At 45.9% G+C, this 288,358-nt stretch overlaps 2 protein-coding genes across 2 annotated transcripts; one reads left to right on the top strand and one right to left on the bottom strand.

Annotated features, from left to right (window-relative positions):
- Window positions 1-32,143: 32,143 nt before the first annotated feature.
- On the top strand, window positions 32,144-33,576 carry DCPS (decapping enzyme, scavenger). Its single transcript, XM_086926298.1, has one exon. It carries the CDS (start codon window positions 32,366-32,368, stop codon window positions 33,338-33,340), a length of 975 nt encoding a protein of 324 aa, XP_086782424.1. The 5' UTR covers window positions 32,144-32,365; the 3' UTR covers window positions 33,341-33,576.
- A 124,549-nt stretch (window positions 33,577-158,125) lies between these two features.
- On the bottom strand, window positions 158,126-278,879 carry LOC147707124 (uncharacterized). Its single transcript, XM_086925180.1, has 22 exons — window positions 278,753-278,879; window positions 278,403-278,461; window positions 278,216-278,308; window positions 258,806-258,930; window positions 257,144-257,290; window positions 243,982-244,065; window positions 243,561-243,728; window positions 243,074-243,170; window positions 242,747-242,973; window positions 240,800-240,953; window positions 240,507-240,715; window positions 240,314-240,428; window positions 240,024-240,229; window positions 234,994-235,105; window positions 211,750-211,919; window positions 211,479-211,552; window positions 211,270-211,397; window positions 186,443-186,632; window positions 169,657-169,789; window positions 166,586-166,682; window positions 163,550-163,631; window positions 158,126-158,213 (listed from the first exon to the last, which is right to left on the bottom strand). Exons 1-21 carry the CDS (start codon window positions 278,767-278,769, stop codon window positions 163,555-163,557), a joined length of 2,682 nt encoding a protein of 893 aa, XP_086781306.1. The 5' UTR covers window positions 278,770-278,879; the 3' UTR covers window positions 158,126-158,213; window positions 163,550-163,554.
- Window positions 278,880-288,358: the final 9,479 nt, after the last annotated feature.

The raw sequence follows: 288,358 nt of genomic DNA, 5'->3' as shown, positions 1-288,358 counted from the left end.
AAAACAAATATTAGGAACAGGAAAATATATAGGTTCACTTTTTTTCTAACGTATCTTTCACAGCATTTTGATTTCCATCTCCCAATTCTGCGGATATCTGACCATGACCAACTCAGTCTTGCAACCTCCGTAGCTGTCCCAATACGGAATGAATGAGTGCCAAAGCACACAGGATCTTTCCCCAACCTCCTGATAGCCTTTCTCAATACTGGTAATAGCTGTGCATTAGTGATCCTTCTCCCATTTGTATGACAAAAGATTTCCCCTGTTTTCAAAAGCCCTAAGCTTTGAAAATGTTCCCATTTCTCCATGGGGCAACAACCCCCACCCAACTCTTGTTCAAAGATACAAATTTTCCCCTGCCTAATTGATCTGTATTGGATGTTCTCAACCAGATTGTTATTCTTTGCTGCTCCAGAAATATCTCATCACTACGGATGCCCGCCTGACTTCTTAAACCCACCAACTCAGATGCCCAAAATGCAACAATAAACAACCACAACATTTATAACCTAAACTTGAAACATTCAAATTCGTCATAGCAGCACAAAGGCAACTGTAATAACATTTGTTGCAGTAAATTAAACGTCACTGGTTCTCTTAACTATCTTTTGCCACTTTGTTCGCTGCTTAGACCTTTTAAAACGTTCTTCACCAGTACTACCTCCACTGGGTCCTGACCCCACCACAACTGACCATAAAAGGAAATTCCTGCTAATTTTCCTGCAATAGTGGTGTGTGATAAACCTTTGTTTATCAAATGCAGCACGAAACCTAATAAGAGTTGTTCCTTATCTATCACACTCCCAAGCCAAGCATTGATGTTACCATAACTTAGGAATTCTCTCCAGGCTTGCTGATAACTTTTCTACGAGCTTGACTATCCTCAATCCCCCCCATGCCCAAACGTTCTGAGGGATCTGAGTCTTGTTGATGTCTGCCCCTGGCACCAGATTGCGAAACTTCTGCCACTGAAATTGAGATAGAGTGTCTACTATACTGTTATTTGTTCCAGGAATGTGCCTAGCCTTAAATACAATGTTAAGTTGCAAACACTTTAACATAAAAGCACTTAAAAGACACAAAACTCTCATATCCTTTGATTTCTGTTTGTTTATTAATTCAACTACAGCCATATTGTCCACGTTGAAAAGAACCGATCTGTTTCTGAATTTGTCCCCCAAACAAACAATTCCCCAATTAATGGGAAGAACTCAAGGAAGGCTGTGCTGCACCCCTGCTTCAACACTGCCCAGGCCAACTTTCAGGCAACCAACAACCCTACCAAAACCTTTCGCACCTGACAGGTCAGAAAAGAATTGTATCTGCCAGATCATGTCTTCCTCGACAAAATACAAAGAGACTCCATTAAAGTCCACAAGAAACTTCAGCCAAATGTGCAGATCAGCCCTAATATACATATAAACAAATGAGGGAGGTAGAGTAACGAAGTAGGATTCTTACTCCACAGACTTAGTTACATAAACAAGAGGAATCCTACTGACAGTGTTTAGGAAAGCGTATCCCACAGTGGTGTGGGAGCACTTAGTGTTTTTTAAAATACCCCTCACACACCAAAAGGCCCCTTGGTGTCATGCTTCATCATAGGGGTCTTCGCTCCCCTCTAGCGGGATGCGGTGTGCTACAACCTACGACTACGCGGGAGCACTTGTAATAATGACTATGTGTGGTGTATGTGATGCAAGTTATAGGGATATTTATGTGAGTGGTGGGATTTAGTGAAGGATTAAAAAGATACCTGGCTCGTGGGTAATAAAAAAAAACTTTATTCACAACCCCGGGCTGGTACTACTAAAAGAAGTGAAGTGCGAGGTTGGACCTGTTGTGATAATAGACAGTACCTCATGTGTGCGTCGACATGTTTCGGAGCTTACACTCCTTCTTCAGGACGGGGGCACAACTTCCCCACCTTACTCACGTTTCACTAATTTGTAACAAGAAATTTGTGTAAATAACAAAAAGTGAAAAATTCAATATGTGTATAAAAATACAGGCTATAATGTGCCTACAGCGGTTTAGCTCAAGTTCAATGCAAATTGCATGACCTGAGAGAGGAAAAAGAAAAAGATGGTCACCCTGGTCATGGGTAGCTCATACAGGTGCAGTCACCTGGAACAAACCATTCGCTCAATTGGCCCTGTAAAAGAAAACTGACAAGACATACAACACATAAAACACACACTCTCTCAAAGGATGTATAGGAAGTTGTGGTCATACTTAATAGGTATTGCTTGCTTGCTTCATGAGCATTCAAGAACGTCTGGGAGGTGATTGCTATTGTGCAATCTAGGTAGAAAAACAATGTCGGTTTTAATATGGTTCGTTACTTACTTAGTCTTGAGAATGCTTGCATTGCATACTCTATACTCACAAACTCGGGATGAGTTGTCCTCCGTCTTACCCCAGACGCTGCTCCGCCGGACTGATTTGGAAAGCCCGCGGCGTGTGGTATTTATACCTAGTTTTTAATTAGTGGTTCGACCTCGTTAGCCTTTGGCGGATGTAATTGTGTGCCCATATAAGGATGATCCGCCTTTAGATGGTAAATTATCAGGCTAATTGTAGGTCCTTTTTTGGCAGATCCGGCGTGAACGATCACTTGTCAGCCCCACGGTTTCGTCTCGGAGATGTGCGCATGCGTGGATAGCATCCACTCGGTTGCGCATGCTCAGATCAGGTTTGTAGTATAGCGCATGCGCGAGGGATGGAAGAGTATCTCTGCGCATCGAATCAAGAGCATTTTTCCGAGAGAAAATAAGAAAAAAGCACTGAACATACTGCCAAAAAAGGACCTACAATTAGCCTGATAATTTACCTTCTAAAGGCGGATCATCCTTATATGGGCACACAATTACATCCGCCAAAGACTAACGAGGTCGAACCACTAATTAAAAACCAGGTATAAATACCACACGCCGTGGGATTTCCAAATCAGTCCGGCGGAGCAGCGTGTGGGGTAAGACGGAGGACAACTCATCCCGAGTTTTTGAGTATAGAGTGTGCAATGCTCTTGATTCGAATCAAGAGCATTTTTCCGAGAGAAAATAAGAAAAAAGCACTGAACATACTGCATGTACAGGGATACTCTTCCATCCCTCGCGCATGAGCTATACTACAAACCTGATCTGAGCATGGGCAACCGGGTGGATGCTATCCACACATGCGCACATCTCCGAGACGAAACCGTGGGGCTGACAATTGATCGCTCACGCCGGATCTGCCAAAAAAGGACCTACAATTAGCCTGATAATTTACCATCTAAAGGCGGATCATCCTTGTATGGGCACACAATTACATCCGCCAAAGGCTAACGAGGTCGAACCACTAATTAAAAACCAGGTATAAATACCACACGCCGCGGGCTTTCCAAATCAGTCCGGCGGAGTAGCGTGTGGGGTAAGACGGAGGACAACTCATCCCGAGTTTTTGAGTATAGAGTGTGCAATGCAAGCATTCTCAAGACTATGTAAGTAACGAACCATATTAAAACCGACATTGTTTTTCTACCTAGATTGCACAATAGCAATCCCCCCCCAGACGTTCTTGAATGCTCATGAAGCAAGCAAGCAATACCTATTAAGTATGACCACAACTTCCTTTACATACTTTGAGAGAGTGTGTGTTTTATGTGTTGTATGTGTTGTATGTCTTGTCGGTTTTCTTTTACAGGGCCAATTGAGCGAATGGTTTGTTCCAGGTGACTGCACCTGTATGAGCTACCCATGACCAGGGTGACCATCTTTTTCTTTTTCTTTTTCCTCTCTCAGGTCATGAAATTTGCATTGAACTTGAGCTAAACCGCTGTAGGCACATTATAGCCTGTATTTTTATACACATATTGAATTTTTCACTTTTTGTTATTTACACAAATTTCTTGTTACAAATTAGTGAAACGTGAGTAAGGTGGGGAAGTTGTGCCCCCGTCCTGAAGAAGGAGCGTAAGCTCCGAAACATGTCGACGCACACATGAGGTACTGTCTATTATCACGACAGGTCCAACCTCGCACTTCACTTCTTTTAGTAGTACCAGCCCGGGGTTGTGAATAAAGTTTTATTCTTATTACCCACGAGCCAGGTATCTTTTTAATCCTTCACTAAATCCCACCACTCACATAAATATCCCTATCACTTGCATCACATACACCACACATAGTCATTACTACAAGTGCTCCCGCGTAGTCATAGGTTGTAGCACGCCGCATCCCGCTAGAGGGGTGCGAAGACCCCTATGATGAAGCATGACACCAAGTGGACCTTTTGGTGTGTGAGGGGTATTTTAAAAAACACTAAGTGCTCCCACACCATTGTGGGATATGCTTTCCTAAACACTGTCAGTAGGATTCCTCTTGTTTATGATCAGCCCTAATAGCCATGGATATCCTTACTCTGCGATGAGGGAGATAGGCACCAGACATGGACATGCCCAAATGCCTACAAAAAGTGCTGCCCGCCCTGTCCACTCTACATGCAAAATTCAGGTAACCAAATAATCTCTACCTTTCTGAATTCCAATTTCCTTTCATTGATTACTGACAACAAGAAGAACCTTATCTCTTGAACCTTCTCAGCAGGTAGCCTGGCTAACATTTCTACTGTATCTATTTCGATTTCCAGGAAAGTTAACCTTGCGCTTGGACCTTCAGTTTTTTCTTGGGTCAACAGTACACCAAGCTCGTGCCATGACCTGATAGTTTTGTAATGCCTTCCAGCATTGATCAGTGTTCCTTTCACCTATGAACATGAAAGCATCTGGGTAATGACAAACCAGATTCTGGCCACTAAACTGTGTAAAGCACCATTGCAAAAAAGTGCTAAAGGTCTCAAATAGGGGTCAGGATATTGAACAACCCATAGGGAGTACTTTATCCACATAAAATGCACCATTGAAACACATGCCTAGTAACTCAAAATCAGAAGGATGTATGGGCCGAAGTCTAAATGCTGACGGGATATCACTTTTTACCAGTTCTGCTGCTTTCCCAGCTGACCTGACCAATTTCAATGCATCGTCCACCGATGCATAAGACACACTTGAATCCGATTAGGAAATAAAATCATTAACCGACAGGCCTTCTGGCTACTATAAATGATGTATTAGGCGATATTCCCCAACAGATTTCTTGGGTATAACCCCCAGTGGAGAAATGATCATATTAACAAGGGGACACTGGAAGAAAGGGCCAGCTATTTTGCCTGCTGCTACTTTTGAGTTTAACACCTTAGCTGCGTGTAAACATTTCTCCCCAGTGCTGCGCTGTCCTTTAGAACTAGTGCTGAATGGACGTTCAATGGTCGTGCGCAGCACTGGGGAGGTAGCGCTGCTGACGACCATTGGCCGTCAGCAGCACTTAAGGGGTTAAGCTCCACTGTAACCATCCTTCAGAGTCAATGTCAACCCATGGTTTATCGTTGAAGATACTAATCTTTGCTCTAAACTCCTCATCATAACTTAACCAAGCGTAGCCACCAAAATGCATTTGTGCCTTGAGTATTATGTCTATGTACTTAAACATAGCCACTGCTCTTTCTTGATGTCGTTCACAGTAAATGCTCACATAGATAAGGAAAGCAGATGTCAAATTTTCTATTGTTTTGGGAACTCTAGGTCTTTTAGCTAATTCCCACTCTTCCATCTTGGAGTCCTTTTTTGCCTGAATATCCCTATGTAATAGTTTAAAGACATCAACAAACTGATGCATCCATATCCTATTCTTAGTCTTCACCGATAGGTGAGAACCTAAGGGCATTGCAATACCCATATAAGGAAGTTTTTTTGTTCAAATCTGTTTTTATTGTGAACACAGCGATAAGCCTACAACCCCGTGTCGGGGCCGGCCGCGCAGAAAAGAGCTAGGAGATGTATTGAACCAGGGGTGGTTGAAGCATTAACACAGCGCCCTGCCTACAACCCCTGGAGGGGGCCAACCGCGTGGCTTAGGGGTATTGATAGTAAGCGGTGGCCATATGCTGGCGATGTGTCGTTGTGCGGGAGAGGCGCGCGTGGGAGGGAGAGCAGTGGTGTCACATTTTCAAAAGACCCAACGGGGTCCAAACTGCCCCAAAGAGGGGTGGAAGCCAGAGTGGCAAGGAGGAAAGAAGAAAAAGTCGGAAAAGGAGTGAGCAGTAGCGAGATGGAGAGGGGTCTGGGGGGAGAGATTGTAGTCGCCGGTCGGGGGTAGGAGACGCAAACCTACACTGGGGGAAGCAACTAAGAGCCTAGTCTGCTCGGGTCAGCAGGGATGAGGGCGTCCTCAAATAACTGCAGAGCGCGAAGCCTGGGAGGCATGTGGCGGGCATAGCTGATGGAGCACAGATGGCGCACAAGAGGTTCCCACACTGCCTTGAAGCGCACCCCCCTCGATTGTATCCGCGCCGTGAGCAGCTCCATAGTCAGGACCTGCCAGAGGCGCACAAACCAGGAGGCTATCGGCGGTGCCTCAGCCCGCTTCCAGTACAGAGCAATGAGTTGCTTGGCAGCGCCTAGCATGTGAAGGGTGAGGATCCAGTCGCTGCGCGTGAGGGCCCTAAGTGTGGGGGGTCGGATGCCCAGCAGGAGCGTGCAAACCTCTTCAGGGAGGGGAAAACCCAACACCTTCTTAATGTGACTAAGGACCTCCTTCCAGAAGACAGCTAGGGTAGAGCACGACCACCAGATGTGTACAAAGTCGCCAGTCGCAGTGCCACACCTCCAGCACAGCGGCGAGGAAGCGGGGAACATTTTGCTGAGCCTCAGGGGGGTGTAGTACCATTGCGTTAGCATCTTGTATGCGTTTTCCCTCTGCGGGATGCTGCGATAGGTTTTAGGGATGTCAGTCCACAGCCGAGCCCATTGGGAGGGTGTGATATCGGCGCCAGTTGCCGACTGCCACTGCCTCTGGTAGGGATGTGCGGGCGGAGTGGTGGGGTGTTGCAAGATGTTGTAGATCTGGGAGATGAGCCGTTTCAGTCCCCCGAGGGAGCGTGCCAACTTCTCGAAAGGAGTGTATGCCCTGGTAGCAGCCCGATACATGTCGTCTCTCGAAGTCCAGTGGCGCAGTTGCGCATATTGTAAGCTGGCGGTTGAAGGGAGGCTAAATTCTTCCCTGCAGTCTAGCCATGATTTAGGCGACCCTCCAAGGAAGAGGTCTCCTGCAACCCTGCAGTCCCCTTGAGTCCAGCTCTCAAAAGCCCGGGTCCGGGCAGCAGGGGGAAAGTGCGGGTTACCTGCAATGGGGGTGTGTGGAGAGGGGAACGTGGTTAGGCCCTTGGACACTGCCACTCTGTCCCACACGTCAAGAACCGTCCTCGTGGGGACCGCCATGTATGCACTTCTGGAACGCGCCACACGCGGTAGCCAAGGCAGGTCCCATATGGTGCGCCCCGTGACCACTCGGTCCATGTGGAACCAGTGTTTGTCGCTTTCGCGTGCACCCCATTCTACCACGAACCGAAGATGCGCCGCCCAGTAGTAGTGGAGGAGATTTGGGCAGGCAAGGCCACCCCTGTCTCTCGGCTCCATGAGGACTTTCTGCGAAAACCGGGGCCGCTTGCCACCCCATATGAAGGACGTGAGGTCGCGTTGGAGATTCCTGATGCAGTGGAGCGGGATCGGGGTGGGTAGGCACTGGAAAACATATAGAATACGGGGGAGGACCGACATTTTGACCGCATTGAGCCGCCCCAGCCAGGAGATTATCAAGGGCTTCCATTTCCGCAGGTCCGCCAGGACTTCCTTGCGGCAAGAAGCCCAGTTCCTCGAGGACCACGAGTCAAGGTGGGGTGTGAGGTCCAGACCCAGGTATTTAATGTGATCTTCCGCCCAACGGTAGGGCGTGGCCCCCTTCAGGAAAGAGACCTCCTCCTCGGGGATGGTGAGGTTGAGTGCCCAAGACTTGGTGTGGTTAATCTTGAGGCCGGACGCTTGCTCAAACAGTGAGAGGGCTTTATGCACCGCTGGGAGAGAGTCCCGAGGGCGCGTGAGAGTGAGGATCAGATCGTCCGCAAACAGCGCTACCTTGTTGTTGCGCCCCCCGTGGGGCATTCCATGAATGTCGGGAGCACGCCTAATCAGTTCCGCCAGCGGCTCCACCGCTAGGGCGAAAAGGAGCGGTGATAGCGGGCATCCCTGCCTCGTGCCCCTGTGAATCGAGAGCGGCAATGTCAGTTGGCCGTTGACCCGAATTCTGGCCTGTGGCCCGAGGTAAGGGGCCATGCACCTGGAAATCATGTTAGGGCCAAGACCTAGTTTCCGGAGGACCGCCCGCAAGAAGGTCCAGTCAACCCGGTCGAAGGCCTTTTCTGCGTCGAGCGAGAGGAGGCAGGCCGGGATATCCCAATGCTGCACCTTCCCCACCAAGTGCGCCAGCCTGCGAACATTGTCGGCCCCCTGACGATCCCGTATAAATCCCACCTGGTCCGGGGTTACTAGTCCCGGCATGTACGGGTCGAGCCGTTTGACCAGGATCTTAGTGTAGATCTTAAGATCAGTGTTCAGGAGGGCGATGGGGCGATGGGGCGATAGGAGGCGCATAGGTCGGGGTCTTTCCCAGGCTTGGGGATCAGGGCAATTTCCGCCAGGCCCATATCGGGGGACGGGCCAGCAGTGTCGGAGAAGGAGTTGTATAACCGCAGCAGGTGCGGGCGGAGCTGGGTCAGGAACAGGCGATAGAAGGCCAACGGTAGGCCGTCCGGCCCCGGGGTTTTCCCAGTGGGAAGGTCTTTGACAGCTTCCGTTATTTCCTCTTCCTGCAGGGGGCCCTCCAGTGTGGCTGCACATGCCGGGGACAGTGGAGACCCCTCGAAATCCGCAAGAACGGTCTCCCGTGCCTCCTCAGAGGTAGGCTCCTCCGCATATAGAGAAGAGTAGTAATCGACAAATGCGGCCTGCTTGGCCTTCTCGGAGGTGGCGCGGGTGCCGTCCTGCCGCTTGACATTGGCGATGTGGGCCCTAGCGGCACGTGCCCGTAGCCTGCCGGCCAGCAGGCGGCCAACTTTGTCCCCGCCCTCATAGTAGCGTTGTTTGAGCGCCAGCAGGGAGTGTTCAGCCTTGTTGGTGCGCAGAGTGCGGAGTTGCCCCCTGAGGTTGGCGAGGGTTCTCTTCGACGCCCGTGAGGGGGAGTCCCGGTCCCGGGCCTCCGCCTGTTTGATCTCGCTAGCTAGATCGGTTTCCATCTTAAACGCCTCCTTCCTCCGCGCCACCGCCAGGGAGGTGATGTGGCCCCGAATGGTGGCCTTGAAGGCGTCCCAGACCGTAGGAAAGGGCAAGTCAGGGGTGTCATTAACAGCGAAATACGAGTCTATGGCGTCACGGATGCTGGCGACGTCCTCCGGGTCCCGAAGGACCCTCGGCGGGAGCACCCATCTGCGTTCACGAGTGGCATGGGCCAGGGGGTCCTGTAGCAAAAGTTCCACGTGGGCGTGGTCCGATAGGGAAATGTCGGATATGGCGGCAGCTAAGGAATCTCGGGCCAGTTCAAGGGAGGTGAAGAGATAGTCGATTCGGGAGTATGTCCGATGGGAGTGCGAATAGAAGGAGTAGTCTTGGGTCCCCGGGTTGTGGTAGCGCCACACATCCACGAGTCCCAGGTCTGTAAGCTGCGTTCTAAGGGTAGAGGACATTGCTCCCGCGCCAGTGAAGGAGGCCCCCGCACGATCCAGCTCGGGGTCCCACACAAGATTGAAGTCTCCGCCCAGGATCACGTTAGGGTCGCCCGATGGGAACTGGTCCCGCAGAAGTGTCTGGAGGTATTTGTCCTGCGACTGGTTGGGCGCATATACACATCCTAGGGTGAGCTGTACACGACCCACCTGCACCGTGGCTCGGAGGAAACGCCCGTCAGCGCTCTTGAAGGGTTTCGCGGGTCCCCGTCTAATGCCAGCCCTGCAGAGGATTGCCACCCCCGCTGTCTTGGTGTTAGAGAATGCCCAGAACTGTGTGGGGTATCTAGGGTGCGCCATGCGTTTGGTGTCTCCCTGGAGAAGGTGCGTCTCCTGGAGGAGGATAATGTCAGGGGAGTGGTATAGGAGATAGCGCCATATCTGATTTCGCTTGTTGGGGGAGTTGAGCCCTTTGACATTGAGCGAAAGAACCTTCAAGGGTGTAGGGATGTTCGCTGTCATAGCACTAAGGGGGAGTGGAGTCGCGCAAGCCCCAGCGTAGCAAACCCCCCCGCAGATAGTGCAGCGGCAGCCTCACCTCGCCTCCAGCGTGCCATCCCCCGTTGGACCCACCATGCCACCCCTCCGCAAGCGCGGGGAGAGGATAATAAGAGAGGGCAGAGCGAAAGAAAAGTAGGAAGAGAAGAGAGAGAAGGAAGAGAAAAGGCGCAAAGAAGAAGTACAACCAAAACAGGCCAACAGGGCCAATGTGCATTGTTCCAGGTACCGGACATCCTCTACCCGAGGGTTTGGATGAACACAGGAATGTCACTTCCTACGGGACAAAGGGAGGGAGCGGAGATCGGAGTGTGTGAGATGAAGTCTGGTCGTCTCGCAGCCCGTCTACCCCGCTGTCACAAGGAAGTCCAGGGGTGGGCCGAGCCAGGGGGTCCTCAGGTTCGGACCTGCCGGCAAGTGGGCATCGAAGCTTGACGTTGTGAAGTGGGGCCCGATAGGGGCGAGGCCCATTGTCTGTACCACTGGACCCTAACAGGAGGGGGCGAGAGGCATGAGGGTAATCCACCAGTGGGGCGGGGGTCCCAGTCCCAGGAACAGCAAGGTTAGGTCGCCGAAGCGTGGGAGGACAGATCTGAGTGGCCTGGCGGCGAGGGCTTGGTCAGGGCAGCAGGGGTCCCTCTGAGCATTTTCAGACGTTGTCTGGAGTCGAGGGGCAGTCCCCTCCTTCGGCGCCGGAGACAAGAAGCTGGGAGACCTGGTCCTCACGGTCGCCCTCAAGGGAGCGAATGTGGGCGATAATGTCCTGTTTGGTCTGTGAGGCGGAGAGGCTGTCCACTGGGGGGGTCCGGCGGCGCCTGCGCACCGTGGACCAGTCTGAGCGCGGAGGGGCCTTCTCCGGGGGATGAGAGCGGGATGGGCTGTGGTCCGGGGACCCCGGCATATCAAGCAGTTGCGCCACTTCTCTGTAGGATCGGAGGGACCGCCGCTTACCCTCCCACCGGAAGATGAGGGCGAAGGGGTGCCCCCACTGGTAAGAAACGTTGAGGGCCCGGAGTCTCTCTGTGATCGGGCGGAAGACCCTCCTCCTATGGAGCGTGGTGGGGGCTAAGTCTTGAAAGATCTGAATCTTGTGGCCTTCATACCGCAGGTCAGGATGGTCTCTAGCCGCTTTCAGTATGGCCTCCTTCTCCGTGAAGTAGTGGAGCCTGGTGACAATGTCGGGCAGGAGGCCCGCCTTGTTCCCCGCCCAAAAGACACGATGTGCGCGGTCGAGGCGCGGTGGGGGGGCGTCCTCTTCACCCCACACCGCGTGCAGGAGTAGGGCCACGTAGGCCATGGTATTAGTCCCCTCTTCTCCGAGCGGCACACCCCGTATGCGAAGGTTGTTGCGTCGTCCCCTGTTTTCCAAGTCCTCCTGTTTGATCTGGAGCTGGATATGTCGCCATCCTCTGCCAGAGCTGCTCCAGGTCTTCGGTTCGGGAGTCAACCGTCTTCTCCAGGCCGTCGACCTGGTCGCCGAGGTCGGTGACTTCCTTGCGCAGCTCTTTGACGCACGTGTGCACCTCCGACCTGAGGGATCTGATTTCGGACTTTAAGTCCGCCATGAAGGAGGACATGAAGGCCTGAGTCACTGGGGGGGAGTCAGCAGGCGGTAGGGGTTTCCCCCCTGTCGTTGAGGGGCCTCCGGAAGATGGCGGCGAGCCCGCCTTGCCCCACATGGAAGCCACCGACGCACTCCTGGTCGCCGCCGTTGGGGGGTCCGGCTTGTTCCCTTTGCCACGAGTCATGGCCCGCTCGGGGCGGCGAAGGATAGCGGGGGGGGGGCAAGCTGGTGCGTGTAGCCCCGGGTCCGCGGTAGCGAGGAGTCTGTGGGAGGTCTCCCGGGTGTCCCGGTACTCCAGCGGCCCTGGGTCCACGGGCAGGGGCCTAGGTCACAAGGCAGGAGAAGGCAGGATGTGGCAGGGCCTCCGCAAGCCGTAGGTCGGTCTGGCCTGGTGTCCGCCTGCAGGGGGTGCCTGGGCTGTAGGGGTCCGGCGTGCAGGGGTGCTGTGTGAGCGTGCAAGATAGCTTCACCGGGGAGGCAAGGCGGTGCGTGGGCAGAGGAAGCGGTGGAGGTCCTCCGTCAAGGCACACTAGGTCTGCAAGATGCCCGGTATCAGGGGATCGCGTGAGTGTGCGGGTCAGCCACCCGCCGTTAGATGCAGCCCCACTGGCAGTCGGTCCGATGGACAAGATGGCGACCAGGGCCGAGACAGGGCCTTCCCAGCGCCAGGCCCCGCCAGGGATAGCCAGGGGGAAGGGGCGGCGCAGAGGCCGCGGCTCACCGTGACAGTCCAGCGGCGGATGGTCGATCTGGAACTGGGGCTCGTGTGGGAAGAGCCCCCGGCGTCTACTCCGTGTCCGGCCTCTCTCTCCCGCCCAAGCCGGGGCCTCGCGTAGATCCGGCTCCCGGGCGGTCACAGCGTCCTCATCCGGGGGAAAGTCCCGGCTCCGGCAGTCTCGGTGATGCGCCCAGTCAGCAGCCAGCACCGCGGGGAGAAGCCCGCCACAAGAAGGGCCCAGGAAATCACCAGTTCTCCGCCTGCCTCGGGAAACAGCTCCGTACCAGGTGAGGCGGGCCAGGGGACTCCTCGGAGAACCCCGCAGCAAGATGGCGGCCGGAGGCCAATCGCGGGGGTCGCGGGGGTCCCGGGGCTCCGGGCGTCTGCAGCGGGGGTCCCAGCTGGGAGGGCTCGCCACCGGAGGATGTCGCTGGTAGGGTTGGTAGTATTCGGGGGGCCCCCAGGCAAGAGAAACCCCCCGGACTTCGCTGAAACAGGCTATTTACTCAGCGGGGCGACGGAGCTCACACGAGACGCGTCCGATCACATCGCTGTCTCGGCCACGCCCCATAAGGAAGTTTTTTACGAATATTTTTATCTTCCTCCTCTTCATCATCTTTTGCAACCTCAACCCCTTTCTTTGCTTGTTTACTACAACGCTCCCCGTAGACAGGCACAAGTGTGCCCTCGACTGGACCCCTTCCCCTGGAGCCACCACCAGTACATCTCACCACAACTCCAGCTAACCAATCCGGCTACTCGGAGTAGATGGAAAATGTCGGCTTTTTTGTTGAAATCGGGAAAATCTGCCTGGTAACACACAAAGTTACTCCAGGTCTGAGGAGTTAGTCTACATTTCAGGGAGAAAACTGGTAATGGATGGACTTTGGGGCAGAGATACGGCGAGTAACTTAAATTCTGCCAACCACCCCTAGTTTTTCAACACCAAAGCCTGGCCATCTTGGAATGAGGGCCTTAGTGTGTGGTTCATCCGTATATCCCCCTCTGGACATGGAACTCATATTAGTGTACTGTTAAATGAGGGACATGAGATAAGGAGGTTTTCTTTGTAGGTTTATTCAGAAGGAATGCACCCACAACCGGAGCTGTCCAGCTGCAGAGAATCCAACGCCAACACTGGCGTTCCTAGGGATTCTTTACAACCGAGCAGCCACTGGACTACGGAAACGCCCTATACGCCGGATTCAACAGAACTCTTCTGCACAGACTCCAGACCATCCAGAATGCCGCAGCTAGACTCATCCTCGGGGCACCTCATCACGAAGGATGTATGTCATTACATCGCATACTATTACCAAGCGTGCCATTACAACGCTGGTATAACTATGCGATGTCAATGACGACAGGCCATTAGATCGCATACTTTTACCACGAGTATGCCTTTACCACGTTTGCCATTACAACGCAAAGGCATGCTCGTGGTTACAGTTTGCAAGGTAAGTGACAACCCTACCCCTATACCTACACAACATACTACTCCCACCCCTACACTACCCCTAACCCTAAAACACTACAACACTACCCACGCTGGTCCTACCCCTACACTACCCTAAACCTTAAAACACTACTACACTACCCACACTACTCCAACCACAACACTACCCTAAACCCTAAAACACTACTACACTACCCACACTACTCCCACCCCTACACTACCCTAAAACACTGCAACACTACAATACTTCCCATGCTACTCCAACCACTACACTACCCTAACCCTAAATAACTACTACACTACCCACACTACTCCAACCCCTATACTACCCTAAACCATAAAACACTACTACACTACCCACACTACTCCCACCCCTACGCTACCCTAAACCCTAAAACACTGCAACACTACCCACACTACTCCCACCCCTACACTACCCCTAACCCTAAAACACTGCTACACTATAACAGTACCCACACTACTCCCACCCCACCCCTACACTACCCCTAACCCTAAAACACTACTACACTACCCACACTACTCCCACCCCTACACTACCCCTAACCCTAAACCACTACAACACTACCCCCACTCCCCCCACCCCTACACTTCCCCTAACCCTAAAACACTACTACACTACAACACTACCCACACTACTCCCACCCCTACACTACCCCTAACCCTAAAACACTACTACACTACAACACTACCCACACTACTCCCACCCCTACACTACCACTAACCCTAAAACACTACAACACTACCCACACTACTCCAACCCCTACACTACCCTAAACCCTAAAACACTACTACACTACAACACTACCCACACTACTCCAATCCCTACACTAAACCCTAAAACACTACAACACTACCCACACTACTCACACCCCAACACTACCCTAAACCCTAAAACCCTACAACACTACCCACACTACTCCCACCCCTAAACTATCCTACTCCCTAAAACACCACTACACTACCCACACTACTCCAACACTACCCTGCAACACTACCACCCCTAAACTACCCTAAACCCTACAACACAGTGACACTACCCACACTACTCCCACCCCTAAACTACCCCTAACCCTAAACCACTACTACACTACATTACCCACACTACTCCCACCCCTACACTACCCCTAACCCTAAAACACTACAACACTACCCACACTACTCCAACCCCTATACTACCCTAAACCATAAAACACTACTACACTACCCACACTACTCCCACCCCTACACTACCCTAAACCCTAAAACAATGCTACACTACAACACTACCCACACTACTCCCGCCGCTACACTACCCTAAACCCTAAAACACTACTACACTACAACACTACCCACACTACTCCCACCCGTACACTACCCCTAACCATAAAACACTACAACACTACCCACACTACTCCCACCCCTACACTACCCCAAACCCTAAAACACTATTACACTACAACACTACCCACACTACTCCCACCCCTACACTACCCCTAACCCTAAAACACTACTATACTACAACACTACCCACACTACTCCCACTCCTACACTACTCCTAACCCCAAAACACTACAACACTACCCACACTACTCCCACCCCTATACTACCCTAAACACTACTACACCACAATCCTACCCACACTACTCCCACCCTTACACTACCCTAAACCCTAAAACACTACTACACTACAACACTACCCACACTACCAGCACCCCGACACTACCCCTAACCCTAAAACACTACGACACTACAACACTACCCACACTACTCCCACCCCTACACTACCCTAAACCCTAAAACACTACTACACTACAACCCTACCCACACTACTCCCACCCTTAAAATACCCTAAACCCTAAAACACTAATGCACTACAACACTACTCCCAACCCTACACTACCCTAAACCCTAAAACACTGCGACATTACAACACTACCCACACTACTCCCACCCCCACACTACCCCTAACCCTAAAACACTACTACACTACAACACTACCCATACTACTCCCACCCCTACACTACCCTAAACTCTAAAACACTACAACACGATCTACATTACTCCCACCCCTACACTACCCTAAACCCTAAAACACTACTACCCTACCCACACTACTCCCACCCTTAAAATACCCTAAACCCTAAAACACTAATGCACTACAACACTACTCCCAACCCTACACTACCCTAAACCCTAAAACACTGCGACATTACAACACTACCCACACTACTCCCACCCCCACACTACCCCTAACCCTAAAACACTACTACACTACAACACTACCCATACTACTCCCACCCCTACACTACCCTAAACTCTAAAACACTACAACACGATCTACATTACTCCCACCCCTACACTACCCTAAACCACTACTACATTACCCACACTTCTCCCACCCCTACACTACCCTAAACCACTACTACATTACCCACACTTCTCCCACCCCTACACTACCCTAAAACACTACTACACCCCTACACTACCCTAAACCACTACCCCCACCTCAAGCACAATCACTCTTACCTCTTTCCTTTTGGTTCCAGCGTCGTCGTCTCTGCTCCCAGTTCCTGCTTCCTGCGTCATTAGAAGGGCAAGTCGTTGTGAGGAAACAGCCTGCTAAGAGTCACATCTCCTGACTCAGGAAACCTAAGAGTAGGCTTCCTGCTGGCAAAGATTTTTTTGAGGCACATAGATTAGCCCGGATGGAGTAATATCGGTACGATCTGTAAGTACCTATGCGCACAGTGACGACGTCACAGCATTTGATCCCTTTCAATCGAAAAAGGCCGCAGCATTCGCGGGCCTCTTTGTCCTGCTGGGAAAGCGTGAAGCCTGCGGCTTCAGCTACAGGCAGGTTGAGGGCATCATAGTATCTTGTGTTCGGATCACTGAAATAATATCGACGGACACAATATCGACTTGCCAGAATATCGTGGACAAAATATCGACAGTCAAAATATCGAGTTTGTATCTACAAACAGGTAAGTACAAAAATATCGAGTACAAAATATCGTTAACAATAATATAGATGTAAAAAATATCGACTTTATTAAAAACAGTGTTAAATTAAATTAATATTAAATTTAAATTACTAAAATATACTTAAAACTACTTAAATTAAATTATAATAATTAAATAATAAATGAAAATAATAAAAATAATTTTTTACAATCTTATTAGTTGACCCTGAACCCTAAAAATACCCCTTTACCCAAAAACCCCAAACTGACCCTGAACCCTAAAAATAACCCTTTACCCAAAAACCCAAAACTGACCCTGAACCCTAAAAATGCCCCTTTACCCAAAAACTGAAAACTGACCCTGAACCCTAAAAATACCCCTTTACCCAAGAACTGAAAACTGACCCTGAACCCTAAAAATACCCCTTTACCCATGAACTGAAAACTGACCCTGAACCCTAAAAATACCCCTTTACCCATGAACTGAAAACTGACCCTGAACCCTAAAAATACCCCTTTACCCATGAACTGAAAACTGACCCTGAACCCTAAAAATGCCCCTTTACCCAAAAACTGAAAACTGACCCTGAACCCCAAAAATACCCCTTTACCCTAAAACTGAAAACTGACCCTGAACCCTAAAAATGCTCCTTTACCCAAAATGTATCAATATTATTTAATTACCAATTAATTATTAATTAACAATAACAATAAAGTAAATATATTAGAACATTAGCTGTAATTATTTTAATAATTAATATTATTTTTTCCAAATTAATTACTTAAAAATAACACAAAATTAAATATATTAAAAATTTACTCTAATTAATGTAATTAACTAATTACAAATAATTAATTAACAATTAATTACTAATACAAAATATGTTCAAAATTATATTAATTAATTAACTAATTAATATTAATTAATTATCAATTAATTATTAATTAAAAATATTAACAAACATATATTAATTAATTAATTATTATTAAATTACTTCCCACCCTATTCCCCTATAAACCCACAACCCGCTACAGAATTACATTACGCAATTATTATAAAAACAAAAGTCATTTAATAAAATATTTTATAACATTAATACACACTATTCACACATATTATGACATAAAAATACACTATAAAATATTATATATTATTAAAAATTCGATATTTTTGCTATCTGTATTTTATACAGTCGATATTACTTCACTTACCTGAAAAACGATATTTTTGTAGTCGATATTATGTCCAGTCGATATTATGTCCAGTCTATATTTAAAACTCGATATTATGTCCAGTCGATATTTTGGAGTCGATATTTTGTCTGTACACCCTTGTGTTCCTCATCCCAGGTGCTCACACCTGCTAGTAATGGTTTGTTACTGGTTTCTGTATTATGTACCACATGGCAGACGATGCATTCCAACACGTCGACGTTATCATAAGATGACAAAATAAATACATCTGATTTGAGGGGGTTCGGATTCCACAAAAGAGTTGGCCGGGTGGTGTGAAATAGTTCGGACTCTTTCCTGGGTTTGCCCACACTTCATTGACACACATCTTTCTACAGGGCTGTGGTAGGTTGCCGCAGTGGTTCCCAAAATGTGCGCCGCAGCACCCCGTGCGCCGTGATGAGAAGCCAGGGGCGCCGCGGCGCCGCGCAGGATGTGTCTTCCCTCCATGTAATATGTGTGTGAATGACCAGACTCGGGCCAGCTCTCCGATGCCGCACGGACCGCCTGGTAGAGGCCGCTGCAGTGCCGTGTGACCCTCCGCACATCCTCAGGGATACATCGGAGCCTGGACATTTCTCCCCTCCTCGGGCTTCCCTAGTATGTCTGACGCCCAGGCCAGGTTCTGGGTTGCGCCATTCCTGCAGTTATCGAAGGCCGAGCGCATAACAAGTCAGGGAATCGGCCTGAACAGTACTGGAATTGAAAAACAATTTTACTTCTAGGAACCCATAGATTGGGGGTCAAAGTGTGTCAGAGGAAGGAGACTTGGAGTCACAAATGGGCGGAGCTTTAAAAGCAAAGTTTAGCTGCCAACCATACCTGCAAATATTTAAGAGGAAAGTGGGAAGTTAAAAGAAAATAATCTGAAGAATGTATTTCTCCCATTGAATTCTATGGAAGAAGATGCAATTGCAGTCGGGGGGCAATCAAAATAAAGCCATTCCGACCGGGTCTCCAGTCTGAATCTGGTCTATTAGCATGTATGCTGTCAACTTATACTTTTTTTTTTCTAAATCTGCTGCAAAGAAATTGCCCACAAGGACACGTGACAGAATTGTTTTTCTAGCTTACCTAATTGGTAACAAAGATGCTGTGTTTTAAAATATTTTACAGGGTAAGACACCTGCTGAAGAGATCTTGGTGTGCCCTGCAATTTTGAGGGGATTAAAATAGTGGTAACATAACTCTGTTGGTCAATGCAGTTCTGGGAGAGTTCTGTGGTTTGTTCAATCACATATTTGATTCAAAGTAGCATAGAGGGTCCATGTCCCTGCTGTAAAGCACATCGTGTAAAATTCCGATTGCATTTTTGCATTTTATGTCGATAGGTAAGTGGTCTACTGCTCTTGCACTATGATAATTTCCCCAGCGCCCTGCCGAGGTGCTGGGTTGCTGTGTACCCAGAGCCCCTCGCGGGACCTCCCCCCACGCGGCATGGATGGCCAGGACTTCGCGACTCCGCCCCACCTGCTGTCGGACCTGGGCAGCCTGGGGCACCGGAGCGCGGCCAGGGGGGCAGTGCAGCACCCCGGACCCTTCAGGCGGGCAAGTACTTCCCTTCGCCAATCGCTATGGGGGCACATTCAGATTCACCATCGTCGTGCAAAGCCCTGGCGAGGAAGGCACGAAGAAACCTGTGGTAAATAGATGCCAGTAGAGAAGTAGGTAGAACTTAAATACTTCTTTATTCAAGATGTAGAGTAAAGCAAGAGTGAACACAACACTGCAGCAGCGACCAGTCAACTGCCACAGAATAGAATACAAAGCATAAACCAGTACAGAACACAGAATACTAAGGAGGTATATTCCATAAACACTAGAAAGATAACCTAGCCAACTACTAATGTACTACACATCTTCTCCCTTTCTTTTTCTAAAACAAATCAACAGGAAAAAAACAACGACAAAGAAAAATAAACAAACAGCAACATTAATGAATAAAATCCTGTAGATAAGTAGGTGGTCGGCGAGACCTAACAGGACGTCTAAAGAATAAAGCATTCTGTGAAGAAAAATCACTGTCAATGTTACTTTGGACAGAAACATCTGGAACAAGAGCATCAACACACCTTAACTTGAAATATCATTTTGATTTAACGACTCCACGGGAGTATTGGAAGCTAGCAAATAACCACTGGTGGTAGAAGGTAATGGATTCTGAGAAATGTGCGGGACACCATCCAATGAGGAGGAAGGAAGAACATTGTCAACAGGCACAGGCTTCACTCTTTCATAGAGAGCCACCTTTCTAAAATTCCAACATTCACCGTTGTTAAGAATAACACAGTGATTGAGAACTTTCTTTACCTTAAAAGGACCTTTGAACTTCGAGAGACCCCTTTGTACCCTTCCACTTTTGACCTTGACAAGATCCCCAACTAAGAAAGGTGTAGTGCGAGGTAAGGAAACAACATTCTGTGCACTCTGCAAACCAACAACTTGTCTCATCCATGCAGGTACCAACTTTGAACCCGGATCACGTCCTCTCATCAACTGGAAAGGGGATTTGCCATTAGATAAGGGAGTTGTTCGATAGGCCCACAACTTTTCGTTGACCATTTTCCTAACAATACCCCCACCATCTGAAGCCATTTGAATTATGCCTTTCACCACTTTGTTGGTCCTTTCACACACCCCGTTGCCTTGGGGATTATATAGGGAAGTATGGTGGTGTGAGATGCCACACTCTTTCAAGAAAATTTGCATATGCCTAAAGACGAGTTGAGTACCATTGTCAGTAATAATGATAGACGGTAAACCCTCATCTTTAAATAAGTTTCCTAAAAATCTTATAGTGCTTTCAGTAGTGATGTCATTAGTAAAGTTCACGACCAACCATTTTGAAAAAACATCCACAACAACCATGGCGAATCTATCTTTCTCATTGAGTTCCCCCATAGGACCAATGAAGTCAAGGCAGATAGTATGCCACAGTAAATCAGGACACTGTATGTGCGTATCGTACTTTGGCTTGGGACCCATCTTTGCTGCTTTTCACCTTCCTTGCACATTGTACAATGCTCAACCCAGTCTACAACCTGTGAATCAATACCAGGCCACCAAAAATGGTTCCTTATACGGCGTTGAGTGAGTGTCTGTCCCATGTGGCCCTCGTGTGCTATAGCCAACAGCTTGTTCCTGAGACCAAAAGGAGGTATAAACTGCTCACCTTTAAGTAAAATGTCATTGCTGGTGAAAGAAAGCTCATCCAAAATGTTGACATAGGGCCTAACTGAGACTGAAAGACTACTTTCACACCTAGAACCTGATTTGATAAGTTTGATAACTTCTTGAAGAGTGTGGTCACATGCCATTTCTTTTTTCCACTCATCACTTGAGAAAACACCTTCCCCAACGAAAACAGCATCCTCAACAGAAGCCACAGCCATGTCATCAATATCCAAAGAAATACCTGAATCATGTAAGTTACGCCAGTCTACAGATAACCTTGAAAGGCAATCTGCTTGGACGTTTTTCCACCCCTGAATGTATTCTACAACAAACTGAAATTCCTGAAGCTTAGCTGCCAATCTCATGAGTCTGGCAGAACCCTTACTAGCACCCCCTGGGGAAATAACTTTAATGAGGGGTTTATGATCAGTCCTGATTATGAACTTCATGCCTCAGAGATATGTCCTAAAATACTCTACTGCCCAGGAAGCAGCGAGAGCTTCCTTCTCGATAACAGAATAATTTTTCTCGGAGTCAGTAAGAGTCCTTGAGGCAAAGGCCACTGTAACCTCAGAACCAGCTTTAACCTGAGACAACATAGCCCCTAACCCTGTGGCGCTAACGTCAACTGTGACAATGGACTTATTGTGAACATCAAAGTGAGACAAAAAATTGGCACCATAGATTTCCTTCTTAATGTTCTCAAAGCATTTTTCTTGCTCATCGCCCCAAACAAAACTAACTCCCCTCTTGAGCAAAGATCTTATACAACCAGTCTTGTCTGAAAAGTTCTTTACGAACTTTGGGTAGTATTCGATAAGTCCCATAAAGGAACGTAACTGGTCCTTATCGACAGGCTGAGGAGAAGAACGAATGGCATTACACAAATCCCTCTTAGGTTTTATACACGAAGAGGTGATTGTGTAACCTAAATAGTCCACCTGGTCTACTGAGAATAAACACTTGTCTTTGCGCAGAGTAAGACCAGCCCCAGATAACTTTTCAAAGACACTCGTAAGTGTAGAATTATGTTGATCTGCCGTCTGGCCATAAATCAAAATGTCGTCTTGAAAATAAACCACATTTCGTACACCCTCAAAAATGCTAGTAACCATCTGCTGAAAAACGCTCGCTGCGGAATTTAACCCAAAAGGGAGCCTATTAAACTGATAAGTGCCCCACGGAGTAATAAAAGCTGTCAAACTCCTAGAGTCCCTATGCAAGTCAATCTGGTGGTAAGCACTTCTAAGGTTGAGATTTGAAAAAAAAAGCACCTTTAAGAGTTGTAACAAGTTCTGCGATGTTGGGTAAAGGAAAGGTATCTGCTATGACACACTGGTTCAATGAGCGCAAATCTACACAGAAGCGGAGCTTGCCGTCCGATTTTTTCGTGACCACGATGGGCGAAACCCAAGGAGAAGCTTCCACGGCTTCAATCACGCCTGAAGACAACATATCATCAAGAAGACACTTTACTTCGTCTCTGATAACAATGGGTATTCTCCTAACTTTACGCTGGATCCCATCCTCGTCGCCAAAAATTGTGGTAAATAGATGCCAGTAGAGAAGTAGGTAGAATTTAAATACTTCTTTATTCAAGATGTAGAGTAAAGCAAGAGCGAACACAACACTGCAGCAGCGACCAGTCAACTGCCACAGAATAGAATACAGAGCATAAACCAGCACAGAACACAGAATACACAGGAGGTATATTCCATAAACACTAGAAAGACAACCTAGCTTACTACTAATGTACTACAAAACCCCTGGCACTGCCAGCGGCAAGGGGCACGGGAACAAGATCACACAGAGCGTGGACATCCCCGGTGGGGGCACCGAGGGATACCATGTCCTGCTGGTACGTGACCATTGTACCGGGAATGTCAGCTACTCCTACATCTATGCAAATGCAGGGGCCCAAGTGGGAAGAAAAAATCCGGGGGAGGGAGGGGGCTCTCAAAGGGGCTTGGGCGATGTAACAAAGGGCGTGGCCTAAAACACTCAAGCCAAAAATCCGTGCCTAGCACAGTGTGCTGCCTGACCCACTGGCAAAAAAATGGTGGGTAGCCACGGCGAACCGCCAACTCTGTCAAGGGAGCCACGGGTCAAAAAAGTTTGGGAACCACTGGACTGGGTTGCAGCATCAGCTGTTGCGCTGCTAAGTCTTAGTCAAGCAAGCGTTAGGTAGGAGGCAGAGACAGGTTTGCATCTCCCCTTTCAAGTTGACGACTAGGCTTCCAAACCGGCTTCAGAAGAGCCAACGAGTTGGATCAATACAACAAATGAAAACTCGTGCGATGGAAAGGGTAAAGGGTTTTGTTAATGGCGTCACTCAGAAAAAAAATGCTATTTTATATGACAACTCAAATAGCAGAATTGCAATGTAAATATTCCGAAAATGTACCGGTCCCTTAGCACTGCCCGTAGCCCCGCCCCCTAATCCGCATCTCAGGTGAGTACCTGCACCTATTTTTTTCCATTTAAAGCCCTGCACACAATACATTCCTAACCTCTCTCATCAGTGCTGCCTCTAAGTACATCGTTGCTACACTACAAATACCACTAATGAAGAGTCTCTGAGCACAGTACTACTCTGAAAAAGATGAGGTGCAGTTCAAAATTTGCAAACAATCGTGACAAGAATTTTCAATTCTATTTGGACAAGGAGGCGAGGATTATGCTTAATCTCATTTCTTTATTTAGAAATGCCCAGCAGCCATAAAAAACAGATAAAACTACAATACCCATCAACACGTGGGTCACAACCATAGAGTCTACACTATATAAGTTCGTGTAGATAGTCCCACTTCCTCTTTCTTTGGTGATATACCGTCCAAGAAAATCAGAAAAGTCAAGAGGAAAAAAATCCATCAAGGAACACATTCCAAATCCAGGAGAACGAAGGAGATCAATAATGCAACAGCAGAAGAAACAGGAATCCCAATCCTCAAAGAAGAAGGCAGGAAAAACCGGGCTTGGGATCAGATCCTGAAAAAAGACACAGAGCCGTAATACACATTCAGTGTAAACATGAGCATACAAAAGAAGGGTGGGTAGAGAGAAACAAGTCAATGGTAACATTTCAGCATGAAGAAAACCATGAACATCTTTATATTTACAATAATGCATGTTAACAATGGGTGGGATAATCCTCGACTCCTTGTCCTTAATAGAATTGAAAATTCTTGTCACGATTGTTTGCAAATTTTGAATTCTATTTCAGGACAGGAGGCTCCGATTATGCTTGTTTAAAGCTGATCCACCACAACAGAGGCAACATTCTCAATAGGCTTATAATAAAAGGTTTTGAAAACAAAATCAGAGGACCAATCAGCGGCCTTCATAATATCAAACAGTTAAACACCCATAGAGAAAGCTTTAGAAGCCATCGCCCCTCTAGCAGAGTGTGCCCCAAAAATAGTCACATCAATACCCGCTTCCGCCATTAGCCATCATATCCATCGAGCTAACGTAGCCGGGGTAACGGGGCGGAAAGGCTTCTGTAAAGCGATCAATAACTGACCGTGCATGTCAGAACGAAAAGCTGAAGTACTTACTTCCTAATCCTTGAGACACTGCACCACACACAGTTTAGGATGAGTAGGAGAAGAGGGATAAGAAATGAATGCAGTATGGGTCTTGGTACGCCGAGAAAGGCGAAACGTGACACCTTCCGGAGTGAAACTGCGTCCAGCCAGATCTAGAGCTCGGACATCAGACACCCGTTTGCAAGACACCAGACTCAACAACATAGTCAGCTTGGCAGACAGTTGTTTGCGGGAGAGTAAAGAATTGGTCGGCCAGGCTTCCAGAAAACGTAAAACCACCGAAACGTCCCATAATGAAACATACTTAGGACGTGGAGGATTAGCCAGGCGTATACCTTTGAGCAACTTAGCCACCAAGGAATGTTCACCCACCGGCTTGCCGTCTATATGGAGGTGTCCTGCAGAGATACCAGAACGGAAATTATTTACTGTGCGATATGCCAAACCGGAAGAAGCAAGTGAGGCCACAAAATTAACCATCACAGAGACATCTGCTGATGTTGGATCAACTTGTCGTTGAAGACACCAGTCACTCCACCGCTTCCAAGAACCTCTGTAGAGTTTGTGAGTGCCTGGAGACCAGGCGTCGCTGATGAATTTGGAAGCATCAGCCGAAAGGCCCGGGACCGACCAGTGTTCCCCGAAATCCGCCACGCCAGGAGAAGGAGAGAGCCTGACAGAATCAGGGGATGCGGATTCTGAAGAGGGTCGAGTAGGAGATTCCACTTCTGGGGAAGAAGGAACAGCAATGCACAAGCCATCTCCAAGAGAACCGGGAACCACGCTTGAGCCCTCCACAGAGGAGCAATCAAGATCAGCTCTGTCTGATAGCTTTTCGCGTATGCCATTACTCTGGGGATCATCATGAACGGAGAAAAGGCATAACACAGAGTCGCCAGCCACGATTGGAGAAAAGCATCCGTGGCCAGGGCATCCGGATCCGGCCTCCAACTGTAGAACAGAGGGAGTTGGATGTTGAGACGGGAGGCAAAAAGGTCTATCTGACACTGCCCCCATGCTCGAAGAAGACGACGGAACACACGGGGATGGAGCCTCCAATCGCTGAAGTCTCTCAGGTACCTCGAGTTCCAATCCGCCACAAGGTTGCTGTGGCCGGGAAGATACTCTGCAATAACCGTGATCTTTTGTTGCAGACAATAATGCCAAAAATCTTTGGCAATCTCCGCCAGTAACCGCGACCGAGTCCCCCCCAACTTGTTGATGTAGCGAACCGCTGACACGTTGTCCATGCGGAGAAGAATACAGCAGTTGGACTGAAGGGGAGAGAGGCAACGAATCGCAAAGGAGCCCGCCAGGAGCTCCAGACAATTGATGTGGAGGGACAGTTCCTGGGGAGACCAATGACCCCCCGTCAAAACCGGACCGCAGCGGGCCCCCCAGCCCCAACGACTGTCATCCGATTCTATCACCACTTCCGGAGTGGCACCGAACAGGGCTCGACCATTCCAGGCCTCCATATGATCCAGCCACCACTGCATCTCCGACCTCGCTTCCTCCGAGAAAGGAATTTGATCTGAATACCTGAGGCCGTTCTGGAGATGACGAATTTTCAGACGCTGCAAAGCCCTGTAATGCAGTGGGGCCGGGAAGATCGCCTGCAGGGGAGAGGCTAAGAGACCGACTACTCGTGCTAACGATCTCAATGACACAGTCGGTTTCGTAATAATTGAAATCAACTCCCTCTTGATATACCGAATCTTTTGATTGGGTAAGAGAAGCTGACATGAAAGAGAATTAACTTTGAAGCCCAGGAAGTCGATTATTTGAGCCGGGCTCAACACAGACTTCTGCGCGTTCACCAAAAAGCTGAGGGATTGCAAGAGATCTATGGTCCACTCCAGATGGGACAGGAGTTTGAGTGGGCAATCCGCCAGAAGGAGGATGTCGTCCAAGTAAATGATTAACCGCACACCCCGACTGCGAAGAGATTCCACAACCGGCCTCAACAATTTCGTAAAGCACCAAGGTGCCGACGAGAGGCCGAACGGCAGAACCTGATACTCGTACCAAGTCCCCTGCCAATGGAACTGGAGAAAGCGGCGATGGGGACGGAAGATGGGAACGGACAAGTACGCGTCCTTGAGATCTAGGCGAACTATCCAATCTTTCTCGCGTAGAAGATCCCTCAAAAGATGGATTCCCTCCATCTTGAAATGCCTGTAGACCATTCCCCCGTTGAACTCCTTGAGATTGAGCACCAAGCGGGAGCCCCCTCCCTTCTTCTCCACAAGGAAGACCGTGCTGACGAACCCCTGTGGATGACGCACCGTTGGTACAATTTCTCCCTTTAAGAGAAGGGACTTGAGTTCCTCGGTGATGAACTCCTGACCCCTTTGAGAGAAACAAAGAGGAGAGGGAGGATGGGACTGATGTTGGGGTTGGTAAAACTCTGTCCCTGAACCGTCTCCAGTACCCATGCATCGCTGGAGATCAAGCGCCAATTGTCGAGGAAAAAACGTATCCTGCCCCCCCAGAACAACACTGCATGCAGGAATCAGGCTCACCCGAAGTGGCGGAATCTTGATATCCTCCGGATTGTCCACCGGAACGCCCCTTTCTGTACTGGCCACGGCCTTTTCGTGATGGGTAGAAATTAGACTTCTGGGAATAGCCTGCATCTTGGTTTCCTCCTCTATGGGACTGGTACCCCCGTTGAGAGGGCTGTTGCTGACCATGGCCGAACGAGCGTCCCCTGTTTCGACCGGCCTTGGTGAAAACCAGACGAAAGGTCCGGCGAAGAGAGGCTTGGGCCTTATCTAACCCACTGAACGTGTTAACAAACTGGGTCAGCTCCTTCAAAAAGGGTTGGCCAAAAAACAAGCCCTGAGCCGCAGGACCAGACTCAGAGGTAGAAAGCTCTGCCAGCTTGGGATCGAGCTTGAGAAGGATAGATCTACGCCTCTCACTGGAGAGCGCGCAGTTGGCGTTGCCTAACGGACAAATCGCCCGCTGAGCCCATTCGATCAGCTCATCCGGGTCCACCATCCTGGAAGTGCTTTTAGCCAGAAAACCGAGATCCAAAATTTTGGTGAGGGGCCCCAGCAGATCAAGGACCTTATCCTGGCACGAACGCCAGGACCTGTCGAGACCCTTCTTGGGGTCCTTAGCAAATTTGCGCAAGTAAGTTACCATGGTGGGGTCCACCTCCGGAGTGTCCGCCAAGTTATCCGCCAGATCTGGCCTCGGACACGCCGATCGGAGACGGGCACGTACCTCCTTTTCGAAAGGCTGACGGATGTGCTGCTGCACATATTCCGTCACCGCCTGGGATGGATGCCACGCAGTGGAATGTGGATGGACAATGTCTGCGGGCTCAAATGTCAGAACTGGAGGATGAGTCGGGCATCCACAAAATGCTCCTTGCATTTCCTCTTCTTTGGTTGAGGAGGAGCAGGGTCCTAGGATGAAGAAGAATGATGGTCATCACTATCAACATCTTCAACAACAGTCGTGGGTTTGGCGGAAGACAAAGACTGCACCAACTTTCGGAAATCAGAGGCATGGGGATTGCCTGGAGATGAAGAGGATTTTTTAGAAACAGGCAACCAACCCTGTTGTTGTGCATACATAGTTAAATGGCGCTTCAGGGGCGTGATTGTGCGTACTAGCGCCTTATTCATGGAATGCTGCACTCCTCTGTCAAGAGCTTCCACCAAATCCTGTTCTAGAGATTCGGGAGCCTCCTCATCAAAATCACCTTCCTCATCATAGTAGTAGTCACTCATGGTGCACGAGAATCGTGAAATATGCCCACAAGGTGAGGTAAGGACAATATTGCCAAAGGCAAAATTCAGGGGGGAGTGAAAAAACCCTCGCAACAAGCAAGTTCTGTAGCAAAAAACTACTGTAATGCAGTGGGGCCGAGAAGATCGCCTGCAGGGGAGAGGCTAAGAGACCGACTACTCTTGCTAACGATCTCAATGACACAGTCGGTTTCGTAATAATTGAAATCAACTCCCTCTTGATATACCGAATCTTTTGATTGGGTAAGAGAAGCTGACATGAAAGAGAATTAACTTTGAAGCCCAGGAAGTCGATTATTTGAGCCGGGCTCAACACAGACTTCTGCGCGTTCACCAAAAAGCTGAGGGATTGCAAGAGATCTATGGTCCACTCCAGATGGGACAGGAGTTTGAGTGGGCAATCCGCCAGAAGGAGGATGTCGTCCAAGTAAATGATTAACCGCACACCCCGACTGCGAAGAGATTCCACAACCGGCCTCAACAATTTCGTAAAGCACCAAGGTGCCGACGAGAGGCCGAACGGCAGAACCTGATACTCGTACCAAGTCCCCTGCCAATGGAACTGGAGAAAGCGGCGATGAGGATGGAAGATGGGAACGGACAAGTACGCGTCCTTGAGATCTAGGCGAACTATCCAATCTTTCTCGCGTAGAAGAACCCTCAAAAGATGGATTCCCTCCTTCTTGAAATGCCTGTAGACCATTCCCCCGTTGAACTCCTTGAGATTGAGCACCAAGCGGGAGCCCCCTCCCTTCTTCTCCACAAGGAAGACCGTGCTGACGAACCCCTGTGGATGACGCACGGTTGGTACAATTTCTCCCTTTAAGAGAAGGGACTTGAGTTCCTCGGTGATGAACTCCTGATCCCTTTGAGAGAAACAAAGAGGAGAGGGAGGATGGGACTGATGTTGGGGTTGGTAAAACTCTATCTTGTATCCCTGAACCGTCTCCAGTACCCGTGCATCGCTGGAGATCAAGCGCCAATTGTCGAGGAAAAAACTTATCCTGCCCCCCAGAACAACACTGCATGCAGGAATCAGGCTCACCTGAAGTGGCGGAATCTTAATATCCTCCGGATTGTCCACCGGAACGCCCCTTTCTGTACTGGCCATGGCCTTTTCGTGATGGGTAGAAATTAGACTTCTGGGAATAGCCTGCATCTTGGTTTCCTCCTCTATGGGACTGGTACCCCCGTTGAGAGGGCTGTTGCTGACCATGGCCGAACGAGCGTCCCCTGTTTCGACCGGCCTTGGTGAAAACCAGACGAAAGGTCCGGCGAAGAGAGGCTTGGGCCTTATCTAACCCACTGAACGTGTTAACAAACTGGGTCAGCTCCTTCAAAAAGGGTTGGCCAAAAAGCAAGCCCTGAGCCGCAGGACCAGACTCAGAGGTAGAAAGCTCTGCCAGCTTGGGATTGAGCTTGAGAAGGATAGATCTACGCCTCTCACTGGAGAGCGCGCAGTTGGTGTTGCCTAACGGACAAATCGCCCGCTGAGCCCATTCGATCAGCTCATCCGGATCCACCATCCTGGAAGTGCTTTTAGCCAGAAAACCGAGATCCAAAATTTTGGTGAGGGGCCCCAGCAGATCAAGGACCTTATCCTGGCACGAACGCCAGGACCTGTCGAGACCCTTCTTGGGGTCCTTAGCAAATTTGCGCAAGTAAGTTACCATGGTGGGGTCCACCTCCGGAGTGTCCGCCAAGTTATCCGCCAGATCTGGCCTCGGACACGCCGATCGGAGACGGGCACGTACCTCCTTTTCGAAAGGCTGACGGATGTGCTGCTGCACGTATTCCGTCACCGCCGGGGATGGAAGCCACGCAGTGGAATGTGGATGGACAATGTCTGCGGGCTCAAATGTCAGAACTGGAGGATGAGTCGGGCATCCACGAAATGCTCCTTGCATTTCCTCTTCTTTGGTTGAGGAGGAGCAGGGTCCTAGGATGAAGAAGAATGATGGTCATCACTATCAACATCTTCAACAACAGTTGTGGGTTTGGCGGAAGACAAAGACCGCCAACTTTCGGAAATCAGAGGCATGGGGATTGCCTGGAGATGAAGAGGATTTTTTAGAAACAGGCAACCAACCCTGTTGTTGTGCATACATAGTTAAATGGCGCTTCAGGGGCGTGATTGTGCGTACTAGCGCCTTATTCATGGAATGCTGTACTCCTCTGTCAAGAGCTTCCACCAAATCCTGTTCTAGAGATTCGGGAGCCTCCTCATCAAAATCACCTTCCTCATCATAGTAGTAGTCACTCATGGTGCACGAGAATCGTGAAATATGCCCACAAGGTGAGGTAAGGACAATATTGCCAAAGGCAAAATTCAGGGGGGAGTGAAAAAACCCTTGCAACAAGCAAGTTCTGTAGCAAAAAACTACTGTTAAAATCAATAAAGGGTGGAGGGAGGGCTTGCTGCCGAACAAAAATGTCACTCTAGGCAGAGCCTATGCAAATTATACAGCCGGGGACCTTTCTCTAGTCTCCGGCGTCGAAAGGGGTTAATTCCTGAGGCTGTGGGCGTGTACGCCGCAAGGACGCTCTTCAGAAGTGCTCCGGTGACTGAAATGCTTGGAGCGCCGGAAATAAGCACCGTGCCTGCGCCGACACCGGCTGCCTGAAAGGAAACCGGGCAGCTCGCGCAAGAAGCGCGAGGCCGGCCAACCCCAAAACTCCCACTCCACAAGTGCAAAGGCACAGGCACCACGCGCTCGGCCCCAGGGAGGAGACACTCGCTCCCAGCCGCGTCTCGCCGCAACTCGAAAAGCGGAGCTGAGAGAAAGAAAACGCGGAATGAAATGCGAGCAAAGCGCCAAATACAAGGCTACAGATAGTGCGCGAGCTAAGCGTACATCAGCAAGCAATACATGAAATATACAACAGCCCAAAAAGCATCTAGTTAAGAGAAATTGCACTTAACTGGCTGCGGAGCAGCAAAGAAAGAGGAAGTGGGACTATCTACACGACCTTATATAGTGTAGACTCTATGGTTGTGACCCAAGTGTTGATGGGTATTGTAGCTTTATCTGTTTTTTATGGCTGCTGGGCATTTCTAAATAAAGAAATGAGACTAAGCATAATCGGAGCCTCATGTCCTGAAATAGAATTTTAAGTATGTTATAGCTCCTGCCAAAACAAATTTTTGGAGCTCCGCTCACTTTGCATAACTGTTTGCAGGGCAGGTAGCCATGAGTCGATGTGTGGATCTTGTGGGCTTTGGCCAGGCAGCACACCAAACCTCGAGTACTGTGGTCAGACTCAGAGGAAGCCACATTAACAGTATACATTCTGGAGTGAGCGGTAGAGGGAGGTAACAGGCTAGTATGACTGGGCTTGGAACATGTGAACAGCTAACAATTGCGGAAACAACGGTAAATCCAAAGATGTAGCGCTGAACAATAATTCAGCTCTTGCACAAAAGAGGAGTAAAACAGACACTATAATATTTAAAAAGACTTCTGCAAAAAAAAAACACCGATTGTTTTCTGTATACAAATATATCCTCAAACCTTCACCAGAGGGTAAGAGGGCCATTGTTGATGACGTATGCGACTCTGGTACTTCCCGGGTGGATCTCGGCGGCCGATAGGGTTTTTAAAAAAAGCCGCTCCCGAAAGATACAGAAGTCTTATTTACCGTGAGCTTTTAAACATTTTAACTGGAGAACTAATAGGCTGGCGGCACCCTAACTCTACGATCGCGAGTCTACCTTAATCTTATCTGGCACTGCACACGCTTGAATTGCATTTCGAATACACTGTACAGCTTCTTCCTTTTCATTATCCCAATGGCTGACTCCGGAGAGCCGATTTGCAGCAAGCGGAAGCGGGAAAATGACGCCAATGGCGGCTCCGAGGACGGTCCCGATGCGCGGGTCTCTCCCTTCGCCGGATTCCAGCTGCAGAGGGTCCTCGGGGATTCTGCCCGCGAGAAAACCATTTTCCTGCACGGTAAGCTGAATGATGAAACGGGCGCTGAGAAGGATGCCGTGGTGATCCTAGAGAAAACACCGTTTCCTGCAGATAATATACCCGGCATACTCCATGGCGACCCTGAGCCCAAACTGCAGATGCGCAACGATGTGTACAGCACCTTCAGCCTGCAACCCCCGTCGCAGCTGAATGAAGTAAAGACGACTCTCATTTTTCCAGCAACAGAAAAACATATTAAAAAATTTCTGCGTCAGGAGGTCTTCCTCATCCAGGAGACGGGGGAGGATTACAAGAACATCACCCTGCCTTTTATTGAGTCCCAGAGCTTCAGTTTACAGTGGGTGCATAACATACTGGAAAAGAAAGCAGAGGCAGACCGAATAGTCTACGAAAACCCTTGTCCTACTAATGGATTTGTCCTCCTTCCCGATTTTAAATGGGATCAAAAGCAGATGGACAACTTGTACCTAATTGCAATATGTCATATTCGAACAATAAAGAGTCTCCGAGACCTATCTAGCGAGCATCTTCCCTTGTTGAACAACATCTTGAACGAAGGCCTGGACGCAATTCGAAAGCGCTATGACATCAATGGGAGCAAGCTGAGGATATATGTCCACTACCAGCCTTCTTACTATCACTTTCATGTCCATTTCACTGCCCTGAGCTACGATGCCCCCGGCACATCCGTGGAGCGCGCTCACCTTCTGTCTGATGTCATCCAGAACCTGCAGCTGGACTCCCAATACTACCAGAAGCACACCATGACCTATGCCCTCCGAGCGGATGAGCCCTTGCTTCAGAAGTTCAAAGATGCGGGGAAATGCTAGTTGGCGTGACAACTGAATTCATTTTTATACTATTTTGATATGTTGTTCTTTTTTCAATTAAATGCATTATTTGTTTTTACATGGCTGTTGGTCTTAAAAGAGGATGCATCTCCTGTCAATTACCCCTTAATTACCCCTTAGATGCAGGCTGGAACACCTGCTTCATATCTATGGAGGTATGTACAAGATAGTAGATGTAACTGATTTATATAATAAACTTCTACATTTTTTTAAATCATTGATGAATATGTGTAATTTTGAGATGTAAAATAGTCCCTCTTGCATTCTGAAGAAAGGTCTCCAAGGCACGCTGATTAATAAACCGAACCGCCAATAGCATGAGATGAGAATACTGCACTGGGCACAGCCAAAACCCCCAAAATATGTATATATTCATAGATTGGAAACAATAGGTCTTGTAGACAGCTGTGCTATCAAGTCTGACCCAAAAGGGTCATGGATGCATAGTGCAACATTTGATAAATATGCTCCTCCAGCCAAAACTAAAGCACTCCAGGTGTATGCTAGTGGTAGCAGCAATGGAGGATGGGCGAGCAGGCCAAAAATACAAGTAGTAAAGCATAAAAAATACAGACCCAAAATGGCAAATCGCAGACTACAAAGCAGCTCTTTTACAAAACGTTTGGCAAAAAAACCTCAGTAAATGCAATTGCTTAGTAGGATTTTTGTTGGAAAATTCGACACTTAAGAAATGTCACTGTCATATGCGTACCACATTATATCTACAAGGTATGCATTTTGAAAATGGAAAATTTTATTTTTGCACTTTCTTTTCATTTAGAGATGTTCCCTAATGTTTAAAATGTGGATTTTACAAGTTTCTTTATAGACCCTGAACTACTACGGGCATTCAAAGCATGACTGCGTGCCATTATGTGGTCACAATACTACCTGATGCTTCTTGGTACAAGATACCTAGGGGGCAGTTTATCCCTTGTAGAAACTTAGGGTAAGATTTACTTCTAAATCATGCAAAGCAGCGCATCAACCAATACAAATTACTAAACTTGGACATAGCCTAAAACTTTTATAACTTTGCATGTGTTCTGTAAGTTTTACATGTGTGCTGTACATTATAGCACACATGTAAATTTAGAAAAGTTGTGAGAAAAGAAAAGTTGTCTCAAACGTTACCACCTCAGTGATGAAGCATACACTTTTAGTACAAAGCCCTGTCTACCTTTTAAGGTTGAAGCCTAAAAGACAGCCCATTTGTCCGGTTTGCTAAAGACATCTTGGGGACATTTAGAAAGCTGACCTAGGAATGTATTCTACAAAATAGAAGGGGGTTCCCCAGTGGGCTAGTTCAGATATAGGCAGGAAAAAAGGAGGGGAAGTAAACGGCTGAATAGAACAGAAAAACCCTGCCAAAGTAGATAGCTAGGTCCCTGGGGGGGGGATCCTAAAAATAATGGGGGTGGTGACAAACAAACTACATATCAGAGACAATAGTACATCACATAAATTCAGTACATCTTTGTTATGAAAATAGAATTTGTTTATTAATAAATCAGTGGCTCAAACATGAATCCATGTGCAAAATTCAGGGCAAATGTGAAGAGATAGATAAAACATTAAATATAAAACAGGTCAAAGTTGATCTCCACAGAAAACAATCCAAGGTTCATGTCCCACACACTTCCACAAACATTAATTCACCAGACACTCACTTTCACGCTATCTCACTATGATAAAGCACTCATACATATTAGTTCATCGGGGTACGTATGGGCCTGCAGAAAAAGAATGTATGGACTGCTAGGGCTGGGGTAACATGGAGGCAAAACACTGAGGGTATAACGTTTTTACAACAACTACATTAGAGGCCATCCATGTAGATCACGCCAACGCGCGTTTCGACGCAGGGTCTATTTAGGCTGCATCTTCATCAGGGCGACGTGGACCAGGGGGTGGGAACATGTACACTCTATACACGATGGTGGGAATTTAAGGTGCGATGGACTTCAAAGGTGTCACACAAAGCTCTATGTGTAGGAGAGTGGGAGAATCTCAAAGGGTATCCCGATCAAAAGGTAGGTGGATTAGTGGCAGAGGGGGTCCCAGGGTTTTCTAGTAGGACATAGGGTATCCTGGCGATGTTTTTCTTTTGAGTACGTTGTCGACTGGATCACAAAGGTCTTAAAATGGAGGGAGGGAGGAGAAACCCATAGGCGGTAAAAACACCTAGGGAATGTACCCCCGTAACTGAAGGGTCCCGCTTAAGTAGGGACAGGTCCTCCGGGATATCAGACGGGAGGAGCATCAAATATATAAATAATTCGATATCAGGCTCTGAATTATCGCGAAGTTAAGCTCAGTCTTAAGGTAGCCGGTGGTTGAGGGGCATCCCCAGGGGGACGATGTAAACGGCCGCTGGAGTCGGTTGAAGTCTCCGGCTAGTCCCTGGTCAGGCGGGGGTTTGGGATTATAAACAACGGCTACGGCATCGCCGGCGGGGAAGAGCAGGGGGTGAGGGGATTACAGGGAGAATCTGGATCCTCGTAATCGGCGGGTGCCGCGCGGCGACGTCCTCTCTCGGGGGGAGGAGGGAATGTATTCTGCCCGTTGCTTACCATTGGCTTTGTGGTTTATCACTCACATTTTCTGACTATTTGCTGCCTTTTTTTTTTGCTTTAAGCTTTCCAGCTTGAGTTTGTCTCTCCCGTTGCTAAAAACTTTTTTTTTTTTTTTACTGTATTCTTCCACAAACTCACTTTCTGTATTCCGGCATTTAAATCTTGTTGTTATCTGATCACATTTGCTGTACATTCAAAGACAGAGGTCAGATGTCATGCTCTGTCTTCAAGAGATCTTGGTGTTTACTTTTCTTTCTCTGACTTCAAAGTGAGAGAATTTGTGAAAACGCTGAGTACCAATGCAAGAGGAGAGGGTGTAGGATGCTTTTTTTCTAGCACATAAAAAGAATAACTACTAATGTTTCAGAATATATCCAAATTAGCAGAAACAAAGCAATTTTTTTTGTCATTCTGAAGAATGGTGGAAACATATTTGAATACAATCAAAACACATGAAACACTAGGAAATTACATCTGCACACTATTGTTTGAGTGCAGTAAAATCGTATTTCAGGACAAATGTAATGGTCATTTCTATTGAAAGCGTGTTGTCTATAATGGCAGTGCGCTTCCACACCATGCATACTCCACACTATGTCACTCAACTCTATGCCACACCAATCAATTGTACGACACTCCGCTCTATGACACGTCACCACTCTACGCCACTCCACTCTGACACTCTACAACACGCCACTTTATTTATTTATTTTAAAAGTTTTATATAGCGCTAGCTTGACCCGTAGGTATCAGAGCACTTTACATACATACAGTAAAAAACAGAAAGACATTACATTACATAGTAGGCTGGCAGTAAGAAAGCAAACCACAGAGAAAAAAATACAGCATGGGAAATACATATGCAGTGCAGCGGAGGGGGGAGAGAACAATAAAAAAAGAGAAAGGTGAGAATGACATAGTCCGGTCACCCACTGTCCTTGAATGTCCAGAGAGAGAGGAGACAACTCGGATATAGAAGACTAGGTTAGTTGACGTTGGTCAGGAAAGTATTTGTTTAGGAGATGGAGTTTCAGGTCCCTTTTGAAACAGGAGAACAAGGGGTTGCATCTGAGGACTCCCGGGAGAGCGTTCCATATCTTGGGAGCGTTGCCAGAAAACAATCTGTATTGGGTGGTTTTCTTTTTCAGTTTCGGAGGAAACTCCACTAAACTCCATGCCACTCCACTCCACTGTACCCCACTCCAATTTATCCCACTCTACTCCTCTTTGCTACAATCTACCCTACTCCACCTCACTTCACTCCAATTTACCCCACTCAATCTAACCCCGTCAACTCCAATCCAATCTATCCCAATCTACCCCACTCCAATCTACCAACTCCAATCTACACCAACCCACTCCAATCTAACCCAATATACCTCACTCCACTTCAATCTAACCCAATCAACTCTACTCCAGTCCACCCCACTCAATCTAACCCAATCAACTCCAATCTAATCTATTCTGCTCCACTCCAGTCTAACCCACTCCACCTCAATCTAACACATCCCAATCTACCCCACTCCAATGTACCTGTCTATTCCACTCTGATCTAATCCATTCTACCCCACTCTTACCCAATCTGCCCCACTCCAATAAACCCCTCTCCAATCAACCCCACTCCAAACTACCCACCGCTAGTCCTCTCGCTTCAACCTGCCCCTGTCCAAGCTACCACACTCCATTCCAATCTACCCTGCTCCAATCCACCAAACTACCCCACTCCACTCTTCCCCAATCTTTCACTCCACTGTACCCAACTCCACTCTTGCCCAATCTGTCTCACTCCAATCTCGACTCCACTCTAATCTATCCAACTTCACTTCACTCCTATCTACCCCACTCCAATCTCCCACACTTCATTCCACTCTACCCAGTCTACCCCACTCCAGTCTACCAAATGCCACTCATATTTCCCCGACTCCCTTCTAATCTAAACCACCCCACTCCAATCTACCCTACCCCACTCCACCCCAAACTACCCTACTCCAGTCTATCCAATCAAATCCATCCACTCTATTCTACCCCAGTCTACTCTACCCCAATCTACTCCACTCGAATTTATCCCAACCTACCTCTCACCACCCTATCCAACGCCACTCCAAACTGCCCCACTCCTATCTTGCTCCAATCTACCATCTCCACTCTAACCCACTTCACTCCAATCTTCCCTACCATAATCCACCCAATCTATCTCTCTCCAGTTCACCCTAATCTACCCCACTGCACTCTAATCTATCCCAATCTACTGCATTTCATCTTCTCCAATATGTCTCACTCCACTCACCCTGATCTACCCCACTCCACCCCAATCTACCTCAATTTAATCTACCCGGCTTCCCCACTCCAGTCTACCCCAATCCATTCTATTCTGCTCTACTACAATCCATGCAATCTACCCCACCCCATTCCACTCCAGTCTAGCCAAATCCACCCCACTCTTGCCCAATCAAACCCACTCCACTCTATGCAAATATATCCCAATCCACTCTACCCCAATCTACTTTACTCCTATCTACCCCACTCTTATTTCCCCTAATCTTCTCCACCCAATCTACCCCACTTCAGTCGATCCCACTCCAATCTACCCAACTCCCACACTGCAAACTACCCCACTCCAATCTACTACACTTCCATCTCACTATTATAATCCACCCAATCTACCCGCTCCACCCTACTTCACACCAATCTAACCTACCATAATTCACCCAATCTATCCCACTCCAGTCTAATCTACCCCACTACACTCCACTCTAACCCAATCCACTGCATTTCACTCGTCACCAGTCTACCCCACTCCACCAATCTACCTCAATTCAATTTTCCCCAACCCAGCCTACCCCCTCCATTCCATTGTTCTATAATCCACATAATCTATTCCACTCTACCCCAATCTACACTACTCCTTTCTACCTCACTTTAATTTACCTAAATCTTCTCCACCCAATCTACCTCACTTCAATGTACCCCACTCCAATCTACCACGCTAATCTACCCAACCCCCACTCCAATCCACCCCACTCTACCACAATTCACTTCAATCTCACCTACCATAATCCACCGATCTATCCCACTCAAATTTACCCCACTGCACTCTACTTGAATCCACTCCACCCCACTTCACTCTTTCCCAATCCACTACATTCTACCCCAATATATCCCACTTTACTTTAGCCTGATCTACCCTACTCTGCCCTAGTCTACCTTAATTCAATCTGCCTCACTCCAATGAACCACGCTAATCTAACCAACTCCCTCCACTTCAGTCCACCACACTTTACCCCACTCCAATCTATACCAATCTACCTCACTTTACTCTACCCTATTCCACTCTACTCCAATCTATCCCTCTTCACTTCAGTCTCACCTACCATAATCCACTGATCTATCCCACTCAAATTTACCCCACTGCACTCTACTTGAATCCACTCCACCCCAATCCACTCCGCTCTTCGCCAATCCATCCCACTCCACAACATTCTACTCCAATATATCCCACTCCACTTTACCCTGATCTAATCTATCTCAATTCAATCTGCCTCACTCTAATCTATCCCAATCAACTCCACTCAAATCTACCCCACCCATCCCAATCCACTACATTCTACCCCAATATATCCCACTTTACTTAACCCTGATCTACCCTACTCTGCCCCAGTCCACCTTAATTCAATCTGCCTCACTCTAATCTACCACGCTAATCTAACCAACTCCCTCCACTTCAGTCCACCACACTTTACCCCACTCCAATCTATACCAATCCACCCCTCTCTACCTCTGTACTCCTCTCTATGCCAATCTACCCCACTTTACTCTACCCTATTCCACTCTACTCCAATCTATACCATCCCACTAACTTTTAGCCATGCGACACAGCCGCCACAAGCATGGCTAAAACACATTGCCAATAGTGCTCGTATAAATGAGACCTATTGGCTTTGCCGGTTCTTGTTTAGTAGATAAGGTGTTGTTACGTAAAATACTATAGGGCTGCATGGGAACACCCCTGTACTACCAAAAGCGCGCCCCATTAAGGTAAACGCTAGCGTTACAAAGTAAATCCCAATTCAAGACTGTCAATTTGTATAACTTTGTGTGACACTGCACCGCTGCAAAGCCTTTATAATCTCATTTTCTGCAATCGTTTGTTTTTGGTCTCGTTTTCGACATTGTCCTGCTATTGCCACTCCAGGACAGCTAATATGACAAATATCGGAATGGGAAGCGGGACCCCGACTCATTTTCCCACACATCCTGTGGGGCCACAGGGAAGAGCGAATGAAAAGTGCCATGGCGTGGGCAGCTCAGGGGAATTCTCTGTTATGTGACTGTTTTAACATCCTACTAGCACCGGGCCCAGCTCCTGTGCTTTGATGTGACTGGGACTCAAAATGAGACCCCCTCTCTCTCCCGCAGCAGAGGTGCCTAAACAGACACGTGCGCTTTATGGTCTTGTCACTGACACTCAGAGCTCAATTAGCAAGGCCGCTAAACGCAACTTCCTTTCATCTGCTGATGCCAGGCAGCTGGGGGCCACCTCCCTAGACATGGGAAGGGACGGGCCGCCCTAAGTGGCTGGTATCATTTATGTGTCAGCTGTTTATTCACCCCCTAATGATCCCTCTGTTTATCCTGGGCTTTCGGCGGGCGCGCTTTATTGTCGTCACAAGGGCGTGCAAAGCATAGCACAGGCACCAGTGCATTAGGAAGACCATGGCTTGGGCACAACGACTGGGAAGGAACGAAGGTAGACCCACTCCGTGACTTTTTACACGTACGGCATCCTTAATACACTTGACACCGGTTTGCAATCCAAAACATGATTTTTCAATACATTTGAGTAATTTTAACGTGCTTTATGTTGCTCTTACAAAGTTGCAAGGAGCATCAGAGCGCTGAAGAGAATATTTTTTTTGTCGCAGCAGGGCCATCCAAAACAAAACATGATCTGACTAGTTAGAACATCATGGTTGAGACAGTATGGCAGAACTTAGAAGTGGTCATTTAATTGGCACAGCCCAAGACAACTTTACTGTACAGTTAGAATTAAATATTTTTGTTACATAGACTTAATATTTGAGGCCCAGGATGTACAAGCTATTTTGTCAATCCACAAGCAGTTTTTTTGGCCCTTTTGAAACCCATTATTACAACGAGGGCCTAACTATCAGTGATTCAGTCACAAAGCTTGGTGAGTGGACATCCCTGCGCTCACCCAGTCCCCAAAACAGGCCTGGTCCATAGTCTCTTGGGAGATTTCGCAGTGCGCTCTATTGTCACTCCAGCACTTCTAGCCACTGCACATTGCCTGAAATGCGGATAAGGGAACTGGAAAGTTGCGAGTATTATTACGGAGCAGTCTCTGCTATAATGATTATTACACTTGATCTATTACAAATGGTTGACTGGAGCCGGAAAGAGAGCTTGTGCATTGGACTGAACATGTTAAGATGAAACAATGTACTGACCGAATACAATTATCAGCTAAACCAAGCAAACAATAACCAAAACATGAGCTAAAACCAAGAGAGGCCACCAAAAGTTCCAGCTGAAACCTCTTCACACTAATAGATAAAAAATACAACCTTCGAGATCATCAGACAGCAACTTTCGAAATGTCAGAATATCATATTCAGAAATATCATCAGATCTAAATATTGTCGTAAAAGTCATTTCCAAATATATCATCCCTTCATGTGTAGCTTTTATATTATTAAATCCAATGGATGACATTAGTGTTAGCAATATTTAGGACACAATATGTATGCTACACAATATTCTGACAAAGTAATCCTGGTATGGTACAGCCAAAAACTGGAGTTGAGATTGATAGATACCGCAGGTCGGCAATATTTCATATCTAGAAGCAATTGGAATGCATACTTTCTCCATGTCAGGTCATTAAATTAACATACATTAATGTGCAGGCAACTGGAGGCACTAGATACCCTTTGTAACTGATCATCTTGAATTATTACAAAAGATCGACATAATTACTCTGCCCTTTGCTTCATGACTACATTGGAACTCAAAGGCATAGCTGTGAACAATACTGAGAACTTTCTCTAACCATCTCTAAGTGGTTCGTGTTGAAATGCAAAGCACACTCCCAAAATGGAGAACAGCGTGTTTAGGCCAAGTTATAACATGGATGGGCTGCTCATCTGCAGAGTGGGTGAGTGAAGATGTGTCAAGGTGAGAGATCATACATTTTATCTGGCTGACCTGGACCGCCTCTCAGAACAGGTGGTTGAGAATGGACACAGAGATACTTTTATTGTTTTTAAAATTGCATAATTTGATTAAGAGAAGTTTGAGGGCAATCGGACTCAGCTATTTTTTTAAACAATTGTCTCTGCTCTCAAGGAGTGGAGTGGACCAAATTGTGTAAACACAAAAATAGGAATTAGGTTCCCAGAAGAAGATGGCATTCATTGGTGGGAGATATAAGCAGTGATGCTAACCATGTTGTACACGAATGACATAAATTATTTGTCACAAATGTTTATTTAATGTCTCAATTTCAGAGTTGTTTTCTAATTATTAATCAAATTTGTAAAAGATGAATACAAATAGAAACTTTTTTTCACACACAAGTGATCTCTGGTTGATTTCCTCACACTGGTACTGCTGCTACTTGCGAAGTCCTGGACCTAAAAGTAATTTTTGCTAAGAATAGTACAAAGCAGTCCATCATCTAAAAATTAGCTTTAAGAGGCTGACATGGCACGGTCAGCTGTCTCTATTTAAAGGAGTCGGGCCCTTTTGCAAGGAATTCACTTATCTGTCTCTTGGTACTGTGGCACTTCTCATTCGTTTTAAGAGTATTATTTCACATGTGTAATAGGAACACCTTATTGTGTGCTAACCTTTAGCACAGAGCAACCCCAGCACATGGAGACCCTGTGCCTTGCGAGGACGAGAAGCATCGCAGTCAGCTGGCGAGTAGCATCTGGACAGAATTTCATAAAGTAAGGAGGCAGAGCAGTGGGTCCGACGTGACAGGTGTCAAGGTAATCTCAGTAATAGCGGTGCACACGTCGCACCAGTAGGTTGAGATCTTAGGGCACAGCCAGGCGAGGTGGGAGAAGTCTGCCACAGGAGCTGAGCAATGCAAGCATCAGTTGCTCGGTGTGAGGCCCATTTTATGCAGTTGAGCTGGGAAGCGGTATAATATATGCAAATATTTAAAATGTATTCGGCGCAAACGATAGTTTTGGAACAGGCATTTGATCTGATTACAGCAGTACAGGCGGTCCTCCTGAGAGAGTTCAGCACCCAGGTCTTCACTCCACGCTGCGCGGGTGCGGTCAGTGGAAAAAGTGGAGTCCGCAAGCGTAAGGGCGTAGATCTTGGTGACCAGTTTGTGAGGGGAGGGGAAAGGATAAAGAAAGTAGAGGCCAGCCATCGAGGGGGGGGCTGGGGGAACATTGAGTGAAGCTCCCTACAGAGAGCTCTGAGCTGGTAAAAGAGCAGATTGTCCATGGGACCGGACTCTACCGCTAGAGAAAAAAAGGTCTTTCTAGGATAGAGGTCCAACACCGTGGAAAGCCCCAGGCGGATTGCGCGTTTGACCATACCAGCCGTCTGCAGGGGGGTAAATGTCGGGTTATGTGCAATTGGCATGGCATTTGCAGAGAGCATACTAAAACCAGAATATCTCCGGAGCCCACCCCAGGCCCATTGCAAAGTCTCCACTGTGTCAATCTCGCCGCGTGGGGGTTTTGTCGGGGCAAAAAAGAACAGTCGAGAGCGGCCAGGAGGCAGCGAGGTCTGCCTCCACAGCCACATGTGGCTGGAAAGGTGTCAGGTGTAGCCAGAAGTGACGAAAACTAGCTTGGGCGCTGAGGGCGTAAAGTTTGAAATCTGGGGCACCCAGACCGCCCTGCGGCAGAGGAAGAGAGTGTATGTTATATGCGATTCTAGGTTGCCGTCCCGCCCAGACAAGAGTGATAATGAGAGAGCAGAGTCTACGAAAATAGTGAGCTGTGAGGGGGATTGGGACGTTCACGAAAAAATACAAAAACTTCGGGAGCACCACCATCTTGGCAATGGCTATGCGGCCCGCCAGAGACAAAGGCAGTCGCTGCCAGAGTTGGATCTTAGACTCCAACCAGTCCACAGCGCGACCGAAATTAGACTTCCAGAGCTCGTCCACATCCCAGCTAAGCCATATTCCAAGGTATCTGGTAAGCCCGACGCCCATACAAATGGATAGTCAGGAGTAAAGGGGTCAGTAGCATCCGTGAGAGGAAAAAGAATGGATTAGCTCCAGTTGACCTGAATACTGGAGAGGCCCCCAAAGCATACTACCTCGAACACCATAGGGCCGAGATTCTCCTGGGGGTTGCGGACATAGAGTGTAGACTAGTCCACGTACTACACGGAAACGACCAGGGCACGAGAAGCAAAGCCCAGACCCAACCTGATATGGTGCTGCCGGAGTCTGGTGGCAAGGGGCTCCATGGCAATAGTGAATAACATATGTGAAAGCGGGCACCCCTGCCTAGTACCCCGCGCGATGGGAATAGGTGATCTGACCATTAATCCGGAGGCGTGCTGTGGGGAGGGTGTAGAGGAGCTGGACTTTGCATAGAAACACAGGGCTGATGCCCAAACGAGGAAGTAGATAAAAAAGAAAGGGCCACTCCAAAGTATCGAAGGCATTGGTGGCATCCTGAAGGCCCGCCACAGCCGGAAGAGCGGGATTAATTTGATGAAGGATGGAAAAAAATGGTCCTGAGATTATGTGATGTGGCACAGCCAGGGATGAACCCGGACTAGTCAGGGCGGGCGATTAGCGGCATGAGAGGGAGAAGGTGGGAAGCCAGCAGTTTAGCAAAGATTTTGTTATCATTATTAATGAGGGATAGGGGGGCGATAAGAATCACAACGCTCGGGGGGGGGGTTTGTCCGGCTTCAGAAGAATCGTTAGTAAAGCCTCGCGGAGCAAGGGGGGGAATTGGCTGCACTCAAATGAATCATTGTACATAGCAGCGAGGTGGGGCATGAGAAGGGGTGCAAAAGCCTTATAAAAGTACGCTGGCAAGACGTCAGAGCCAGGAGCCTTATCCCTGTGCAGGTTGTTGATGGCAGCCAGAATCTCCTCCTTGGAAAAGGGTTCATCAAGGTATTCCCGGTGGCTATTACTCAGCCAGAAAAGCTCAAGGGTATCAAAATATTTATCAAGTATATCTCGTGAGGGTAGGGCCCCCTCTGGGTAAAGTTGAGAATAAAATGTGGTGAAACGATCCACTACCTTCCCAGGATAGACAGTTCTGTCCGGACCCCCATTCTGTAGTGCAGTGATAAAAGAGGCAGCTTGGGGTTGTCATCAAAGATTGGCCAGAGTCTTGCCTTGACGATCCCCCTCACTGAAGCGGAGTGCCCTCGCCTCTCTGCCCAAGAAGGAGAGCTCCCTATTGGCCTCATCAGTGAAATCAGTGAGCTTGCCCCTCGAAGCTCATGTTAGATGTGAAGGACATCTAACATGAGCTTCGATTGGAATTCCATAGAGCATATTATCAAGCCCATTATCGCCACTTTAGCGGCATTTCCTGCCGATAAAGCAGCGATAATTTTATCACCCAGGCTCGATAATTTGCCCCGATATGTGTGACTAGGAACATAAAAAAATGAGAGGGAAAGTGCAGAATGAGGCGCAGTGTATCATGAAGCAAAATGAACAACAAAGCCTCAGAAGGAGGTGACAAGCCCCGAAAAGCCATCCCCCCACCACCCACACCAACCCCCCAATCAGGCGGAGAAACCAACCTTATCCACCCCAGGGGACCACAACTGGGAGGGGGAAAATCAGTGTCCAGGAAGGGAATTATCCAGTGGGGGCATGGTGTCGCCCAGCATACACCCCTGCTGTAGAGACAGGGTGGCCAAGCCATGAGTCATTGCAGACAACATTTTGATTTAAAGAGGACAATGGGGGCGTCTAAGAGAGAGGGGGCTCTGACGAAAGAGCAATCGGGGACCATATGGGACAGGAAATAAGGCGGGAGCCTGCGCTGCAGGTGAGTTGAATAGCCTCACTACCATAGCAAGCCCCAGAGAACAATGGACAGCGAGCAAGAGCACAATTGTGGAGAGGAGGGCCATATACAGCAGATGGAGCAAAGTAGAAGATAGCCATAGAAGGCAGCTTTACACCAAGGATCACAAATTATAAAGACGCAATGATAACGGCAGGATTCAGTCATTGGCACTTAGGTTGCCCCCGACAATGGCCTGGGAGCCGGAAGGAGAAGAGCGTTGCGCCTGATCAAGTTTCTTCGCGTAGGCCAATGCGGCTTTTGGTTCCAGGAAGATGTGCACCTTGGAGCCCTGCCTGACTTGCAGTTTAGCAGGGTACGCCAAGGAATGGGAGACGTCATGTTTTTTAAGTATCCGCTTAGCCGGGAGAAATTTGCAGCGAGCAGCCTGCACCGCCATCGTGTAGTCGGGGAAAAAGCCAGGGAGGTCCCCTGATGACGGATTTCTCTTTTCTCCCTGGCCACCCGAAGTATGGCGTCTCAGTCCTTAAAGTCCAACAGCTTGGCGATGATGGGGCGAGCCGGCAGACCAGGAGCAGGGCGATGGCTGAGGGAGCGGTGGGCACGCTCGACAATAAAAACAGGGGAGAGGACGTTACCAAAGAGATCACAAATGAGCTGCTCCACAAAGTCTTGCATTTTAGAGATCTTGGAGGATTCAGGCACGCCAGTAATGCGGAGGTTGCTCCTGCAGGAGCGCGCCTCCAAATCCTCGTTCTTGTTCCGGATCAACTCATGAACCTTGTCCATTTGGAGAATGGTGGTGGTCTTGCGTTGCGGCATCCTCACTATAAGCCACTTTATGCCACTTTACTCTATGCCACCCTACTCCACTTTAGGCCACTCTACTCTATGCTACTCATGCCACTCCATAACACTCTAAGCCCCTTCTATGCCACTCAACACCACTCCACTCTACACCACTCCACTGCAATCTACTTCCCTCTACGCCGCTCTACTGTACACCACTAACTTTTAGCCATGCTGATGTACAACCTAGCTAAAATACATATAAATCCAGAAGCTGTTGCATAGGCTAGTCCTATTGGCTTTGCCAAAGCATGTTATCTTTGCATCAGCAGGAGAAACCTACCAACCAGTCCACGTGTGAAATCCTTTCAATAGCCTATAATTGGATGCTTCACATCCCTCCACACTTAGGGGGTGGCATGCATTTGGTGCATGTTGTTTATGTTACTTGGCTGCGCGGACATGAGAATGGTGAGTTTCCAAGGACATAGTGATTGCAGTATAAGATAACGTTCCTCCTCCATGTCACTTTTGTGGATGTGACATCCTTCATTTAGCTTCCCCTAGTGAGCATAATAGGCTGTCATAGGAGATTTTGGGCTAGGGAATCCACATTAATTCCTGCCAAGCCTAAGCCTGATAAAGAACAAGGGACTGACCAAAACCAGCTTTGCTTCTTGCCAAAAATACCCGGCACATGTGCCTTGACATTCATTTATTCATCATTTTTTGAAAGCACACAGGACCAAAAGGTATGAGGGTGATTTACATAGAACAAAGAAGTATACAGTTAATAATATAATCTAAGGGTGGATTACCATGCTAACCAGTAGTATCATTGAGAGGGATCAAACGGAGTACTTTGGAAGCTTATGTTAACTATCATCAGGTAGGTATCCGTTGGTGGAGAAGAGAACAGTCTGCAGGTATTAGAAGGTGGCAGTCAATGATTGTTACCCTTGGTCAGACAGATACAACTTGAAGAGTTGGGATTACCAAAGTGTACCTCAACTTGGCATCTGGTCGGACATATCTTTGATACACTTCTTAGAAATTATTGTGGCCTTCCTCATTGGCCCGCAAGTAGGATTTGTCTAGAAATTTTAGAGACCTCACGTTAGAAGTCTACAGTATCTTCTTTGGTATACAGCTTATGTTTGTCCCCCCTCATTTGTCGGTTCTGGTGGTTGTGTGGTATAATGCACTTGCTGCGTGGCATAGGTGTTTGACCCCATTGATCACATTCTGGTGTGCCTACTCAGTTTTTCTTCCTTTCATGCTAGAGGAAAAGGGCACTGTTAAATTGGGTATCAATAAACATCCATTACGTGTCAACAGCAACAAATGGGTTCCTCGGTTGAGAATGCGCTTTACAAATTCACTTTTTATGTTTGTTTCAGAGAAAGCCTGCGATAATGTGGCCTCTTCGGCCGTCCAGGGTTATGGGTGTGTTGAGATGGTTCATCTTTTGATTGACTTTTGCTTCTCGCCAGTTTGAACAGATAAGAATTTACCACCACAGGACCCTTTCCTTGTATTTATTAGAATGTCATAAGACATTTCACAGCACCATCTCCGAGAGATGTCAAAATAGTATCTGGATATCCTATGTTACTTAACCCACTATTGAGACAACAGCAAAGGTCATCAAAAACTCCCTCTTGAGAGTGTTGGCAGTGCACTGGCCTAAAGAGGAGTAGTTGGAGTTCACTGAAGCTACATTGGTGGCCTCCCCAGAAATTCCTGGACTGGGAATGTCCATCTGTACAAACCAGGCCCTTCCTCACTTACATGTGTGGTGGCTTGGAGTCTCCACATGGTTAGGGTCAGATATGTTAATCATTAGGCTCCCCTTTGCCACTGAACAAATCAGCAGGGCAGTCGCTGGGAAAAAGGCCTAGCAAAATGCAAAAAGGTAGGCTACGGTAAATTATTTTATTTACCATATTTGTAGAGCGCACAGCTACTCAGAAGAGTGTCCCGGCGCTAGCGGAAACAGAACGATAGAAGGAGGCGCGCGCACGGAGCGGAGCCAGAATTACTGCTGAAACAACCCTGTCTTCAGTAGTTTCCTGAAGTGCAGAATGTCTGGCGCTTGTGTGATTGCTATAAGGAGTTCATTCCAAAGGTGAGCAACCCGGACTTGAAAGGAGCGCCCTCCTAGGCGGGTGTGATCGAATTTAGGCACACTCATCCGATGTTGGTGAGATGATCTGAGGGCTCTACCAGGTGTGTAGTAGCTCACTCTTCTCCTAATATAGGTGGCCCCAATACCATGTAAGGCCTTAAAGGTGATGGACAGGGCTTTGAACTGAATTCTGGGGCGGATGGGAAGCCAGTGTAGCTTCTTGAGGTGGGGCGAGATGTGGACTCTAGGGCCCAACATAAGGATGGCTCTGGCGGCCGAGTTCTGCACGACTTGGAGTTTACTGAGGAGGCATTCTGGGAGACCCAGATAGAGGACATTAGCGTAGTCCAGCCTGGAGGTGATAAGGGCCTGGACCACGGTCCTTCTGTGGGAGAGGAACAGAAGGGGAAGAAATTTCTTGAGCATTTTCAGGGTTCCGTAACAAGTACCGACCACTGATTGAACTTGGGTCTTCATGTTCAGTGAGTTGTCCAGTTTAAACCCTAAGTTTTTGGCTACTTCCACAGAGGTCTGCTGGGGGGACATATCAGGCAGCCACCACTGTCTGCAGACTTCCTGGGCCGAAGCTCTGAAAAGAATTACTTCTGATTTGGCGGAGTTATACTGAAGCTGATTGTGACTAAACCAGGAAAAGACCTGTCTTAAACAGTTCCTGATTTTGTCGCCATCCAGAGCCTCACCCTATTTACAGGTGAACAGTAGTTGGGTGTCATCCGCATAAGATATAATCATGGCTCCAGCCGCTTCAGCCAAAAGGGCGAGGAGAGCCATGTAAAGATTAAATAATAATGGGCTCAAAATAGAACCCTGAGGAACATCCACCTCCGTAGGAGGCATTATGGAGGAGAAAGGTGGGTTCCAGACTTCCTGCCTTCGGTCTTCTAAAAACAAAGAGAACCACTTCAACACCGTGCCCCCTACCCCACAGTCTTTAAGTTTCTGTAGGAATCTCTCATGGGGCACAGTGTCGAACGCGGCAGATAGATCTAGCAATATTAGAGCCGCTCTCCCGCCTGAGTCAAGGGTCTGATTCGGTGCTAAAATTAGCACGGAATCCTGATTGACTCGAGTGGAGACAATTGTTTGACTCCATAAATTCAGTAGTGACAGAGTTCACGTAGTTTTCAATGACCTTAGCTATGGAAGGCAGGAGCAAAATGGATCTGTAATTAGACACTATTAGAGGATCTGCTGGAGGCTTCTTTAACAGTGGCAGGATTTTTGCTTGTTTCCAAATAGCTGGAACCTGGCCACTGCTCAGAGATAAGTTCAGCACAGTATTGACCTCGGCTTTGATCACCTCAACCACCAATGCCAATATTTTAGCAGGGCAAGAATCCGATGGTGAGCCAGATTTTAAATTCTTCATGATCCTAAGTGATTGCATTAGCGTAATTGAGGGGAATTGGAGAAAGGTGGCATTAGATAGTGGATTGGTATGAGCAGGTTGTATGTTGATCATTGTATTTGAGAGGGGGTTGAGGGATGACTGTATATCGGCTATTTTCCTTTGGAAGAAATCTGCTATTTTGTGTGTCCAGGCTACAGAGGCTTCGCATTTGGAGGCTGCTGCCGAAGGTGAAGTAAAGTGTTTTACAATTTTAAATATTTCCTTACTTTTATTGGCTGATAACTCAATCTTTGCTTCAAAGAACCGTTTCTTTTCCTCCAGAATTTTCTGATGGTAAATTTTTTGTTCTATTTTGTAGAGAGATTTACTATCATTACTAAAGTTTTTCCTCCACACCCTTTCCAACTGTTTACAGACACGTTTGTACTTGCGCAGGGTTTCATTAAACCATGGTGCAGAGCGATGTATAGTCAGTTGGAACCGTAGGGTCTCGGGTGCTACGGTCTCCACACCCTGTTTTATCCAATTTTTCAAGTTGGGGGCATCCAGCTCTAATGTATTACTACTAACGAGGGGATGCGCCTGCATTGCAGAGCTGAGGGCCTCCGGGGTTAGCTTGTGGAGAGCTCTGAATTTAAGAAGGGGGGTGTTTTGAGACGGTGAATGGTTAGAATGAGAGATCTCCCAATTTCCCAAGTATCATAAGAAAAGTATATATTAGTATATATTAGAATTTAGAGCATTCTCTTGCAGTGCAACCGGCATTCTTTTCCAGGCAGCAGATTCATCATGGTCATGGAAAATAATTTTAGCATATGGGCGCATGTGTTTCTCTGTGTTAGGTGTGGAGGCAGACTAGCCCCAATGACTCAGGTCTTTACCTCCAGCCGTGGCCCGTGCAGGTAAGAGTGGTAGGGCTGGGTTGGGGGGGAGGGGAAATTCCAACAGTCGTCATTGACGAAAAATTACATTTTCCCTCATCGTTGTGTGTCGAAATCCCCCCCACCTGGCCCCACCGCTCTTACCTGCACGGGCTGTGGCTATTTACCTCTCTTCCAGTGTGTAGCGGGTGCATGTAGGTGCGTTTGGGTTATTTCATGTTGTTGGTATCTGGGAGACTGTGTAAATGGTTAATCGTGTCCTGCACAGGGCCAGGCTGGAAAACATAACCAGTTCTGGTAAAAATGTTCATACCAAACACCCCTACACCCCCACCGCATCCATGGCCCTGGCCGTGGGATCCGGTTTTGCAGCAGTGCTGCAATATCAACCCCCAGTAACAAAAGAAGCAGTACTTCGCTCTTGCAACAAACCCCCCTGCCCCTCCCCCTCAAGGGGGCTGGTACTACTAAATTGGCAGGACTGCGCGGGGTTCCAAAGTCCGGCCTTGACCCCGCCTCACTCACGGGAGACTGCAAAGAGAAAGGGTCATAAGTGCATGGTTGGGTCATAGCAGTCCATCTTGCTATGAAAGCATCCCCTTAGCCTGCTATGTCTACGAAGAAAATGCCAGAGAGGTAAAATTGACATTCCATCCTTGGTATTGTTGCATAAAATGGTGGCTCACTGGTTCCTCTCAAGGTCAAGTTCAACTCTGGAATCGGGAGGAGGTCTGCTGCTGCAAACCTCCCACCCTGGAAAATGAGGAAGCCATACCCCCAATGTGGAGAGATGCAGGCCTCTGTCCAGAAGGCTAAAGAGCTAGATTCTGCTGACTGAAGACTACATGGTGACTGTGGGTGTCTCAAAGGTGTGATATACACTGGAACCACAATTACCTTCCTGGTCAGACCTAACCAACAATAGCAAGAGGATCAAGGAACTCTAATTTTGTCAAAGCTGGCTCTGTGAGACGACGCCCCCAATAACACCGAAAAGGACCTACAAGGAGCATTTCAGGACCTCAAATATGTTGAGTCTTTATCGTCCTCTACACACCTCATTTCATTGCAGACTTTGTGATTGCCTGTAGCTGCAACTTTTCAGTCTGGCAACGTAATAGGGTATTTTACTCTTTACACCATGCCCTAATGTAGTGCTGTGTTGGTTGAGACCAGTGACCCGGATTCCAGACAAATATGCATAATCTCTCTGTCCCTACAAGCCCAGAGATATTGTGATTTGAAATTGTGGGTGGGCCCCAAGTCTCAATATCATTTCCCCAGGGCTCTTCCGCAGGTTCAACTATTACACAGACTACTGGATCTCCAGTAGCTTTGCTAATTGGACACAATATTTTCACTCTAATACGGGCTATTTCACACCTTGAACACATATTTGACTTGGGTTTGAGCACTGTTCATTTTAGGTTTTGCCTAAAGGTGTCTTTTAGCTGTCAATTGTCGAAGACCTATTTTGGACAATAACAATACTTACAGTTGGCTTTGAGGCAGGCTTCCTTATTATCAGTTGGCTTTCTCATTTGCTTGCTTTGATGGTTGTCCCTCCTCTTCTGGTGGTTGTCTCTCCTCTGGAGCATACTTCTTTACCATCCGTTTGAGAGAATGACGTGTATCCTTACACTGCTCACATGTAGGTCAGTATGTTTTTCTTTTTCTGTCAGCCCTCCATCAGAGTTACTTGTACTTTGGCCCTATATCCTTTTACTGCTCTCTTTTTCAGATGCTACTTTTTTATTTTTGGTTAAGCACTCAATGAGACTGCGTGTGTTTTCCCACTGTCTTCTTGTGTGCTTTTCTTCCTCTCCTCAGCCATCCTCTCTTTTGCCTGTGTGCTTTCCCCACTATGCCCCCACGTTGCCTTCTTACCAGTGTTTCCTTCCCACAGGTTCCACATTGCTCTTTTGCCCGTTTGATCCCCCACCGTTGTGCTTGTGTTGCTTCCTTCACTCATACCACCACGTGTTGCCTCCACCCCTCAATCCCATGTTGCTTTCGCCCTCCACCAGAGTCCCAGTGTTGCGTCCGCCCCACCATCTTTTTAAAAAAAAAAGGGGGCTTGTACATATGCCCCCTGGTTCTGAGTGAATATTGGATTGCGGCTATTCAGCTATGGCATATGCTATCTAAATTCTTACATCTTATTAAGCAAATGAAACAAGAATGCTAAATGACAGTGCCACTAATTAAAATTTACCAGTAACTACAGACTGGGGGACATATTTATTAGAGGGTTGAGTCACGTTTGCACCATGCAACGTGGTACATGTGTGACACAACCTCTAAGTCAGATTTTTGAAGCCGTGCAAAGCCACTTTGAGTGGTTCTGAGTGTCTTCAAAAATCTCGAGTAATGCAGCTTAAATCGCTGCATTGCATCACTCTGCCCTGGGAAAGCATTCCATCTGCATTGGAGGGGTGCTCCCATGCAACTCCCATGGATTTGATGCATCTCAAGATTTGCAAGCGTGTGCAAACCTGGGGATGCGCCAACATCTTATGTCTTACCAGGGGAGACATTCTGCAGCACCCATAGAAAGAGGAAAAGCCTCCCAGGATTGTTTTTGTGCAGGAAGGTTGTGCTCCTTCCTGCACAAAAATAATCCTGCATGCAAGGCAGGCACCCTTGCACAAAGGTGCCTGCAATGGCGTTGGGCTGCCAAAAGGGCGCCAGCACTGGAAAAGGGACAGGAATGCACCATATTGCCTTAAATATGGCACATTTCTGCCCTTTCCCGGTCACGCCGTGCAGTACAGCGCAGTGCAGTGCAACGCACAATGCCACAGCTAAATTGCTAATGTCTGGTCCACGTCGTAGCACAATGAGCAAAAAACGATGGCTTGGAATGCAGAGTAATTACTGGTGGCATACCAACCATCACTTTTATGTTTTACTCAGATAAACAGGATCACAGAGTCCATCTCCCTATCATGGCTTCTCTTCAAATTAGGTGAATGCCCAATAACCTTTATCTGGAAGCAGCCATAGCAGTGTACCAGTTCAGCCGAAGGCGCGCCAAAGGCAAGCCCGTCTGCGCCCGTCTGCGCCCGTCCGCGACCGGACGGGACCAGGGGCCACCCCCCCTGGTCAATTTAGAATGTACGGCACTCCACCTATGCGGTATGACTCGCTCTCCCTGAAAAATTTAATACCACCTACACAAGATCTCCGTCGGCATTCAATCCACCCGGACTCAACTACTGGCATCTGTCCCACTGTAAGTACACACTCACTAGTTATAGTGGTACCCCTTACACTGCCAAATACTATAAAATGTTTCTTCTAAACTGTCGTTCTCTTATAAAACATGCAGTGCAAATGGCCCTCCTTCTAGAAGAAACTAGTCCTGATGTGATATTTTTGACAGAAACCTGGCTCCAAGACGCATCTGACCTGGACATTACTGCCCTCATGCAACTGGGATATGCCCTTCATAGGATGGACAGACCACAGGGTAGAGGAGGGGGCTTAGGTATTCTTCTTAAAAACCACTATCATTGTAGGATCAGCCCGACCACGATATCTAATTGCGAAAGCATGCACTTCTCCTTGGATTTTGAACCCACCGCCACTTTCTCTGGCATCCTTATTTATTGTCCCCCCAATCAAATGGGAGAGTTTCTTGACTCACTCCACTCTAGAGTAACAGAATTAGTGGTCGCACAACCTCATTTCTCCCTATTAGGAGATATCAATATCCATTTGGATGACCCCAGCAACTCGGTGGCCAGATCTCTGGTAGATGATCTGGCGGCCCTTCAAATCACACAGAAAGGTTTTCAACCCACTCATGAAAAAGGTCATCTTTTAGACTCGGTATTCAGCAATGACCAAAGACTAGAGGTAGGGACGCCTCTGCCCCTCGCCTGGACAGACCACTATCTGATCCCGATACAGTGGACACCAGTTACCTCAGCCCCAATCCTCCCTCGCACTACTTTGCAGGGGAGAGAATGGTCAGAAATCTCCATTGACCGGTGGACTAAATCCTTGTCCCCCGCTCCCCTCCAAATTGAAACAGACCCTACGTCTCTCTACGACAACTACACCAACTGGCTGCGTACAGCATTGGATTCTGTCGCACCCCTGAGAGATCTTAAAGAAAAACTAAATCAAGAGACTCACCATGGTATACCCCCCAACTCAAAGAGTTGAAAAGAGTCTGTAGGAAATTGGAACGAACTTGGAGGGTCTCCCGCATCAATCTAGATAAATCTAACCATCAAGAGGCAATTAAAAAATATAAAGCGGAAATCAGAAATACAAAAGCCTCTTATTTCGAAAGCAAAATCACCAGTGCTTCTAACTCTCCAAGTGAAATTTTTAAAATTGCAAAATTTCTCATTGATACCCCGACTATTCCCCTTGATCCTAACAAAACCCAGACACGGTGTGACAGCCAGGCGGAATATTTTTATAAGAAAATACAGAACATCACTTCCACGTTTCCATCTCCCACTGTGGTCGCTGACAACAGAACTATCCCACCGTATTCTACGCCTCAGACATTGGATGAGTTCCCTTTGCATAATGAGGACTCACTTGATACCCTAATGCGGAAGGTCAAATCTGGGTCACCTACTGACCTCGCCCCCCCCTGCCATCTAACTAAGATCATAGACACTATTAGGCCTGTTATCCTTAATATTTTAAACTCCTCTATCACTACAGGTATAGTTCCTATGGCGTGGAAATGCGCCCAAGTTAGAGCACTACTAAAAAAAACCACCTTGGACCCTGACAACATGGCCAACTATCGTCCAATTTCACTTCTCCCCTGGGTCAGTAAACTGTTGGAAAAATATATCAATGCCACCATCACACAATATCTGGAAAACAACCTTCTGCTTCATGACTCCCAAGCAGGTTTCCGCCCCAAGTTAGGAACTGAAGCTGCTCTTCTGACGGTGACTGAGGTGGCAAGGAAACAGATGGACCAAGGCGGCACTGTAGCAATTATGTTGCTTGATCTCAGTGCCGCCTTCGATACTGTCAACACCAGCATTCTTCTCCAAAGCCTACGCCAAATAGGAATCTCAGGGAGGGCCATACATTGGCTTCAGTCCTTCCTGGAGAATCGTTCTTTTGAGGTAGTAGAGAGCAACACCCACTCAGAAATTTGGCCCCTTGATCGAGGTGTACCACAGGGCTCGTCCTTGAGCCCTACCCTTTTTAATGTTTACTTGCAACCTCTTGCTGACATTGTGCATTTGTTTGGTCTAGACATAGTAACCTACGCCGACGATACGCAACTGGTTGTATCAATGAACCAGCCCAACACCTCCCCCCCTAACCTCACTAAATGCTTGGTAGCAATAAATCAGTGGATGACTTCCTCACACTTGAAGCTCAACGGTGAGAAAAGGGAGCTTATGATCCTGGGCAATTCAGTCATCCCCAGTCCTATGTTAGAATGGCCCCCATGCATGGAAAACCCGCCCCAACCAAAAACCCAAATAAAAAGCCTGGGCATATGGCTGGACACAAATCTAAACTTTAAACAACAAGCAACCGTCCTGTCGGCCACCTGCTTCGGCTTGATGCGGATGCTCAGGAAGGTGTTGCCACTCCTACCCTTCCAAGCACGCAGAATAATGGTGCAAGCCATTATTCTTTCTCGTTTGGATTACGGAAATTCCCTATACCTGGGGGCTCCTATCTCCACCACTAGGAAACTCCAGACTACTCAAAATGCAGCTGCTCGCCTCCTCCTAGGCCTTAGCCGCCGAGAATCTGGCACAGCAGCTCTGAAGAAACTCCATTGGCTACCCATTAAGGCCAGAGTTCTGTTCAAATCTATGTGCATCATGCACAGGGCCATGTGGAAGACCGCTCCATCTATGATTTGTTCTCTGGCAACCCCTTATCCTCCTCATAGATCTCTGAGATCTAGTACAGCTTTCTTAGCCACAATAAACAAAACCAAACGTGCTAGATGGGGCGGGCGATCCTTTTCCTGGAATGCCGCCAAGGCTTGGAACTCCTTGCCTGGTACCCTTCGCAGTGAATCTAACCTGCTGAAATTCTGGAAGGATCTGAAAACTCTCCTTTTCACCTAACTTGGCTCTCTTAGCCCTCTCTTGATTCAGACAATACAGCGCTACGAGGCCTCCGGGTTGTTTGCGCTTAACAAAACACAATTAATAATAATAATAATAATAAAAAATAAATATCCCCCACTTCCAATAAAATTCCAAATGAAGTGATGCGAACAAGCCTGGAACATATTTGCTTGCTTCCCCAAAGCAATTCTGAAAACGATGTGGCCAAATGGTATCTTTTGAGCCTCAGTTCTTAATAAAGGTGGTCATCCATCAGTCCTGTTCTGCACCCATCCTTCCTTTATTCTCTCCAACTATGGGGCATATTAACAAGGCGGCACTATAAAATTATCGCCACTTTTGCAGCCGTTTTCGGACGAAAAGCAGTGATAATTTTATCGCCTTATCAGCAAAGTCACGCTATTGCTTGTTTTGCTGACTTAGCGCCCGTTTCCAGCACGCCTGACTTTGCATCACTAATGAGATGCAAAGTAGGCGTGACTGTGAAACCAAGCAGGGAAAATATCGCAAAGGTAGCTTTGTGATATTAACAAGGAAGGGTAGCGATTATTTAAATCACTTTAAGTATGCCTTAATGCAGGAATTTAACGTCTGTTAAATTCCTGGCTAAGGCATACTTAACATGGGGGGGTGGATTCTGTGGCTAAGACCACAGGCACTATCATCTAGGATATCGCCGTTTTCCACCATGGAAAACTCCGATATCCACACTATCTCTGGAATTTTTATTGCCTCAGCGATGAGCGTTGTTGATAACGCGCTAACCGGGCAATAAATTCCAGGGATAGCCTGCGATAAATAGGCAAGCGCTAAGCGCACTTTGCAATATTTATCGCTGGCCCTTGTTAATATGCCCCTATGTTTTTTTTTAAAGAGTTTTATATAGCTGAACTCGACCCAAGGCATCGGGTATAAGAGCGCTTTACATGAGCACCAGTTTCGTTACAGATTAACACATTAATTGTTGTTGTTGTTAGGCATGTGGAGATTAAGTGATTTGCCCAGAATCACAGGATGTGCATCGTCGTAGCCGAGACTCGACCTGGTTTCCGAGGTCGCTGCTCTAGCCGTAAGGCTATAGCCTCTTCCTTCTCCACATTAATTCATCCATCCATCTGTCCCTCCATTACTGTCGATCCTTCTGTCTATTGATCCATCAGTACACCCATTGGTACTTTTCTCTATCCATTCATCTCTCCATTCATCCACCCACCCCTCAATTCTCATCCATCTATTCATCATGGCATGATCTTTCCTTCTTTCATTCAGCACTGTCTCCATCCTTCTCTGCATCCCTACTTCCCTTGTGATCTTCTTTCCTTTTGGTCCTCTTTTGGCATTTGTTCCCCTGCTCCACATCTCCATCATGCTGTGATCCTGCAGTGGTGATTATGACAAGAAACTTTTTTAAAAGTTCTGTATTACACACAGTGCCCTGTGGCGTTACAAATACAATTGGCCACACAACCTTCCATTTTGAGGCAGACTTGAAACCCAGAAGACGGAAGGGTGGAGGAGGGGGTTGTGGGTGTTGCAAACTGTGAAGCCTGGATGTGTGTAGGCGTCCGAAAAAATGAAATAGCTTCAAGGGCACAGTTATCAATGTGGAGCACGTTCAGTGGTATTGGGGTCTTGGGGCCTTATGTAGAACCAAGAAAAGCCCACTCCAAGGAGGTGTGGGGGCTTGGTGGTGCAGGAATCACCCGGGTCTACTCTTACCCTCCTTATATAACAGAGTGGACCCGGAAACCTTCGTTAGCAGAGAGAACCACCTTTATTACAATAGCCCGGGCTATGGAACAGAGTCCCAAGCTCGTCAGAGACAAAACCCAGGAGGCTGCTGCTTTACTCCGCAGTGTACAAGCCTTATATACATTTTTACTCCACACTTTTGGTATTCAGTCCATTGTTCAAACAGGGCGGTGTTTGCAGTTGACAACCTGATCAAGGCGGTGTTTGTAGTTGATAACCTGATCAAGGCTCGGCATTCAGACCATTGTTCAATCAACCTGATCAAAGCTCGCCATTCAGACCATTGTTCATTCAGCCTGATCAAGGCTCGGTCAGTCAGACCATTGTCCAGATAACCTTATCACGGTGTCATGGACGTTTACCAAGCAGGAAGCAGAAGATGAAAAACAAGCTTGTTTATATAGGACGTAGGTGTCTCATGGCTTTCTGTTGATGAATTGGCTAACTGCAAAGAACAGGGGGACTTGGGTATGCAATAGTTTTTAGCGTCAGCAGAAATGGAGGCTGTAAGCAGGGTTTTGTCACGAGATGGCAAGGAATGGAGGAATGTAAGGACAGAAATAGAACCTAGTGAAAACTCATTTTCTTCACTTAGGGGCCCACTGCACCCCACATGTGGATGTAATTACTACCTATCTGATCCCTAGCTAGTCCATGTAAGAATGTTTCGTATTTTATAACAATATGTTGACCTATAGAGGCATGATCACTTTCTATTGGCTGCACTTTAGCCTTTGTCTTTTTAGGAATGCTTATATGATGTTTTTTAATATTTTAATCATGTATTTCTGCTTGTATGATTTGTATGTACAAATCGAATAAAAGCTTTTGAACTGAACTACTACCCGACAGAGTGGTAGAGGCTCAATTTCCCTGCTAGCGTTAGGGCACATCGCAACCTTAGCAGTGGCAGCTCCTCCGCTAAGGCGGAGGAGCATCGCCACACTGCTTCAAATGTAAGCTGATTACAAAAACAAAATTATAATACTGTTTTGTTATTATCATTTTCTTTTCTGTATTCAGCTTACATTTGAAGCGGCGGGGCTGGGCTGAGCTCACTGCATCACAGGGGGAGGAGTGGTGGCAGTACCTTATGTGTGCATGATGGTTTGGCCAGCCGTTTTGGGCCGGCAAACCGTCATAGCCGGTCAAACCGTCATGCGCACTTCGCAAGCTCTCCATCCAGGCTGCATTACTTCCTGGGTGGAGTACATGCACAGCCTGCCAGCCCATGTCTGTGCGCCGAACCACGGCGCTCAGACCAATCACAACGCTGCTGTAAGGCAGCGTTGTGATTGGTCAGAAGATTCTGGGAGGCTATGTGCTTTGCTTCCTGGTTCCTGCTGCAGAGATGACAGAGAAGAGGTGGCGGCCGGCGGTATAAAAGTGGGTTTATTTTTATTTCCCCCTCCATCTGTCCCCCGCCTCACCTCCCATTTGGGTAGAAGCCGCTACTGAACCTTAGTACACCATAGAACGACTACAACATATTTTACAATGCAATGCTTATGTTTTTCCATTCCTAAAAAATTAGCTGCATAGTTTAATCAACTTTATTAATTTGCTGTATCCGATCAAGGTGGCTAGAAGTGGCTGCGATGTGTTATACAAACCAGGGTAAGCCCATATATGCAATTTTTTAAAATAAATAAATAAACCACAGAAGCAGCTATATATGTGCGCCTTGTGGATGAACTGCTGGGTTGTTGTTGAAAGATAGTTCTGGCAAGGGCATTGATGAAAATTATTTGGCAATTATGGAACAGGAAATGGGAAACATTTCTCGCTAGAAGAAATTGATAACATTTCTAGTGTGTGGGTTCGGCAGGAATCTAGGGCTCTCTTTATGACGGGGTTTGCATCGCGTTCGCACCACCCAACGTGGTACATGCACGACGCAAACCCAAAATACGGTTTATCAAGCCATGAAAAGCCACTTTGCTTTTCCCTGAATACTTGATAAATCAGGAGTACCGCAGCGCAAATTCCTGTGTGGCATTACTCTGCCATGGGAAGGCATTCCATTGATGTTGCGTGGGTGTTCCCACACAACTTCAATGGATTTTGTATTATTCCCAGATACACCATTGCTGGTAGATCTGGGAACGCACCAAAAAGATGCTCCTTTGCAGGGGAGGCATAACAAGGAGAAATATCTTCATTTCTTTTCATTACTTCCTCCCTCTATGTGTGCTGCGGCCGCACACTATGAGGAATATACCACTGAGGATTGTTTTTGTGCAGCAAAAACAATCCTGCATGCAACGCAAGCGCCCTTGCACCAGGGTGCAAGGGTGCTTGCGTTGGCGCTAGGCAGCTCATTGTGCTTGGGAAAGGACAGGAATGTGCCGTTTTGTAATAAATACAGTTCCTGCACTTTTCCTGTCAAGCAGCGCGCGGTGTGACTTTCTTATAAATCTACCCCTTAGCACGAACCAATATTTCATATAAGAAATATCAATTAGGTTTTTTCTTGACTTGTTTTCTTGAGAGCGACCGGGCGCGGACCTTCCCAAGGAGGCAAATCCAGAGACGTTTTAAGGCATGGGCAAAGTGAGCAATTGCCCAGGCCTCCCAACTTTAACCCCCCCCCCCCTCCCCCTCCCACCACCAACTTTAAAGCCCCTCCCCAGAAAGGTGATCTCTCTCTATATTACCTCTGTCTATTTCTCTATCTCAACTCCTCCCCCTCTCCAGTGAAATCTTAAGGAGTTTGGGGCCCTTGAAAGACATATCAGCTGTTTCTGTGTGATTCCATATCTAAACGTTTAACATAGGTTACAATTTTTGGACATTTTGCTAGCTTATATTTGCACAAAATGGGTAATAAAATGTAAACTTGTTCCGAACAGGGGGCCGTATATGTGCCTTGTCCAGGGCCCCAAAAATCCTTAGGTGGACACTGCGCAGGGTGGGCTATTTCAAATCCGGACAGTGTTTCTGGAAGCCCAATAGTGCTGAGTCAATCTAATCTCTAGGAAATAATAATTCGAGGCAAAGCCTTGTCGTAATATCTCTTATGTCTCAGCTCAGCCGGTCTCTCCTGCTAAAGAAACTGCCGGTGACTCTGAATAGATTTCCCGCCATTGGGTGTACATGAAGCCATTCAGTACTGTGCATTTATGCCACTAAATTCTTGTATTATCGTCTATATAGTCAGCTATCAGGGCGATGTATATCAGCGTGAGGAGTAAAGGTTGCCAATTTCTTGAGCTGAAAATAATTTGCAAATTCTAGTCAGGACTAGCAAATTAGCATGATTGATTGGAGCAAAGGAACATTTGCCGGGCAGGAGCCATTTGGCATTTCTAAATTCTGCCGAGCGGCTTCCTGAGGGGCAATTAGTATAAATGTGATAACGATGCCGCTGAGGCGCTTGGCTAGGTATGTATGTGCTCGGATGGTTTTTATGGTGGTGGTTGGCGGCGCGGGGTCGGTAGTCTGGAGAGGTGCTTGCATCTTTCCACTTTGAGCACTCTGAGGGCTGTGTTCTCAAGATGTGGAGTAACGACCAGAGCTACCGACCCTGGAGCTGGGGAACCAGGCTCGAGTCTCGGCGTAGGCTCAACATTCTGTGATTCTGGGCAAATCACTCAATAGCCCCGCGCCTACCAAACACGATTGTGTCCTTGTGCAATGTAACTGTTGCTCATGTAAAGCGCTATAATACCTTGGGGTCGAGTTCGCGCTATATAAAAATTGCAACAAAAAAAAAATTATTTCGGGGATCAGCTACTCAGGGGTATAAAGCGTCGTGGGTGACTAGGGACTTGCCACGTCACTCTGACGCCTAAGTACAGAAATTCCAGCCGTGCTACTATGTTTTTAAGGCTGCTTCTCTTTAAAGGATTTCGGTTCGAGGAAACTATGATCTACATTTAATAACTTTTCAGGCGGCTCAGGCGCAGCAAAAGGCCGTGTTGCGTTGTGCAAGGGCTACAACTTAGCACAGAGCCATATCTATTAAGGTTGTCTGCTGCTGCTTCTGTCATCCCTTGCGCTGGCCCTTTAAAAGGCTGCCTTACATGAGGTACAGTCCCGCAGAGCAGTGTGTGCACTGCCTAGTACAAGATTTGTACTGGAAGCGTGTACTCATGTACTGAACGTGTGCTGTGCCCTTTAGCACACATGCAATCCATGGCTTTATTTGAGAAATTAAAACATTTGTGTTTGATAGCGCCTGCTTCAAGGAGGTGTTATGTGTTTTGAGGCAAAGCAGACTCTGGCTAACTTAGTGGATCGGGATTTGTGGCATAGCCTCTGTTGCTCTGATCCGCCCAAATAACATCCCAGTATCGCCCCCTTGGTGCAGTGAAGTGCAGCGCAAAGTGCTTTTTGCACTGAGAAAAGGAGGTCATTCAAGTGAAAAATGCCCCCTGCTTCTCCGGTTTCAAAAGGGACCTGAAACTCAATCTCCTTACCAAATACTTTCCTGACCAACGGCAACTAACCTAGACTTCAATATCTGAGTTTACTCCTCTCTCTTGACATTCAAGGGTAGTTGGTGACCGGACTGTGTTAACCACCTTATTTTTCATGCTGTATTTTTTTTATCCCTGGTTTGCTTCCTTACTGCCTGCCTACTATGTAATGCAATTTCCTTCTGTTTTAAATTTTTTTTACAGGGTGTATGTAAAGCGCTCTGATACCTACGGGTCAAGCTAGCGCTATATAAAACTTTTAAAATAAAAAAAATAAAGTAAATATCATGTGTCACTTTGAATTGGTGTAGGACCTTAGGTACTCTGGGCTTATGCCTAAGAAACTGGCGGTGAGTGTTCTGCAGTAGTAGTAGCTCCAGTGAAGAAGGATCTGAAGTAGAAATTATTCTGTTTGATGCATTTGAGGCATGATCCGCGCCCGACCAAAAACAAGCATTGGCAAAACCAAAAGATCTCGCAGATGTGTGTGGAGTATAGATGTGTGGAGTGGAACTGTATGGCATGGAGTGGAATTGTGTGGAATGGAATTGTGTGGAGTGGTACTGTGCGGCGTGGAGTGGAGTCAAACTGTGGCATGGAATTGTGTAGTATAGAATGTAACTGTGTAGAGTGGAGTTGTTTTCAGTGGACTGGAGTGTAGTGGGCCAGATTTATGCAGTGTGGAATTCTGTGTCTTGGAGTGAAATAGTGTGGCTTCCCCCCATGACCACCATATTCAAATTAAAAATGTACAGCAATAGTATGTACAAAACACCAATGGTGCATATACCTGTGTTTGTACACATGTATACTTTGATTGTATGTGCGTATTCAGATATGTTCTTTTCTTTGTGCAAATGCATATATTACTAATGAAAAAAATATATACATTTTTATATTTATAGGTAACAAAATTACAAATGTATATATTACTTATAGTTAAATTGCATATATTCTGTATATTTATGCTTAGAATATATATAGGTCATTACATAAATAACAATTATTGGACTACATGCTTAGGGGTCTCTATTTATTATGATCACTCATATCACAACATACAAACTGACTCATCCGGTTTCTCTTTTGCTACTATGAATGAACTCCCAAACAATCCTTTCTAAATTCTTCGCTCCTCTATCCATCCTTTATCCTGTTCATCAAATTAACAGATTCACTCCCACCACTCCAAATAACAATTTATAGTTCCCTTTATTAATCCACCTTTGAGTAGCGTGCTACTCGCCGAAAAGTGCTTCTACGCCTTCATCGGTGTAGTAAGCGCTATATAAATACAATTTCAATTAGGAAGCAGCAAAGAGGTGTTACACTGATGCCAACGACTAGTAAGCAATTGGTAGTCTCCAAGCCCTTTATAATAAACAAAATCCCTCGCAGCGACAGAAAAGTGAATAAGAGGTCAAATGTGTGATTCCATTCTACCATTTTGCATTGTCACTGTGCAATGATACTCCATTTATATTGTTTCCTGGTTTATTATATACTATACCACCTGCTTTTTCACATATACTACCAACGGATACTTTATTTCCATTGACACCTAGTTCTTATTTTTTTTATATCAAATGGTTCATCATCTAAGCTAACTCCGATCCTTAACTTTGATTATATTTTGGTTGTCCAAGTACCCCCTTTACATGATAGAAAGCCAAATGAAACAATTATAAAATAAAATACACTTTCCCAATCAGACCAAACCAATAAAAGCCAATGTGTACTCAAAAGCAGCAGCTAATTTGAGAACAAATAACCCCCATCTTCTGTTGGTCGTATCAACCGAGTCACAACATCCAAGGGTGGTCCATTATTGCGGGAATCAAGCCAAAGTTTCCCACTGAAAATGTAAACGATTCTCATTTTTACGCTTTGCGAGCCTCATGAAATAGAAAAAGATCTAAATAAAAAATATGTACTTTTATAAATGAATAGAGGGTCTTTGGGACAGCCCTCTTTATCCCTAGGCCAATGACATAGCAGACTTCAGCCACTGGCTCTCTTGCATTGTGAGTGACATCATTTTTCCTGATCACATGTGCACATCCTCATAAAAAGAAGAGCATTTCGTTCATTGCTATGGTCGGTGGCCCAATACTTTACAAATGTCCTTTCCTTTCTATTGTTTATCCGTTTTTTGTCACCATCATATGTATCATTATCTTCAGGTTACAAGGCCAATATTCCCCTTTTTTGTGCCAATAAGAATAATTTGTCTGTGATGTGATGTGCATTAAAACTAAAAAGTGTTTCTACACCTGTTGTAAGTTCTCTTACATACTAGGTAACACCCATTTTTACCTAAATTATATTTGAAGGTTAATTATTATTTAAAATGTAGCATTTTTATTTCAAGCATGTGACCACCACATTAAGGGGTTGGAACTATTTATGATGCATATGCTGGAAATAATAATAATAAAAATATCATTGCAACAAGGCCAGACCTATTGGCTTTGCCAGTGCTTCCTATTTATTGCAGGTACACGTATCGCAATTAGTGGCAGGTGGTTGCAATTTTAATACCAGTTAGTCGGGTATTTTAGCTAAACAGATACATACCAATATGTCGCTCAAGTTAGCATGCGTCTCTCTTTTTTCGCCTTGGACTAAGAAGACTGCAGCGCATAATGATGTGATGGCCACAGCAACATGGAGTGATTCTCAAACACAGTATTAGTTGACTTTGCCTTCATTTCCAAATCAAACTAGTAAATCCTTCAAATACTAAATAAGTGCAGCATTTCAAGATGGCCAGCACCATGTGCGGCATGACGCCGAGCAACTGGTAGGTGTCATTTATCAAGACTTGTATTTTTGGAGACCATTAGTGCTGCATTATTTGGGTACCTTTGCCATTTGTTAGCCAGATGAGGCGGCTGCATATTGTTGAAAGGTATCCCCGAAGCAGTGCAGCTGCAAGCATGAGAGACAGGAGGTTGCTATACTGTATTAGTTACCATTGAATGTTAATTTTGTGTCAGGAGTACGTTACCAAATTTCCTCAAGCCTGGCTGACTTCTTCTGCTGGGTTTATTTCCATGAAGGCTATTGTTTACTTGACATCACACAGTTCTTATGTGAGACTGAAGTCTCTATGTAAGATGGCTTAATGGGTATTCCCGAGTATGTCATTGAAGCAATAAAGTAGCCTGGGCAGCTTGAGGGTATTTGAAGACAGGTTTAATGCAGCCTATCTGACATTGACATTCCCTGGGCTAACCACAAACTTAACTGACACCAAAGGAACCCCACACTCGCTTGTCGTCCGACCCATGCTGACAACACCTTCTTCACCAACATAGCTTTGTCTTACCCTTATCTATTTTATCACCACAACGAGGCCCTCTCTCCTCAACACCATCACTCCAAGAATATCTTCTCATCTCTTCATCGCCCATCAACATAGGCCCATTTCTTCACTCTTTCTATAACACTCACCCCCTTTTGATAGAGTGTCATTCAATGTCTATTCCACTGGTCAACATTCTCTAATATGTACCTCTTTAACTTTAAACCCCCTCTCCCCGAACTTAGGCCCATATTATCAACAAAAGGCGATACATTATCACGGCTTTTATCGGCAGGAAACTGACGCTAAAGCGGAGATAATGGGCTTGATAATATGCCCTTGTGAATTCCCATAGCAGCCCAGGTTCTGGTGTTAACCTGGGCTGCTATGGGAATTCACGAGGGCCTATTATCAAGCCCGTTATCGCCACTTTATCAGCAGTTTCCTGCCGATAAAAGCCGTGATAATGTATCGCCTTTTGTTGATAATATGCCCCTTAGTGAGTCCTTCCCTTACACATCCATGTTTAACCTTGACCCGATCTCCCACTTTGATCGTGCGGAGCACATCTTCCGGACTGACTTGGGGTTCGTCCTTTACATTACAATCTTTTATGCAGCTCGGTACCAATTTGCTCCTCGGTTTTGGTTCTGTCATTACCTCAAACAGTGAAACCAGCGTCACACTGTTCATTGTGGTACGATGTGCCTGCACCAACTCATTGACAGTCCGGCACACTTTGCTGCTACTTTGAATCACCATTTGAATAGCTCCTTTCACCAAATGGTTTGCCCTTTCTACAATACCATTGGCTTGGGAATTATTATAGCAGTGCGATCACCCTAGACTAGAAGTCGACTGTGCACTAACTGTTCGCCCTCTGATTGGTTTGGATCACTGCCCCATGAGGTATATTTATTACGGTGGTCCATTTAATACTTCTTCGCAGTAATATAGGAAATGGCGATTGATGTAGCATAGTTGAATGCATTTCATTCACTCACTGCATTGTGGGTTTTGCTTTGAAATGAGCTGTGTGAATAATATCAGATTAGACCGACTTGAAGATATGAATAATGATTGAAATCAGGCCTATAAGCCATAAATAGGGTTTTAAAATTTTTTTACTGGCAGAACCACAGGGGTGGCGAAGTGCATAAGATTTGGGTCCCTGCTCCTGTGATAATTTTTCCACCCAAGACACTTTGCACTTTATCATGTTTTGAGACTACTACCTGCATATCCGTAAACCTTTTATAGTACCTATTTTAAAGAGTAAGGGGTTTGTGCAGATGAGGCCTGCCTTAGTATATTTACAGATATTGAACAAAATATTGGAAACTCTTAACTTTGCTAGTATTTTGGTTGTGGCAGTTAGAGAAAAGAAAAAACGGGTCCTCAAGATATGAAATATTTTTTACTTTTTTACAATTATCAGGAAATGAATGTTTAATTGGATGTTCTGGGTGTATAAGATTCACTTTAGTTGTGGCCTGCCTCTCTGTTTGTACTGCATTTGAATGCGGGGAAAATTGGAAAAGCGATCGTTTGCGGTGGGAGAGCGAGGAACTGGCAAGACGGAGGTGACCGAGAGTCATAGCGGGTTCTCGGAGGAGAACCGTTCGAGCAGTACGAACAGAGAGGCAGGCCACAACTAACAGCCCGAGATATAACAAGCTGTGACAGAGGCAAAGGGAACACTTTTTTTATACAGTACGTGTGCAAAGAAATAACGAGCCTCGGTGCCATGGATACATTGAGCTACTCTCCACACAATTAAGGAACAATAGATATACCCAAGCAGTCAATGGACAGATCCGAGTCAAACGAACTTGCAGTTGGCCCAATTCACGCAGATAAATGACAGAGCCCTGATGAGAATCCAAGAAGTTGCTTACTTGGATTCGAAACGCGTCGGCAAAACTTAAGGAGCAAATATTCTCATTGATTGAGTAAACTAGTGACAGCTGGTTTCATACGTTTTCACCTTTTGGTGAAATTGTCTCCTTCTATGTGTCTGAAAGTGATTTTTTGAATACTGTTTTTTGTATACAGATTTATTTAAGCACAAAGAGATTGAAATGTATTGTCTGTATTGTATGTAGGATGTACACGGTATATTTATTTTCTTATTAGTGATGTCATGTATTATGTGTTGTAAATAGTTTTGAATGTATATATGTTTCTTTTTTCATTCACAAATGAAAAGAAGAGTTTGTAAAAAGAATTGAAAAAGTCATAAGGTTATTATAAAGAAAGGTACCCGGACAAACTAAAATTAATCTTTTGGTTTGGTTCTTAAAATAAGTATTTGAAAACGATTTTGGTGTGGGCACTTTGTGTATTTTCCTATTCAAAAAAGGGTCCAGCCCACCCCATGTTTCAGGACCTAACTCCTTAGCTTTATTAAGCATAAGCTATTTAAACAGTTTATGACAGTAAAATAATTTGTGGTCTTTAATTCAAACATTCTTTTAAAACAGTTTACATTATTTTTTATGAGAATGGAAATAATCTTTGTAAATATGATATTTTGGGGCTGTATGTATGGATATAACACTATAATGTGTATATTAGATTTCTTTCAATAGCGAGTAATACAATATTAATGTAACTTTGCAGCCTTGAAAAAGTTCTGGGGAAGAAACAAAACACTTTGATTGATCAGATATTAAGTATGTTTTTAATTAGAAAAGATGATCAAATAACATTTCTCCTATGCAGTACCTAAGGGGACTGGACATTACATCAATTATGGACCTAATGTCATATTGTAGTGGACTCTTTGTTTAGAATTACTGGACGAACTACACTAACTATAGAGTGGCTCTCCCAATCTGGAATAATTCATGTGTGTACTCATTTTACATTGGTACCCATTAAGCCCATAGGCAGCTGGCTCAGGGAGAAGGACACCTAAGAAAGACACAGTGGGATTATTTGGAGAACTTAATGTGTTTTCTATTGCTGCCTTTTTGTAAATTCGTAATACACATTTATCGTGTATGCATTTTAAAAATCTGGCATGGCTCGGGTCTTCGTGGATCCACACTGGACACCCCAGCCCAACCAAAGCCACACATGGAAGCAGATCCCTTACAAATGTCACACTATCCCCTGCATCTCCAATTACATTTCTTCCTCTCATAGGACCCTTAATGTGGCTGTACAACGGCCCAGACATTCAGTGATTCCTACCTCTTTCTGCACCAAAACATTGAAATTGTGCCTTGATTGTAGCACCGGCCCCTGTAAATTTGTCATTTGTAGACAATACCTTATAAACTTTATCTATTCCATGTACTCTTACTACCAAAATGAATTGTAGGCAAATTGATCAACTTGATATTTCCTACAGAGTCACCTAAACTAAACCCGTTTATATGCCGGACTTTGAATATAGTTTACATAACTAAACTAAATGCCTTTTCTACCATTCCTCCCAACAAATCCTCATTTAAAGATGTTACACTTAAAACTGAAATTATCCCCAACAATGACGGTAAAAGGACCCTGACTACATGACATCATTCCAATAATTTTTTAAATCAGACCTACATTTTTTTTAAGTATGTCTCAAACTTTGTTTAGAGCAAGCCTTAACACTTTTAGTAGAATGACTACTTTATAAACAATAAAATATTGACCATAGAGCAGAAGATGTTATAGTACGCAGAAGAAAAAGTTAAATAATTGGCTCCATCCAACAAACTACATTTGGCGACTTGATCACATGAATTCGAAAAATGTAATTAATCCATAGCTTTTTAAATGTTTCTACACAATTGTATTCAGGTGTAAATGAGTAGTTTTCGATAAAGGTTGTTTTCCACCGAAGGGGTCCAAGTGACACCATAGACAATGAGACTGAAGCCAGAGTTGTCTATGATAGCACCTGGAAACTCAGAGGTGATAAACTAAACTTTATTCACAACTGGCCATATACAACGTTATGCTGTAATGCTCCTCAAATGCTTTCTCCATGATCCCATGCATCGGTCACGCAGGGGCATGGGGGGCATGGAAAAGCAATGGACAAAATGGCTTAATTCTGCGTGCCCCTTACACCAGATTCTGTACATTCAAAATTATTTATACCTGGTCTCCTGCCAAATAGGCTCACCAACCTCTGCTCATCTTGCCCTCCCATTTAAAAGAAAAAATCCTGGTATCTTGACACCCTCTCTCACTGCCCTTTACAACACCCTTCCATCAATCTGTCCACACATTGAAAAACACAGAAGAAATACACCTGCTATGTTGCCATCCAAGGCCTGTGCACTTCACTCTCACTGAGAGAATGGAGAGCAAGCGCATTCCTGACAGCGCATCTCAGTGAGCCACTGTAAGCATGTAGAGTAATTCCCTGTCAGTCTAGTATCTCTGAAGATGGCGGTTGGTGGTACCAGTGTACCACTTGCATTCCACCCACCTCCCTCAGGTGTGTAATCCCGCAAGAGGCAGGAAATATGATAGATCCACTACTTTGTTTGGTCTCAGAGACTAGTGACATCAGAGCAGTGGCAAGCAACTTAGGGCTATATTTATGACCTGAGTGGCTTAAAAGATCTTGAGTGAAGCAACATAGCGCAAATCGCTAAGGTGTGTTACTCTGCGATGGGACGGTGTTGTGTGGGTGTTCCAATGCAACTGACTTGGGTTTTTACAGAAGAACATAAGACACAGTAAACACTCATCTGGTCAGACTGCAATACACATCCTCTTTCTTTCTTTATGTCCTGAGTAACCAATTCAAGTGATCTGTAATAACCTAACAGTGGCACACAGCACTTGGCAAAACTCTCAAATGAACAAACAAATTCCCAATGTAACTTTGGGCATTGTTGAACAAGGGGGTCCTACCAGGACAGATTTGCACTGGATTTAATGGAATGGATTAAGATATGGGGAAAAAACAGTATCAGAATTTGAACATTTTAATCTGGAATCACATTAAATTGTAAAAATCTCAAAAATGGTAGTTATACATGCTGCACCACCAAACAAAAACATTTAAGGAGCCTTGTGTAAAAATAACAGTACTATTTGCTCACCACTATATAACAATTACCAACAGCAGGCATCGTAAAATGTTCTTCTGTTTAATGAAGCCATCTTGGATTTTGATTGATATGATTGTTATGAGCCCAAATGTATGCCAGAGGCCTATGTGGATGCCCCACCTTTTACCTACATTTGTCCATACCTTGCTCTACATAACGGTTCTAGCGCTGACCTTTTACCTAGTTATGTGCTGAAGAAATGTGTATTTTTCTTTGAAAACTTGCCTCATTTATTATGCATGAGGATTCTTAGTATCACACAGAAGGATTACCATCTTCTGTACAATAACTCTGTTCAAAAGTCACCGCTATCGTCATCCTTGACTGACAGGCCCACAGTATCATTCTAGATAGACCCCCTGAGGGTACCTTTTGGGTATATAAGCACCACATATTTGCTGAGCAAACCAGAGGAGAAGCTTCCATGCTGACACAAGACTCTGGAGTCTCTACACACTCCAGCATGCAGTAGTCTGACATCCCTTGAGGGGTGTCCAACTCGTGACCAAAACGGGGTCCTTCGTTCTTTCCCTTCAGGTAATGGGGTTGGCTCTTTCTTAAGGGGTTTCTTGGCTTCACACCTACATACATGCTAAGTATACTTAGCTAGGGGTCGCACCTTAGGAGTATGCTTGAATATTGCTATGTATCTATATGCCTGCATATATTCACCGTTTTAGCACCATGGTAGAATTTTACCTTTTATTTACTCTGTTGGTGCTTACAAACGTATATATCTGTTTCTGTCTAATGGTTGTTGCAGCACACATATTTTATACTAGAGTGACGCTAGTTCAATAAATGCTTGTTGAAAACGTCCCCATTGTTTATTCTGTATATCTCTTTGAGAAGAAGGGAGCATGAGTGACTGAGCGAAAAGTACAGTACTGTTTCCACGATCCCTGAAGGATCAAGGGTTGTCATGTTTCATAGTTGCCAGAAACTATTCACTCCTTGGTAAGGTTAAGGGGCCTATAGTGGCACTGTGAGCTCGCTGGTCTAAAGGCTAACATGTCCTTTGGGGGTGTCTGGAATCAGTCTGGACACAAATCCCATAGTTCATGTTGTCTAAACTCTCAGATCTTATGTATTATTAGGAACTACACGACATGATAGCCTTCACTGGATGGCCCCTTTCATATAGTGTTATGCATGGCTCTGATAGAGAGTCATTAGCGTGAATGACTTGAGTCTAAATCCAGTAATTTACTACTAGGATAAAACAGCAGTGGGTAACAGTACTTGTCAACCACTGTTGCTATGTCATAAAGGAATTCCATACTGCCCTGGCTGGGCTCTCTGAAAGCCTGTCAATGCAGCTTTTGAAAGCAGGGAGCAATGTTTCTGAAGCGGAAGGAAGGCGAGGCACACAGTGGTGGGTGGCAGGAAGACCTGCATTTTTAAAATTTGGGTCAGGGAGGAGAGCCCATGTTATGGCTCCTCCATTTCTCCTCTGTACCTGCGTAGTTGCGGAAAGCAAGGGCAGATGATTTTGGGTGGCCATACTTAACAAAATTATAGATGGGTAAAACGTGAATTATGGGGATGTTTTTCAACAGGTTATAAGTGACAGCAAGGACAACTTAAGTTTCGCTGTCATATTCTAATTGATGTTACTCGGAACCCCTTGGGATAAAATATCCTTGTACTTCACTGTTAATCTTCGCAGGAGCCACATAGTCATACAGACAGCAGTCTTGACTCAAAGGCACTTCCTTCATCTCAGGGTGAAGAATATGCTTGAAGATTGAAAGGCTAGACATATTGGTGCAACTTCACGGCCCATTTCACACTCCCACCACTGTACGATCACTAACCAGCCTGCTTCAAGCACATCATCGTCCTGTGGGTCCTGCAGGCTATTCCCTTGCTAGGTATCACATTGGCTTGGGCCGGTTGACCCAATTCAGCAACAATTTTTTAAAAACTTTATTTATGTTTCCAAAGATGGTGCACAGTCTAAATATCGAGTTTTAAATATCGACCTACAAAAATATCGAGTTGGAAATATCGAAGGCACAGAATATCGAGGTCAAGAATATCGTTGGACAGAATATCGACCCTAAGGTAAGTAATATCGATTTTTTTATATCGATGTAAGTAATATGGAAGTTACTAATATCGATATTTGTATTACTGTTATGTATTTTATGATGTATGTGAAATATATTTTTTGTTAAGCATTTCACTTGTTTTAAATTATATGTGTACTATTTTTATATATTAATGTTATTTTTAAGTAAATTTTATGTTTTAGTACCGGAGCGGGTTGTGGGTTTATGGGGGAATGGGGTGGGAAGTAATTTAAATATACTAAATTAATTATACATTTTTAGGAATTATAAATTAATTTTAATTATTTTTTGTGTTTATTTCTGTAGCGGGTTGTGAGTTTATAGGGGAATCGGGAGGGAAGTAATTTAATTGCAATTAATTAATGATTTATTTTTATTTATTGGTATGGATAATTATTTTATTTCTAATTAATTATTAATTTGCAATAAATTATTTTAATTGATAATTAATGTTTTTAATTGGTAATTAATGTTTTGAATTGGTAATTAAGTTTGTTAATTTTTATTAATTGGCAATTAATATGTTTATTTGGTAATTAATTGTTAATTGGAAAATATTTTTAATTAATTGGTAATCAATTTTTCATAAAAAGTATTATTTGGTATGAAAAATACTTTTATTGTTTCATATTTTTTAATTGGGAATTAATTTTAAATAATTAATACTTTTTTGTAATTACAAATATTTTATTGTTCAATATTTAATATTTGGTGACTAATATTTATTAATTAATATTTATTGGTATTTATTGTTAATTATTCAATTGTAATTATGTTTTTAGTAATTATTAATGAGTGTTTGTAAATGATGCAGAGTCATTTTAAAATTGAATATTTATTATTGTAAATACAAAAATTATTTAGAAGTATGTTATATTTAAATTCTACGCTATTCAACGTTTTCCCTACTGTTTCACGCTCCGAAGTTGGAATAGTAATTTTTACCTCTACGCTATCCAACGCTTTCCCTACTGTAGCACCCTCTAGAGTTGAAAGAGTAATTTTTACCCCTATGTTATCCAATGCTTTCCCCACTGTTGTCACCTCTGGAGTTGAAATAGTAATTTTTACCCCTATGCTATCCAACGCTTTCCTGCTGTTGCCTCTCGAGTTGGAATAATAATTTTTACCTCTACGCTATCCAAAGCTTTCCCTTCTGTAGCGCCATCTGGAGTTGGAATAGTCATTTTTACCGCTACACTATTTAACGCTTTCCCTGCTGTTTCACTCTCTGGAGTTGGAATAGTAATTTTTACCCCTATGCTATCCAACGCTTTCCCTATGCTATCCAATGCTTTCCTGCTGTTGCCTCTCGAGTTGGAATAATAATTTTTACCTCTACGCTATCCAAAGCTTTCCCTTCTGTAGCGCCATCTGGAGTTGGAATAGTCATTTTTACCGCTACACTATTTAACGCTTTCCCTGCTGTTTCACTCTCTGGAGTTGGAATAGTAATTTTTACCCCTATGCTATCCAACGCTTTCCCTATTGTTGCATTTTCTGAAGTTGGAATAGTAATTTTAAGTGTTACGCTATCCAATGTTATCATTACTGTAGTTTTTTTTGGACTTTGAATAGTAGTTTTATTTATTTAGCTGTTTAATATTTCTATTATTATTTTTGATAATGTAGTATATTATTAATTTAAAAAAAATGAAATTATATTGAATTTATTTATTAAATATAATAATGTAAGTTTTATTTATGTTATTGTTTAATGTGTGTAGATGGATTTGTAATTTATATTTTCTAATAATTTATAAATTAGTAATTATTAATGAGTATTTGTAAATGATGCAGAGTTATTTAAAAATGTAACCATTTATCATTGTAAATACAAAAATTACTTAGAAGTATGTTATATTTAAATTCTACGCTATTCAACGTTTTCCCTACTGTTTCACTCTCTGGAGTTGGAAAAGTAATTTTTACCTCTACGCTATCCAACACTTTCCCTACTGCAGCACCCTCGGGAGTTGGAATAGTAATTTTTACCCCTATGTTATCCAATGCTTTCCCCACTATTGTCCCCTCCGGAGTTGGAATAGTAATTTTTACCCCTAGGCTATCCAACGCTTTCCCTGCTATTGCCCCCTCTGGAGTTGGAATAGTAATTTTTACCCCTAGGCTATCTAACGCTTTCCCTGCTGTTGCCCCCTCTTGAGTTGGAATAGTAATTTTTACCCCTACGCTATCCAATGCTTTCCCCTACTGTAGCACCCTCAGGAGTTAGAATAGTCATTTTTACCCCTACTCTATCCAACGCTTTCCCTGCTGTTTCACTCTCTGGAGTTGGAATAGTCATTTTTACCCTTGGCTATCCAACGCTTTCCCTGCTGTTGCCCCCTCTAGATTTGGTATAGTAATTTTTACCCCTATGCTATCCAACGCTTTCCCTAATGTTGCACCCTCTGGAGTTGGAATAGTAATTTTTACCCCTGCGCTATCCAACGCTTTCCCTACTGTTGCATTTTCTGAAGTTGGAATAGTAATTTTAAGTGTTACGCTATCCAATGTTCTCATTACTTTAGTTTTTTTGGACTTTGAATAGTAGTTTTATTTATTTCGCTGTTTAATAATTTTACTATTATTTTTGATCATGTAGTATATTATTAATTTAAAAAATATTGAAAGTATATTTATTTTTTTATTTATTAAATATATTTATTTACGTTTTTATTATGTTATTGTTTTATGTGTGTGGATGGATTTGTAATTTATATTTTTTTAATAATTTATAAATTATTAAAATTATTATTAAAATGTATTAAATAAGTATATATTATATCTTTTATGTATATTTTTAATTAATATAATATTTTTTATGTATTATTTATAAATTTTAAACATTAAATATTTTTTACTATGTTTATTTGGTTTATAAGTATTATTTATTTTATTTTACATTTTTTTATTACAAAAAAACGATATTTTTAAATACGATATTTTTAACATCGATATTTTTGTTTCGATATTGTTGTACTTACCATGTTGCAGATAGAATGTCGATATTCTTGCCTTCGATATTCCAGCATCAATTTTTCTGCAGGTCGATATTTTGTCCGTCGATATTCTGTCAGTGATCCTCAAAAGATACATCATCAAGAAAGACCCACAATAAAGGGTTAGCATAGTTTAGTTTAGTTTTTAAATTTATAGTGCGCACAGATACCCAAAAAGGGTTTCCCGGTGCATAGGACGGGTCAGGGATGGGAGCCATGAAGTAATAGAGTCGTTATTTGTCAAATAACCAAGTTTTCAAAGATTTGCGAAACTGTATGTAATTAATTTAGTTTCGGAGGGTTGTGGGTAAAGAATTCCAAGTGGAGGGACCAAGGTAGGCAAAAGGCCTACAGCCCATCCGGGCAAGTTTGAATTTGGGAACAACAAACCTTCCTTGAGTAGCGGATCGCAAGTTCCGGCGGGGGAAAATAGGGGCTGACTAAGGATTGAAGATAGCGAGGGACACAGCCTGATTTAATGTTGTGCATAAGACTCAAGGCCTTGAATTGAATTCTGTTTTCTATTTTGAGCCAATGCAGTTTGCGTATGTAGTTCGAGATGGGGGAGAACTTTGGGGCTCCGCATAGAAGTCTGACAGCGGCATTTTGATCCATTTGTAATCTGTGGACTACAGTTTTGTTAGCTCCTAGGTAAAGAACGTTTCCGTAGTCAAGTCTTGATGTTATTAAGGCATTGACTACGGTTTTCCTGGTGAATTCCGGTAGCATCCAGCAGTTTTTCCTTAGCCATCTGTTACTTTAATTGATTGAGAATGCATGCTGAGAGAGTCTTCTATGATGATGCCCAGGTTTTTCACTTGAGGGGAAGGTTGCGGAAAGCTGCCCATTGCACTCGGCCAGTGTGTGGGATTCCATACATTTTTGGGGTTCCCCAATACTAGAATCTCTGTTTTGTACCCGTTTAGTTTTAGAAAATGTTCCTGCATCCAACATGCTATTTAGTTTAGACCAATTTTGAGGCTATATGGATCGTCAGTTTTCTGTGGAGAGGGAGAAGATGATTTGAGAATCATCCGCATAAGAGTAAAGGAATATTCCAGATTTTGCAGCTACCTCAGTCAATGGTCTCACATATAGATTGAATAGTAGTGGGCTTAGAATGGACCCTTGCAGCACCCCATGAGCAAAGGAAAGGATCTCAGAGCAGGTTGAATATGAGAACACTTGGAAAGTATGCTTTGTAAGAAATGCAGTGATCCAGTTTAAAGCAGCCCACAGATGCCGTGCGATCTCAGTGTGTTAGTAAGTACTGCGTGTGACACCATATCGAAAGCAGCGCTCAAATCAAGAAGAATGAGCGTTACGGTGTCACCTTTGTCTAAGTATTGTCGTATGGTTTCGGTAACTCCAGGTAGAGTGGTTTCAGTTGAGAAACCCGCTCTGAAGCCCGACTGAGAGGGGTGGCGGAGATTGTGTGCTGTTACAAAATTACTGAGGTGTTGATGAATATGCCTTTCTAAGATCTTAGAAAAGATGGAGAGTAAGGATATAGGGCGATAGTTACTGGGAATCTCAGGATCAGTGTTGGCTTTTTTGAAAAGGGGGTGAATCATAGCATGTTTCCAAGATGCTCGAATAGTTGCTTCAAGGAGAGAGGCGTTGAGGAGATTCACTATCACAGCCCGTGAGTCAGCACTCAGCTGTCTTAATATTGAGACAAGTAGATGATCTTTAGGTGATCCAGATTTTATATTATTTAGAAGTGTTGTTATGCTTTCAGAGGTGAGCGAAGGCCAAGTCGATAAAAAATGTTTGTGAGGATTCGTTTGACTCATCACATCTGAAAAGCAGTCAGCAGCAGGAGATGAGAGTGGAGGTTTAGGGGTGGATGAGTTTTTTTAGTTTGATCGAGCACAACGTTTTGGTAGATTATATCTACCTGTTGCATGAAAAATAAGGCCAAGGCTTGCATTTGGATTGAGTTATTGCAGGTGGCGGGGCTAGGGTTTTGAAGCCTGCCAGTTCCTTAACCGTATTAAAAAGGGTCTTTGAGCAGTTAGCAGTGTTTAGAATTGTAGTTGAAACATTTTCAGCTCTAGCCTGCTTACAAAGTTTGTGATAGTGTTTTAAGGCGTTACGGTAGACTGTTTTCAATGTGGAAGTATAATTTTTGCGCCACTTCCTTTCTAACCCTTTACATTTCGTTTTTTTGGTTTTCAGTACCTCCGTAAACCAGGGAACCGGTGTACGATGGTTTCTCATAGTTTTATTTGTCATTGGTAAGCAAGTGTTTATAGCATCTAAGAGCCAGGTTTGTACAGTGGATGATAGTTGGCGAATAGGAGAGGCCGAGCAGGGTTTGTGAGAATCCAAGAGTACGTTTAGAGCGTTAATGTCCAACTTCTTCCAGTTTCTACTCGTTGGGGGAGAAGTGTCAAGGGTTGAGTGAGAGTGTACTGCAAGGGTTAGGTCAAATTTAATCAGATAGTGATCTGACCAACTTGTAGGCTAGCAGGAGAACATATGATCTCCGAGAGGTTCGAGAAGACCGGATCTAAGAAGTGTCCTGCTACGTGTGTGGGGCCTGAGTTTAGTAGATGGAGGTTTAAAGAGGCTAAATCCGAAATAAAATTTGAGCTGGTTTTACACTAAGGGTTTTCTAAGTGGAGATTTAGGTCACCCACAATGGAAAAGTTTGCAGTTTTCGTGACTAGGGGGGCAATAAGGTACACAAAATATTTGGCCCATTAACAAGGGGGGTAGGGGAACAGTATATAAGTATACCTGAGAGAATGAATTTAGGGGATAGTGTTAGTTTAAAGAGAGTGGCCTCACAGTGTGGGAAGGGTAAGTGTTCAAATGCGCATTTAAAAACATTTAAAAAAAATAATCGCTATCCCACCACCCACTTTTTCGTTTCTGTCTTTCCTTGCTATAGCGTACTTTGCAGGCAGAGCAGCCGCAATGTCTGGACCTGAGCTCTCATGGAGCCAGGTCTCTGTGAGGAAGATTGCATCAGGTTTATCATTTATTAGTAAGTCGAGAATGTCTGACTGGTGTTTGGGTAGAGAGCGGCAATTAATACTAATAAATAAGAAGGATTTGTTGTGAAAGGGGGATGGGTCGGTGTTTGGTGCAGAGTACTCGGTGGAGATCTTGACTGCAAGATTAGGGGAAAAGGAAAAATCGCAGTTTAAACATGATACAAAGTTTTCAAGCGAATGTACTCTAGTACAGTTGTGATGCAAGGGTGGGTGAAGTGCCTTTAATTGCTCAGCTGTATATTTAACTCTATTGCTATGTGCCTGAGCACATAGCAATAGAGTTATGTGCCTTCACCGCCCCATCGCTGCCCTCCTGAGGTAAGTACTGGGCTGCATTCATTTGGTATTGAGGCTGCATTCATTTTGTATCATCTTCCTCCGTGCCCCTGCTGCTATTGTTGTGCCTGCTTTTGCCCCTATTATTATCGGTGCCTACTTTAGTTTCGTTTACGTCGCGATCCCCGCCGCTGCTCCCCCGCGGCCCCACCCCCGCTCCCTCCAGCATCACCGATCCCCTCCCCACTCGCCACCCCGCTCCCGCCTCCCAACTGCTCCTCCCTCCCACTAGAACCAAAAGGAGAGGTCCACAAAGCGGGGAGCTGTGATCCGACCGGACCTGGTCAGTGCCGGTCGCTCCTCCCGCCCCATCGCTGCCGCTGCCCTCCTGAGATAAGTACTGAGGCTGCATTAATTTTGTATCATCGTCCTCCGTGCCCCGGCTGCTATTGTTGTGCCTGCTTTTGCCCCTATTATTATTATTGTGCCTACTTTAGTTTTGTTTACGTCGCGATCCCCGCCGCTGCTCCCCCGCGGCCCCACCCCCGCTCCCTCCAGCATCACCGATCCCCTTCCCACTCACCACCCCGCTCCGCCTCCCAGCTGCTCCTCCCTCGCTCCGCCCCCTCCCCTCTCCACTTATGGCAGAATGGCAAACGCGCAGCGGGAGCACCGTATGCGCGCCAAAGGTAAGCCCATCTACGCCCGTCCGTGCCTGGACCGTGACCAGCGCCAGACCCCCTGGTCCCAGCAAAGGCCTTCCCGCCCGCCGAACCTACGATGCCGCAACCCTCACTGCACTCAACACCGCCCGCCTCATCGACTGTCACCGAGCCGCCCCAGGAAGTACCCATGGACCCTTCACCTGCCAATCCTGCAAGTTCTGCTGCATCAGGACCCACGCTCCAATCACAAATGCCAAACTGAACTCCAACAACAACCACCTGAAGTGCATCCTGCTCAACACCCGCTCGGTCCACAGACACGCAATTGAACTATGGAACCTACTCGACACCACAGCGCCGGACGTCGCCTTCCTCACGGAAACCTGGATGAACGCCTCATCAGCACCCGACATCGCCATAGCCATCCCAGACGGATACAAAATCATCCGAAGAGACCGCGTAAACCAAACAGGAGGAGGCATCACCATCGTCCTCAAGAACACCATCCGCATCTCGACCAACTCCGACGACACCCCCATAGCCACCGAACACCTACACTTCCAAATACAAACCGACCCCAAGACCACACTCAGAGGCTCCCTCATATACAGACCCCCAGGACCCCGCACACAATTCAGCGAAGACTTTGCTGACTTTGTCAGCCCACACGCTCTCCCCCCCGAGGACTACATTCTCCTTGGTGACCTCAACTTCCACCTGGAAAATGACAACACCACCACCACCCTGCTGGACAACCTCACCAACCTCGGACTCAAACAACTGGTGAACACCCCCACCCACTACGCCGGTCACACGCTCAACCCAATCTTCTCCTCCAGCAAGCACATCTCCTTTAATTATGTCACGGGACTCCACTGGACAGATTACAGCTGCGTCCACTTTAGCTTCAGAAAGACCACCACCCACCACCACCCGCAACGAGTGCCCCGCAGAAACTGGAACAAAACTACCACCGACCAGCTCACCACATCTCTGAACCAAAACCCCCGCCATATCAACGGACCCAAATCAAGCAGCCATCAATCTCGCAAAGTGGATCACCCACTGCTCTGACGAACTAGCACCCTTGAAAAACCATCCCAACAAGACAGGAAGCAAAAAAGCCTCCTGGTTCAACGACGACCTCAAGAACTCCAAAAAGAACTGCCGCACCCTCGAGAAAGCCTGGCGAAGAAACCCAACCACAGACAACATGACCGCCCTCAAGAACGCCACCCGCAAACACCACCAGCTGATACGCACCACCAAGAAATCAGCATTCAAGGATCGACTAGACAACATCGCCCATAACAGCAAGGAACTCTTTAGCATTGTCAAAGAGCTCACCAATCCCAGCGCCGGCAACAACTACACCACTGCCTCCCAAGACCTCGGCGACTCTCTAGCCTCGTTCTTCCACAGCAAGATAGCAGACATACACAACAGCTTCGGCGACCAGTCCACTCCCCCCCACCACTGAACCGAAGCCCCCCACCAACACCCTCCGCTACCTGGACCCCGATCAGCACTGAAGACACCATCCGCTTGATGAACTCCATCCACTCCGGATCTCCAACCGACCCATGCCCCCATCACATCTTCAACAAGGCCGACTCAGTCATCGCACCCCAACTCCGGGACATCATCAACTGCTCCTTCGACACCGCTACCTTCCTGGAAATCTGGAAACATGCCGAACTCAGCGCCCTTCTGAAGAAACCTACAGCAGACCCCACCGAACTTAAGAACTACCGCCCCATCTCGCTCCTCCCGTTCCCTGCCAAAGTCACATAGAAGACCGTCAACAGTCAGCTCGCCCCTTTCCTTGAATCAAACAATTCCCTCGACCCTTCACAGTCCGGCTTCCGAGCCAACCACAGCACCGAGACCACCCTCATCACAGCCATAGACGACATCCAGATTCTGCTCGACAACGGAGAAACAGCGGCCCTCATCCTCCTGGACCTCTCCGCAGCGTTCGGCACTGTCTGCCACCGCACCCTTGTAGAACGCCTCAGGGACGTCGGGATACAGGATAAGGCATTGGCTTGGATCATCTCGTTCCTCACCGGAAGAACCCAGAGAGTCCGCCTCCCCCCTTTCAGATCAGAGGCCACCGAAGTCATATGCGGCGTTCCACAAGGATCATCGCTCAGCCCCACCCTCTTCAACGTCTACATGAGCCCCCTCGCATCCATCGCACGCCAACACAACCTCAACATCATCTCCTACGCAGACACCCAGCTGATCCTCTCCCTCACCAAAGACCCAACCACCGCCAAAACCAACCTACATGAAGGGATGAAAGACGTAGCCGAATGGCCTAAAACTGAACTCAGACAAGACGGAAGTCCTCATCCTAGGCTCATCTCCCTCTGCCTGGAACGACTCATGGTGGCCCCCGGCCCTAGGCAGCGCACCCAAACCAACGGACCATGCTCGCAACTTGGGATTCATCCTAGACTCCTCCCTCTTGATGACCAGACAAGTCAACGCCGTCTCTTCATCATGTTTTAACATCCTACGCATGCTCCGAAAGATCTTCCGATGGATCCCCACTGAAACAAGGAAGACAGTCAACCAACCAAGCAGACAACCAGCCGTCTGGACTACGGAAACACCCTTTACACCGGAAACACAGCCAAATTGCAGAAAAGACTTCAACGTATTCAGAACGCCTCCGCTAGACTCATCCTAGACATACCCCATCACAACCGTATATCCGGTCACCTGAGACACCTGCACTGGCTCCCCGTCAACAAAAGAACCACGTTCTGTCTCCTCACCCACGCACACAAGGCACTCCACGACCTAGGTCCCAGATACCTCAACACTCGCCTGACCTTCTACACCCCCACCCGCCATCTTCGATCGTCCACCAAGCCCTCACCACGATTCCACGCATCCGAAGAGCCACCATGTGAGGAAGATCCTTCTCTTACCTGGCGGCCAAGACCTGGAACTTCCTCCCCACCCACCTCTGTCTCACACAGAACCACCTCTCCTTCAGAAAGCAACTCAAAACCTGGCTGTTCGATCAGTAGCAAATTCATCTCCCTTAAGCGCCTTGAGACCCTCTGGGTGAGTAGCGCGCTATAAAAATGTTTGGCTTGACTTGACTTGACCAGGCCAGGTGCGGAAGGGCTTGCCTTTGGCGCGCCAGCGGCGCGCCCGCTGAGTGTAGGGGCCTTAGACTGATTTTATGCAGCAGCCAAAGAACTAGTCTGCTGACCTGACCTGCAGTGCACACTTCCGGTACAGCGTTTTAATCCCTCCACTCAAATGGAAGAATCCGAGGTGGACCGGAGAATACGCTGAAACCAGTGACTAAGCGTGCAGAGCAGTGCAAGTAAATGCTGGTGATTTAAAAATAGATGCGGCAAAATGTGGCATAAATGTGGTTTTAAAAACAAGTAAAAACAAGCAGTAGCTGAAAATGATGGCAATGTTTGAGCAACTCGTAATGACAGGATCAGAAGTCCATTACCATGCGTCCCCTAGAAACACCAGAGTTCAATCTTCCCTAGCGTCCGCTGCGCGTCGGGGCCAGACTGATTTTATGCAGCAGCCAAAGAACTAGACTGCTGTGTGCACTTCTGGTACAGCATTTGAATCCCTCCACTCAAACGGAAGAATCCGCGGTGGACAGGGGAATACGCTGGAACCGGTGACTAGCATAAAATTGCCTACTAGTACAGCACAGGTAAAAATATTAATTTCTTGTGATACACATTATGAAAATGGCACTTTCTCATGTAGGAGGGAGAGCCTACCTTAGCCCATCACTCAGGGTAATTCACAAGCCCAGGCCAACCCATATGCCAGTTAGGAAGTCATACCCAAGCCTCCATTTCCTCAGGGCATTCCCATACAGGGCCACTGAAAGTGAGGAAGACTCAGTTAAGGAGAGAGTGTTCTTATTTATTTATACCACTTGTAAAGTTCATCAAGGCTGTTGCAGATCTAACCGATGGTGGCAGCTTATTCTAAAGTTGGCTGCTTTAACTGAGAAAGCTTGGCCCCCCTGTCTTGTGTTCTGAAACTTATTGTCGCAGATCAAGTTTGAGGTACTGGTGCCGAGGCATCGCCCCGGGGTATACCCCTTCAATCTCCTTTGTAGGGGTACCGGACAGACGCTTTGTAGAGCCTTGAACACAATGCATATAGCCTTGAACAGAATCCTCTGCTTTAGAGGGGGCCAGTGTAGTTCTTTCAAGGCATCAGCAGCTAACTATCTGCGAGGTCTGTTTAAGGAAACATTTGCCGCAGAAGTTTGGACGCTCTACACTCTGTTCAGCAGATACTCAGGTGTCCAGAGTACCAGGACATTACAGTAGTCCAGCCTACTTAGTTAAAAACTACGAACTACAAGTGATTTGGCTTGAGGTGGCAACACTGGTAGTACTTTTCTGAGGCTTCATAATAGTGCAAAGCATGTGCCGGATACTTTGTAACGTGGTTCTCCATAGGTAACTTATTGTCGACGGTGACCCGCAAGTTATGGACCATGTCGGCTTGTACTAACTCATCACCAGGTAGGGTGTGCCAGAAGTTGTGGTGGGGGGGGGGGGGGGAGCCTTAGGGATCTTGTAAGCTGAACAACACAGAAATTCTCTTTTGTCCAATTAAGTTTGTTTTAAAAAAAAAATTATTGACAACATGAGAGATAGCAAAATACATATACATAAGCATCGGAACAAAAAAAAAGAGAGAAAATAAAACAAATTCATGAGGATAGAGAAGCAAACTTGGTAATTCAAAAATGAAGAAAGGATCCCCAGATTTTTTCCAGTTTCCATAATGATCGATTCCCCCTTGTTTTTGCCAAAGCATATTCTATATCATATGTATCCTTGACCAGACTCCACCACTCCAAGACTGTCGGTGGGCTCTGCGATATCCAGACCCGGGCTATTGTCAGTCTAGCGCAAACAATTAAGATAGTTATTAAGGGGCATATTATCAAGGGGGTTTATCTCTGCTTTTTTGGCTTTAAAAGTCAAGAAAGCGGAGATAAAATTATCTCCCTATTACCTAGCTAGTAGGAAATAGCGACCATCTTGGGCCCTGCTTTGCATGCCAGTGACATTTATCACTAATGACATGCAAAGTGGGCGTGCCAAGATGTTAGTGACTGGAAACAGTCGCTAACAACGCTATCTCCTATTACCAACTTTTGGAGATATTCGTGCTAAGCGCGATTATCTCCAAAAGCTAACACCTGCCCCTGAGCAGTTGTTAGCCATGTTATCCAATGGTAGGTGGATAACATGGCTAAGAGCATTAGCTCGGTAGTGCATGAATATCGCTGACTTTCCAGCGATATTCATGCATTTCGGACGATTTTTATCGCTTAGGAGATAAATCTTGATAATAGCAAGGTTCCTAAGCGATAAAAATCGCCGCAGCTAGGCGATAAAAATATTGCCGCTAAGTCAACATAGCGATAATTATCGCTAGTTGTTGGTAATATGCCCCTAAGTCTTTCCGACCTATGTTCCAATTATTCCCACCCACTTATACTTCTGAGACTGAAAATGAGAGGTCCCCCAAATTTCAGAGAAAGAACTTTTAATAACTCCCTCCCAAAATTCTGTAAGTTCTGGACAAAGAAAAAACATATGCTTCAAATCGGCTGCCCTGAGGTCGCATTTTGGGCATTTTGTGAGATTGCTGTTGGTATCTGATTTGATGACCATTTTGTTATTCTTTCCGGGGTGTGGTATAGCTGACATATTGTTCTGTATTGTTCTGCATTATTCTGTATCTGATCTGCTAATGCTACTGAGAGCTGTGGAGATAGTAGTAGCTGTAACAACAGTATCCGATTTTTGGCTCCATTTCTCCGCTAATTTCGCACAGTCTTCAAACCTAAGGCTATTTAGACTTTTATATCCAGTGCTGATTAGTGATTTATCTTTTTCTGCATATAAGCAGTTCCAAATATCGGAATCGGAAATAGCTATAAGGTTTAGCCTATGTATAAAGTAATCACATATCTGGTAGTACTTGAACCGCACCCCTTCTGTAAGATTATATACAGCCTTCAGTACTTGAAATGTCATAAATCCATTATGGTCATGTAGGTCCCCCAGAGTTTTTCATGCCCAGACTAGATAAATGTCTACCAACTTTATTTTGAAAATTTTCCAGAAGACCTGGATTGCCCCATAAGGGAAATCTATGGTGATATAGCGAGGTCTTGCACTTGATGAAAAATGCACACCAGATAATTACAATGTCCTGTGCAGTCTTAAATTTAACCCTCTTAAAGTAATTTGGGTTAAGTCTAAAAAGAAACATTTTGGAGACTTCACCCAGCATAAATTTATGAACAAATAGACTATTAATAGGGTTAAGTAAGCTACGGAAACGGCTAAGAAAAGCGGACCAAAAATATCATTAAAAATCTGGAAAATCGAGACCTCCATAAGGCAATTGCTCGGCGAGCTTTTTTGTACCCCCAGAGGAAACTACTGAGAATCCCATCTAAGCATTTGAAGTAAAGATTATCCACTCGTAGAGGGATAGACCGGAATAAATAGAGGTATTTAGGCAAGATCTTCATTTTAATTAAATGTATCCGACCGCTGATACTTAGCGGCACCTTGTGCCATTTTTAAGTGAGATAGCGGTTTCTTTTAGAAGTACCTCATAATTTAGTGCAGCTATTTCATTTATTTTTGCAGAGATTATAACCCCTAGATAAGTAGCTACACTGCAAACTCCCTCTTTTGGAGTCAAGGATTTATAATTCATTAACACTTGGGTCTTATTAGTATTCAATCTATATCCAGAGACAGCCCCGAATCCCTTTGCCTCCTGTATAATTCCCTTCATAGCTTCAGACACATCTGTTGAATATATTGCGATGTCATCCGCTTATGCTGTGGTTTTGAGGGAATTTGAACCAAATACGAAAGGGGCTATCCAGGATTGATTCTGTAAAGCTAATAAGAATGGCTCCATTGTTAGCGCGAAGAGCAGAGGTGAGAGGGGGCACCCTTGTCGTGTGCCTCGAAGTATTGAGAATGTAGAGAAGTGCATCCCTGCGTAGCTGATTTTAGCAATTGGGTTGTCATATAAGGCCTGTATCCAGTTAAAAAATTGGCCTTTGAAGCCAAATGCTGACAGCGTACCCAGAGAAAGTCCCACCCCACTCGGTTGAATGCTTTTTCAGCGTCTAATAATATCATACCAAGTGGGGTCGACTTGATCTGAGCAACGTTGAATGCCGTCACAGCCATGTTGATATGGGATGTAGTATCCCTTTTTGGGATGTACCCATGTTGCTGAAGTGAGACCATGCTAGACATTATTGGTGCCAATCGAGTCGCTAAAAGTTTGGCAAATATTTTAGCATCATTATTTATAAGCGAAATGGGTCTATAAGACCCACACTCGTCAGCCGGTTTATTTTTTTTTCAAGAAAAAGACAATTTGTGTAGAATTCCAAGAGTTAGGGGCCTTTTTCCCTACCCTTATAAAGCGAATTACCTGACTAAATAGTGGAATCAGCTCTTCCATGCATGTCTTGTATAATTCCAAGGTATTGAATCCTCCCCTGTTGCTTTGCCAGGTGGCAAAGCATTGATAGCAAGTCTGATTTCTGCTCTTGTGATATCGCCTATTAATAAATCAGAGTATTCAATCCCCATATTTTTAATTGTGCTCCTGTGGATATATTCAAGTATCTCATCTTTAGCTATATGGTTTTCAGGAGTATAGAGTTCTTGATAATAATTAACAAATTGTTGCAAGATCTGCCCAGGGTTGTTGTAGACCAGATGATTAGGCCCCTTGATTACTTTTATGGCTGTTTTAGCCCTGTCCTCTGCAACTTTGTATGCCAGTATCTTGCCTATCTTTTCTCCACTTTTATACTGTGACAGTTGATACTTCTTCAGTTAAGCAATACTTTTTCCCGTAATGTGTTTTTTAGAGCAGATTTGAGATCTATCAAGCTACGGCCCAATTCTTCTGTCTTAGCCGACCCCAAAAGTAGTGCCTTGGCTAATTAGTTCTCAATTAAAATTATATTGGCAATGGTTTTCTCATTTTCTCTTACGTTCCTTATTCTGTCTCCATATAAATTGTTGTGCAAAGCCCTGTATGCTCGTCTTACAGGCATCCCATACAACTATTGGTGAGGTCGAATCAATATTTATATTGATAAATTCTCAGGTGTTCCTTTAATTGTCTTAAGAAATCTATATTTAAAAATAAATATCTAGGAAAAGAAAAAGATCTAGGGCCATGCCTCTCTGCTGTGATGTTAAAAGAAAGGAGAATAGGATTGTGTTCGGAGGTGACTCTTGGACAGATTTCCATAGTACCAGATTTTAAAATCCTATCCGATACCCAGGTCATGTCTAGGCGTGAGCATAGTTTATGTGAGGCTGAATAATAAGTATAGCCGGCTACTTTTGGGTGTAATACCCGCCACGCATCCTTTATAGCATGTATTCGGCCCAGATCCGTAATAGCGGCGAGAATCCTTCGCATTCTCTGAAACGACCCTCGTCTAGTAGCGTTGATGTCATAGCTCATGATACAATTAAAATCCCCCATTATTATGTGCTCTCCCTCCCAACCCAGCAGCTCCATATTGACTTGATCAAAGATTGATGGTTCATCTATGTTTGAGCCATATATGACACAGAACGTATATTTGCAGCATTCAAGTACCAGCTGAGCTATAGCCCATCTCCCAGCCTTATCTACAGAAGTTTGACCCTTTTCTACTCTAAATTGCATTGTTTAATAGCTACTCCTCGTATTGAAGCATTTACATCTGTACAGACAAGTACATCATAACCCAATTGCTTAAGCAAATTTCGATCTTAATATGAAATATGAGTCTCCGATATCAGAGCTATTTGTGGGTTATACATCCTTAGCTCTTCCAGGACTAATCTTTTATTCCTACTATTTAAACCCGCCACGTTCCAAGCCAAACATCTCAACTAATATATCAAACGATTTTTACTCCCATCCTCCCACATTTCAATCAAAATAATCCTGCTAATCATTTTCTTTATGCTAATTATAGTCATGTTATTTTTTTTTCCCCAAATTTGTTCCCCCTCCCCAAAACCCACCCACCACCATCACTTGACCCATCCAATTAAGTTTTAATGAGTTTGCATTCATTCAGCTGACTATTTCCAACAATGCTTTTTGGAAAGCTGTTACTATCTCTGCTTAGTTGTTATTGAGGGATAAAATCAGCCGAGTGTCATCGGCGTAATTAACAAAGTTAATGCCACACTTCTTTATCAAAGTGGTAAGTGGCTGCAAATAGATATTCAACAATAACCGGCTGAGCACTGACCCCTGATGTACGCCCTGTTGTAACACTTTAAATGCAAAGCAGTAGTGGGGGGCAAAGAGACCGCCTGACACCTGTACACTAGGTAGGACTCCAGTCACTTTAATGCTATGCCTCTTACTCCAATCGAAATTAATCTGGACAGCAAGACGTTATGATCTACTATGTCGAAGGCAGCCGACAAATCAAGTATGATGAAAACTTTTGAGTGTCCGCTGTCAACCCACATTCGTAGCTCATCTAAAGCAATAAGTAGGGCTCACTCTCTACTATGTCCTGGTCAAAAGCCAAATTGCTCATCATTAAGAACGTACTGAGATTCCAGATATTGAGATACATTTCTGCTCACATAGCGCTCCAAGATCTTTACGGGTAAGGGGAAGAGTGAAATGGGCCTATTGTTAATCAAAACCACGGGGTCAGCTGATGATTTTTTCAAAATTGGGATTGACAATTGCTTTCTTCCAAGTTTAGGGAACCCTACCCATCTTCAAGGATTGGTTACACACTAGCAGCATGGGGAGAGAAGGATCTTCTTCCAACTCTTTTGACAGCTGTTGAAAACCTTGAAGATTCTAATCTTTGCTTGCTCGTTCCTTGCAGTTAAAGTATGCTTTAAGGAGGTTCTTCCATTGATAATCTTTGTGTATCCTGCTGGCTGTTTGGATGCACTTCCTGTATCCCACAGGCCCACACCCAACCCCACTCCATCTTCTGCAGTAGCTATAGTCACATGCCATTAAGGAGTTCATCATCACCTGTCGCACTCAGAAATCCAGTGGACTGTAATTTTGGCCTCAAAGAGTAAGTAGTGCACTATCAATTGGCTGGCAAATGTATCCCCGTTAGAAGACAAGCCCTTCGTGTACTTAAACCTCCGATCGCTACTGGTACACTTGATATTTTAATTCTTTCTTGCAATATTTTTACATGTTTGCTATCCTACTTTGTTGCAAAATAAACTGTTGTGAAAAAGGAAAACTTTGTAAAACATTCACTGCAACCAATTAGAAATGAGTTTTCTATTTTAGCTTTCAGAGCATAAGCAGGTTTCTCAAACAAGAAGCTCGTGAGTTACTGGTAGCGCTCCAGCTATCTGTAAGCAGCTCTCCTATGTGCAGCCCAGACTACTAAATTAGAAGCTTTTATTTTGCTGAATTAACCCCTTCTATGCTCATGACGGAGCCGCTCCATCATGAGCCTCGGTTGAGCTGTGCTCATGACGGAGTGGTTCCGTCATGGCCCGCTCGGCGCGCCTGCGCGGCACGAATTCCGTGCCTGCGCTGGACGTTCCATTGAGCGAGCGGGGCCATGACGGAACCGCTCCGTCATGAGCACAGCTCAACCGCGGCTCGTGACGGAGTGGCTCCGTCGGGAGCATGCGAGCGCCGCTCGGCCCACCCGCCCCCTTAGCGCTGCGGCGGAATTCCCGCCGCAGCGAAGGGGTTAATATACATACACCAAAATCTGAAGTGTATAATAGAGATGAAAATGTGCTTGCTTTCAGAATTCATGCCAATATTTGGAGAAATATTGCTGAAATGCCAAAATTGAGTGATAATGTGGCTTTGTGAAACCTTTTTACAAATGTTATTAAATTGACACCAGAGCCATTGCAGCTATGACTGATATTTATTATTCACGTAGAGGCTTTGCATATTGACACAGCCTTTTATACATTACTGCTGGCAAACCTGATGGCTAGGAGTAATCTTACATATAGTAGTCAATAACGTAGTCTGCTCTGATGTTGTCAATATTACAAAACTAATAATATTAGTAGGTCTCAATGGGTCCCATTTAACATAAGACACTCTTATTATAGAAAATGTTGGAGAGCCCTGAAGGAACGTTATTAATTGCTACAGTTTTTCTTCTAAATTAAGATGAGTCTTTCGGTTTGGAGGGTGGTTTGTAGGGTAATCTGGGAGGAGTGGTGAAGGGTATATGTTTGTCAATAAAAGAAGTTGGGGTGGAGTCAGGATAAAACAGTTTGTCCTCTGGACAGTTTTCCTTTTGCATTACACAATAATAATCTTTTTCAAATATTAGTGGTTAGAAAAGAGATATTAATAGGGGATTTCCAAATCTCTAATTTTAGATGCGTTTCGAGGCACCAATGGACATAACTGACCACACGAATTGTGAATCCATTTGCCACATATGTGGTGCGGATTAAGCCACATAATTCATGCACGTGATCTTCTCTTCTCGGCTTCCTGTGTGTGGCATTCTCAGACAGCCGAGTAAAAACAGACCCAGCAGCCGCTCAGTTCTCACAGAAGTGCTTGGCGCGTCGCAGAAACCTTGTTAGAGGAAACCAAAATATTTGTCACGAGAAGTGTTACTTTCACACGGGCCCTTGTTTGAAGGCACCGGGAGAGCGACGACAGGAAACCAAAGCTTTAAACTTGACAAGCTGCTTGACGAATGCGGCTTGTAGAACAGCATCCCTGGGCGGAAACGGAAGGTTCCTCTGATAAGCCCACGACTGCAGGCGTTTCCATGTTCCTGATCACACGTAGCCTAGCCATGCCTCTTGTTTTCTGCCTGTTCGCTCACCCTACACACCAACCTGCGCACATGCACAGCCATACCATGGACTGCTTTCCTGTGACGTAGCGGTTCTGATACACAGTTAACTTACTTTTAGGTTTTACGAGGTGGTGCCGAACTTTATTTGCAGTTGGTTTTTTTTCTGCGTGAACCAGGCCTGTCCCACTATTCTATTTGAATGACGTTGCATCAGTGGCCTAACGCAAAATTACGCCACTTTGCAGAATGTGATGAGGGGCCATGGCTTCTCCTATATCCAGGGCCACTGGAATTATGCGGTGGCGGAGGAACAAATTATGGAGTAAGAAATGGCAAATTATGCAATGCGGTACATTTTCTGATAGGAATATGGTATGTTGTATTTTTTACACGTTATCAATGTCGGGGCAAATATTTCACCTCATTAGTGCTAGTTGATCAACCAAATACAGCAATTAGCATCTGAAAGATGACCAGTCAACCTGTGACACGGACCTTTCATTACACGATAGCAGGTTGGCACTTTTTTTTAGTATCTTTTGGTCTGTGTGATCTGGAAACAATTATCTTGTAAAAATCTGCATATGATGTTGCAAGTTCATAGTTATACGAAAAACACAATGGATGCAGAATCAAAAAATTCAAGTGGCCCTGCCTAGATTTTCGAGATATTCATTGGCCTTCAGCTGAATATGTGGCAGCATGGGCTTGGGTTATACCCTGTATTGCATTTACATAGCACTACATACCCCTAATGAAGCACATTTTATTCCAAGATAATTTTACTTTTGATCACCCTAATCCCAAGGACTCCTAACCGGATCTGCACTTTTTTTTAAAGATTGCGTCACTTCCTTTTCTATGCCATGTAATGAACTTTTTACAAGGTCTGCCATTTACACTGGCCCAGGTTGCTCTCTTGGCTTGCAGGGTATGGCTTAGGCCCACAAGGTTCTCGGGCCTGCAATCTGATAGTCCACAATCCACTGGGGTCCTTGTGGATACCTGCCCATTTCCTAAAGTTCCCTTTTCATACACAAAGTTCTAGGACTCCCATATTTATGAATAGAGCACCTTAGGAGGAATAACAACTTTATTGTATAATTTATACCTCACTTCTAACCCACGAGTAGGAAGCAAATCCACATGAGGGAGCTGCCACCTTTTTGGTGGTAGGTTGTGGGCTGTAGGTTGGTCTCTATAGACTTTGTGCTGTTACGCGAGGAATAGAGACAGATAAATAGACATATTGTGTTGCATAAAATTATGAGAAAAGACAGTAAAAATACCTATTCTAAGCTAAATTTAGGAGTGGTCTATGTCAAACAAACAAATGGTAAGAACAAGGGGGCATTTTCACCAAGTCCTTGCGTCACTTTTGCGTAATTTTTAACATGGAGAAAGTGACGCAAAAGTGGTGCAAGGGGCTTGTAAATCTGCCCGAAGGTTTTTAATGAGCTTCAAAATTCAGGGTGGCTGTCAGTAATTCATATACCACCAAGGAAAAAAAACACCCCTAGCCATCATGAAAGAAAAGGAAGATTCTATCAAGGTCACAGAGGTGAGGATTATGTAATCAAGACTTTATTCAACACATCAACAGCCCAAACCATATCATTACCAAAAACTACATTGCCAGAGAACAGCAGGGTAAGTGTTCGAAGTCCAACCAATCAGGTCCTCAAACACCATGAGAAGAACAACCACTTTTTTCTGCACTCTTTAACCATTCAGCCACGGGCGGCATCACCAAAAGGTCCTTAATCTTGTTTCTCTTTCCTTCCTAGAATCAAATGATCAGGACAGCCATTATTAGATCAGAAAAGGATTACTTTTCATCAAAGAAACACTACTGAAGAAAAAGGACACTAAGCACATAGCACTAAAATTGTAGTCAAGAACATTTGATCAACCTTCAATAAAAACAAAAACAGCATTTTCAAGAAGCCCAACTAGGTCATACCACCTCACCTGTCACCCTTCCAGGGCAAAACAACCTTGAATACAGTGGACAGGGATAATCTGCAATATAATATAGCCTTCAAAAGAATCTTGCCTTTCTTTGACAACAGCTAGGCAAATTATTTGTATTCGATTTCCGAACACGGAGGCTTCGATTATGCACGTTCAAAGTTTGCTAAACACTTGAGAAGCGATATTCTGGATTGACTTGAAATAACATTTCTGGAACATAGACAGAGGACTGATCCGCCACTCATGTAATCTCTTGTATGAAAACCTTGGAGGCCATTTTGACACAAATTGAGTGAGCCCTAAAAACTGAAGTATCAATGCCCGCCACCTAGATTACACGTTTACCCACTGCACTAGGGTAGAGAACGAGACGGACCAAAATGTTTCTTGAAGGAAATTAAAAGTTGGTTGGTATCCCTTTGGTGCAGGGCCCTCACAATATACTCTCTCAGTCCTCACTATATGCAGTTTTGTTTGATCCTGAAAACCGGAATAAAAACAACACACGTGACATAGCTCTTTTGGCACCCCTTAAACATAATCCTGACAAATACCAAAAAAAGTGATGGGTGGAATGGTTTAATTAATCTCACCCACTGGTAAATACTTATGGCTGCATTCCCAGTCCAACATGGTTTTGCGTAGGCCACCATACCAGCTCAGAGAGGAATGTTGAAATCACCCTGGTCCTGCTCCAAAAGGAAGAGCCCATGCTGGACTGCAGGCCAGGTCCCCACTGAACCAAACACAAGCAAACCCAGATAGTTTTTAACCTATTTGGGCCTCTTGCATAGGGTGAAGCTTGGTTCAAGTGGGACAGTGAGCATAGGACCCACATCTCGGTATACCAGTTACAGTGGCCTCAGTCGCTCAGTCAAGCACTACAGAGCTGAGGCCAGACTAAAGGTATGCCCCACCCCAAAAAAAATTGAAAGCTTGACCCTTCCAAAGAAATTGAAGGAACTTACTGTATGGTGGAAAAATTGACACCATAAGGTTCTTTAGGTCCAGCCTCACCTACCAATTTCTTACTGAATGATGTGCCACAGAAGATGGATACCCTCCTTCTTGAAGTAATAGTAGATCAGCAATCCATTGAACTCGGTCTAGTTGATTGCTGGACGCAAACCCTTTTCATTATTCTCCACCAAGAGGTTACTGACCAAGACCATGGAGTGGAAAGTAGCTTTCCTTTATGCTCAAAACGGAGGATCACCCAGCTGATGAATTGTTCTTACTTGGATTAGTTACAGAGACTGTAGGACTCCTGTTCTGCATTGGAGCTGTGCACCATCTCCCAAGCATCCTTGGTAATTTACACTCAATTGAGGAAAAACAGACTTAAGCGACCCTCCCTCACCGCCCAAGGCTTAGAATGTATGAAGGGATGATGCTCATCTTAAGAGCTGAGAGCTGTTCCAGAAACTCCAAGTCCACTATAAACTCTGGCCACCCCTGTGGATAGGCAAGAACCTCGGGCACGCTACACCTTGAGCGACCTAGATTAAAGAAAGATTTCACTGCTGTTCCTTCCCTGGAAATTCTACAATGGTCTGGAACTCACTACCTTCTTAGATTCGTACAAACCCCTCCCGGGCTTCCTTCAAGAAGAGAGCATTACATCCATTCTGCTTGAAAGATATCCACTGAACAGACCAATTGCAGCCCCTTTTAGCCCCTCAGCATAATAAACTGACCTTCTCCCTTTCCTTTATCTGACCATTGTACCTTTTCTCCAGAGTTTTACTGTACTCGAAACTGCAACCTGTTATTACTCCAAGACACTTGGGTCATGTATGCGCTTTTTAAAACTCAAATAGAATAAAGCAAAATGATGAAACTGCGAGCCAATGCAACAATTGCACCTCCATTCTTATCCCAAAATCATTTGGGTCTATAATGTAGAAAGAAACGTTGCGTGAACATCCACTGCACCTGCTGTTTCAAAAGGTACAACCCCAAAAGTTCAGGAAAGTTCAACATATATACGTGAAGTGCACCACACAATCAGTAATCCACAAATATTAGGTGGAGCTGTGTCGGGGGAGCTGTGTGCATCGGTGGAGCTGTGTGGTGGGTGCCTCGGTGGAGCTGTGTGGTGGGTGCCTCGGTGGAGCTGTGTGGTGGGTGCCTCGGTGGAGCTGTGTGGTGGGTGCCTCGGTGGAGCTGTGTGGTGGGTGCCTCGGTGGAGCTGTGTGGTGGGTGCATAGGTGGAGCTGTGTGGTGGGTGCATAGGTGGAGCTGTGTGGTGGGTGCATAGGTGGAGCTGTGTGGTGGGTGCCTCGGTGGAGCTGTGTGGTGGGTGCCTCGGTGGAGCTGTGTGGTTGGTGCATCAGTGGAGCTGTGTGGTGGGTGCATAAGTGGAGCTGTGTGGTGGGTGCATCAGTGGAGCTGTGTGGTGGGGGGGTCATCTGTGGAGCTGTGTGGGGGGGGTCATCTGTGGAGCTGTGTGGGGGGGGGTCATCTGTGGAGCTCTGTGGTGGGTGCATCGGTGGAGCTGTGTCGGTGGAGCTGGGTGGTGGGTGCATCAGTGGAGCTGTGTGGTGGGTGCATCGGTGGAGCTGTGTGGTGGGTGCATCTGTGGAGCTGTGTGGTGGGTGCATCTGTTGAGCTGTGTGGTGGGTGCATCGGTGGAGCTGTGTGGTGGGTGCATCGGTGGAGCTGTGTGGTGGGTGCATCGGTGGAGCTGTGTGGTGGGTGCATCGGTGGAGCTGTTTCGATGGAGCTGTGTGATGGTTGCATCAGTGGAGCTGGGTGGTGGGTGCATCAGTGGAGCTGTGTGGTGGGTGCATCGGTGGAGCTGTGTGGTGGGTGCATCGGTGGAGCTGGGTGGTGGGTGCATCAGTGGAGCTGGGTGGTGGGTGCATCAGTGGAGCTGGGTGGTGGGTGCATCAGTGGAGCTGGGTGGTGGGTGCATCGGTGGAGCTGGGTGCATCTGTAGAGCTGTGTGGTGGGTGCATCTGTGGAGCTGTGTGGTGGGTGCATCTGTGGAGCTGTGTGGTGGGTGCATAGGTGGTGGTGGTGGGTGCATCTGCGGAGCTGTGTGGTGGGTGCATCTTTGGAGCTGTGTGGTGGGTGCATCTGTGGAGCTGTGTGGTGGGTGCATCGGTGGTGCATCGGTGGAGCTGTGTGGTGGGTGCATCGGTGGAGCTGTGTGGTGGGTGCATCGGTGGAGCTGTGTCGATGGAGCTGTGTGATGGTTGCATCAGTGGAGCTGGGTGGTGGGTGCATCGGTGGAGCTGGGTGGTGGGTGCATCGGTGGAGCTGTGTGTTGGGTGCATCGGTGGAGCTGGGTGCATCTGTGGAGCTATGTGGTGGGTGCATCTGTCGAGCTGTGTGGTGGGTGCATCGGTGGTGGTGGTGGGTGCATCTGTGGAGCTGTGTGGTGGGTGCATCTGTGGAGCTGTGTGGTGGGTGCATCTGTGGAGCTGTGTGGTGGGTGCATCGGTGGAGCTGTGTAGGTGGAGCTGTGTGGTGGGTGCCTTGGTGGAGCTGTGTGGTGGATGCCTCGGTGGAGCTGTGTGGTGGATGCCTCGGTGGAGCTGTGTGGTGGGTGCCTCGGTGGAGCTGTGTGGTGGGTGCCTCGGTGGAGCTGTGTGGTGGGTGCCTCGGTGGAGCTGTGTGGTGGGTGCATCGGTGGAGCTGTATGGTGGGTGCCTCGGTGGAGCTGTGTGGTGGTGCATCGGTGGAGCTGTGTGGTGGTGCATCGGTGGAGCTGTGTGGTGGGCGCATCGGTGGAGCTGGGTGGTGGGTGCATCGGTGGAGCTGTGTAGTGGGTGCCTTGGTGGAGCTGTATGGTGGGTGCCTCGGTGGAGCTGTAAGGTGGGTGCATCGGTGGCGCTGTGTGGTGGGTGCATCGGTGGAGCTGTGTCGGTGGAGCTGTGTGGTGGCTGCATCGGTGGAGCTGGGTGGTGGGTGCATCGGTGGTGGTGGGTGGTGGGTGCCTCGGTGGTGGTGTGTGGTGGGTGCATCGGTGGAGCTGGGTGGTGGGTGCATCGGTGGTGGTGGGTGCATCGGTGGTGGTGGGTGCATCGGTGGAGCTGGGTGGTGGGTGCATCGGTGGAGCTGGGTGGTGGGTGCATCGGTGGTGGTGGGTGGTGGGTGCATCGGTGGTGGTGGGTGGTGGGTGCATCGGTGGTGGTGGGTGGTGGGTGCATCAGTGGAGCTGTGTGGTGGGTGCATCTGTGGAGCTGTGTGGTGGGTGCATCGGTGGAGCTGTGTGGTGGGTGCATCGGTGGAGCTGTGTGGTGGGTGCATCGGTGGAGTTGTGTGGTGGGTGCATCGGTGGAGCTGTGTAGGTGGAGCTGTGTAGTGGGTGCCTTGGTGGAGCTGTATGGTGGGTGCCTCGGTGGAGCTGTATGGTGGTGCATCGGTGGAGCTGTGTGGTGGGCGCATCGGTGGAGCTGTATGGTGGGTGCCTCGGTGGAGCTGTATGGTGGGTGCCTCGGTGGAGCTGTGTGGTGGCTGCATCGGTGGAGCTGGGTGGTGGGTGCATCAGTGGAGCTGGGTGGTGGGTGCATCAGTGGAGCTGGGTGGTGGGTGCATCGGTGGAGCTGGGTGGTGGGTGCCTTGGTGGAGCTGTGTCGGTGGAGCTGTGTGGTGGGTGCATCGGTGGAGCTGTGTGGTGGGTGCATCGGTGGAGCTGGGTGGTGGGTGCATCGGTGGAGCTGGGTGGTGGGTGCATCGGTGGAGCTGTGTCGGTGGAGCTGTGTGGTGGGATGCATCGGTGGAGCTGTGTGGTGGGTGCATCGGTGGAGCTGGGTGGTGGGTGCATCGGTGGAGCTGGGTGGTGGGTGCATCGGTGGAGCTGCATCGGTGGAGCTGTGTGGTGGGTGCATCGGTGGAGCTGTGTGGTGGGTGCATCGGTGGAGCTGTGTGGTGGGTGCATCGGTGGAGCTGTGTGGTGGGTGCATCGGTGGAGCTGTGTGGTGGGTGCATCGGTGGAGCTGTGTGGTGGGTGCATCAGTGGAGCTGTGTGGTGGGTGCATCAGTGGAGCTGTGTGGTGGGTGCATCGGTGGTGGTGGGTGCATCGGTGGAGCTGGGTGGTGGGTGCATCAGTGGAGCTGTGTGGTGGGTGCATCGGTGGAGCTGTGTGGTGGGTGCATCGGTGGAGCTGTGTGGTGGGTGCATCGGTGGAGCTGTGTAGGTGGAGCTGTGTAGTGGGTGCCTTGGTGGAGCTGTATGGTGGGTGCCTTGGTGGAGCTGTATGGTGGGTGCCTCGGTGGAGCTGTATGGTGGGTGCCTCGGTGGAGCTGTATGGTGGTGCATCGGTGGAGCTGTTCGGTGGGCACATCGGTGGAGCTGGGTGGTGGGTGCATCGGTGGAGCTGGGTGGTGGGTGCATCGGTGGAGCTGGGTGGTGGGTGCCTCGGTGGAGCTGTAAGGTGGGTGCATCGGTGGAGCTGTGTGGTGGGTGCATCGGTGGAGCTGCATCGGTGGAGCTGTGTGGTGGCTGCATCGGTGGAGCTGGGTGGTGGGTGCATCGGTGGAGCTGGGTGGTGGGTGCCTTGGTGGAGCTGTGTGGTGGGTGCCTCGGTGGAGCTGTGTGGTGGGTGCATCGGTGGAGCTGTGTGGTGGGTGCATCGGTGGAGCTGTGTGGTGGGTGCATCGGTGGAGCTGTGTGGTGGGTGCATCGGTGGAGCTGGGTGGTGGGTGCATCGGTGGAGCTGCATCGGTGGAGCTGTGTGGTGGCTGCATCGGTGGAGCTGTGTGGTGGGTGCCTCGGTGGAGCTGTGGGGTGGGTGCCTCGGTGGAGCTGTGGGGTGGGTGCCTCGGTGGAGCTGTGTGGTGGGTGCCTCGGTGGAGCTGTGTGGTGGGTGCCTCGGTGGAGCTGTGTGGTGGGTGCCTCGGTGGAGCTGTGCGGTGGGTGCCTCGGTGGAGCTGTGCGGTGGGTGCCTCGGTGGAGCTGTGCGGTGGGTGCCTCGGTGGAGCTGTGTGGTGGGTGCCTCGGTGGAGCTGTGTGTGCCTCGGTGGAGCTGTGTGGTGGGTGCCTCGGTGGAGCTGTGTGGTGGGTGCCTCGGTGGAGCTGTGTGGTGGGTGCCTCGGTGGAGCTGTGTGGTGGGTGCCTCGGTGGAGCTGTGTGGTGGGTGCCTCGGTGGAGCTGTGTGGTGGGTGCATCGGTGGAGCTGTGTGGTGGGTGCATCGGTGGAGCTGTGTGGTGGGTGCATCGGTGGAGCTGTGTGGTGAGTGCCTCAGTGGAGCTGTGTGGTGAGTGCCTCGGTAGAGCTGTGTGGTGGGTGCCTCGGTGGAGCTGTGTAGGTGGAGCTGTGTGGTGGGTGCATCGGTGGTGGTGGGTGCATCGGTGGAGCTGTGTAGGTGGAGCTGTGTGGTGGGTGCATCGGTGGAGCTTAGTGGGTGCATCGGTGGAGCTGTGTGGTGGGTGCATCGGTGGAGCTGTGTGGTGGGTGCATCGGTGGAGCTGTGTGGTGGGTGCATCGGTGGAGCTGTGTGGTGGGTGCATCGGTGGAGCTGTGTGGTGGGTGCATCGGTGGAGCTGTGTGGTGGGAGCATCGGTGGAGCTGTGTGGTGGGTGCATCGGTGGAGCTGTGTAGGTGGAGCTGTGTGGTGGGTGCATCGGTGGAGCTGTGTCGGTGGAGCTGTGTGGTGGGTGCATCAGTGGAGCTGTGTGGTGGGTGCATCCGTGGAGCTGTGTGGTGGGTGCATCCGTGGAGCTGTGTGGTGGGTGCATCCGTGGAGCTGTGTGGTGGGTGCATCCGTGGAGCTGTGTGGTGGGTGCTTCGGTGGAGCTGTGTGGTGGGTGCTTCGGTGGAGCTGTGTGGTGGGTGCATCGGTGGAGCTGTGTGGTGGGTGCATCGGTGGAGCTGTGTGGTGGGAGCATCGGTGGAGCTGTGTGGTGGGTGCATCGGTGGAGCTGTGTAGGTGGAGCTGTGTGGTGGGAGCATCGGTGGAGCTGTGTCGGTGGAGCTGTGTGGTGGGTGCATCAGTGGAGCTGTGTGGTGGGTGCATCCGTGGAGCTGTGTGGTGGGTGCATCCGTGGAGCTGTGTGGTGGGTGCATCCGTGGAGCTGTGTGGTGGGTGCATCCGTGGAGCTGTGTGGTGGGTGCTTCGGTGGAGCTGTGTGGTGGGTGCTTCGGTGGAGCTGTGTTGTGGGTGCCTCTGTGGAGCTGTGTGGTGGGAGCCTCTGTGGAGCTGTGTGGTGGGAGCCTCTGTGGAGCTGTGTGGTGGGCGCTCTGTGGAGATGTGTGGTGGGTGCGTCGGTGGAGCTGTGTCGTGGGTGCGTCGGTGGAGCTGTGTGGTGGGTGCGTCGGTGGAGCTGTGCGGTGGGTGCGTCGGTGGAGCTGTGCGGTGGGTGCGTCGGTGGAGCTGTGCGGTGGGTGCGTCAGTGGAGCTGTGCGGTGGGTGCGTCAGTGGAGCTGTGCGGTGGGTGCGTCAGTGGAGCTGTGCGGTGGGTGCGTCAGTGGAGCTGTGCGGTGGGTGCGTCAGTGGAGCTGTGCGGTGGGTGCGTCAGTGGAGCTGTGCGGTGGGTGCGTCAGTGGAGCTGTGCGGTGGGGGCATCAGTGGAGCTGTGCGGTGGGGGCATCAGTGGAGCTGTGCGGTGGGGGCATCAGTGGAGCTGTGCGGTGGGGGCATCAGTGGAGCTGTGCGGTGGGTGCATCAGTGGAGCTGTGTGGTGGGTGCATCGGTGGAGCTGTGTGGTGGGTGCATCGGTGGAGCTGTGTGGTGGGTGCATCGGTGGAGCTGTGTCGGTGGAGCTGTGTGGTGGGGGCATCTGTGGAGCTCTGTGGTGGGTGCATCGGTGGAGCTGTGTCGGTGGAGCTGTGTGGTGGTTGCATCGGTGGAGTTGTGTGGTGGGTGCATCGGTGGTGCTCTGTGGTGAGTGCATCGGTGGAGCTGTGTGGTGAGTGCCTCGGTGGAGCTGTGTGGTGAGTGCCTCGGTGGAGCTGTGTGGTGGGTGCATCAGTGGAGCTGTGTGGTGGGTGCATCAGTGAAGCTGTGTGGTGGGTGCATCGATGGAGCTGTGTGGTGGGTGCATCGGTGGAGCTGTGTGGTGGGTGCATCGGTGGAGCTGTGTGGTGGGTGCATCAGTTGAGCTGTGTGGTGGGTGCATCAGTTGAGCTGTGTGGTGGGTGCCACGGTGGAGCTGTGTGGTGGGTGCATCAGTTGAGCTGTGTGGTGGGTGCATCAGTTGAGCTGTGTGGTGGGTGCCTCGGTGGAGCTGTGTGGTGGGTGCATTGGTGGAGCTGTGTCGGTGGAGCTGTGTGGTGGGTGCATCGATGGTGGTGGGTGCATCGGTGGAGCTGTGTCGGTGGAGCTGTGTGGTGGGTGCATCGATGGTGGTGGGTGCATCGGTGGAGCTTAGTGGGTGCATCGGTGGAGCTGTGTGGTGGGTGCATCGGTGGAGCTGTGTCGGTGGAGCTGTGTGGTGGGTGCATCGGTGGAGCTGTGTGGTGGGTGCATCGGTGGAGCTGTGTGGTGGGTGCATCGGTGGAGCTGTGTGGTGGGTGCATCGGTGGAGCTGTGTGGTGGGTGCTTCGGTGGAGCTGTGTGGTGGGTGCTTCGGTGGAGCTGTGTGGTGGGTGCTTCGGTGGAGCTGTGTGGTGGGTGCTTCGGTGGAGCTGTGTGGTGGGTGCTTCGGTGGAGCTGTGTGATGGGTGCTTCGGTGGAGCTGTGTGGTGGGTGCCTCTGTGGAGCTGTGTGGTGGGCGCTCTGTGGAGCTGTGTGGTGGGTGCATCGGTGGACCTGTGTGGTGGGTGCATCGGTGGAGCTGTGTGGTGGGTGCGTCGGTGGAGCTGTGCGGTGGGTGCGTCGGTGGAGCTGTGCGGTGGGTGCGTCGGTGGAGCTGTGCGGTGGGTGCGTCGGTGGAGCTGTGCGGTGGGTGCGTCGGTGGAGCTGTGCGGTGGGTGCGTCGGTGGAGCTGTGCGGTGGGTGCGTCAGTGGAGCTGTGCGGTGGGGGCATCTGTGGAGCTGTGCGGTGGGGGCATCTGTGGAGCTGTGCGGTGGGGGCATCTGTGGAGCTGTGCGGTGGGGGCATCAGTGGAGCTGTGTGGTGGGTGCGTCAGTGGAGCTGTGCGGTGGGTGCATCTGTGGAGCTGTGCGGTGGGGGCATCTGTGGAGCTGTGCGGTGGGGGCATCTGTGGAGCTGTGCGGTGGGGGCATCAGTGGAGCTGTGCGGTGGGTGCTTCTGTGGAGCTGTGCGGTGGGGGCATCTGTGGAGCTGTGCGGTGGGTGCGTCGGTGGAGCTGTGCAGTGGGTGCGTCAGTGGAGCTGTGCGGTGGGTGCGTCAGTGGAGCTGTGCGGTGGGGGCATCTGTGGAGCTGTGCGGTGGGGGCATCAGTGGAGCTGTGCGGTGGGGGCATCAGTGGAGCTGTGCGGTGGGGGCATCAGTGGAGCTGTGCGGTGGGGGCATCAGTGGAGCTGTGCGGTGGGTGCATCAGTGGAGCTGTGTGGTGGGTGCATCAGTGGAGCTGTGTGGTGGGTGCGTCAGTGGAGCTGTGTGGTGGGTGCGTCAGTGGAGCTGTGCGGTGGGGGCGTCAGTGGAGCTGTGCGGTGGGGGCGTCAGTGGAGCTGTGCGGTGGGGGCGTCAGTGGAGCTGTGCGGTGGGGGCGTCAGTGGAGCTGTGCGGTGGGGGCGTCAGTGGAGCTGTGCGGTGGGTGCGTCAGTGGAGCTGTGCGGTGGGTGCATCAGTTGAGCTGTGTGGTGGGTGCCTCTGCGGAGCTGTGTGGTGGGTGCCTCGGCGGAGCTGTGTGGTGGGTGCCTCGGCGGAGCTGTGTGGTGGGTGCCTCGGCGGAGCTGTGTGGTGGGTGCCTCGGCGGAGCTGTGTGGTGGGTGCCTCGGCGGAGCTGTGTGGTGGGTGCCTCGGCGGAGCTGTGTGGTGGGTGCCTCGGCGGAGCTGTGTGGTGGGTGCCTCGGCGGAGCTGTGTGGGGGGTGCCTCGGCGGAGCTGTGTGGGGGGTGCCTCGGCGGAGCTGTGTGGGGGGTGCCTCGGCGGAGCTGTGTGGGGGGTGCCTCGGCGGAGCTGTGTGGGGGGTGCCTCGGCGGAGCTGTGTGGGGGGTGCCTCGGCGGAACTGTGTGGGGGGTGCATCGGTGGAGCTGTGTGGGGGTGCATCGGTGGAGCTGTGTGGGGGGTGCATCGGTGGAGCTGTGTGGTGGGTGCATTGTTGGAGCTGTGTGGTGGGTGCATCAGTGGAGCTGTGTGGTGGGTGCATCAGTGGAGCTGTGTGGTGAGTGCCTCAGTGGAGCTGTGTAGTGGGTGCATCGGTGGATCTGTTTGGTGGGTGCATTGATGGAGCTGTGTCGGTGCAGCTTTGTGGTGGCTGCATCGCTTGAGCTGTTTTGTGGGTGCCTCTGTGGAACTGTGTGGTGGTGCATCGGTGGTGGTGGGTGCATCTGTGGAGCTGTGTGGTGGGTGCATTGGGTGCCTCGGTGGAGCTGTGTGGTGGGTGCATCGGTGGAGCTGTGTGGTGGGTGCATCGGTGGAGCTGTGTGGTGGGTGCATCGGTGGAGCTGTGTGGTGGGTGCATCGGTGGAGCTGTGTGGTGGGTGCCTCAGTGGAGCTGTGTGGTGGGTGCCTCAGTGGAGCTGTGTGGTGGGTGCCTCAGTGGAGCTGTGTGGTGGGTGCCTCAGTGGAGCTGTGTGGTGGGTGCCTCAGTGGAGCTGTGTGGTGGGTGCCTCAGTGGAGCTGTGTGGTGGGTGCATCAGTGGAGCTGTGTGGTGGGTGCATCAGTGGAGCTGTGTGGTGGGTGCATCAGTGGAGCTGTGTGGTGGGTGCATCAGTGGAGCTGTGTGTTGGGTGCATCGGTGGAGCTGTGTAGGTGGAGCTGTGTGGTGGGTGCCTTGGTGGATCTGTATGGTGGGTGCCTCGGAGGAGCTGTGTGGTGGGTGCATCTGTGGAGCTGTGTGGTGGATGCATCAGTGGAGCTGTGTGGTGGGTGCATCAGTGGAGCTGTGTGGTGGGTGCATCAGTGGAGCTGTGTGGTGGGTGCATCAGTGGAGCTGTGTGGTGGGTGCATCAGTGGAGCTGTGTGGTGGGTGCATCGGTGGAGCTGGGTGGTGAGTGCATAAGTGGAGGTTTGTCGGTGGAACTGTGTGGTTGCTGCATTGGTGGAGCTGTGTGGTGGGTGCATCAGTGGAGCTGTGTGTTGGGTGCATCGGTGGAGCTGTGTAGGTGGAGCTGTGTGGTGGGTGCCTTGGTGGATCTGTATGGTGGGTGCCTCGGAGGAGCTGTGTGGTGGGTGCATCTGTGGAGCTGTGTGGTGGATGCATCAGTGGAGCTGTGTGGTGGATGCATCAGTGGAGCTGTGTGGTGGGTGCATCAGTGGAGCTGTGTGGTGGGTGCATCAGTGGAGCTGTGTGGTGGGTGCATCAGTGGAGCTGTGTGGTGGGTGCATCGGTGGAGCTGGGTGGTGAGTGCATAAGTGGAGGTTTGTAAGTGGAACTGTGTGGTTGCTGCATTGGTGGAGCTGTGTGGTGGGTGCATCGGTGGAGCTGTGTGGTGGGTGCCTCTGTGGAGCTGTGTGGTGGGTGCCTCTGTGGAGCTGTGTGGTGGGTGCCTCTGTGGAGCGGTGTAGGTGGAGCTGTGTGGTGGGTGCATCGTCGGAGCTGTGTGGTGGGTGCATGAGTGGAGCTGTGTGGTGGGTGAATGAGTGGAGCTGTGTGGTGGGTGCATCGGTGGAGCTGTGTGGTGGGTGCATCGATGGAGCTGTGTGGTGGGTGCATCGGTGGAGCTGTGTGGTGGGTGCATCGGTGGAGCTGTGTGGTGGGTGCATCGGTGGAGCTGTGTGGTGGGTGCCTCTGTGGAGCTGTGTGGTGGGTGCCTCTGTGGAGCTGTGTAGGTGGAGCTGTGTGGTGGGTGCATCGGTGGAGCTGTGTGGTGGGTGCATCGGTGGAGCTGTGTGGTGGGTGCCTCGGTGGAGCTGTGTGGTGGGTGCCTCGGTGGAGCTGTGTGGTGGGTGCCTCAGTGGAGCTGTGTGGTGAGTGCCTCGGTGGAGGTGTGTGGTGGGTGCATCGGTGGAGCTGTGTGTTGGGTCCATCGGTGGAGCTGTGTGGTGGGTGCATCGCTTGAGCTGTGTGGTGGGTGCATCGGTGGAGCTGTGTGGTGGTTGCATCAGTGGAGCTGTTTGGTGGGTGCCTCAGTGGAACTGTGTGGTGGTGCATCAGTGGTAGTGGGTGCATCTGTGGAGCTGTGTGGTGGGTGCATCGGTGGAGCTGTGTGGTGGGTGCATCGGTGGAGCTGTGTGGTGGGTGCATCGGTGGAGCTGTGTGGTGGGTGCATCGGCGGAGCTGTGTGGTGGGTGCATCGGCGGAGCTGTGTGGTGGGTGCCCAAGCGGAGCTGTGTGGTGGGTGCATCTGTGGAGCTGTGTGGTGGGTGCATCTGTGGAGCTGTGTGGTAAGTGCCTCTGTGGAGCTGTGTCGTGGGTGCCTGTGGAGCTGTGTGGTGGGTGCCTGTGGAGCTGTGTGGTGGGTGCCTCTGTGGAGCTGTGTGGTGGGTGCATAGGTGGCGCTGTGTGGTGGGTGCATAGGTGGAGCTGTGTGGTGGGTGCATCGGTGGAGCTGTGTGGTGGGTGCATCAGCGGAGCTGTGTGGTGGGTGCATCAGCGGAGCTGTGCGGTGGGTGCATCAGTGGAGCTGTGTGGTGGGGGCATCTGTGGAGCTGTGTGGTGGGGGCATCTGTGGAGCTCTGTGGTGGGTGCATCAGTGGAGCTGTGTCGGTGGAGCTGTGTGGTGGTTGCATCAGTGGAGCTGTGTGGTGGGTGTATCTTTGGAGCTGTGTGGTGGGTGCCTCTTTGGAGCTGTGTGGTGGGTGCATCAGTGGAGCTGTGTGGTGGGTGCATCAGTGGAGCTGTGTGGTGGGTGCATCGGTGGAGCTGGGTGGTGGGTGCATCAGTGGAGCTGGGTGGTGGGTGCATCGGTGGAGCTGTGTGGTGGGTGCATTGGTGGAGCTGTGTGGTGGCTGCATCGCTTGAGCTGTGTGGTGGGTGCATCTGTGGAGCTGTGTGGTATGTGGCACTTTTTATAAATCATTAGTAAAAGAGATCAATGAAATTCAACTAAAACCCATATATAGGAGAAGAGGAGAAAGCTCTAGTAACGGGATGCAGGATGAATGTATTCCTTTGAAGCAAATCGCCAGCCTGTGAAAGGTGTAAAACTGCAATCAGCATAAAACAAAAATGCCAGCAAAAGACTTTATAAAATTCTGTGTGGCCCTGATAAAATAATTAGAGCGTTTAGTTATATCATTACCAACAACAGTTATTGTTTCAAGAGCAGCGTGCGAGATGATTAGGCTGCAATATAAACAATCCCTCGGCATTGCTGTGGTGGGAAGGGGGGGCCGGGGAGAGGCAAGAAGGGAAGAATAGGGGCCGGGAGCAGCAGCCTTTGATGTGTTGGCCGGCCGGCCGGCCCTGCAGGGAATAATTAAGGGAGGAGAAATGCCGGATGGGGGAGGCTTGAGATTCCTGAGGAGGCTGGTGGCTTTGATGAGCACGCGCTTCAGGCACTGCAACAAATCGCCGAGTTAGGTAAACTCTGTTTAAGCTGCAATATAGCTCGACAGCTATGCGCATGCGCATCAGCAGGCGAGCCCTAAAAAGGGCATCATAGACACTTTTTTCCTTCTGTTTAGCAGAAGTAATGTGCACAGATTTTTAAACCAGCAAAACAGATAGGGCAAAAAGTCTCGGGATGGGGCAGGGGACGACGGACACAAATGATGGTCATTTGCTACATCATATATCCCTAAAGTGCAGTTTAGTGAACAGTACCACTTTAGTAAAAGTATAAAGGTTCAAGAATCTATTCAGAAGGGGACATATCTGCCATATAAAGAGGCATCGCTCCCACATGGAACCACATAATGCATTTGTAACACAAAGTAGACACAGTATTTGCATGGTAAGGATGAATAATTTTCATTAAAAACTATCAGCCACTTGCCGAAAATAAGTCTCAGGTAGAATTTGCTTTTCTTGTGATGGTAAAAGTGTGGATGACTTTTTTTCCCCTTGTTTTCTTCTTGCATAAAGGTTTGCTGGATCGCCAAAGAACTGGGCGTATTAAGAGCATGCAATCTGGAACCGTAAATAAAAGGAGGTGTGGCCCCCAGTAGATTGATCTTTACACACAATGCAGAGAGCAAGCATTCCAACAAGATGCTGCAACATCAAGATCAGAAATTCCAAATCCAGCAAGTAATCTGATGGAGCAAACATAAGTTCCAATTTACATTTTTCTGAGAAGAGGTGCAGACTGACACAGCTGGGAATGGCTAGCACTCCCCGGGATGGTGGCCTGCTGGGGTCAGCAGACCTCCATGTCTGGGACAGCTTTTAAATAAAGCAGTTTTTTTTTTAAATGAAGCCAGTTTTCCTGAAAGGAAAATCGGATGCATTTAAAAATATTAAAATTAAACTTTTCAGTTTCATTTTTAAGGGCAGGAAGTAGTACCTGGGACCACTCCCTGCAAAGAATATTTGTGCATACATTCACAAAGGGTAAGGGGTCTCCTGGGGACCCCTTCCAGTTTGCAAGTGCTTTACCACCATTCTGAGAAGGGTGGTGAACTGCGATTGTTTTGCGACCACAATTGCAGTCGCAAAACATTCTGACATAGCTTAAGGAGTCGCTATTAGAAAGGGACACCCTTAGAATGCTCCTTCCTAATAGGGAATCAATAATCCTATTTTGCGAGTCAAATGGGTCTAAAAACCATTTGTGCTCACCAAAAACCTTTGTACATGTGGCCCAGAGTACTCTAAAAGAATAAAAGATGCGTATGCATCCTTGAGACTGTTATTGCATGTTCTATATGCTCCACATCACTTAGTTCCTCATCTTATTGATTCCTTCAAATTTCTCCCGGATCCATCAGTCTCACCATCGCCCTATAACATTCTCAATTCCTCGCATGGTTGTTTCCTAACTTGTGCTTAAAAACTTAAGTCACAAGTAGCCAAATGCTCCATAAAAAAAATAGAACCTCTTCCCCAACTGTAATTATGTTAGTTAAAAGTAATTTTACTTTACAAAACATTTCGTAAAACCAAGGCAACTCCCCAATGCACACGCTGCCATGAACATCTTTCAGGGGGAGCAGTTAGCCACGATGGCCCTTTGGGACCTTGGGACTGCTCTCAGTCTAAATGCGAATTTCTAAATCCTAAACCTCTACCTTCTAAAGATGTCCTCTTGGCACTGTAATCATGAAGTGCACACAAACAAGAGAACTCGCTCAAACCAACTTTTCAGATTCAGATCAAAATTCCAGGTCTTAAGTTTTCAAAGAAATGCCATCAAGGTTCTGTTTTCCAACTCCAAGAGAAGAATATTCAACAACTTTTAACCAAACACCAAAAAAGTCGCCCTACCATGCCACATTAAAGGCTGCAATACTGAATAGCACAAACAGCTATTAAGTGATCAGGCATCGTCTAGCACACTAGGTAGGAATAGTCCCGTTGAGCAGAGATCCCTAGAATCGCCCGCACAAGGGGAAGCAGTCAATACATTTAAGCTCTCTAAGAGACAGAGAAAGAGACTTAGGAAAAGCCACAATAAAAAAAGAGGTGGAGAAGAGTCCAGGTCTCCAAGGGAAGGTGTATCCAATTTTTGGCCCTAATATGGGAAGACAAGTGACTCGTCTGGAACAAGAAAAGAGTGATGGTAAGGGAAAATAATGTGGAGAAGGAAAATGAGAATATATTAGCTAGTACAAAAGGAAAAAGTAAGAAGAAAAAGGAGAGTCAACTGGAAGATATCCAACAGGAATTAGTCCAAGCCAAAATAGTAAAAAAAGAACATAAAAAACCCAAATTAAAACAGTGGAGAAGGTGGAGCTTTTGGAAACCTTGCTTAACGTGGTGGAGGGGACAGATGTAAAGGAAACCAGACTGCAACATGTTTGTGAACAATCGCTAAGGAATGATGAGCCCCAAAGGGAACAGAGGCAACGATCGAAGGAGGAACATCAATTGGGAAAGAACGACCGAAATGAAACAGGACAGGTTAAGAACATTCAGCAGGATATAGTCTGCACGATCAAGCAGGGTCAAAAGGACAGGACAACACGGCACAGCTTGCCTAGTATTCATTGTAAAATGACATTTGTGCCAAAATATAAATCATGGGGTCACTTTGATCGAATAGTGGGTCTATGATTCGAGTGACCAAGGAAATAGAGGCTTTACAACACATAGTTCACGGATATACATGGTTACATTTGTAAGTAACCCATCGTGGGGAGTTGAGGAAGCGACAATGATCACATGAACGACTGCTGAGGTAGCGGACCAACTATGGGCAGAAAAAGAGAAATTTAAAACATGGGGTATTGAGATAAGAGAAAATGAGGAACCCTATCCACAGTTTCTAAAACCGAAGGGTGGAGACAAACAGTTTAAGAGGGTCAATGAAGAAGGTGATAGGGGAAGACAGAAACTAACGAAAAGTAAACAAATGGGCAATAAAAATCAGGAATTGGGTGCAATGACTATCTTGAAAGGGGCAAGGAGTAGCTCAATTACCCCTTTAAGGGGCATTATTACCCTTCAGGCTGATAACTACACTGAAGCAAAGGAGAGCAAAACTCTTTACTCAAAGTCGGACTGGTCCTGGCTACCGAGTGCCTTGAATGTCAGGACAGACAAAGTTGTGAGAGAATGACAGGATATAAACCGTCTCGGTGACCACAAAAATAAAGGTGACACCTGTGCATGGAATTTAGAGGGTCTGGCAGTAAAGGTAGACATCTGCTCATGGAACAGAGGGTTTGGCAGTAAAAGTGGACGATCATGAATTCCTAACATACATTGAAAGATATCAGATAATCCTCTTTCAAGAAACATGGGCACAGGAGGAAATTAAGTTACCAGCATACTTATGCTTTAGTAAACTAACAATTAAAACAAAATTGAAGGGGCGAGCAGCAGGAGCTTTGGCCATGTATTTTTCAGTGGCCTTAAAAATAAAGATCTAAGAAGTGGAAATCAACCATTCAAACAGTCAAGCAATTAAGATCTGGCCGGTTAGCACAAGAAATAAGATCCCTTCTTTGATGATAATAAATTTATACATTCATCCTCTTGGCAGCAAAAAAACCCACAAAAACAATAGAGATAATACTGAGCCTATTAATAACATTAAGTACGAAGAATCCAGTCCCTTGCATAATCTTGACAGGGTAGTTCAATATGAATTTCTTCCATGGGGCGCCTAGGGATCAAATATTGGAGGAGATTGATCAATTTTGGCATATCCCGGCAATTGATGCAACTATACAACGATTAGACAAAATGGGTAAAGATACAGTGATAAACCTGGAGCATCATGGCCTTCGAGTTTTGAATGGCCGAGTGGATCCGGACATCCCAGTTCAGGTGACCCATTTTACGGCACAGTCCAAAGCGGTTATTGATTACACTTTAGTGTCTCTCCCATTATACCAAATAATAATAAGGTATGATCTGGGAAATAGACTGGAAAGTCATCACCAACCACAAATGATCAGCCTCAATCTTCATATTACCAGACACGAACAAAACGCCCCTGAGTTAGTGGAACCTATTGGTCTGACCTATAGAAGGATAAACTGGACTGTAAATAATATGGAGAGGAGAACACATAACCAACAGTGGAACCTTATTAAAGCTAGCACATAATAAATGATGATCCCAAATAGTAATGAGTACCCCTAGTATTTGTATAGGGGTCTGTGTGCACACTGGATAGCACCCACTGTAACAGTGCTTATTCCCTAGGGAACTTTGATTAACTAAACATAACAGCACAGGTGCACCACAACATTCAACATTTGTGTTTTCAATGAATCAAGCAGAATAGTGTTCTTCGGTTTAGTTCCTTTATTTTCAAAAGATAAAGCACTGTACAGCCAACGCGTTTAGTCCCGAACATGGGACTTCTTCAGGGCTGTTAAAATACAAACATATAAACAAACATATCAAACACTATTAAAAGCATATATCTAAAAGAGATATGTGCGTGGAATAAGCGATCTACATAAAAAAACCTTAAGAAAAGTTTTTTTTAAAAACCAACACAACAACAATAAATCAATTTCTTACTTATTCGTTCAGTTGTTGCTATGTCAATCCAATTAGAGTTACTCAACATATATGTACAGGCATAAACAGACAGGCAGCATGAACAATACCATGTATACATAGGAATAGTGAATATTATACATATTGCATCGCGCAATGAGTTAACTCATATCTATTATCCTGTGTGCTATCTTCTAAAAGCTTCAGGATCTGAGAAGAGCAACGAGTAGAGAGATCATAAGACATCCCCATTGGGGAGGGGGGAGCATGAGTTTTTAATGAAACTATGAAAATAGAAAGGGGATATCGGAGATATGATAGAGGCAAAAGATCGAAGAAAGGTGAGGAAAATATAGAAGTGTGAAAAACCATCAGAGATGTCATCCTGGGGAGCTAGTACAACAACATGCAAGATTATGTGGAATAAGACAGAACGAGAAAAGGAAGGGAGAAACACTATTGTCGGAGGACAAAACCATGATCTACCTTCTGCTATAGTGGAGAGATTTCAAACAAAGGGTCTATATAAAGTTCTGATGTACAAGCACTGCAAGAGATGGACAAACTGTAGTCCCATATGATATGGGGAAAAAATAAACGTGTGGTCAAGAAATTGCCATGAAAACGACAATAGAACCAACTAAAGCCAGATGAGTCGGAAAGAGGACTTACTCAAGATAAGACTTTATGTTGTCTCTGGAAGATATAATCGTTAGTACATCAGAAGGTATATGGTGGCATCCTTGGTGTCCAAAAAGAGAAATAATAGCCTACGTCTGTGATGCAATCTGTGAGTATGAGAATGGAACGGTTAGTGAGTCCCCCCACCTTTGTAGGTTCAAATAATGATGGTCTTTACATACAAAAATATATATATGCGGGCAAGGTACATGGTATCGTGTTGGGATCTCACTTAGAGCTCTACAGTGAACTCAAGGTCTGATTCAACCTCCTGAGTGTATATTGTGCACGAACCTAAGATGTAAGTAGAGACAAGGATTTATCAACTTTTAAGCAAAAAATGCAGAGCCCATTATTACTATGGAATACTTAATCAACTATTATTAATGGAATGCCTATATTCTCAAGAAAGTATATTTCTAATGGGATTTCAAGCCCTAACAGATGTAGGAGAGATCATGAACTAGCACATCCCAGGGGTGGCAATCGGGAACTCGCCTTAAGGAAAAAGGAGGCGGGTTGGATATGTAGATTGCGCTGTATTGAACTGGGTCATAACACTGAAAATGAATTACATTACTTCTTGGAATGATTAGATAACATGGGCGTAGCTATACAATGTCACAAGGATCAAGACCTGTCTGAGGCACTGTAGACTAACTCTTTTTCATGTGATTCGCTCCCCTGTTCTCTAGCCTTACATTATGCCAACAAGTTGATGTTGTATATCCTTTACCCAACTCAATGTCTCCAAAAAAAGGGTATTATTCTTCAATGAGATTTATAAATGGGGACAGATATTTACATAGATCTACTCGTACTTTTTTAATTTTGGACCATTTGATAGATCTGCTGTCCCCATCCGCTATATTGGATTCTATTGGATATATTGGATTCTTACATGTGATTAGGTTTAGGATTTGGATACATATATCTTCACTCCCTTCTTCCACCTTTTCTTCATCTTACTGATCAACCTTCATCTGTATATATCTTTATGATCAACCATTGGTGACCTCTTTCCTGGACATAGGACGTTTTTCAGACTTAACCGTGCTTTTCTAGCCCCTATATATGTATTTACACAGAAAATACCGTCTTGATCGTTCACACAAGGCTACATGCATCATCCCGCTATTTCCCCTTTGATTATAAATACATTGTCGTATTATAAATGGATCTTTCATTTTCTAATTTATGGAAACTAGTTACGCTTCGTTGTACTCTCACCATACCAGCTATTGATCATTTATACCTATTTGCCACATCCTTTTACTTCATGGATGCTGAAGATACTGTACTTCTTTTATATCCTTGCTTTACTATAGTTCATATATAGTCAGTCACTCCAAGATGGCCACCGTGGACGCATGTTTAAAGCTCTATAACTTAGTTCACTTCCTTCTCTTACTTTGAAGCAAGCGGCTTTATTATACAATGGGTTTGCATGAAACTTGGGTTATACAGAACCGCCCTCTAATATATTTGAAACCAGGAGGTCGTATTTTCAAACATCAAGCCGACAGATACTCATGCTCACCATTTACTTTTATCACACCAACTAATTACGATTCATACCTACTCGCCACATACTTTTACCTCGCGTACTCTAAAAATATTGTACGTTCATACCCTGGCATCATTATAGCTCATATATACTCAGTCATTCTAAGATGGCTGCCGAGGATGCATATTCTAAGCTCTATGATTTTGCTCGCTCCTATCTTGAAGCGTGCAACTTTATTATATCCTGGCCTTTTACGAAACTTGTGCTACATAATACCGTTCTTCAACATTTCTGAAGCCAGGAGGTCACTTTTATACACATTACATCAACACAGAGATACTCGTGCTCACTATATAATTTAGATCGCGGACATAGATAATAAGATACGCTTCATTTTTCAATCTGAAATGGGTGGGCTCTATAGAGTTAAACTTTTTAAACGGATATGGATCATATATATGGCTTAATTATGTCCAGTGGTTGTTCTTAAGTTGTGTACTTAGTTGCATAGTTTCCAAGACTGGTTCATGTTAAAATAGCCGCCGCTTTCTCCCGCATGTAGAGTATGCACGACCGGGACATTTCGCAGTCCTTGGACCACAGGTGTTCCAAGTTGTTCGTAACTGGGCTCAATATAAAAGGAGCCAGTAACTTCAGGATGTTCAAGCTGCTGGGGAACGCGCTGCGGTAACGACCCGAAGACCTTCGAATGCTGCCACAATATACACTCAGGGGGTTGAATCAGACCTCGGGATCTCACTTGGAGCTCTACAGTGAGCTCAACACGATACCATGTACCTTGCCCACATATGTATATTTCTTTGTATGTAAAGCCCATCATTATTTGAACCTACAAAGGTGGGGGTCCGCACTAACGCTTCCATTCTCATACTCACAGATTGGATCATAGACGTAGGCTATTATTTCTCTTTTTGGACCCCACGGATGCCACCATATACCTTCTGCTGTACTAACAATTATATCTTCCAGAGACAACATAAAGTCTTATCTTGAGTAAGTCCGCTTTCTGTCTCCCATCTGGATTTAGTTGGTTCTATTGTCGGTTTCATGGCAGTTTCTTGACCACAAGTTTATTTTATTCCCAGATCCTAAGGGACCACAGTTTGTCCATCTCTTGCGGTGCTTGTACGTCCGAGCTTTATATAGACCCTTCGTTTGAAATCTCTCCACTATAGCAGAAGGTAGATCTTTGTTTTGTCCTCCGACAAGTGTTTCTTCCTTTTCTCGTTCTGTCTTATTCCACATAATCTTGCATGTCGTTATACTAGCTCCCCAGGATGACATCTCTGATGGTTTTTCACACTTCTATATTTTCCTCACCTTTCTTCGATCTTTTGCCTCTATCATATCTCCGATATCCCCTTTCTATTTTCATAGTTTCATTAAAAACTCATGCTTCCCCCCTCCCCAATGGGGATGTCTTATGATCTCTCTAATCTTTGCTCTTCTCAGATCCTGAAGCTTTAGAAGATAGCACACAGGATAATAGATATGAGGTAACTCACTGCGAGATGCAATCTGTATAATATTCACTATTCCTATGTATACATAGTATTGTTCATGCTGTCTGCCTGTTTATGCCGGTTCATATATGTTGAGTAACTCTAATTGGATTGACATAGCAACAACGAACGAATAAGTAAAAAATGGATTTATTGTTGTTCTGTTGGTTTCTTTTTAAAACTTTTAAGGTTTTTTATGTAGATCACTTATTCCACGCACATATCACTTTTAGATATATGCTTTTAATAGTGTTTGATATATGTTTGTTTATATGTTTGTATTTAACAGCCCTGAAGAAGTCCCATGTTCGGGACGAAACGAGTTGGCTGTACGATGCTTCATCTTTTGAAAATAAAGGAACTAAACCGAAGAACACTATTCTGCTTGATTCATTGAAAACACAAATGTTGAATGTTGTGGTGCACCTGTGCTGTTATGTTTGGACTGTAAATATTATACAAAAGATCGAACAAGCAGCAAGAGACCAGTGGGAGGAAGAGTTAAATAGAATAGATCAAAATCCATTGAGCCTCTGGGAGCAGTTTATAACTAATCTAGTGGAGAAAAATGCTGTGCATTCAAAAGGCATGGTAACATCGGCTACATCTTTTCCCAAAAAACATGTCTGTTCAACTTAAGATAGCAAAAAGGAAATTGAACAATGCACTGCGGGTCCTAAGAATTCAGCCATCCTCTAATGTCAGGAGTAAGATATTACCAAAAATGAGGTCACTCATTAAAAAAGAAGTATGGATACAACCAAACACTGAGCTTGATCTGTTCTGGTGTAAAATTAACTATGCAGCAAAACGTAAAGATGCACATGAATTTGAGACTGGTCAATCAAGCCAATGGTGGGAAACAACAACTAATTGCAAATATATCAGAAGAAGTCTGGGAGAAGCATTTGGGATCAATGACAGGTTACACCAGAAATATAATAAAGCCAACAGAAGTACGTTCAGTAGAAAATACGCTTATGACAGTGGTTTGGGAGGCAATATGCGATAATAAACATAGGCAGGCACATGAATATTTCAAACTGGCGATAGTTCAATGCGGAACAACTATGGGCCTTACCTCTTTCACGGGTGGCTTTTAATAAAGTAATAAATGGGTGCAGCAAAAAATTGTCGTCTTTATGGGATAAAGTAGTACTGGCAAAGAGATCCCATGCATAGACAGTTATTTCTTCCTATGTTATGCTAAAACCCCAAAGATATTTAGGAGACTCAAATAGCCAAAGGGCAAAGCTGAAGCTGATGAATTTCCGATTTGGAAATAGCCAATTTCTTGGAGATGCCCCTACATGGAAATTGATGAGTAGAGAGAGGGTGTGTCGTCTCCGTTATTACAAGAGGGAAGACATTTATCATATCATCTGTAGCTCCCCTGCACTAATAGAGGAACGCAGGAGGCTGCTAAAGTCGGACTTTAATTGTCCGACTGTACGAACATGTCGACAAGCAGTCATAGCCAGTTTACAAGGAGAAAGCTTGCAATTTACGGGTAGACTTCCGAAGTTTATAGAAATAGTGGAGAAGAAATTGCTTAACTCGACAATGAGGATGGTTTTATTTATACTTGGTTTTATACATTGATGAAAGTTTCTTTTAATTATGTGGTCTTAATAATGTATGAAATGTAAGAAGAATAGTATAATGTTTTAATTGTAAGCTTTTAGTAACTGAATACATTTTTCATTCATTCTGCTATTAGAACGATTATTATGAACCACCAGCAACACAGATCATTTTTTAGCTAAAAGCGGTGGAAAGTTCTGAATGAACACACTGTACAGAAAAAGCTACCTTTAAGCACAGCCCCCTGATGGGAAGCTATTGAAAATAGGTTACCTTCACTGTGACAGGTTCAGGTTTCTTTAATCCCTCGATCCTCCCACTTGCAGGATTTTGGTTTTGTGGTGGTGGGCAATAGGACCTGCAAAAACAGACTTGAAAAGTCCAGCCAGAAATGGATAAGGGAATTAACTGAAGGACCCTTCCTTTTCTGAATGTTTCCCTCAGGACTATGTCAATTGGTGAAGATGACAATAGCATGCTTTTGTGATTAAAGCAATTTGTTCCGTTAATAAGAGCTCACGGTTCATTAAGACACCATATCCCAAAACCATCACAGCTTGACGAGTAGACCAAGGTTGGTCCCCAAAGATCAAATGTTTAGTAAGAAAGTACATTTTTAACCAATTGTGGACCATCTATTGAGTCAGTAGCAATGCTTTGTGCAAGAATGAAAAGTTCAGACTCTCACTCCACTCATGTCCAATAGCATCTGAGCATCATCTGCATACATGAACATGGTAGAATGAGCAAGAGAAGCAAGGCAGATCTTGATCAGCAGCCCTGGTCTCAATGGCCAGGACAGCAATGTCTTGAACAACTAGTGTAGTGAGTTCCTGTTTTCCTTGCCTTCGACCTAGCACCTTAGCAATAAATGGTAGACCTAAGGGGTAAGGGTGGAAAAGGTACTGGACCCTATGACGTCACCAGGGCATCAGAGCGCATGATACCTTTTGTTCTATTCCTTATATTTTAGTTAATTAACATCAAAGGACACAGTGAAATGTTAGTTGACTGTTTCAGTGTACACAATGATGTTGAAAATGTGATTCTCAATCAGCACGTGCCTGAAAGGAACATTTAATGCATAACATGTGCCTCCTTAAAACACACGAGTAAAAGGTATGTACAACATAATTCAGACATTAGATAATTCCACGTGTGAATGGCGTTAATTCTGATTCAAAAGCTGTTCTAACTCGGTTTGAGTTTAATATGCAACATAGCAAATTATATCATTAGGATGTGAAAATCATTGAAGCTGAATCAGATTATAAATATTGAATTTGAAATCTCATTACCTTCTTAAAAGGTGAATAAAAAGGCAACATTCAGATCTACTACAGCACACATTCCACACTGTGGGTGTCTGCACAGAAAAGCAACGCAAATGTTGGGGAATTTAGCCGTTTTTGCAATTTAATCTCAGATCATGTGGACATCAACGATTAGGACTGACCTCACCCATACCATCCAGTCAAGTACTGAAAAAGAATGGTGTGGTTAATTCTGATCAATGCGTAAAATCCATTTACGCATGGGACAGAAACACAAGTTGAAATATTTAAAGCATCCGATAATTATTGAATGCGTTAAATGCCTCAGGCTTCGTTAAATTTCAGGACAAACCTGCTGAAATTCAACTGGGGAAACGTACATAGTAATTGCTGTACCATGCAGATTTTGGTGAGTTAAACACCAAAATCTGCATGTTCCTTCTCACACACTTAATAGGTGATATTTATCACATCCAATAAATAACATACCCAATGGTATCGTTTTTTTTCAGGTGCACTCCAACACTTGTGTTCAGGCCCTAAGTTGGCGAACCAACTGAAGCAGTGTTTCAGTAATTCAATTTACAGTAGATAAGGTGTCCACCACCATGAGCTGCAAGTTATTGAGAAAGAAATGGCAGGAGATCTTCACATTTACCAAGGGCTAACAAAAAAAATAGTCCCATGAACCACCAAATTCACATGTACATTAAATAATGATCTCACCGTGCATCCAGATATTGGATTATTTTAGCAAATGTTTGATTGGCAAACAAAGTAAGGGCTAATGGACACAAGGGAATAAACACACAGCTAGGTTTACACACGACTAGGTTCCAAACACATGAACACGGTTTTGTCAGAATTCAGCTTAAGTTCCAAATTCCAAACTAGTCCTAACAATGACAACCCGTGTGACACTGGAGACTAAGCTTAAACTTTCCTGTGGATCACTTTAATGCAGCTTTATCTAGTTAACGGTAATGGAGCCTTCATTTTCTAAGAAGACCCAGGTGCAGGCATCTATAACAGAAGTGGATTATGGCGCCCTGTTGTACACCACAGTGGAGGATACAAAGGAGACCAGTGTGCTGAAGGCAATAAAGTCAGATTAACGGCGTACTGCTTTTCAGCCAATGCAGTGGCGTCACTGGGGTTGGTGTCACCCGGTGCGGGTAACTCATGGTGTCACCCCCTCACGACTTACTGCATGGACTACCTCTGTTGGAAATGTACGGTGCTAGGTACTGTCTTACTCCCTCTAGCTCCCTCTTTCTGTATAGCTCCCTCTCTCTGTCTTACTCCCTCTAGCTCCCTCTCTCTGTCTTACTCCCTCCCTCTCTGCCTTACGCCCTCTAGCTCCCTCTCTCTGTCTTACTCCCTCTAGCTCCCTCTCTTACTCCTTCTAGCTCCCTCTCTCTCTGTCTTACTCCCTCTTACTCCCTCTCTCTGTCTTACTCCCTCTAGCTCCCTCTCTCTGTCTTACTCTCTCTAGCTCCCACTCTCTCTCTTACTCCCTCTAGCTTCCTCTCTCTCTGTCTTACTCCCTTTAGCCCCCTCTTTCTTACTCCCTCTAGCTCCCTCTCTCTTACTCCCTCTAGCCCCCCCTCTCTCTGTCTTGCTCCGCCTAGCTCCCTCTCTCTCCGTCTTACTCCCTCTAGCTCCCTCTCTCTCCGGTTTGGTCCCTCTAGCTCCCTCTCTCTGTCTTATTCCCTCTAGCTCCCTCTCTCTTACTCCCTCTAGCTCCCTCTCTGTCTTGCTCCGCCTAGCTCCCTCTCTCTCTGTCTTGCTCCGCCTAGCTCCCTCTCTCTCTGTCTTGCTCCCTCTAGCTCCCTCTCTCTCTCTTACTCCCTCTAGCTCTCTCTCTCTTACTCCCTCTAGCTCCCTCTAGCTCCCTCTCTCTCTCTATCTTACTCCCTCTAGCTCCCTCTCTCTGTCTAGCTCCCTCTCTCGCTGTCTTATTCTCTCTAGCTCCCTCTCTCTCTCTGTCTTACTCCCTCTAGCTCCCTCTCTCTGTCTAGCTCCCTCTCTCTTGCTCCCTCTAGCTCCCTCTGTCTCCCTCTCTCTCGGTCTTACTCCCTCTAGCTCTCTCTCTCTCTGTCTTACTCCCTCTACCTCCCTCTCTGTCGTACTCCCTCTAGCTCCTCGCTCTGTCTTCCACCCTCTAGCTCTCTCTCTCTCTCTCTCTCTCTTACTCCCTCTAGCTCCCTCTCTCTGTCTTACTCCCTTTCACTCCCTCTCTCTCTCACTCCCTCTAGCTCCCTCTCTCTGTCTAGCTCCCTCTCTCTGTCTTGCTCCCTCTAGCCCCCTCTGACTCCCTCTCTCTCTCTGTCTTACTCCCTCTAGCTCACTCTCTGTCTAGCTCCCTCTAGCTCCCTCTAGCTCCCTCTCTCTCTGTCTTACTCCCTCTAGCTCCCTCTGTCTCTGTCTAGCTCCCTCTCTCTCTCTGTCTTACTCCCTCTAGCTCTCTCTGTCTCCCTCTCTCTCTGTCTTACTCCCTCTAGCTCCCTCTCTCTGTCTTACTCCCTCTAGCGCCCTCTCTCTGTCTTGCTCCCTCTACCTCCATCTCTCTTATTCCCTCTAGCTCCCTCTCTCTCTGTCTTGCGCCCTTTCTCTCTATCTTGCTCCCTCTAGCTCCCTCTCTCTCTATCATACTCCCTCTAGCTCCCTCTCTCGGTCTAGCTCCCTCTCTCTGTCTTACTTCCTCTAGCTACCTCTCTCTCTGTCTGTCTCACTCTAGCTCCCTCTGTCTTTCTCACTCTAACTCTCTCTCTGTCTTCTTACCCCCTCTAGCTCCCTCTCTCTCGCACATTAAACCCACTCTCTGCCGCTTTCATGTGGTTTCTCTTTTAAAGCTTTTCAAGATGCAAAAAGAAATCTGTGTACAAGGCACCAGCGAGTTTGTAGACGTGAGAATGTTACGATATGTAACAGCTAAAGTAAAAGCTAATTTCCAAGCGGTTAATACCCCCCCCCCCCCTCTTTAGCACTGTGTCTTTTTCCATATAAATGGCGGGGGCCCCTCATTACTACACTTTTTAAACTTTATCTAATGAGAACATTTTAATTCGAATAGGTGAGAAAATATCTCGGTTCGCTTTTGTTTTTAAAGCGGATCGAGTCTCTCCGAGGCCTTCGGGTGCGGTGCAGGGGGTGCCATGTACAGAGGCCTGCTGGGGGGGCGGGGGGCGCAACCAGATGGTGTCACCCCCATGTGAGGGTGTCACCCGGTGCGGTCCGCACCCCCCGCGTGACGCCACTGAGCCAATGTCCTGAAACTTCAAGTGCCTTAAATCTGGGGACTCTCATTGACCAAGTGCGCTCTGAATCTCACATTTCTGCAGGGAATAAAACCAGCTGTTCTCATCGGAGTGCATTTTAGCCAGTCCTCTGCTTTCTATTGTTTTCTCAAGAGGAGACTGGACCTATGCTTTATTCTTACAGGACTCACCTGCAGTTCAAAATGTTTCATCCAGATCACTCATGAAGATTAAGTACAAGCACATTTCTAGATTTCTCTTTACATTGTGCAACTCTCCATGACCAGAATAGGTTTAATGTACTTTGTGACACATAGATCACTTCATCTGTGAAAAAGGAGTCAATGAGCACGATAGGCAATTTGCTCTGATCAGAGAATAGCTTAGTTTCACTAATCACAGTTCAGATGCTCTTTCAGGTTTCAAAACACCATTTATTTTATTATCATACCAAAGCACAGTAATCTGGTATCTCACCATCTCAAGTTACATCTAAGCCTGAAGACCAGGTTATGCACCAAAGAAAGCGCCACTTCTTGGTTGTGTCTAAAGTGAAACAGCACTATGATGTTTTCGATCTTCTATCCTGCTCAGTCCAAATAACTGACTAACCAATCCACCACTCAAACTACTTTCACATCTCACTACACTAATTGAAACTAATCCTTTATGGATTCCGGAGTAGCGCGCTACTCGCCAAAAAAGCACTTCAACACCCCATCAGGGGTAGCAAGCACTATATAAATGCAAACCTTTTTCCCTCGTCTATCCCTCGGCTATCTTTCTCAATCCAAATAACTGACTAACATATCCACCACTCAAAGCAGTTTCATATTTCATTATACTAATTCACCACTAATCCTTTTATGGGTTCCAGAGTAACTTTCTACTCACAGAAAAAGCACTTCAAAGTCTAGTCAGGGGTAGTAAGTGCTATATAAATGTAATAACAATACAATTACAATGATTCTACTCTGGAGTCCAAGAGCTATCCAAAAGTATCGTAAAACAAAATACAACTCGAGAATGGTTTATCAACCTGAACATGGCAAGGAATACACAAAATGTGTGTCCACTGAGACAGAAGGTCTAAAATTTGAGACGGACAATGTGGTAATATCAAATTTGCTAAAACACACGATCTAGAATTAGCAGACAAGAGCTGCAAAGAAAGGGGGTAAGCGGTTTACTTGTAACTTACTCCAAGATCTGCATAATTAAACTCACCACTACATAGTGAGAAAGTGACATTTTGCAGTCAAGTCATAAGTCATAAGTTCTTATATAGCGCACGATTCACCAAGAAGGTCTCAAGGCGCTAGGCAGAGAGACAACAACCATGAATTAACCTCATAAGTGCTGCGCCTAGTCCAACGGCCGACGGCACCACTACCTCAGGAGTGTTGCCGTCGGCCGTTGGACGTTCGAACCTCACCTGCGCAATGGAACGTTCAGCACTGGAGCTGGACGTTCCATAGCTGCTAAGGTGTTACAGAGAGGTGACACTGGTTATTTAGGAAAGAGCCATGTTTTCAGGCCCTTCCGAAAGGCCGAGTGATTGGATATGGACGACAGATGGGGGGGGCAGTTTATTCCAGAGTAGGGGTGCAATTTAAGAGAAGGCCCGGCAGCAGTTTCTCGTGGTCTCGGCCCTAGGCTGGACCAGGAGACCTTTAGAACTGGATCTTAGGACTCTGGAAGGGTTACACCTGATGAGTTTTTTTGGAGAGATAGGACGGACCTGTTCACTAAGGAGTTTATGGACGATACTCAGTATCTTAAAGTGGCTTCTTTGGCGCACAGGGAGCCAGTGTAGTTCCCTGAGACTGGGCAAAGATGGTGACCTGGGGGACAGGCCAAGCACCAAATGGGCTGCGGTGTTCTGCACCGTTTGTAACTTGGTCAACAGATCCTCATTTATAGAGGCAAACCAAGCATTACCATAGTCGAGACGACTAAGTCCCTGAATCAGGGGTTTCCTAGAATCAAGGGGGAGCCATTTAAATATTTTACGCAGCCTGCGCAGAATGCCATAACAGGTACGAGACACCAGATTGACGTGAGACTTCATAGAAAGAGTGGGTTCAATCATGATTCCCAGGTCACGTACCACCTCTTTGGGCTCTGGACAGAGTCCCATATCTTGCGGACACTAATCTTGAGTCCATATCTGCTTGGCCTTACCAAACATCATTATCTGTGTCCTGCTACAATTCAGTTGGAGTTTGTTGGTACTCATCCAGTCCTTTAACGCAATCATACATTTCTGAAATCTGGAACGAGTATCAAGAAAGTCCAAACTGCAGGTAATCAACACCTGCGTGTCGTCTGCATATGACACTGTAGAGAAGCCAAAAGATTGTATTATATTAGCCAGAGGGGTAAGATAGAGATTAAAAAGCAGGGGAATTAGAATTGATCCCTGGGGAACTCCTACGGAAAGGGGGGGTCTTGCTGGATTCCAGAGTATCTACCTTTACATAGGTGTGTCGGCCTGTCAGATAACTCAAACCAGGCACAGGCTTTGCCTCGGACACCAATCTCCCACAGTCGTTGATGAAGAATACTGTGGGAGACTGTGTCAAAGGCACCCGATAAGTCCAACAGGATAAGAACAGCAGACTCACCTCTATTGAGAGTGAGGCGAATATTGTCCACTACCTCCATCACCGCAGTCTCGGTCCCGTGGGCGGCCCAGAACCCAGACTGCGAAGGATCGAGGAGACCCTGTTCCTCTATAAAAGTTGAGACTCGCTTACTAACAAGATGTTCCAGCACCTTGCCGAGGTAAGGCAAAAGCGAGATCGGCCTAGTTAGATAGGATAGTAAGGTCGCTGTTAGATTTTTTTTTAAATGGGCCAGATCTGGGCCACCTTCCAGCAACTGGGGAACAGGGCCTGGTCAAAAGAAGCATTGAAAATGTTGGTGAGGGGGCCAACGAGTGACTGAAAGATCTTATTACACCTTCTCGGGATCAAGGAAGTCACTCACATTATTCAGCTGTGACCGTTAAAACTGTTTATCTAGTCCATTTAATCCCAATGGAAAGTTTGAATTGGGCCACCAGTTCAGTGCCAAAGGTCTTTCAAAATTGCACTGAACGGTTGAGAACTAAACCAAGTGTTTTTTTTTGTATTTGAAGAGGGTCAAAAGAAAATGAAAGTACCCTCTTTATAGACTTTTGAATTAGTCCAAGGATTTCTGCAATTATTATTTTATGATTGAGGAATTGTATGCACTATTTGTCCAGCATGTAAACTATCCAAAGCAAAGGAAAAAGGTGTGTAATTGATAAAACCTAGATGAGCAGGAGGTACTAGGTTTTAAAATGTAATTAATTTACCCCAGATGATTTATTTTAAAAGTTTTCTATAGCACTGGCTAGACCCAGGAGTATCAGAGTGCTTTACAGGACTGTGAGGAGGTACAGTATTCAAAAACATGAACAAAACAAGATTCAATATAACAAAGAAAGCAGATAAATGTAATATGGGCTGGAGTGAGACCGGGACGGCCGAGGTATCCAAGATGGTGCCCGGCTGAACTCCATCAGACATGGGAGTGAGCATTCTAGAGTCCCGGGACAGAGTCGGCATGACGTCGCAGGAGGAGGAAGGTGGCGGTTGGACCAGCCGCGGGAAGACGATTGATTGAGAGGTGAAAGGAGAGGAGCGGCGGGAAAGGACGGGAGGAGCGGAAGACTCAACTACGACAGAAGTAAGAGGACCAGAGGAGACCAGCGGGAGATAAGACGTCAGAATGGTGTTGAAGAGAGAGAGTTCCCCAACAAACACCGCGCCAGTATCAGGTAGTACCGAGGAAACAGGACACCGAGATACCCAACGCTACGGTCCAGGGTGATCGCAATTCCAGGCAAGTGTCTTGGAAAGATGGAGGAGGTTAGAGGGAAAGGGCTTCTTGGGGCTGTGGCACAAGTAGAGCACTTATAAGGGATTGAGAGGTAAACCCGCACAGAACCGCTCACTTTCCCAGCCCTTCAGTCACTCTTATTCCTCACTGATTTCAGTGACCTAAGAATGATGGTGACGGGGAGCACAATATAGAGTTATAAGTATACAGGATAGACCGTGACGGTAGTGTCCTTTCTGTTTTCCTTTTTGACTATTTCAGGACTGCGTAGTCCCTCCATTGTGTTATGGTGCACTTAAACTGTCGGACTGTTATTGAATGAAAATACTACATTGCGATATTCCCAAGGGCCACGTGTCTCCTCCTAAGGAAAGACTTTAAGCTCAGGGTTCACCCTAAGTGAGACAGGGGTAAGAACCATCACAGCGGTTTCAGAAGTGGGATACTATCATCTGAAACAAGATGACGCAACCAGTAACAGTACAGGAAATAACTCAATTAGCAGAAGGATAGACATTTGCAATTGGTTTTGGAGCAACAGAATCAGAATGCTCAAAAAGGAAGGGAATCCTTCCACACTGCAATGAAGGAACAGGCAGTTCTCTTAACTAGCAATCAGAAAGTGCAAGATACAGCCATTTTGCGACTCACAGTTGCTATCTCTAATGCCAGAGTACATCCTAACATCCCAGGCAGTGTTTTACAAAAGTTTCACGAAGGCGAAGATCCAATTTCTTCTTTACAAACTTTGAAAGGGTGGCTACCACCACTACTTGGCCTTCTGAGAGATGGGGTCAATATATAGCTCCATTGCCATCTGGGGAGCTACAGGCAGCCTACCAAGCTGCCAATCCTGCAGGAGTAACTCCCGATCAAGATATAAAGAAAGCCACTTTAGAAAGACTGGGATGTGACCATGAGTACTACAGAACCCGCTTTCGGAAAGAAAAATGGGTCACTGGAGATAATCCCCGAGCGATGTTTTATCGGGTTCGAGACTTAGGGAACCGATGGGTTCAGCCTCAACCTTCCTCAATGGAAGAAGTCACTGAACAGATTTTCCTAGAGCAATATCTTGAGGCATCACCTAGCAACATAATGGCATGGCTAAAACATCCAGGACTCACTACTCAATCTGCTATTGAATTAGGCTCTGCTTATCATAGAACTCCTGATTTCAAAGCCCCGGCAGGGAAAGCTATTTTTTCCCAAACCTACCACGAGAACCTCAGAGGGTGGGGAAAAACAACCATTTTCTACTCCTAGACCGGCTACTAAACCATTCCCAAAGATTGCCCTACCAGCTCAAATGGGAACCCAGTATTTTAGGTTTACAGAGTGGGGGCACATATAGCTTAATTGTCCTTTAAACACTGACAGTTCAGAACCAATGGAGGTGGGTTGGTCCCGAGGTGGGGTACTGGTAACCGGAGTCTGTAGAAAGAGGTACAAGAAGGCCATTAGACTCCACGGTCGACCTATTGAGGCATGCTGCCATCATAGCATAATAGCCCAGGCACTAGTCCCGTTAAACTCTATATGCGAAGGATAAACTGTCTTAGCTTCCTGTGTACATGGAAACGTTAAGTCATATTCCTTAGCAGAAGTATTGCTTGAAATAGACTGGTATCCTCAAGTAAGAAAGGTGGGGGTAGTTCCCAACATTTCCAGAAAACATTCTTAGGTACCAACTTACCCCAGTTTCAGGTGTATCGGATAGAGGTATCCAACAAGATGCTGAGGTTGAATGGCTACAAGGAGGCCCCCTTTTCCAGTGAGAGCATAACTAGCCCTAGAGATAGAGAAAGGTAGTCCAAAAATGAGGAAAAAGATGCACGTATGCTTGCCAATCTATTGCCTCAGGTCTACTCTCTTCTCTAGAAAATGGAAATACTCCAGCTTTGAGTTTCCGTGCAGACCAGAAAGACTACAGCACCCTTATGAATGCCAGGAATCAAGTACAGGAAGTCAACCCAGAGAAGGTAGGACCCTATTTTTTAATTTACAAAAAAAAAAAAGGACTGTTCTACAGAGCAATTGAGAGGCAGAGTGGTAAGATGGAACAGTTACTAGTACCGATTGCTCTCAGGGAACAAGCATTACAGTAAGCCCACAACCAAGCGGGAGGGGGTCACTATGGACAGGAACTGACATTGAAGTCAGTATTAGAAAGATTCTATTGGCCAGGGGTCTATCGAGAAACTGCCAAGTTCTGTGCTGCTTGTCCCAAATGTCAGTTAGTCAACCCCTCAAAAGACAAAAAGGTACCACTACTTTCCTTACCGATTATTAATGTTCCATTTCAACGTGTTGGGATGGACCTCCTAGGACCATTACTTCCCTCAGCCCGGGGACATCCATATATATTAGTTCTAGTAGACTACGTCACACAGTACCCCGAAGCAATACCCCTCACTAATATGACCACGGTAGCAGTTGCCCAAGCAATAGTGTCTTTTCTCCAGAGTAGGTTTCCCTTTGGAACTCCTGACAGACCAGAGAACTCCTTTCATGGCTAAACTTATGAAAGAGGTATGTAAGCTTTTAGGAGTACACCAAATTCGGACAGCCGTGTATCACCCCCAGACGGATGGTCGGTGGAGAGGTACAATAAAACTTAAAACTATCCTAAAGAAACTGATAGGGGAGACAGGAAACGATTGGGACCGGAAGATGCCACTGGTTCTGTTTGCAATTCGAACACATTAACAGAAGTGTACGGGATTCTGCCCTTTTGAGCTTCTGTTCGGAAGGAAACCACTCACTCTGTTAGACATGGCCGCCGAACAGTGGACAGAAGAGGAAGACTAGGGAAAGCCATTTCCCGGGTTCATGCAGACCTTAAAGGAGACGCTAGCCACACTCTGGGACACTGTCCATCAGAACATGGACAAAGCCCAAACTAGACAGAAAGAGCATTATGACCATACTTGTCACATGAGAGAATTGACTGTTTGGGGACAAGGTTTTAATACTTCTTCCCTCTTCTGACAAGAAACTGTTAGCCACATGGCAAGGACCATATACGGTGACTCAAAAAGTGACCTCTGTTTATTGGGTCGCAATTACTCACTAATAAGATTGGACAGACTTATAACATCAACCTTAAGAAATGGGAAGAGCCCAATGCTATACCCCAGGACCAGCATGTAGTCCAAACGATTAATCATGTAACCATCCATAAAACCTTAGACCTACCCCAGGGCCTCGGTGATCGTGAAAAAGGAGAACTATGTCTAGAACAAAAACAGTTAGAACTGCTAGAATAGTACCCGGGCCTCAGTTCAAGTAGCTCTGGGCAGAAATCTTTGGTAGCTCATGATATTGTTACCAACCCGGAAAGGTAGTTAATGTAAAAAAATATTTAATACACAAGGCCAGAAGAGAGGCAGTTGAACAAGAAATAGAGAAGATGCTCCAGGCAGGTATAATTGAACCCTCCAAGAGTAATTGGCGCTCTCCCATTGTGTTAGTGCCCAAACCGGATGGGAACATCCGATTTTGCATAGACTTCAGACAAGTGAACGCCCACTCCAAATTTGATAATTACCATATGCCCAGAGTGGAGGAGCCGATAGAGGTTGGGTGAAGCTCGGGTCATGTCCACGATTGACCTAACCAAAGGGTATTGGCAAATCCCTCTGACAAACTCAGCTCAGGAAAAGACAGCCTTTTCAACACTATCTGGGTTGTACCACTTTAAAGCCATGCCCTTTGGGCTCCTTGGAGTCCCAGCTACTTTTCACAGGCTTATGGACATCCTACTATGGGTACACAAAAAATATGCAGTTGCATATTTGGATGATATTGTGGTGTAAAGCCCTGACTGGAAGACTCATTTGGAACATCTTAAGAACCTGTTTGACACTTTGGCTCAAGCAGGATTGACCATGAACCCAAAGAAGTCAACACTAGGCACCCATCAAATAAACTATTTAGGATATACTATAAGTGAGGGAACCCATAAACCACAAATCAATAAGTTAGAGGCGATTCAAAACATTCCCAGACCTACCACTATAAAAGAAGGACAAGCCTTTTTAGGATTGGTAGGGTACTATAGGAGATCACTCAACTATCAGATGTTGCCAGCCCCCTTACTGATTTGCTAAGGCGCATACCCTCTAGAGCAAAGATTGATTGGGGTCGACCAAGAAAAGTTACGATGCCTTAAAGACTTAATTGTACCATTCCCCAGTACTGACTTGTCCGAACTACAAGAAGTTGTTGTTCTTGAGCCGAAAGCTATTCCCTAGGGAGACCAGATATGCTACCATGGAAAAAGAATAAAGTGGGCCATGGAGTCACTACAGTACTACTTGCCAGGGTGTGCTTTCTTTTTAGTAATGGATCATGCCCCATTAACTTGGTTAGCCACCAATAAGGACACCAATGCTAAAGTTTTACGATGGTTCTTAGCCTTACAGCCATTTTCCTTTCAGACGCTACGCATGCCAGGAAAATTACAAGGAAATGTGTACTATCTATCCAGATTTCCTACATCAGAATGGGCCGATCGTCCATCCCAAGAAGAGAGGCAATTTAATATGGGCTAGATTGAGACCGGGACGGCCGAGGTATCCAGAGGGCACCCAGCTGGATGCCATCCAACATTGGAGTGAGCAGTCTATAGTACTGGGACAGAGACGGCATGACGTTGCGGGAGGAGGAAGGTGGAGGTTGGACCAGCTGCGGGAAGACTATTGATTGCAAGGTGGAAGGAGAGGAGCGTCAGGAAAGGACGAGGACGGGAGGAGCGGTAGACTGACAGAAGTACGAGGACCGGAGGAGACCAGCAGGAGAGCGGAAGACATCTAAGCCGCGGCAAAAAGGGAGAGTTCCCCAACAAACACCACACCAGTATTCAGTAGTCCCCTGAAGAAACAGGACACCAAGATACCCAACGCTATGTTTCAGGGGGACCGTAGATCCAGGCAAGTGTCTTGGAGAGAAGGGTGGAGGAGGAGGTTGGCGGGAAAGGGCTTCTTGGGACTGTGGCACAAGTATAGCCCTTATAAGTGATTGAGTGATTGAGTGATTGAGTGATAAACCCTGCACAGAACCTTTCACTTTCCCAGCCCTTCAGTCGCTCTCTTATTCCTCACTAACTTTGGTGACGGGGAGCACAATATAGAGTTATAAGTATACAGGATAGACAGTGACGGTAGTGTCCTTTCTGTTTTCCTTTTGGGGAGCGCCGGCCCTGGTTGCAATACTGGAGGAATAAAGCTTGAAAGGCCTTCTACTAAATGACTTTCAGGGCTGCGTAGTCCCTCCATTGTGTTATGGTGCACTTAAACTGTCCGACTGTATTGAATAAAAATACTACATTGCAATATTCAAGAGCCACATATTTTCTCCTAAGGAAAGACTTTAAGCTCCGGGTTCACCCTAAGTGAGAAAGGGGTAAAAACCATCACAGAAAGCTATTTACAAAACAACTATATTAAGCCAACCTTGTTAGTGAGAACTTAGGTTAGGGTGGGTGGGTGAGGGTGAGAGAGAAGCGATAAGGAGGGGGAAGAAGAGAGTATGGGTTAGGGGAGTAGCAGGAGTAGTAAATCCGAGAGATGCAATGCGATGGACTAGGCGTCATGTAGATAGAGAGCAGGAAGGGAGGATAGGGGGAGGGGAAGAGTAGCATGAGGGAGGGGCGTTTGGTGCTAGAAAGTGGAAGGGATAGAATTGGAGGGCAGAGAGGGGGATATGACTGGGTCATAGCACGTGAGAACAGTGTCAGAGGGAGGACTTAAGGACCCCAGTATTTGTTGAGGAGGAACAATTGGAGTTCTTTTTTGAAGTTGAAGTAGGAGGGATTACAGCGTAGGTCTTTAAGCAGGAAGTTTCAGATGGAGGGAGCGTTACCGGAGAAGGAGCAAGCTTAGGTGCCTTTCTTCTTTAACAGGGGGGGATAAGAATGAGGGCGTTAGTGTTAGTCGGTCGTGCGCAGCCTGCTTTGTGGAGCTTATCTGAGAGGTAAGGAGCTTATCTAAGAGGTAAATTGGGGCGTTTTGTTGAAGGGCTTTGTGCGTGATACTTGCACTCTTATAGGTGGATCTGCCTTTTGATGGGTAGCCATTTGAGGGATTTCAGGGAGAGGGAGATGTGGTTGAAACATTTGTCTGAGATAAGTCTAGCAGCTAGGTTGAGCACAGATTTGAGTGGAGCAAGGTGGACTTTAGGTGTTCCAGCGAGGGTAGCATTGCCATAGTCCATTCTCGACAGACCCAGCGATTGGACAACAGTTTTTTTTTTGAAAACCTTTATTGTGCAGACAGAAGCATACAAATACGGGCCTACAACCAGTCGGGCCGGCCACAAAACATTCCGAGAAGCACATAAAGCAATGAGGAGGTGTCCCGGTAGCACCCAGCATTGTGTAAGCAAGTAGTTCAGTCTGAGAAAAGCTGAGCACGACCGCTGAAAACAGGATTAAAGAAGGTTAATTTTATAATAGGGAGTATAGCAGGATCAGTTGCAGTTTTAATCATCTGAGTTCCCATAGCGGGCTATGAACCAAACAACAAGATATAAAGGCATCGATAAAGACAGTTATCAGCAACAATTCACATCAATCAGGATATAGACGCCATATTTCAAATCAGTGCCCAGCTTGGCCCGTCGCTTATCCACAGACCACCTAATTATTGTACTGATACATAACGGAGGAACCAGAACAGCAACAGTGGTTACAAGCATCCTCTATACTAACCCAATTAATAAGAAAAAGGGGGAGGGGGGAAATATTATAAAGAAGAAAAGAAAGAACGCCACGCTGCTGCACGCACCCCACAGCGAAAAAAGGCGCGCAAAGTGACTGAGGAGCATGCTATCGGGGTAGGACGTGCAAGTCATAGTATATGTGCAATCAATACCGTAGAAAGAAGAACAACTCGCCCCCCATCACCACCTGCAATCACACCATGGAAGACACGCACAGACACGGCACCCTGATAAAGGGATACAAAAGAGTCATAGAACTAAGGGGAAAAAGAACAGATAAGAGGCCCCAACCCACCCACCCCACCCTGCAGAAGGCTACGGCCTACCCCCCCAGCAGCGTGCCTGTCGCCCTAAATAGGAACCCGAAATATAGAAAAAGTCAGAAAGAGGGATAGGAGCAAGAGAGGCAAAAAGGAAAAAGAACCAGGGGGGGAGGGGAGGAGACCATCAATCGAATTGTGCGGCCCCTGCCCCGCGCCCTCCCACACATTTATGCAATATCAAAAAGAGATCGACACAGTCTCAGGTATCATAAACCCTCAAAGGAATCGTCCATATCGTGATTGGGGGCATTCCTCATCTCCATCCGTTAACCAGTAGTCCTCCGGGTTCAGTCCGGCTCACCCCTGTCCTTTCCTAATCATCGCCACCATTCGTGATAAAGCAGCAAGAAGCAAACATTTCAAGGTGGAGAGGCCGCTCGCTCGGAACAAAACGGGACAAGGGTGCAAACCAGGGGACCCCGGCAACCAGCAACCAAGCCAGATCTTTTCGCGGCAGTCCAGACTTTCCATTAGTGACAACTGAAGCAGCAAACAGTGTGGATGCAGTCTCGCCGCACCGGAAAATAGAGTCTCCCCCGCAAAGTAACAATGGGACCTCACCGAAGCCGATCGAATCGGCAATCCACATCGCTCCCCGAACATTCGAGCGGGAACGGGCACCAGCGTGGGGCACACACCCGCGCCCGCCACAATCAAACCTACCTGGAGAGTCTGGGCCGCAGGCGTACAGTCTTGTCGATGCACGGCGGCATCACTCCACCCAGCAACTGAGGGGGACGAGGCAGCGCACACTCGAAGTCGAGCCACGTTCATGAGGGACGGCCCAACAGAAATGGCGGTGGACCGTCTATCTTGCACAGGGGCGACGGGGCCAGGGCTGCATGTAAAGACTGTAGGGCGTCAAGGACATCGCCAAGCGTGGGCTCACGCTCACAGGACCAGGCCCCCGTGCACTTCAGCGACAAGTCCGCCGCCCTGAGTAAATCCGTGACCCAGGGCGTCGGCCCCATCTTACGAGTCCAGCCGCGTCTCCACACGCCGCAACTCCTGGAGCGGGCTCTCAAGCAGGGCCACAGCTGGAGGTCACTCGAGCCCCAGAAATGGCAACCTGGGTGCAGAAAGGAGAGCCACCAAAAAGGGGGGTCCGCCAGCGCCACCGCCCCATGGGCGCCACCCGCCGACTCCGGGCTCAGGGCTTCAAGATGGCCGGACAAGGCAACAAAGGGGGTATCCTCCTGCGTGGTCTTCCCCCATCCACAGCGTGCCGCGCCCTACCATGGGGCCCGGTCAGTCTTCACCGGCATAACCGCACAACGGCCTCTTCCAGCCGACCCCTCTGCTCCACCAGGGGCCGCCGCCAACAGCTTCACTCGGGCCGACCTTCACAGGCAAGTCCCCGGTCTCCGCGCCCCGAAGGCCCCGGATCAAGCAGGAGCCCAGCTTCGGATCCGCAGCTCGCCGGAGCCCCCGGGTCAGACAGAGTACGAGCGTTGCTTCACCTTTCCATTTCTTCCCGAGTGTGTCGTCTCGAGGCAGGATGTTTGACAGGATATGTGTGTTAGGCAGGAAGGCTGGCGGAGCAGAGCTACAGTGCGGCCATCACGGTCGCGAGATTGGCTCCTCCCCCTGGACAACAGTTTTAAAGTCATCAGCCGGGATGAAGGGCTTAATTTTCTTGAGATGACGGAGAGCGAAGAGTGCTTCTTTGGCTGAGGTTTTTATGTGGGAGGTGAGGGCAAGTCTTATCAATGGTGATGCTTAGAGACTTAATTGACTTGGAAGTGGTGAGAGCATTAAGGTCAGAGAGCCAGTCTTGTATGAGAAGTGGGTTGCTTTTAGGCGTGAAGAGAAGGATTTCAGTATTTTTAGGGTTGAGTTTGAGATGATTAGGTGTAACCAAGATTGGATCTTTGTCAGGGTCTCATTAAGGTGAAGGATATCAGAGTGGGATTTAATCTTATAGTAAAGTTGCGTGTTGTTGGCATAAAGGTGGTAATTTATTCCTGCTTGAGTATGTGGGTGAGTGGTTCCATGAAGAGAGCATGAGAGAAAATGCATCCATGGGGGACACCAAGAGAGATCGGAGTGGGGTTGGAGAGGCAGTTCTCAATTTCGATTTGTTGGGTTTCATGTTGGAGAAAGGAGGTGAACCAGTTGAGGACATGGCCATTGAGGCCAAAGCAGACTTTAAGAGTGTTTAGTAAGGCAATGTGGTTAACAGTATCAAAGGCAGCAGATAGGTTGAGGAGAATGAGAATGCATGATTCACCTTTGTCGAGTTAATGATGTATGTCGTCCACTATATTGAGCATGGCAGATTCTGTGCTGCATCCTTTTCTAAAGTCAGATTGTAGTGAGTCAAAGAGGTCAAAAGTGTTGATGGGATTATCTAGTTGGAGCAGGGAACATTTTCCAAGGGCTTTGGAGATAAGAGGGAGGCTAGAGATGAATTGGAGGTTATTTGGGTCATTAGGCTCTGCGTTAGGATTTTTGGGGATGGGTGTGATTTGACCCAGTTGGAGGGAGGCGGGAACACACCCTGTGGCCAGGGAGGAGTTAATAATGGTGGTCCAGAAAGGGGCAAATATATGTTTTCGGTCTTGGACAAGGTTCGGGGGCAGAGGGTCTTTGGTGTGGGAGGATGGTTTAGCTTAGTGATGTTGTAGACTTAGTGTTCGGTGACAGGAGGCATTTCTTTTGTTGCTGGGGATAGAGAAGGGTTGGATTCAGGTGGGAAGGAACAGGACGAGAGATGAGCAGGGACAGGGGGAGGATTTGAAGGGGAAGGAGATTCGGGAGAAATGTCATTAAAAAATAATGTATTAGGAGAAAGCGGATTTAAGCTAAAGGATTGGTCTATTTTGGTGATTTTATCAGAGAAGAACTTAGCAATTCTTCACATTTCTCAATAGAGGCAATTAACTTTTGGGGGCAGAGGAAGTTTGATTTTTGCCAATGTTGAATAGTTCTCTAGCTCTATTTTTGGCCCGATCAAAATGAGTGCGGAAGAAGCCAGACTTTTCATTGAAGATGTGTTTGTTGTTGGACCTAGCAGATCGGAGGAGGGCTAGATAGGAGGGGACAGGTGTTGCCTCCACATTCTTTCAGATTGTCTAAGGGAGCGTTCGTTGTTGAGATCAGAGCTGAACCAGGATTTGGAAGGTATGTTTCTTTTGGTTTGTAAATTAAAGTATCATTCTGCATTCCACTTTTTTGTTAGAGCCTGTTCACTTATTGAAACTCCATTCTGTTGTAACCCTTCTAATGACCAACAGAGGCCCATTGGAGGTCAGGTCTGTGCTGCAGGATGCCTGTTAAACATCTAGGTGAATGGAGCATTTCCCCATGTGCAGTTACTAAACAGGACCATACATTTGAAGCAGATCTTTATTTGGCCTAGTTTGGCTGAAGTGCACAAACGTTTCTCCAATTTTGAATGTGCCTACAGCCACCTTTATTGTTACTGCAACACTAGAGACTTCACTAGCAAAACCGGCATAGATAACCTTTGACATTGTAATAAACCAGAGCCAGCTACAATGTCAATAACCCAAAGCCGACCAGTGTCCGTGCTTTTCAGACCTGTCCAAATTCTTTACGAACCAGTTTGTTAGAAGATCGCACTTCAAAGCAAAACCTTGAATAAATACTAATAAGTTAAATAATTTAGTGATGCTAAAGATGTAGTCCCAACTTTAAAATGTGGGTGGTGGAGTCGATGAGTCACTTAGTCCTCCCACATTTTCCTGATGACAGCATTATTGGCCTCTGATGCAGAACACCATTTTGAGTCTTTAAACTAATAGGGTGTAGGAAACTGGGAATTTGTTGCAGTACCCCGCCCCCCACACTTATTGCCTGGCATATACCTTTAGCACCCACTGTTAGTCCTTAGTAAATGGTAGCCCAGGCCTGAGGTACTAAAGTGTCTCCTTAGGGGAAACAGCACAAATTGTGCCACCTGAAGGGACCCTTCTCAAAGTACATGCAGGGCTGTTATTGCAGGCTGTGTCTTTGTGCAGCCAAAAGTGACAACATAACATGTCACATCTGTGTGTCATGTCCCCCAACACTGCATGTAATATTTGTAAGTCACCCCTACAGCAGGCCGGAAGTCCATAAGTCAGGGTGTGGAATGTTACATGTGAGTGCATACCTGCATATTGGCATACCTGCACAGGTATGCCCCTATGCTGGCCAGTCCTATTACTGCCAGTACAAGTGACCAGTGAAGCCATTTTAAAACGTGCTGGACACTGGTGAAAATGAGTTCCCTAGCCACATGATGGATTTACTGAAAATAGGGATAATTGGTATCAAACAACTTGTATTGGTAAACCAACATTGATGCCAGTGTTACATTTACCAATACATGCACCCAAAGGGTACTTAAGAGGTGTCCCCTGAAAACCTACCAGTAGCTGGGGTCCTTGCTGACCAGTTCCTGCCAGCCTGCCACCCAAGACGCTGTCCTGAACTAGTGTAATAGAAAGCGAGAACTACCCTGCCAGGGTAGGATTACATTGTCCCATCAACGAGATCCAAAGGGTGAGGGAGGGGGTGACATAAGTTAACGCTTCAGAGCCAACAAAATATCAAACACATTCAGAGCAATTTGTTGAGAAAATAGAAAAGTTTTTATTTTTTAAAACAATTCATAAGTGGGGTCCATAAGAGAACTTTCTAAAGCATACATACAAACGCAGGAAAAAATGTTTCTCTTAGGGCTAAATAGGTATCATTAAAAATTCATAGAGAAAAGTGTTTATTAAAGTCCCACGCACTCCCACAGTCATTCACTAAACAGACATACACATCTCAATCTCACTCACTATAGAAATAATGCAAACATACAAATACAATCATAAAAGGACCTAGGGGCCTGCAACACCACAATCAATGGTTGCTAGGGTTAGAAAAACAACATGGAGGCAGTTAAAGATGAGGTGCAGTAAGTTGTGACACACTACACTAAAGGCCATCCATGTAGATCACGCCAACACTTGTTTCAATGCAAAGCCAGTTTAGGCTGCATCTTCATCAGGTCATTGAAGACCAGGGAGGGGGACATGCACACACTTTTCTCACTGAAGAGCCTTGTCATCATATATTCTTCATTTACTCAGGTAGGGTTCCTGCAGTCTATATTAGTAAGAGCCAAGGGAGCTTCAGGTTTAAACAGGTCCTTATGTGGCGGTAGATAGAAAGCGCATCTTTTTCTGATTTCCTTCACACACGGCGCATCCGAATAGGAGAAACTCTGAGGGGAGAACCATACGCTGATTATGGAAGCGATCAATAGGTATTTACTCTTGGAGCAATCTTGGATGGTCAGGAATGGAAGAGTCAGATGGAGGGGGTGGGGAAAACAGCGGGTCCCCTGCAGCCGCCAGGGTCGGCGTCCTGCACCGCGACAGAGCTATGAGGTGAGACCCTTCAGTTTCCACTTGGCGATCTCGGGTGACTGGACTTAGTAATCTGGATAATAAGCGCTGTGGCAGACCGCAGAGACGTCGTCCTCTATCACTGGCAGCGGGAGACAGAACTAGGGCAAGAACCTTTCGCGCTCAGGAGACCAAGAACAAATGTCTGTCCGGGAAGGGGGTGTAACACCCCCTCCTAAAGGATGGCCTGCTGATAAGCCTCCTTAGGCTGGCAAGCCTCAAAGAGCTGCCGCCTTTGTAATGTGAATCTGGCTCCCCCTCTCAGGAGAGGAAGGCAACCCATTTGTCCAGGAGCCCCTTGGCACCTGGAAAGGCAGGAAAATTAGCTAGTCAAGTAGATGTGCCACCTCCAAGCTAGTACCACCCCTAAAGTGGGCTGCTATGAGGTGGACATGATTTTTCTTTAGTAGCCATATTTGTGATGGCATACGTAGGAATGCTGGGACAGGGTTATGCTCACTACCCACAGGAGGTGGTCATATTGGGAACATAGTGACCAAAGGTCAGTAGCCCATTGGGTACTACCCTACACTCCCCCCCCCCCCCCCCCAACACTTCTAAATTCAGTATTTACAGAAAATCCAGGCACCAGAGAAGCAGATCCTGATGACCGAAGAAGACTACCAAAGAGCCACAAAAGCAGACAGGAGCAAAGCAGCAGCTGACCTGGTACCAACCATGCTGGCCTGTCTGCATGCTCATCGAAAACTGTGCCATAGTCCACTCATCCTGCAGCTGTAGACATAGACTCTTGAAACCTGGGAGGAGTGCCTGCCTTTGAAAAAGACTTTCGTGAACAGCTGACCTGTTCTGAGGCCTCCAGAACCATGAAAACCCGACACCCGAAGTCATCACTGCATCGTCGCCTCCAACCAGAGTTGAAGTGGGCCATTGGTGTCAACAAGGCCCCCCCCAAGCCCTTCATTGTGGTTTCACCCCTCCTGGTCTTCCAGACCTCACCTGCAGCCTCTGCATGCAGGCCACTCCTTAGTGAAGAGGACAAAGGTGTCCACCTAGGCCCAACCCAAGCCCACCCAGAGGACTGAGCCCACTTGCTGGCTCAGCCAGACTGGCCTCCCCACCAGAGCTGGAGTGACTGATCTCCACTGAAATACATTGGGTTCCTGATGCAGTTTGGCACCCTGCCGCCGTTGTGCTGCTGGTGGTGTACTGTTGGTGTGGCATTGGACCTTGCCCACCAATCACCTTAACTCTTAGAGATTGGTCTTGTAAATCACTGTACTATCCCTGTTTGTATAACCAGCTCTTCCTTCCATAGGATAACACTGTAGAACTCTAAAATTGCACTGCGTCCACTTTTTAAAGTGAAAATGTATATTTAAAAACTTACTTACCAAAACGATTTGTCTTGTATGCCTATACATATCTAAAGCTACTTTCTAATCGTATACATTGGTGTGGATCTACTTCTTGAGTTATGTGTCATTTGAGTATATTTGCATATGTCTTGCACTCTTGTGTTAATTCTAAGGCTGCTCGACCACACTACCGCCTAATGGAGCACTTTAGAATTGCAAAGCAAGCCCCTGCCCACTCATAAGAGAACACCTTTACACTTTACACGGTAGATCAGATTCTTGATGTATCTGAATGCTAGCTTCCTACACAGTACATTTAGAATAAATATATTTCACCTATACGACATGCGCATTTGTCACATTTTAGCGGCAATTCCTTGTAGCATTTTTGAAATATCTTGATCTGCATCAGAGTGAAAAATACATCAAAATAGAACTACCAAAAGTCCAGCAATTCAAATTGCAGTTTGTTCATTACAGAACATTCACAACACTAAAATGCTTTTTGTTTGAAGAAAAAAAAAACTATGCCTTGCACTCCTAACTGTATACAGGGTAGACTGCTTATCTAGGCTACCTATTGAGAATATTGAAAAATAGTGGGGAAACAGACTAAAGTGTATTCTGGTATGTGTAAATGACATCCACATGTGAATAGAAAAAGAATAGGTGGATGCTGTATATATATATATACACACACACACACACACACACATACACATACACATACACATACACATATGCAGCAACAGCAGTTTTTCAAAGGCTCCGCATTCCATCGACCCAGGAAATATACATATACACACACTCCAATGGCCCAAAAGCTTTCAAAGAACGCACTCAACAGGCTTTTATTGTACACGGAGAACCAGCATCTTCATTTGAGTGGATATATTTCACCTCGCCCAACGCGTTTCAAGGACACAGCCTCTTCCTCATGGGCAGCTCAGGTTCACACAGATTCTTCCAATTGCTGTTTTTGAAAGCTTTTGGGCCATTGGAGAATATATATTATATTATAAATAATAATAATAAATTAGGTAATATACCTTCTTTGCTAAATAATATAGAATGAAATTCCCATAGAGAGAGGATGTCAGTTAAAAAAAATTTAAACAAATACAAATGCCCACTGGAGGGCAAAAATGTTTTATTCGAAAGGAATAAATTTGTAAAAATACAACACTGATACATCTATCGAATTTTATAAAATATCGGAAGTTGGCCATTATGGGGCCATTTAAAGAAATATGGATGTCCCTTAAGTATATTTAAATGTAGATCACAGAGTGAATAAAACACTACACAAGAAAAAATATAAAAAATAGAGATTAATTTGTGACTAAATGATGCCAGATTTGTCAACAGAATCTGTCAAATGATGCCTAAAAACTACATTTCCCAAGTAACTTCCGGTATTGTGAAACAGGAAGTGATGCATTGAGAATAGAATGTTTGGCGGGCCTCCATAGAAATAGGAGGGACTTAGAAGTATCATAGCATTAACGGTGAGCAAGCTACACGTTTGTAGCGAAACGCGTCGGATTTACTTGCCGATTTGCTGGAAACTACTGCAAATTAAACTTTGGGAAAAGAAAGAACTTTGTGAGTGCGTACTATTCGTACTATTTCTTCTATCGAGGAGGTGTGTGAAATATACAATATATATATATATATATATATATATATATATATATATATATATATATATATATATATATATATATATATATAATTTAAACAGGGTGGCCTAAAGAAAAGAATTATCTATGGACTTACAAATATTTTGTAAGGTATTAGATGAATTGTGTACTGAAGGTGAAAACTAGTGCGGGAACAAACTTGTACCACCAGAATGTTTGACAAAGAAGATTACCTACAGCTCACACTGGTCATTTGGATGCTACCATTATGACAAAAAACATTTTTGGTGGCTAAAATGGACAGATCTAGATGAATGTCAAGCTGTGCACAAGATTTAAAAAGAGTCTTTTGGTATTTATTACCGATACTGTAGAATCACTTGTTCCTACACCGAACAGAGCATGGCACAGACTAGACCTTGATTTTGTTAAGCCCTCATCATGTTTTACAGCCTAACATGAGATATTTCATAGTGGTAATTGCTAATTTGTCTAGTTGGGTTGAGGTTGAACCCATCATGGTCTCAACTACCAGAAGTGTAATTGTTTAAGAAAGATTTTTATCTGAGGTGGTTTCACGGGGGAAATCTTTACTGATAATGTAGTGCAATTTGTTTCAGAGAGGCTTCCATTTCTAAATAGGTGTGGAGTGAAACATGTCTGTACACCCTTATATCATACTTTGAGGATGCAAGTTAAGAATAGGGTCATTCTGACGAAAGAAAGGAATCTAAAAAGAGTAAGACCAGGTAAATTTTTCATTCAGGCTCAAGAAATATAGTGGGAGAAGTCCCACTCTGTAGAAAGAAACATTATACATAGGTCTCCATATCCTAAGCATCAAGGATCTCCACAATGTAGGAAGTGCCTTTTTTGTATGGTCACCACCCCACTTTTTGGACTCTAAGAGTGCCATCTCTAAGCACGATGTAAGCAATTTAGTACTCCAATTGGCAAGGACTTTAACACCCATACCCTGGGTACCCCTTTACTAGGGACTTACAAGTGGGTTAAAGGGGTCACCAGGACCTGAAGCACTATTTTTGCCACCCTGAGTGTAGCAAGAAAACGGATGACCGCAGACCTACCATTGCAGACTGCAGGAACAGTGCAAACTGCTCCAACTGTACTTTGCCCCCACCATGAGTGGCAAAGTCCTAACACTATCTTCAATATACATCAGTCACCCCTAAGATAGGCCTCCTAAGCCCATGAGGCAGAGTAAAGTATATTAAAGGTGTGGATAGGCCCGGCCAGTTCATGGAGAGAGGCGCTTGCTAAAGATCTGCTAAGTATCAGCTCCTTAACATTGTAGGTCTGGAAATATACCAGAATTTTCCTGGGTCCCTTACAGTCTGGGTGTAGTTTGAAAGGGTCTCTATGGGCTCTCTGTATTTCTGCTTCTAGATCTATATCTAAACGATCTTTCAAAACACCCTCCCTAAGGAGTCTGCAGACAAAGGCTTTAATAATCCCCACCTCTTCCCCCTTGGGTATCTTCAATATGCGAAGATTGTTCCACCGTGAGTCTCCAACCGTTCCATGTCCATCATTAGAGCCCTATTTTGCTTTTTTAAAGCACAGAGATCCACAGAGTTCTCTGCCGTAGTGACTGAGAGGGTAGAGACCTTTTCCAGTGTGGTCGTCCGAGCCTCTATTCCTTCCAATTTGGCTTCCAAAAGGTCAAACCTATCATGTAATCTTTTCTGATTTACCTCGAAGATTTCAAACTTTTCAAGCAAATCACCCCTCAATGAATGAAATAAAAGCCCTATTTTATCAAGCTCCTGGGGGGAGGTAGGAGACTGAGCTGTATCCTTTTCAGATCTAGCGTGAGTTTGAGAAGTTAAAGTAATTGTGGTATCAGGGTGGTTACACACTGCACCTTCTGATATCAGTGTAATCGTAGAATCTTGATGGGTTGGAGTGTTTCCAGTCACACTATTACTACCGCTCATCAGGATGTCTTTGTCTAGACTAACCGGACTCTCTGGATCCTCTAACACCTCCTCAGCTTGTATTTCCGCGATAGGGGAGTACCTGTTCTCCAAGACTAAAGCAGATAGAGAAGGGGTCTGAGTTATCTGAGTTGACTGTGTATCCACTTCTACACTTACTCCCTCCTTTATGGAAATCATTTTCTCCATCACTTTAAAGTAACGAGAGGGAGTGTTTTTGTGTTGAAACCTGCTTGGGGGGGGTTTAATACTGACCGACTGGACCCTGTCCATTGCGTACGCTCCCACACGCTTCCTGCTTTCTGAGCCCGAGCGTGACCCTCCTTCCAGGGCTGATTGACACCGCAGTGTGGTATTGTTTTGCCTCGTATTGCTAGCGCTTTCAACTGTATCTAGCGCCGACTCTCGCCCTCGGATTTGCGCATCTGTGTAATCCTGCAATTTAACTCCGAATAAGAGTAGCTGAATTGAAGGTGTTGCCTAGTATTGCTGGCTTTAAACAGCATTAGCGCTCTTTGTTTACTATCCCTCGAACTTCTGTGGCCTCTCTGCCCCGTTTCACGTTTCATTCCCATTCCCCATTGCCATTGGTGTATACTCCCCTGGCCCGCCTACCCTCCCCGATACCGCCTCCCAGCTGCCCCTCCCACGCTCCGCCCCCTCCACTCCATTTATGTCTGATGGTCCCACGCGCAGTGTCCACGCGCTACGGCCTCGCCGAAGGTGCGCCAAAGGTAAGCCCGTCTACGCCCGTCCGCGCCTGGACCGCGCCCAGCGCCAGTCCCCCTGCCCCTCGCGCTGCCCAGCCCTCCCGCATTACCTACAATGCCGCCACCCTCCTAGCCCTTAACCCCGGTCGCGCCCCCAACTGCGTCCAAGCCGCTCCTGGACACACCCATGGACCTTTCTCCTGCTACTCCTGCAAATTCAGCGGCACCGACAACATCTCCACTACGACCACACCACAGATTCCCGACCCCACCCACCTACAATGCATCCTTCTCAACACCCGCTCGGTCCACAGACACGCCATTGACCTATGGAATCTACTAGACACCATCTCTCCGGACATCGCCTTCCTAACAGAAACATGGATGAACGCTTCCTCCGCCCCAGACATCACCATCGCCATCCCTGAAGACTATAAGATCACTCGCAAGGACCGTACCGGCCACACAGGAGGAGGAATCGCTATCGTCCATAAGAAATCAATCCGCATCTCAACCAGCTCTGACGCCAACCTCGCCAACTCCGAACACCTTCACTTCCAGATCCACATCGACCCCAAGACCACACTCAGAGGCACCCTCCTCTACAGACCACCAGGACCCCGCGCAAAATTTAGTGAAGACGTCACGGACTTCATCACTCCTCACGCGCTCCCCTCAAAAGACTACATCCTTCTGGGAGACCTCAACTTTCACCTTGAAAAGATCAACGACCGCAACACCACCACCCTCTTGGACAACCTCGGACTTAAACTGGTCACTTCCCCCACCCACATCGCAGGTCACACTCTCGACCCCATCTTCACCTCCAGCAATCATGTCTCCTTCAGCCACACTACGGATCTCCTCTGGACTGACCACAGCTGCGTTCACTTCACCTACAACAAGCCAAAACCCATCAACCACCTCCAACCAACTCTGCAAAGAAACTGGAACAAAATCACCACCGACCAGATCTCCTCATCACTCCTTCTAAACACCCCAGCCCACTCTTCTAACCCAGACCAAGCCGCCGCCAACTTCACCCTATGGTTATCCAACACCGCCGACACCTTAGCACCACTGAAAAAACGTCAAAGCAAACCTGGCAACAAGAAGGCCTCATGGTTCAACGATGATCTTAAGAAGTCCAAGAAACTCTGCCGCTCCCTTGAAAAGGCCTGGAAAAAAGACCCAACCACTAGCACCAAGGACTCCTTCAAAAACGCCACCCGCACTCACCACCAACTAATCCGAAAGGCCAAGAAAACAGCATTCAAGGATCGACTTGACAACAACGCCCACAACAGCAAGGAACTTTTCAACATCGTCAAGGAATTTTCCAATCCCTCTGCCAACTCCAACGACATCACCCCCTCTCAAGCCCTCTGCGACTCCCTAGCCTCATTCTTCCACAACAAGATTGCAGACATCCACAACAGCTTCGACAACCAACCCGGAGACCAACCCACCCAACCTTATGCTGAACACTCTTCCCCCGTGAACACCCTTAACGACTGGAACCCAATCTCCACTGAGGACACCATCCGCCTGATGAACTCCATCCACTCAGGATCCCCCACAGACCCATGTCCTCACCACATCTTCAACAAAGCAGACTCCGTCATAGCACCGCACCTCCGAGACGTCATCAATTGCTCCTTCAACTCCGCCACCTTCCCAGAAAACTGGAAACACGCTGAACTCACCGCCCTTCTGAAAAAACCCACAGCGGACCCCACCGAACTCAAAAATTACCGCCCCATTTCGCTCCTTCCATTCCCGGCCAAAGTAATCGAGAAAGCTGTCAACAACCAACTCGCTGCTTTCCTCGAAGCCAACAAATCCCTCGACTCCTCACAATCTGGCTTCCGAGCAAAACACAGCACTGAGACCGCCCTCATCGCAGCAACAGACGACATTCGAACTCTACTGGACAATGGAGACACAGTCGCCCTCATCCTCCTCGACCTCTCTGCAGCATTCGACACAGTCCGCCACAGCACCCTTTTACAACGCCTCAGTAACATCGGAATACAAGGAAAAGCACTTGAATGGATCACCTCGTTCCTCACCGGAAGAACCCAGAGAGTCCGCCTTCCACCATTCAAGTCCGAGGCCACTGAAGTCATCTGTGGCGTACCACAAGGATCCTCACTCAGCCCCACCCTCTTCAACGTATACATGAGCCCCCTCGCGGCCATCGCCCGCCAACACAACCTCAACATCATCTCTTACGCGGATGACACTCAACTAATCCTTTCTCTCACCAATGACCCCAGCACCGCCAAAACTAACCTACACGAAGGAATGAAAGAAGTTGCCGAATGGATGAAACACAGCCGTCTGAAACTGAACTCAGATAAAACAGAAGTCCTCATCTTAGGTACATCCCCCTCTGCATGGGATGACTCTTGGTGGCCGGAAGCCCTTGGAAAAGCACCCATCCCGACAGACCACGCACGGAACCTAGGCGTCATCCTGGATTCTTCACTCTCAATGAATAGACAAGTCAGCGCCGTATCCTCATCCTGCTTCAACATTCTTCGCATGCTCAAAAAAACATTTCGCTGGATCCCCACCGAAACCAGGAAAACTGTCACCCATGCTCTGGTCACGAGCCGACTGGACTACGGAAACACCCTCTACGCAGGTACCACCGCTAAACTCCAGAAGAAACTCCAACGAATCCAAAACGCCTCAGCCAGGATCATATTAGACATCCCACGCAACGAACACATCTCTGGTCACCTGAAAGACCTCCACTGGCTACCCGTCAATAAGAGAATCACTTTCCGACTGCTAACCCACGCACACAAATCACTCTACGACATCGGACCAGAATGTCTCAACTCACGACTGTCCTTCTACACCCCCTCCCGCCAACTACGTTCTTCCAGCCAAGCCCTCGCCACTGTACTTCACATCAACAAGACCACCATGGGAGGCAGATCCTTCTCATACCTGGCTGCTAGAACATGGAACTCACTCCCCACTTACCTTCGCCTTACCCAGAACCACCTAGCATTCAGAAAGCAACTTAAAACATGGATATTTGACAAGTAATCCTCCTCCCCTTCCTAAGCGCCTTGAGACCCTCTGGGTATGTAGTGCGCTATATAAATTCTTTGACTTGACACTCTTCTTAGCACACCACTTCCTCTTACTCATGTCGTGTAAGTGGCGAAGGTCTCACTTTTTCGCCCAGTTCTGCTGAGTCCCAAACCCCCTGCTGTTTTAATTCTTGCTTCGACCTCAGTTGGTATCTATTTCTTACCACCTCCCCTCTACTTTTAGTTTGCTTAATACCAGTCTGTTCTTTCTCCCCGGTCCCTGAATTTGTCTCTACTGGTACCAAGGTATCAGAGCTTGCTCGACACGGACTAAACAAAACTGGTGCTCCTACAGGCAGAGCTGCCTCCACACGAACACTTCCTTTGACTGGGGTTAAGTATTTATTGGCAGAAAAGTGCCCCCAGCACACAGGGCCTCTAAAATGATGTAAAAACGCTCCTTTTGTGCATCGTCACGCTTCCCACTTCCAATTGACACGGCCCAAACCCCAATTCCAGACTTATCTTCTGTCTGTCTGCTTTGGGGAGACCGAAGCGCCCGTCACCAACACCTCGGCTGCTGCTCCCGGGGCTGCTTCCAAACCAGCGTCTCTCCTGACATGAATCAGCCCGCCTCGTCCTCCAGGTGAGAGTTCAGATTTACCATCTCCCCCGGGTCCTAGCGCCGTGTCAGTCTCCGCCACTGCTCCGCTCGTTTTTATAAAAAAAAAAAAAAGAGAAACTTGTTTTTACCGCGTTACTACATTGCGATTTCCCTTATCACCCATTCTCACCGCAGGCTTCCGTGCAGGAACATCTAAAGCCAATTTTCCCGGTGCGTTCGGACAGGGAGCTCCGGGACAGCCGTTAGCCTGCTGCCGCCATGTCCCTCTCACGTGACTCAGATCAGGTCTGATAAAGGAGGAAGAACGTCTCAGAGACAATGGGAACTAGGTTCGAGAATGCCTGAACTTAGATCATTGGGGGCTTGAGTACAGATGAAGTTTCCAGCTATGCTTAAAGTTATGTGGAATAATAAAATGTACACTTGTAACTAGCCAGAAGTAGATGAGCTGTTACTGAATATGAGGGAGTAGTTTAGTTTGGGTCTATCTAGCCTTCACTACTGCCCATATACTTAAACCTAGCACTTATTATATCTGATTTTGTTGAGCACGCAGCTACGCGTGGGTTTCCCGGCGCTAGAAGAACAGAAGTAAAAGAGGGCAAACGGGAGTGCAAGGAACAGGTTGCAAAGAGAACAGCCAGGTTTTCACTCCTTTGCGGAACTTAAGATAACATGTTTCAGACCGCAAAGGGATGGGAAGCGAGTTCCAGAGCGAGGGCGCCAGGTAAGAGAAAGAGCACCCACCGACTCTAGCACGCTTGAAACGGGGGACAGAGAATCTGCATTGAGTTGTGGATCTAAGGGTGCGGGAGGGACAATATTGATGGACTAAGGTGGATAGATAGTGAGGGGATTTTCCAGCTTTGATACGATGCATAAAGCATAGTGCTTTAAATTTGGACCTAGATTCTATGCGCAGCCAATGCAGGCTGCGCAGGGAAGAGGAGACCGGTTGTTGTAGGCAAATTACAAAGTAGACGGGCAGCCATGTTCTGAACCACTTGGAGCTTACGGGTGACCTCCTTGCAGGCACCCAGAAGAAGTACATTACCGTAGTCCAGCCGCGATGTCACTAAGGCCTGGACCACTGACTTCTGGGTGTCTGGGGGGAAGCATCCATGTGATATTCCTCAGCCACCTGATGATGGTAGTACAGGTGGCTGAGACTTTAACCACATGTTACCTCATGGATAACTGATGATCAAAGAGGACTTGCTAGCACTTGTTTATATGAATAATGAACATGGTATATCAGAGATACTGATCATTTCTCTTTGGGGAAAAAAAGGGGGATAACACTTACAAAAAAAAACCCCCAAAAACTTGTACACACTAAATCACACATATAATAGATGGTAAGGGATAGGATAGTTAGGGTGCTGAAAGACGGGGAGTTTCATAGGGGCGAGACAACGCCGAAGAAGAAGGGGGGGTTCCTCAGGGGAGGGAAAGGGAAAAAATAATAAAAAGTCCTCATTTGACCACAGAAATACAATACACAGCTACTCAGATGCTGCATTTATCCGGGAGGGTTGATTGCTGGGTAACATTTGGTTATGGCTGTAAACTTACATACGAGTAGTAAGATCATCTCCTGGAACCTTAATGGAATAGGAAGTTTCAAGAAACAGCAGAGGGTTTGCGATTTTTTAAAGAACCTGGAGGCTAGTATATATTTGTTGCAGGAGACCCATCTTGAGGCAAAAGTGTGTAAGAAGGTTTTTGAGAAAAAAACGCTGGGTACAGGATGTTTTATGCTCTAGGCAGAAGGGAATCTCTAAGGGAGTGGCAATAATTATCAGGGCAAACAAGGGAATTAGTGTACAGAGCTGGGACACTGACCAGTCAGGGAGGTGGTTGGTGGCGGTCCTTCTGATCGCTGGTTCACCTTACACATTTGCAGTGTTTTACGGCCCAAACGAAGATAATGAAACTTTTCTTCGTAATCTTGAGGATTTTAATCTTGAGCAAAACACCTCTTATTCTCGGTGGGGGGGATTTCAATCTTGTTTTAGATTGTCAGCTAGACCGTACCTCTAGAGCAAAATATGTTTTGCCCAAAAGGTCTCTCAGTTCTTAAGAACATAATAAAGGATTTCAACTTGGACGCTTGGAGAGCCAAGAATGGTGACTTAAGAGAATAGTCTTTCTATAGTAAGAAGTACAAACAATTCTCAAGAATTGACTTGTTCCTGGTAGACCATACCTTAAGAGTTTGTTCTGACCTCAGTTGCCCATATCCCAGTGGGCCTGTCAGACCACTCAGTTGTAGAACTAAACATCAATTTCAAGAACATGGTCTATGAACGCAGATGGACCCTAGACAGAACTATCCTACTAGATGATAGTATTGGAGTTAAAATTAAGAGCAGTATAGTGGAGTTCTTTTTATTCAATGTGGGTTCGACTACAGAACAAACTGTCTGGGAGTCATTCAAGGCTTTTCTTAGAGGTTTTTTGGGACACCAGATGAGACAAAAAAGAAAAGAGATAAAAGAGAAGCTAAAGATTTGGACTCTATTAAGAAGAACAGGAATTACAGCAGGCAACTCTAGGGGAAAGAGAAGATCCCAGAACTAGAAAAGGACTTTCTAGAGCTACAATTGAGTTTAAGCCAAAGCAGATAAGCTGATTCATGATAGATGGGAGACCAGCAAACTTAAAAACTTCGAATACGGGGAGAAGTGTGGGGCACTCCTAGCATGGAAGACTAGATCAGACAGGACCAGGAACAACATCAATACCCTGTCCCAACAAAATTCGGGAAAACAGTTGACTAAGGACGAAGAGATTAGGGCTAAAGCCAGGGGTTTCATGGAAGAGTTATTTCAGGAAAATATAAGCATTGGAACAGAAGAATTGGAACAGAAGAATTGGAGAAGTGGTGGAGCCAAAGGGTACTACCTCAATTGAGTGAGGCAGATAAAAAGACGCTATCGGGTGAGATCACTGAAGGGGAAATCAGGGTACAGTTAAAAAAAGATGAGTAGGAGTAAGGTCTCAGGCCCAGACGGCCTACCAACGGAGATCTATAAGGATAATGTGGAAGAGATTCTACCCTACTTGCTGTCTCTTTAATAATATATACCAGTAAGGAGGGGGTATTCCACCTTCATGGTTAGCGGCTGCTATCACTAATAGCTAAACCTAATAAAGATCCCATGAAAATAGAGTCTTATAGACCTATCTCTCTTCTGAATTCAGACCTTAAAATATTCCCTGGAATTCTGGCTGAGAGACTATCTAAAGTTATTAAAACCATTAACCATTCCGATCAAAGGGGCTTTGTGCCAGGTCGACAATTAAATGAGTTGACTTTTCAGGTCATCGGAGCAATAGATTTTGCAGAAGAAAAAGGACTGCCATTGGCCATCGTGGCAATTGATGCCGCGAAGGCCTTTGATCAGGTCAATTGGATGTTCCTTTGGGACACTGATCAGGTTTGGTTTTCCATCATCCTTTATTCAGGCTGTTAAAATATTGTATGGAAACCCACGGGCAAAAGTCTTGATTAATGGTTGCCTGGCGGACTGGTTTGCGATATCGAGAGGGACGAGACAGGGTTGTCCCCTGTCTCCTCTTCGATCTATACATCGAGCCCTTTGTTTTATTGTTGAGATCAGATCCAACAATCATTCCTTTTAAGATGGGTGGGCTGGAGCTAAAGACTGCATTATATGCAGACGACTTATTGCTGTATACCATCAATCCATTAAAGGCTATTCCTAAGTTATTTCAACTAGCATAGGAATATGGAGCAGTCTCGGGATACAGCAATAATAAGAGCAAAACAGATACAATGAGTTGGAATAGTCCTGCCCCCATACCAGGCGTGAAAACCAAGATCAGGTATCTGGGTATTTACATTACGCAAAAATTGATGGATGTTGCCAAAATAAGCTGGCAAACGGTAGTTAAAGATATAACTAAACTTTTACTAAGATGGGCCGGTCTACCTCTTAGTATATACGGTAGAGTCAATTTAATCAAAATGGTAGTATTGCCTAAAGTGACTTCTCCAGCCTTCAGGGCAAGATAGGCTAATTTATTTGAGCTACTAAGTCACCAAGAATTGCTTGGAGGAAGTTTAGAAGGGGGTTGAAAATGGGTGGACTGGCCCTCCCAGACTCACTTTTCTACTGTTATGCGTTAGTTAAAAAATTTCAGACTCCTGGCTAACAAGTTGGATTCATCTTCACATGGCCGTTTGTTCCAAGCAATGCTATCCGATCTCCCCAGGGTCTTGAATTTTTCTTGTTTAAATTCGGTGCCCAGAAATTTTACAAGAAAGTCCGCCTAAAAATCCTACTTTCAGCTCTTAAGTTGTGGCAAGCAGTCTGTAAAATCTGGAAAATTCCTTACTACAACTCCCTAGCACCAATTTGGGACTCCCCCGGAACGTTTATTAGATTGCCTTTCTTCCGCGTTGAGGGAGGCAGGCTTTGCAAGATGGGGAGACCTGCAAGGCAATTTAGATCTCCTAGACTGGACATCCTTATCTAATATGACAGGAAGATCCCTTACAAGGTTTAAATACCATCAATTATAATCTTGGTGGGGAAGTCAAAACTGGGCGCTAGAAGAAGAGGGACGTGAATTTCTAGAATTAGCCAGTAGACAAGAAGGATGGAAGGGGGAGGTCTCTTGGTACATTTTACTAATAGGAGCAAAAGATGGACAGGAGTAAGAAATCTCTAAACTTTGGGGCGACTTATTGGTAGATAGCACGGAAAAGAAGCTAGAGGTTTGGATAGATTAATTTATAATATCCCAAAAAACAATAAAACCTGCCAATCTTAGAAGGAACCATCTCTACACAGCACAGGGTCTACTGGACCCCTTCAAAATTGACAAAAATATCTGGAGAATCATATTTGTCCTAGATGTAAGCTTTTAGCTGCAGATGACATATTTTTGCAGACTGCCCAGAAATTAAAAACTATTGGCAACAGGTCTGCAGCTTCTTAGAGGAGGCACTGTCAAGACCAGTTATTTGCAGCCCAAGACTGATTTTTTTGGGTCTACCATATGATAACGATATTAGAGACAGTATCATTCAGTTTATATTTTATGTGATTGTCATCGCTAGGAGGGAGTTGTGCAGAGAATGGAAATCTCCAACCCCCCCAAGGTTTGCAGACTGCCCAAGAAATATCATGGCTGTAAGTTAATTAGATCTGTTGTGTAGTGGCGAGGGTGCGGCGAAGATCTGGGCTCTGTTGATAAAATGGTCGGACAGATAGACAATGAAAAGTCCAAAGATTATGCCAGGGGTTTGTGGTCTGGTCCTCCCTGGGGCAAGGTTTACTGACATCGAATAGGGGAGTTGGACTAGTAGACAGCCTACCTCTGGGAGATCTTTTAACCACCAAGCATAAAATTCCAGGGCGCACAGTAATGTTTTGTGCCGGCGGATTTGAGAGATCCCATCCAGAGTCATACTATCTGGTGGCATATACAAGGACCAAAAAAATCTTTAAAAAAAAAATTGTGGATATATAAAGGCAATGTTTTAGGTCCCTATAGTAGCCTTTCCCATTAAAGACGACTATAAGTGATCAGCAGTCCAAAGGGTAATATTGGCTGGCCACAGGCACCCCCCTAGGTCACCAGCTCCATTATGCTACCACTGAACATGGTCATGTTTGTTATCAAACATGCCTCATCACCACTGTCATGATTTCAAATGTCTGGTTTGATGAGTCATGCACCCGGATGGCTACCTTAGATGTTGCCCACCTGGTTGCCCCAGCCTTTCCTGTGCTCTGGCTGGCAGCATGCAGCTGCTACCGCCAACACAGAAATCCAACCTCAAAAAAGGCCTGCATGGGAAGCAGTAAGCAACTCCCCCATTGACAAGATGGCTAGTGAAGTGTCACATCAAGGCTGGGAGCTTCAAAGCATGCGCAACCGGATATCAACCCTACCCTACTAAAACACTGGCAGCAGTGTGGAAGCGCAGGCCACTAGAGACAGCTTGCAGTCAGTTGGATATTTGCACTAAATACTATTTTGCACTTTACTAAACTTAGTTGAGCTCAGTTATTACCTTTATTTTTAAAATCAAATTAGCTTTTAACTTGGTTGTTGCTTTTTCAATTGAATTACTGTCAGTCAAGCTGATTGCGCTCGCATTGGTGGGGGGGTCAAAGTGGGAGAAGTCAGAGCTCCTACCCTACTAAAACACTGGCTGCAGCACTGACAGATGGTGCACCGCAAGCCCATCTGCGCATATACACAGCTATCTGGGGCCTAGGACAAGCCGTTCTGCCCTTTTTTTTACCTAAACCTGATTAACTGAAAATACTCTCCTCCGAACTTTATGAACTGGAGACCCCTCTCATAAAACTTAACTAATTAGGCATACTTTGCCAGAAATTGGATCAGTCCTTCTCCAATCCTACTATCTCTTGTTGTTACCCAAAAGCCGGTTCCAGGAAGCTTGTTTCTGGTCCAGGGAGGAGCCAGATTTGGCAGTTGGGGCTCGACTGTTCCCATGAGGAACATGGTCAAGAGCTGGGTTGGGGTAGTGAGCAAAACTATGGATTTAAGTCTGAATCAAGCATTCACCCACAGTCAAGAGATCATTCAGCATTCCGTCCATCATTTGCTGCCGCAGGAACCCTCATACCTTCCCTTCAAAAATGGACGGTAAAGATTTACAACTATGCAATGATATGCAACTGATCTTCTCCATCAATGATACTCTGAAGTCTAGAACCTTCTTTCAACAATTTATGCTGTACATACGGGATTCGATGAATCAATTGAAACAACTCCAATAAAACAAATTGTGGTGACAAAAAATACACAGCAGTGGCTTCCTTCCTTTAGGCCCCCAGAAATGGTGACTTCTCTCCCCCCCACCGCCCCACCCCCCATACCCAAGAAAGCAGTAAAGAGCCAGCTGATTTTTGGCCAACCTAGACACTGCCACACTACACCCTTGATGAGTAAGCTTCATTGGCTCCCTGTGGCCAACAGATATGTCTTTAAATCAGGGTACAAGAACCCTACCTTCATTTCTGCAAATATTCTGTGTTACATCCCTAATCAACTACTTCGATCAGTTGCATTTGTTAACTATACCCAAACGTCAAAGGAAGAGACTGGAAAGTGCTAGGTTCAGTGTTACGCCCAGCAACAAACGTTCCATTGGGATATTATTTATGATGTTTATGTTTTTGATTACAGTGTCCTTTCCCTGATGAAGGGGTGTACGATAACCCCGAAATGCATTGGATGTAGATAAAGGATTGTATCGCATTGTGCAAACGAACAATGTTACTGAACCTATATTGAAATTTAATCAAAGAAGTTTTTTGATGAATAAACCAAATATTGAAACCATCACCTAAACTCCGTGAATCCTCTGTGACCCATAGAGGAATTATAGTGTGCATACAAGGATGGGACCAGTGGTCCACTGACCCCACACTTCTTTACTGTTAGACCTGCCAGTGACAGTCAATGGTACTTCTCCCCCAGCCCCTCATTGACCGCAATGGCAAAGTTTCTCAGTAGTGAGTTGCAGACTTATGTCTGCAACAACCCATAACTCTGGTTAAATGCATCCGGTTTGGTTTTGTGACTAAGGCCCTAATTACAACTTTGGGAGGCCGCCAGCCTGCAGCAGCGGAGTCGGTTGCGGAAATGCCGCCAAGCTAGCGGCATCCTGAAAGCCACATAACTTTCCTCCGGGGCTGGTGGTGTTGCAGTGGTGAAGCTAAGGTAGACTGCATGCTTCGGCTCTAGGAGAGGTCATGAAGCCAATGCTGGCCGCACTGCTGTGCTGCCAGCAAGGTCGGGTGCACTGTTTCCATGCACCATGCTGTGCATGGCAAAGCGTGCACACACCAACAAGACTGGCATGTGGGGCTAACATGGGCCTCAGCCACACATGGGCCTATATGCCCCACAGTCCTTGTGTGGCCCTTTACCTGCCTTTTGGCCTACCTTTTCATGGGAGCGTCCACACAACTAATTCAGACAGCTGTGCTCATGCCAGCACTGCCTCCATTGACTGATGCCTTCCCCACCACCGCTGTGGAAAATGTAATGTTGAAGGTGTCACAGCAGTCTGGAAGCAGTCGTGGCTGTCGGACCGCCAGGGTAGAGGGCGGGCCGCCAAACGACAACGGTCCCTGGAACACCAAAATAGTAATTGGGCCAAAAATTTACTTTAAAAATCTGCTTTGTTTTTAAGGATTGGCGATGAATTTCCTTTGCCATGTCAATTACTTATCGTCAAAATTCACACTCAAATGCTCAACACTTGCTACAGCAGGACTACTCTTTCCCACACTATCAGGACTGGGCTAAGGATTTCTTATTGTGAATCACAGGACCATTTTTGGGGTGCTGTGATATTACATAGGGAGGCCTACCCACATATCACTCGTTTCCTATACAAAATTCCTAGAAAGACCCTACCACCCCCTCCCCAATTGTGTTCTCCATTCAGCTCAAAGTGTTCTACCATACAGCTACTTAGGTAAAGGAATACTACATTCTCGGTTTATGTTGCAAATACCGAGATCTCATTACACAATTAAAGCTACTACAGTTTAGAAGCCTGATGTAAACACTTATTCTAGTCTAGTTCCGGTTTGCCTGGTCATTCAGTACTTTAATTACTTTTTAGGACCATAATGCTTTTGGCAACCAAACGCTTTATAAATTCCAGTTCATAGACCAAACACTATATATGTTTATTTAACCTACTGGCGGTTGCCAGTAGGTAGTTATAGTTAGGACCTAGTGGTAAGTGTCCTAAGGTAACTAACTCGCACCCTCGTCAGGCACTGCTAAAAACCCACATATTACATCACTCATGACATCTTCTAGGACATCATTGATCCTAATACTGCAACATTGGCTGTAAAATTATTGATGAGGAAACTGCATGGCAGGCGCTAGTCACTTACCATAGGGCAGGAGCTACAGTTTCTTCAGATAACTGCTAAATATCTATGGTTGTGTGTGTAAAATACGAAGCCAACTAACGTTCCCGTAACCTTTGATATAGACAGATAGCTCACTCAACAAATCATCCAAACCAATAAAGACTTTCAAGAATGTGTGGATATAGATAAATGCAATTTTCCACATTTAAGACAGCAAGGTATAACCTAGACCTGCTGCAATAGATGAAAGCCTGTTCACCATTGCAGGTATGATTGATCCTTGGAACGGTCATGCTGTTACAAGAATTTTAGGAGTGAGTTTGGCACATGAACCATTTTGAATAATAAGTAGGGGCATATTCAACAACTTTTCATACCAACGATAAAAGTTTTAACTGAATTCTTAACCATAGACCACAAAAGCACTGGAGTACGGATTAGAAGTTAACCATTCTGACAGCCAATGGACAACTCTAGCTGCAAACTAAGAATTTCTCATTGATTAATTTGAGGGACAGAGTCATAAATCTGCATACACGGGATCTGTCCTACCTTTGTAGCAAAACACTTTATGGATCCACCAAGGATTAATAAAGTAATACAGGACTTGTAGGATTTTGTGGATTTTCCAGAAGTTCAAAATTTGTAAAACCCGCCCTCAATAGGAAGACAGTAAAAGGATTAAAGTTCATAAACTTCAACCTTGCTGGGGCAAACTATCAAGTTTGTATAGCTACTACAGGGCCCTGACTTGCCACAGCAAATACCAAAAGAGACCTTGTAACCACACAGTTTACAAGACAGCCCATACTGCTAGCACACAGGAACTATGCTGCAATTGTCACTGAGGGGCTTCAATCTAAATCAATGCTGTGGGTAAGCTTGGGCCACATAGGCCAGTAAGTAAATGCTGCACCCGAGGCTTTGGTAGACAGCCATAGGCTGGGTTGTAACTATCAATATCAGGACCCAAGGTCAGGAAGCCAATTCAACCAAAATCATGGCCATCTAACCACCCAACAAGGTACCAGGTGGCACCTTCTCCCTTGCAGGCATTAGGGGCTAATGCACCCTTCTCTGCCATTGGCCACTGAAAAATACTTCATGTGAAACCAATCTCCACGAAATAAAGACAAAATCCAGTTCACTTTTTTGGTTTAATAAACAGGTGCACATTCATAAATAAAACAGATCAAGGAAGCTTGTTTGAAGATCCAGCCATCAATGTGCTCTAGAAAAAAAAAAAGAACGATTAATTTGCCAGCAAATTATACAAAGTGTATTGCTATAATTATAGAATACATGGCTGAGTACCCTATGAAAAGTGTTTACATCAAGAGTTAGAAGTCAAACGTGAGGTTTATTTGTCCTTTACAATGGCAACCTAAGATTATAAAACATGAAGATTACCCAGGTTGAACATTCAGCTTTCTTTAATAAAAATCTTTTCGAAGCAGTACAAAAAATACTTTACATTCAAGCTGCAATCAGGGCCTATTAGTGAAAAGCTTTAAAGAATAGCTGCAGAGTAGACCACAGCGTGTTCATTCTAACAAGATAGGACTTTTGTCCGGCCTTTTTAGTAGTGGGGAGGAAGAGGAGGCAGAAATATAAGATTTGAGCCTAAAGAGAATAAATGAAGTGGAAAAAGGAAAAGCATATAAGGTACGATTTTAAGTATGGAGGAAGAAGCAATAGAAGTCACAAAGTGACAACATTACTGGTGGTCTATTTGTACCGGTGGTTACAGGTGGCAGGCTGTGGCATTGTGTGGATCAAAATTGATTTTTCATCGTAGAAATCTGACATGGAGCAACACATTAATGCAGAGAAATAGTTGAATGATACATCTATGATAACAGTAACCAAGCAGAGGTAAAACCTACAAGGAGGAGATAACTAAGTGTAGGGTTGGTGAAGGAGGCACGAGGTGGAATCATGACTAAGGAGCCTTTGCATTCAGCAGCAATGGTGGTGGACACCCAAGCAAAACCTTGTTTTACGTGTCCTAGTAGTGAAAAACAAACATTTCAGTACTGCAAGGACTCTCTCCCATAGGATAACAGATGCCTTGTTACATTTTAGAAGTGTCATTTCCAAATGGAAGAGAACCAGTTCATGTTTGGGGTCTCTGAAATCACATTTCAAAATCTTAACTTATGGTTAAGTTGCAATGGCACTTTAAAAAGTTGGATTTTTCTTCCTAATCATTTGGTGCCTGCAGCCTGTATGTCACACGATGGGTGTAGTTGGCAGTTGATTTTTGTGTATTTCTCCTAAAAAGCCACACAATGGGAGCTTAGGTGTGACTAGATGGGCCATACTTGGTGGGATTTCAGGGGGGTGGGGGCTGTAGAGGAGCTGGACACAACATTACTTACACCAATATAGGCTATGTCCTGTCCCCACATAAAGGGCCTAATGACCCTGTATTGTCACTTCAGCAAGGTTGAAGCCAAGGCAGGGGATTCCTTGAACTTAAAAGCCACTGTCTAGAAGCTTCACCCACCTTCAAGAACTAAGCCACCAGGGTATAAAAGATGGACCTCAGATATTACTTCAGTACACTTCTGGACCGGTGGATACCTTGCCAGGAAGGACTGCTGTGCTGCTGAAGGACTGCCACTCTGCTGGACCACACTGATGGAACTTCTGCTTTGCTGACCTGCTGCCCTTTTGCCTGGGTGAGAAAGACTGAACCTGTGACACATTTTGACACGGATCCATGCTTCGCACAGCAAACCAGGATTGACTGTGCTCTGTTCAAGTGGTCAAACTGGGTACTTGCAGCTTGCCCATCAGGGTTAGTCAACTTGTGACTTCATCCTGGTCCGGCGCGACCAGATATCCATAGATGGCGCTTTACGCCTTTGGATGCTATTTTCACTAAAGTTCAAAATTCAATACCTCTGGTTCTACTAATTGGATTCTTGTTATTTTTGTCTGGGTTTATTTATTAAATTTAAATCTATTTTTCTAACCTGGTGTGGGATTCTTCGTGTGGTGTTTTCACAGTTTTTCTGTTTGAAGTGTTGCACTAATACTTTACACAGCCTGCAAGTTAAACCGGACTGATCTGTGCCAAGCAACAAAGGGATGAGCACAGGTTAATATGGGGTTTACTTGTGCCTTACCCCGACATGGATAGTGGTTGCTGCTGGACCATGGGTCGTGCCCTAGTCAACCAACAACCACATTTTACACTTTTTTGGGTAGGTATCCTGGTGCTACGAATAAATACTCAAGTGATCCTGTGACTCTAGTTAACATTTTCCTTGCATAAACTTAGCCTGCATTAATACTTTCCTGAAATAAAATAATATCCACCAGTCCATGCTAGTGCAAGCCTCACTCCTTCCAACCTTTCAGGCAGCAACCATGTTGCTAATCGCTGCAATTTGACCACCAATGTTTCTTCTAGAAATCTTTGTCGTGCTTGAAGCCAAAAATGTTTGAGGGTCACCACCTCTGAGCTACAAGTTACGTAGGTATACCGCTTGCAACCCCTTTAAACATAACACTTAACTTCTGTTTACACAAATTTGTTACTTTATTCCACAAAGTCACATTTCACTTATTTCTAAAAGGATACATTTTTCTGAGATAATAGGGGATCATAAAGTGACAGGATAGGTTTTGCTGTGTTCCTGACCCTGTCAAATCTTGACCCTCCTCACCCAAAGAAATACATACGTGTATCTTTTATAAGGAGAGACTATTGCAAGTTCCCCATTTCTGAGCTACCGTAGCTGGAGTGGTTTCTCTTTTTCCGCCTATACTGATCACGTAACATTTGAGACCTTTTGGAACACAAATGTCTCCCAAAACTTTTAAGTAGGACATGCAGTGTCTTTGTCTGGCAGCTAGGCACTCTAGATTGACAGCCGAGAGGGCTATATTGCATGACAATGCATTTCAGGGCAGTGATGTTGACCACCACACTGAAATGCGTTAGTCTAATGCCTGAAAAGTGATACGATGACTTTTTTAAACTAGTACATATGCTGTGCACTTTTCTTCTTGCGACTGGCAAGGAGAGCTGACCTAGAAATAAAACAGCAACATTGTGCTTACTAATAATTGCAGGCATGGTAAACTTATGGGAATTTACACATTCACAAGTAGTACAATCGATTTACATGGCACCAAGGGCGTAGGCTCTTAACCACTTCTGTGCTCATGACGAAATGGTTCTGTCGTCAGCACAAGTGTGCTCATGATGGAACTATTTCACCATGCACACTTACAAAAAATCCAATTTTTTGCCTTTGGAGGAAACTCAAGGCATGGTTTTGGTTGTCCTTGTAATGACGATCATGCGCATGGCACGCTGTCATTAGAATGAAAATGTTTCATGCTTGTGGGGCTCTCAGCCACCAGAGCATCGAAACACATGGTAGAGGTATTGTTAGAAAGGGGAGAATGTCCCGTTTCCAAAGGTTCCCTTACCTAGTGGATCACTGCTTGGAGGGCTATCCACAAACAGGGGTCCACCCACTAGCCACCAGGGAGGGGGAAGCGGCCCCTTGGGCAAGGGCTTTACTGCCCTCATTAATTTTTGGCACAGTGTCTGTGCCAGAACAAATGTTCTACACCTCAGCATTTCCCTCAGTCTCCCAAGTAAAATCATAACTCACTTGTGTGGGTGGGCCAAATGCCAGTCACTGGGAAGGGCCAAAACATAGGGATTAAGAGTATAACAGTGGGAATTGTAAGCGCTACATTAAAAAAAAATATATATGTTTAGCAGATTCTGCAAGGACAGGCACACAAGTGAGGTATTTTCTTCTGGATACCAAAGGGAACGCTGGGTGGTAGGAAATTTCAGTCAACTCAGTGATCCTACAACGCTGGCACATAAAAATGTTAGAATTTTTTTTTTTCTCACCACATTGAGGTTTGCAGGGAAATGTTGGGGGGTCCACACAAGCCATAGCTCACAGGACTCCCCAGGGTGTCTAGCTTTCAAAAATGTTTGGGTTTGGTAAGTTTACCTAGTTAGACGCTGAGCCCGGGGCCATAAACCCAGGTACTCCCCGAAAAACCAGGTTGTTTTAAGAAATGTAATTTTTAGGTCTCCGCAACACATTAATGGCCCTTGCCTGTCACGTGTACTTGACCCACCCACACGAGTGAGGTACCATTTTATAGGGAGACTTTGGAAAATGCGGGGTGGGTGGAAGTTTGTGGACCCACGCAGATTCCAGAACTTTCCATCACAGAAATGTGAGGAAAATTTGATTTTTTTACAAAGTTTGCAAGGGATTCTGGGTAACAGAACCTGGTGCTAGCCAGACAAGTCACCCCATCCTGGATTCCCCTGGGTGTTTAGTTTTCAAACTTGTATAGGTTTGTTAGGTTTCCTTAGGTGCTGGCGGAGCTAGGGTTCAAAATATACAGCTAGGCACTTTGCAAAAAAAGGGTCAGTTTCATTGTAACAATTGTGTGCGCATGTTGCTTTTTGGCCCGTTTACTGTCGCGGGCACTAGGCCTACCCACACAAATGAAGTATCATTTTTATTAGGGAACTTAGGGGAATACAGAATTGTAGAACAACTGTTACTACCTATGGACGCATTTCTGTCTCCCAAAATGTAAGAATGTTTAAAAAAAGAAGTCACTTTGAAAAATGTCCTGTAATTCACATGCTAGTATGGATAACCACAATTTCGGAGATGTGCAAATAGCTACTATTTCTAAACGCTATATTTTGTTCCCATTTCAGAAATACATAGGTGTCTTCCATACAGATTTTTTTACGGTTTATATTTTGCCAAATTGCTATAACCCGGTACAAAATAAAAAAAACATTGCAAGACGCTGCTCAGTTATTGGCTCTGGGTTAGCAGGGTTCTTGGTAAACCTACAAGTCCTATATAACCCCACAACTAGAAGGGTCAAGCAGATGGAACGGTATATTGCTTTAAAAAATCTGTCATCTTAGAAGTTACATGTGAAAACATTGGAACAAATGCTTTTTCTTCAACTTTTCCTATTTTCAACTGTTTGCATCTATAATAAAAACTTGTAAGATCTATACAAATGACCCCTTGCTGAATTCCGAATGTTGTCTATTTTTCTGAAATCTATAGCTTTCCAGGATCCATTATTGCTTTCATACCCATTTCTACCATTAACTAGGAGGTTGAAAGCACAAAAAAATAGCAAAATAGGCTATGCCGCAGTAAAATGCCAAAACTGTAAAAAAAAAGTTGTTTTCTGACAAAAGTCTGTCCCTGAAAGCTGGTGATTTCAGCACCACAAACCCTTTGTTGATAACATTTGCAGGGGGAAAAAAAAGACGCTTTAATCTGCAGCACTTTTTCCCCCATTAAAAAAAAAAAATTTGCTGCATTTTAGCTCATTTCTGTGTCCCCTCCAGGGGAATTAACAAACCCTGGGTACCTTTAAAATCCCATGATGTTGGAAGGTACAGGGGCCTAAGCGTGAACTACTCCAAGTAGCCGAAAAAGGCTTAGCACAGGGGAGTAAGGCCTAGCAGGTAACAGTGGATGGACGCGGGGTAGAAGAACACTGCAAGGCGCCTCAGCAGCTCAGATGTGTTACCTTCATCAATCCTCTGCCACAAACTGGACCGAGCCGGAGGAAACGTATCCATGCACATCAGGGCGATCGTCCACACTGCGGCCTGGAGAAAGCAGACACATTAAATCCAAGCAATACCTACAGAGACAATCATTAAATGCACAATAGGACGTAAAGCGGAAGGCAGATAACCGCCATTAGTTAACACAAACTCTCTCCTTTGGGGTGTACAGTGGTATCAAGTTATCCAGTTGCAGCCGTGTTTGAGGCGACAGCTACCACAAGTTAGCCTTGGACATGTTAGAACTCTGGATTGGACTCGTGACTAGACAATAACGCCACGATTGTAAAGATTTTCCACCACAGGACAAAAGTGTATTAAGCATAACATTTTAATGAAAGCATTTTTAAACAAGACGCACTTGTGGGTTACTTACCAATGTATAAACTACACTGAGTAAATTAAACTCAAGAATTTTAAGAATGCAGCGACATTAACCGGATTTAAACATACTTTATGTTCGGGAAATTATTAAGTCAAATGGAAAGTTTGTCACGTAAGACGCAAATGATTGTGGCATTTATGTAAATAAATGATAAATGAACACAGTGAATGATGTCCATTGTCCACATGGACAAGTGCCGCCGGATCCTGCACCAGTTTACCATTTGCAACAACAACAAAACAAAGTGGTAAAGATGACGAACACTTGTGCCCACGGTCAACGATGCTAAAAAGATGCAGCGGCGTCCTCACCTACGCAGGCACTTGAACTGGTTTCCCCTCACAGTGCACTAGTCTAGTGAAAGATTTCGGAGGGCGATAGCAGAAGTTTCACATTAAAAAAAACCAACAAAAAACAAAATAAAACCCAAGTACAACTATTAACTCGCGCCAGCAAATTAAAGTCTCTTTAAAAGGCCCATGCAAAGTGGCTTAATAAGTGCACGCTGTTGATTAGTAAGAGTGCAGCTCTTTGTATAAACAGGAGTCAGAACTTAAAATGTTACCATGTTTATACTAAATGTTCTGCTGCCATCTAGTGAGCAATGTATTTATCTACTGAAACCTTGTCATCAAAATCAGGTCTCTGTAGCCAGCAGCAGCCATGAAAGAAAGGGGACGAGCATGTGCCTAGCAGTCTGACGTAAAAGCATTTATGTGCGTTAAATCTGGATTTATAAGGCGGAAACCGCTTTACATGGGCGAATCTAAGTGATAAAGTAGGCCACACCCCCGACTCTGCCCGGTTTTGCGTTACCCTGTTCTCCTTCCTCACTGTTTTTCTGATGCCTATTTGTACGTGTTGTGAAGCGCTCTGATACCTTCGGGTCCAGCTAGCGCTATACAAAACTTTAATAAATAAAAAATAAAAATAAAAACACAGTTTCTCTCAAAGTAAGGGTTGGCTTTAATCCAGCAGCGCCCCGAATTAAAAAACCAAAATATCGTTGAGGTAACTAAGCATCAGTACTAAGTGGAAAGCAGTGCAGTCACTCTCCCTTTCAAATGAAAGGAGTGCAGGTACTCCGTACCAAATAGCACCTGTCCATTTAAAGGACCAGTAACCTTGCAGGTCAAGCATTAATACGTGCACACCTGATTTATCCACGTGTGCACTTCGTTTCTTGGATTATCCGATATTCTGGAACATGAATTCGCAGCAAGGACATTCTAAATGCCAGCTCACACTTAAAACGCCTCGTCAGGGGTAGTAAGCGCTATATAAAAGGTCATTTACAAATTACCTTTATGGGGCAAATGCGCTTAGTGGACAAACCAAAGCTCTTCTCCATATGACAACTTTGAGGGTATTAGGTTCACATCCTAAAAGGTCTACAGCGTATTTTATATAGTGTACATTACCACACGTCTTCAGTATTGAACTGCTGGAAATAACAGGTGCTACTAATAAACTATTAAATTGTACTCCAATTTACCTCTCCAAAATGGCAGGCAGAGATGGCCTTTCCGGGATTTTAAGCATGTGATCTGCACCAGAAGCAAAGTGGCCATCGTGCTGGCACCCTTGTGAATGCAGGGAAAGGCCTACAGCTCCAAGTCCCAACAAAGTAGGATTCCATTTCGAATACACCCTTAGAATATGAATTGCGCGTCTATCTGTATAGCATAAAGCTTCCAGATTCTGTATTACATAAAGTGCACCAGGGTGTGCTTAGAGAGGACTTTGGCATCACAGAAGGGGCTACAGACACTGGAGTCCTCTTCTGTAATGATAGCACAGGGACACAGGTAGCACCAGCGCCATCTTTAGAGTGTTCCTCATTTTCAAGGTGGCATGACCCCTATGCAAACGAGGAAATAACTTTGCCTATGCAGCCACGCACTATTGAGGCTAACAGGCTCTTAGGAGGCAGAATGTGTGCCCCCAAGGATAGCCCTCAGGAGGGGAGGGGAATGAGGGGAGACCCATGGAAGTCAGACATCCCCCTGCAATAAGGTACATTCACTCACTACGCCCACCTGCATGGGGTATTTGCACCCACTTTCACAGATGTTGGACTAGTTTATAAACAGACGATCTGTAGTTCACTGAATGCGTGTCCTCAGGCCAGACATGTTTGCGGCTGCCCTTGGGGAGTGCATTAATGAAAATAGGGCACGCTATCCAGGCAAGCACTAGATGCACTTTTTGAAAGGTACGCCTTGACACAAACTCACTGTGCGCCCTACAGAGAAAATGGTCTTTAAGAGGCAGGAGAGTTGTGCAAGGTCGAAGGCAAAGACAAAACACTGTAGTGGTAGCTGGGTTCTGACAGCACAAGTGTAATGTTACCACGTCATGATGCAGTATTCTTTAGAGGCGTCCTCACCCCTTTCCTAAATTGGTGCAAGATTGGGGCAGTTACGATCAATACAGAGAGGTTGTTCCAACTCCTGGGTGCATTGATGGACCGCCTGCTGCGTTGCTTTTATTCTTTTATACTCATTTCTGCAGACTGTTTAAACCACGGACTGCAGAAAAATCTTCCACGAGAAGCTGAAGGGACGACCACAAAGCAGACCGTTTCAGGTGATGAAATTCGAAAACTCACCTCGCCTTTGTTTTGCTGGGATGCAGCGCCGTGAACAGAGCTGATCAACCGAGGGGAGGTTTGAGCTGCAGATCACCACGCTGCAGTGAAAGGAGATCTGTGAGGGAGGAAAGGAGGCACACAATGGATCAACCCAAGACCAAATCACATTAGCATACCATGCAACAATTTTACAAAATTGAACAGACAATTGAACAATGCAGATAAACACAACGGCTATGCTAGTTGGATATCCAATGCCAGCCCCTGCTGCCCATCTTTAGTGTAACAAGACTCCAGTAGGCATCATGAAGGGGAACACCCATATAACTGGAATCCTAGCCCCCCCCCCACTAATTTAATTACCTCTAATTTATTTAGGCTTGACTCCTTTGTGCATTATGTACTTTGTTTTTTGCTTGCAGGGCCCTTTGTGGGGTATAGCTCACAATCTGAACACCTGAACATTTGATGTTCAGCAAAGGGGTCATTCAACAGCATGAAACAAACTGGCACAGTCACTGTCACTCTCATAACTCAATACTTTAGACAGATCGAGAGTGACAATGAGAGCGCACAAAGATGAACAGAACAGCAGAGCAAGGGTAAGCTGCAGGGACTGTGCAATCAAGAACAAAAGCAAAACATGTAAAAATATTGCACCTGGCCCGAATAGTGTCTGCCATGCCATCTCTGCAATACAAAAAAGATTATAGCCCCACGGCCCACTGACCAGAGAGAAGGCAGAAGTGACAACTCAGCCTACACTGGCCATGAGGAACCTGAACAGACCAAGAGTACGCTAAAGGCTATGTTTGAGAACCATTCAGAATTGGATGGTTGTCATTCACCAGGACTGAAAACAAGGGACATGAAAAATAGCGGTAGCTTGTCTCCTTTCTGGTGAAGAATTGGCTTGGTAGTTTAGTCTGCCCTGTTCCCATGATGCACTGGGCCAGGGACAGACTGATTTGCATATAGCCAGGTTCTGAGCTGGGATGGTGCAGTGAGATATATAACAGTGATGGATCAAGCCCTGAACTTTGGACTGGGTAAGAGTGGTCTGCTTAATTCAGACACTCTGTTCATCACCACCCCCTTTTCTGAATCGTTTTGGCAATAAGGAGCACACAAAAAGCCAAGAGGTGCCCAGGCACCAAGCCAGGATGGTGATAAGCTGGTCTTTGGTGAACTTGTTCAAGCTGCAGTGAGGGATTCATTGTGGGTGGTTGTGTGCGGTGTTTTTCTTGAAGGAGAAGTGGATGCAGCTGTGGTCGGTCCAGTGGAGTTCGGTGGTGTGGCTGAAGGGGACGCGGTTGCTGGCAGAAGAGATGGGGTAGAACGTGTGTCCTCTGGAGTGTGCAGGTGTCGTGACCAGCTGTTTGAGTCCGAGGGTGGTGGAGGGTGGAGTTGCAGTCGTTGGCGTTCAAGGTGGAAGTTCAGGTCGCGGAGGAGGATTTAGTCTAGAGGCCAAGGCGTGAGAGCAGACTAGGTTGATGGAGTCGCTGAACTGTGGCTGGGGCCCGGGCGAGGGGGTGGGGGGGGGGGGGGGCGAGAAGGGTGTCTGTAGACGAGGGTTCCTCTGAGGGTGGTGTTGGGATGGTTGTGGATATGGGAGTGCAGGTGTTCGGCGGAGCGGAGGGTGTCTTCGGTGTTGGTCAATATTCGGAGGGTATTCTTGTGGACGGCGATTTCTCCTCCCAGTCTGTTGGTGCGGTCCCTGTGGGTGATCTTTTAGCCATCGGGGATGGCTATTGCAACGTCAGGTGCCAATGAGGTGTTCATACAGGTCTCCGGCCGGAAGGCAATGTCCGGGGAGGATGAGTCGAGCAGGTCCCAGAGTTCGACGGCGTGACTGGACGGAGCAGGTGGAGTACCATGCATCTGAGGTGGTTGTGGCCTGCCCTGGTAGGAGGAGCAGGTCGTGTTGGCGCACGCTGGCTGGTGAAGCTGCAGTTTCGGCAGGTGAGTTTCAGGGTGGCCTGGAAGCAGGTAGCTAAACAGCCGGCGTGAAGGAGGTTGGCATCGTAGCGGTGACTGGTGTCATGGGGCTAGGGAGTATGGCACTGGGCGTGGTCCAGGCGCGGACAGGCATAGACTGGCTTGCCTTAGGCGCGCATTCTGGGCGCCAGCAGCCGCCATTAAGGGGTGGAGGGAGGAGCAGCTAAGAGGTGGGTGGGAGGGCGAATGGGCAAGTGGCAAGGCGTGGCCGCAGGGGACGCACCGGCGGAAAAACAGAGTACAGCGGGGGGGAGAGGGAAACAGGGGGGCTTCAGGGAAGCACTTGTAAATACCAACACAAATACAATACCAACAAAAGGCAGCAAAGTATCCCAGAGGTGCGGGCAAAGTTACAGCGAAAAGTAGTGAAAAACGAGAGCGGCCACAGGAGGCTTGAACTCGTGGCAGCAGCGGGCAGAGAGCACAGGCAGGTGGAGCTAGCTGTGCGGCCTTAGCACAGGGTCACGGATCACTCCTTGGAGGTCAAAGATTCCTGGAATGGACACATTTGTCCACTTAGCCAGCTTCACCAGTTAGAGCAGCATCCAATAGGACAAACAGCACTTCTGGGAAAGGTCAGGTATTTAGGCCCTTTTCCCAAATGGAGGGCTAGAACGTTTCATTAAATTTCAGTGGCTAGCACAGTTGACTATTTCCTGAACGCGACACTTGCAAGGGAAGGACTACGATATGGAAGAGGGACACAGTTGTAATGAGCACCCTCCCTCTATACATTCACCTTTATTTCAAAGTTCAGTAATGTTGAAGTTTAATGTACAGCTTGCTTACAATAGGGTAACCTCAGTCTTACATAGGCCAATATTAATAAATGGAAAACTGAATGATATAGCAACTCCCCTCTATGCAATACCCTTCGGATGCAATGGCACAATTAAGAAAATATACCCAACTGGTGAATAAGAGGCAAAACATATTAGACCTTGAGCAACTGCACATTAGAAGCAGCTTTATTACAAGTGGGCTAAACAATTCCATAGCTGCTGTATTGTGCAACATACGGGCCAGGTTGGCTTCCCCATGCAATTTTATTTGTACAAATATAAAAAATACCTTAGTTCAGCGAGACTCACCGTGCCCTTTGGGATTTGCCTGAAGGTAAACATCTTCACTTCGAATCTCTTCAGGTGGCCCGGAATACGCACTCTCGAATCCACAGCAACTGGGTGGAAGACTGTTTCATAATCATCGGCGCCATTTTCACAGCTTAAAAAGGAGGGAAAACACTTAACAGGAGAAGGCAACAATAAGCCGACCAGTCAGCAACAGCCCAATATGCCTGCTATTCAGGTTACAGCCAGAGTTGGAACAGAGGGCTAAAACAAAGGAAGAATGCTGCACATTCGGTTTTAGAATCCCACCCAGGGTCGCACGTGCACCTCCATCAATACCGCACACGGCCACACCCCCTTCCTGATCCAGGTTGTCTAAGGTTGCAGTGTGCGCCACTGCACAATCATGTGGAGCCCACTGCAGAAAGAGCCTCCTCCCGCCAACTCAAACTGATGAGGAGTTATGGGAAGGGTACGGAGTGAGAAGTACACATGCTTCCTAGGAGATGGAACAAAGGTCAAATCAAGCACCCATCGCAACATACAGAGAAACTAACCATTAGCAAAGCCAATAGATCTCACCTCTAGGACCTATTGGCTTCCCGAATACTTTTAGCAGTGCTCTCCAGACATCCCACCGACTGTGTAACAAAAAACACAATCGAGTTGGCGAGACCGCGGCAGATTAAGGAATTATCCCACCGACCCATACAAGCATGACAATGTACGTACATGCATGCACTGGACTGCATATGCATGCAAGCAAAGTTATGCGGATGCCATTACTTCAATTTTCTTTAACCGATCCAAGATTGCAGACCCTACTTGGACCCGTAAATAAAAGGTGGGTTTTTAGCACAAAAGCACAATTTTATTTTTTTAAATGAAAAAATAAAAATTGAAAGGGATGCTAGGGATAATGGAGGTGCTGGTGGGGGCAAAGGGGGGGGGGGAGAGAAGAGGCATTGTGTGAGACACCAAAACAAGGGCTGGGGAGAAGCACACAAGAGGGTGAGAAGCAACCTACAACCACACCTGGAGCAGTAGTGCGAGGTGGTATTTGGTGTTGGGGGGAATCACATGGCCAAAGGTAAGGAAAGAGCTGGAAAATACAAGCACTCACATGCTTAACCAAAACGAAAAAGAGTTCTGAGTGAGCAATGGATGGACATACGCCATCCAATAACAGAAGGGAAATATGCTATGCTCCAAGGGAGAGACACAGAAGATGGACAAGCTGGGAGTAGGAACGCCATTGAATAAGCAAATGACTGACAATAAATCCAACCAAAATTAAGCAATGGGTAGGCTGTAAACTCTGTTCTTGGTAATCTCAGACTTATGGTTTTTTGCAACTAGACTACAAGTGCGGTGTTAGGCTCACCTAAAAGTGGGCATGTGTGGTAATTGCGAATGGTAGCCAAACAAGCATTTGATCAGCAAATATACCAGTTATATGTGATATACTCACTACATCCAAATCTTTGTTGGATACTGCAAGAAATTGGGTTTGGACAGGTGCGAGTCCTTCAAGTAACAGCCTCAGTCCCCATCAGGGCGAACCATAGTCACAGAATTAAACTGTGCTTAACCCAGTGGTAGCTTGGCACAAACGCAGTCAGGCTTAACTTTGAGGTAATATGTAAAGGGTTTATGCAGTGCACAAACCGCAATAAAAAAAAAATGAAGAAAAATCCCACACCAATTTAGAAAAAGAGTAAATTTGGATTTATGTCACTTTGGTGTCAAATTATTCAATCAGTAGAACTGAAGTTATGTATTTTTAAAGATTAAAGTGGAAAATGGCTTCTAAAAGATCAAACGGCTAACCACGGACATCTAGGCACACAAGACTGGGGCAAAATCAAATGTTATTGCTGACAACGATGGAACGAGAGTCTGATGCATGAAGTGTATTCAGCCCGGTCTCAGCTTACCTTCAGATTTGGAAGAAAAGGTCAGAGAAGGTAAAACTCAGTAGGGCCAGGCAGCGGCGGTGTCTGAGAAGAAGTGGTCAGGGAGCAGCTAGACAAACTCACAGTAAAGATTCCTACATTCTAGTTTAGTCTTTTTTGGAGGTCAAAAATCTCCAGTGGGAGAAAGCGGCAGACTTAAGCTCCATACAGGCTCAACGCATCAGGATACCCCTTCTGCAAGGAGCACCTGAACAGAATTTGCTGCACATAGCATAGTGGGAGCTTCGGTGAAATCAGGCCGATCTGCATTGTATCTTGGACGGAACGAGCAGGTAGGTCCTGGTCTCCCCTTGGTTCTTTGAGCATTTTATGTCAGAACATTTTCTAAGTGCCAAGGACTGGAGAGGAACCATTTGGCAAAGAAGGTTGTAGCCTTTTCAGTCCCTGAAGCTCTGATCAAAAGGGAAGCCAACTAGCCCCTGGAATCTCTTTTGAATCCTGGGTTCAAGCAGAAGAGCAGGGCTCAAGTAGCAGGGTAGACCGCTGGGAGCTCAGAGGAGGCTTTAGGCAGCAGAGCAGTCCTTGGTGCAGAAAACAGTCTTCTGAAGTATACAGCAGGCCAAACCAGCAGGCAGTCCGAATCCTTCCATGGGTCCAGAAAGTGAACTGAAGAGTGGATCTGAGGGTCCCTTTATCCCTGATGCCCACTTTCAAGTGGGAGAAATGCTTGGAGGCTGCTTACCACCAGAACTGCTCTGGTCCCAGTCTGCAGGCACAATAGGCTAGTGTGAAGGGCTGTGTGTGGTGTGGGTCAGTCTCTTGAAGTGCAAGTGGCAGGTACCACCCCGCCACCCCCAATCATGCCCATTTAGGCATACCTAGTACCTCTGTGTGGCTGTCTGGGAGGAATATACAAAGGCCAACTGCCACTCATTCCTACTCCTGTGGCTCAGGAACAGGCTACAAGCACCAAATGGTTAGAGAGGAAAAATGCCAGTTTTCTAAAAGTGGCATTTTCAGAATTGAGACTTAAAATCGGACTTTACCATTAAAGAAATTGAATTACAATTCCTCAGACACCAAACAGGATTTTCCTACCTGTTGCCAATCAACGGTTTTCACTGATTAGATGCAATAAGGTAACCCAGTGTTATTCTTAGGCAGTTGTGAAAAACACATTTCAGTTTTTCACTACCAGGATATGTAAAAAGTACATGTCGACATTTTAAATACACTGCACCTTACCCTGTGAGTTGTTCAAGGTCTATCTTACGGGTGACTTCTGTATTAAAAAGGGAGTATGAGGCTTGGCTAACTGGTTATTTTTCCAAGTCAAATTGGCAGTGTAAAACTTTTGGCAGGCTGCCGACACGTTTTAAAGTGTTACTTAAGTGGGTGGCACAATAGGCGGTGCAGGCCCACCAGCAGCATTTAATTTACAGGCCCTGGGAATATGCAATACCACTTTACTAGAGACTTATAAGTAAAATTGGCTTACAGCGGATTGTCATTTAATTTACCTTTTACTTTGGGCACTGCAACGCAGTGCTACAGACTTCGGGATAACAAAAACAAATTCAGAAAAATAGGAGGGTTGAAGGCAAAGTTTGGAGGTGACCCTGCAGAAAGGGTCAAGTCCAACAAATAGCATTTTGATTACTGAAAAACTAGAACACATCTGCTCTCCATACATTTTAAATTTGAGATTAGAACAGAAGGTCTTAAATATCTACGGTGCGATTGACTTGAAGGGCAGAATCTAAAAACTATTCCTTCTACTTTAGTGGGTCCAAAAAATATAAGTCACTCACAGCTGAAGATATAAACTACCAGCAAATCCAAGAGGACCAGAGTCAAAATCAAGAATATATGGGATCCTACAGTTAGAAAGTACAAATTAAATTTATGTTCTTCCTGCCCACATCAACAGCACACCCAATACATCTGCACCCCAATGCACTCCGCCCAGTCAACAACCCACCCTACCACATCTGTGAACTGAGCTCCCTGGCTAATTCAGAATCTAGTGTAAGATGCAATGATAGAGGGTAATGGCGGGTAATGGCAGCTAACAAGTTGTGCTAAGAGATTAGTAGGCCCATCGGGAAAAAAAGGCATTCCCTGCAGCATGTAGGCAAGAGGAGTGTTAACACCGAATGGAATACACCCTCAACCTTGAAAACAGTGCACCGAGCCACACCATGCGTCTACCCTGTGGCAAGAAACCTGCCATTGAGGAAGCCAGTAAGCTTTAATGGCAAGAAAAACATTGCGACAGGTAGATTGATAAGAAGCTAATTGTAAACCACACTAACAAACTGTTCTGCATGAGACAGTGCTTATTTAATTCTAAGGGGGAGCTTGGGAGCAGAAGAGGGGTTTGCAGTAAGGGGTTGACACGAATGCAAGGCTGAGCTCAGCAGGGCTAAAGTGCCTGCACTGCTGCAGTGATGAAAATCACTTTTCAGCAGTGCAACCTCTACCTGCCACTACAGCTCTAGAGAGCTGTATGCAGACAGAAGGCGACATAGGTGCTGGGAGCCTCTGCCTAGAGAGAATACCAGAAAAACTGTTAATTGATCTCAGGAGGTGAGAATCCAGACAGACACCGAGGGACAACAAACACAGGCAATAGCAGCAGAAGAGTGAAGCAATAGAGAAACTGACCATACCCTAGGGAAAGAGACCAGAGGCAAATGGGAGAAGGTTGCTAATGAATGGTAGAGCTGAATGGCTGCCTTGGTCCTACGTGGCCTGCCCATCTCCTAGGCGGAGCATGGTGGAGAGTTTGCTTAGGCAGCGCCTGACTTTGGGCATCGGTGGATAAACCCTCAGCGTGTGCCCCTGCCCCTATCGGCCTGGAACGAGCTGGGTATCGGATCTTAGTTAATACAGTTACTCGATATACAGGACCAGAAAAAAACAAATTAGACACTGGACTGATCACACATTATTAGGAGCAATATGCATGACTGAGCTTTCTGGAAACTCATTGGGCATGTGATCTAGTCGAAATGCACATCAAAGCCGCTGATAACGCAGAGATCTACAGGCAGGCTTATGAGCACTACAGGACATTTGAACAGGGTCTATGGTATTGTTTTAGTGGGGAAACATAACAGCTTGACAAACGTAGCCATTAAAGACTCCCAGGTAGCAAGGGAAATGCAAGTGTGCAAATTGGATGAGATTCCTTAATTTTCTTAGGTGAGGTAAAACTAGAAAGGAGTGAAGTAAATTAATTTTGATAACTACTTGCAAGGGGTATCGTATAAGAGTTGTGAACTCTGAGAGTTGTGGCAGTGACAAAACTGCAGAGCCTATAGGACACACTAGCAAAATGACTAGGGACAACCTATCACAGCCTCTGAAATAATGTAGTGTCTTGGCTTTGAGTATCAATGATTACTAGCGGTGTGGAAAATTTATGTAATTTGCTTGGACTTAATTCTATTAAATTTCAGTAAAATTATGTGAAACCACACGCAACGGCACAAATATGTATTTTACTTTGCACAAAATGCGCCCTTGCATTAATTTGATGCAGGAATATATACAGAGCTAAAAAAAGTACAAAAACCAAATGCACCGCAAAGCACAACTGCCCGAGTTCTATTGTTCTTTTGCATTCATGATAATTTGTTAGAGTGAATTAGAAGTACATTTTTTTTACCACAAATGGTGTTTAATTATACAAGTGGAGTAATAGTGTAGCTGAGTTTCACATAACATGAAACTCCCAAAATTGTTTGAATTACGCTAATCTAATTTAAATTTCGCCCAGGCCCAATGATTATCTAACTGAGCTGCAACACAAGGAGGTGGACATTAAACCGCATAATCATCAGATCCCTCAGAATGACCCCAATATAATTGGTAAGTCAGAATTAAATCTATATGTATGGTTTGAGAAAGGTGATTTTACACCAAAATGAGTCATGGATAAATGCCATAGAATAATCCAACGGGTACAGGCATTTTCTTTACAAGAAAGTATTTTGCATTGATGGACGTGACGGCACCTGTCTGCCCAGTGCTTGGGTGGTTGAGGCCTGCTTACCTTTATTGGAACAATGTGTATATACACACCCGTCTGCATAATATCTATATCTAACCCCTGCCGTACATTACAGGGATATTGTGTGTCAGATTTCCATGACCATATAGAAGAAAGGAGGCTGAAGACAAAGTTCCTTCTCAAGATTAAGGAACTCTGAGCTGACTTGCGTAGCTCTTTTGTAGGAAAGAAAATGTTTGGAAACATCAAGAATAAAAATAGAGTATCTAGCACAAAATTAAACCTATCGAAAAAGCTATTTGTTGCAAAAAGATAGATTCCATTTAATAAAAGTCCGTTTTTTACCAAACGGGCTCAATATGTATAGAAACTTGCAGAAAGATTCTAACTTTTCTGTAGCTGCCCAAGGAGGGAAAAATAAACAAGTTAATATAAATATCTCCTTTCTGATGTTCACTGTACAGCTTGAACTACAGAACTGAAAAATTGCAATGTTATTTTCTAATATTTAAACACGTGCTTTAATAATGCTCAGTGACTTGACCAGCTTTTCCGCACAGCTGTTAACACTGGCCACAGGCAGGGGCAGCTCCAGGCTCATGGCGACCCTGGGCAGGGAGCGTAGGTAGGGGGCCCCGGAAGAGGGGGTCCGGGCAGTGGAGGAACCTCCACCCAGGGGGGGCAGCAGGGGGCGAGGGGGGTCATGGTGTTTGGAAGTGGAACAGAGCACGGGGCCGCCAAATCCCTGCCAGGGGCAGTGACGCAAATATCTATCCATCCTCAGAGGATTATTATATTAAGGATATATATTGACGTGGCGGCCCCTGGGGTTTGGCGGCCCTGTACAGGTGCACAGCTTGCACAAGCCCGAGGTCGCCCCTGCAACAGGCATGGCCATGTCCGAACTGAGTGGCTATGTCTTTTCTTCATAACAAGAGTCTGCCTGTGTCAAGACAGCAAAATTAAAGAAATTAGAGAGAATCCCAAATATTTATCACTCAGGAGAGATAAGACGACAGAAAGAAAACCAAAAGGTTAAAGTGAACTTTTAAACACTTGGAAGTACACCTATCACCACGTTAAAGTGCAGTTCTAGTAACAAATTAAAACAAAAGAAATCACTTGAAATTTGCTAATCAGGACACAATCCATAACTCACCACAGCCATGCAAATGATAATTGGCAGATCAAATGCAATGCTCAGGACCCCACACAAAGACAGCTGCAATTACAAATGTTGAAAATCTGAGATTACTGGTTGCATTACGGTTACCGCTTTAACTGAGTCATCTATGAACGCTTTGAGAGCGTGCGGTTATTTAATTACATTTTGCTTTACGTGGTTTTAAGTACTGCAAGGTCAAGAGCATCACATCGGGTGTACAGTTTAAGGTTTACATAGCTTTTGTGCAAACCTCCACAGCCTTTGCACAGCAGGTGGGAGCCGTAGTTATTTTTCGAATTGTTTTGGTTCTGCGGTTCCAGAATTGGTACTGCAGTCCCAAGGCTATGGCCCCATGTAAGCTTCACAGAGTGGTGCCAGAACCATGACTCTGGTGCATGCAGGTTGCCCTATAACAGCCAACGCTAATTTGGAACTGCGGAGGGGGGCACTCACTAATCTGCAGTTCCAGGAGCCACAAGTCTAGAACATTTTTTTTTTATTTAAACATAGGGAGGGGTCCCTTCACAGCACATCTCAACATGGTCTAGGAAGAGGGGGCTGCAATGGGACCCCCTTCAGGTACTCACCCATTCCTTTTATCCTTTTATGCGCCCTTTTTAGGTCGAAGGCCTAAAAGGCTGCGCTTGCGCAGTCTTAGTCCGGAGATTTAATGACTTAGTAGCGCAGAAGGTCCCGCCTCCCTGCCCTGTCTCTCCTTCATTGGCTGGCTTCCTAAACTGAGGCCAGCCATTGGAGGAGAGATGCGTCACTCCAAACAAGCCCCGTCTTTTTCGGATTCGGGGGCGTACATTTTGCTGTTCTTTAGACAGTGACGTTGTCTGTCACTCAAATCAGCAAAACACGCCCCCGAATCCGAAAATGGCCGTGCGTTTCTCCGAGGCATTGTCTCCTTGCCTTGGAGAAACGTAGTGGTGTTTTCGGAGCTGCTCGCCTCCCTTCCCTGCTGCTTTTACGAGCTGCTCGGCTCCGCTCGCCTCTCCCCTCCCCCCTCCCTCCCTCTGCTGCAGCTCTCCTCCGTCATGCTCTGCCGCTCCCCGGCCCCCACCCCTCCCTCCCGCATTCGTAATCGTACCTCTGTGGAGGGGGCATCCGCGGAGCCCGGGGTACAGGGGGTAATCTCTCTTGCCTTAGCCTGGTGCCAATTATGCCAGTACTGCTGAAAAAGGCAGACCGCGCAGTGTTACCCAGCGCCGGAGCTACACACACTCCACGCACTTGTAGACTTCGGAGAATCGAAAAACCTCCACCCCTTTCGGCTAAGAACGACAGACCCTTACATCTGCACAAGGCGAATTTCTACCTTCTCCCCGACGGTCGCTTCTGTGCTCCCTGGTAGCGGCGTGTGCCTCTGCTCTCACATACTCCACATTTTTTTCCAGCAAGCAACACTGACCTCGGCAATTGTATTTTTTATATGGGAAAATCACTTCTCGCAGCCTCCGCTGAAACCGTTCCCACTGGGAATGTGGAATCGCAGCAGCAGAATGAAAACTTTCACTTTCAGAGCGGCGAGGCGTGGTTTCGCGGCAGCATGGAGTAGAGTGGAGCAGAGAGTGAGCCAGTGGCACTGCCAATGAGGCCTTCCAGCCCACAGAGCTCCGCGTGAATCCAGGCTCCTCGACCCGGCCTTCCAGGGCACCATGTACTCCCCTTACTGCCTCACCCAGGTAAAGTCAAAGACCTCTTTCTTGCCTTTGTGTCCTTGTCCATGCACGGCTGCTTTGGTGGGCACCCTCGTGGACGAGGGATGTGGGTGCGGAATTTTCAGCCTTCCTCGGCAAATGTTTGCATGGCACCTTTCCAGCGTTGCCCTTTTCTTACAGCTGGACATGCTGTAAGTCGGGCTCCTTATTTCCTACTGTTGTATACTTGGAAGGAAGGGGATCTTGTTAGAGTTTGGGTTGAATTGATTAAAAAAGTGAGGAAACAGTCAAATCGTGAGTATTAGCACCCAGGACATTTGAGGGGATTCGCCAGTTCTGCAGACTGATCGCAGAGTCTATCAAAGCTGGACTGCTCAACTGAAAATTTGTGCCCTTGGCACTTGTTGTAGGAGGTGAAATGAGGTCTCGGAGTTTGGTGCTAACCTCATGTGCGCTGCAGTTAATTGTGTGCTTATATAGCGCAGGAATCACTCCCGAAGGGGTACCTCCGCGCTTAGACCGCTGCGAAACCCTTCCTGGCTTCCCTGAGAGATGGTCCCTTAATGGGTATCTCCAGGGTGAGACCAGGCATCCCCGGCGGTCTGGTGGGGCCGTTAGTGAAGATGAGGCAAGCTAGTGCCCAGAGTTGCCGAGTGTGATTGCTGATCAGAGTGGGCACCGAGGCGAGAGAATTATCGAGTCCGCTGACCCTGGTCCAGAAACCTGCCGCGTCGGGAATCGAACCCTGGTCCCGGGCCGTCCTCTGCTCTCGGGTCTGCCGCCTCTAACCAGTGAGCCACACTACTTCACAGTTGTAGATGTTCACCACCTGTAGACACTGTCCAGGTTCGACCCACATTCTGTACCTATCTTTTTTCCAAATTGTCCTATTTTCACTTCTCCGACACAGGAAGAAAACCCTTTTTCTTTCTTCAAGCTATGTAACTTCCCCAAATAAAGTTATACACCAACAATTTTATACATATATGCTCATGCATTTGTGTTTAAAGCTGTTGACATAGAACTACTGATACTAGAACTAGAGGGAATTCTGTGTCACTTGGAGTCGAAAAGGAAACCTCGGGTGCTTGATTTGGGATGTATTATCTCAAATCTATTTTGTCCGTGTCTCCTTTCCGGCCACTCCCCCTTCCCCTCCCCCTCGCTGTCCGTGTCTCCTCCCCCCCCCCCTCCCGCTGTCCGTGTCTCCTTTCCCACCCCCCTCCCGCTAACCGTGTCAGAAGTTAGCGCAGGCTGTCTGCTTCCTCTTGGTGGACCTGTATCTGCTGACTCAAACTGAGAAAGCCTTGCATCTTCTCGTGGTCCTGGAGAAGATGATTTTGCAGGGAAGCAGTATTACTAAAAATGGGAAACATAACGAGGTGAGTCAGTTATTGCAGATCTGCACTAAATAGTGCATTGGGTCTGATGCTTCAGGGAGATGCTGCTTTTTTCACCCCTACTTTACTTTGTGTAGTAGGTTTCCCAGGTGCCCATGCTTTTTTCCCATGTGTGTATGTTGCTTTCGGAATAGAGATGATGTAACTAAATGGATTGACCGTATGTATGTATAGCAATATGTACAGCTGGAAAACTGCTTCATAAATTGAAATCTCAATTACAGAGTACTAATGGGACTTCGTAAAGCCTCACTGGTTGGAATCATTCATGCAAGTTGTGTATATCGGTTCACTCATTTTTTAACATATTTTATTGGTTTCAGAGATACCCTAAGAAAACAGCAAAATCTCGCATAGGAAAAATAGATAACACAACATTTGCTGGTGGGATCGGCATCTCAGTCCAACCTTAGACCTTCAAATGAGTGTGTTGATGCTCTACTTTTCTCTCATTTGGTAGTCCACCATATCTGATCACCAGGCCTTTTCTCGGACACAATCAGTAGTTGCCCCATACAATTGGCTCCTAAAAGTCAGAGACGTCAAATATGCCTTCTCTAGAGAGCCCAGGGTTCCCTTATTGTTTAACTTAAAAATGTGCTGCTACAAGCGTTTTCCTTAATTCTGCAGAGGGTGGTAATGCCGAGGAGTGTGATATGCCTGTGATTCTCAGAAAAGGACAGGGCTGGTTTTGCTGTGATGCATCAAAGGGGGGGGGGGGGGAAGTCATTCTGATTCAGGGTGGGCGCTTTCTTTGCCACAGACCTTTTATTCAAAAGTAGAAAGCTGTACCTTTTTGAAAATTGAGAGGAGTTGTAAATTGTTGTGAGCATTCCTGTGATACAAATGATAGGTAAAGGCAGGGTATGTTGGACGATATTGCTGAAAAGTGAGCAGCACTGTGAGTGGCTGTGTGTGTGTGTGAGTGGCTCTGTCTGTGTGCGCGGCTCTGTCTGTGTGCGTCAGCCGCTCTGTGTGCGCGGCTCTGTCTGTGTGCGCGGCTCTGTCTGTGTGAGTGGCTCTGTGTGTGTGCGCGGCTCTGTCTGTGTGCGCGGCTCTGTCTGTGTGCGCGGCTCTGTCTGTGTGCGCGGCTCTGTCTGTGTGCGCGGCTCTGTCTGTGTGCGCGGCTCTGTCTGTGTGCGCGGCTCTGTCTGTGTGCGCGGCTCTGTCTGTGTGCGCGGCTCTGTCTGTGTGCGCGGCTCTGTCTGTGTGCGCGGCTCTGTCTGTGTGCGCGGCTCTGTCTGTGTGCGCGGCTCTGTCTGTGTGCGCGGCTCTGTCTGTGTGCGCGGCTCTGTCTGCGAATACTCTAATGCCATTGTAAATGACAATACCATTTATTTATGTTTAAAAAAAAAATGAAAAAAAAGGTCATGAGCAATGCCAATAGCTCTACCTTTCATAATGCCGAGACCATTGCATTGTAAATGCTTGTTCTTTTAAGGGCTCTGGGGAAAGAGTCCTTGCATCCTAGTATGACAGCAGCAACATTTTCTCCCAATGTTACCGCCGGCCAATTGTATTCTTCAGATAAAACAGATCAGTCTTTTGATCTGCCTTACTAAAATGGCTAAGGGGAGGAGACAAGCCCTCAGCCAATCAGACCTGTGTATTCAAAACTGTAAAACTACAAGCCATTAGTTTTACAGTTTTGATTCTATCAAGGTCACTTCAGACATACTGCACTTATGACGAATACAGAGTGTTAGCACTAGTTCTTTAGAAGACTTGGGAGGGAGGCAGCAGGGTCATGGACTGAGGAGAGGGGGGTACCATTCTCTTCCCTATTGGACTACTCTGGTCAACCTCTCCCCCTGTCAAGGCTCCGTTCCTGTTCCTTTCAAAACTGGGCAGGTCACCCCTCTGATTAAAAAAACCCACCGCTGATGAGGACCTCAACAACTTCCTCCCCATCACTAACCTACCCTTTCTTGCAAAGATCACAGAAATAGGTGTTGCTAAACAACTCTCGTCATATCAAGGACAATGATCTTCTTGACAATTTTCAGTCCAGCTTCATCCAAAACTACAGCACTGAAACAACCCTGCTGCAAGTGATTGATGCCGCGCTGCGGATACTAGATTCGGGGGGAGGTCTTGTCTTCTAATTCTCCTTGACCTTTCTGCAGCCTTTGACACCGTCAATCACAACACCCTCCTCAACACTCTTTAACAGAGAATGGGCTTGGAGGGCACTGTGCTCAAATAGTTTGCTTCCTTCCTCTCCAATAGATCCCAAATGATCAAAATAGCTGACAGTCTTTCCTCTCCTTTGGCGGTGGGTCAAGGTGTTCCTCAAGGCTCTATACTTGCACCCACATTGTTCAATCTCTATTTGGAACCACTGGGAAATCTAATTAAATCCGGGGTCCACTATCATCTCTACGCAGACTATACTAAAATCTACCTCAAGGTTGCCTCCACTCGCGATCTACTCTGGAGTCCATTCAAAACTGGATGTCAACACATCAACTGATTCTGATTCCATCCAAAACTGAATTTCTCCTCCTCTCCTCCTCACTTTCTCACTTTCTCCTCCCCTGGTTCAATCATGGATGGACCAGATGAATCTACTGAACAATAAACCCATCATTGTCGACAGCGCAAAATCCCTTGGTGTCATACTCGACACAAAACTCAATCTACTCTCCCACATTAATTCAACTGCAAAGTCTGCTCGATACCAACTGCGCCTTCTCTGGGGGATTCGTCGCTTCTTCCCGGAGCATGACCTTAAAACCCTGGTCCAATTAATGATCCTCTCCAGACTGGACTACTGCAATTCTCCTCTTACTGGCCTCCCCAAATCCCACCTGTCCCCCCTTAAGTCCCCCTTTAAGTCGTTTCTCCATTCAGCAGCTCGTTTCATCCCACCCATGTTATCCACCCGCCGCTGGCTTCCCATCGAGGGAAAATCTATCAAATCTACCTACAAGACTGCCTGCATCACCCACAAAGCCTTGCACTCCTCTCCTCGCTACCTGGCGAATAAACTGAAACTCTGGAAGCTCTAGACCTTTCACGAAATGCAGAAAATCTGCTTGAACATCCCACTTTCAAGAAGGAAAGATCGATGGCCAAATCCTTTTTAGGCAACGCAGTGAGAATCTGGAACTCACTTCCGCCTCAGCTCCGGACCACCACCTCCTCAGAGGCCTTCAAAATGGACCTCAAAGTTCTGCTCCTTCAAAGACACCTCCAAAGTTGATTCATGACCCCTCTATTATCTGAAGGAAGACCTTTTGGTATAGAAAAGTTCTATTCTCCATGACTATGGGAGTGCCTTCCCAGTGTGTTCTTGTGGTTTGAGAGTCTACCATTTTTTTGCAGTATTACCCTTTTACCTGTGTTTGGTACTCTTTTGTAACCTGCACTCGTCACTTTTTCCTCCTGTAATGCACCGTTTGCTACCTCTTATATTTTGTTTGCTCACGATTATCACTTTTGCCTCATGTAATGTAACGTTTGCTTTTGTAACTTGTTCACTTGTAATGTTCTCATGTATCAGTTCTTTTCCTATTGTGAAGCACTCACACATTCGGGTAAAGTCTGCGCTATATAAAAATGCATAAATAAATAAATGAAGGCATAGGGACATTGGAAGGTGTGAGGAGGGGGCACAGGAGACAGGGAAAGCAAACAGAATATGCTAGGCAGTCAGATGGGGCAGAGGCAGATAAATGGGCAGTGCAGCGCACGCTGGAGCAGTGGCACCTCAATAGACCATGGGGGGTCAGGAGGAAGATGGCAAAGGCACGCACCTAGACAACAAAGGGCATGGGAGGGCAGGGGAAACAAGTAAAACACAGGGAAGGCAGGAGTAACAGAAAACACTGCCAGGACTGGAGTGAATGGCCAGGAGCATGGGCAACAGAGGGCAGGAAAAATGTGGGCTGGGGCAGCAAGCTAAGCATGGAGGGCTATTGGGAGAGGCAGTGGCAGCACAAGAGACCATGTAGGGCGGGGTTAGATTGACTATAAAGGGCAGGGAGGAGGGGTCAGAAAGCAGACTATGGAGTAATGATGGTGAACGTCAGGCAAATAGACCAGTGAGCAGGATGGTATGGAAGGAGGGGCAAGGGCTTGCACATGAACATAGGGCATGGGGTAAGTCCAGGGGCAGGAATAACAAACTGACCATGAAGCGCAGACTGGAAGGGGCAGCTCATTTGGGCAGGGGCATGCATATAGAGCAGAGAGGAGGAGGACAGCGAGGGCAGTAAACTTACCAAGTCAGGCAGGGGTGGGCACAGTGAATGCAGATTGGGAATGGATGGTAAGCAGGAGGGGGGCAGCAAGGTGATCCGAGACTAGGCTGATGGGGTTTGCCACCAGCAGAGTGGGTCTGTGGCAACCAAGTATTGCGAATGTGTTGGCTAAATATGTTCTTTAAAAAGATAATCAGGAATTCATGAAAAAACAAAAAAAAGCCAAAGGTTACATGGACTGTATTGATGTTCATATGACCCCCCCCCCCCCCCAAAAAAAAACCCCAAACAAACTCACGACAAAAAAAGCCATTGGTAGTGACATAGTTAGGTATAGTAATTTAAGTTCATGTGCCTTTTTAGAATAAGAAATTTACTACAAACAAGATGAAGGTTAAAATAGTTAGGTGCTGAAATGAGTTAAAAACCAATTCTATAAATCCCCCCAAAAAACGCTTACGTTCGGCAATTACAGTTCAGTGAACTAACTTGCACTCCCGTCATGCTCTGCTTATGACCTCACATTACATCACTCATGACATGTTACAGGACAATAACATTGTTCGCTTTTAACATAGTTCAACACCCATTTATAATCTTACTGTAAAAACTATTTGGCATGTTATTTACCCATATTTTTGCCTCCTTGAACTGAACAGGTTTTTGCTGGCAATAGAACTCTACACTTAACTCCTGCTAATCAGTCAAAGTGCTTGTGCTCTTCTCTCTAAACATGTTGAAAGATATACACCTGAATTGCATATTTAATTTACTTACAAGTCGTTCGTATATGGTACTACATGTACCTAGGGCCCGTAAAATAATGCTACCAGTGTGCTGCAGCACCCATTGTGCTAACCACTGTAATAGCACTTTAACATGTCTCCAGGCCTTTCCTTGCAGTCAGTGTGTAGTTTTAAACTGCCATTTCAATCTGGCAAGATGAACCTTTTGCCAGACCTAAACCTTCCTTTTTAATTCCTCCAAGTGACCGCTAAGGTAGGCTCTAAATGTCCATATGGTTGAGTGCGTGGTATTTAAATGGTAGGGCATGTATAATACAAGTTTTACATGTCCTGGCAGTGAAAGACGTCCAAGACTCCAAAGTAATTTTTCGCTGTGGCAAAGCTGAATGTCCCATAGGAAAGCACTGGGTTACTTTAGAACGTCATAATACTCAATTTGTTTGGGAAGAACTACAAAAAAAACAAAAAAACATTCTAGGACTCATTTTACTAGTAATGAAAATCCAACTTCATGGTAAAGTTAGATTTAGATCATGGTTTTGGAGATAACACTTTTAGAAAGTGGTCATTTCCCTCCTTCAGCCAAATGTCCCTTTCCGTCAGTGGCACCAGACTACTTCCCTGGAGTGTTGTGTACGGTGTAGTTCTCATGCAGTGAAGTGTTCTTCTCCTAACAGGGTGGCCTGTCGATGTACCCAGACAATTCGACTTCAAAAGATACCTACCCCGTCACTGGCAGTTGCAACTCACTACTGGGGTTGCCTGCCCTTTATCTCTCTAACCCCAAACCCAGGGGGAGCTGAATGAGGGGAGTCATAGTCCATGTTTATGAATTCAGATAGTTTTACATTTCCTAATTCCTCCACTTCTCCATCTGATGAGAGATCACAGATAGGATAAATGACCTATCCAGAGGAGCGTGGATGACGTTAGTTTGATACTCTGTAGTTCTGAAATTATGCAAAATTAGTCATTGCAGTATTCAGCCTAAATGTTTAACCTTTATTATGGCGTACTGATCCCCCCCGGATTTATGGACCATATTTCAGGAAATAACTTTAATTTAATGGATCATTTTTAAGTTGCCAGGTATGGAAGCATCACAGAATACACCAACATGCCGCAAAACAGAGCAAGCATTCAGAAGATTTGGAGCAAGACTGGTTGCTTTGTATTCAGTCTCAATCATAACCCAGGGGCAAAATGTATACAACATTATACTCTTCAAACTTAGTTCGGTAAGCTGAAATACCATGTTGGTTCAGGTATTGACTAATATCTTGAATTTTTAGTTAAGAGAAATTTGTGAAGCAAATGCTAGGTTAGACTTTAAGATCTACTTGCAACAGCTAGGAAATGTAATTGTCCATTAAGATTGCCATGGGTGCAGGTAGAGCCTGTAGGGCACTTATACCATGCTCCCAAAATATTTTTTCCTGCCATGCCAACTTTCAGTGCCTTGCAGTCTAGGACATCTTTGAAGATAGGGATGCTGGGATGTACCAGTTCATATGTTTAGTTATATAATGTTGTACATCAACATAATAAAGAATAACTGATATGTCACAAAGGAGTTTTCCTAAGCAATCAGTCACACAGGGACATGGGGAGCTGCAGGAAATTACACAATACCATTGAAACATTATCCAGAGCATCACATAGTGATAAGTTAGTTAAATAGAATCCTGCATACCTGTTGACCACTATATCCCACTGTGGAGTGCTGCGTCTGTCTCTGGAAGGGGTAGCCCAGCAATTATGCAGAAAGAGCTCAAGCTGTGGATCTTGAGTATACTGAAGTTCAACTTCAAAATACAGGGGTTCTTGCAAGTATTTCACTACCGGATACTCCTGATTACTGTAGAAGTCAGAGTATGACAGATCTAAATTGGAGACATAATAGTAATTAAGCAGAGGGCATGCATTCAAATGAATATAAACTTTGTGCATAAGCTAGTACATATCATACCTTGTATAAATGGAACCAATGCTTTAACGGTAACACTTTTCCATGCAACAACTTTTTATAAAAGGGCAGAGTTTCTTGTGCCACAGAAAAATCAAATGAAAAAATTACACAAGCAGTTCACTTTCTGTAGCAGGTTCTTAAAGGAGCACATGTTGAACTTACCCAGTGCTTAAAAACGGAAGCTTTCTATTTAAGTTTTGAACGAAGACAGGAGGAGGATGTGGAGTGAAATTTGGGGGTGGGTGGGCAGGGGAGGAACTGGAAGGAAAATTAGAATGGAGGTAGATATACATTTAGAGTCCGTTCAATTATGCATTCATGATAAACAGATTCCAAGTGGTGACAGAGTTCTGGTTGGCAATGAAGGTGTATTAAACATCAACCATAATTCAAGTTAAGCTTCCCTAGAACATGGACTTCTACTAGTTTTCATTTCAACTTGTTCTGCAAATCCTTATGCTTGCAAAAAACCAATCAGTGACCTAAAAAGTACCTGGTAACTTATTTCACTACCCCTCCATCCCAGTCTATGCTGAAGCCATTGAAAACATTATTAAAGCCAGACTTTCCATTCATAGAGTGGGCGATTTTACATCTAATCAAGGAAAACAGTCCACGTAGACCTCCGTCCTGAGTGATCCAAGACTGAAGGGAGGTATAGTCCTCGGTTTGGCCCATATTATGCAGGACCAAACTACAGCCTTTTCCCCCCATTCCTCCCCCCCCCCCACCACCACCACCGGACTACATTTCTGATGGTGTGCAACTCAAGAAATCCAAATAATGGACGAGACCTTGACAGGATTCATTCTTACAATCAAAACTGTACTGAAGGGTTAAACATCTCTCCCAGCATATTTATTGTGCTGTCCTACACAATGAATGAATGAATGAATGAACCTTTATTAAAACCATGTTTGCAGCATTCCACCACCATACAGCAAAAACACATCCAGAGATTACACAAAAATCACCATCTCAGCAGTTCCTAAAATTTCAGTTCTGCCTTTGACATCCCTTGATTGCAGACAGTTTTCCTTTTATACATGTATGAACTCACAAGGTTCAGTCAAAAGGGATTGCTTAACCTTTGTCTATTTGCACAGTTTAGGACATCCCCGTTTAAAGTAAGCCAATGGAATGGTCGCTATTGGCTGAAATTAAACAACCCTAAAATGATGAGTTTTTGGAAAAGTGAATCCGCCACACTTAAGCAAAGGCTCACATTGAGGAGTGCAGGCTAAATACAACAATATGCCAACTTTGTCCAGTTACCAGTGCACCCATTATAAGGTCAGGTGGAAGAGGACAGTTCCCTCTTTGCAAGTTGACTTATCTCCAAAGTTTAGGATTACAAAAGATCCACTAGGCTGTCCCCTACTGATTGACTGATTATTAATTGGATCTTAAATTAACATTTATAATCTGGTGGTACATCCCATTGTCAAACACAAGCGACCCTAATTGCACTATGCTTATTTTCTGCCAAACTGCAGATTTAGACTTTATTTTTAGTAAAAAAGTTATGAGTTAAATTAGCTACTCTGCCAAACAGAGGGGAACTTATTACTTATTGGCTGTGGAGAATGCCAATTAGCTCCTGGCAAGGACCATATGTGGCGGTCTTGTGAACAATTACGTTTCAAAGCGATCTTTTACCATAAGAAAAATGCGGTGAGACATTTTTCTAAGATGTCCTGTTGCAGATTATGTAGAATAAGTGCATCTTTGACAGTCCTGAACATGCTCACAAGTCCCAGTTAGCACAGGGGTTCAGTACACAAATAGTGTCCTGTGGACTCATGATGTGGGGAGGGTAGAAATAAGAGAAGGTCAGTAATCTGCTGAGGAAAGAAAGGATTTAATCGTAGAAATCCCCAGAAAGCTCAGATTAGCCTTTGGAATATATAAAATTAAACTTCACCAGATCGGGTGACGTCACCCTGCTGAGGAAATGGGATGTGCCAGAACTATCAAAGAAAGGGAACCTCAGACTGAGGTTAGGACACTTTATAAACCCTAGCAGAAACCATGTTACTTCAGACTGAGCGCTCTCTTGCATATTAAAGGATTCTTGTCTTTCTAAGCAGAGGTGATCTACCTCCAGCTTGAGCTTTGTAGAGTTAGATCAAAAAAAGAATTACAAAGAGAGCTGAAGCCAATTGTTCCGCATGCCATTGTATATTGTATCTGGCGGACTTAGCAGCCACCTGGAGAGAAAATCAGTTATTCTAGCCAAAAATGGGAGACGCCACATACTTTGTGTACTTTATGCAGGCAACCTAATTCTTCTGTATTATACAGCAGTAGATTTACAACATAAGCTTGACTGCCTTGCATTTCAAAATACATTTTATGACTAAATATAGAAGATTAAAATAGTGATCTTTGGTAAGAAGAATACATGGTGTCTTAGTTTAAAAAAAGTTGAGGAAATATTTGGATAGGTCATTTAACAGAAGTCTAAATTTGAATGACCATCTAATAATCAGAAAAGATCAGAGCCTTGTTAAACTAGACTTATGACCATATTACGATGTCTGGCAGACGCAGGTGGTGGACCAGACTGAATTAGGTTGTCATGCAACGCATATGATGCAGTCGCAAACTCCCATTTCTCTATGGGAACTTGTGCTGCGGGTGGTTTCCAGGAGGACCTGGATGACCATGCGCTCTGTGTGGGAGCAATTTGAAAATCTTGCAAAGCATTTTGAGGACTTGATCACAGCATTGACCAGTTCATTGTGAGTTTGTCATTAAGGATGATGCAGAGGTTTCAGGCATGGTCTGTGGATGTGGGACCCAGGTCAGGTGGCCACCAGGAGGAGTCCGAGGGGAAGTTCTAACTTCTGAAGATCAAGATCTCCAGGTTTACAGTGTTGAGTTGTAGGCAGCTCTCTCGCATCCAGTTGCCCATGTTGGACATACAGGTGGAGAAGTTGGTCTTGGTGGTGTTCGGTGAGGTAGTGGCTGAGCATCGTTCGCTTAGGAGAATGTGGACGCTGCTGGTTCTTAAGATGTGGGCGAATGGTGCCATGTAAATGTTGAACAGGTTTGGACTGAGGGAGAAGCCTTGGTGGACTTCACAGATTAGCTTCTTGTGATCGGAGGTGATAGTGAAGTCTGACTCATTGTGCCCTGTTGGAGTGTAGGGTCTTACCCGGGCAGACCAGTTTGATTGCTTCCTCAATCTTTCAGGGAGATGGGACGGTCTTGGTCCTTCTGAATCGCCTGCTCCAACGTAGGGAGACGCACCCTTTCCCGGTCAAGGAGAACAGCGACGGTCAACCCGGGGGTCCGTGCAGTGTATAATCGCCGATAAAACTCAGCAAAAGTATTCGCCATTGCAGCACGGTGCACCACTCCAGCTGCGTCGACCACTTCCAGGATGATACGGTTCGTCCTGGGGTACGTAGCCAGCCTGTGCAGTATCGTCCCTTTCTTGTTATCCCAGCCATAGACATTTGCCACCGAGGACTGCCAGAGGAGTTTGGCTGCGTCCAAGGAGAATTGTTTGATGTCGCCTCGAATAAGGGCCAGTTGTCGAGCCTGAGAGGCGTCCTCAGATACGGATAAAAGCTGCTCCAAATGAAGGGCCTGCGCTTCCTTGGCAGTAATTTCCTGCAGCTGTGCGCCTGCCTTTGGATCTTAAGTTGCCGCTTTGCAAAACCCCTAACTGTCACCTTCCACAAGGTACCCGGGGAGACCACCAACCCCTCATTGGTGTCAAAGTAGAGGTTCAGCTCCTTCCCAATCTCTTTCCTAAAGTTTTTATCTTGAAGGAACCATGCATTCTTTCTCCCATCCTCCCCCACTGTGGTCGAGTCGCAGGGGGGAGCCCAGGAACCAAGAAGTATCGGGGAGTGGTCCGATATGCCCCTAGAGGATACGGACATCAACTGTCAGCGAGCAGTCAAGTGCGGAAACAAAGATCACGTCTAGGCGGGTTTGGGTGCGATGGGCCGCGGATGTATGCGTGAATTCGACAGTACGTGGATGCCAAGTGCACCACGCATCACAAAGCCCAAGGGAGTAAGACCACTTCTGCAAGAGCTTCGCATTAGTCACCCGGGCTGCAGAGGGGGAACCCGATTTATCCAAAGCTGGAGCCAACACTGCGTTAAAGTCATCCGCAACAATCATGTTGCCTGCGGGCGTATCGTGTAGCAAGGAAGCTGTGCGGGTCAGGGTGGTCGCAAGCAAGGAAGGAGGGGCATATACTGACATGAGAGTGAGGGATGTACCAGACAACGACCCACTAACAGCCACTAACGAACCATGGGGGTCATGAGTCACTTGAGAAAGAACAAAGGGCAGTGGGTGCCGTAGGATTGCCATCCCACGTGAGCCCCTGGAGAAGCCGGAGTGCCATACCCCATCATAGCCATACCGAGCCAGGAAGGGGCAGCAGTTTCCCAAAAGTTCAATTTCTTGGAGCATGAGGACATCTATGTGGAGACGCTGTGCATATCCTAAAACCACTGTACGTTTGTGGTGGTGGTCCAGCAGACCGTTGACATTCCACGACAAGCTGTGGAGATATCCCGTAGGGGAGGTATTATCTGTCATGGTAGAGTGCTCTTGGTGTAGGCGGAGCGCGTGGCTTTGGGTGTACAGTCGCGCCTGAACGCATTCGGTGGTGTATGCGACTACATACCACAAGGATATATTCGCCCCTCCAACCAGTGAGTTGAGGCATTCCTTGATGGCTGAAACAACAAAATACACAATAGAACATATCGGACAAAATCGCCCAAACCCGGCCCACATCCCCAGCCCCCACCCTACACTTCATTAACAGAAGCATCTGTTGTCCCCCCCCAATCAACAACAGCCAGTACACTTGGAAAACAACCAAAGTAAAACGCCTGGGAATAGGGAAGCATGGAGGACACCTCCTCATGAACGGATGCTTAATGACAAAGATCAATGGGAGTTCTGGAACAGTTCAGGAGCTGCGGGTAGTCTCCGGCCGCAGAGCGAGGCCCGGCGTTTAGAGAACGGCTCAAACAGGATCCCTCAGCAGCACCGAGCTTCAGGAAGATGTACCGGAGCGACGCCCACTCGCTGCTCCCTCTTCAACCTGGGTGGACCGTCACGTGTGACCCGGCGGGGAGTGAGACTGGGCACGCCTCCGATCACGGCATCTACGGGAGCGGTTACGGGGAGGTAGAGGAGACGGACCGTCCTAGCCCACCCCTCGACTCATCCACGGCATGGCCCTCGATCCGCAGAGCACGCTCCTGCGTAGCCCAGGTCCACACCTGTCGGATTGTCGAAGAACAGAGCCTTGTTTCCAAATATCACCCTCAGGCGAGCCGGGAAGAGGAGCAGATACTGAATGTTAAGTGCCCTCAACTTTTGCTTGACCTCACCAAAGGAGCACCTCTGGCCCTGAACCTCACGGGTGTAATCAGGAAAGATCATGATGGTGCAGTTTTTGTGTAGGAGCCGTTGTTGCTTGCGGGCTTCAGTTAGGATGATGTCCCGGTCTTTGAAATTAAGGACCCGCATTATAATCTGGTGAGAAGGAGTGCCCAGCAGTGGCTTAGGGGCCAGGGACCTATGGGCCCACTTAATCGCGAACCACAGGGACAGGGTTCCCTCGAGTACCCATGATCTCAACCACCTCTCTAGGAAGTCCACCGCTCTACCCTGTTCTGCTCCTTCTGGAAAGCCCACGAGGCAGAGGTTTTTGTGTCTAGACCAGTTTTCCATGTCTTCCGCCCGGTGGTGCAATTCCTGGGTCTGCGACTGAAGATGCGCCACCTGCCCCTTAAGTTGATGCAAGTCATCCTCCACTGAGGAGATCCTAGATTCAATCTCTTTAATCCGGTCTTAGGTGTTGCGGAGGTCCTGCCTAATGAGGGTCATGTCCACCCTTACTTCGGCGATTTTACCCTCTACCGAAGTCTGGGATGTGTGGATGGCTTGAAGGATAGTGGCCAGTTTGGCTGACAGAGGAACCTCCTGCCCCAACAACCCCCCCCCCACAGCTAGTCCCACCGCAGGCAAGGCCCGCAATGCACATGGAGCCCAGGGGTCCCCAACCATTCAAAGACCCTGGAGCAATTGGCCACTAGCTTCCTCAGCAGGTCGGATCCACCGGGGTCCACAGGCGGCAAGAAACAGTCAGGGAGCAAACAGCTGTGGCAGCACAACACCTGCCTGCAGCAGAGCCAAGAGGACCCCAGGAAAGCACAGGGGCCAGAGGCGACCCGCCCGGGGGCCACAGGCACAAAGTTATGACGGTCTGGGGACCACAAGCAAGAAGGACTGGGCGGCGGATAACCGTTACAGCACTACTCCACCCAAGTGGCCCCGCTCAGGTTCCCCCGTGAGCAGGATGTGTTGGCATAAAATTGAGTTCCTCCTGGGCAGGAGGCAGCCCTGAACCGGAAGAGCGCTAATCCCCGCACTCTACAAAAAACACCAGAAATGTAGGTTTAGGGAGCATGCTGCAGTCTGCAGCGTGATTGCGCTCCAGTTTCAAGGCAAGGGATATAGGCCCCCGTCCCCCAGCACAGCAGTCTAAGCCCCCCAGGTTCCAGTGCCACACCACCGGGGGGGGGGGGGGGGGGGGGGGGGGGGGAGGCACTGTTGCACTCCACCAACCTGCGTCCTGCAGACCTCAGCCACGGACCAAGCCATCGCAGGGGCCTCCAGCTATCCGAACAAACAGCTGATTCCGGGGTCCCGCAGTGCAGGCCCGGCTCTGCTTAAAGGGTAAGGCTCTTCACATGAGTCAAGAATACGCACCAGGAGGAGGCCGCAGGCCGAGCCGCTCCGCCCGCTGCCTATTCGCCAGTCTCATACGGGCAACACCCCGATCTCTCCCATGTGCAGGCGGCAGTACTAGCAACATCCAATGCCTCAACCCCAGGGCGTGCCACAGTGGGGATGGGTCGCCGTTCAGAGCACGGGCACCTAGGGGGTCAAAGCCGCCATCATAGAGTGAGGCGCGGCTAGAAGGCAGCCACTGGAGGGCAGAGCGGGATAATAACCGCACAGGAGGATTCGGAGGCAGCAAGGTAGGTCACCAGAGGGTATCCAGCACGGCTCTGCAAGGTAGAAAGGCCCAGATGTCAGCGGATCATGGCACGGATGACGGAGTGGTCCAGAGCACTCCTAAAGTGCGACTGCCATCCTGACGTGCCAAGCCACGCCCCCTTTTGTTGTTTTTATTCTTTCCATTTAAAAAATACTCAACACACTTTAGTTACATAATGTGGCAAATGTCGGTAAGAGCATCGGGTTCATCGCTCATAATGATCACAGTAGGTCCATTACAGAATAGTATCGGTGTGTTCAATCCCCACAACGTTCCATTACAATTACGAAACTCCATACAAACCTCCTTAGTGAAGCATCATTCACCATTTAAATGTTTCAGGTTCCTCTATACCAGAGGAGTCAAACATTTTGATGCAAAGACCCCTCCCCGTTGAGATGTCTTAGGCATAAGGACCCAAACTAAAGGTCAGCGAGATTGAAAGCGTGGTCAAAGGTGTAGGTTAAAACAAAGGGCCTCATTTATGAGGAATTGGCAAGTCCTCTTGCTGAGCTGGCCTACATCAATGTGAAAGGGCAGGAATCCACATTATTTATGAAATAAGGTGCATTCCTGTGCTTTCCCCCTGCATTGGTGCACAAATTGTTTCCTGGAGCCAATGTAGTGCAGGAAGGAGTACCTTCCTGCACAAAAACAATCCAGAGAGGGGTTTTCCTCTTTCTATGTGGGCTGCAGAATACTACACATGGAAAGAGGAAAAAACTAGGAGAAAGTAAAACATTTCCCCTAGTTACACCTGCTGTGGGGAGGCATAAGATTTTGGCGCTGCCCCAGGTTGACATGGTTTTGTCAATCTGGGGCAGCATCAAATCGAGGGGTGTTGTGTGAACACTCCCCGCAATGCCCATGGAAGGCCTACTTGACAGACTAAGGCAAGGCAGCATTTGCACTGGTTTGTCTTCTTTTTGCGTGGAGGACGGGTCCCCACACCACGAACGTCGGAGCAGCACCATCTTGCTGTACGTCTAATATCTACTTATTTAAGAGGCGCCCTTTATCTTCACACCAAGACATCATTACCTGTCGAATTGCATCAGGCTTGATACTACACACCACAATGTTATTTCAAAGCGATACTGCCACCAACGTTCTTTGAAAGATTAACTCCTTTACAACATATATCGCCTACTCCATCTTGGAATATTCAGTTGTGAGATTGCGCTTGGGAGTTAATTATTGCAATACTTCGAACAGGAATGAGCTCGCTGCCCCCGTCCATGACATCGTTTGATCTTATTACCATTTTCGGCTTATAGAATATTTCCGTAGAGATCAGGATTACCTTCATTCTAAAATCACATTATGTTTACTAAAGATATCTGAAGATTTCACCTTCCATCATTTTACTGCATGGATAGAGCTTTCATTGTTTACTTAATCTGTTGGTCTCCTGAAGAAGGCGGTTCACTGCCGAAACGCGCGTCGAGTTTATGCTTTTTTCAATACCTGAGTTATTAAATGTGTTTGTTTATAATTTTCACTGTACTGAACATGTTTTATGCTATTTGTTTTTTATAATTGTATGTAACTGAGGAATTTTGTACACCTATCATATGGTTTGACTTTCTGGTCATTCATAATATGATTTTTAATATATCGATTAAAAATATACGTTTTATAAAAACTGTTAATCTTTTGATTATTCCTTCTTGACCACTGGCCTGACTGGATTGTTCACACAATTTCCTTAGATGTCCTAGGATTTTTTCTCACACCCACTGGTTTGTCTTACTCCATATGTAAGAGGGCATGTTAAGGCACTCAGGGTTGGGTCTCATCATAGATACTTGTGCAGACGAAGCTTCAAAAAAGGGGCGCTCCGACGGTTCAAGCCTCAAAATATTTTGTTCGTTTTAGGTCTTTCACTATCTGGTACCTACATATAAAATAATGGGCAGCTCAAAAAACTTTTTGAAAAGTTGTTACTCAGTGGAAAATGCACTGTCGTTCATTATGAAACCTAGTTAATACACTGCGGAGGTCTGTGTGTAACAAGAGCCACAGAATTTCATCTGGGTGGTGCAGTGGAGAATAGGGACTGGTGTATTTTAGTGCTACTAGGTCACAGCCTATGACTGAAAGAACTGTGAATGTGTAAGTCATTATTTTATTCTTTGATTACACATATTGTAAGATAGATTGATACAAACTGTGCAAATAGTTTTAGGATAAAATATGAGGTTCCAAAATGTAGATATTAGTAATACCAGACCATATGCATTTTTTTTTTTAAACTGTCCCTTCAGCAACTCTTCAGGGGGTGGTACTAAGCGCTGTGTAAATTAAGATTTAAAAAAACATGCACTTTACAGCCCAGTTAACTCTTCCTACTACCACTCAAAACAAAATCACATCTTTGCCATCACAAAGCAAGTAAAGCCAGAACCGCTCCCAAGCACCCTTTACCTTTGCAGATTAACTCCCAACACAATTGCATTTCATTCATGCACCCTGGCACGAAAGATGGTTTAACTTGTCTGCTCAGCCTCTTCGTTTAACAGCACAAGAGACCAACGTCAGTTGAAGCATTTTAACAACCAGAATAAAGCCTCACGGTTTCCAAAAGGAAGTGTACAGGTTTTAGATTCCAGGCAGAAATGATGCCTGGAAATGTGCGACTCCCTTCCTAAGATTCCTCGCCCCCCCCCCCCCCCCCCGGGGTCACACCCCACAGATTGAAGACCTCTGCTCTATACTCTACCCACCGCCCCATATCTTGCCCCATTTCCCCGCACATCCATGCCCTTGGTATAGGACCTTCAGCTGCAAACCCTAATCGAGGTCTGCCTTCCACTAACCCCCGGATGTTGAATCGCACCCCACATCCTCACAATATTTCTTTTTGCCACTATTAGCCATATTAGTCTGTATTTCGGCCACGGGTCATGCAGTAGCACTACAGACCATTCTGTGTATGAGCACCCTAGACGTGTATCTGTGCAAAATACGCTTTTGTATAGGGCGAAACTGTGCTCTTATGGCCACCTACCAGAGACTCTATTGCCTCTGTCCAATCGTCATTTTCTAGTATGCCTAACTAGACTTCACATGCCTCCTGGGGGTCCGCAGTGTTCATTATCTTTTTATATTTTAGGGAAATGACCTTATCTGGCATTGGATCTAATAACCAGTCTTCAAGTGGTGAGCATTCTGGTTGCTGTTTACCCATTGGGATGTGGGCCCGCAATGCAGGTTTCAATTCCAAATATCGGAACCGTTCCGAATCGACAATTGGTAGTTTACTGGTTTTTGATCTGTGCGTCGTTCCTTCCGAGTGTGGATTTGTAGGAGTCTCCGGAGGTGTGGTCTCATCCTTCTCGGTCTTCTTTCCAGTTGTTTACAATAGTGGTTGGAGTCTTAGGTCTTCAGTGAACCAGCATGCTTAAGCGCAAGTTCGTGTGTGAGATCTTCATGGGGGACAGGGTGTTGACACAGTCCAAGATCCAATTGTCGAAGGTGGATAAGGTTGTTCTGTAGGTCGCCTGTGAGGATACACTTGCTTGACCTGATGGTGTGGGTCCAGTCTGCTTCTGTTATGTTGTGCCAGTTGCGGCTGAAGTGGATTGTTGGTTCTGGTTTGCTGGGGGGCATTGATGTAGAATTGTCTGAGAGTGGGCTGTCCATGGGAACAGGAAGAGGTGGCACAAAGTATTCTGTGCTGGCTGTGGAGACTGGTTGGAGTGTGTCCAGTGAGGGGAGTTGGGCCTTGTATGAGCTATGCAAGTCCGATGTTGAAGACCTCCAGGAGGTCGGGGACATTGTGGTCCATAGGTTCATGGGAATGAATGCGGAGGTTGCGAAGCAGGAGGAAGTGTTTGGATTAATGCCGATGGGAGGGAGGATGTCCGTTAGGAGATTGCTGAAGGTGGTGCAGGGTCCTGACAGTCAAACGAGGGTGCCTGAAATGGTTATGCAGTGGCGGAGATGAAGTTGAAAATACATGTGTTCCACAAATGTGGTTGGTTCATCCATAGAGGTAGTGCAGGTGATGGTGTATTTGTGGATGATTGCATGGCCTCCTCCAGGTTTCTGGAGCCCATTGCGGTGGAATATTGTCACAATGGCAGGAGTGGATGACTGGCTGAGCAAGGTTTTGGCGAGCATGAGGATATCCATGGAGTGCGTGTCCATGAGGTTCCAGGTCTTGGTGGCATGTTTGCAGTGCGATTTGGTGTTCAGGAGCATGCAGGCAATGTGGACAGGGGAGTATGTGAAAGGTGGGATGGGTAGGATGCTGCAGGAGCAGCAGCAGAGAATGCAGGAGACCAGTTCTGCCATGTGGTGAGGAGCAGGGGCTGCAGTCATGGAGTGCTGGCAAGTCAATGGGAATGTAGCTTTGGCAGTTGGATGGACCATGGTGCTGGTCGCAGTTCTAGCACAAACTGGCTTGCCTTTTTCATGGCAGCCATTTAGTAGGTCCTTGGGGGTGGGCGTTGGAGAAGAAGCCTCCAACACATTTACTTTCTTTAGGAAGTGAAAAGGTTACCCTAATCTTCGCTTACCAGATATTCTGTTCCATTTGGAAATATTAAGATCTACTCCTTTGCATTCAGTTCAAGAGTTTAGTGGTATAAGACCGAATGGGTTTAGTACGCACAGCCTCTAGCTGGGTGGTGGCTTAAATAATCTGTAATTATTATACTAATGATCAAGACAAGAATAGTTTGATTAATACCTCTGACCAATGCAAACTATTGGTTAAGCATTGTGATTATTTAAAGCAATCCGTCTTGTAAAACATTGACAAATCAAATTCGGGCAACAGTGTGGCATTTGATTACTACTATATAGGTGGTGCAACTGACTGAACGCTTTGCAACTCGTTCCTCCAACAGCTAGTTATTTAAATCATGGTGTTTTCACATATTGTAGTTTGCATCAATACCACCACACAAGATCATACCACCTGCCAGAATACACTATTGCACGCCTCCCCAACACCACCATTTAACCGCATACCATCCGTCCAACAGCCAACACACAATTCTTAATAGGCTCCTGGGTACCATATAACTAAAAGGCACTTCACCCAATACACAGTATAATACACCGTTCACTATATATGGTGCATTGCCTAGATCATACTCATCCATCACTTCACCCAATATCACTCTGCACCACACTACAAGGACTCCAAAGTAGAACTCTTCTGGTTCCTCTATTACCAACAAACCATTATCAAAATTCACTATCACTAAATATTTCATTAGAAGGTGATTAATTACACTACCTCATCTTACAAAGTGTTTCTAGCAAAGTGCTTAAGAGAAATAATAATGTTGCATTTTCCTGCATGCACAACTAGCCAACCAGAAAAAGTAAATGGTCAATGGTTTACTCATCAGAAGGCTGGCAGCAGGTGACACCAAGTGTTACGCTAATACACAAGACAACTCTGATTTGCTGGGATGCATCCCTCTTGGGACCAGTACATCACTTGACAGGAGGCAGACCCCAATTTACAGTTACTAACAAGTTCTCTCCCGCGAGAACCGGACTCTCCCACAGCAATCTTCAAAGATTTATTAGCAACATGTCAACCAGTTTCAGATTCCCCTAGGATCAAGTTTGATCCTGGAGGAATAGAACTATTAGTAACAGTTGTTTACTGTCTGCTGATACAATTTATTTTCTTCTGACCTAGTACGGCCACAGAGAATAGTGCAGTGTGATGATGCAAACAACTTTAGAGAAAAAGCGGTCACATTCAGAAATCCAAACTTACTGTAGCTAACCAAGTTAAGGAAATTGATCTCATCCTACAAGGGGATTCCCCTTCACAACGGAGAGCACAGTATTCATGACCTTTGTAGAGTCCACGCCACTGAAGGCACTCAGTTCACTGTTACATGCAGCCCTTGCTTTTCAAGGCTTGGAGAGGAGAGCTCTACAGGGCAGAGGGAATAACTGAGGATTGCTAGTACAGTTTATTTCGAATTATACTGTACCCTGTAGCAGGGATTCCGTTCTCCTACAGAACTGTGCATAGAGATCTGGAACCTCAGTGAATTAGGATGACCCAAAACTCACCTTGGTACCCAAAATCCCCTTACCGAGCTAGCTACAGTGTCTCATTGGTCATAAACTCCCAATGCTTAGACAAACCAGAACCTGAACTTAGGTTACCTCAGGTATCGTGGAACACATGAACACTTTCGCTCTATAATCATTTCAAACCAGAACGTGGAGTAAAAGAGGACACGTGCATATTTGAAATATTTATTTACTAATGCAAGGTTCTCAAACGCAGTATCTTATATAATACAAGCAAACATATTATAAAAGTCAAAGTTATCAGCATAGTTACTAGTCCATAGTAAGCAAACGGTGATAGCATATTATAATGCTGTAATGAATAGGAATTAATAACACCTATTTCTCACCCTCCCTATTTAGTATAATATATCTATGAAGGTCTCTTTTGGGTTTTAGCAGGGCGGGCCCATACCTCTAAATGTCAGTGGCAGAGGATCACATCTTCCACCAGCTCTCTGCATGCGAAGCATCATCAAGTGTGTCTTTGCATTCCCAGTAACTATCTTAAACCCGCTTAGAGCCCAATGTTGGCACCAACTGTATTTGTGTTATGTCTAATGTGGTGCGAAGATAATCAACCTTGTGTCGAGTTGTTCTTAGAGGGTTCAGCACTCACTGTGCAGACCGTGTACCAAGCAAGACTGATAGAGTAATAACATTATTCTCAAATAAATCACATCGTTCTTCTAGGTTGAAAGCTACAATAACAAGTGTGTGTCGTGTGCAAACCGAAGCCGAAGGAAAAAATGGCGTTTAAACATTTAATAAACTCATGCTAACTTCACACAGTTATAGAAAAGAAGCATCTATATGACAACCCAGCATATCTTATCTGAATTACAAGCAATTAGATGAAAGCAGGAGGACTATCTGTAAATTTCAAAACTCACCCTCTAACTTGCCACGAAACTTCACTCACGTCAAGATTGTTGAAAGTCAAAGATCCTACATAGCCAGCAAAGTTCCATACATTGAGTGGACTACAAAGCGTAGAAGAGTTCTTTGAATTGGTCAAATCATACATTCTGGGAAAGGGTCAACCCTATTTACTTGAGGCATTGACAATACTAGTCCGAAGAATAATACTCTACAAGACTCATGTTACGCATCACAGACTTCCACCCAGCTTGGGCACAAAGGGGAAACAGTGTAGGCTGTGTTCCTTCGTCAAAGAATCCTGGCTACACCTCCTGTGCTGTTGCCCTAAATTGAATAATGAGTGTGAGCGTCTTTGCCAGATTCTCATCGCAAAGGGGGTAAGGAACTGTAGGGAAGCTTCAGCCCTGTGCTTCACCGAATCAATGACAAGAAACCTAGCAAGACTGGGGAAATTCACGCACTCCATCAGGATCACCGTAAATGAGGCCTTAAAAGGTGAGGTCACTCCTGTGAGACTAATAACTGCTCATTTGATAAGGACGCCTCATTTTACAACAAGGTAATGGCTGCAGGGTGGGTCTCCAGCAGGCACTAAGGGGAACCATTCTTTTAAATCAAAGTTTACTTACTAAATCAGACTCTCAAACAAGTAATTACAAGCAATCCCGAGAACTTGCACAAACGAGTTAAGGGCCAAAGGCTCATCATAAGGGCAAAGTCATTAGAGGGGAGGGGGTTAAGGGGAGTGGATAGGAGAGTTTTGCACAATTTTTTTCTCTTTACAGTAATGGTTTTAATTAATCGAACAGTCAATACTAAAAAAAAAAAAAGTCTTGAATTGGACTACTCCTAGTCTAACTTCGAGAAAACGGACATAGTACATAGTAGATCCATTGGACGGAATGCAAGGTGGATACATCTGCCCCTTAGTGCGAAGTAGAAATCTTGAAAGTGTTTAGGCACAAAAAGTATCCAACTGACAAGATGATTTCGGCAATCTTGAAACGTACATTTCTCGCACTCCAAGCATTTGCTGCCTAATCCAATGACTTCAGTGGGACCTTGTCCATCAGCTGTCTGGCTTCAAGAGGACTTAGGTGTATACAATCTTGCCCTGCTGAAGGATTTATAATTCTATTAATAGAAATAAGTAAAAGACAAAGCCAAAAAGGTAAAACTTGAACCAAGATGACCCACTTTGTGTATCCCACTTGCACATGTTCACAGTTGACCAGAAATTGCACCTAGGTCCCAGTCAACCGTGAATAGTGAGTTCAGGTTTGCACTTATTTTTCTTGGCACTTTTCTCCTTAAAATTAAACACAAACTGTTGAACAGGAATATCATGAGGAATACAGTCAAAACTGGACAACGTAGACCGACTGAAATTCTTCTGGGGTTACGAGTTAGTCTGCCTTTGAGAAAAATGGTCCCTAATAGACTTTCTATTAATGGGTCCTCAAGAACTTCCGCCCCATCTCGCTCCTCCCCTTTCCTGCCAAAGTCATCGAGAAGACAGTCAGACAACTCTCCGCTTTCCTCGAGACAAACTGATCCCTCGACCCCTCACAGTCCGGCTTCCGAGCAAACCACAGTACAGAGACCGCCCTCATTGCAGCCACAGACGACATCAGGTCCCTGCTAGACAACGGAGAAACCGCTGCAATCACCCTCCTGGACCTCAGCTGCCTTAGACACTGTATGCCACCTCACCCTGATACAGCACCTCACCAACACCGAAATCCAAGGAGCGGCCCTGAAATGGATCATCTCGTTCCTCACCGGAAGAACCCAGAGAGCTCGCCTCCCCCCGTTCCGCTCCACATCCTCCGAAGTCATCTGCGACGTTACGCAAGGATCCTCGCTCAGCCCCCACCCTCTTCAACATCTACATGAGCCCTCTCGCAGCCATCGCGCACCAGCACAACCTCAACATCATCTCCTACGCCGACGACACCCAGCTGATCCTCTCCCTCACCAACGACCCCGCCACCGCCAAAGCCAACCTCCTGGAGGGAATGAAAGACGTTGCAGAATGGATGAAGACCAGCCGCCTGAAACTGAACTCAGACAAAACGGAAGTCCTCATCCTAGGACCATCTCCCTATGCCTGCGACAACTCCTGGTGGCCCCCGCTCTGGGCATTGCACCCAAACCTACAGACCAAGCACACAACCTGGGCTTCATCGTGGACTCCTCCCTCACTATGACCAAACAAGTAAATGCGGTCTCGTCTTCCAGTTTCAACACCCTGCGCATGCTTCATAAGATCTTCCGGTGGATCCCCACCGAAACCAGGAAGACGGTCACCCAGGCCCTCGTCACCAGCCGCCTGGACTACGGGAACACCCTCTACGCGGGAACCACAGCCAAGTTCCAGAAGAGACTGCAGTGCATCCAGAATGCCTCAGCACGACTCACCCTCAACATCTCCAGCCGCAGCCACATCTCTACCCACCTGAAAGACCTGCACTGGCTCCCCGTCAACAAAAGGATCACGTTCTGACTCCTCACCCACGCACACAAGGCTCTCCACAACACAGGCCCGAAATACCTCAATGGCCTCCTCACTTTCTACACACCCACCCGCCAGCTTCAATCCGCCAGCCTCGCCCTCGCATCCGTCCCACGAGTCCGGAAATCCACTGTCGGAGGAAGATCCTTCTCCTACCTGGCGGCCAAGACATGGAACTCCCTCCCCACTCACCTACGGATGACCCTTGATCATCTCTCCTTTAGAAAACAACTCAAGACCTGGCTGTTCGAGCAGTAGCGACCCCTAGCCCCCCCCCCCCAGCGCCTTGGGACCCTCATGGCTGAGTAGCGCGCTATACAAATCTTGTGATGGATGGGTTTGGCTTCTTCTGTAACACCGCTCTGACAGTCTCCTCGGGGAGGATGAGGGGTGGCACAGCAATCCTGATTCTATCAATTGTAACAGGGTAATAGTTATACTGTTAAATTCTACACCATGGTAACCGGCTTAGAACCTGTTAATATTTTGGTGACTATCTTTTATCATAACACTATCGATCAGAAGAACACATTCTATTGACTTGCTTAGAAGGCAACCCAGAAGAGAAATACTGGTGTGTTTCATGTATTTTATGAGCATGGGATTTTGATTGTCCCCCTTGTGATTCCAGCAATACATGGGTGCATGGTTTAGTAAAGAGGCTGGCCAATCTACAGCCCACTTTAGACACTCCAACCAGGGTGAAGCCCTAAATAACATTGCCTTCTCAAACAATCATTTTGGTCGATTGTGCCAAAGAGGATCTTATTACTTATTCTATTATTCTACCTTCTTTGGTGGATTGAAATCAATCACAATATACTTTATGCTATTAGCCAGAAACTATAGTCATCTGGGTAGTGATTTTAATGTGAGAATGAACTGTGTTAATGATCATAACTCCTTTGACACCAAGTTTGACGTTGAAGTACAAGGTAGGAAATACACAATTCGTACAAACTGCCATTGAGTACAATCAAAACCACGTTCTTTGGCTTCAAAGGCCGTCGAATCAATCTGTTCCAATTTCAGTCCAACTAGTAAGGGAAAATGGCAGCTTAATTAATAACTGCCTGTTCAATGAGCCTTCCCCGGGACTTTGAGTGGCTGTAATAAGCCATCTCAGACCCAAATGTGAAACGTCCCATTAAGTCTGATAAGCGTTACTGTTGGTTGAATAGTGCTTGCAGTAAAGCACAGACATCTTAAAGCTGCATTAAATGAAGCCCCCAGAAACAGGGAGTCCGGATAGCAGAAGAAAAATTGTAAAGGTATTCTTGATGCAAGGAAATGAGAACTTCGGGCCGAAGCATGGTCTGATCCTTTAGCCACAGGCACTACAAAAACCTCAAAAAGATTTTGGGATGTTATTAAATCCCATGACCTTTGAGGGTCCCCAAACTAAGATGGAGAGCTTGGTGGATGGGGCATTAAGAAGAACTCCCTTTTCCTGTATTTTTAATCGGGCAACTGCCAGCAGGGAAGGTGATATCACCTCCACAAACCCGATCCTGGCTTCTCAATTCAGTTCTACAATAGTGGAGGTAGAATCGGCCATTAAACTGGGCGTAGGGAGGAAAGCGCCAGGCCTGGATGCGGTTCCACTAGACCTCTAAAAACAACCCTGCTTTGTGGGCCCCAATCCTCCCTGACATCTTTAGGGCTGTTTTTGGTCTACTTACAGTTCCGTGGAAAGAGGCCATAGGGGTTCCAATCTTTAAAAAGGGAGACATAATTGGTCCAGCGTGCTATTGGCCGATCTCCCTGATGGATACCACAGCTAAGGTCCTAGACAGTAAGTTTAGCCCTACTAGAAACATGGGCTGATGAAAATAAATGAAACCCGATAGTTTTTTTATAAACAAATTTATTGGTATTTAGAATATTGTGACAATTGAATACAGTAGGATGTGACTGTATATACATAAAGGTTCAGCAGGCTATACAATAGTTCGCTGGCTCATTTAAACAGTAGAAAATAGTCAGAGTTTAACTGGTTGGCAATCAAGATGTACAATATCTCGCATCCACAGTACGTTATGGTCATTCACTTATTTCTGACAGAATCCTCATGCGGGGTTCACATATGTCCACGGTAGGTATTCCACTTTCCCCACACGTCCATTATTGGGGCACCCTCGGTGAACGTAGACTGATTTCTCCACTATCATTGAAGGGCCCATGTCTTTACACCACTGGTGAAGGGTAGGAGTTTGTAGAGATACCCAGCGTTGCGCAATATTACACTTCGCCAATTTCATGCCTAGTGTCACCCAGTCTTGACCCATATTATTTAGGTCCCTGGCTCCCACACATTAAAGGTATCGTTTTGGTTCTGGGAGAATCAGGATAGTCGTGACGTGCGAGAGTGTGAACATCACCGCTTTCCAATAACACGCAATCTCCGGACAGAGCCAGAGGGTGTGGAAGAGTGTGCCCGATGCACCACATTTCCCAAGGCAGAGCGGTGTCCGTCCAGTTTATTTTGTGTAGAAGCATCCATGTATAGTACGTGCGATGTAAAATCTTTTTATTGTACCAACTTGAGCTTAGATATTGCTACCTCCTTAGGGGACGCAAGCGCCTCTTGCCAATCTGCTTCATCTAACTCCTCTACTTTAAGCATGGGCGGATTTCGCGGATCCACGATCCGCAAATTTTGCGGATTTTCTTAATGGTGGGGGGGGGGGGGGTCTTCTGTGCGGCCTCGACGACGCTCATGATTGTTTTTGGGCTGATGAATTTGAGCTTCAACTAGTTCCAGCGACCATGTGTGTGTTACTATGCAATCGCCCCGAAGGGCGCAGGGGTCCCTTGAGTGAGTTGTCCATCTGAGTGGGTAAATGGCGGGAAGACGGTGCACACCGTGAGAGTGAGCGGGGCCAAACGGGCGGGGCTTCCATTCGAGTTCACATGCCTCGTGTGTATAAAAGGTCAGAGACCGATCAGAGCAGCAGATCAAGAGAAAGAAGCTCCTGGTCACAGGAACAGCACGAGGATTGCGCTTGTGAAAGTCAAGGATGCAAAGGCATCTATCCAGCATCACAGCTGATTCGACGGTAGATATAGGAAGAAGGCACACCTGCCCAGCCTCGACGACGCTCCCTTGAGTGAGCTGACCATCCATCTTCCTGTAACTATTTTAGGATGGCGCCGGCAAGCTGCCAGCGCCATCCTAAAATAGTTACTAAATTAGCTTCACTACTTTGCACTAATTGTCACTACTTGTCTTTGCACTAATTCTTCAAAACAATCCACCATACATTTATTATTTTTGTGCCCTCTACCACTGAACTTTTTTACTTCTGCTTTTGAAATTGGGTAGCCCCAGTAACCTTAAGAATGGTTTTAAAATCTTACATTCATTGGGATCTCATGGAATTGGTCTAGCTGTTCTCAATATTATTAGGGGCTGGGGGTTGTATTAGAAAGCGCTAGGGTCATGTGTTTTAAAAAAGTTTGTTTACTGCTATAACTTCATCGCATAGCACTGCACTCTCAATAAACATTCTGTAAAGCTTCCTTGCAAAGTTTTTACATTATTGAATTGTTTATTTTTATTGGAGCTCCTTTTATGATTCACTGAAATTGATTAAAGTTTCATGACGGACATACCCCCGTTCACAAGTTTACATCGCCTGGTTTATTACACCAGGCTACATCCTCTATCCATTCATTATCCTATTCATCCAACTAACAGGCTCACATGTCCACCACTAAATAATTTAAATGCATTTACTAATCCACCGCTAGTCCACCTTTGGGTTCCATTATAGTGTGCTATTTACGCAAAAGCACTTGCAAACCCTCATCAGAGGTAGTAAGCGCAATACAATTACAATTTACTTGAAGCAGACGCCAAGACTATCCCGACTGATCCTATCAAGCTACTGACTGGACCCTCACACTGCACAAAGATTTGTTCCAATGTTTTAATTCCTTCGCTAACCTTTAACATTTGTTAATTTCACAGTAGTTCCCAAGATACAAATCAGTGTGAAAAAAAAAAGTGTTTACTTGCACATGTAGACTAAATTAATTACATTTGGAAACATGTGCACTAGGTTTGCATACATTATGAATTATAGCGCAGAGAAATTTAAAGCAGCTTGCTGAAATATCCATGCTAGGAATTACAGCAAAGGGTGTACTTGGATAGGGCTCTGAGCAGCCGACTCCTAAATTGTGAGTACAGTGATGATGGGTCACTGAAAGAAGTTGTAGGCTCATCGCTCTCCTCATCTTGAAGCAAAGGCCTATGAGCACACTCTTAAGAGCTGGAAACAAGGGCAGCAGATAAAGGAGCGCTCCTGCTTTGCCAATCCGGCTTTACGCCAGACAGCTCAACGATGGATAACATCTTAGTGCTGACGTACCTCAACATTAGGAGGAAGCAGCCCCCTCTTTTCTGCTGCTTCTCAGACGAAAGTATCGCCTTCGATAAGGTGGACAGGGGCAGGCTGTGGGGGAAGCAAACCACCTGGGGGATTCCATCCCTGCTCCTTAGGGTGATTAAATGATATCAGATCATGGGTCTGGGTAAAAACAAGCCTTACTACAGTCACGGCCAGAGTAGCCACCAACAACGGTATCAAACAAGGCTGTGTGATGGCCCCCATCCTTTTCAATCTTTACACTGCAGACATGGGAGCAGTCCTGGAAGGAGCCAGGTTGGTTACACCAAGGCTGGGAAGACTGTCTCAATCTTGCAGTAGGCAGAGGCCATCATGGACCAAACTAGGGTAGGTTTACTGAGAGATCTTAATGCTCTCGATTGCTACAATCTAGCAAATAACTTGCACGTGGAACAACACCAAAAGTTGTATTTGGTAAACAGCCACATTGCGAGGTAGTTGTAATTTATGTGGACATCAGAAAGGGCCAAACCAACCGTCCATCTAAGGAATCTCAAAACAAGGGGCTCACTGTTATCCACCTGCTAAAGAGCTGTTCTACTTTGTAGACCGTTAATGAGACTGAGTCCAGGCTGACTGTACGGAGAGCAAAACTGATCCGGGCCCTCAAATATGGCCATATGGCCTTTTTTCGGTACCTTAGATACATTTTTATTAAACTCCCAGATTAAGGCCTAGAAGAAAACTCTACAGCATGGTAGACAATAGAGGCTAAGGGTGCAATTGGGCGGTGGGAGTCCGGACCTTGCTGGTCAGGGGACTCAAAGTACTACTTCATGGTGCTGCAGGGCCTGGAGGCTTTGCTAAAGCACCATCTGAGATCAATCTTTGATGAACAGTGTCCGAGGGATTTACAGCTCACAGCTGCAATACACTTTAAAGATCAGGAAAGAAAGCCTGCACACACAAGACATTCCACACTCAGCCTGGAAAAACGTAGTGAACAGGCAGGTGCTTTTTATCTCTTGAACAGGACATTGGGAGGGGAGAGACATTGTTTCCCACGCATCCATTTTAACGTGGTACTACTACATTGTGGTTTTCACTACGCAACTCATTACACCGACTTGCACTGGAGGGCGCTGTTGACTAAGGAATAGTGTAAATTACTGTTTCCAACACCTTCCCTACTGTATGTAGACTGGAGTTGGAAAAGTAATTCACACTATTCCTAAGTCCAGCTGCCCTCCAGCGCAAGTCGATGTAACGACTTGCGTTGTGAAAACCGCGATCTCACAGACCGCGTTGAAATGGCCCTCGTATCTACATACATTCGATCGTATTGCTCAATGCCTTTCAACCGCAACCAGGGAAAGCGCAGGAAATGTTCGGCCAGTTTGGGGCAGCAGCACAAATGGAGCCAATAATGTTTGATATTTCCATAGCCTGCATGAGATTACTTCCTCTTGATTGGCCAGGGGAGGATTAAAAACTGAAATTGCGAAGGCAATTAGCCTCATATAGAGAATGTTCCTGTGAGCCTGGGTTGAGGGTGCATGTTGAAAATAGGACTGTCCCTTCCCTGGAATGTTAGATTCATCCAGCACCAAAGTCAGAGGGTTGGGCCAAAGACTCCCAATGGGATGTATGTTGATACGAGGGCCATTTCAAAGCGGTCTGTGAGATCGCGGTTTTCACAATGCAAGTCGTTAAATCGACTTGCGCTGGAGTGGTGCAGGATTTAGGAATAGTGTGAATTACTAGTGTGAAGGTGTTGGAAACCGTAATTTACACTATTCCTTAGTCAACAGCGTCCTCCAGTGCAAGTTGGTGTAACAATGTTTAGTGAAAACCACGATGTAGTATTAGAACATTGGAATGTTGGGAGCTCTATTGCAGACAATGGAGTGCTCCCTGCTTCTATGGGCCAGTAAAGGCCCGCAGAGCAACATTCCAATGTTCTACAAAGGCTTCTCAAAGCTAGAGGGGATTTATATCCCCTCGAGCTTCGAGAACCCTTTGTTTAGAGGGCAGAATGTTCTAATAGCCTTATAGCCCTTCGTAGCAGGGCTATACCGGCAATTAAAGTCCTGCTGTCTCGTTAAAGTCCCTCGCCTGCGGCTCGGGCCTTTAACGATTCAGCGGGCCTTTAATAGCCGGCTACGGCGGGCTATAAGGCTATAGTAAGTACCACGTTGAAATGGATGCGTGGTAAACAATGTCTCCCATCATATCTGTGCTTCACTGAAAGCACGTCCAGTACTCTAGCTAGATTGGGGAAACTAACAAGGCTCATCTGCTACTCACTAGCTGAAGAGGTAACAGTGACTGCCCATACTCCATAGGTCTTGCACTCCACACTTAGCAAATAGGAGATCTGTTAACCCGATCTGATAACCTATAGGGTCATAAGTAGAGTATAACACAGTTATGCAGCCCAGGACTTGGCAATCATCAATTTGGAATCAACATCTACCAAAGTTGGCCCTCACCCATTGAGGGTTGGGAAATCTCACCAGCTAACCACCAAACATCCCATCGTGACCAGTCGTGTGCAGTTGGTACCCAAATAGCAGAAGGACCAATAAGTTCTCTAGGCACATTGCACTTTACACCCTCACCATTGTATCCTTGGACACCGATTCCAAAGTCTAAACTTCCAGTATCTGGCATGTTTGAAATTCTTTTTTTTTAAGTCCCAATGGAACAAATCAGTGTGCATGCTTTTTAAAAAAAAAGAAATCTTGTGAAATTCCCCCTGCTGTAACATGGCTTTATCCTTATTTCATGTAATGGTTCTGACATCTAAATATTTAAATGATCTAACATGAATAAAATACTAATAGGAGTTGTAGCCAGGTTGGGAGATACACAAACACGTACAGCGAAACGAGCACTGAAATGGCCGCAGGAAGCAGCCTGGCGAGTTAAAGCCGCGGTGAGGCAGCCGGGCGGCGGGACCGGTTGTCCTCACCAGCCACTCGCCACCATTACAGCATCCAGCAGCAGCACTAGCAAATAAAGCATAAAAGAAAAGAACACAAACTGCTGCATTAATATTAAAATATTAAAAGAATAAAACTACTGAAAGTAATGGGGAATAAAATGCCCCATCCGCGAAATGCTATGGAATTTACAAATAGTCCATTCAGCAAACTGTAATGGACAACTAAAGTATAACGAAGTACAATGCAAGGGGCTGACCGAAAGCCACTCTAAACTATTTTCTGTATATTTTGAGTTATCGCTGACAAAAACTCAACTGCTAAAATTCTTTGTAATCGCACCTAAAAACGACTATTTTTACTACCTAGGAAATACATGCCATTTCTAGCTTCAAAATGATTCACATTTCAACCTGCTCTTTACATATCGACTTTCACATGTTATACTGTAAGATGAACCATAGTCACAATTACTCTAAACACTTGATTTTAAAACTTTGTAGTAATTTCTAGTCACAACTTCAATAGCTCTAAAAGACTACTTGTGACTAGCAACCAAGAATTTAACGAACATTTTCAGATGATTTATATGAAGAGACAAATCAAGAATATTTATTGTCGAGCATGCTTCCTTCGCAGATTTTAGCAATGTCAATACTCATGCAACAGCACCGGCAATAAAAGTAATACATAAATAAAGTTAGGCTCCCATTAATAGTGCTTTCCATTAATACAGTTATATAGTTTACCTTTGCTCAGTCTCATTGCCAGGGCTAGAGACCCGAATCCCTCGTCAGCAGCTGGTAAAACGATATCCTCGGAAGTGTAGGACACCATCAGAGTATCATTGATGCGATAATTACAGGATATGCTCAAACTAGGGAAAAGCAGAAACATTTTCAGAATCCAGAATCCAAATTGCATTTCACTTAACTAACTATTACACAATTATACTTACTTGTATTTTGCTCCAGTTGGGCCTGATCGGAGGTGGAATATATTATTTTCATAAATTACGGAGTTTCCTACAAACTGGAAATGAAATGGCACATATGAAACATCTCATTACAGTGACAATCAAATAGAATAAGACAGTCAGTCGAGTTTGGACAACCAACTTACAAAACACACAGACCCCAGTTAAGAGATATACCAAAAAAACACATAACACCAAACACACACCACATCTCTCCGTGCAAAATTCTGACATCTAGAATGCTGTAGAATACCCTTGAAGTTGTTCCACAAGTGTTGGCATTGAAGACAAATGTTGCGCTCAGATCCGTTATCTCAGTAGGTCTACAACGCTGATCTCTTAACACCAGTTGACTAAGATCCATGCCCTGCAACACGGCCTTTGGAGTGGTAGTAATGACTATGGTTCCATTAGGTTGACAATCTGTCAAAGTAAAGTGTAGATATTAAGTCAGGGATTTTAGGGATAGAAGAATAAGTCAAAGAAAAAGTGCATCACTTTAACAGAATGGCATTAATCATTTATTAATTCTTAAGCACTTGGCATATATGCAGGTAAAATAATGAAGAGGCAGCCGTGTTACTAGTAGGCTAGTATGTGTAATGAATGAGTTTAAAAATATTTATATAGCGCACTTTCACCAGCGGTTTCATGGCACTGCAACAGACAGATCCCCAGAGTAGGAGTAACAGAAAATAATAAAAAGGAAGACAAAAACAGCAAGTGATATAGTTAAGATTTAGCAAATAGATGGGCTTTGAGCTTTTTCCGGAATTGAGGGTAGAGAGTTAGAGATCCAAGCTCTAAAGGCAGGGAATTCCACAGGACTGGGGCAAGGGTTGCAAACTTCGATCCTCCCCACTTCTTCCTCCGGAAACGGGAGACTGACAGCAGGGATTGCGTGGATGAGCGTAGTTCCCTAGTTGGAATGTAGGGAACGATCTCAGATGTAATAAAGGCCGGAGCCGCGCCCAGTCGTGCTTGGAAGATGATAGAAGCAAGCTTAAACTGGACGCGTTCACGGACAGGGAGCCAGTGTAAGGATTTGAGAAGGGGTGTTACGTGATGGGTTTTTGGAAGATTGAACACCAACCATGCCTTCTGGATCAACTGCAAGCGCCTTAAACTATATGCAGGTATACCTGCATATAGGGCGTTGCCATAATCCAGGCGGGAGATAACCATCGCCAAGATGATCAATTTCAAGGCATCAAAGGAAAAAAAGCGGGATACCTTGCGGATGGTGCGTAGTGACAGAAAAGAAGGACACCACAGAGCTAACCTGGGAGTGAAGTGAGCTGAGAATTAAGTTTGATACCTAAAGTTTTAACTGAGGTAGAAGGAACCGGGGAGAACCAAGGGAAGGGGGCCAAAAAAGTGAAGACCAGGGACTGGAGGAACCACCAGTCAACACCAACTCGGTCTTGTCCGGGTTAAATTTCAAGTGGTTGTGGTTCATCCAGTCCCGGATAAAAATCATAGACTGGAAATTTAAGATGGAAGCAGAGGAAGAAGACAGATTGAAAACAAGTTGGAGGTCATCCGCATAATTGTATACGCTGACCTCCATTTGCTGCAACGAAAAAATAAGGGGGGCAATATAGAGGTTAAACAAGAGGTGAGAGGGAGGAACCTTGGGGGACCCCGCACTGAACGTGCCGAAAGTCCGCAGAAAAATCACCCAGGCGAACAGCCTGGGTGCGGTCCCTCAGGAAGGAGGATAACCACACCAGGGCGGTGCCCCCGATCCCAGCCACCCTGACACGGGAAAGCAAGATGGTATGGTCAACCGTGTCAAAGGCGGCTGAGAGGTCGAGGAGGACCAAAGCCTGGGCCTGGTTGGTATCCATTCCCTCCCTGAGGTTGTCAAGGACCGAGAGTACTACAGACTCCGTATGAATGAATGCTTTGAGTAGGGACCTTAATATGGTTAAATTGGACTTGAGAGACCAGAGCAATAGGGCATTTTATTTAAACCAATATAATGACAGATGAAAGCATTTGGAGATGCTTAAAAAAAGAAAACTGTTGCCATTGGGCACATAGTTTCAATAAAAAAAAGCCCATATGGAGATTGTGAAACTGCTCCTTGTACTATTTTCTCCAATGTATGCTGCATGCCTTGTTTAAAGGGTTAGATGACTAGCTAGCGCCTGAAAAAGAGCATGAAGATTTTTAGTACAAAAGGTTAGTGTAAACGGAATAGCACCAAATCAGCTTGAGGGGGTCTTTTCTCAACAAAAAAAGTCATAAACTAGCTCTCCCGACTATTTAAGAGTTCTATATAGCGCCTATTAGACCCGAAGATATCAGGTACCAGAGCGCTTCACATCAGCACCAGTGTTATTACAGATGGACACATTCATTAGGTCGAATGTGGGCCGGCAGTGAAGCTGCCCCACCCTGCGAGAGATCTTATAAACAACTAAGGGACTCTAAGCCCTGGCCCTCCTTTTCATTGGGTAGCGTCAGCGTTTAGGGTAAATGCTGGCTTCCCATTGGAAAAGAGGGTTTTTGGGTGCCACCCTGTCCACTTTTTGTATGGCCCCTAGGGACAGGATCACCTGCTTTATGGCTGTCGTGACCATCTTTCTTATCTAAGGGAGGCATGACAAAGATTCAGGCAGAGTTCAATGTTTTCACCAATCAGCTTAGACAGCATGTGCTGTGCACATGCATCCTGCGTGCCCTCCATTTATAATTGAGCCGGGAAGAGGAGGCGTGGGCTCTATAGTCTGGACGCTGCTGGCGAGGAAAGGATGTAGGCAGGTTTGAAGTGGCCGGGTTAGGGGCGGTCTCCGATCACTGCGCTCAGTCTGAGCATCATACGCCGGAAGACTGACTGCACTTAAAAAGAATTTAAGGAAGATTAGAAACCTGCCTGCCTGGGTCATCTTTGGGGTGTCTGGTATCCTCCTTGCAAGTTATGAGGAGGAGGCCCTATTCATCGCTCTCTGTGCCGGGGTTGAATTAATGGTCCTGTCGTGTTATCAGGACCTGCCGGGGTGCCTGCAGCAAGATCAGCCCTTTTAGCATTGTGTGGTTGTGTGTTCGGTCGGGTTAGCAGGACTTGCTTAGGTGCCTGCAGTGAGATCAGCCTTTGTGTGCTATTTTGTGTTAGCACCACAATGTGAAGACGCGCTTTCGTGTCTGATCAGCAGTTTTATCACTGCGATTTTGTGATCCGGTTGTGGCAGCAGGGTGTGATTTGCATTAGTTACCTGCGGTGTGATTAGCAGTTCTGCCTTTGGTGTAGTTTTGTGTTCCTGTCGCGATATACGGGCCTTCTTGAACACCCCTGGTGCCATAACCAGTTTACAGGGCACCCGCAGGGGGAGGGGTTGTAAGCGTTCGCTGTCCCATGGAGTTGGTGAGGGTCACACTCCGAATAAGGGCTTGCCTCCTCTCGCTTTGTCCCCTCTCCCTCTTCTTGCCTCCTCTCTATATATGTTCCCTCTCAGCCTTTCTTCTAAAACTCCTCTCCTTTTGTGCCCCCCTCTGTTTGTTCCATCTCTCTCCTCTGATGGCTCCGCGGTCACCCCTTCTTACCTGGGCCTGGGGTGGACCTCCATATCCCATTCAGCAGACAGAGGCCATCACTGTTGGCCTTTACCAGCTCCCCTCCCCATGCATGATGCCTCCATTAATAACTCCTCGGCCCAGTCACCTGTCCCCTTCAATTTACCCCTCTCTGCTCCTGAGATCACCCTTTCAATGAGTGCATCATTACTCACTGCAGAGCATCAATTACAGAGAAGGCGAGCCCTCAACACCCATCGGGGTGCAGGAGCGCTGAATGGAAAGACAGCCCACCTCATGTCCACCCTGCTGTGCCAATATGGAAGCCGGGGGGGCAAGCCATAGTGTAACGCCCTCCACATCTGGGACAAGCAGCTTTGCTGGGTATTGCAGCTTCATTGACTTAGAGACTTTGGGCTCTGCGCTGACCCAACGCAAGCAGATTAATTCCTGAAGACGAACTCCTCAGCAATTGCGCTAACCGCCAGAGCATCCTGACTGCGGTTCATAAGTGTACAGAGCAGGGGGTTAGCACCCGCCTCTGCAATAGGCCCAACAACCCCAGATCTCAGACACCAGTTCAGCTATCCAACTGGGAATGTAACCTCTGGTGCCCCGCAGTTAGTGAAGACTGCATGATGCCAAGGGGTCAATGGTCCGGCCCCAGAATTTTCTTCTAAAGTGGTGATCTATTAATCGAATTGTATTCGCTTAAAGTCAAACTTCATGTACCAGAATACATTTGGTCATAAAATATAAGCCCAAGACCCTAATAGGGGAGGATGTGGCCTAACGGCCAGAGCTGCAGACATCGGAGCTGGGGAACCAGGTTCGAGCCCTGGTTCAACATCCTGTGATTCTGGGCAATCTATTAATCTCCCTGTACCTCCCAAAAATGAATGTGTCCTTGTGTAACGTAACTGGCGCTTCAATACCTTCGGGTAGAGTTCGCGCTATATAAAAACGCAAAAAAAAAAAAATTATATCCATCTATATCACTACTTGGTAAACTGCAGCGATTCAGGTAAACCTTAGGTATGCTCGACATATGGGAATTATTCCCCCACCCCGGACTGCCTTCTCACGCTGCTGCTAATTGGATCCATATCATATGCGACACCTCTTGGCAGTCCTGGATTTTAAAAACAACAACATGTGCATGCTGCTGCTACTAATTGGATCCATATCATATGTGACACCTCTTGGTAGTCCTGGATTTTAAATCAACAACATGTGCATGCTTTTAAATCTAGTTACCTTCTGCTTTATGGTTACGGTGATCAGGTGGTATAATGCTAGTGTGACACTGACACCACCTTTCTATTGCTGGACTTTGCCTTGCATATTGTTATCAGTTGTTTTGGTCCAATTACAATGAACCCAGACTACAACTCCCAGAATGCACTGATATGTAAAAGAAAGTCCAGGAATGTAAAAGTGGTGTCCCTTGACATGGAGCTATCTGATCACCCTATTAATGGTAAGAAGTGTCACCTGACGACCCATGGAAAAGTTGCTACCTAAAAAAAAAAAAAAAGCCAGAACATTTGCCCGTTGAGCTGTAGGTCTGCTAGGGGTTTTTGCCCAACTCAGTGTTTGCTGCACTGCAGTGAGCTGAGGGTGTAACTCTGAGGCGGTCACAGTGCGGCGGGAACATTACCGATGCAGTCTCCCTTAGACGGGCCCAGTGTGTGCAAAGTCGCAGCCCCTACTCAGGGGCGGCCTTAGGCATGTGCAAGCTGTGCACCTGCACAGGGCCACCACAACCCAGGGGCCACCACACCAATATATGTCCTTAACCGCTTCGCTGCTGATGACTAGCTCAGCTTGTCATGTAACGCAGCTTTTCGTAAATTGCCGCACAGCGGGAAAAGCCGCCGCAGCGATTCGGTTAATATAATAATCCTCTGAGGATGGACACATTTGTGTGGCGGCCCCTGGCAGGAATTTGGCGGCCTCCCGCTCGGTTCCACTTCCAAACACACTGACACCCCCTCTTCACTGGCCTCCGCGCTCTGCCCCGCCCAGAACCGCTCTTCCGGGGCCCCCTACCTATGCTCCCTGCTCAGGGCCGCCATGAGCCTAGAGCTGCCCCTGCCCTACTCCTCGCAGAAGTGGGGGGAGGCGGTGGGGGGGGTTGAGTCGAGGATGGGTGGGAGGCACTGTTCAGAAAGAAGTAAATACTGTTCCTAATGTGAAGCGCTCTGACACCTTCAGGTAAAGTCCACGCTATATAAAAACGCATAAAATAAATAAAAGGGCAGTCAGCCATGGGTGGTGTGTGTGGTGGCGACATTCGTGTTCCTGCCTCTCCGTGCACTGGTCTGCATGCACGGGTGTGTTCCTGTTCCCCCCCCCCCCCCCCCCCCCCCCCCGTGCACTGCGGCCCTCGGGGTGTTAGAGGGGTCGGTGTGAACAGTCAGCCCCTAGAGGTGTGAAGTGTTTTACTCCTGCACTGCCAGTCAGTGCTGCCCTGAGGGCGGTGCTAAAGGCTGAACACTACGGACCCTCGTTGCACAGTTGCCTGGTGTGCAACATGTTCTCCTCGGTTAAAAGGTTGACTTTGGGGAACTTGTTCTTGATTTTAAAATGTTCATTGTGGGGTGAAATAAACCACGAGTTCTGGGCATTTCTAAACCCATCTGGGAGGGGCGAGCGGGCTCTGGGTCATCAAGCCCACAAGGTGAGTCACGTAAACTCTCACCCGAGTGAGCCAGAGATCGGCCTAAACTGAGCAGTCTGGCATTAATCCTTCCGAGGTCGGTATATTAAGCACCAGTACATTTGGCGCCATTAGGCCCCTTGATTTGAATTACACCAATGGAAAAAGTGGAAGCGCCATGTAAATTACACTCGTTAGGTTGGTCTAAGCCACACGTGAAATGACTGGGAGAGGGCACTCGTTAATCATCCAGGTAGCAGTAGGTGCAGCGCCACAGGACATAGGAGGACACAGACATGCCTTGCAGCAATTTGTTAACTGCCTCCTTGGCAATCTATATCGCCATCTTTTGTTACCAAGGAATTACTACCATCTGTTAAACATTTGTTTAAACAGATACTTCCTACGGGGCAGACGCATGCCTTACAGCAATTTGTTAAGTCTGTCTTCTATCAAAGCCTATTTTATGCAAAAAGATGCCAGTGTCTTGTTGCTTTATCTTTTTTTCTTCACTAGTTCAATCTCCGGTCTAATGGTGCATAATGGATACTTTTTACCCCAAAAAATATTAAAAACACATCATTTACAATGCTAATAGCTTTAAACAATGTCACTGCGAGACCTATTGCATTGTAAATGCTTGTTTGTTAGTCACAGGGAGATGAAGTGAAATTCTGTATTGCTCGCCCGTCACCTCAAAAACAGACTTCCCCAATGCTCTACTCACAAAGTTACAAAAGCATCTCTAGCACCTTTAATAGCCAAGCTTCATTCTGCAGGTCGCCTAATAGTCATCATCAAAAAGTTTGATCGAGTTGCCAAACTTCATAGGAGGTCTCTACTATCGCCCTCTGAAGGCAGCGTTAAAATTAACCTTGCCTGCTTTTCTTTCCGAGCCTTAAAATCTAAACACCCTTACCTTCCTTCCTTCTCTGCTACACATTTCCAGTGGGAGAAGAAATCTGAGGAATAAAGATTTCTGGCTTCAAACAAGAAATGTAAAGCCCACAAAGATACACAAATCCTTATCTGATGCGGCCCTTAAACTCAACTGTCTCCCCCAACGAGATCAGACAACACAACATTGGTGTTTTAAAAAGCAAAAACACTGCTCTTTAAACATTTGAATGGTGAATCACTCGATAGTCTTCAATCGGAATCTCACATTTCCATCTACTCTCCTCACTCTTTTCTCCTCCTATTTTATCTTCCCTCAATCTACCTATTTCTTGATAAAATCACCGTTACAATAAAACGCTTCTGCCAAATGACTATGCATACACCTGGGTTTACAGTAAAGCCTGCCAACACCTTTGGTAGAGTAGCTCTATATAAAACTTAATGAAAAAAAGGATACTGTTTTATGTAGCAGAAGTTAGAACAGAGCGCCATGTTATTTTGAAATTTGTAGGGGGGGCATTATCACACGTAGTCCGCACCCACATATCTAGAGGACTTTTCACTAATATAGTTTAGAATTGTAACGTTTGAGCCGGGGGATCAGTGCAATGAGTAATGGAGTGTTTATTAATCACAGATAAGATAGTGATTTAACAATAATAACAGTTTGCATAACGTAGAGAATGTAGTCACAGGTAAAGTGTCAAATTAATTGTAATTTGCCTTAGTAGAAAATACATATGCCTTTTAATGAGTGAATTAACCTAGGTTTTTAAATATGAAAAGATGCATTGCTTGCATTGGAAATAGAATTAAAGTTTAGAACAATGAAATGTAATGTTATGCCGTGTTGGAAATGCATTCGATGTATAAGGGCCTAAGATGTGCTGAAGGCAGTAGAGGCCTAATTGTATTTTTTCCTTGGTTAGCTTGAATCGAAGAAAAGGTTCTTATTCTTGGGAAAGACTGTCCTCAGCAAATGTTGAATTGAAACTTCGAATGTTGCAAGGGTTCTTCTCACGTATAACAGCCTGCAGGTGCAAGGCCGCGGGCCTCGTTAGGTAGAAGGAACCATTGTTTAAGAGTTAGGTTGGTAGGCGCGAGTGCAGAAAGGTGGACAAGGAATGTGGGAGTGCAACATTTAGCAGAGAAGGTGCCTGGGACCCAAGGACACTCCAACGGATGCTTGATGGAGGAGCCAAACTGGAAAAATCCGAAGACCCTCACCTGCCGGAGGGGTGTGCCTGAAGGTGTGTCGACTGTTTTTGGGGTTTTGCATTAGGGACAGCACCGGAGGGGGGGAAGATTCAGATTAGAGTGTGTTCTTGCGGAGAACAGATTACAGACAGTACGGGCTTTGGAAAAGCAGGATGTAGGTAGATTGTGACCTCAAGGCAGAGTAGGGTGTAGGAAGGAGCATCTTAGAACGAGCTCGGTAGTTAGAAACTACTTATGGAAAAGTGAGTGTGCTTCTTAGGAAGTCTTCACTCCTGACACCTTTATTCTTACCGGAGTGCAATGCCAAGTAGGGATGTCACCTTCGAGTCAATGTAGGGACAGCCTAACCAAAACGTCTTTTTCCTTTTGTAAATGCAGTCTTGGACTCAAGTTGGGATTGTAATTCTTTGCCTAATGATCCTGGAATTGATTTTGCTTTTCATCTTGAGTCGTCTGAGACTCCTGCGTAGGATGATTTATGTATTAGTTCTGGTATATTTCCTGAATCTTTTGCTGAGATGTTTGTACATCCAATTATCTTTGGCTATGTAATAAATTCTTTAAAATGTTACTTCGTAGTCAGTGGGCCTTTGAGTTTAAGTAACATTTGGATTGACATGTTTAATGAGATGATAAAGATTTTCCCTCCACACTTCTAAGACAGCAAAACAGGTTCAGTCGACCTGACCTGGGATTCTAGAATTTGGTAAGAAAATCTAGAACATTCATGCAAAGGAAATAGTCAATTTTGAAAACACGGGTGTACGTTGCCTGACTGGAATCTGCTAGAAGAGAAGAGTTTTATTTTGGGCCTAAATTAATTTTTTGGGGCTTCAATAGACAATATTAATCAAGCTGCGAAATATTACCAACTGTGGCGCTAGATGTAAATCCTGAATATTGGGACAAACTCCTGGCCTCTCCTCATTTTGTTAGTATATAGGCAAGAGTCCCAAATCCTGGAAGGATCCAATCATTTTACCCATTCATACAAAAGGGTCCCATTCCCAACTCTAGAATTAGGAGCAGAGGACTCTGCTGGACGCGGAGGTATTTGCTGTGTCTCCTGGAGCATTTCCAAGCCAGGATATGAAAATGCAAAGCCTTTTAGTGGCGAAAATTGATTTCTGCCGAAATGCTTCAATATCCCATATGGTAACATTACTGCAGTTATAAACAGAAAAATGCATAATAAAGGAAAGAACACAAGCAATAAAAAAAAAAAAAAAAAAAGAAACACTAAGTCTACGTCACATTTATAGCCTTTTTAACAGTTTTTGATAAGGTAGACTAGCTTCCTCTGGCGTAAATGGGCTGCTCTTGCATGTTCTTGGGATGATAAAGAAATCTCAAAGGAAAAATTACCAGTGCAAATGTGTTGAGCTAGAAGTCTATTGGCACCCCATTTATATTATTTATATACATGACCTCCCTAGAGTACTGAATCCGATACCCAAGATTCTACCTAAACACATGCAAATGTAAACTATCCTATATGCAGGAGAAGTAATCCTAAACATAACAATAGGTATTGCAAAAATAACTTACAACCCTATGTAACGATTCCAACCTCCCTTTCAAAATTAACACATAGAAGTCTAGAGTAATGGTTTAGCAAGGGGTAGAAGAAGCATTGCAATTATTCCTGGCTTCTAGATAGTACTACATTTGAGCAGGTTTCATCATTATAAATTTCTTAGCTTTAAATCTCAAACGGAATTTCCTGCCACACACACAACTTATTGTTTACAGGCCTATCAGCGGCAGTAGTCCCCTCCACAGCATTCGCTACTTGTTGGGGCGGGGGGAGAAAACTCCCCAACATATGTAATGCTGATTTAGGAATGGCAAGATACAGCTGACATTGCTATATAGCAACGAATGTTTATCATAAGATTTACACCGTCCTGGATTGCGGGGAGGGTAAGATTTTAAATAACCTATTGTGGTCTGAAAACCCTCCAGATACAAGCACTTGGTCTAGAATTAGGATAAATGCTGGTGACTTTAAGCTGTTGCAGTAATCAAAATACGACCGCAATATATTTATTGCTGCTCATTTCCTGTGCAAGTTAATAAAAGAAGAACTCTGGCAGCAAACACCACAAGAATTACAACATTTCACTTTTGTATTTAACTATCTAGGATTACAAACTAATCTCAAATTTCACTCCTCAAAAACGCAACTACAATACTACTGAAAGGCTAACTGGATAGAGGTCTGAAAATTAAAAATATTACTGCACCCCAATGTCAAACATTTTGCTGTATTTAAAAAATCTACCCTTCTTAGATGTACATCTAATCCAATAACTAAATAATTACAGATCAATGACACTATTTTCAAATTATCTGGGGGTGGGGGTCTATGATCTGTACTCTGCAATTCAATTTTTCAAGCCAAAGCAGGTAAGATTAGTTAGCCCAGTTTTACACAACTTAAAAAAACTTTTTTCAACCCAAGAGGTTTATTGCTAATGGGATTACATTAAATGCCTAATACATTTTTTTAACCCAGATTAAGTATAGATTTTCAGAATTTAAGTTATTAAAAAAATGTACGCCATTGCAATTTTAGCCTCAGTTTTACCATCATTTTTTTCATTCTATGGTTGCATGTACATTGTTGCGGTTTGTATGTGCACATTATTGTAACTAATCAAACTAATAAATAAACTGGATATTGACACCAAATTCACACACCAGTGTTTGTGGAGAAAAGAGGTAATTTGTGATACACCACGATGTAAAAATAACCACAAAAAAAACACAACAGGCACAATCTCCAAGTTGAACATGTTAAACATACATTCAAACACAAAAGTTGTTCTTTGGGCTGCAAACTAATAGCTTAAAAAATAATAAAATGTTGGCCTCCATGAATTAACCATATTCTAGTCATTTTTACAAAAAGTAGTAATGTGCGAATGAAGAAATTATTGACTCATGTAGTAGTGAAAAAGCAAGCTATACAGCAACACAGATTAGCATTTTAAACTTTGAATTTGCAGATTTGAAGTGTTCTGGGGCTTATAGAAGACTTCCCCCGATCTGTTGCAAGCCACTCCCAAGGGATTTGCCTTTATGAAACTTGGTAAGCAAGGATAGTGGGGGCAAGGGTGTATGCGTGTGTGGTGGGGGGGATTGCAGTAATTTTTAAACAATCAATGCAAGGTACCTTCTCTGAGCTTAGCATTGAGGGAAGTGAAGCAGCCTTTTCCCCCTCCGGCATTGACTATTAAGTGTACGATGTCAGGAATACGGATTAATTGTGCCCCTGGGCCTGCCTCCAACTTGGTTGCATCGTTAGTAGATGTCCTGTCCCCATTGATACTTGGATATTCTAATTTTACTGTGGTTGGAGATCTGAATTAGCATTTTTAGGACCTTACTCATCTGGCAGCGGTGATTGTGGCTGCAGATTTGGAGGGGTTGCAGCTTTTTCAATATGTGACGTCCTCTACACAGATTGGGGCGCATGCTGTACCCTATTTTTAAAAATCTGGCTGGGATAGTGATCGAGCAGCCTATTACACTCACTTGTTCCACCCATTTTGCCATTCCATTTATGGCCTTGTATGATAAAGTGACAAACATTCATGCCCCTGCGGCACAGGCATGGCAGTGCGTTAAGCTTACCCGGTCTAAATTCTGTGATCTGCTGGTGATCAGCCAGCCTATTTTGGACAGCTGTATTGAAACTCCAGATGCAGAAATGAAGTGGATCTATGGATCGCCTTTTTCTCAGACAGTCAACTGAATGGCTTAATGAGGATTTGATGGTTTTGAAAATGGAACGCAAGTACCTTGAGCACCTTTGCCGCAGAGCATACAGCCCTGCCCGCAAAAAAGATTTGGCAGTGCAAAAAAATCTACCACTGTAGTATTAAGAAAGCACGGAGTGACTTCAGCACTGATAACATTCAGTTTGCTCAAAAGCTCTAATAAGCTAAAAGTGGTCATGATTGATTCCAGGAGGAGGGAATTAAACATGAGATATAAGCACTAAAAGCGATAATTTGTACATTTTATTGTACTGTCTAAAGGTTCAGATCGCACGAAAAATGTCTGTCCAATTTTCAAATAAATATGGTATAAGAAACTGTGTACAAGCTGTGTAACCAATTCAAAACGAGTTTCTTGGATATAGCATGTGCTATTGGAAGGTTTACGATTGCTTTCAAAAAGGTTTGTGCATATAGATCAGCAATGCTCGGGTAATTTAGGATATTTGTAGGTCATGGGGAAGGTGACAAAGAAGGGGTATATTTTAAGCTATTCGTTTTTATTCAATAGGAGGTTTATTTTGTTAAATTATGCATAAATATGTAAGTGAATGCATTTATAAAAAGCGGTCATGTTTGTAAAGGAGGTGTGATTAAGGACCTAAGGTCTAAATAAACACTTCTTTGACGGGCGGAAAGCTCTACTCATGAAATATCTCACTGTGGTGATGTCACTCATCACCAGCTCCACTCTGTCTCGACGGCACCATCAGAGGTGGGTTGTAATGTCCTAGCCCAGTTCATTGTGGAAAAAGTAGCAAAGTTATATAGTTTATTTCCTGTAAAAGCCAGAGAGGCCCCATGTTTGAGAGCCTGGTTCGACTGTTTGGAGAACAGGGCTGTGCTATCAAACCTCAAGCCTGCTACTGGGCGGTGGAAGCATGCTGTGCCAGTTCCACGGTTGAAAAAACCTCTGCTGGATCCCCCTAAACCAGAAAACTATCACCTGATCTTGCTGCTGCCACGATTCTCCAAGATCACATCCTGATTGAGAGACCCTGCAACTGTGGGGTGGGCCATGAACTGCTGAGTTGGATCGCCTCTTTTTTGAAGGGTGCACCTTCTAGGTGTCACAAACACCCTATCAGTCAAAGGTGCTTCCATTGAAACAAAGTGTGCCACAGTGCTCCTCCTAAAGTACAACTTTTAGAGTGTACATATGACCGCTGATGGAGATCGAATGCTATGGATTTATCATCATTTCATATGCATATAACACAGCTGAACATGCTGTCACAGAATATGTCCCACATTGCCTCTGGCCTATGCCTCTGCCTGGCAGAACTGGCTAGGTAGATGGACCTGAATTGCCTCAAGATCAATGCTGGGAAGAAAGACATCTGGTCAACTGCATGGTGGCCTAAGGAGCTGGGCCCAGTTGGTGTCTCTAAACCCAAGGTTCCGAATCTTGGCATTTCATTTGATGAAAAATTATCTTAGGACAGTCAAATCATTGCAGTGGCAGGACAATATTTTGGACTGCTTAAGATGCAGAGAGAAATACTGTGCTCTCTGCCAGTGAGCAAAAAACCCCAATATAACAGTAGTCCAGGCACAGATTCTATAGCAATGCTTTGTACCTTACAGTAACAGGGGCTGATTAAGAGACCCCAGGGAATAGAGAACTCTGCTGCACATCTTTTATTGACCTTGTCAAGGCGCATGTTGAAATTGGCCACACTCCAGTTGCACTGGCTTCCGGTGAAGCAGAGCTCCTCTTTCAAAACCCTGTGCTACGGTCACAAGGCACTTGCTAGTAAAGGTCCATTCTACTTTCAAACTTTGGTTAGACCATTTGCACCATCAAGGAATTATGGATCAGCGGGAAATATATTGGGAGACTTCTCCCAAGATAAATAAAGTCCGCACAAATGGGAGCTCTTTCAGCTATTTGGCACCAAAATTGTGGAATGGTTTGCCCCAGATAGTTAGACCGGTCCAGTTGGATCATCATTTTAGGAAAAATTAAAACTTGTTTATTTAGCTCAGGATGTATGGGGGTTTAATAGGTGCATCTAGAACTGCTGATACCTGCACTTAGCACCAGACACCTTGTTTGAGGCAGCTAGGTGCTTTAGAAACCTTATTCTTAGTGGTATTATAAGTAGTAGAAGTAGCTAGCATTACCATTAGTAGCATTACCTTTACACTTATGACTAAGATAATCTCTTGTGAGTTCTGCGGATCGAAGCAATAAAATGTGAAATTAAAGGTCTAGGCCACAGGTCTTCAGTCCATGTTGTACACCTCCTTGGTGAATGGTCTACCTGACCAAAGAGGCCTTTGGCACTAAACGGTGGTGCATCAATGGGCCATAAGGTTAATAGAGGGGCTGAGGCAGTCTCCCGTGCAGAGTAGCCTTGTATCTAGACACCAGACTCCTAGGGATCCGGAACAGCCTACTGTCAACGTAACTCCATCTGTATCAGCAAAGAGTAATCTCAACTCTGAACTTAAAAGCGAAGAGTGCCAAAGTGCTTGGTGGGTTAGGGTTAAATGCTCAGTGATCCAAGCTTGTCCGAGTTGCCAGTACTGGGACTCCCACTGAAATGAAGTCTGATTTTGCTGTGAATGCTAACAATAAGAACTTGTCCAGCAGAGGTGCCTCTAGAGGAGTCCCTCCCAGCACCTCATGCCTCTCGAGCCAGGAAACTAGTCTTCAAGCTTTAAACTTACAAAGTGTGAACAGAACTGTGCCGAACACCACAGGCTTAACCAGCTGTCCTTAAACTGCTGCTTTGTAGACCACTAAAAGCTCTAAAAACTGTGCTGGGAAAACAAGTTTAACTTTAGTTCCCAAAAGTGACGGGGACCGGTGATCAACCCTGCCAGTTCTGTGAATGTGTCAGTTTCACCTGACCCAGCCAAGGGAGAAAAGGCAGCAACCAAGAAGATTCCAACCAGCGAGCGAGATACTGGAAAATCAGGCACTAACCCTGGTTGCCCACCCAACCCAGTACTGCATGATGGCAGCCACCAAGATACAGGAAAGCCTCGGGCGGAGAACCGCAGGCCAGTAGCAGTCTGAGATTAGCACTGGCGAGGACACCACCAGTTCTGACTCAGATCAGGACTCTGCCATTTCAAGCCAGGCCCAGAACATGTTAGTTTCCATCCAGACAAAATAGGACTGGAAACCTACCTGCAACCTAATTGAGCACGTCTTTGTGACAGATGTCACCGCTAACCTCATCACCGTGACCATGAAGGAGTCACCAACAAGTGTCGGATTTAATATAAGACTTCTGGGCCTTCCAACTGGGATTATTCTAGTGCACCATACAAGTTTCCTTAAATATATTTTGGATTTTGAACCTATACCTTTTCCCTTATCACTGGAGCCTAATTGTACATCGATCGTTCAGTTGTGGAAAGTAATTTCATGGGCCATTTGTTCAAAATGTTTGATTTGGGCAGGCAGGTAAATGTTTCTTCAAATTTGAGTTTTTTACATGGATACGCGTTGGAGTGGTAAGAGAAGAAAAATGGAAATAAGCTCTCCTGTGCATAGATGTGTTAAATATCACTAGTACCTGAATTAAGTGTTAAGTGCCTAGGTCTTTTCAAGGCGGTGGGGAGGCATCGTAACTAATAATGTTCGGTTTCTAAAACGGCTTCTTTCTCTGGGATTTTTCCGAGATTTGTAAAGACTTTTAAGAATGGTGTGATGGTGTGTGCATGTGTTTTTGTACTAAAGCATGGGATTTTATGTGTGCTTATGCGTGTGGATGTTTCTGTATACGTGCTTGTGTGCACACTCTGTTCGCGTATGAGTGAGCACATTGGTGTGTGCTTGTGCATGTCTCTGCGTGTGATGGTATGTTTCTGCATGTACCTGTGTGTACGTACTTCGGTATTTTTGTTCTGGAGCATGTGATTGTATGTGTGCTTGTGTTTTTTGGCAGTTTCTATAGGTGTGTGTGCGCGTCTGTGCGGGAGCGCATTTGTGATTGCTTGTGCATGTCTGCATGTGATGGTTTGCGTGTGCATGTACTTGGGTGTTTTTGTACTAGAGCATGGGATTGTGTGCTTGTGTTTTTGGATGTTTCTGTATATGTGCTTGTGTGTGCGTATGTGCGCATATCAGTGCTCACATGTGTGTGCTTGTGCATGTCTGTGCGTGTGATGGTGTGTGCACGCTGGATTTGTTATTCTCTGGCGGCCACAGTCCTGGAAATGGACTAACTGTCAGATGCCTGACCTTAGGATGGCCACCAGTGTACAGTACAGTCCCCTGCCTGACCCCAAGATGGCTTCCATAGTTGTCCCCTCCACGTTTTACTTCCCTGGGACAACAATTTGACATGGACCAGACCTTGAACCTATCCCCTAATCTGCTTACACATCAGGACTTGGAACCTGTGGAACTTTACCTCAGACTGTAGAGACCAAGCGAGTTGGCTACTGCCCAGTGGAGCTACCTTATAGCTAAAGAGGTGATGGGCTGTGGAACCCCTCCCCCCCCCCCCCCATCACCTACCTAGCCAGACCCTGGGCAGATTTTCCCCTAGTCTCTACCGTCATCTTCCTCCTACCCCTTTACCCTATCCCCGTACCCTTCCTTGTGCCATTCACCTTGTTCCCTATGTTCTTTAAATGTGTTTCTTGATACTTATGTAACTTTTAACTGATGTAAATTGCAACATTATTGGTCCTCATGTAAAGCGCTCCATTTCCTTCGGGTCTAGCCAGCACTATATAATACCTCATTAATTAAATATGTTCCCATTTAGTACTTTGTCTACTTCACCAGCGCCTATCCCTTCTCCCTGCTAGTCTGCCTAGCCCCCTGTCCTTTGTGCCCGTTGACTAAGCACTCCTTCTCCCCTTGATGGGGAAAGATCCAATATTTATGCTCAGGAGTCTCAGCAAACCCGCTGAGAGAGTCCACTGCGCCAAGGGAGCCTCTCACAGCTGAGGTATTGTATGGCACCCCTTGCCAAAGCACTCCCTCTCCCCTTTTTGAGGAAGGATCCAGTATGTAGGCCTTGGAGTCCGAGACCCCTCAGAGAATCCACTGCGCAAAGGGAGCCTCCCGCACCAGAGATAGAGAAGTGATACCACTTCCCCTAGGATCACAGCTTACTGGACTTTGGACGTTGCTTGGACTCATCTACCGGTTCGTGCCCCCATCGCCCTTCCCCGCCTCCTTCCATGCTGTGCCCTCCCCCCCCCTTCTCTTTCCCGCCAGTATTACCCGTCTACTTCCCCATCGCCTACCCCTCCCCTGTATCATTCCCCTGGCCTGCTTTTCCCCTTACGTATTTGTGCTTTGTTTATCTCGACCTTACAAGTAACTACGTTGCCATGCTCTAACTGTGTAACCTTTGTAACAATGTAGCCTGTAACTATGATCTGATCTTCATGTTAAGCGCTTTGATACCTCCGGGTCTAGCCAGCGCTATATAACACCTTCAAAATATAAAAACATTTGAGGGACAGCCTTCTGGGGGCCATGGTTGAGGCACCAATGAAGGTTTTTTTTAATTGTTTTTACTTGGAGTCAGAAGGACAACCCACTGGGGGCTTTCCAAAGATGGCACAGGGAAGAGGGCAAGGCTCGAGGGATTTGCATAGAGGACAGACTGCAGAGACTGGAGGGGTGAGGGTTGGGGGAAACCTAGAGTTCTGCTGTACAGCCCCTGTCAAGTGCTCTAGGTCCAAGCGTGACTAACTGTTCAATCCCAGGTTTTTCCTTTACATTTTAGGATTCTTATAAAACCGTAGTCATGTTAATCTGATTCTCCCCCCCCCCCCCCCCCCCAAACAGGCCTGCTAGTCTAAGAAGGCAAACAAAGCATGGACTTGAGCAGACCTGGCATCTACTGCTGTCCAGAAAGCAAAATTAGTAATCAAAGTCTGAAGACTGATCAAGACACTCTTGTAGCATGGATGTGTAGAAGCAGATCTCTCAGATTCATTTCTTTAAAAAGGGGCTGTGTTTACGAGCTTTACTTGGAGTGAAAAGGTACACATAATGCACCCTCAAACAAAAAGCCTCTCCAACATCTGCTTTTTCGGTCCACCCAGTGATACTGCCTCAGTCACCAAGGGGCTATCAGCAACATGCCTCGAAATGGTTGGGTCATGCGGGTGCAAGTAATTACCATACTGTTGAACAGGCAAGGTAAAGATTTCAAGTTCAAACAGCCTATGACTGGAGCTTGAATATAAAGACTCTTGACCAGACTGGAAAAAGGTTCAATTTTCAGGAATGTGCACCGTCTTGCTTATGATTTGATAGGATTTAAATTTGGTAAGATCTGGTTCAATCCTCGGAATGTAGGTGCTCTTAATCTAGGGGAGTGGACCCACTTGCCTTGATAAATCCCCAGCTTTTGAAGCTGGAAGGGGGAAAGTAAAGCTATTTAAAGGCTTTTGAAGGATACCGATGATTTTTGCCTGATCCAAAATATAACCGCATCTTTCTCTGGGGGGAAACAGACAGAACACCACGCTCTAAACGAGTGTTCTGACTCCGCAAGCCCTACCACGCTTGCCTTAACCACACCTATGCATGGTTAAGGCAATGCACGGTCTGTTTGCTGGCGGACGGAAGCAGGAAGACCTTGCAGGAAGCGGTGAGGTAAGTGGGGCGGAGTGGTTCTGGAGGTGGGTTGGAGGTTTTGAGGTAGTTTAGTAGGCGGGGGCAGGTAGTTTTTTGGGCTGAGTTAGGATAGTTTTGTGGGATAGGGGGGGGGAGTCAGGATAGTTGTGGGCTGGGGTTGTGGTCAGGGCTGGGGTAGTTTTTTTAAAATAAGGGGTTAGGGTATTCGACCTCAAGGCAGGGGAATGGGTAGTCAAGGTAGTTTTTAGGCCTGGGCTAGTTTAAAGGACAGGGTTTTAGGCCTCTGGGCAGGGGGAAGCGAATGGGTAGTCATGGTAGTTTTTAGGGCTGGGGGAGGTTCAGGGTAGTTTTAGAAATAGGGGTTTGCCTAAGGTCAGTGGAAGGGGTTGGGGTAGTTGTAGGGACAGTGCAAGGGGATGGGGGATTGAGGTAGTGGTTACAGTAATTTTGGGGGTTGATGGGGGGGGGGGGGGGAGAAGAGGGTCTCAACCTTAGTCACGCATACCCTTTTACCATTCATGCCTTCCTTTAAGGCATAATTTTGTGGTAAAGATGCATTAGTCGTTTAGGTTGCCTGGTAGAGGCACGTGTGGTTCTATCATACAACCTTCTCTGGTGCATCTTCGTAGCTCATTTGAGTGCAGTATCCAAGCCAATTGCTTGGGGAAAGTGAGCAGACAAGCCTTCTGAAGCAGCTAGATGGATCTGGAATAACAGGTTTTTAAAAAAGGTCATAACTGTATACCAGCAATTTACAAGGTATGCGAGGTGAGTATGTATTGCTGTTTAAGTGCTTGATTTTTGCTTCGAATGGTTAGTTAGCACTAATTTAATCAACATCTGATTAAGAACCAAGTTAGACTAGTTAGTATGAGATCTTGATTTCAAGTGATAAACTGAAAGTCTTGATTTTTAATGACTACAATGTCATATTTTAATTTGTGTTTATTAATGGGTTTAATTTCTCTGGTCAAGATACAGATGGTTTTACAAAATATATCTACATCCCTTTTATCAACTGTGAAAAAAATATATAGATTTAAAAAAAAAATCAATATTGTTGTGTGCCTGTTGGAGTATATTGTCCCTTTCCTCAGGTAAAAACCTGTGGGTCTCTGACATGTAAAATGTCTTGATCAAATGTAAATACTAGATAAAAAGGTTACAAAACACACTTGCGTGCTTTACTTGTTTGGATGCCTTTTATGCTAAGCTGACATTTTTGGTGCAATAAATAACACATTTTCCATGTAGAAAAAACGCAGGCGCCAATCTTTGAAGAGTATAAGTATGCATGGTAATGGCGACTGCTGAAAGACCGCTTACCAACTACACTGAAAACAAAAGAGGGACATAATGGTGGAATAGAAGGCTATCACATAGCTCCTTAACGCGTTGTTCGGGCCATGACACCAAGCTGGGCTATAGGTTCCCCCTTAAAGGTCTTTGCTCTACACAAAATATAAAGTGCTATTTCACCATATTCTCCTCCTGCCCTGTTGAAAACCACCATGGTCAGTGGACTTGCTTCTGCAGAGTTAGGCTTATCAGCCTGCGCAATGGAGGCGAGAGGCATTGAGTTACTGGAATTCTAGCTAGATCATACAACACCAGCATTCTAGATCCCTTGAAGGTTTTACAAGAGTAGCTGCCACCTCAACTGCGTAGCCATTGCTGCTGGAATGAGGTTGGTCTTTGTAGTATTCTCAGTTAGAATATTACTATCGGAATGTTATGGTTTCTCTGGGGTGGACGTTCTGTAAGTGGGAGTTGGGAAGAGGGAGACTGCTCTTCATGAACTGTGGATGTATAAGCTGTCTGTTGGGATTAAACTATGTTTTTCATGAACCTGACTACTGGATTACACTTCAGTCTTGAAGTCTTTATCAAGGCTCTTAAGATGTATGAATGAATGCGGTTCCCAGAAACAATATATACATTTGAAGCACACGATTTTTCCCTCAAGGTAGTCAATCGTTTAACCATCATTCTGAGCCACCTCCAATTTAAAGTATTCCAAACTGGGTGAAAGGTGGGTGTACTCTGCCATGGGAATCGATCCCACACTATAGAAGATTCTCAATACTCCCAGACACCCCTTACCGGTACAGAGGTCATCGAAAATTCTCAAAATTAGAAGCCAACAAGATACCACAATGCTGCTAGCACAGCCCTCTGTTGCATATCACTGAATTAGAACCACCACTAGAGTCACAATATTTGTCTTGTGTGCCCAAATTAATTAAAAAAATTATATCTATATATTTTTTTAATAATATCAAATTTAGGGTGCAGTTCCATGGTCAACACTATACAATCCGTACATATTAGTCAATACATTAGGTGTATGGAACAATGCTTACATTTAATCCGTTTTTTATGCAGGACAGTCAATGTACCTAGAAATCTATCATTTTGCACCATACAATCTTTCAGGCTCGAAGGCTGGGAGGGGAGGAAACTTTTGAACAGACTTTAAGGGTGAAGCAATTTCCAAAAAGTTTGCGAAGGCAGCAACACTTTCTTGAACCAGTATATTGTTAATTAGAGGCCATTTACAAAATATAGGCACTATGTTCCAGATCTTCCACTGCAGGTGTATGGTGCTTGAAGCTTTCAAACGTGCAATTGCTAGTCTAGTGGTGAGAGATTGGTTTTCCCTTTGATGTCGAGTGGATAGTCTTAGCTCTACTGCTCATTCGCACAGTCCCCTTTGGGAAACCAGGGTTATGCCTGTGATGGCTTTGATGTGAAACACAATCTCCTTTCAGTAAGATTGTGTATCAATGCACACTCGCCACCATATGGAGGTGTGCGCAGGTTTCCCCAGAACCTTTTAACATCTCTGGTTGCTAAAGATCACTCAATGTTGTTGGTCCAGGTACTACCTGGTCATTATTCTACTTGCATTTTATTTATGTTGTAATTGTATGGAGGAGTTGGCTGATTTAGCCAAATTATACACTAGGTCTCCTCCAGAATCGCAATATTAACATTTTTTTTCCAGTTGGTCATTTGGGTTTAAACAAGTGTTGCGAATGATTTCTTGCTTTTTTGTCAATGGATAAGGATTCTATATGAATTTGCTCCCTGCCAGCAGAACCCATTTAGTGCCTTGTGTTTGTCCACAGTAGTATCAGAGTCACATGAAACTAGTCTTGAAGGGTCAAATCAATCTCTTAAGTTCTATTACGAGTACATATTGCCTAGTCAACAAATAGGTTTCCTGTCAATGGAGGGTTACGCAAGGTCCAACTCTTGAAGCCAGGATCCCAGGCGTGAAGCAAGGCTTACATATTACCAATGTCCAGATGGAGGGGAAAATGGTCTACCAGTCTTCCTAGATCCATTTGTTAAAGTATTAAGAGTGCTTGGATAACATGCCTCCAGTTAAGAACTGCACAAATCAGAACTACATAAATAGAAGTGGAAGCAAGTTAAATTAAGGAAAAACAAGGACACGTGTCAAACCTCCTCAGAAGTCCCAACACACACTTACAGACTAAAGACTGCAATATGTCAATACCTTTCTGGCAAATATTGGCTTCAAATACCTTGCTTTAATGGTGCCTGCATAAAGGCCACCATATGTTTCCACTAGATCAGCCACACTGTATTGTACAATCCTTTTCACATGTGAAACATCATTTGAATGAAAACTGAAGTTCAAAAGCGCTCAAGTGCTTGTTACAATAGCTTCATAGCTAAATACGGTTTCATACATTACAGGATACCTGGCATTTTAGAAATGAACGAAGATGCGGAACTGAGCTCTTGATGTTTGATGAGGTCTTGAACATAAAGTTAAACTGAATCAAAGTGCCAGCCCCAAGTGGTGTCGTAGAGGCTGTAACAAGTGTACATGGATTTTTGGAGTACTTTAACTTACTGGCTGGTTTCCATCTTCTCCATCTAACATGAAGAGTGTGAAGCTGGGACAACTATACAGTGATGTGTGTGCTCTGAGGTCTCAGTCTTTCCACTTCTATGAAGGCCACACAAATTATTTACACTTACATGTGCTAAAACTAAACTTCTACTACTGGGTCTTGATTACCTGTTAAAGTGTTCTTTCAGTTACTTCACCTTCAAATTTCTCTGTCAAATCAGTAGGTACTGCACTTTCCTACACCCTTGGTGTGTTTTTATGTATGAATAACACATAATTGAAGCATTGAAAGAGCACAACTGTTTCGAAATGGCTGTAGCATACACTATTATATTCCACAACGTGTGAGAATTCCATATATATTTTTAGGTATTATATTCTTGATCTAGCACTCCATGGCACTAAGTGACCGCCATTTACTGTAAATTAGATCAGTGCATTATTCACTGGTTAATGCTCAAGCCCCATTTAAAGTCAGTCACCTTCACAAAGCATTCAACTGGTATACATAAGGATTAACACCAATTTTCGATTACTGTGCTTTACATGACTAAACAGTAAAAGAAGGTGCTGATCCCATCAAATTCATACATTCTCAACCAACTGGTTTGTACAGGAGGCTTTATATTGGTTAATGGTTCAATGTTCATGCTTTTGGACCCCTCTAGGTGGTTTGTGGAGTCCATGTTATACACTCCAAACATAGGATTTTAGATCCAGATAGGATAAGCGATGAACAGAGCTGAAAATTCTGTAATGAAAAAGATTGTTGCGTTTCACTGTAGCTACGAGTCGCTTGATAATGTACTGGGGGCAGACACGTAAATATATTTACGATGTTTAATGACCGTACACAAATAGTTCAGATATTAGGTTAACTGCCCCAAGTTGCACTTGAGAATAGTGGTAAAGCGGCGTTATATTCAGGGTGTATACATGGTTTACAAGAACATTACCTATTTTTTCTTCGGAAATGTAATTGCACGACATCGAGAAATTACTCATAGTGTTGCCAGCCGGGTCTTTCAGAGAGACTGGAATGGTAACTGCAGTAGTGCCAACGCCGTCCTGGAAAAGCAAAACCAGATGAATCAACCTCCTAAATTGGTCTCTGGTCAAACAAAAACTACATAATTTACAGCTTTTAACACTTCAGATGCCTCCAAAGTAGGTTTCATAACTACCTACCTCAGAGCGTTCGTCTGCCATGTATAAGAATTATTGCCACCTTCCTCTACTGTGGGTACTTTAGCACCATAAGCATTACCAGTTCAATAGCTGGTTCTACCCTCCTGATTGGCTAAGCATACTTTGAATAAGGCTCATTGACTCTGCTGCCCAATCTTAGTATAGTTCGCCCTCTTGAAGGTTTCCATACCAGGGAATTATTAGGCAGTCCCTGACCCACATATGTGGGTCTTCCGCCTGTCTTTGCTTGTAGTATAGTGTCCCACTCTGCTATTGCAGTAGCACCACTTTTCTGTGATGTTCAATCAAGATCTTCGCTTGGGTTCTGGTCCAAGGCTGTACATCTGGCAACCATAAATGTAGGTCTCGCTTTACATGCCATGGCAATATTATGTTTGGCAACCACCAGAGGAAGGTCCAGGAACTGAAGAAAGAGGGCTGGCATCAGGGGTCCCTCAGGGCTCGGCCCTGAGACCAACACTTTCATCTCTATATGGCACCACTGCTTTTTTTGATGGACACTTGCGTTGAGTGCATCGCTTATGATAATGACTCAACCGATCCTAACCCTGGATAAAAATTCAACAGTGGCTGAAGAACAACTCACCACTGTAACAGCAGTGATGGACTGGATGAAGCTAAACTATTAAATGTAACGGCTCCAAAACAGAGATTATGCTGTTTGGCAAGACTAACATTTTCAATCCGGACCTATGGCAGCTGTCAAATTCAGCCCCACCCCCCCCCCCCCCCCGACTACAGTGGAGACTGTAAAGAATCTGGGAATAAAACTTGATCATACATTATCCTTCCACAAGCAAGCTCTTGCTGTGGCAGGTACCTGTTTTCAAGTAATAAAATCTCAGAAAATGTTTTGATCTACTCCCAATGCTGGCCAAAAAGAGTGGTAGGAGCCTTAATTCTATCCCGTCTGGACTACTGTAATAGTCTATGCAGGAACAAATAAAAAAGACCTGCGAAGACTACAGGTGGTCCAGAAATCTGCAGCGAGGCTGGTACTCAATTTGCCTAGAGATTCCTCCTCTGCGACAGCACTAAAAATCCTCCAGTCGCTGCCCCGTCCATAAGACTATTCTTTAAGGTTCTTCCCAACATTTATAAAACAACAAATACTGGACCAGAATACCTAATGAGAACAGAACTAAGCCATACATCACTCAACGCACCCTATGTTCATCTTCAGAGAACCTCTTAACACCCAAATTTAAACTTAAATCCAGGGGTGGAAAGATTCTGGTGGCCATAGGGACCAAAGCCTGGAACTCCTTGCCAACTCAACTCAGACACACACAAACTGAACTTAACTTTCGGAAATCCTTAAAAACATGGATTTTTGGTATCCCAGATAATACGGCTTGGTCTTTCCTCTGAATTTCTATAATCTGAGACTGTGCCAGCCCCTTTCTTCTGGAAGGTGCCCTTTCCCTCCACGTACAGAGCCAAGATACTTCTTGGCGTGAACGTTGTGCTATATAAAAGCTCTTTCATTCATTCAACTCACACTTGCTCAGCTGGCTGTTCCTCTGACCCAGTATGCAGAGTGATCTGTTCTGATCCACTGTTCACCGTGACATCTCGGTCAGAGCATTCGCTATCTCAGCACAGATTTGAGCAACTAGCACAGTCCCATACCATATGAAGGAAGCCTGCCTGTGGTAATTCACAGGGAGGACGGTGATCTGCTGAACCAGAGTACATCCTTGTGCTTTCTAAGCTGTAAAATATGCTTTGTATAGAAAAGTACATTTACATCATGGATTCCTCACAACAGTCTTGGGGTATTGCAGCATTTCTCATTACTCTAATGTGAAACCTTTAGCCAACATCCCTTCCCACTAGGCTTTACCTACTTCTAGGCTAGAAACAAAAATGGAGAAACAATGTCAAAGTGAAGATCTGGCGGTTTTCCTAGGCCAATGTGATGCAGCACTTGAACAGATTTAGTTGGTTCTGTATCTCGTTCTACCCATGTAATCAAGACCACATTAAGTAGTGCCTTGCGAGTGAGGCGATAGCTTCAAAGTCATCTGTGAGGGTGTCATATGTATCAAGTGCCATTGGAGTACGAGTCTCCCACTAATCTTATGCTGGCCTCCGGCAACTCTTGGCGATTCTGTAACCTGGTGAGTGTTCTAAATTCTAGGAGACAGAGTGGAATCTCAGGGGCATACAACCAAGGGGTCTCAAACATTTCAAAACTACACCAGCATAGTTGGGTAATCTTTAGAGTGGAGGGGTATACCCGAGAAATGCCTCCTACAGTGTGACGGAGCCTAGCGTTGCACCAAGCTACGAGCAATTGATTGCCATTGCATAGGCCACTGCAATTGAGCTGCAAAATAGTAAGCCTCATAATTTGGAGTCCCTAGATCACATTTATCCAATGGCTGAATAAGCTCATGCAAGGTCACTTTTATTCTTTCCTTTCCCCAAACCAGTTGAGTCAGTAGGGAGTCCAGTTCAGCAAAGAGTTTTGTAGGCAATAGTACTATCAAACACAAAACACAATCTGAACAGGAGCAAAATTTGCTATTGCAATACGTCCCATGGGAAATGGAGGGGGTGGGAGTTACACCAGAAGGCTAGCGGTTGTCTGGCGCCTGTCAGCACCCGACCTACGTTGCCAGAATTCAGACGTGTTAAGATTTGGGTCCCCAGATACCCGAACATGCCTGATTCCAAGACCGGGGGTGGGGGGTGGGGGGGGGGGTCGTGTCAGTGCCATCAAGGTAGACTATGGATCTTGCAGGAAGATAGAGTAGATCAATTTTATGTTTCTAAAACTCCGTTGTAAATGGTTTCAAATCTGCATGTACTTCATAGACTACATTCTGGTGAGCCTTCAGAATTGGCATCAAGTTATAGCTTGGATTCCAGAACATGCATGGTGGACCCTTTGACCTCATCTGTGGACCACACTGATTTTCATCTGCCCACAACTGAAGCAATACCCATTATCCACTCATTTTCTAGAAGACTCGTAGGATAAAATGGGACTCCATTGTTCTTTCTCGTATATAAGATTCCATTTTAGAATTTCCCCCTCCAAGTATTTGACCCTTTAAGTAATGGTGTTGCACGACCATGTGTTTTGAATCATTGCCTCCTTTCTTACTATACCATTTTTAACACAAATCTGATAATTTCTATCCCCTCTAGATTTGATAGTAGTTCTACATTTTGGTCCCTGCATTTTATAAGCAATAGTTTGAGATTATATAAACATTATGGTAGAAATCGATTACCAGAATAAGTAGCTAAAAGTGATGCACTCCATGAGGGAGGACAGAAGATTCTCAGAGAAAAAGACGCATGAGTGTTAAAGCAAAAACCTAGCCGTCTCTGCCATAATGTCCGTCACAACAACAACGAGGTAGAGATTAGCAAATTACAGAAACATTCTTGCATGTATTGCAAATTGATACCCAGGCATCATTAAGTTCTCCAAGTGATTAAAGCCGGACACATTGGGAAACCAGAGAGCACGAATTATTTAATAGACTCCTCAGTGAACCCCAGAGAGCAGTTTGGTGTTAGAAAGTTGGAATGCTGGAACTAAAGTTCGGATTGCTCAAGTTACAGCTTAACCGCAAGTGTTCTTCCATTCTTTTGCTCTGGCTCATGGAGTGCCAATTCCTAGGAGTTGCGATTGTAAATTGGCACAGAGAGGAGAATAAAAGAACCTCAATATCAGCAGGTCAGTCTTATTGATTCAACTCACAAAATTTGGGAAAGCGTTAACCTGGTCTGAAAATTGGATCCATTGAAATCAACTTTCTTTCAGAACATCAGCGAGTGGAGACTCTGGAATATCACGTCTGCTGAGCACATTAGACCAGTCCACAACTGGAGCCAAAATCGACTCTCCTATAAGATTCAGCCGTCTAGAAAGGTCCTTGAAGATGCCCTATGAAGTGAGAAAGCCACCTCAGTGCTGTGACTAACCCTACACCAACCTCTGATCAAACCCCACCAAAATATCCCGACAAACTTCATTAATGAAATTTGTGTCAAGCTTTGAAAACTAGTTGGATCAAACGGAAAGTGACGAGTCAAATTCTGGTTTAGCATTTACCCTCAACTACATTTAGTTAGAACTGGTCAGCAGAGCATGCTGCTTCAAACAGTTCTTGGGTGCTGAGGAAAGGAAACTGGAGTACCCCTTTTATTTTTGTGACCGCTTGCACAGTGTTGTGCTGGTAAACGCTAGCCTCCTCCATACATATGGGTATACCGGAGTACTTAACATACTCAGGGACTGTCCCTTAAAACCTTAAAAGGATTTTTGTGAACCCATTGAATGGTGGTTTTACACATTTTTGTATTTTTGGAAAGTTGCCCTTCTTGAATAACCATGCACCCATGTTTACAGTAAATATAGAGGTGTGATGCTACATTGGGTAGCTCTTTATGCATTTTACGTTTATGCAACCTCCTGTATTGGAACATGGTTCTAATAAATAGGTGATATATTGCCTGTAAAAATTCTACTTAAGAGTTTAACTGGAGACAATTAGTAAATGTATCCTGCACTCAGCTTTCCTACGATAAACAAGCACTTGAAAGTAGGTTATGTACATGGTTACTTTAATCATATGTGCATGTTGGTCTTGTGCAAATTTGACTTGCCAATTTGACTTATCAATTGTATGGAAAGGGTTTTGAGAATTTCAGGTCTTCTATAACTTGGAATAAACTTCTGAAATGTAGTGTCGAGTTAAACAGCAAGATACAACACAGTGGTATGTGAACAGCAAATAGCTTTACTTAAACTTACCTCATATACCACAAGAGAAGATGCCAGAGGAACTGCAATATCGACGTGTGTGCCATTGTCAAACAGCAGATAGCCACGGGTTTGGTCAGACTGATTGGTCAGACGTATGTTTCCAACATAAGGTATCCAATGCTGGTCTATACTCTCCCGTTTGATTACAAGGTGCAGGTAAAAGTCATCACAATATCCTGTTGCGCTGGGTAACACTGAAACAATATTTCAAGTCATTCCGAGTAGATCAAACAACCAATTTAGTACTTTGCGGTTAACAGCAAAATTAGTAGCCATACCTATATCCTTAAGACTTGCAACGATTACAGCAGGAACAGAAAAGGATTCGCCCTGAGGAATCACTTTGAAGCCAAATGTAACATTCAATGTATAGACGGTGAACGGCCAAGTAACCTAAAAAAAAATTTTTTTTTAACAATGTAGCACAATTATCCATTTGGTTCAAACATGATCAATGGTCTTTAAACCCACCTTCTTGTTGACATTTGGGTCATCAAATGGAACATTCACTTTGTAACTAAACCGTCCGTCTGGATGTTGGATCTTGGAGATCAGATATCCTCTTGCATTAGCTTGGGCTGTACTTAGTGTTATAGGACCAATGGTAATAAACACCAGATTCACATCTTGAAGAAATACCCCTACTGTCGCATTGAACATCCTCGTTGCTGGAATAGTCTCTGTTAAAGGAAAGAAAGGAGCACATCACAAAATTACCTCAGCCGCTACAAAGGTAAAGTTGCAAACTGAGATGCCCTACTTACCATTAATTACAGTGGGTGGGCGCGGCATGAATGGAGTTGTAATGTCTTTTATGATAGTTTGTCTGGTCTGCCCCCACTTGTCATCGGTCCACTCATTTTGCAAAAATATGTTGACACTGTAGGTTATGCCGTACATCCCATTCTTCACATGGCTCTGAAAATTAAATATTATGCCTTTATTAAGCTACATAAATATGCATGAGCTACATTGGTTATAACTATTGTATAAATATATGTCATTACAAGAGGTTAAGTGGAATAACTAATAAAAAGTTAACAAAACTGAACAAAGTTTTCGAATCTGTGCAGCAGTTAACTGTTCTCATCTGACTTCTTGCACGTATCACAGTAGTAACAGATTTGGACCAGGTTTGTGATGTCTACTACAGGAGGCCATACCTATGATGGGCCGGAGTCTACATTCAGACTTCCTTCACCACAACATACTCCTGCCCTCTGTACAATGGCTGACTTGAATTTAAATGACCAATCTTGGCTTGTTCAAATGAATGAACAGGATGTTGAATAAAGCTCAATTTGAAAGAAGGCAGAAGATAATTGTGAGACAACGGCCCCTCCTGCAGTCAAATTCCACCTTCAGCCTGAGCGCAGATCAATGCACACTGGGAGGTGTAAGGGGCCTCAGTTTGTCCTCCATTGCAAGTGTTTGAGGCAATAATTACATTAACCAGGAGTCCAGTGAGATGGTACAAGACTAATGTTGTGAAGCTACTCAAGTAGCTAACACATTGCTCTCTGGGAAACACTGATACGTTGTGCTACCAACACCACGTGTTAAACCCAGGTTTGCTCACAGATACTATCACCATAGCAAGGTCTTCCATTACTCATTTGGTGGGATGCTTCTGCACCTTAGATTATTAATCCAGAACCTCCCATTTCCATTAAGTCCTTTCTTTCTGCACACCCTTTTCTCTTTCAGGCTTCTCCTACTTCTTATCATTAGTAGGTGAGGACTTCAATAAAGGGCCGATTTATCCATCCGGCAACATGGATGCAAGATTCAGGAACCCATTCAAATGAGAATAAACTCTGCATTCAGCAGTTTCAGATAGCATGGGCGTAGAGTGAACTACCGTCTCACCTGCTCAATAAACAAAATGCACGTGTCGCAGCAGAACACCACAAAGCAGACCGAAATAAGAACATTCCATCCATGTCATGCCAGTACTTAAGCTGTTTATTGCATTAGGAAGAAATCCCATTTTGCAAACTACTAAGTGGGAAGTAGGCGAATGGACACCAGTAAAAACCAGAAAATTGTGCTCAGTGCTGGTAAACAGTCCTGTATTAGATTTAAATAACAAAGAAAAACGCCCTCTAATGGGAAGAAATGTATCAAAACCTTGGGACTCTTACCAAGCGTCTCATTCCAGGACACCTTTTGTGACTTGGGAGGGGTAGATTTACAAGTTCACAGACCACCTATCCAACAGTTTGACACATGCAAAAGCTGAAAGCCAGTATGGAGTATATATGTCATGAGCTGTGAAGTGGTAAGTAGGTAGACATTACAGCAGCCTCCAACATTAATCCAGAGCACGCACTGCAACAGAACATTTTATACATACTTTCAGTAATAGGATGTTTTTTACACAACCAAACTCAATGGTAACACTGAACTACTTTGAAGGTATGAAAGGAGTATCTGGCCAGCCAGTTTTCCAATAGATGACCTGGCGATCTTGGGCAATACACTAGTCTACTTGGCCATCATGCTCGGTTAGGGGGATTCAAAATGCAGACAAGATATTATGCATCTAGTTCACAATAATGGACAATGATCTTTCATAAGTAGGATGGCTGCTCTGTAGGAATTAGGCAGACCAATCTCACTTTGACAGAGTGGAAACCAATGCACAAGGTTTTCATAAGTTACTTAGTGGTTAAACATGGATGTCTATTGCATATACTCAGGCTCCTCACCTTATAGTAGCCACTTGGTGCACCCAAGGGGATCTGGATCGTTGTAGCTAGGCTGTCATTCTGGATCACATACTCATTACGGACATCTCCAGCTCTCAGTTTCTGCAAGTCGACCCCAAAGGCACCACTGCTCGTCTGGACGTGGTCTGCGCCAGCCATTAGAGGTCCAATCAGTCTTTGTCTTGGAACACTCCACAAGATAGCATCATCTGTATACTTTAGGTCATCTGAAAATGGCATTGAGAAAAGAAGCCAACAACTTCTTTAGAGTGGTCTAAAATCCTGCAATTAAAATAATGGTCGCAGCAAAAAGGGGATTTCACTCACCAACAGGGCAGGCTACTGCTGTATCAACCATAAATACCATCCAGCGCTGTTTGTAGTATGAAGTGGATCTCAAAACGGAGAAGTCAACACCACCAAACTGCAAAAAGACCACACCATTACTGCATCCACGATTATTAACTACGATGCTTTACAAGCAAAGGGTCTCAAATCCAAGGTTTCTGGATAACAAGCAATAACCACCTCAAAGAACTGGTTTTACAACGTGTCATCCAGCTCACTTCAACAGAAGACAGTTAAGATTTAAGGCTGCTTAGCCAGCCAAAAGACTTCGACAGCTCCCAGGTAGGACTTTAGATCACCTTTGTATACATATGGATTGTGTGAAGCTATTAAGTGACACTATAGGCCAAGTACATCCCCTCCTAACTGGTATGATGGTCAGAAGAGCAAACCTCAATGGGGTCCCCCTTTAAGTTGGTGCATGACATAAGCAAATAATGGTGCAATATAGCCGTACAATACTTACAATTCCTGTAGATGCCTCCGATGCATTGTAAGCAGCTCGCAGCACAATCCGAGACTCTGTGGTGCGGATCCCATAACCAGCATCTTGTGCCGCACTCAAAGGCATGGCCTTTCTTCCAGATGGGAGGTGGAATACAATCTGCCAGACAGACCCATTACCAGCCACTGCCTGAGAACACAAAAGATAGTTATGGTAGTGTGTAGCACCAGTACACTCCCACCTAAAGTATTTGGCCATTGCAACAACGTCTGCCTTCATAAACGCATTTCATCAACCTGGATCATTTTATCATAGTCCTAGCTTGAAGCGAATGTTGGATTACAGAATATGCAGATACCGTGCAAGGGCTTCAGGGGTTCATAGATATGTAGAGATGGGGGTTGCTTCTTTCACAAAATTGAATACATACTCAATAACTCACATTTGGAAAAGCTGCAGCCCAATCCTCTGGCTGATCTTGTACGTAGCCCTCTGAAGCCAAAGGAATGCTTCTCTCAACAGACACCTAGAAAGAAAGCATAGATCAGACTCTACAAAGAACGCATCACTGAACAACTGTCAGTGTTTATTTCACCTTATCTAAGCAGGTCGTACCAAAAGTTGATAGACATACATGCACACATACACACCACAGAAAGTACTAGTTTGGTATGAGCACATACATCTGTGGGAAATTGACATGGACATGATTGCCACCCCATATGTTGAAACAAGATTGACAGCAGTTTGTAGGGACAATACATTATTTTAAGTTGAAACAAGTTAAAACAGAATGCAGCAGCAGGTCATGACGCAATTTGAGGAAATGTGTTGGAGCCCACTCATCACAAAAACTTAAGTTCAAGCCATTGCAAATTCCATATTCCCCCCATGGTTCTCTCCTTGACGAAGCAAGCTGCAATTCATCATTATACAATAAATCTACACATAAAGGCAGAAGTACACCATCCAAGAACTTGTAAACGATGACCTTACAATTGTGTACTGCATACATTGTAAATGGATGTCCGCGTACAAGTTATTTCTACAAACTATTCTGCTCACTCTTATTTAAAAGTAGTCTCCCTTTGAGAACACCGATTCAGGTCCAACATGCATGGCTTGACTATTCATTGGGCAAAGATAACAGATTGACTAGACCATGCCGGGGTGGAGGCGGTTGATCTTCACAGGCCATACAGCTTGCCATGGATATGGCCTTGCATCCCTAATGTCTGGGAGTTACCTTGCTGCTGCAGACCCAAGACTGGACCAGGCTTCTATTCTGTATAGGGTGCCTTTTGGCCCATCTAGATCAGATTTCTCCCAAGTCTGCCCTGGAGGGCAGGACCCAGGCTAGATTTTTAGCACATCCCAATTTGCATGAATGTAGTGATCTTAAAAATCTGGCATGGAACCAGCCCTCCAGGAAAGACTTAAGACTGAGCTAGATCACAGTGACGTGTGATTTGCCTGACATGAGGGTGAACCTTGGATTTACATATGAAGGATTCCCATGGTTAGGTTGGAGGTGGAGTATATTCGTCGAGCTGGGGTGGTATGAGAACGGGAACAGCTAGAAGCTAGAGGGCACCATGGACTGCCTTGGATTAGAATTATGCCAATTGGTTAGTGCCAGTCTGAGCTTAGTGTGACTTTTTACATGTCGGGTGTATAATGTAATTAGATTGTTTTTGTAATGTGTGTGTGAGCTTTAGCGGTATTACATTTTGGTTTGTAATCAACGAATGTACGTGGGCGCTTTCATTTGTGTTGTGCTTTTGCAGCATCCCAAAGAGGATACACAGCTAGTATAAATGGGGTAGTCCAGTAGTCCATCTTCCATATATCTGAGCAGTGTTCTTAGGCAATGATTTACAGACAAGTTGAATATGTTCACTTACCCAATGGAGCAAGTAGTAGTGATCATTGAACAAGAGGAACCCACTAGTAAGGTTATGCAGATGGTGTGAAGGGCATGATGGGCAGTTGCGCAGAGCTCAGTTGCAGGTTTATGCTGTGTATTTCATTAGGGAGTGCTGATGGGAGCTCCACAATTAAGACTGATCACGACACACAAACATACCACCGGGCACTTCATGGAAAGAAAGCCAGAGATGACTTTGCAAGCACTAGTTCAAGCAACATGACGGGAGCCTTACATGGCACGTTACTCGATTTATCCCAGTTTTGAAGTAGTACACTTCTGTGCTTGCTGGTATACGGTGTTGAAGTTATACTGTTGGACATGAACATTTTATTTCACTATTAAACTGAGCAGACTAAAAACATAATCGCGGCAAAAGTGACACTTACATTTGCCCATGAAACCTTTGAACTACAAGTTGCAAGGTTTTCCTCCAAAATTCAATCACTATTTTGCACAACATTGCCTCACAATTTCGATGAACTTGTGCAATGCATATTTAAAGCTTCCAACACTGCGAGAGTGATGCATTTCTTTAAGGTGACTGGGTCTGGTTTTGTTTAAATGTTTCAGCCCATTTTTGGAGCGATTGTCATGGGCGTAACAAAGGCCCCCGCAAAGTTCGCGGTGCGGGGGGCCCCGGAGCTCCAGGGCCCCCCCAAGCTCCAGGGGCCTCCTGCAGCGCACTGGGGACTGACAAGCGAGCGAGAGAACACACGGCCGGCGCTGGCATCATCTATTTACAATACTCCGTGCTTGTGCAACTGCGGCCGATCTGTGTCTAGTCCCTGATTACGTTAAAAACTTCCCTGAAGGGCGGCTGGTCCATAGGGGGCACTGCAGCTCGGGGGGCAGGACTGTAAGTAGACGAACAGGCACCTTTTAGTTTGTCAGTTTTCTTTTCCCAGCCTCGCTCCGGAGAGATTAAAGTGCGCATGTCAGCGCACGCTGGGCTCAGAGTGCAGGAGTTCAGATGAACAGCACATGTGAACGGAGCTTTGTTTCAGCTCCCGTCTTCCATTGACAAGGCATGCTAAGTGCAGTGCAGCCTTAAGATATCATCCTGCTTGGGCAGTGACGTGTTTTTGATGCCCCACGCCCTGTGTGTGTGTGTGTGTGTGTGTGTGGGGGTGGGGCGCGCAGAGTAAAGAAAGGTTAGCCCCAGGCCCGACCCCTGGCCTCGCCACAAGGCAGCATTTGGAGTTCGACTTGAAAATCGATTTGAAGCAGGTGGCGGTGGTGACAAAAGTGTATAACAAATAAATACGAGGTAAAATAATTCGATAAAATGTTCGGTCACTAATTGAGAGTTGTTTTTTCTTAGATTTTTCATAGTAAGATGAATTGTAAATATTAATTGATATTGTTCACCTCGTGGAAATTTGTTGCAACCATGTGCACCAATTGACTGACTTATTGCTGGTGCCCATGCCCTCTCACCTTTGTTGCTTTTCACATGCTTTGCAGGGGTGCGGTAAACCGTGTGCTGTTAAGCTGACTGCCTTTTCCAAGTCCTTGTTGGGTGTTTTTGTAAGGTGTAGGCCTAGACTGGTGTAGGCTTCTGTTCTGATGCCCTTTCCCTCATAGAGCTGATGAACAAACATTCCCCTTTCGAAGGTTTGCTGCACGATTTTGTCCCTGTGACACCCCTTTGCGCTAGAGTTCAGACATAATTGAGGAAGCAAGCGAAGTGGTCGGAGTCTCTGAGTCAAGGCTCGCATGTGATCTGTAGCCCTGCTACCTACCCGAGCGTAAATTGAGGCTGCGCAGGGTTTTCAATCAAGCTGCAAATCGAGCCTGTATGCAAGCCCATATTGCAGCACTCATATACCTGCCTAAAGAGAAGTGGGGTATATTTTCTTACACTATTTGAAGCAGGAGTAAAGCCCATTGTGGCGTGATAATGACTAACGAGGTATTTTGCCATAGCTGACTACGTGACAGTTGAAAATAGTCCTCAGTGACACCACAAGTCGATGGCCCATAGATGGATACAAGCCATGACAGTTATCAAAGGATGACGAGGCCGAGCAGTTTCATTATAGCACACTTTGCACAACCACCATTTCGGACTGTCTCTGCTTCAACAGCGCCGCTACTTGGGTGTCCCGGGCAACGTTGCCACTGATCGACTTTGAGCTGGTCGTGATTCAGTACATGGGATCCTATGATAACTACACCACGGAGGAGACTAATGCACAGGCTTGTCACTAAATCACTCACTTTATGAATGGTATTTAAGCGAATCGGAGCAGTGTACTCGCGAGGTATTTATTCCTCCATCCTCCTTTTGACTATTACCTCACTCATCACCTCTGAATGTCTTGCACGTCCCACCGTGCCACGTTCAGGCCCGGGTCCCTGGCTTCACAGCATTTGGAGTCAGACTCGAAGTTGCTTGGAATACGGCAGCGGCAGCAGTGTAAAGAAATTAATAGACGAGACCCTTCAGGAATCTGCACCCTGTGCCCAGCTGCCACCAACTCACTACTCCAACACTCAGATATTGGTTTTGATGAAGGTTCAACAATGGGGACATAAGGAGGAACAGATAATGCATTTAGTAAAGGAATAGAAACACTTACAGCTTAACTGGGCCCTGTTGAGAGGCAGAAATTAAATTCCATTATACAAAAACACTCCAGTATGCTCTGGCACTCATCTCTCACCCCTTCTCTGCCCCTGTCACACCTCTGAATCTTTATTTTTCTACAGTCTCCTAGGAATGCCACAGCTACCTCTCCCACCACGCCCCATGTGACCCTCATCTGAGACTAGAATCATGCATATTCCCGCATTGGCTTGAAAGAATGAGTCCACTGTCCAAGTCAACTGCAGAAGGGTTTGTTTGCAGTGACGTGTGACTATCCTGTTGCAAGATATACTACACACCCCCAGAAATGAAGAGAGAAAAGTAGACATTAATTGGCTTTTATTTGTTGGTTGATTGTATTGTTTTAGTACACTTGTAGCACACTACCAAAAATTAGGCTTCAGATTGCAGTTGATCTGTTCATTCACAATTGAATATTTATTAGGAACAAAGATATTGCAAATTTCCCACTTTTTTTTACAACAGAACTCTGGATGCTGTAACCGCACCGTGTTCTGAAATCTCAACCAGGCATTTGCCTCATCTTCTGCAGTCTGCTGTTTTTACTATATAGGTCCGTTGTAATTAGCACACCCTGAATAATTATTTTACATAATCCCAATTTGAATTGCCAGAATTAGATATTTTGTGCAAAATACAAGATTAAAGAGTAGCTCTCCAGGTTTCAGGGTTATTATAGCTTGTCTCTTTATTGATGTCATAACTACCCTTTCACTGTTGCCTTATTATCATTATTGCTATCTCAAATTTGCTTAAAAATGCACCATTTGCCCATTCTTTTAAAAAAAAATGTTCCTGAAGCCCCATCTGGCTCGCACACTACGCTCGCTCACTACTTGTCACTCATCCCAAACTTTTACGCCCCACCACTTACAAATGTTACCAGGGATGTAGGTTGTAAAATACACTTTCTGGTGACCCAAACACACAGGCCTGGGAAAACACATGTGTGGCATGCAGCTACTTCACTAGTTTATCTCTCTTGGGGCTGGCAGGATACGGAGTTATATCTTGTGTACTCCGCATGTATACTGTCAGTCGAATCTGTGAAATTCCAGGTTTGGGTTGGTCTTTCAAAGTTTCAAGTTATTGTCTATCAATGTAAATTCTAATTCAGACCTAAATAGTTTTGTTATTCAGCGATAGGCAGTTCCTAAGCGAATAGGACCACTCCTTGGCATTGTTCTGATTGTTGTCTCAGTTAAATAATCTGCTCTTGACAATGTTACAAATGGTGTAGTTTATATATTAAGAGTGTTTCCCACTTTCTTATTCAAACTTTGAACGAGAGGCATTTTATTAAATGTTGGCTGTTTCAAATCAAAATATAAAAAAACAAAGGCTTGTCCTTTGGGAGATACCTTCACCACTGTTTAACCCTACTCTACTCAATCACTACAATCAACATACATACACTCATGAGGATTATGGTTCTGACCAAAAAAACTGAGCTAGCACATAGACCTTGATTACAAATTTGTAATGTTACTCTAGATGCTGGCGGGCTACAGTACATCAGGGTGCATGTTTAACATGTTAACATGGATATGGTCTTCTATGACAAAGTAGTGTATTTTTTATCTCTAGCTTAGTTCTTGTATTGTTTTTTAAAATGTGTCGATTGTGAATACATTTGTTGTAGTTTTATGAAGGTTTTCTCCATGCTACTGCTATTACACTCAATGTATTTGTATGATTACGTTTTTAAATCCTGTGAACTTTAATACATTGTATTTACACATTTGTAATCAAGGTCTATGTGCTAGCACACCGTTTTTTGGTCAGAACAGTAATCCTCATGAGTGTATGCATGTATGTTGATTGTAGTGATTGAGTAGAGTTAACAGTGGTGAAGTTATCTCCAAAGGACAATCCTTTGTTTTTTTCTGATTGAACCCTAGTCCTTTGACTGTTTAAGGCTCCCTCTCACTTTTTGTAAGAGTCAAATCTAAATATACCAGATTTGTGGGTGGTGGGGAAAAGAGGTAAGTGGTGGGCTGGGCCGGCTGGGAGGGGGGCCCCTCAAGTTTCGTTACGCCACTGGCGATTGTCCTACGTTTCAGTATTTGGAGGTGTACCTTTTGTGTTATTCCTCATTTGTGGTATTTTGGTTTTATTTTTGCTGCTCTACAATGAATGTTTCTCGTCCAGATCAAATGGTGATATACTGCACTTCAAGCTGTGTTGAGAATGCATGATAGTTATTTGGAGTGTCTGATTCAGGAACTGAACAATGACTGGTTCCTGTCCATTCTGCCAGGGTGGTTTGCCTGTGTTACACTGTCTGGTGCCCTTTCACGTCTGCCCTCCAATGCAATTGGTACATCTATAGACTTGGATCTGCTGATGCATCCAATGAGGACCCATTTTCGGGGCAGTACCATAAACATGCCATTCCTCCAAGATGCCTTCTATGAGTAATTCTTCTGGGATATAGAGGTTTTGGCTCCCGAGTTCATGGTTCTCAGCTCTTCTAATGGGATGAGCTACAGGATAACAACTCCAGCATTAGTGGACATTTGTTCTTTGCAATATATCGGCATGGTCGTTGTGGAAATATTGTCTGAGGATAAATAATCCTTCTTAGATTCCTTTGACACTGGAAGCACTGAAAACATTCTAGGAAACTTATCCTATTTTTAATTCGGACCTTGTTATTGTTAATTTCTAAATGTTTATTCCTATATAGTTTTTTTTAATTTGGCATATTTTTTTTTTAATGATTTTGGTTTGTGAAGGTGACTATTTTTTATTGTACTTTATGTAGAAGCTGAGCTTTTTCACAGCCAAGGGGTGCGTGTGGTGGAGCCCTCTAGGGTACACTTCGGTCCTCCATTTTAGTTTCATATTTTACACTTTTTAGCAGGCTTCATTTTAGTATGGTTATATTTTACACATTTTATTTGCAAGTTATGCTTCTAAGAAACGCTTTGAAAGCGGCTTTTTAGTAAGCCTTTCCTGCAATATAATCTGTACTGTTCGTTCAAGGCTAGGAACATAGAATCCTGGTACATTGGTTGCCCACTTATACATCTTCTAACATCTGGACACATCATTGCATCAGAGCTGTGTCTAACATAGTGGTTTTATTATATGAACAAAGCCCTGTCCCTTTGTCACGTGGCAGGAGGGACTCCTGCCACGATGGTCCGGGAACTAATTTAGTGTTTGATGTGCAGCTCCGCTAATACGGATCTTCCATCTTGATCCAGCAGAGAGGGTTTGCCAATCCAACGCCAGACCAGGACATCCAAGTGTGGGGTCTCAAGCTAACATAAGATTGGGCCGAAGGTACACCCACTATGCTCTCAGAGTAGAGTTAGTGATAGGTAGGGATATATAGAAATCAGACTGTCATGGTTGGACTATTTATACTCTTCACCATATTCATAATGCTGGTTATTTTGCTTTATCTGCTTAAATCGCAGCTCATTCGCAATGCAAGATCACGACTTTCAATAAATGTATTGAAAACTCCATTTTATCTTTTAGAGTTTCGTGTTTGAGGTTGCCAAAATCATCCATCAACCCAGGAGTGTTAGGGGTTTGGGTGAGGCACTGAGCTAGAGGAGCGTTGGGCCAACAATCTCAGATCGTGTAGATGCTCAATCCATGCATTCCAACGTCCCGTTGTCCCAATATGCAGTCTTACATTTTTTAGTGGGAACCGATCACAGTACTTTCCATTGACTGCATTTCAGTCTATTTTGTTTGCTTGATTGGCGACTACAGATGGGGACACTAGGTTTTGATTCTGCTTAGAATGGAACAGTCCAGCTTGAACTGCCAGGCAACATATCCTCTGAATGAGAATCCATTTAGACGTATTGGGAATCAATGAGGCGCAGGTTGAATGCAGAGTGGTCAGCAAAATAAGGCCTTCAAGGAAGAATCCTAGCTCAAGAACTGAAATACCAGAGAGGCTTATTGGTAATTCCAAATCTTTATTTACAAACCCCTACCAGCAGGTTATAAGATGGTGTCCTTGCGACAGGTCATGACATCTTTGGCAGGTCGGAGATCAAAAAACTAAAGTTCCTCATCAGTTTTGGTGGTATTGTGAAGTGCATGACATTCAGATTTCTCTTGGCTCCTTGCAACTAAAGGGAGTGTTAGATTTGGGGGTCTAGTTGGCACAGGTAGGTACTCGTGACAAATATGGACCCTTGCCTCTAGTCAGGGTAAGGGGGTACACTCCTAAAATAATCCCTGCTCACCCCCTTGGTAGCTTGGCACGAGCAGACCGGCTCATCTGGGAGGCAGTGTGTAAAGCATTTGTGAACACAGAGTAATTCCAGTGACAACACTGCAAAAGGACACTACACAGTTATATTAAAAGTATTTATATCGATTTAACACAAGACCACAAACAAAAATCCACAATACTGTACTTAAAATGGTAGAATTAGCTTAGTTCTCTTTAGATCTTAAAATGCGACACGGAGTCAATGTACCTTAAAATGCCAAACGCAGGGCAACAAAGTGCTGCAAAGATGGTCATGCATTGATTCCTTACGGCGTTTCCAGGGTGATGAGACTAGCAACGCCACAATGCAATGACATTTTGGTGCAAAGAAATAAAGACGCGGTTTTCTACTTGATGTGACACGCTTTTCCGATGTAGCGAGAAGTCGACGCGTAAGCTGCAGCAGCAACACCCTTGTTTCGTGATGAGACGAGAGCGGCGACACTTCCAACACTGCGAGACGCTTTCGCTCGATGACAGCTGCAGCGGTGACCCCCTTGTTCCGTGATGAGAGAACAGTGGCTCAGATGGCGGCAAGCTTCTCCGTGGATGCGAGGCGCTTCTCTTGACGTGGTGCAATGAGACAGCTAGAGCGGCGATATCCACAATGCGACGGCAGCGGCTGCGACACGCATCTTCATTGCGAGACGCTTCTCTTGATGCGGTGCAATGAGACAGCTAAAGCGGCAACATCCACGATGAGATGGCGGCGACACGCTTCTTCATTGCAAGACACTTTCTGCTCCTTGCGACAGTCCCTCAGAAAGCCCAAAACAGCACCAGGGATTTCCAAAGAACACTTTGAGAGCTGGTGGTTGAAGTCTGTTGTCCCTGAGACTTCAGCAGGAGGAAAGCTCTTCTCTCAAGCCCTTGGATATCCTTTACAAGTTGAATGAAGTACACAAAGTTCCTGTCTCCTTTCTGTGGCAGTCAGGCAACCACTGTAGGCCAATCCCCCAAGCAGCACTTCAGCTTAGGGATAGTCTCTCCTCAGTCTCTCTAGTTCCACTCCTCAAAGGTTTCTTCTTGTTGTCCCAAAAGTGATCAAAATTCTTGGGCTCAGGGTCCCAATATTTATACCACAAAATCCTTTGTCCTCTGAGGGCAGAGGGGCCTTTGCCTAATCCAAACCGGTTCTGGTCAGTCCTGGAGCACTGTTTACATGACTCCTTCCTTCCACAGTGCAGGGCAGAAACAGACGCACCACTGGAGGTGGAGCCAGCATTGTGGAGGGAAGGCACAGCCCTATTCAGGTCTCAGGTGAAACTCCTCCCTCCCATCTAGATGCAGATCTCTATTCACCACTGGGCCGAATCACCTGGTCTCCTGGAATCCCCCAGCCCGTCACTCAGACTCCAGACAAGGAATACACAACCTAGCAGAGGCAGGCTTTGATAGTTAGACAAGAAAATACCTACTTTCTAAAAGTGGTATTTTCAAACAGAATGGTAAAACCAACTTCACTAAAAGATGTATTTTATCATTCTGAGTTCAGGCATACTAAACTCGAATTGCAACCATGTTCCGAGTCGGTTAGGATTATAAAATGTAATAATCTAACTGCCCATTGTAGGTAGCCTTGCAATAGTGAAAAATGAAAATGGCTGTAATTCACTATTAGGACATGTCACACACACCATGGCAGGTCCTACCTTTTACCTACAATGCACCCTGCCCTTGGGCCTACCATAGGGGTGTCTGATATGAAGAAAAGGGAAGGATAAGGGACTGGCAAGTGGGCGCACGTGCTCAGTCAACATAGCAGTACCAGACTGCACACAGGCTCTGCAATGGCAAGCCTTAGACACTATTACAGGATGCTTCTGTGGGTGGAACAACCAGTGCTGAAAGCCCACCAGCATCAGTTTGTTTACAAGCCCTGGGAACACCTGGTGCACTGTACTAGGGTCTGTAAACCAAACCAGCCAATCATGGAATCACTAATCCATAGATCAATATACAAAAGGGAGAGCATATGAATGTTAGGCACTTTTCTAGAGCCATAAAACCAACAAAAACAGGCCAGACGAAATACAGGAGGAAGGCAAAAAGTTCAGGGATGACCCTGCAAAAAGGGCCAAGTCCAACACATAGCTATTGTGAAGACCGGAGAAAAAAAAATGGACAGATGTCCCATATACCCTACTGTTTTTACCTTAAAATGGACACCTGCTGGAACAGCAATAAGTCGTGTCAGAGTTAGGCAGTTCCCCTCAACATTTTTTTCAAGTCAGTATAAAAGAAAGTCGCTGGACCAAGGTCTACGATAAACCAATCTAGTACAAAATGTGTGACTACAGCAAAAATAAAACATAAAAAATAAAGGCACCACTATGGAATTGGTTTGTGCTACTTTCCTACAAAGCCTTAACACTAGTCATTGGCAGCAAGAAGTCTGCGTATTCCATGGTGAGAGGGGCAAGGTACCCCGGGCTCCAAAAAGCAAAAAATTACATATATGCAATAACAATAGTGACATTATAGTGTGTGACAGGTTAGGGGTTAAAGACACTTAAAGTGTCTTTAACCCCTAACCTAAGTGTTTTATGTTAGAAGGGATACACTAGGAATGTGTACACAAGACCATATGGGCAATATTGTGATATTTGTTTTGCAGTGAAAACCAATCAAGGTCTTGCTGCATCCACTGGTGTTAAACCTCAGCGAACACACATTAGGTTGCAAACACTGCAGTGGACATACCCACCACCTGGCCAAGTACAGTAACTCACTATTTTGTCCTTCAGGCATGAACTGTTGCGGTTGGCAGGATTTACGGATGCAAAGACAATTGGACAGAATGCTGAACGATGTCAAACATTCATCCCAGTACAAAGGTCTGGGCCTAAATCCATTGTTCGTTTTCTCCCCATGCCATTCCAGTTTAAACCCAACCATATGCAAATCAGTCTTGACCCTGCTCCCTATGGGAACAGTCCAGCCCGAAATACCATGCCAGAAGCAAACATCCTGGGACCGGCACCGGGACCAGAAACAAGCATCCTGGAACCGGGACCAGAAACCAGCATCCTGGAACCGGGACCAGAAACCAGCATCCTGGAACCGGGACCAGAAACCAGCATCCTGGAACCGGGACCAGAAACCAGCATCCTGGAACCGGGACCAGAAACAAGCATCCTGGGACCGGGACCAGAAACGAGCATCCTGGGACCGGGACCAGAAACAAGCATCCTGGGACCGGGACCAGAAACAAGCATCCTGGGACCGGGACCAGAAACAAGCATCCTGGGACCGGGACCAGAAACAAGCATCCTGGGACCGGGACCAGAAACAAGCATCCTGGGACCGGGACCAGAAACAAGCATCCTGGGACTGGTCTCCGGGTCACTGACATTGGATTCAAGCTAGCCTGGCTGATGAGCATGATACCCCAGTCCCAGGATGTTTGTTTGCAGTCCAGGTAGGATCTCGCTTGGCTGGACTGTTCCCATGAGGATCAGGGCAAGACTGATTTGCATATGGCTGGGTCTGAACTGGGGGGCCAAGTGAGGAAAACTATGGATTAAAACCAGATCTGTGCGACTGGGGGTGAATGTGCATTGTTAAGCAGTCTGTCCATTGTTTTTTGCTTTTGGCAGGATTTACCAACATCTCTTTTGGTATTTTCAGACTGCAACCCAGTCAAGTCTTTCAGAATGAAATACTGCTGGCAGCACCAGACTCCCATCCACATGATCACCCATGCTGCCAAGGAACATTAGAGATTTAAAAGTCAGCATACATGTTTTACCAGGCTGAGATTTATTCAAAAGCTTAAATTCTGAAGGAAAACTTGCAGTTCTTGGGTCGCAGGCTGCTGCCTTGAATTATAACAGTATGCAAAATGGTGCAGTTGCAATGGCTTGCTTGCAAAATCAGCCAATATTGCGTGTTTCTCTTATAGGATGGCCACAGCGGACCATGCTAGATTTTTAACTTCTGAGTGGGTGCTCATAGGCAGGGCCCAAGGGCATGAAGGAATATGGACGAGTGTCTTCTGGTCACATATGCTCTTTCTTGGCGTGGATGTTTCCATCTCCTGGACCAGACCATCCTTGCCTATGGCTCTTTCATGAGGGTAGAAGGCCAGAATTGCCACTTCCCTAATCTGCCAATGTTGTTACTGTGGCCATCAACACTACTTGGAACCTCAATGCTTAGATAATGCCTGCCCCTTCCAGTGGCTCCAATGCTACCTTGCCTGGGTCTGGCTTCCCACATGACTCCCCTAATGCACCTTCAGAATCCTATTACATTGGGATTAGGTGGGTAAATAGACGACTGTTACAACTTCCAATCTAGGAAGTTTTTTTTATTTTTTAACTTCCAAGAGACACCGATAATGGGATTGAAACGCTTGCCCGTAGCTAGCACTCCACCAGACTGTCCCATGGCCATACCGTGGTTTCCTGCCACACAACAGTTACCACAATGCCATATGGCCTTGGCTGTAGAGCAGGGTTCTCGAAAGTTAATGCTGGATGGCCGGACCCAAGATTGATTTTTTTAAATCATTAAATTTATCTTAATGGGGTATGCTAAAAATCTGGCATGGATCCAGCCCTCCAGGGCCGACTTTGGAGAACCATAGTGGTTCTTACCTCTTCCTTCTTGAAGATTATTTCCTCCCAGACACCCAAACACGTGGCTTGCCTAATGCTCAAATCAAGGCACCTGCTGCAGTCCTCAAGACTTCATGTACACTCTTATCCAGGTCATGCCTGTAGGGAACGTCCCTAAACAGAATTAGGCTATTACTTTGTCAGTTTTGACCATCTGGTCCCGCACCCGTGATTATAAACTCATTCTGCACTTACTTCCATATAGTTTGTTTCACAAATAATTTCTCTGGCACTCCACAAGTAGGCAGGGCACATTAACTTCTTTACATAGGTAACTGCAGACACCATATCCGGAGTCGAAGAAATCTCAATGGTCACATTCATAGAAAAGCTTGCGTCATCCTGCAGAAAAAATAAATACATCTGAATGTACTGCAACGACTGCGTTTCGAGTATTCCGATAAATGTGTACCAGCATTACCCTTTGTTGAGCTGCAAAAGTCACTTTACTTTGAAATTCGAAGATGCAATGTACCAAACAATGCGTGGTAGTCTGCAATACAGGCACGATAAGGGACTCCAACGAAAAATCTACCGAACGAAATAACATGCAACTAATCTTTGGTAACAGCCTTCCATTTACACGCATGTACTTCGCCCAGTAATAAAAACCATGAACATGCCACTACAAAAATGTGGCTTGTATGCAATTAGTAAAACAAGCTCACCGTTCTAACTGCAACAATTTAAATAAAAAATAAAACAAAACAAAAAAACACAAAAGCGTGTCTATTTAATGAGCGCCCATGGCAAAACTGAAATAGCAGAATAATAAGGAAGTGTATTGACCGTTGGCAACTACCTCAGAATTCAATTGAAAAGGTTAACATAAATAGCAAATGGACAATTTTTACGTATGGCACCTTATCCAGTTTGGGTTAATAAGCCAAAGGCATGCTACATATGTAGCCCACGTTTAGTAATACCCAAGTCTAAAACATGAAATTAGTCTAGACCTGCCAACAGACTTTATTTTGGTCTTCTGTATAATTTGTCAACAGACAAAATAACCACATATCCGCGGACATAGATCATACTTGCAGATTTAGCAACACCTGCAGATGCTTATACACAACCAGAGGCACCCACACAGACTACCATGCAAGCACCCCCGCTCAAGAACTCAGACCAGAAACGAATCCACCAATGCACACAACCAGAGGCACCCACACTGACTACCAGGCAAGCACCCCCGCTCAAGAACTCAGACCAGAAACGAATCCACCAATGCACACAACCAGAGGCACCCACACTGACTACCAGGCAAGCACCCCATCTCAGGATCTAAGACCAGAAACGCATCCCACCAATGCACACAACCAGAGGCGCTACAATACTTTGGTTGCTTGCCTAGCACGTTATGCCACTGTAATGCCACTTCAGTGCTACAAGTGGCAATAGCCAGAAAGAAAACAAATGACGTAGGAGCCTTAAGATTGCAATTATCGCACAACTGTGTTGTTAGCCAATCTAAGGAATCCAATCTGCTTGGAGGATGCAGAAACACCAAGTAGAAGGTACACGCCTGGAAAAAAATAGATGGCAACAGACAAAACAGAACGAGGAATACGGATCTGATGAGTTGGAAACATGGTAGACGGTTTTCTACGTCAGTATTATATGCAGTCAAAGTTTGAAGTAATACTGGAAGACAAAGTGAACGCTTAAAATGCAAAAGGAGAAATGGTTCAATGGCTCCAGGCACGATTGACAAGATGCTGTACCAGATGAAGATAAATGTGCCTGGGGTGGGAGGAAAGTAAATTCCACAATCAAAAGTTTATGCAGGGCATTTACTAAATCAAGCTATATTTTCACTAACAGTTGAATGTAGGACATAAGACATTGACAACTCACAATTTTAGAGAAGCAGCTTAATGACGAGGCACGAAATTCAATGTTTCCCCAAAAGTCTCTTGTGATGGTGTAACCACACTGTGCAGCAAATGGTGGCGTAACCTCAAACACAGTGCCAGACCGATCTAAAACAAATTTTAAAAAACAAAATTAGGGTTACAATAAAATGGTTTTAAAATTTCGAGCAAATAAACTATCCTTAGCTCAAAATGTAAAGTATTTAGACACAGAGGAGAAAGTTCAATGGTCTGTTGTAAGAGGAGGGGGGGGGGAATTCTATTCATCAGCTGCACACGCTAGAAGTTTGAAAGAACAGTTGGTAGAATGCCTCAATTACTTACCGGTAATAGAATTATCCAGAGTCTCTCGCCGTAATGACTTGCATAGGAAGGCCCCTGTGCTCCAATCACAACCCATGCCCACACCGCTCCTCTTACTTCCTGTTCTGTAACAAGCCCAAACACCCCACAGTTGCACTGGTCGAAAAGGGCGGGAGGGAGGGCCCAGAGTCATTACGGCGAGAGAAAGACTCAGAGCAATGCTAGTACTAGGAAGCAGGCATTGGCCCTTCATTCCTCTCACCGTGATGACTTACTACTAAGATGTACCAAAGTTACAAGAAGGCTAGGACAACTGCACAGAATATACAAGTGCAAGCCAAAGGCAAGAGCAATTTACCACAGGGAAGCCAGCACTGCAGAACCCAACAAATCCTGAACTGCTGGACCCCAGACCACCTGAACGCGAGACACTAAAGAAAGGAAAGTCCAATTGGCAGGTCAACAGAGGTCCAGCAAAGAAACACCCTGCACTGCAGCCATGGAAGCAAACATGCCCTAGAAAAACCTCCTCTGCATTCCCAGAGAAGACAGAACAGCCAGCCAATATACAAGCAGACTCCCAACTCCAGGACGGAGTCAATGGTTGATCCCCCTACGAGCTAGACCAAGGGACACAAAGTTGATGAGCCCTGGAACACTTGCACTGGGTCCAGGTGGGGCAGAACAGCCCTCCGCAAAACAAGGGCCATCTCTCCAGGAGACCGAGGATCAGGAAACAAACACTGGAAGAAATTGCTCTTGTAGACAGTAACAAAGAAGACTCCGTGGGCCCAACCAAAGAACACACCTATTCTTCAACAACTGAAAGAAAGGAGACAGGCCAAAAAACAACCCTAGCTCACCCAGCTGACGAGCAGACACTACAGCCACCAGACAGAACCCCAAGGGTAGAATGTGTCCAGCAATTCCTATGTAGAGGGCATTGCCGTAGTCCAGTCCACTGGTGTTGAGGGCTTGTGTCATGGTGCATCTCATGTGTAGGGGTTGCCACTTATCTTATGTAGCATGTGTGGAGTCAGGTGGAAGAGACAATGTTGATCTGTGATATCATGGTGAGCTTGTTTATTAGGATTCCAAGGTTTCTGGAGGGGTTGGAGGGAGTAGGTGCAGGTCCTAGATCTGATGGCAACCAGGAATCGTTCCATGTGTTGCTATTGTTGTCAAAGATCAGTTCTTCCGTCTTGTCTGTGTTCAGCTGCAGGCAGTTCTTCATGCAGTCGGCGATGCTAGTCTTGCATCTGTGGTAGTTGGTTCTGGTGGTGGTACCACAACTCCAGTTGCCCTAGTTATAATTTATCTTTTGTAAATGATTTGTATATTCACACAAACAATTGGTGGGATGTAAATATAGGCTAGAAAAGATTAGGTACTTCTACGTTGCAAGGCTATGGCCAACCAGTTTCAAAAGTAAAGCAGAAGTTGCGTTCTATAAAAAGGTGTGGGCAATTGCTGAATAACAATAGAAATAAGGCAAACATGCATGTGACTTTGGGGAGAATATGGAAAGGGAGAAAAGGGTAAGCAGAAGATGGTAGGTAAGGAGATGATCACTTAATGGTAGAATGGGGGTAGGAGGGAGGGACTACCAGAATGTAGCTTTGGAGTCCCCTTCATTGATAAGCTGTCTGTTGGACTTGGCCCTTATTGTCCTAAATTTTTTTGCTTTTCCCCCTAGCCTTATTACAGACATGGTGTGTCTGAACCGAAAATAATAAATGTTGTGCAATGGTGTATGCACCTTCATTTTCACCATTGTAGAAATGCACCTTTGTAAAATGTCACTTTTAAAATGGACGCCATTCTGTCGGCTTGTGCCGCCTTCCTGAGGTGGGTTGGCGGTTTAGTGTTTGAAGTGACAAGTTGCTATACACTTTCCCCACAGTGACAGTTGAGGCTGGAAATGCCAGGGACCTTCTAAAAGCTTCCAGCCCTTTCCGGTAGGTGGGAGTAGGGGTTGTATATGTAGAGCAGTAGAGATGCCATGTGCTCAGACAGTGTGGACTGGAATGAGAGGGGACACTGCCAGGAGGTATCGCCACAAGGGCCTGTGTGCCGGCCCCTGAGCCCATCTGTACCCCTCCACTGTCCACAGGGCCAGTGAGAGCCTTTGCTGGAGTGAAGACTGCTATGTTAGGAGGAGTGCAACTTTATGGGAGATGACTGCTTCTAGGAGCTGCTGTCCTGATGAGTGCCCACTATCTGCTGATCTTGCCCAGCCTTGCCTGCCTGCTGCCCTTGCGCCTTGCGAACGCTATACTTGGACTGCCTGTATTCCAAGGAGGTGATGAGTGTGGGCACTACTTCCTTGTGTGGGACTCTGGATCCTCTCCAGCCCCCTAGCACCTTGTGAGGGCTGCAGCTTTATTTGGTGGAAGCTGCTGCGCAAGCTGCCAGGGAGAGCTGGTTATTGTAAATACAGCGCTGTGCTGCTAAAGCACTACATGCAATTCCCCACATTTTTGCTGCAGCTGGATTCTGTGGGACCCTGACGGTATTCCTGGGACCTAGCGCCTCGTGGGCACTACTGTCTTGTGTGGGACTCTGGATCCTCCCCTGCTCCCTAGCGCCTTGAAGGCACTATTTTCTTGGTTACCAGAGGAGGAGTGACACCGGCAGCGCTGTGCTTCCAGAGCGCTACTTTATTCTGGGGGACCCTGGGACTGTGAGCCATCTAGCGCCTTGTGAGCGCCACCTCCAGCCCCTGCCCAGGAGAAGGTGCGTGGGTCCTGCAGCGCTGTGCTGCCAGAGTGCAATATTTGCATGGACTGTGCTCGGCTTGCCGTCTAGTGCCTCATGAAGTGCTACAACTGTTTCCGAGGCTCCAAGGACTTAGTCCTGCATTCCTGGACTTAGCGCTGCAACTTTACTCCTGCATTAGGAGAGCACTTCATCTATACTGCCCACCTGAGAGACATCTACTTCCAGGGAGTGGTGTTAATCTTTGCAACGCGAGTGCATGTATGAGGTTCGCCCTTCTGACTTGAGGCCTAATGCATTTCTAGGCGCAGTGTAATCCTGCCATGATGTTCATGCTCTTATGCGAATGAGAAATGCCCTGATGCCTAATGTACCTGCAAAGATTCATGCCTAAGTTGTTTATACCACAGGATTGGTGCCTATTGTATTTGACGATGCCCAACGCCTTGATGTATGCCCAAAGTGTCTTTACCCTAATGATATTGCATTTATGCCTCATCTGTTTTACTGCATAAGGTGGCTGCAGGCTAATGCGTTACAAAACCTAAGGTTGAGGCCTGATGTTCTTCCCCCCCCCAATGCTTGTACTGTTGGTGTTCTGCCTCCATGCTCATGGTCATGCTGGTTTCTGTTTTTGGGCCCAAGCTTAATGTCAGGTTATGATAACTCATGATTTATGCCTAATGACTCTGTACTAATGCCAATGAGGTTTTTATGCCCACTGTCTTGCATGATGTGTTTCCCGGTCAATGTGGTGCTGAGATTATGCATAAGATGGTTTATTCTTCATGCTCATGGGCCTATTGACATGCCTTGTGGGTTATGCCTAATGCAGGTGTTTAAAATGCTACTGGTTTCTTTCCCCCCCAACGCTTACCAGGTTGGTGTTCCACATAATGTGCCATGCCCCATGCTGCTGATTAGGTTTATGCCTATTGTTGTGCCGGAGGTCCTTTTATGCCTATTGAGATGCCACATGCATATGTTTAGGTCTAAAGAGGACACATAATATGTTATGCCTAATGATGTTCATATATTCTAGATTCACGCCTGATCTCATGTGGTTATGCTGAATGTGCTGCGATTCATGACCTAATGTGTTTATGCCCCATACTAAAGGGATTTATGCAAATCTGACGTTGCTCAGTGCATGATTGTGCCGGTAGCTACTGGCCGTCACACCCTTATTGCTAATGTACTTACATTTATTCTTTGTACTTGGCGATGGTTCTGGCATCGGCCCAATTGGCCCTGCCCTGTAAATAGTCCCCCCTGTATGTGGCTACCTGGTGCCAGTTGGCACAGTGTTACAACTGCGATTGCCTTATGACGTGTTCTGCATAATACACATGCTGTTTTTTTCACCTAACCTGGTGTGGTCTCTTTTTGTAGTGTCACCTGTGAGTGTGCTGCGCAGATGCTTTACACAATGCCCTAGAGTTTGGCCTACCCGCACCGCACCACGCTACCCCATTTCTAACACTGTCTTTCATCCCACACGCAAATTGGGTGTCCAAATATGCATGCCCTCATTTCACTCTTCTTTCTGGGCTCCTCTATATTAGGTCATTTTGGCCCCTGCAGTGATTCTCTCCTGCCAGGATAGTTACTCTCTCCTTTCAGTTTGGTTCACCCTAAATATTTCTGCTCACTCACTTCCTGCTGGGGATTGCTCTTTATCCAGAGACCATCCCCTTGTCCTGGCCTATCAGACTGCATAAATATGGAAAAGAACAGCATTAAGGAAATCTGGACTATCGTCCAAGATTTAAGCATACCTCCAGAGACATCACTCCCTCAATCCACCTCTGCAACAAACTGAATTCTTCTGCCTTCCCCTGCCGGAGCTTACCTCCGCAGCAGGAGGGCAGAAACGGCACTCTGGCCGGCAGCAGCCCTAGCTTGCTGTCTGTGTCTGGAAGACTAGTAGCCAGAGCACTGAGAGCCTCCCAAAGGAGCTTTATGGTGCATAGAATCATACCTCCCACAACAATTACGATGTGGGAGTATGATTCCAACATGTTTGATACCAAACATGATAGGATTTGTTACAGCCAATTTCGAGATGGTCATTGTGTAATGATGCAGTGCCCCTCTATATGTTCTACGGCTGTCTCACAACCTGGAAGAAAAAACACCCTGCCTTCAGGATTGTTAGACCTGCCTTAGGGGGGGACTCCTAGGTTTTGAGTGCAGTGACTTTAGGTATAGGTAAACCCATATATTTTGTAAGTAGTGTTAGCACCAACTTACACAGGTTGCGATGGCAGGTCTATAGTTACAAACTGAGTAGTTTCACATGGGTCGCATAATACATGCTTCAGCCCATGGGGGACTCCTGGTGTACCTATGCCCTGGGTACCTTAGTACCATATACTAGGAACTGATAAGGCTGTACCAGTGTCCAATTTGGATGTATCGAAGTACCTACCAAACCAATTAAGGGGCGAAAGCACAGACTGGGGTCCCGATTAGCAGGATGCCAGTCCAACTAGTCAGAAACTGCATTACATAAATCAAAACATGGGGGTAGTCAAAAGCAGATCCTACTCAGACACCCCCAAATCCTCCTCCATCCGAAAATCACCAAACTCAGAAAGGCCTCTGAAACAGAGCGGCCCACTACACCAGGAAAAGGAAGTGTCTCCCTGATAACCACGTCTGGTAAGGCACCAAAGACCATAAAGGATTCAGGAACCTTCCCAGCATCTAAAGAACAGGAAAACTTAAAGGCGGGGTAGAACAGGACAATGAGCATAATGACTGGGGGGGGGGGGGGGGGGGAAATCTGGCTTTTGGAAGAAAGACTTATCGATCAAATTTCTATTCTCCTGTGGGAAGAATTGCGACAGATTTGGGCTACACTGGATGCTATAGACCGGGCCTTACAGGACCTTTAAAACCAAAACCTGGATGTTTCTTCTCCCCACCCAACCAATGAACCTCAACGTTCGAGCCCATCCAGGTTCTCTAGAGCCTACTCAGAGGCCCCAGGCACCCTGTGAACCTCTGAATTCGATTCCTACACCCCTAACAAACTATGAAAGGGGTCAAGATAGACCACAGGGTCCCATGGGATACATCTATGAAGAAGCACCCACAGGAATGAGTGCAGCCCACAGTCGGGGAAGTAGAGGGAGGCACAATGTTGAAGAAGAACAACTCAAAAGATAAACCACCATTAATAGGCCTCCCACTGCTGCACATCCCAAAGTAGTCATCCTTGTAGGGGTTCCCAGATGAAGAAAAGATCATAAGGAAGTGTACGAAGAACTGTTTAACAAAACCATAAACTGGCTGGCCCGTCACAGAGGCTTTCCACTCTCACAATCACTGCCAAAAATATTTTGATGGTAAGGAGGGTGAGGTGGATTGGTCCTGAGGCTGCGGGCTGCCAAGGGGATTGAATCATTGGTTTTAATTCCCCATTCCTAGCTAAAAGTATTTGATTGGGAAACGTGAGCACACATTTGGAGCTGTGTAATATTTATTAGATGCCCCTTGGTTACTTTTATAAACCTAATTCGAAAACACAAAGGGCCCCCACTCAAGCTGTCAGCTTATGTAGGATGGTCCCCAGTAAGGGTTCTACTAATGTCAGACCAGGAAGACAGACACCGATTGACTTGTCAGGTCAGAACCAAAAGCATGACCAGGCAACCTGCTCGGGAGGAGAGATCAGAAGAAATAAGATCAAACGATACACTAAAAGAAGTCGTGGTGACCCCAGAAGTCCCGAGGGTTTACCGAATGGGATCAGCTGGAAAATAGCTAGTTTGAGCTTTTTTGGTAGATTAGGGGAGGGACGTGTAAATCCTCTGATATTATGTTATTTCAGGTGATTTGGGATGCAGGGAGTCAGTTTATGGATTTCTTGTCTCCAGAGTAAATGCAGGGGCCTCCAACCATGGAAGGGCCAAGGGAGGTCTACAACGTTTGTGAGCTTAAGGGTGAACTGAGGTGTAGCAGATGGCTTGGGACTCTGGGATTATTTGGGGAGTTTATATAATTTCACTAAAATATGATGTCCTTAATCATAAATGTTCATAACTCACCTTCATAGATTGCTCTGCAAGTCAAAATATTATAATTTTTTTTTTTTTTTTTAAAAAGGTCCTGACAGACTGGCCGAATTTCCCTTTTATTATATTAGTGGGCGATTGTAGTTTCTGCCCATGTACGACTTTTACTATTAAAAAGGATGGCGATTCTGAGGTGGGCTATAGAAAGGTTCACTTTAGCCATTCACGCCAGGGAGATATTAGATTAATCTCCTCCTATCAGAATTTAATTTTATAAACTTAAAGCATTGAGGATTACGGCTCACACTAAACGGTACCAACATCTAATAGTAGGGAGCGTCGTCCACCACCGATTTTATCTAGTGAAGTAGTGTGGCTCACTGGTTAGAGGCGGCAGACCCGAGAGCAGAGGACGGCCCGGGACCAGGGTTCGATTCCCGGCGCGGCAGGTTTCTGGACCAGGGTCAGCGGACTCGATAATTCTCTCGCCTCGGTGCCCACTCTGATCAGCGATCACACTCGGCAACTCTGGGCATTAGCTTGCCTCATCTTCACTAACGGCCCCACCAGACCGCCGGGGATGCCTGGTCTCACCCTGGAGATACCCATTAAGGGACCATCTCTCAGGGAAGCCAGGAAGGGTTTCGCAGCGGTCGAAGCGCCTTGGGACCCTACGGGTAAGTAGTGCGCCATATAAATGCCAATACATTTACATTTACATTTATGTTTCTGCAAATCCGTATTCACTCCTAGTGGGGTACAGGATCTTTTAGAGTATTTTAGTGACCACAACCCCCATTCGACCGAATTTAGTTGGAACGGTTTAGGGAGAAAGCCTCACTTTTTTTTAGCAAATTCCCTTACAATAAAGGAGAAGGGTAGGCAGATAGGCTGGGGTAGGATAGTCCGAGGATTTTTTTTAGAAAACAGTAAATGAATGCAGTCATGATTGAGGCGTTTGTAAACTCAAACTCTATAGACCAGGCAATCTTGAATGCATACGACAATATTTGCAAAGAAATACAGAAAGCTCTTCTTAGTACTACATTGAATCCTGATGAGGAAGGCCCTAAATGTTTGACAAGCACTCAACGAAGGCTTACAGAGACAAAGCCAAGGAACATGCTGGCTGTTAAAAAAGTGGCCAGAATTAATTATGTGCAAGCACGAAAGGGTAGAAATAGCATGGGAGGATCTAGCCCCTTCGATGCTTGTGACGGAACCATTCCGTCATCAGTCACGGTTGAGCTGTGCCGATAACTGAATGGTTCCGTCACGACCACACCCAGTTATGGAAAGTCCAGCACCGGGGGTAAATCGGGGCAGCACGCAAGGTGTTAAAGGAAGCGCGAGGAGAAAAAAATCTAGCCTTCTGGAGAATTGCGAACCGCCTCTTCATTTAAATAATTCCACCAGATATGAGGCAATCCATCTCAGCTAAGAATTGGGTTGCGCATTTTGAAAATATATATTCCAGTGACTGTCCTTGCTCTTAATCAGTGCTCGAGTGGGGGCCACAACTGACATTTGAATTAGAACAGGTAAGAGAAGGCATAGCGGGAATTACACTAGGGAGGTACCCATAGATCTTTTTAAATCATGCAAGGATCTCTGGGCCCCACTAATCGTTCAACATCTGAAGTCCATAGCCCGTGGCCATATTCCTACATCCTAGAAACAATTATTGTTCCAGTTTTTAAAGAGGGCAACTGAGAGGACCCAGCATGCCACCGGCCTATATCATTAATAAGGTCTTGTGCAGGATTCTCCTAAAATGATTGGCAGACTGGTCTGACAAAGAAATTTTGCCCGATATTATGTGGCTTCATGCCAGGCAACAATAGAAAATAATGTTATCTTCATTTGTTGATTAATATACAACTGTTAAAAAGGGCAGTACACACTTGGCTTTCATGGACCCCAGCACAGCATTCAACAGTGGACAGATCTAAACTGTGGGCTGTGCTGAGGGGCATGGGGGTGAAAGAGGCCCTTATAGCATTTTTGCACCCTCTACACATGGGGCTAGAGACTTCAGTTAGATTTGGCCCCAAGGGAAAATGCCCCATGCACTTTGTTTGGATGGGGAGGTACGAGGGGGGGTCCAACAGTTATATTTTAGCCCCCATGCTTTTTATTTCGTATATATTAATAGGCTAGATCAGTTTTTAAGAGAACGTTGCCGGGACGTGCTAATGGTGGGAACTAGAATGGTCCTGGCATTATGTACGCGGATGACTCAGTTCTTATTGCGGACATCAAATGGTTTACAGTTATTGTGTTTAATGAATTTATGTAAGATTTAGGACTGAAAATCAATTATCTTCAGTCATACTATGACAGTAGGCCCAAAATCAAGAAATCTAAAACTCACTATATAAAAGCATTTCTTAGGGAATGTGGATAGGTTTTGTTATTTAGGTATTCTGTTGGATAAACAATTAGATTTGGAGGGAGGGGGGGGTGTATCCTCCAGTGAGAGCACACATACAATCTTTTTACAGGGCAACGTATGGCAGACTTCTTTTCTAAGCGCTTAGGTCATAGCCACGTGAAATCAATTTTACATCTGGAAAATGTGAAGTGCGTCCCAACAGTGGCATCTGGAGCAGAAACGTGGGGATATAAACCCTGCCGCAAACACAAATTGCTGAAAATACATTTTTAGGAGAGAGTTACAAGTGCCCTAGAGTGTCCCAGAGAAAAAGGTTCATGAAAGGGGGAGCAGTTTAGGTGGAGCTGGTGTACGCAGTGCAAAGCACTGCGTCCAGCGAAGCATCTTTTGTTATTTATTGTATTCAATACCGCCAAATACTCTATGGGTTCTCTAAATCAGAACAGCAAAATTGGGACCCACCGCTTTGCCCAGTAGAATCGCTAGAAATCTAAGCACTCTCATAGACTAGCAACTTTCAATGCAAGACCACATATGGCACCTGCTTTGATACGATGCGCCTTCTTAGAAAGATCTTTAAATGGCTCCCAATGAACTCTGGTAAAATACTCACCCAGGCACTGATCATTAGCCGGCTAGACTATGGCAATGCCTGGTTCCTTGCCTCCAACAAATCCCTTCTGCCCCAATCAGGGAGCGCCCAAAATACAGCAGCATTTACTGTTAACCTGCCACCAAGGCCTCCATCAGCCCCCCCCACTCCGAGCCTTACATAGGCTCCTTATTTGCAAGAGAATCCTGTTCAAACTGCTGTGTATAACTTACACGTCTTTATTAGGCTCTGGCCCAAAATACCTGCAAAACAGGCTTGCTCCTTCTAGCCCTAGCAGGAACTTGCACTCCAACAACCAAACCTTTCAACACATCCGCCAGATTCGTACAGATAAATACAGAGGCCGTATCTTTTCTCCCTTGAGCCCTCTCCACTGGAACAAACTATCACTGACCATACACGTGCCCTAGCTTTACAGAATTGAGGAATCAATTGAAGACCTGGGTATTCTAAACTACTACCTCCGTCAGCTATCTGCCATTCAAGCGCCGAGATGTCCCTATCGGGATGAGTCGTGTGCTATATTAAGCAATTATAGCATAATATATATGGCGTAAGAGGGAGCAGGAATGTAATAGAACAAGCATTTGCAATGCAATTGGTCTAGTCTTTGGGACCTTCTATGCATTTAGCTATACAGCACATTAGCCTGGGTGCTGAAACATGGAGGGAAAGTAAGCACCAAGCTGCGTGACACACCAAGTATGGGAACACATGGAGAGAAATATTGCGTTTCAGCACGAAATGGTAGACCAAAGCTCCGTTTTTAATATAAAAGCAGGGCCTTCGGTGGTCATATTACTGAAAATACAAGATTTAAAAAAAATATTGTCTACAGGTGTTTGTGGAAGACAATTTATATGGACTGGAATCTAAAGAATGCTTAAGTGATGGTATTTTACTGATCTCTGCTGGTAGTTTTCTGTCAAGAAAGTTAAAAAGAGGCAGTTGCCAGAAATGTTTTAAAAAAAGAAAGTCCTTCAGCAGAAAGCAATTCTATTTTACTGACCTCTGCTGGTGGTGTTCTATAAAGACAGTTACATTGAGGCAGTTGAACAGAAAAAAGGTCCCCAAGCAGAAGCAGACAAAACTTAGGGCTGATCTCCAGAGCGCACAAAGTACATACACATAAGTATATACTAAAGTATATACAAGAGGTCTCAAAAGCTTGACCTAAAATTTGTGATAGATTGCATGAATATGGATGTGAGCCACCGTATACCATGACTAAGCTATATCAAAACAGCTAGACTATTGGACTGGAGCTAGACCACTGACCTGGTCAGTGTGACTGACCTTACCCCACACAGCTCCACCACTAAGAGCTGGCCCCCGAACTTCGTTACAGGGTGCTCGAGGTCCTCCTCCACCCACAGGATCCTGCCTAAGCCTCATCCCTGGTGGTCCCGTGGGAGAGCACTCTGCTCTTCAGCCTCCCTTTGCTTTTTTCTCAATATGCTCTCGCCGCTTTCTTCTGTCCTCTTGCACCTTGCGTAGTCCACGATGCTGCTGCCCCAGCGGAATCTCCCCTCTCCAGTGTTCTTCCAGCTGACGCCCCTTCCCCTGACCCTTACTAACTGGGGGCTGCGGGCACGCCAAAGGCAAGCACGTCTGCGCCAAGACCGCAACCAGTGCCAGGGACACTAGTCCACTGACTGGCCTACACTAAGACTCCAGCACCAGCCACAGTCTGAACCCCAGACGCAGCAACAACTGCCAGCTTTTGACGCCAAGCAACAGCCAAGGCCCGATCTCCTGTCGACACTGCACCTTCACCCACCTACCTACTGCCCCCAGCCTACCGGACATCACCGCTCACCAACCACTCAATGGCATCCTCCTCAAAATGTGCTCCCTACACAAGCACACCATAGAAATCTGGGACCTCAACTACACGCGCCACCATTCTCAAAGAAGCCTGGACCAACACAAACTCCGTGCCCAACATCACCACCACCATTCCAGACCGACACAAGATCCTACTATCAGGATCATCCAATTCAATGTATGGACTCTGAAGGGTGGAGAGACTGAGTGGGTCGCTGGATTAGAACTCGTGACCTCCGCGTTAAATACTCCACATCACTTCTAACCAGGGTTGGATTGGAATTAAAAATCGGCCTGGGCACGCATTAAAAAAAAAAAAATTTAAATCAAAAAAAAAATCTGCCCACATTAGCAAAATGCCTTCACTCAAATCACTGCTTCAGCATAATTTTACATAAAAAGGGGGTGGGGGAAGGAGGAATGCAAGCATCAGTTTACACTAGTCAGACCCTCCAGGATATCGCGATTTGCAGCGAAATCGGCACTTTTTTAAAAATGCCGCGATTTTTACAAAAATGCCCGCGAAATCGGCATTTTTGTAGAAATCGCGGCATTTTTCGCTATATCCTGGGGGGTCTGCTTTATCCAAAGACATGCACCGGTTGCCCCACACCTGTAGATCTACAGACACTGGGGTCAGAGGGTTAAAGCAGCTCGGCTGCAGCTGGCAGTGTGAAGGTCTAGGCTCTTTGTCATTCAGAGCTGCCCCGGACTGCGCTCGTTCGCACCTCTTCCTGGCCCACAAGAATGACAATGGGAGCCCTCACCTTGCACATCAACAGGAGGGGAGGGGGGGATGGGTTGTTGTCACAGAGGATGGAGCAGGAATCGGACAGCAGTTCTCCTTCGAGTGTAATCTGAAAGGGTTTGCAGTGACAGGAATAGGAACTGCGAGTCTTAGGCCTGTGAGAAGGCTCATTTACTGACCTGGCAAATTTAAGCACAGTCAGCAAGTCAATTTGGGAAAGAAACGGAGAACAATTTAAATTGAAAACAAAAGACACGCTACCTTAAATCTGTTAATATATTTTTTTTTAACTCGAATTTTGCATTGCTGAGAGATTATCTGCAGCATGCACACCCGGAACTGTCTATGTGCTTGCACTTCTACTCTAATGTGAATTGTATTAGCAGAATGTCTGACCTTGCTTTAAAGATGTTGCACTAAGTGCTCCATCCATGTACGATTTTTAGCATTGGATCGTAGCAAGCTTCTCCTTAAAGCTGAAGTTTAGTGCAAAAACGCTGGGCTCTCTATGAGCATACTATGAAATCATGGTTTTATTCTATAGATTAAAGAATTAGCAGAGTATCAATTTTCCAATTTAAAAAAAAAGGACTACAGGCCATAGAAGGCAAACAAGCAATGGCACCTTTCTATACTCCAGGATATGGGTTGAATGGATGAATGAAAGAATGAAGGTTCCAGATCCACACCAACCCGAACACCACCCTCAGAGGCACCCTGATCTACCGACCCCCTGGACCACGCACGCAATTCAGCAAGGACATCGCCGACTTAGTCAGCCCGCATGCCCTCCCCTCCGCTGACTACATCCTCCTGGGAGACCTCAACTTCCATCTGGAGAACAACAACGACCGCAACACCAGCACCCTGCTCGACAACCTCGCCAACCTGGGACTCAAGCAACTGGTGTCCACCCCCACCCACCTCGCCGGACACACACTTGACGCAGTCTTCTCTTCCAGCACAGACATAGACTTCAGCCACGCCACAGAGCTTCAATGGACGGACCACAGCTGCGTCCACTTCACCTTCAAGAGAACGACGACCCACCAACACCAGCAACAGGCCGCCCGCAGAAGCTGGAACAAGATCACAGCAGACCAGCTCGCCACCTCCCTGAGCCAGCACCCTCCTGCCAGCTCAGCAAACCCCAGCCAGGCCGCCGACAACCTCACGAAGTGGATCAGCAACTGCGCGGACGAACTCACCCCACTGAGGACCCCGCCTAGCAGACCCGGCAGCAAGAAGGCCCCATGGTTCACCGACGAACTCAAGAGCTCCAAGAAGAACTGCCGAGCCCTCGAGAAAGTCTGGAGAAGGGAACCGACACCGGACAACAGGACCTCCTTCAAACTTGCCACCCGGAAACACCACCAGCTGATCCGCGCCGCCAAGAAAACAGCATTCAAGGACCGGTTGGACAACAACGCACACAACTGCAAGGAACTCTTCAACATCGTGAAAGAGCTTTCCAACCCCAGCGCAGGAAACAACGACATCACCCCATCGCAAGACCTCTGCAACTCCCTCGCTTCATACTTCCACAACAAGATCGCGGACATACACAACAGCTTCAACAACCAACCAACGCACACCATGACCGAACAACCACCCCCCACCACCACCACCCTCCACGCCTGGACCCCGATCAGCACCGAAGACACCATCCGCACGATGAACTCCATCCACTCCGGATAACCGACCGACCCCTGCCCTCACCACGTCTTCAACAAGGCCGACGCTGTCATCGCACCCCACCTGCGAGACATCATCAACACATCCTTCGACACCACCATCTTCCCTGAGAGCTGGAAACACGCCGAACTCATCGCTCTACTCAAGAAACCAACAGCGGACCCCACCGACCTCAAGAATTACCGCCCCATCTCGCTCCTCCCGTTTCCAGCCAAAGTCATCGAGAAGACCGTCAACAAGCAGATGGCCGCCTTCCTTGAGACGAACGGATCCCTCGACCCCTCACAGTCCGGCTTCCGAGCCAACCACAGCACCGAGACCGCCCTCATCGCCGCCACCGATGACATCCGAGCCCTGATGGACAATGGAGAAACAGCGGCCCTCATCCTCCTAGTCCTCTCCGCGGCATTCGACACGGTCTGCCACCGCACCCTAGTACGGCGCCTCAGCAACATCGGAATCCAGGACAAGGCGCTGGAATGGATCATCTCCTTCCTCGACGGAAGAACACAGAGAGTCCGCCTACCACCGTACAAGTCAGAGGCCTCCGAAGTCATCTGCGGCGTCCCCCAAGGATCATCTGAGCCCCACCCTCTTCAACGTCTACATGAGCCCCCTCGCAGCCATCGTACGCAAACACAACCTCAGCATAATCTCCTACGCCGACGACACCCAGCTGATCCACTCCCTGACCAACGACCCCGCCGCCGCCAGAGCCAACCTGCACGAAGGGATGAAAGGGGTAGCCGAGTGGATGACGACCAGCCGCCTGAAACTGAACTCTGACAAGACGGAGGTCCTCATCCTGGGCTCCTCACCCTCCGCCTGGGACGACTCCTGGTGGCCTCCCGCCCTGGGCACCGCACCCAAACCGACAGACCATGCACGCAACCTGGGCTTCATCCTGGACTCCTCCCTCTCCATGACCAGGCAAGTCAACAACGTCTCCTCGGCGTGCTTCAACATCCTACGCATGCTACGGAAGATCTTCTGGTGGATCCCCACCGAGACCAGGAAGACCGTCACCCAGGCCCTCGTCACCAGCCGACTGGACTACGGCAACGCCCTCTACGCCGGTACCACCGCCAAGCTCCAGAAGAGACTCCAGCGGATCCAGAACGCCTCAGCCAGACTCATCCTCGACATCCCACGAACCAGCCACATCTCCGGACATCTGAGAGACCTTCACTGGCTCCCCGTCAACAAAAGAATCACCTTCCGCCTCCTCACCCACGCACACAAAGCCCTACACGACCAAGGCCCGAGCTACCTCAACAGCCGAGTCAACTTCTACGCTCCCAAACGCCACCTCCGATCAGCCAACCACGCCCTCGCCGCCGTCCCCTGCATCTGAAGAGCGACTACAGGAGGAAGGTCCTTCTCCTACCTGGCCGCCAAGACCTGGAACTCCCTCCCGACCGACCTGCGCCTGACCCAAGACCACCTCTCCTTCAGGAAGAAGCTGAAGACCTGGCTGTTCGAGCAGTAGCGGCACCCCCCCCCCCCCCCACCAGCGCCTTGAGACCCTACGGGTATGTAGCGCGCTTTATAAGTGTCACTGATTGATTGATTGAATAAATGGATAATGAGAGAGGATGGATTGATGAGGGGAAGGATGGAGAGAAAATTTAAATAGCTGGATGTATGGGTGGAAGGGTAGCTGGATGATGGATGAGGGGAAAGATGGATGAGGGGAAGGATGGATGATGGATGAAAGGAAGGATGGATGAGGGGAAGGATGGATGGATGAAGGGAAGGATGGATGAGAGGATGGATGAGGGGAAGGATGGATGGATGGGTGGTTGAAAGGATGGATGGATGATGAGGGGAAGGATGGATGATGAGGGGAAGGATGGATGATGAGGGGAAGGATGGATGTTTGATGAGGGGGTGGGTGAAAGGATGGATGATGAGGGGAAGGGTGGATGGATGGATGATGAGGGAATGGATGGATGATGAGGGGGTGGGTGAAAGGATGGATGGATGATGAGGGGAAGGATGGATGGATGAAGAGTGGGTGGGTAGATGGATGGAACGGGCATCCGGTGGGATATCAGGTTGTGTTCAAAATACACTGTACTATTTAACGTGCTTACTAATAAAAGGGGCGATAGGTATAGCCATCATTAGTGCAGCAGGTACAGTGGCACCAAGCGCAAAAAAGCAGCGCAAGGGGCTTGTAAATCTGCCCCAAAGTGTCTACATTGTAAAGAAACCAAATATACATAGCTTCATGTTGTTAAATAACTAAAAAAAACTAAGATATCTGTGTTTGTTGTAGGAAAAATGGCCACATAAAATGCCGCAAAATTTCCATATTTGTGCCGCTAAATTTCCATTTTTGTGCCGCTAAATTTGCTATTCCATGCCGCTATATCCTGGGGGGTCTGACTAGTGAAACACATATGAAAACAAGTGAGGCCACTTCTGCTCAGGCTCCCTGCCCCGCTCAGTACAGTATGCCTACATTAATGGGAGGCCCAGCGAGACAAAAGGGGTGACAGTTCTACCTGTTGCTGTTATACGAGAGGTAATGAGCGCCCTTCTCCCTCCAGAAAGGCCACTCAGACACCTGCTGGCGGTATAATCGAACAACAGAGAACGCTTAAATCGGCCCCCAGGCCCTCAGCTGGAACTTGGACCCCGGCCCCTCGGGCATTGCCCAAATGCCCCCGTTACCAATCCAACGCGGCTTCTAACATTAGCATAATCTTTAAACAATCGCCATTTATGGAGCGCTACCGCCATCATGTGGTTACAACCTAGTTAACTCTCCTCTATAGTCACGTCGCCTCTCCTTTCCTAACATGAGAGATGCATGCAGTTCGTGTTTCCTTACAATATTGAAAACGGGCAAATATCACCAAGTTAATGCTAAGAGCTTTTTTGAGTCCGGTAAAAATATGATCCGAGTTCTAGCACATGTATACTTTAACGAAATAAAAAGTATTCTGATGTTACATGTCGAGCGGTGTTTCAAGGAAAATCTAGCGTTTCAAAATATGGTCCAATGCGGACTACGTAGCTCTGTAGAGCTAGGATGAAAACGCTATATGAGCGCCAGGTCTATAAAAAGCCAACAGGCGACATTTAAGGTTTTTAAAGTTTCAAATTCAAAAACAGCCAGAAAAAAAAAATGTCGTTTCAAGTCAGAGCGCCTGCTAACTTTTTTCATAAATCCAAAATTCTAACATGTTCAGCTTTACACCGCCTCACCAATTACGGAAGCAACGGTTTAGAATCCACGTGCTATTTGGAGTTACTTTCGAAAACTAGATTCACCCATTAAACTAACTCATACTTTCAAGTTCAAATATAGTGATGGAAAGGTGTGAGCAATTGCTTACCATCAACCACGCGGCAACGAGGGTGGTACCCTGTGCCCCTTAAGAATGTAAACATATCCATTACTTGCAAGAACCTCCTTCATCCTCCTATATTGGCGTCCGTACCACTGGAATTATGTGGCGATAAAGGTCCAAATTATGTGGCAGAGTTATTAAATTGTGCGACAAAAATGCAAGTTACTCTCTTTATGTAGATGCGGTCACAATTTACAGACGTCCAATAAATAAGTTCAGTCCTGCATTTAGCGGAATGAAAAACGAATCAAGAAACCCTATTCGAAATATGAATTGTCAACAACGAAGGATTTGGTTTTAGGTTGACGCACAAGCTCACCGTTTGATAGACACTACCCTTGCTTCGTCATAAAGTAAACCAGTTAGAGTAACATTTTTGTAATCAGCAGAAAGAAAGCGATACAGCCACGTGTATTACATAGGTGTGGCTTTCAAGCTGCACGAACCAAGCTATGAATGACAACCAGGAACCCAGGAGGCCAGATAACCCTGCTCCAATTTAGGAAAGACCCGAAAACGTGCATCTAATGACCACTACTACAGGAAACAGCAACAGTTCACTTCAGCTCTCAAACCTCAGCTCTCTCTCCAATCATGTGTCTTACCTTTGACCCCGTGGAACACTCCCCTACCTCAGCCAGGTTCGCACACAATCATACAAAGACTGGAAAACTGCACCATTTAAAATGTACCCCCTGATCAAAAATATAGGCCTCCAAGGAACGCTTCCTTAAACGGCTCTTCATACAAATTTAGGTCTTGGCACGTTTGAGAGCACCAAAAACAATTTTCGATGTCTTCTGGGTTCTTCAAAACTATGGAGGGCCTTCTAGAAATGGATGTTTTTGAATTGCAACCTTGAATAATTTAACAAAACAGGTTCATAGCAGATAAAAAAACTTCTCAGGTTGCTTGAAATTACATTTGAGTAGGTAAGGGTTCGGTCCCTTGTAAAGACAAAAGCATCCCCTCGCACGCCATCAAATGGGAATTGAAGTATCCGGGCGATGTCACCACACCAGTCACGGACGGCAAAGTACGGGGGTTGTTTAGTGGTTGTTGCCATGTTTGAATTCTGCACACAGTGCGTCAAAAGAAGCTATGTGACAAGAGTATCGAAACCATATCCATAAGCAAGACTGTGTCTATGGATTCGTGGTAATTCGAGATGCCCTTCTCCTTTCGAGCTAAAGTCAGGAGAAAGTTTTTAAAGGTCAGAATCTTTGCATTCTGGGACTTGTAGTTATTTATAATATGGAAAAGAAAAATTGCAAGTTCCAAGATGCAATCAAAAACAGGTGTGGTTGAGCAAGGCAGCTTTACAAGAAACAAAAAGCGACCCCCCACCACCCAGTTTGCATTTCATCCCACGGCGTACATAAAAACATAGGTCTGGCCAACATATATCGGGAAACACCCACATTTATTACCCCCCCCCCCCCCCCCCCCAAAAAAAAGAAAAGAACAGGAGATGATTTGAATGTAAATTTAGCCCGAACAAATAGGCAACGTTAAAAATCCCTTGGCTAGAATAGAAGGACGTGAAATAAAAAATACCTCTTAAAATACACTAAAAAGGTAGGCAATAAACAAAATATTTAGTAAAGAGAGAAAACGCAGTGAGCATGGCCTATTGTCCATATATGACCACCACTGCATCCCCTCTTTCTAGTTTCCCTACAAATGGGTGCACTCCCAGGGCTTTCTTACCAAGAACAGAGAACCGCACATATTTGCCCAGGAAATAAGAAGCATTCAGGGAAATCCTGGCCAGCGATTCTACGCAGTCCACGACCATGGAGTCTGAAAACAAAACACAGAAAGAGAAAAAGTGTCAATCATTCGGTGCGTCGAATATTCGACGATAAATGGCGGTGAAGTGAAAAGTTAATTTAACCTGCAGCAAGTGTGGGTTGTGCCAAAGCCCTGGAGACCAATGCCAATAAAATGGTTAACCTGAAAACATAAAAAAATAAAATCAACGAAAAGAAGTCACACAATTCACCCCTAGAAAGGTTTCATCATGGCAATCATAATAATTGCATACATTTAAGAAAACTATAGTGCGCTCACACAAACATTTTAAGTGGGGGGCATTAGGACCCAGGTCCAACTCACTTTGCGTGTTATTTGTGTAACATTTTCGACTTGCTCTAGTTAGCTCAACGAGTGCATTAAATTCACAAAGAAACGTTGCCTCAAAAAAATATAACAGAACTGAGCAACACAGCTTGTACTTATAAGTACCTCATCAATAAAGGCATCGCTGGACCCCACAGTGACCGGGGTGGATGGGGGAGAGAAACCGACCAGAGCCGCCAAAGCAAAGAAGAAAATCAACAGAAGTGCCTGCACCTAATAAACGGACGAACACACAGGAAATCCGGCTTCATTTCCGGTTTATAAAAAGTCGATTGTTGAGCCAATGGGCCTTAAGACCACCCCTTGTTGATGCACAAGCACACCTTTGCACCAGTTTCCTGATGTTATTGGCGCGCACACTCGCTAGCTTCACAACTTTTAATGTACACTTTTTGAAGGTTAAACGTCATGGATACGAGTAGTCAGCTGCCAAGTGAGTGCAGGTGGAATTTCGATTCACAGGTGCCCACCGTCCTTGATGTGGCCGTTGTAGCTACTGTCAGAGTGAGGGTAAGATGTGGTTTTGCTAAAAGGCACTTCCGCACCGCTACTAAAGACAAAACAATAAGCCATATTTCACAGTTTTATTATTTCTTCCCGTTACTTTAATTTCTTGTAGACCTGGCATCATCGTGGTTAGCAACTGGCTCCTTAATACTGTTAGGCAGTTCTACCTTGGTGGCCAGCAGCACTTTGGATTCTGGGACCTGTAGTTTATCTATTCGTAATCAAAGTATAGCCTAAAAGTCCCACCCTGTGGATGCAGCTGGATAAAAACCACTAGGGGACTAGTTAAAGGAGACCTATATCATAAGGCCACTTAGCAATTCTGCATATTTTTCAATTACTTGACGTCCCGAAAAGCCATTTACCTATATACTTTTGTACAGATCAGTGAATATGAATTAGTAAAGTCTACTCCTAATGCATTGTGGTATTTGTAGTTTTTATAATGGGTACAAGTTCTATGTACTAGATTCAGAGATCAGAAGGTTAGATAGCTCTCAATTTACCAATTTATCAATACAGATTTAATCTATGATACGCTATCCTTTTTTTAAAAAGTTGTATTGCTTCCCGTGGCTACGCATTTTGGGAAAATAAAACATGTGCACCTTTTATCTGTCTTGCATGATAATCTCTCCCTGCACTGTAGTTTTTTGGGATTTGTGACAGCTTCCTTCATACGTTATAGGTTTCCAGATATTACCTCCTCGTATGTCTTCCTCGCGGCTCGCCACAGACATGATGTGGTGAGCATCAGCTCCCCCACAGAACCCACCAAGCAATTCAGCGCTCTCGCTTCCCCATCCCTCCCTATCATGGCCAACCTCCTTCACCCCTGGCCTACCATAAGAGGAGCTACGACCCACCCCACTTTTTCATTTTTTGGGTTCAGCTTCAAGCAAGTCACAGGCAGGGACATCTTGAGGATTTTGCAGGCCCTGGGCCAAACATATTTTGGGGGACCCTGCTCGGAATAGCTTTGAATTTATTATCTAATTCCAGTTTTTTCATGCCCTCTATGCCCAGGTCATTGACAGTGCACAGGCACACTCATCCACATTTTAAATGTGTTTACATCTAATATTCAAGGATTGCAAAGTGCAATATTACTGCGAATAATTTATTTGACACCCTCCTATTTCTCATATGTGAGGTCCTGTTTAGATCTAAAATACACTTTTTAATGGTTGTTGCATTAAACATAAACACGTTTCACTTAAAAATGTTTGTTATAGATTTACACAACAGCCACCTTAAAAATAAATTAAAGGAAAACAGTATTTAGAACAATCTGTTTAAAACAGTTTCAATGTCACAGGGACAAGACTCTCTGCAGAACAGAGCTGGCTCTATCAGGGGCCCCCTGAAAGGCTAGAGCCCTGGGCCAAAGCCCACTTTGCCCATGACTTAAAACTTCTCTGCTATCAGAGACAAAGGTCCTTAGCTTTACAAGATCAAGAGGAGAATAAATATAGGCCATAGTAGGAGACTATATTAATCACTGCCCAGCCGGACAGCATATTTATTTTAAACAATGTGAAGAAATTAGACAGCTGGCTGTAAGGCACAATCCTGCACCATACTGGGGAAAACAAACAACAATTAGGAAAAGTTTTACAGGCAAAAAACGAGCATTTGTTGGCCACTTTTAAATCAGTGTCAAATTAAAGTCATGCCAAAGAAGTGCTAGACACAACAGGATTCAACAGAATAGTTAGGTTGTGAAAGCACTGTAAGTAGTCGACGTTTCGATCCCTTATGCTCTAATTTTGTGGGACCATCATCAGGACTGACATTTTTACAGCATTTGCCTGCCTGAGTTATTAAAATGAATTACAACCGCCTGTATAGGGTGGAAGAAGGGGAGAGAAGAGAAGGGAAAAAAAGCAGATGGCTTAATTAAAAAACCTGAAAGTCCTACTTATTAACAAAGTTTTGGTGTACAAAACATATATTCGGATTCGACTTAACGTGCTTTAATCAATGTGCTTTATTAGTGAAGGGACTGGAAATTCAAACCAGGGTGTCTGTGTGACTGGTGGTATCAGAATTCACAATGCACTGAATCATTACATGTATTTGAACCTCATCGGTTAATTCAAGGTTGAATATACCATGTTGTATATATGGCTGGGTCGGTCTGTTCTTAAAATCAATTGAGCAGAGAGAATGGTTAAATTAATTCAGTACGGCGCGCAACCATTCAAATGTGCATCCATACGTGTTACATTCATTACGTGCACTAGGGTAAGAGCTGAGCAGGGTTATCTTGTGAATGGGCTTTGGGCATATAACTTACCCGGATGGGCAGAGCAAGGACCCCTGGGTATTAGGATGGCTGAGTTGCTGTGGCTCGCCTAAAGGGAAAGACAGCGGGATGGTAATGGGTTCATTAAAAGTACGCTGAGAACTCGTCTTTCGCGGCTCACGAGTGTGTACCTGTGAAGACAGATTATTACGTATGATTGCTGTTAGGGTCCGGACAGTCTCAGTTGGAACTGCGGGGTCACGTTAGATTACACCGGGTGGTGATCGCTGTGGGGAAATGGAAGGTGGTTACCTATTGGGTACAGGAACCCGCGTCTATTCTGTTCAATTTAATTGCGGGATAAAGGACAGCTCCGGTAGTGCTTAGCTTTAGGGCGAGGTTGCTCTACAATGCATCGATCTGCGGTTAGAGAGCTGGGGGAGCGGTGTACCATCCGTATACTGCCAGGTTGCAGATACGTCTCTCCTCGAGGACAGACCGCTAGTTAAGGCGTGCACGGTGCTGGTAGAAAGGAAGGAGGGACCATTTTTCTGGCCGCCATGTTGGCTTGGGACTAATCACAAGTGAAGGTCCGACATTTTGGAACAGTCTATTCTGGTGTATAGAAGGTTCTCTAGACGCCCTATGTGACTATATACAATGGCTCTGTGACCCATTTCCCTATTAATCTAGTGATAAAGAGAGGAAGGTAATTCTGTGATAGGGTACAAGTGATAAGCATGAACTTTATACAATTTGTGGGGTGCCGTAAATTTTTACTGTGCGTGTTTAATTGTGCTGACGGCGACGGCGCTTCAGTGGGTAAAATGTTTTCATCATTTATTTATCAGAGACATGGAACAATTGGCTAATCATTGGAGTCAAATTAACAGGTTAGTTATATGCCCAAAGCCCATTCACGTGATAACCCTGCTCAGCTCTTACCCTAGGGCACGTACTGAATGTAACACGTATGGATGCACATTTGAATGGTTGCGCGACGTACTGAATTAATTTAACCATTCTCTCTGCTCAATTGATTTTTTAAGAACAGACCGACCCAGCCATATATACAACATAGTATATTCAACCTTGAAGTAACCAATGAGGTTCAAATACATGTAATGATTCAGTGCATTGTGAATTCTTATACCACCAGTCACACAGACACCCTGGTTTGAATGTCCAGTCCCTTCACGAATAAAGCACATTGATTAGAGCACGTTAAGTCGAATCCGAATATATGTTTTGTACACCAAAACTTTGTGAAAAAGTAGGACTTTCAGGTTTTTTAATTCAGCCATCTGCTTTTTTCCCTTCTCTTCTCTCCCCTTCTTCCACCCTATACAGGCGGTTGTAATTCATTTTAATAATTCAGGCAGGCAAATGCTGTAAAAATGTCAGTCCTGATGATGGTCCCACACAATTAGAGCATTAGGGATCGAAACGTCGTCTACTTACAGTGCTTTCACAACCTAACTATTATGTTGAATCCTGTTGTGTCTAGCACTTCTTTGGCATGACTTTAATTTGACACTGATTTCCTTCACCGAGCGCATTTGTTTGGAGGCGCGTTCCTTACCGCGAGCACACCTTGACCTGCAGCCGAACCTCGCCGCACCCGCTCCGCGGGTGCCGCATCGCGGGTGCCGCATCGCGGGTGCCGCATCGCTGACAACCGAGTGGGGCTGTAGTTGTGATCCTTGCTGGGAGCGGAGCTGAGCAGGACTTGGGCAGAGGGCTTCAGCAGGGCTGCGAGCGTTGCAGGGACTCCATTACCCAGGAGTCCCTGCGTGACCGAGTGGCAGCTTCCGGTCCGCTCTCCCTGTTGGCCCGCCCACCGCCCAGTACATTCACTCACTATATAACGACCCTTCCGCAGCGCGGTACGCAGCTCGGGGCGAAGACTGGGCTAAGAGCGGGCCGTTTGAGGCCGTTCGAGGACAGAGAGGTCTGGGCTGGGCCACCCCCCTTGGTTTGTTGTTGTTATATTTTATTCCTGCAACTCTGTTCACCTTTTTCCTACAATGTGCACACTGGGTAGTCGCAGCAAAACTGCTAAGGGAGCGAATAAGCCCAATGGAACGCTAGATGATTTCCTCACCAAGACCAATTTGGCCATTGATGCGGAAATCAGCAAAATGCAACATAGGGTATCTTTGGAATTAGAAGCTGCACGAAGGCTTTCCCTGAACCTAGCTTCTTCCAAAAAATCATCCTTAGGGAATATTGCCTCAGTTTTAACTCCAGAGCGTACATCAGGCCCTCGCCCACTGTTAACGTCGGCAGACATCCATCATGTTCCAACTACATCTCTACCTGAGCCCCATCTTATTCCATCACCACCACCCCGAAAGCCAACTGAGGTGTCTGTGCCATATGTCCTTGAGGCAGGTATAGGATTCCCCACAAAACCCGATTTGTCTAATTCAGCAATAAGTGCTAAGAAAGTTGCCACCCACAAAAGGAAATGCGTTGCTAGATCCACCTATGCTCGCAAAAAGGCTAAAATTGCGAGGTCACAGTTCTTTAATAGTAGACGACCGCTGGTTACTCATGGGGTCAAGGAAGAAGCCTCTAAATCTATCACTTGTACCCTGGGAGAGGAAAACAACCCTGGCTCACGCAGCGTTGTGTTAGACCTTACAATGGGGGCCTCTCCAGTTAAGACGGATGAGAGGCCAACTTAGGGTAGGCTGAGTGAGATAGGGAAGGATAGGGGGGGTGATGAAGAATTTCTTAAAATCGTTTGGGACACATTAAAACAGCTACTTACTCCCCTGGAACTTAGACTTTCCGGTATAGAAAACAACTTACTAGAAATGGATAAGACTATAGTCACCTTGGCTAGCCTTAGTCTAAAACAGTTGGAAGCTAAGTTTTCCCACGGTGAAGATGGTACCACTCAGGCTCAGATGTCAGAACCTCCGGCCTTGCCCCCCCCAAAACCCAAACCCATACCCAAACCCCGTACAAAAGTCTGTAACCCCACTGCTACTATTCCAAAATCTACAGCCCCAAACACCCGTCCCCCCCAAAGTATAGCACCTTCTAACCCAAGGCCACAAGCTGCTCCACACCAGCCTAAACAGCCAGCAACCATGAATACACTTTCTCAGCAATCCAGTCGTCCGAATTTTCGTGGGGGTTTTATCGACTTGCCACCAGAAGCTGGGCCCTATGTTATCGTATTAGCTGGCGTGCCTGCCCTGGGTCCACAAACCCAAGAGAACCATTGGTCCCTAAAGAATAAGGTCATTTACTGGCTTAATGTAAATAGGCAGCTCCCTAACCATCAAAGAAGTCGGGTACTAATGGTACGTAGAGTACCGTGGGTAGGCCCTACACGTAAGTCTATCGCTGGTGATTGTATAGTAGTATCCTTTGCAGATCCCCATACAGCTCAGCATCTCTGTTCATGGGCCTCTCGAGATGACGGCCCTTCCATTGTGGTCAGACCCCTTACTTTTTTTTACCCACCACGGCAGCAGTTTGAGACGGAGGGGACCTGGTCAACTGTCCAAAATTCTAGACGGAAAGAACAAAGGGACGGCTGGCAAAGCCAAAACAACTGGTGGCAAGGGGCTCCCACTTCTAATATGTTCGGCTGTTTGGATGAGGTTGATTGACTTGGGGGGATTGACTCCTTAATGCATTCTACGGAACTCATTCCCCCTCAGGTGACTGTTCCCCCAGCCCCTCTAGTAACCTGCATGGATTGTTCAACCTCTCCCAAAGGCTTTAGCCCAAACCTGGGTCATGTTAATACCCCAACTAAGATCAGGATAGGGGACGTGGGCTTACCGCAGAACACCCCACTTAGTAGCCCAATAGATACACTCAGGGTAGCCTCATGAAATATTGCAGGACTAAGGGGTCGCCTGGACAACGATGACTGGGTCGATTTTATCGACACATATGATATTGTCGTTTTCCAGGAAACTTGGACAACCGTCCCTCTATTTAGAGTAGGCTACCTGAACTATCACAACCGGCCATACAGGGCCTTAGGGGTAGGGCTTCGGGAGGACTTACGGTGCGGCTTAGAAATACCCTGGGATTCCGTGTTAAGGAAATCCTGGTAGAGAATGCCGACCTCCTATGTATCAGCCTGAGTAAGGATAATAGCAAGGAAATTCTTCTAATTAATATCTATGCCGGAGGTTGTCAGGGTGGGAGGAAGCAACCAGTCCTGAATGATCTAGAACATCTTCTGAAGGAGCACAAAGGCGATCATTTTGTCATAGTAGCAGGTGACCTGAACTGCTCATTCAAACCCATCTTTAGTCTAGCAGAAGATGTGGGAATTGATGAAGATACTGCCTGGAATATTCCCCCGCTAACCATAAGTAAGGGTGTCAGGGGCACGGAGGCGGCCCTCCACTGGTTGGGACTCTGCCTGGAGTGGGGTCTTCGGACAGTGAATGGCCGCACTCCGTCTGACAACATAGGGAAACCAACTTTTGATAATTGGACCAGCGCAAGTCGAATTGACTATATTTTGGTCAACATAGAATCCTGGTCACATGTAATAGATATGGTGGTAGAGTCCAGGCCAGAGAGTGATCACAACCCCCTCTCTTTGGGGCTCAGGGTTCCCGGACTGGGTGGTCTCCAAATGGAAACAACCTGCCCAACGCCCGACTTAGTTTTGTGTGATAACAGAAGACAAGTTAAATGGTCTAGGGTCATAGCTGACCCAGAGCTTATCCGTAAAATAGAGGAGTTGGTCTTAGAAACGAGGGGCAGGATGACCGCTTTATCCCCCTCTGGTGGAGCCGACCCCTTAACTATTAATCTTCATGAGAAGTGTTTTACGGATCTTAAAAATCTCCTCACCAAGCCATCAAATAATAAGATAGTTAAATCACACAAAAGATGGTACAATAAGAGCTGCAGAGAAGCCCACAGCAAATTAATAGCTGCTGTTAAATCCAGGACTACTCATGATATTAGGAAAGCTAGGCAGTTTTATAAACAAGTCCTTTGGACAGCTAAGAGGGATTGGGACGATTCCTACTGGTTAGATCTCCTTAAAGCCTGTGAGTCATCTAATCAAGTGAAATTTTGGGAGACAGTCAGATGGGGTAGGGACCCTGACTCCCAAATATTGGTCAACCATGTTTCTGCTCAGGACTGGGTGGAATTTTTTTCTGCGCAATTTAAAGACACGAGTGCCGAGCAAGAACTGGCAACCGAGCCTGTGGTGGGGGCAATATCTATAAACCCGGGGGATAGGCTCAAATTTTCCGCTTCAGACACGCTACATGCCTTAGGTTCTGTCCAGTCTGGTAAAGCCCCAGGTTTAGATGCCATACCAGCGGACATTTTTAAACTAAACCTTGATTTATGGGTCCCATACATCACCCTATTGGCAAATACTATCGCAGCAGGGGCAAGGATTCCTCAATCCTGGAAAGGGGCTGAGATACTGCCAGTATATAAAAAAGGGGATCGATCATTGCCAAATAACTATCGCCCCATAAGCCTGATCGATTTGATCCAAAAAATAGTATCAAGAATGGCTCTAGCTAGAATCCAGGGGTGGATTGAGCAGAACAATATTCTTTCCCCTATGCAGGCAGGGTTTAGACTAGGCACAAGCACTTTAGACCAGGTGTTTCGATTCACCATGCTCTATTGGAAGGTGGTCTTCTTGGGTGGCGGGGTTATCTATGCCGCATTCGTTGATCTTAAGTCGACTTTCGACTTAGGTCCTAGGGTGAAACTATGGGAAGCTCTCAGACTTATGGGCCTTCCTGTTGAACTCCTGGAATTAGTCAGGCGTTTACATGAGGATAATTTCGCTAAGGTAAGGTGGGGGAGGCAGGGTCAGGTGACCAACAGCTTTCCAGTCCAACGAGGGGTGCGCCAGGGCTGTGTGTTGGCTCCTACCCTGTTTCTCCTATTTATCAACCAGGTAGTCCATTTTTTAAATAATACACAGACTGATGCACCTACCCTGGGCGGTTTAAAATATCCTATGTTAATCTTCGCCGAAACACCCTGCTCCTTTCTAAAACCCGGAGCGTGTTACAGGCAGCCCTGAATAGGTTTGCAGAGTTCTGCAAGATCAATGACTTGCAGATCAACGTTGATAAAACTAAATTCATGGTTTTTAACAAGAAATCCCCAATTAAAAGTTCGGTTACTTTGAATGGTGTCCCAATTGAACAGGTCAAGGTCATGACGTATTTGGTTGTGACCCTTGATCATCAACTTAGTTGGAACCCCCAGTTGGAGGCATTAAAACTCAAATTTGTCCGCCTAACGGGCTGCTTACTGCAGGAACAAAAAAAATCCTTGACCAAACGCATAACCCCAGCACTAAAAATTTATGAGGCCAAGGTCAATGCAGCAACCCTGTACGGAGCTGACATATGGGGTTATAAGGACTTGTCAGCTTTGGCCACAGCACAGAATAGGTTCCTACGGAACCTGGTAGGGCTTCCACAATCCTCACCCATTACACCGCTGCTATTAGACCTAGGTTGCAGACCTTTCGACGAGATGGCACAGTTTCGTCTAGTGGCACTCTGGCGTCGGCTTTGGACGACTCCAGAGCTTAGCCTCTTCGCCCATGAACTGGATGAGGTGAAATCACTGTGGGGCGCTCATAAAATCCCATGGTTCAGGGAAGTCAAACAAATACTGTATACAATGGGTCTCCCTGAGCTATGGATAAACCCTGGGTACTCCAGTTTTCCTTCAAAACAAGAGTTTAAGGATCTTTTCTGGGCTTCGAAAAAATCTATACTGGTCACCCACTCTTCGGACAATAACTTAACGGGACTCTTTTTAACACATAAGGTAACTCCGTCCCTTGAGCCCTACTGGGATTTGATTTGCAAAACCCTAGACCGTAAACTGTATCACCAGTTCCGTGTAGGTACATTACCCATCAACTCCTTTACTACAAAGTGGGCGAAGAATGCAAGCAATAAATGCTTTTGGTG

Source organism: Lissotriton vulgaris, chromosome 6 (genome assembly GCF_964263255.1).
Source record: "Lissotriton vulgaris chromosome 6, aLisVul1.2, whole genome shotgun sequence".
NCBI lineage: Eukaryota > Metazoa > Chordata > Amphibia > Caudata > Salamandridae > Lissotriton > Lissotriton vulgaris.
Note: the sequence above shows the minus strand (reverse complement) of the source record. Positions and strands in the feature narration are given on the sequence as shown.

What these genes read in the sequence shown, in the direction of transcription:
- DCPS (XM_086926298.1), top strand. Translation starts at nt 32,366, where the DNA reads ATGGCTGACTCCGGAGAGCCGATTTGCAGCAAGCGGAAGCGGGAAAAT.
- LOC147707124 (XM_086925180.1), bottom strand. An exon ending in GTGAAACAAACTATATGGAA is followed by an intron (nt 244,066 to 257,143) that starts GTAAGTGCAGAA and finishes CTTTCTTTCTAG; the next exon opens with GTGTCTGTTGAGAGAAGCAT. An exon ending in CCCAGCAAAACAAAGGCGAG is followed by an intron (nt 163,632 to 166,585) that starts GTGAGTTTTCGA and finishes TGCTTTCTCCAG; the next exon opens with GCCGCAGTGTGGACGATCGC.